General features: G+C 47.4%; 4 protein-coding genes, 1 long non-coding RNA gene and 1 pseudogene across 11 annotated transcripts in view; 4 read left to right on the top strand and 2 right to left on the bottom strand.

Annotated features, from left to right (window-relative positions):
- Nucleotides 1–95,706: 95,706 nt before the first annotated feature.
- On the bottom strand, nucleotides 95,707–246,847 carry LOC142586063 (uncharacterized). 5 transcript variants are annotated; one of them, XM_075697329.1, is made up of 4 exons: nucleotides 246,634–246,847; nucleotides 227,596–227,679; nucleotides 215,121–215,724; nucleotides 210,536–212,875 (listed from the first exon to the last, which is right to left on the bottom strand). In XM_075697329.1, exons 3-4 carry the CDS (start codon nucleotides 215,679–215,681, stop codon nucleotides 211,031–211,033), a joined length of 2,406 nt encoding a protein of 801 aa, XP_075553444.1. In that variant the 5' UTR covers nucleotides 215,682–215,724; nucleotides 227,596–227,679; nucleotides 246,634–246,847; the 3' UTR covers nucleotides 210,536–211,030. The 5 variants fall into 5 exon arrangements, with proteins under 5 accessions (XP_075553445.1, XP_075553447.1, XP_075553446.1 ...); XM_075697330.1 differs by lacking the exons at nucleotides 210,536–212,875; nucleotides 227,596–227,679 and adding an exon at nucleotides 95,707–102,181; XM_075697332.1 differs by lacking the exons at nucleotides 210,536–212,875; nucleotides 227,596–227,679 and adding an exon at nucleotides 123,953–124,193.
- Nucleotides 170,187–170,876, top strand: LOC142586064 (uncharacterized). The gene is made up of 2 exons (XR_012829210.1): nucleotides 170,187–170,426; nucleotides 170,495–170,876. It is a non-coding gene; the product is annotated as an uncharacterized LOC142586064 (long non-coding RNA).
- On the top strand, nucleotides 219,580–235,597 carry LOC142586409 (uncharacterized; annotated as a pseudogene).
- A 10,230-nt stretch (nucleotides 246,848–257,077) lies between the features above and the next one.
- Nucleotides 257,078–258,696, top strand: LOC142586062 (solute carrier family 25 member 32-like). Its single transcript, XM_075697326.1, has one exon. It carries the CDS (start codon nucleotides 257,385–257,387, stop codon nucleotides 258,351–258,353), a length of 969 nt encoding a protein of 322 aa, XP_075553441.1. The 5' UTR covers nucleotides 257,078–257,384; the 3' UTR covers nucleotides 258,354–258,696.
- A 27,254-nt stretch (nucleotides 258,697–285,950) lies between these two features.
- LOC142586061 (uncharacterized) lies at nucleotides 285,951–287,984 on the top strand. Its single transcript, XM_075697325.1, has 2 exons — nucleotides 285,951–286,487; nucleotides 287,543–287,984. Exons 1-2 carry the CDS (start codon nucleotides 286,179–286,181, stop codon nucleotides 287,654–287,656), a joined length of 423 nt encoding a protein of 140 aa, XP_075553440.1. The 5' UTR covers nucleotides 285,951–286,178; the 3' UTR covers nucleotides 287,657–287,984.
- A 38-nt stretch (nucleotides 287,985–288,022) lies between these two features.
- Nucleotides 288,023–288,358, bottom strand: part of LOC142586060 (uncharacterized) — a 4,271-nt gene continuing 3,935 nt past the window's right edge. For all 3 annotated transcript variants that reach the window (XM_075697320.1, XM_075697321.1, XM_075697322.1), the window contains one exon: nucleotides 288,023–288,358. This exon is cut by the window's right edge and continues 993 nt beyond it. The gene's annotated coding sequence lies outside the window, so the exon portion shown is untranslated.

Here is a 288,358-nt window from a genome sequence, read left to right as displayed (position 1 = left end):
GGTCACCTCTGCGAGCTACAGTGTCCTTGAAACTCCACATATAAGTGACATGTCTTACTAACAAGTTTTCACTTTGCAGCTAAGTTACCAGGTGGATACATGGTGAGTGCTTTTGACTCCCTCATTGACGCTGAGCTAGTGGCAAAGGAAGTTCTTGAAAGAGGAAATGCCCTGGCTAGTTGGCCCAAACATGACTTGCATTTGGTAGGCATACCTTCTCTACTTCGAGCTACTGCCACTTGAATGAAAAAAATTACACGATCTCTTAAGATCTATCTTAAGAGGTGAACGGCAGAAACCTATTCTTCCTTCTATTGTCATTCGCCTTTCTCCTTGCCTTTTTTTTTGTTTTTCTTTTAGTCGTTACTGCGCAATACTAATCATTTTAGTCATTTGTAATCAATTGTAGTCATCCTAGTTCTACCACATCTACCAGTGCTACACTGCCGCCTCTTACATACCCGTACCTACGCGGTAGTGCATCCATACGGCCGCGTCTTCCACTACTACACTGCCGCGTCTTACATAGACGTACCTGCGTGGCAGTGTCTACCACTACTACAATGCCGCGTCTTACATGCCCGTACCTACGCGGCAGTGTCTACCACTACTACACTGCCGCGTCTTACATACACGTACCTACGTAGCAGTGTCTCCTCCTACTACACTGCCGCGTCTTACATACACGTGCCCATACGTTAAGCTTCCGTTAAGTCGGGAGCACTCCCATCTACGATGATTGAACACCAGTCACACACAAGCACTCGGGCGAAAGCGGCATCAGGCTAGTCATCTTTTATACAACAATTGCCATGGCGCGCCGTAGCCGCGTGGTAGAGTGTCGAGCTCACACTCGCAAGGGCCCACGTTGGCATCCTGGAGCCAGACAGAGACGAGCTGCAGGTCTTCGGCGTCGTCCGCCACTTCGACGTAGGGGATAAGGTCATTTTTTGTGCATTTGCACAACGTCTCCTCTAGCGTCCCCCGGGTACGTGAGAGGGCAGGTACGTGAGAGGACAGGCCGTGGCTCGGACTTTATTTCCTGGTCACTTCGATTTTGCGCTAGAGCCACAGAACTGTTTCATGGTGGGCGAAAGAGAAGCACCACAAGGGGCTTGTCTTTTCGCACTGTCTTTTCGTCCACCATGAAGCAGTCGAATGACGCTAGCACAAACGTGTCACTCAGTCAGAAACGTGTGACTGGCCATGTGGCCTACTGGCGATATCCATGAGTAGCTGTGTTCTATTTAATTTTACCCAGCGCGACGCTATTTCACTGACGGTGTGCACACCACGAAAGCCGCCCGTGAAGATTGCGGCTACACTCACCTGCTTCTGGCCGTCATTCGATCACGTGTACCACACACTATAATACGGGCCATGTTGCTACCCGTGACGTAACTATGAGATCAAACACGCATTAGCCGTAACGTGTAACGTGGCACAAGACATGTCTACATAATGCTATAATGTAGGTTGCCTTGCTCGTCGCCATCTAGAAATCATCAATCATCTACTAGAGTAAATATAAGATGAATACACTAAATGGCGCAAGAGAGCTTTAATTGTCAGTTTCTGCTGGATTGCTACTCATGTAGGAATTCCCACGAGCAGATTTTATGGCAGCCCGTACCAAAGGTTTGGAGGTAGGCCAACATATGATGTTGGCCTACCTTGGCAAGATTATAAAGCCACTTTAGAAATAGCAGTTGAAAAACACTGGCAGATATCTGGGATCAGTGGAAACGTAAGCTTCATTGCATAAAACCTGTTTTACAAGAATGGCGGAGTTCTCGCCACAGAAAAACATTTTACGAGGTTATTTTATGTCGCTTGAGAATTGGCACACAGGGCTGATGGAACACATAGCTGACTGAATATAACCAACCACAACGAACATGCCAACTGCGGCGAATTTTCATACGTGTTACACATTTTAATAACGTGTGCCGGATAAGAAAAATGGAGGCAAAGATATTTTACTATTTCCTTATGAAAAAATAATCCCTTTTCATCCCATGTTCTCATTGAGCGATGAACCACTTGCGCCATATGAAGATGGAACTTGATGATACTTTGAACTTTTTAAAAGCCACAGGAATTCTACAACTGTCCAGGAATTCTACAACATTCCATCTTTCATATTTTTACTTGGCCGTTTCCACCATATGAACAAAAAGGCGCATTTGAACAAATAAGCTAATTTAAAAAACGGCTGCTGCGTCATAAGAATCTCAAGTCATGTTGATTACATTAGCTCTTACAAAAGACAAACATCCATACGGCCCGTCGAAATACGCCGTAGTTTTATAAGCCCCTCCTATGCGATCTGCATTTCTTCTGCCATTCGCACATGTATAGCCGTTAAAGGTGGCTCGCTCATGCACAAACCGCCCCTTCCTGCGAATTTAACGTGCGTCCGTCGCCTACTGCAGATACCGCGGGAGCGCTCCCATCTTCGATGTTCGAACTCCAGTCACACGCAGGCGATGATGTAGTCGGCAGTTTCATTCGGCCGATAGTGCGATGCGGCCGATGATGCGTGATGCGACCGAGCGTGATGCGGCCTCACTCGGCCGATAGCGTGATGCGGCCAATGCGATAGCCGAATTCGCATCAGCCTGGCCGCCTTTTGTAAGGCGATTGCCATGCCGCGCCGTTAGCCGAGTGGTAGAGTGTCCAGCCCGCACTCGCAAGGACCCACGTTCGAATCCTGGAATCCTGCTCTGCAGCCAGCGACGAGCTGCACAGCAGAAGGGGTTCGGCGTGGTCCGCCACTTGGACGGCGCGGGGGACAAGGGGATTCTTTGTGCTTTTTCACAAAGCCTCCTCTAGCGTCCCCCGGGTACCTGAAAGGGCAGGTGCCCGGACATTTTTTTTATTTCAAGGTCAAATTTTTATTTCCTGATCGCGCTAGCGCCATACAACCGTTTTATGGTGGACGAAAAAAATAGCGCGACAAGACAAGCAGTACCAGAAGAAGGCTTGCCTTTTCGCGCTGTTTTTTTTTTTCGTCCACCATGAAACAGTTGTATAGCGCTAGCGCGAACGTATGAATCAGACTGGCCATATTTATGAACAGCTGCGCGGTATTTAATTTTAGCGCGACGCTGTGACTGACAGTGCACGCAACACGAAAGCCGCCCGTGAAGAACACGGCTGCTTGTGCTGGCGTCAGCAATCGCACGATAAGCGGTTCCAGGACAGAACTCCTGCACTCATCATCATCATCAGCCTGGTTACGCCCACTGCAGGGCAAAGGCCTCTCCCATACGTCTCCAACAAACCCGGTCATGTACTAATTGTGGCCATGCCGTCCCTGCAAACTTCTTAATCTCATCCGCCCACCTAACTTTCTGCCGCCCCCTGCTACGCTTCCCTTCCCTTGGGATCCAGTCCGTAACCCTTAATGACCATCGGTTATCTTCCCTCCTCATTACATGTACTGCCCATGCCCATTTCTTTTTCTTGATTTCAACTAAGACGTCATTAACTCGCGTTTGTTCCCTCACCCAATCTGCTCTTTCCTTATCCCTTAACGTTACACCTATCATTCTTCTTTCCATAGCTCGTTGTGTCGTCCTCAATTTGAGTAGAACCCTTTTAGTAAGCCTCTAGGTTTCTGCCCCGTAGGTGAGTACTGGTAATACACAGCTATTATATACTTTTCTCTTGAGGGATAATGGCAACCTGCTGTTCATGATTTGGGAATGCCTGCCAAACGCACCCCAGCCCATTCTTATTCTTCTGATTATTTCCGTCTCATGATCCGGATCCGCCGTAACTACCTGCCCTAAGTAGATGTATTCCCTTACGACTTCCAGTGCCTCGCTGCCTATTGTAAATTGCTGTTCTCTCCCGAGACTGTCAAGCATTACTTTAGTTTTCTGCAGATTAATTTTTAGACCCACTCTTCTGTTTTGCCTCTCCAGGTCAGTGAGCATGCATTGCAATTGGTCCCCTGATTTACTAAGCAAGGCAATATCATCAGCGAATCGTAAGTTACTAAGGTATTCTCCATTAACTTTTATCCCCAATTCTTCCCAATCCAGGTCTCCGAACCTGCACTGGTTGACATTAAATGTTTCGTACAACTACGTTCGGGTGTTAAATACCCGCGTGTATATGCTGGGAGTGGCCAGTGTTCACCAAACCAATTTACTTATTGGCGGGGTACCTTCTACTGACTGGGTTGTTTCGAAATTTCTTTATGAAGTGTCTGGGCAACATATTGTAATGCAGAAAACATTTATTTGGCTCATATATAAACAAAAAGACGAGAATGGCAGACAAAGAGTGCACCTTTCCCCCTGAATCACTGAGATACAGTTGCAGATGAAAGCCGTCGCCTAATAAGCATGCTTCAGTACGACATTATGCTTAAATTACTGAACATAAGCATGCTGGCCCATTTCCTACAGATACTGTTGCAGCGACTTGCGCAATTCGTCCTGCGTCTGCACGCTAGCGACATTCAAGTACCAAGCACTAAGTCATGTTCATGGCTAACTTTACGGTATTCGCTTCGCTAGAGCTAAAGGAAACGCACCGCGAGAGGTGACGCAGAAGGCTGCACATAGCTGGCTGAGCTGGCGAGGGCGACATCTCGTAGCGCTGACACGGAATACGGCTCCAGTTCCCGCGACCCCATAAGTAACACACCTGCCTGCACATTTTAACGCGATAGCGTTAAGGAGCTCGTGTCGCAGAAAAGCCGGTGTCGTCGGCGTCGGTGTCCGCGGCGTTGGCCGTGAGCGATAAATCAGGGCAGGCACTTCATAAATAAAAATTGGAGGACGCTTAAGCTTCGCCTTCAAGAGTGGAACGCGACAGCGTTCCCGTCGACCCGCCAAGGGGTATTGGGCTACGGCGCAGCGACAACGCGCCCCGCATCGGACGCGGTGAGCGTCAAGCAACGCAGCGTTCGGCGCGACAACGAAATGCGCGCCTCAGCAAGCGACGCACGCCTGAGCCTTCTAAGGTAACACCGCGTTCACTAGAGTCGCTTTTGTACCGCTTTGAAGCATCGAACTCGTGGCTCAGTGGTAACGTCTCCGTCTCACACTCCGGAGACCCTGGTTCGATTCCCACCCAGCCCATCTTGGAAGTTGCTTTTTAACGCGATAGCGTTAAGGAGCTCGTGTCGCAGAAAAGTCGGCGTCGGTGTCGGCGTCGGCGTCCGCGGCGTTGGCCGTGAGCGATAAATCACGGCAGGCACTTCATAAATAAAAAGCAACTTCCAAGATGGGCTGGGTGGGAATCGAACCAGGGTCTCCGGAGTGTGAGACGGAGACGTTACCTCTGAGCCACGAGTTCGATGCTTCAAAGCGGTACAAAAGCGCCTCTAGTGAACGCGGTGTTACCTTAGAAGGCTCAGGCGTGCGTCGCTTGCTGAGGCGCGCATTTCGTTGTCGCGCCGAACGCTGCGTTGCTTGACGCTCACCGCGTCCGATGCGGGACGCGTTGTCGCTGCGCCGTAGCCCAATACCCCTTGGCGGGTCGACGGGAACGCTGCCGCGTTCCACTCTTGAAGGCGAAGCTTAAGCGTCCTCCAATTTTTATTTATGAAGTGCCTGCCGTGATTTATCGCTCACGGCCAACGCCGCGGACGCCGACGCCGACACCGGCTTTTCTGCGACACGAGCTCCTTAACGCTATCGCGTTAAAAAGCAACTTCCAAGATGTGCTGGGTGGGAATCGAACCAGGGTCTCCGGAGTGTGAGACGGAGACGTTACCAATGAGCCACAAGTTCGATGCTTCAAAGCGGTACAAAAGCGCCTCTAGTCAACGCGGTGTTGCCTTACAAACGAGCTGTTTCTAAGGCTCTGGCGTGCGTCGCTTGCTCAGGCGCACATTGCGTTGTCGCGCCGAACGCTGCGTTGCTCGACGCTCACCGCGTCCGATGCGGGGCGCGTAGTCGCTGCGCCGTAGCCCAATACCCCTTGGCGGGTCGACGGGAACGCTGTCGCGTTCCACTCTTGAAGGCGAAGCTTAAGCGTCCTCCAATTTTCTTTTAAATCTGAGAGTAACTTTATCAGGGGCGAGTGCATATTTTACACTACATCAATATACACCTAAGATTTCGTAGCAAGCCATTGCTAACGCATCGCACGTTTTCAAATGTGAACGCAAATGGTTATGCAGGCGTTGTTTTCTGTTTTGCTATGGAAGCCTACGCGACAAGCCGTTATTGTTTGCTTGTATTCGGTCATTTGGTGTTTTTGGCGGTGTAATCATGCAAAAGTATTATACCTGACGCCACAACGAGTCATGTTTTCTTGGTAACAACTCATTTGTCGTTATTCAAAGCTAGTTGTCCAGTAGACATTCGTTCTTCGGGAGCTTTCGTACAGTTTTCTAAATCAGGAATCAGCGATTTTGTGTTTAAAGTCGATCACAAGCCGTCTTTTCTTTTTTTCACTAGTCAGTCTCGCCGTGCTACCTAAGACCACTCGAATAAATTCGCCTGCTTTTGACTACTCGTATGCGCCAATTCTGACATTCCCCCAACGCAATATTTTTTTTATATTCCTATAGCAAAGTAATGTTTCACCACTGACTTCTCATCGTTTGCCCATGTGCTGCAAATGATACAGTGTAAGACGCAACTCGCATATTCCCCTGTTTGTGGTCGTCCGCTTTTAACTCTTATTTGGTGCGAACATAGAATGTCCGACTAGTTCTCTTTCCTGTTCTCTGATCTATCTCAACGCTTTCATGGGCCGATCTTAAAATCCTTCACACTTTCCCTCAAGCAAGAATCGAACTTGCGATACACGGGCTCCTCATGTGCGGGGTGTCCAGAGGGAAGCGAGATGTGAGCCTGGCTGTAATGCTTGGATAGTCTTCATAAATAAGTTCGGTACGAATGTTCCTTTTGTGCAACAGACCGCTGGCTGCCCGGTCAACCGGCGAAAACAGCACGAGTTCGACGCGGAGCGCTCATTCACGACAAGCCTTTCTCACTGTCAAAGTGGGCTCAAGCGATCTCCGTGATTCTATGAGTGGCGGTACTAATTTTCACTAGCGCAACGTGTCGACAAGCTGACATGCTACAGACGTGTCTACTACTATCTCTACACCGCCAGAGGCGTTAGTCTCGTCGAGATCAGCCGCTCCTCAGGCGCTCGTGTCCCATCGGAATGGATGTTATATGTCCATCGCATTTTGTGGGCCGCTGGACACGCGGCCCACAAATGGAGGTGTTTTACACAAGGTATTTTTGACGTGGAGGCCTCTACACGTCGGATGCGACCTCTGAGGCTACTAGTCCGTGCGGACGTTGTGGCCCCTTCTGCTGGGGCAGCGGAGCAGCGCTAGCTGCAGCCGCCAAGGGGCGGCTGCAGCTAGCGCCGTCAGCACGGCGTTGCCGCCGCAAGCCGTGTTGACGCTGCCACACGATGCGCCACTTCGCCAAAGCTGTTCTTTGTCAAGTACGACACCCGCCTCTGCTTTCTTGAATAAGACGTTCCCTTTTACCTTGATTGCTGCCATTTCTTTCTCTCTTCTCAGCATAAACGTGATTCATTTTAGGCTACATAAACGACATCATTCGTAAACTTGATTAACATCGAAATGCGGGTTAGCTACATCTACATCACTGTCATTTTGTCTTGAGATTCTACAGTCATCAGCAGTAAGACTGGTGGAAAACGTGTTCAATTATGATGGTCAAGCCATTCATTAAAATGAGATTGAGCGGCGGGCTTATTACGGAGCCCTGGTTCGGCTGACAAAAATGGAAGAGTCAAGGTTATCTTATGCAAATTGGTAACGATTTCTGAGAAAAGCTCGCAACTAAGTAAGAACTTCGCCATCCAGATCCAGACGTTGAGTTCTTCGCGACATTAGAATGCCTAGTTGATAACGTAAGTGGGACATTTGCTTAATAAACTTTTCGCAAAAGTTGTACTTAACCCACACGCATATAAATTTAAGCACATATTTTCCACAGATGCGCGGCCATCGTTGCTAAGTCTAAATTTGGTTGCATTTGTAGTTGTGTCACGGTTGAATGCAGAATTTTGCATCGCTGGTAAACATCAATCACATAGTCTGAAGCGCTCCATTACATACTTTAAGGACATTATTCAGTTTAGCCTGCACATGACTGATGACGTCAGCCTGATTTTTACCAAAATGGGAAGTTCGTGTATCCTGCAGCTCGAGACGCTAGGCAACATAGCGCTAAACATTCGCATGTTTAAGAATTGCCTTCTTTTTATACAAAAATTTAACTTCGCCATGGACATTTACCTTTTCACACTCATTTGGCATAGGTTTCCCTACATCTTTCATAAACTTGACCTTGTCGGAGTCTGTACTTCGGTCAAGGCAGCGGGCTAAATTATGCACTTTTCGTAAAACAAAGAGAGCTACGGAGCTCTAGCGTTTGTAATTTAATGAAAAGGCTACATATAACCCACACACTTTACAATTTGCGTGCGCATCATCTCAATTTCGCCAAATAAACGACGTACCTTTTCATTTCGCCTAGAACACCGGCAAAACATTGTATGACACCTGGAAAATCAGACAAAAAGCGTGTTCGCGAGTTACTTGTAAAGCTTCTATTGAAGACAGAAACGGTATATTTTCGCGAAGCATGGAAGTAGAGATGCCCACCATTTGTGTAAGGCGGAGTTCCATCGCGACGTAGTAGCCGATGACGGCAGTGTGTCACTTGCGAATACTTACGTTAACTTCTCCTTGGGCTAGTTTATTGGTATTTCACGAAGCGCACCCACAAGCTCACACAGCTGGACACCCCGAACACTACTTCAAGTATTATTTTTTTTGCAAAATGTCTGTGATGCACGCATTTAACTTCGCACACATATCTGGAATATTCATCTCCCCAATTTACCGAAGTTTTTTGTTATTGATGATGTATGGTGTTTCTTTTTTTTTTTTTTTTGCCGCAACGGTCAGGGATGGCCAAAGAGTGCCAAAGGTGTGTAGAAGTCAATGATGCGATGAGTGACAAGTGCCAGATGTAGCGAGGCTGGATAAAGGCCGAAAATATTCCCTGTAAGGTACGTAAACTACGAAAGTCTTTAAATGGTGTCAAGCACGTGTAATGCGAGCGATGACCATAACATATATTTTACAATGAAATACCATGAAAATAATGTGTCGATTCACTAGCACTACCACCTTACTAAGGCCCTTGAGCACAAAGGATTGGAAGCAAGTGCTCTACCAAAAGTAAGCTCACAGTTATATACCCTAGACAGAGGGTATACAGCTGGTGTATTGTATTGTATATTAGCCAGAGGGCTACGAATTCCTCGGGCTAATAACATGAAGCAGAACATTACCTAAAAAGTTAAGTACTGCCTTGGTTTCAAACAAAGGTTCTAGACGAAGAAAAAGTGCTGGATGTAATAATATATGTTCTTTGTGTGCGAAAGAAAAATGCCTCACTTGTTTTGCTTCTGTTTCCCGGCATTCCAGCAAGACGCGGAGTGCTAAATCTCACATGTCCTAGTGTCAGTGTCACTAGAATGCTATGTCAACACTGCTATGCCGCCGTAAACTCCTGCCAGTTGTTCTAGTGTAACTTAGTGTAACGTAGTGTAATCTAGTGTAACCAACTCCTAGTGTAATTACATTTCTCGGCAGCCAAGTTACCGGAAGTACCCACGTACTCTCCGCCGTTCTATCGATTGCAACAATTGATGGCAGCACGCACAAACATGACTTGAATCTCATCAATTTCTGTCCATGCAAGCGTAGTTGTCACAGCACGAAACGAAACCACCGATACGAGAACCACTGGCATCCCATTAGCTTGAATATCCTTAAAAACTACCACATGTCCTTGCACATTGCATATGAGCACAATGAGAGGCCGCCGCTAAAACACAAAAGCAGCCCTGCAGGCATACGAGTGAAACGACCCTCTACCAACGTAATTTCCCTGTGTCGCGCTCTGACAGCTTTAACTGGTTCATGCTTGAAAACTGCGCTACCTATCGCCGTACATTACGATACAATCTGCGAAACAGCCGATATCCATCCCTGACATACCGTGACTCAAAGCCGTAACTGGCAGTCGGTTAAAAGCTTAGCATGGCATTTACAATCATTTCGTTTCAGAGTGCCGCATCATTCAAGTACTGTACAACGCATACTGTATGTCTCTTGCAGCGTAGCTCCTGCATTCGGAATGCTGCGGTTCATCACCCCAAAGACACGTTTGCGCGCGTACCATGGACGCTTGTTCCGCCACCACGTCCTAGCTCGTTGCGCTTAAATAGTATCAAGGAAGATTCGTGTGAGCGATCACCATAAGGCTTACTTTAAATGAAAATGTGCCGAGGAAAGCATATGTCGTCTTGAAAACGACAAGTCCGCTTGCCGAAACGTTGGCTCCCGCTTTCAACTTGTTCTCGTTTTGCTCAACTTATGATGTCCCGTGAAGATTGGGGAGACAGGCGGAATTAGCTAAGAAACAACCTATGCCAGAATCTGACAGACTGCCAGCCTTTATACGAAAATATTCTAATGCACTCCCAAACATAAACAACACCCTACGAAAATACCATACAGTATTATCCAGTAACGAGCCTCTGAGAAAAGCGTTCCCGGATGTACCAAAGGTTACCTATCGCCGCAACATAAACTTTGAAGGCAAGTTAGTGCGTGCAAAAATTACCCAACATCATTCCCCCATAATGAAAGCTTATTTTCACCCAGATGCAAAACCTGCAGGCACCTTCAAAGGGACATTAACGTTAAAAACACTGCGAATAATTATACACACGAAGTCAATTATACACGTTCGGATGTGATTTATATGCTTGAATGTTCCTTCTGTAAAAAACAATACAGCGCCAAAACGGGACAATCAATGAACCTCAGATTTAACGGATATCGCGCAGACACAGTTAATAAGCTTCCCAAAGCAGTCGCCGAGCATTTCAACAAAACAGATCATAATTAGTTTGACGAACTTAAACTCCAGAACTTAGTCACATTTCCGCTCTGAACGAGAAAGAAAACACAGAGACTCATACTTTATCCATAGGTTCGAGACATTGCAACCATTAGGCATCAACATTTCAAAGGGAACCTTAGTATGTATTCACTATGCTAAATTTCAAGCTATAGGCAACAACACTTTGTTTCGTTGCTTAATGTTTTTGTTGCTTTATTTGTCTTTTTTTTCTTTTTATTTTCTTTTCTCTTCCCTCTGTTTTCCCTCGATTTTAAAATTAAATAAGGTGAAAAAGAATTTGTCGATTCCCAAGCATTACCGCCTCACTAAGGCTCTTGAGCACAAGCGACTGGAGGCACCTGCTCTAAAAAAGTAACATGCTAAAAAGTAAGCTCCAGCAGTATGGGCTACGAATCCCTCGGGCTACTAACATGAAGCAGAACATCATTTAAAAAGTTAAACACTGCCTTGGTTGCAAACAAACGTTCTGCACAAAGAAACAGTGCCGGATGTGAGAAGATATGTTCTTTATATGGAAAAAAAAATTGGAGGACGCTTAAGCTTCGCCTTCAAGAGTGGAACGCGACAGCGTTCCTGTCGACCCGCCAAGGGGTGTAAGACAATGGGCTACAGGGCAGCCATCACTTACGAGGCGCCCCGCATCGGACGCGGTGAGCGTCGAGCCATATGGTCGAGCAACGCAGCGTTCGGCGCAGCAACGAAACGTGCGCCTGAGCAAGCGGAACGAACCAAAGAACTCGGTATCTCGGAGGGGGAAATGATGCACGCCAGCCAAACGTCGTGATCGGCACGGGCCGAAAGATAGACAGATAGTGATCTAAAGAAAGGAAGGCCTCATGATTCTGCAGAGGGAGCAAGGCGAAGCGTTGTCAGGGGAGAGAGAGTCCATGCCGCGATCCGCCTCGCACCGGTCCTCGTACAGCTCCAATGCGCGCGTGGCGCGCCATCTGTCGGGCAGCGCCGTACATGGAGAGGAGGGGGTCTTCTATGTTTGATGCAAGATGGCTCTGCGTGTGCGGAAAGCCCAGAAGAAATGCAGCGGAAACTCACTTCGCTACTCGTGTAATTGCGACTTCTGTAAGTTACATGTTCATAATTACCGATATACACCGCAATATAACTTTCCACGGCTCGTTTCGAAGGCAACACCGCATTCACTAGAGGCGCGTTTGTACCGCTTGGAAGCATCGAACTCGTGGCTGAGTGGTAGCGTCTCCGTCTCACACTCCGGAGACCCTGGTTCGATTCCCACCCAGCCCATCTTGGAAGCTGCTTTTTATTTATGAAGTGCCTGCCGTGATTTATCGCTCACGGCCAACGCCGCGGACGCCGACGCCGACACCGACGCCGACGACACCGGCTTTTCTGCGACACGAGCTCCTTAACGCTATCGCGTTAATACGTCATTTGCTCTGCTTCTGCATCCCGGCACTACAGCAAGACATGGAGAACGGTCTTTCACATCTACCACAAAGGGGAGGTTCTGCTCCAGTTAAAATGTATCAATCAGTATCAATCGGCCCGGCGGATGCGTCACTTCTTGTCTCAACGTGTCTCTCAGCGTGTCCGTGCCCCGCCGTCACGTGCGCCCCATCCCGAGCCGTTCCTTCTTGCCCTCAACTCCGAGAGTATAAAAGCAGCTGCCCCCGGACGCCAAGAGAGAGGCTCCGATTTCTTCCGTCGAGTAACGTGCTCTCCCGTCTCTCCACTTCGGTCGACCTGACCGGCCGCTCTTTTGCGATGTTAAACTAGTTGTTCTGTTAGCAGTCGACTCATGCTTTGCCAGGACCTTCGGATGCTTCCAGCTGTGCCCCAGGCCGCCAGGCCAACGCTACCCTTGGGGCTTTCGACCCAGATGCAACAACAGGTGCCAGCGGTGAGATTGCAACAACATGTAATACAACATCTTTCAGGAAACCTAGGACAGCGCTGGTATCAAAGAGAGGTTCTGCACCGAGTAACATAACAGGATGAAGGGGGATGTGCTGCCCGTATGCTAAGGGAAAATGTTTCTTTCTGTCATATTCGGCTTCCCGACACTCCAGGAGGACGTGGAGGACAGTCAGCCTGTTGTTGTTGTTGTTGTTGTCAGCCATATGTTGTTATGACATGATGGCGGGCTCAATTTCATGTCGCTCGTAAGATAGATGATACTCGTAACCCTCCTGAGCCCTTCAAAGCGTGTTTTATTGCAAATACCAGAATTAGCCCACATATTTTCAACTTTGTCTATGCACAACCCATAGAATCTGTTTAATTTACATGAAATACAAATAAGGTGTCCCACCTAGATCACCAACGACAACAGAAAAACTAATTACAAACCTGTTTCTTCTAACATGATTCTACAAACCTGGTTTATTCCTGATGAAAATCAGGAATAAACGAGAGTTCAGTCATTCCTTGCAACGCGTCCATTTAAACAGGATACTCTAAACACTCGACAGAAATAAACGTCAAATCCCCACGTTTTCGGCGAACTTGAAAGTTTATCTGATGCAGCTGTTTTACGACTTTGGGAAATATGTAAATAACGGCGGCATGACACTCTCGAACGCTTCAATCAGTCAGCTATCTAGAAAGGCCTTAATTAGGGTAAAAATTTGTTCGCACGTTTATAACTCGTCGAAAGACGTGCTTCGTACGTCAATGAATTATAAACACCGTGCCTTGCATAATTAAATGAATGAATATTTGATGTTTAATGGTGCAAGGGTCAGGTATGCCCAAAGAGCGCCATGCTAATGTCAATGAGTTCGCAGTGGACTGATGGGTTCTGTGATCTTAATGTGCCGTGGCTGGTAAAGTGCCCTAAGAAAGGATGTAAATTCCATGACATGTACGAGTAATGAAATTATGGGGATGACCATTGACGTGTACTATGAACATTAGAATGCATTGTGAAAGAATGATGCAATATATGAAATACGTGAGATGCTAAAATTGTCTAGAGCACTACTGCCTCACTAGAGCCCTTGAAACCCAAGAACACAGAGGCATGTGCTATACAGAGAATCTATCCTAGCGATATCCTCTGGGAAGAGGACGCGCTACGAAATGGATGGGCTTGTAACATGTAGCACATCTTTCAAGAAAGCGAGGACTGCTTTGGTCTTGAAAAGCGGTTCTTCACCGAGAAACATAGCCGGATGCAGGGGAATGCAAGGAAAATGTTTCCTCCTTTCTCTTTCGGCTTCCCGGCACTCCAGCAAGACATGGAGGACAGTCAGCCTGTCGCCACATCTACCACAGATTGGAGGCTCGTTACCAGTCAAGAGAATGTTACGAGTGCCAAATGTGTGTCCTATTCTTAATGTAGTCAATAGGACATCTGCTTGTGTTTTCGTTGTTGGATACCAGAAACCTACCTACGGCTTAATTAAGTGAAGCTTATTACTCGTTTCTGCATCCCACAAGCGTTGCCAGTGGCTTCGCAGTTTCTTCCTTAGGAAAGGCTTCATGTCTGTGGCAGGGACTGCAGCAGAACGAGTACCCTGCGATACGATTGATTTGGCCATCTCGTCGGCAAGCACATTTCCATCGATTCCTCTATGGCCAGGAACCCAGCATATTACTACATGACTATGGGATAAATAAATGTTGGATAAGTGTGAGTAAAGTTCATTGAAGACAGAATTTGTGTACTTTTGTAGAGAAATTAGTGCTTTTACAAGGCTTAACGAGTCTGTGAATATGATTGCTCTGTCAAGTTTTAGTTTCTTTATGTGTTTTACCGCAGACGATACTACGTAGGATTCTGCAGTGAAGATATTTGTTTGGGGGTTTAACACGTCAGATTCAGAAAAAGAGGTACCAAGAGCAGCGTAACGTACGCCAACATGTGATTTTGACGTGTCTGTGTAGAATTCGCAGCAGGAGTACTTCAATTGAAGCTCACGGAAGTGCATAGCGATTTCGAGGTCAGGAGCATGCTTTGTGACCTCTACAAAGGATATGTCACAGTCTATCACCTGCCACTCCCAGGGTGGTAATAGCTTAGCTGGAGGCATTATGCGATGTTCGAGAACTGGGACATCCATTTCCCTGCTAAGTTCTCTTGCACGCAGTGAGAAAGGAAGTCTCATAAAGGGTCTATTCCGAAAAAGTGTTTCACACGTCAAGTCGTTAATGATTGTGAAACACGGATGTTCCTTATTAGAGCGAACCTTGAGAAAATACGTTAAGCTGATGTATGTTCTCTGAAAATGGAGTGACCACTCACCTGACTCGACGTATAGACTTTCGACAGGGCTTGTTCTAAATGCACCAGTGGCCAGGCGGATACCGAGATGGTGAACGAGGTCTAACATCTTTAGCGCGCGCAGGGCGGCAGAGTGACATACTACGGCACCATAATCTAATCTTCATCGAACTAGGCTTCTGTAAAAATTCAGTAAACACTTCCTGTCGCTACCCCATGTCGTGTGGGATAAGATTTTAACTAAATTCTTAGTTTTTAGACATGTTGTTTTAAGACATTTTATATGTGAGATGAAAGTAAGCCTCGAGTCAAGTATTACACCTAGGAATTCGTGTTCATTGTTCACAGGTATTTGTTGTCCGCCCACTTCTACGCAAGGATCTGGAACCAGACCTCTCTTACTTGTGAAGAGAACGCAAGAACTTTTGTGGGGGTTGATTTTAAATCCATTTTGTTCAGCCCACTTGGACATGGATTGAGGAAATAATGATAATTTGAATAAGTCACATCTAGCAGCAAATGGTTGTACGCACATGTCGTCGTTGATTCTTTCGGAGCGGTGGTGAGGTGGCTTTAGGTACGCAGCTTTAGTTGTAATGATACAATCCTAACAGGGAAGGAAATTTCATACATGGAGTTAGTTGTCGGCATTCTAACATCGAGATACTAGCCCTTTTACGCAGAAGTTTCACGCTATCGTTGCGGGAGTAACGGGAATAAATAAAACGCAGTGCTAGGCTTTGAAAGAATTCTTTGAAGTTTCTTTTTCAGATAAGACTGATGGCGGTTCTAAACTATGGTGCTGTTCTCAAGAATGGGTCTTACTAGTCTTAAAGGCGTTTAGTTTTACATGGGGGGCGCAGCTGATAATTTCCGTCAGATGAATCCAAGTTGTCGGTATGCTTTTGTACATATGTTATCTCTGTGGGATTCCCAACTCAATTTTTCAATAAATGTTACCCGAAAGTATTTTACTTCATTCACACGTCACAGCAGATCTTGATTAAAGGTAAGTAAAATAGATGGCCGTTTTTTTCCATTGTTATGGTGACAGATGACACTTTGCTTACATTTATTTTCATATCCCAAGTTTTAAACGAAGAATCAATGTTAGTCAGTGTTAAGTGCAAAATATTTTGGTCATCTTGTGAACGAACCGCAGTGTGCACAACAAGGTCGTCTGCAAATAATCTCAGTACATTTGGAGTGACACAGGAAAAACTGTCATTTACATAGATTAAAAAAAAGTATACGTCCTAATACTGATCCCTGGGAACACCAGAGCAAACGTCTAGATTATTGGATTTGGCATTTTTTATTTCGACATGTTGAGTACGTCCTGAGGTAAGCTGCAATCCAGAAAACTATGTTTCAATACCAATAATCTTAAGCTTCTCAATTAATTGACAATGTGGGACAGAATCAAAGGTCTTTTCAAAGTCAACAAACACTGCATCCACTTGAATTAATAGCAGCCGCGAAGTCATGTGCAATTTCAATTGCGTAACTGTTGATAGTCGCTTCCTAAAGCCGTGCTGCTTTACATACAAAAGCTTGTTGCTTTCCAGGTAGGTTATGACTGCTTTGTTAATTATATTGTTACGTAGGAAGACACCGACGAAAAGCTATTTACAAGTATATTTACAAGGCTACAAGGCAATACGCTGCGCTTGGCCAAGAGGCAACAGCCCGCGCTAGCTTCTCATCGTCGTCGTCGTCTTCACACTGCTCGCCTTTCGTGATCGCACATATTGTGCCGTAGCACTACCCCCGGCAGCAAAAGCGCCGTCCCGGAGCGACTAAAGATCGGACTCGGAAGCAGTGTAGTAGGCCTTGAGCCTACTGACGTGTACGACATCACTAGATGCCAGAGGAGAGGACGAGGTTGAACCCACAGGAGCAATTTCGTAAGTCACAGGCGTCACCTGGCGCAGCACTCGGTAGGGCCCTGTGTATCGCGAAAGGAGCTTCTCTGAAAGTCCGACGTGACGAGTGGGCGACCACAGAAGCACGAGCGCCCCAGGCGAAAACTGTACGTCACGATGGCGGGCGTTTTACTGGCACTGCTGAGTGGTTTGTGAGGCCGTCAGTCGAGCACGGGCAAGCTGGCGTGCATGGTCGGCGAGGGCGATGGCGTCGCGCGCATACTCGCTTGTTGAGACCGCAGCAGGAGGAAGTGCCGTGTCTAAGGGCAAGGTAGGTTCGCGACCGTACAGTAGATAAAAGGGAGAAAATCCAGCGGTGTCGTGCCGGGAAGAATTGTACGCAAATGTTACGTAAGGAAGGGCAATGTCCCAGTCGTGGTGGTCCGTGGAAACGTACTTGGCCAGCATATCGGTAAGAGTACGGTTTAACCGCTCTGTCAGGCCATTGGTTTGAGGATGGTATGAGGTAGTCAGTTTGTGTTGAATGGAGCAGGAACGCACAATGTCAGCGATAACTTTCGAGAGAAAGTTTCGACCACGGTCAGTAAGGAGCTGTCGCGGGGCGCCATGAAGCAAGATAATGTCACGCAAGAGAAAGTCCGCGACGTCAGTGGCGCAACTGGTAGGGAGAGCCCGAGTGATAGCGTATCGGGTGGCGTAATCAGTCGCGACGGCTACCCATTTGTTCCCAGAGGATGACGTGGGAAAGGGACCGAGGAGGTCTAATCCAACACGAAAGAACGGTTCCACGGGGATGGTGATCGGCTGGAGATGACCGGCAGGTAGCACCTGAGGTGTTTTCCGACGCTGGCAGGGATCACAGGCAGCAACATAGCGACGAACGGAGCGAGCGAGACCAGGCCAATAGAAGCGGCGGCGGACGCGGTCGTACGTGCGGGTTACCCCAAGATGTCCTGCTGTGGGTGCGTCATGCATCTCAAAGAGCACAGTCTGTCGTAGCTGTTTTGGCACGACAAGAAGAAGGTCAGAGCCGTCAGGGAGGAAGTTCCTTCGATACAGAATGCCGCCCTGGAGGACATATCGGCGAACGGATGCGTCGGTAGGTGTAGAGCGCAGACGCTCGATAAGTGCTCGCAGCGATAGGTCTCGGTACTGCTCATCGGCGATGTTAGCGAAGGCAGACACAGAGAAAATGCCGTTGGCGCTACTACTGTCGGCGTCGTCAGGCTCGTCGACCGGGTAGCGAGACAGGCAGTCAGCGTCCTTGTGTAGTCGGCCAGATTTATAGGTGACAGTATACGAATATTCTTGGAGGCGTAAGGCCCAGCGACCAAGTCTTCCTGTAGGATCTTTCAGTGAGCATAACCAGCAAAGCGCGTGATGGTCGGTGACAACGGAAAAGGATCGGCCATATAAGTATGGGCGGAATTTCGCAACCGCCCAAACTAGGGCCAGACACTCACGCTCAGTGATGGAATAGTTGCGCTCCGCGGGTGAGAGGAGCCTGCTGGCGTAAGCGATAACACGGTCGTGGCCACGCTGGCGTTGTGCCAGTACCGCGCCAATTCCGTGACCGCTGGCATCAGTACGGACTTCGGTAGGCGCAGAAGGATCGAAATGGGCCAGAACCGGAGGCGTTGTGAGAATGTCGATTAGATGTGAGAATGCAGAGGCCTCGTTATCGCCCCACTGGAAAGGGGCGTCCTTTTTCAAAAGCTCGGTTAGTGGTCGTGCTATGGCGGCGAAATTTCTCACGAAACGGCGGAAGTACGAACAAAGGCCGATGAAGCTGCGCACATCCTTGACACACTTCGGAACAGGGAAGTGCGCAACAGCATGGATCTTGCCTGGGTCCGGTTGCACTCCGTTCGCGTCAACGAGATGTCCAAGGACGGTAATCTGGCGACGGCCGAATTGGCACTTGGATGCGTTGAGTTGCAGACCGGCTCGACGAAAAACGTCCAGGACTGATGAGAGGCGCTCGAGGTGCGTAGCGAACGTTGGGGAGAACACGATGACGTCGTCCAGGTAGCACAGGCACGTGGACCATTTGAATCCGTGAAGAAGGGAGTCCATCATGCGTTCAAAAGTGGCAGGGGCGTTACATACCCCGAACGGCATCACTTTGAATTGATAAAGACCGTCGGGTGTGACAAAAGCAGTCTTCTCGCGGTCGAGATCGTCCACGGCAATCTGCCAGTAGCCGGAGCGAAGGTCAATAGAGGAGAAATAGCGAGCACCGTGGAGGCAGTCAAGGGCGTCATCAATCCGAGGTAGGGGATACACGTCCTTTTTGGTAACCCGATTAAGGTGCCGATAATCCACGCAAAAGCGCCATGAGCCATCCTTCTTTTTGACCAGTACTACAGGTGACGCCCATGGACTATATGATGGTTCAATAATGTTCTTGGCAAGCATTTTGCGAACTTCTGCGTGAATAACTTGACGCTCAGCTGGTGACACTCGATACGGGCGGCGATGAATAGGAGGGGCATCGCCGGTATTAATGCGATGTTTGACAGCTGTAGTTTGGGCCAAAGGACGATCGTTAAAGTAAAAAATATCGTGGTAGGAAAACAGAACGCGGTAGAGTTCACGAGCGTGCTCGGACGGCAAGTCGGGGGCAATCATTTTCTGGAAGTCGGCGATGGTACAATTTGCCGACTGCAATGGTAGAGGAGTATCGGATGAAGTGTCGTCAACTGCAATGGATGCTACTGAGTGATCTTCGAAGGAGCAAAGGTGGGCCAGAGACATCCCACGTGGCAGCACTTGTGTCGTCAAGCCAAAGTTGAGCACTGGCAGGCAGACGCAATTCTCCGTAACAGATAAAACTGTATGAGGTACTGTGATCCCGTGTGTAAGGAGGAAGTCTTGCATAGGAGCCGCGATGTAGTGACCGTCGGGGACTGGTGGGGATGACACTAGGTCAACGTAGGTCAGTGCCGAAGGTGGCAAGCGAACGAAGTCGGCGGAACTGAGGCGACTGGGTTGAGGTTCAGCAGGATCGAGAACAGGCAGGTCAAGGCGGAGAGTACTGGCGGAACAATCGATGAGAGCAGAATGTGCGGAGAGGAAGTCTAAGCCGAGGATGATGTCGTGGGGACAGTGGGCGATGACTGTGAATAGCACGACTGTTGAGCGATCGGCGAAGGAGACGCGGGCGGTACACATACCAATAACGGGGGCTGTTCCGCCATCGGCGACACGGACAACAGGCGTCGTGGCGGGCGTGATAAGTTTCTTGAGCCGGTTACGAAGGTCAGCGCTCATTACGGACAAATGCGCCCCAGTGTCTATGAGTGCAGACACAGAAACACCGTCGACTTGCACGTCAAGAAGGTTCAGATGAGTGGGCAACGTCAGGAGAGGATTTGGCGGCGTAGGGAGCAATGCAGCGTCACCTCGAGGCGCTGCATCGTCTAGTTTTCCGGCTGGGAGCGGCGTCCGAAGGGAGTCGGCAAATAGGAGCGACGGGGCTGGGGAGAGCGAGATTGGCGTCGTTGGGGTGAAGGCGAACGAGAATAGGGGCGGCTCGTTGCAGGAGAATCAGTGGCGGCATTATCGGAGCGTGCGGCATAGGGACGAGAAGGGCCACCTGGGGAGCGAGAGTAGGCAGTGTAAGTAGACCGGATCGCGGAACTCCAGCGATTGCGACAGTGCCGAGAAATGTGCCCGATTCGATGGCAGTAGAAACAAATGGGCTTGTCGTCAGCAGTGCGCCATTCAGATGGGTTGCGGAAACGTGGTGGGTAAGAAGACGCGGGACGGGGCGGAATGGAAGAAGCTGGGCGGGTATCAGGGCGATGGGCCGAGCAGATGGTGTGAAGACCCATGTTTTCGAACTCCTGGCGGACAACTGCCTGGATCAGTGAGACCGTGACTGCAGATGTGTTAGTGGGACTGGAGTCGAAGGCAGCCGGATAGGCGGCCTCGATCTCACGCCGGACGATCCTGGTAACATCAGCAGTGTTGTTGGGACGAGGAGCGTCGGCACAGGAAGATGTCGCTGGGGTGTTGGGCAGACGGGCAAACTTCTGGTCAATACGTCGGCTTTTGGCGAGTTCCAGGCGGCGGCACTCTTTTATAACAGCATCCACCGTCGCTACGTTGTTGCACACGAGCAAGTTGAAGGCGTCATCGGCAATGCCTTTGAGGATGTGGGAAACCTTGTCTGACTCAGTCATGTGGGTGTCAACTTTGCGGCACAGAGCCAAGACGTCCTGAATGTACGTGACATAGGGCTCTGTGGACGTCTGCACACGACCGGAAAGCGCCTTCTGCGCGGCAAGTTGGTGACCGTAGGGGTTGCCGAACAAGTCTCGAAGCTGTGTCTTAAGGGAATCCCAACTGGTGAGCTCATCTTCGTGCGTGCGATACCAAACTCTAGGTGTGCCACCGAGGTAAAAGACTACGTTGGCGAGCATAATAGTAGGGTCCCACCGGTTATTGCGGCTGACGTGTTCATACAGGCTGATCCAGTCATCGACGTCTTCCCCATCTTTGCCTGAGAATACGCCAGGATCACGGGGAGCGGGGAGAGTGATGTAGGTCGTCGAAGTGGCAGCAGGTGTCGGAGCCGGCGGAGTCGGGTTGTCGTCGCCGGGAGCCATGAAGGAAGGCTCGACGTACCGTCCACTGCGAAGCTCCGTGACGAGGTACAGGGAACGTCCACCTCCACCAGATATGTTACGTAGGAAGACACCGACGAAAAGCTATTTACAAGTATATTTACAAAGCTACAAGGCAATACGCTGCGCTTGGCCAAGAGGCAACAGCCCGCGCTAGCTTCTCATCGTCGTCGTCGTCTTCACACTGCTCGCCTTTCGTGATCGCACATATTGTGCCGTAGCAATATGCTCCGTTAACTTGCAGCAAGAGCTGGTTAGTGATATAGGCCTATACGTACTTACTAAGAGCCTATTCCCATTTTTTTAACACCGGGACCACTTTCACACAAAACCAGTTGGCGGGCACACATGCTGTTTATATGTATAAGGAGAAAATTTTTTGAAGGGGAGACAGTTGTTGCATGTAATGCTTTAGAAAAGCATTGGGTAATCCGTCCGGCCCCGGCAATTTCTTTTCATCAAGCTGTAGCAGTAGGTTAAAAATGCCGCATTCTGTTATGACAAGGTCGGGCATGAGAGAATGGTATTCCACTTGATTGAATTCTGAGGTAGAAGCACGAGTGAACACAGACTGGAAATAGTGATTAAAGATGTTCGCGATACAGTTCACGTCATGTGTAACGGCTCCATCTATTTCCATTTGGTTGATCGAAGCCCGTTGCATACCAGTGTGTGCATAAGCAACCTTACACATGACTATGTGACTGAAATTGAGTGAATTCGTTGCTTACCTATCGTCATAAGATAGGTGCACTCTAAAGTGTGGTAACATTGCATTGTTTTACACTGCACACTTGTTATTCCGTGGAAGTGATGTAACGTGTATTAAACATGTGACATGTCTTTGATTTCTCCCAGTTTCCTGCATTTTACTGGGTCTTGCAGTCTGAAAATTCAGTCCTGCTTGTGGATGCACTCTGCGAACTTTTCACGGGTCAAGCATTGTGTTGTCGGTGGCCACTAAGAAATGTACCAACGTAGTTATACTGTGTCTCATTTGAAATGTTCTAAAGAAATTTTACCCTGTTCGCAAATGCGTCAAGATGCTATGCACATCACTGAAGATCTGTACCCGAGCATGTATTTCATTCATCTGTAACGGCTGCTATAACTGTACTGTAACCACACATCTGGCAATATCTGAATCTCAAGTGTGAGCCCATAAGCTCAAGTAGGCATTGTTGATTGCTTTGTAGCAGTTCAACTTTTATTATTTTATTTTTGACTACACATGTGTCCGTAGCGCCACGCAGCAGATTTAAAAGATTTATGCCAATTATGATGAAAGAAATCAGCATGGAGCAACATATCATTGCATGAGAAAGTTTCACAAATATGTTGACAACTGAAAAAAAAAACTGCAATGCTACATAACAATATAGACGGACAGCCAGCACATTACATATGACAATGCAAGGCAGAGCCGCAGTTTTCATGAAACGAGACACACGAGCACGTAGCAGATAGCCTCGATGCGCACTTGCGGCAGGGCGACGTGACGGAGCAAGACGTGAAACGAAAATGAGATAGCGGTGCCATTCTTTATACTGCCTGTAGCCCTTCTTGTAATTTGCCTTCTTTTTTATCGCTTTACATACTTGTAATGCTATGCTATTCAGAGCACAGCGTATGTTGCTAGCAAGACAAATGAATAGTACCAACAATATCAATACATAGAAACATGTGAGTTGCAAAGCGATAATGGGGCAATCAGTAAAATATGTGAATAAACACAAACTGCACACTGTTAATGAAGAAGTTAATTACAACGAATCAAAGTTATGCGTAGAAATGGGAGGAAATTGCACGACAGCTGACTATCAATGCAATAAATGCCCGTAGGTTTCGCAGAAACGAACTTCGCTTGCACAAGAACATGCATTCGATTTTAATTGCGGATCCAGAGCTACAGTGCAGTAGCAGAAATAGTTGAGTGAATGGACATGCATTCATATGTGAGAAAGCTCGAAGGAGCACGAAAAACCGCAGCTAAAAGCGGATAGCACAGAGCAGCCAAACAAAGCTACGGAAGCTTTCTTTCGCAAAACAGGCTTGCATATGTCGTGTGTTGTGAGGTTGACATTACATAGAGTGCATTGTTCTCTTGTGAATGTATGTAACAATCAGACATATGTTGCAGTGCCTACCCAACATTTTAGCCTCACAAAACAATATGTTGGCACGTCCTTGCAGTGACGCAAGCAGTACGGAGATTGAGAGCGCATGCATGCAAGTAGAAGTCGCATTAGGGAAGCACTAGCAAGTTGACATGATGTGCTGCCATTGCGACACCTCACCCAAATGCGGGTATAAACATCGTGGGACGTCACCATGGTGAAACAGCACTGGATGAAACCTATACAAGAGCAAGGTTGCACCCAACCTACCACTAGGGATGCAGTCCATTTCAGCAGTATGTGAAACCAGCTGTCATTCTGCTGACCAAGAGGCACAGGCCAGACATGGATGCCTGTGTCGAGTCACACCTGCACCACGCCAGATGATCAGTCGCCGAGACAGTATACAAACGCTGCATTAGCGTGTTTAGGCTGGGCCGAAATTGACAAAATAATCACACGCGAATTGCTGCCTGTGCAAAAAGCACCATTTTGTGCCGGTGAAGGCTAGCCATGTTCACTTACAATACATGTTTCAAGTGACAACCACACTATGGGTTCATTAGACTGCCTGCACGTATCGCATGCCTGGCTTTGACACAACCAGACTCTTGCGCTCCCAGTGCAATTGCATCCAGTGCTGCTTCACAACACTACCAGTTATCCTCACATATTCTTGTCGTGATGGCCGCAGTACATTGTATTAGCAGCAAGGCTGAATGAGTGCTGCTGCATGCTATTAGAGTAAAAGTAGTAGCCTCACTCTGTCGGTTACATTTTTGCATGTTTTAATAACAGGAAGTGAGAATGTGACAGCACAGTTTCTTAAGTGAATGTGTAGGAAAGCGCCCAAGTTTGGATGAAAGTATCAGTGCTAGTGGCATTGCATGGCCATGTGTTTTGCCGTCTAAGACGACTACACGTTCAGCAAAACTCTGCCTTTCACAGTAACATGTGTAGAAGCATTGCTGACGAAACATTTTTATTGCAGCAAACTGGTGAGTTATAGACGCTGAACCACCAGGTCAGCAGACTGGCTGACACAATGGAACGGCAGCTGAGGCCCATTTCGGAGTTGGCCACAATCATGGCCTCGTTTCTAACGAATAATGGAACCCAAGTTTAGTGTTGATTTATAAATAATGTGTTATCCTTCCATATGTCAGAATTAAAGCTTCTTAAAAATACCAGCATACCTTTGAAGGTTTATTAGTACTGTAGTGTGGCAATATCATGGGTACAAGTGCCCCAAGTTATTTTTCAGCAATTCTTGGAGCAAGTAACATTGCGTGTTCGAGCAGTTTGGAGCAGGCCAATGGCAATTTTGGTGGAATAACGGAATTTAGAGGGCACTTCGAAACCACAATGAAGTATAAAAGACCAGCACGAAAAGGACATCAAAGTATGTCAAGAGGCAGCATTGCGCATGTTTTTCTGTATAAAGGCAAGATCATTGGTGACACTATGATCGAACTATATATTCTGGTGGCAACGCTGATAACTGCAATGTTATTAAATCATGTGGTCCAATCAACGTGGTAACACACTTTCTCGTTCACCATATGTCACTGCAGACGCAGAGAGCCGCGATCAACACCAGACTGGTGAAACTTAAAGCTATTCCAATCTGTTTTTATAACAATAGTAATTACATGGACACTGTAGGCACATTTCTGCCGTCGGTGTTGGTGTGATGTTCCAGATCAATTGCAGGAGCAATAACGACGTCGCCGTGCGCTGCATGCTGTAAAGTATGTGCGAGTCAAAGCATGCGAGGGCGAGCCAGCGTTGCCATTTGAGAAACTCAAGAGGTATTCAAGTACTATAATTACAATTTCCCAAGTGGCCGCGCATGCCCCGGCCAGTTGCAGGAAGCGCAGAAAAGTCCACTGTTGTAAGTGCAAAAATTCATGCGGGAGGCACGCTGGCTTGGTGTGCAGCATGTGAACGGCTGTAGTCTTTTCTTGTGTGTGTGAAATTGGCTCTCTGTTCCCAGCCACTGCCGGAACACACATATGGCGCAGTCATTGTGGTGTAGCATGGCACAATTTCCTCCAAATTTTTGTTTGTCGCACAGTATGGTACAGGAATGTGCCTTTCTGTCAAGATGGTGCAATCGACAAAGGAGTCCCATCCTTGCAATAATCTTGTGAACTACCATGCACTTCCAGTGCTTTTCAAGTGTGGAGAGGTAGTGCACAACTTCGTTGTGGCATTGGAATTGGTGTATTGAAGAAAGCTGATCTTTAAACTAATTCTTGCACCCTCACTGCCAACACAACATCATGTATACTTCGTGTGGATTACACAAATACATGCCAAAGCTATAAATTCCATAGATCAGAAGTTTACGTCAGAGCAGCTAAATCCTGCCATCATTGCTTTCTACGCTCACACTGAAAGGAAATAGTAATGAGGTATTGCGCACTCACACTTGTTCGCAGTGTGAGTGCGCACACGAGCATGGCATGTCGAAGTAAACCGCACCTCGATGGCAGGACACAAATGTTTGGTCGCATCAGATGGAGGAGAAATCTCATGTCATATTAACGGCTTCCAACACAAATAAATCGCGATGTGTGTCACAATGTAACGCATGTAGGAAACAATACGGAAGTATTCAACAACAAACTAAGAGAAACACGAGGAATATGACCAATCGTTCAAGGAGGGCAAATTATATGAAAAGAATTGTCGCACAAAACCAAGTGAACAAACAGTAACAGCACAGGCGACAGAACATGTCTTCCAGTGCATATAGAACAACAAACTGTTGCCACAAACGTTGCAGTGCATACCCTTACAACTTATGCTATCGAAACCTAAACTGTGTGTAATAAATAATTCCCATGGACATAAAGGAGGTGGAAAGTACGGATTGGCATATGAAGTGCATGCATTTTTGGTTTCGGTCATGAGTGAACATGACGTAGAAGCACATGGAAATACATGGTAATAAGAAGCTTTCCTTTGTCAGCCGTTCCACAGAAATCAGACTTTCTCAGTCACAGCGATGCGGGTGAGACTTTGAGATACACTTGATATTGCAACATAGCTCGTAACATAACATTTAAGCAAATGTGGTGACTGGCGAATTCCAAAACGCACCTATAAACAAAAAAGCTTCGTGTGATGAGCCGCACACTGCTTTTTTACACAATGCTTAGTTTTCGTTGTAAATTTATTTTCACAGTTGTGCAATACAAAAGAAGGAAATTAAATTTTGAATGTTTATCGGCTGCCACTGAAACATGAAACAATTTTGGAAGTTGTACTTTTTAACACACATAAAGCTAATAGTTCAAGTTTGTACATGTGTTGGAAATATGCTGCCAATTTAATATTGCACATCACAAAGCTTACTAAATGTGCAGCAATTCTACGTACGCTGTACCACATGTTTGAAGATCATTGTTATGTGTCCCTCACACTCATGTACATATAAGTGTGTTGTGTTACGCATTTCACGTCATGGTGAACCTCTTTCAGTGAAGCTTTCCGAAATTACATGTTAGCGGATTTATAACAACATTTGTCCCTAGGTTACACACAGCTGTCATTTTCTTGCAAGACCGCAATTTCAAGTTTAAACACATTTCATTGTGATTGCTTTGACGGTTAACTCAGGCAAGGCACTTGTACAGTTTACATGTACTTTAAACGGAACCTTTGGTGTTTAAGTACATTAGGATGTTTACATATGCAAATGCCGTTGACATTACTGTTACCAGTGGGATGGCATAATTAGCTTAGCTCATTGCTAATTTTAAATTACAAATCAACAAGACACCAAAGCCATAGACATAGACAGACATAGCTTCATATGACGTCGCGATGACTCGGAGATGTCACATCCTACACTAACTCAACATAGATACATACCTACAACGCTTCTTAACACACCACATATGGTGCATGCGCTGAAAAATATCTAAGCTGATGATGTGTCCTGATGTCATGGAGAACTTTTGCAGGTAATTCGAATTAGCCTTCATCGATTGCTCAAACAGAGTTAGCACTGCAGGATCGTTTTTTGTTTTTTTGGCCACTGTGCAAGGCAGCTGACATGCCTAATCTCAATGCATTGTGCTGCAGGTAGACGAAGAGAAGCACCAGTTGTGACATCTCCCAAATGATGATTGCTGGCCATCAACTAATGGAAAACGGACCTACCTTCGTTGTTTGTAGACAAAGTAGTGTAGTGTGACATCACAAACACGGGGACGCCCAGTGTAAAGTTACACATACGTGGGCATGGCCTGGGAGCATGCAACCAATATTTGAAGTTCGTGATCGTGTGGCATGAACAATCAGAGTGGAAAAGAGAATGTGTGCTCAAAATTTCAATTTCAAGGTCAGTGGACATCGAAAATTTGCCGAAGTTGCACTTTCAGTGACAATTTTCAGTTGGCCGTGAGGTGGACCTTCCACTTAGATATATGGTGGAGGTTACAAAATGCTTCAACTATTTCAAAAAAAGGAAGTACGCAACACTTTCACATGTTTTGAAAGTTCTGCAACATTGAAGGTTAGGAAAATATTACACATTCAGCTTGAAGTAACGCTTTCGTGTTAGAAAGAAGCGATCATGTGAGATTAAATCGATAAAAGAATACTGCTCCTCCACATACGGTGAACCAGTGGCGTAGCCAGAAATTTCGTTCGGGGGAGGGGGCTCACGTTGGAGCTTGGCCTCCTCCTTCAGAGGAAGTTTTAGCTCAGGTGATCATCATCATCATCATCAACCTGGATACGCCAACTGCAGAGTAAAAGCCTCTCCCATACTTCTCCAACTACCCCGGTCATGCGCTAATTATGGCCAACTTGTCCCTGCAAACTTCTTAATTTCATCCGTCCACCTAACTTTCTGCCACCCCTTGCTATGCTTCCCTTCTCCTGGAATCCAGTCCGTAACCCTTAATGGCCATCGGTTATCTTCCCTCCTCATTAAATGCCCCGCCCGTGCCCCCCCCCCCCCCTATTTCTTTTTCTTTATTTCAACTAAGTTGTCATTACGTCGCGTTTGTTCCCTCACCCAATCTGCTCTCTTCTTATCCCCCCTTAACGTTACACCCATCATTCTTCTTTCCATAGGTCGTTGCGTCGTCCTCAATTTAAGTAGAACGCTTTTCGTAAGACTCCAGGTTTGTGCCCCATACGAGAGTACTGGTAAGACACAGCTGGTTATACACTTCGTTTTACACATGTTACACTTGTTATACATTTAGCTCTGGTGCTCCTATCTAAATACATGTAGAAGGTGAATTTGTTTTTCTCGGCAACCACTGCACCAAATATGATGAGGTTTGTTGCATTTAAAAGAAAAACTTGAATTCTACTGGTGGGAAGAAGAAGAAGACCATGGAGTGCAGGCGTGCTTCGTGTCGGCTCCTCTATTTTCCTATGTTTTTGGCGGTTTATCGAGCTTCTCGTGGTACTTCTTCTTACCAGCGATCGGCGGACTCTTCAGGACTCCCCCGACATCAAGTTTCGCCAGGTAGGCCCATCTTCTGGCCGATAAGCAGCGCCTTTTGTCCCGCCACGCAGGCGGGACGAGCTAAGCCTATCTCCACGTAGGCCACTATTTCCCGGCCGCCGCGGCGGCGGGGCGTGCCAAGCCTACCGTGCAAAGTGCCAGGCCTTTCCTGACGTTAAATGGAAGTTGTCCAGGTAGAAGGAACAGATATTTGGCCGGAAGATTTCGGCGAGGGAGCGGGGTGGTGCGATGTCAAAGGAAGAAACAGGCCGACGGTGCGACCGAGTCGGCGCATAACCAGCATGTGCACATGCAGCGACGGACGGTAGCCACATCGACTACGGGAGTCACCACAGCGCAGTACAAAAGGAAGTACGCCCGTCAAGTGCAGCAGGTTGCCATGGCAAGCCGAATGCCTGAGTTACCGCCGGATGATTACAAAATCGTCGTACGCCCCCGAGGCGGCTTCAACGTGCGCGATTACGGGACGGATCGCATTTACTGCTGCCTACGTACCGCGGCGGGTGTAGGCAGAGAAGCGGCCGGGGAAGATAGCATCTGCCTCAACGTTAAACAGAACGTGGTGGTGCTCAGCACGCCGTCTGAAGACAGAGCCAAACGCTACGGAGCCATTAGCAAGCTTTGTATCGGAGACCGCGAGTTTGAGGCGAATACCTATCAAGCCGCCCCGGAGAACACTTCCAAGGGCCTGATTAGGAACATTTCCAAGAGCGAGAGCCCGGCAGACATCATCGCTAATCTAGTGACGCAGCGCAACCCCGGAGTGCTGCACGCGAAACGCATGAGCAAAACGGACAACATAATCGTTTTGTTCGACGGATTCCACGTACCGAGATACGTATATTACGGACCTATGCTCGTCAGATGCTCCCTCTACAGGAAGCAGATTGACGTGTGCTACGAGTGCGGAAGGCTGGGACACCGCGCCGACGTGTGCCCCAATCCCAACGACAAGATTTGCCGTGGATGCGGACGCAACAATCCGTCGCCTGACCATCAATGCGAGCCGCACTGTCGACTGTGCGGCAAGGGACACTTCACGGGAGACCGCAGGTGCAAGGCGAGATACAAGACCCCATACATAGTCAAGCGTCGCCAACTAGAGCGAAAAAGACAAGAAGAGGAAGAAGCAGCCACACCGTACGGCAGCGGTTACAACAGCAGCAGCGACTGTAATGGCAACGCCGGCTACTACCTCAATTTTCCAAAGATAGACCGTCATTCAGTCACCGACAACCGAAGAGGACGCTCGACTAGCCGCGGCGGGAAGGGCGGTGCGGGAAAATCCCGATCTCGATCCCGCTCTCGCAACCGAGCACAGAGGCCGAGAAGCACGTCGATGACGCGCGGTGGCGGCGGTCCGGGCACCGCAGCTGTGGGCCACATCAACCAACAAAGTCAGCAGCAGCAGCCGTGGCAGCAGCAAGGTCACAGAAGCACTGGGCAACAGGTGAGCTGGGCGGCTTTCGCCGCTTCTCCCGGCGGCGGAGGCGCTTCGGCGGGCCGCTCTGGCGGGCCCGCCGTCGGCGGCGGCGGTGGGAACGAGCTCGAGCGAGCGATAGAGCGAGTCCTAAAACAACGTTTAGAGCCGTTAGAATCAATAATTGCCGAGCTTAAACGCGAAAATGCGCTCCTTAGAGAGGAGAATATCAAATTGAAAGGCGAGGCTCCAAAACCGCAGCAACCATCGAAACGTCAAACGACGATGCCGCCGTCCTCGGCGCCGCGATCACCGACTCCATCACGACCTGAGCCGGCCGGGATGGACACGGACAACGAGGGCAGCTCGAGGGGGACGGCGGATGAACGCGATGATCGTCCAGTTACCGCGAAAAGGATCGCACTAGATCCCGCAAGACCCGACAGCAAACAGGGATGCGGCCGTTATGAGAAACTACAGAAACGTGTAGACAACATCGAGAAGAGCCTCGAGGAACGCTTTACAAGACAGACGGCTCATATGAACGAAATGTTCAATAACGCGCTAGCTAAGCTCTCTGAACAAATAACACAAATGTTCGCCGCGCACTTGGCGCGCATAGATGACATAGAAGCGAGGCTGTCGCCAGCTGCAGGCAGACCAATCAGAACAATGAGCAAGCCGTACACTAGACAGCAACAACACACTCAGCAGCAGCAAAACACGCTCACAGACGTAGAGACGCAACCGCAGCAGCAACCAAGTCGCCTCGATGGTGACGGGTTAAATTAAACACAGGCATCACCATGGCTACACACGCAAAGAAGCACACTAACACTGGGAAACAATACACAATCTGGCAGTGGAACTGCCGGGGCTACAGGAGGAAGCGGGGTAATCTCCAGCAATTCATACGCAGCCGCAAGACGAAACCGGACGTGATCCTTTTACAGGAGACAAACCATCTGGTTAAACTAGCTGGCTACAAAGCCATAGACGCGACCGCGACGGAGAACAGGCAAAGAAGGAAACGGGCTACACCCCGCGTGACGGGTGGCGCTGGACCGGGGGCGATGGTGCCGCGCCGGCCGTCTCCCCCGCCACGCCCGTTGCCGGTCGCCGCCGTGCTCGTTCGACGTAATGTCACTGTGGCGCAGCGAGAACTTGCCTGCGTAAATATACCTCACGTGTTCGTAGAATTAATTCCTAAGAGCGGCCGAGGACTCTTCGTCCTTAACGTGTATAGTAAACCCACGCTGCAGCACAGATTCGGGGACCTACTGCGGGGCGCGCGCGCGGCCTCCGGCAGCGAGCCTCTACTTGTTGCGGGCGACTTTAACGCGCCCCACGGAGCCTGGGGCTACACCCGAGAAACACCCAAGGGCAAACACCTTTGGGAAGACTCGCAAGACCAAAGGCTTGCACTGATCGCGAATCCCGCCGATCCTACACGCAGAGGGAACAGCGTGAGTGCCGATACGTTACCAGACCTTGCGTTTGTTTCAAATGTAACAACAGCGCACTGGCAAAATACCCAGGAAGATTTGGGGAGCGACCATGCGCTGATCGAGATCACGATAGGCACGGGCCCGAGCGGTCGTGGTACTAACCCTGAGGGCAAAGGTCGTCAGCTCAAACTCGTGAAATGGGACACGTTCCGCAAGAAGCGAAAAGAAGCGGGGCGAGGCGACGAGCCGATTACGGACATAGACGAGTGGAGTGAGACGCTCAGAAGGGACGTAGGCGCAGCAACGAGCGAGGTTCCGCCCGAGGCGAACCTCGAAATAATTGACAGTAGGCTCCTACACATGTGGGAAGCAAAGCGAGCCCTCCTAAAAAGATGGAAATGCCAAAGACACAATAAGGCGTTGCGCAAACGCATAGCACAGTTAGACAGAGGCATTGAAGAACACGCGCTTCAGGTATGCAGGGCACAATGGGAAGACACGTGCAACGGCCTCGAGAGGCAGATGACCGGGGCGAGCGCTTGGCGCCTTTTTAGACACCTATTAGATCCGGAGGAGACTCGGGCCGCTCAAGGCCACAAGACTCGTAGACTCGTAAGAGATTATAAAGGCGATAACTTCCTCGACGCAATACGCGACCGTTACTTTAAGAAGGCCGAAAGCATCCAGCACGCCGAGTACGACGGCGTCACAAACGAGAAACTGGACGCGGAATTTAGCGATTCGGAAATTCGGTTAGCCTTGTTCGAACTCAACACTCGATCAGCGCCCGGCCCAGACCGGGTTACCAACAAGACTCTCCGAAACCTAGACGACGAGTCAATCTCCCGACTCGCGGCCTACGTCAATGAGTGCTGGCGAGAGGGTTCCCTTCCCGAAGCGTGGAAACGGGCCCGCGTTATCATGATTCCTAAACCTGGCAAGCAAGTTACGCTCGATAATCTAAGACCGATTTCGCTTACGTCTTGCGTCGGCAAAGTCATGGAACACGCAGTTCTCACCCGCGTGACCGACTTTCTCGAAGATCATGACGCGTTCCCGCACAGGATTCCGCCGCAACCTCTCAGCACAGGACGTATTGCTTCAGCTTAAACACCAGATCGTTGACGACACTACCAGCTCCACTAAGGCAATTCTAGGCTTAGATATTAAAAAGGCGTTTGACAATGTTAAGCACGAAGCGATCTTAAAAACAATTAGAACATTAGGACTAGGCCACAGAATGTATAATTACGTTAGAGATTTCCTCACAGGTAGGCGCGCATGCGTCGTCGTCGGCGACGAGGAATCACCGGAATTTGAGACGGGTCCGTGCGGCACGCCGCAAGGGTCCGTCATATCACCATTACTATTTAATTTAGTTCTACTCGGTCTACCCGAGAAATTAACAGAAGTAGAAGGATTACATCACAGTCTCTACGCGGATGACATCACCATCTGGGTTCCCGGAGGAGGATGTGACGGTCACGTAGAGCGAACGCTGCAGGCAGGAGTAGATGCGGTTCAGAATTACTTGCGTGGAACGGGCCTCGAGTGCTCGGCAACCAAGTCCGAGCTCTTACTCTACAAACCCACAAGGAGAGGTCGTAAAACCCTGCGCGAAGAGGAACGGGAATATTCTAAAATACGCATTACATTGGCAGATGGTACTCCCGTACCGCACGTAGAGAAAATTAGAATCCTAGGGTTACACCTGCAGGCAAACGGCCATAACGGAGAGACGGTGCGAATACTTCGTCGTTCGGTAGATGACACGATCCGACTCTTGCGTCGCATCACGAATAGACGCAATGGTATGCGTGAAGAGTGCGCGATCCGTCTCGTGCAGGCGTACGCGATAAGCCGCATAACGTATGTTGCCCCCTACCTGAGGTGGATCGGGTCCGAAAAAAACAAAGTCGAATGCATGATCCGAAAGGCTTTCAAGAGGGCGGTCGGCGTTCCACTCAACGCGAGCACCGACAAGTTTCTAGAGCTCGGAGTTCACAACTCCCTCAACGAGTTAATCGAGGCGCACGACATTGCGCAATACGAACGATTATCAAGGACAAAGGCAGGTCGATGCATCCTCGAGTCGCTCAGCATCGCGTACCACACTCAGCATGGAGAAAAGACGGCGGTTCACGCCTCTGTTCGCGACCGCCTGATCATCCCGCCGCTTCCCAAAAACATGCACCCGACGCACCACGCCGGGAGGCGCAACAAACGAGCAAGCGACCTTCAGAAGAAGTTTGGTAACAGCAACGAGGCGGTGTACGTAGACGCGGCGCGATATGGAGGAGGGAGAAGCGCGCACGCGATAGCGGTTGTAGACCGCTCGGGTAGGTGCCTCGCGAGCGCCACGGTGACCACGGGACACACGGAGGCGGCCGAAGAAGCCGCGATAGCCCTAGCACTCGTCGCGGTGCCGAACGCTGCGATCGTGATCAGCGACTCGCAGGCGGCAATCCGCGGCTTCGCGCGTGGTCGTGTCTCGCGGGAAGCGGCCCGCATACTCGAAATTTCTGACGACGGCGACTCGCCCTCGCAACCCCAAAATTCTACGGTCTTCCTCCTCTGGACCCCGGCACACACCGATGTTCCGCTCGCGGGAAACGAGGCGGCCCACGCCACGGCTCGAGGTCTCACACGCCGAGCCGCCGCTGATTATGAGGCCGCCTCCGCCCCCGAGAGCGGGGCATCGGATCTGCCGGATCGGGACACTACAACAGAAACACAGCAACAAGAAACACACTGGGCGTGGGGCGATCGCCTAACCACGTTCAGAGACCTCACCCAACACTACAGACTCGAAAGACGCACATTCCCGCCACCGCACGATAAATTGAACAGGAACGAGGCCGTAAGATTACGCTTGCTCCAGACACACACCTACCCTAGCCCCGCTATCTTACACCACTGCTATCCGAGTTTGTATCCAACAGACGCGTGTAAAACATGCGGACACAGAGCAACGCTGCGACACATGCTCTGGGAGTGTGCCGGCAACAACGGTAATCAAAGCAGCTCCGTTGGCGACGCGTCCACAATCGCGGCTGTTGCCAGAGTAGGAGAAGGCTCGAGCTCCGTTCTTCCCGACGCCGCCCCGGATGCGGGAGCCGCCGGGGACCTTCTCCGTAGGCGCCGCCGCCGCTGGGAGGCGGCTATCAGAAGTTCAGAGCTGGCAGACCAGCTCTGGGCCGTCCGGCAAGCCAAAGATGCCGCTCGAGTCCAAGAACTTCGAGCCGTCACCTGAGGCCACCACATCAAGAACTGCCGGACTATTCTTTACTAAAGTTTCTTCTTCTTCTTGAATTCTACTGACTTCTGCTTCGAATTTTTAGAGCGCAGCTCTTTGGCGTCCGTTCCTGGGTTTCGCGTCGTCGTCGGCGTTGTCGTCGGCCTCGTAACCAGCTCCGCCCCCCTTTCATCCCCCCAGCGCTAGCAGCGACCGACTGATACCGCTGGATGCCGCTGACGCCGCTAGAGAGTCAAGATAACGTGACTGCATAGAACACCGTCGCCGCCATGCAGAAAGAGGAGGAAAGGGTCCCCCCCCCCCTGTTCTTGTGTGGCGGATAGGGTGCTCTTCAGTTGCCGACGCGCCGGTTATTTCACGTAGGCCCCGGCACGTCGACGAATACGTGACCACCTTCCCACGGCTAGACCTGGTTCTTAGCGCTGCGGAAGCGAGGGTATCATATTGTTTGTGTCGGCATCGGCGGCGTTGTCCCTGAAACCAACTCCGCAGCTAGGGTTGACTCACTATCGGCGTCAGCGGCATCAGTCAGTCGCTGCTATCTCTTCCCTCCTCCCTTTATCGTGTTGTCCGCTTGCTGCGCGCGCTTCTGCCCCCATCGTTTGCCGCTGGGTGTACACGCCGCCCCCCTCCCCCCTCTTCCTGCGAGTCTCCGGTTGTCAAAGCGCCGGCTCGAACTTAATTCCTTTCTTCGCTCCTCCTCCAATGCAACCCCTGTGCGGTGGCAATCAGAGAGCCAGATCGGTGGCGGCGGATCTGTATATGCGCGCCGCCCGAGCCGAAATTGCCGCTGCCGTTCGCCCGGAGCGGTGGCAATCAGAGAGCCAGATCGGTGGCGGCTTGACATAAAGACAAACAGCAATTTCCTAACACTTATGCGGGAGAACATCCCGTTCCTCTCGCTCGTAACGCGTCCCACGGCTGTGACAACCTCGCGAGGCACTTGTATAGATCTCGTCTTTGAGAATCAAGCATTGGTGTACCAAGTCGAACATATATCAGTCTATTTCTCCGACCACAAAGCTTCCTTCATGACTGTCAAGAACTGTTAGTGGAGTCAGTCTTTGTTAAAGGAATACGTGTGAAAAATAAAAAAAAACATTCTGTGATAGCGCATACATGTGTTGCTCGATTTCTTTGCCTCAATCTATCGAAAAGGTGAAACAGCTTATTTGCTGCGCTCAAATTTCGCATTAGGAAGTAACGTAATCGTCGGTAATTTTTTTATTTAGGTTGTCAATTCTTTATTAAAAATTCACCAAAACAGCAAATTTTCAGACATCTAAACTATCAAGTTTAAAACTATGTAACTCAGCAATGAACAACGATATCACAATTCTGTGAATTGCACCTAATAGTACATCTACAGCGGACAAAATTTCTATGTTACACGTGAATCTCAAGAAATTTAGCATTATGGAAATACGGATTTCGCAGAATCCTTGTACACAACGTAACCAATTCACGTAAGATACCAATTGACATAACAAATTTGTCGGCTTTGACTCTTATAATAGATGCCGTTCACAGAACCATGATATCTGTTCTTGATGCAGAGCTATTAGTTTGTAAACGTCGTGCTTGAATTTTTTTCGCACTTTCGAATTTTTCAAAATACTTCAAACAAAATTCAGGCCCTAAATCGAAATTCCGCTTCCAACAGACACTGGAATTTAACTTTCTTTCTCAAATGCAACAAATTTAATTAAAAGGGATCCAGGGGTCATCTCAGAGAAGCGTTTCGGCGCTTTACATGTATTTGAATAGGCCACGTCGGAGTTGGGTCCGAGCTAAAGCTTCCTCTTAAACAATTTGTCGAGGGATCAAATACATGAATAACTGCACTGCCATTGCAAAAGATGCTGCAAATGAATTTTTAAACGCTACGCACTGTCAAAAGCAGTAAAATATGTATTTTTTCATAAGAAAATATACTCGTATGTCCCAAAAATTGTGCCAAGAATAACTGATATCAATGTTTCCATATTTTTGTTTATTTAATAAGTGAAGAAAGTTTCACACGAACTTTAGAACTATATCAGTTTGAACCCAGCAAGTGCATGCCACTGAGGTGAAAAATGTGAAGGCCATGAAAGGAACAAGTTGAGGACAAACATGGTAATGAAACTTTGTCATTCAACAACCTTGTTTACATTTTTGTACATATGCAACGGCCAGTGAAAAATCTCAATGACGCTGTCATTTATTCCAATGTATTATGCAGGAGCAGATGTCACCGGTTGTGTATCGCTAGTAATTTCACCGAAATTATTGTCCCAACAGAGAGCACCTATATAAAGCCGTTCTGCAAAATATACGAGGGCGAGTGAAATGAAAGTGAGCCAATGCAAATATAGGACAAAGGGGGTACTTAATTTAAAAGTAGTCTCCATGAGCATTTAAACATTTATCCCATTGACTAACGAATCGGGTGATTCCCGTCTCGTAAAACTCCTTAGGTTGCTGCTTCAACTTATCTGCAACTGACTCTTTCACGTCATCATCCGACACGAATCTGTTTCCGTACGAATCTGCTTCCGGACCTCGTTTTACGTCGGCGCATCGCTTCCCTTTGTCTTTACCACAAATTCTTTTACAGTCCTATCCTTCATCAAGCACCATATATCACGCCCGCAGCGCGCACATCATACCGGACGAGCCACTCGCTGCAAGTTTCACGACCTCGCTCACGAACATCAACATTTTTAGCCTCGTTTTTTCTTCGCATGGCGGCAGACTGAAACGGCCTCCCCGCTGCCATTGTCGACATAATCTGCCCATCCATATTTTTACAACATGTTACTGACCATCTCCAACTACATTGTACATGATTTTTCCTTATATGTGTGGTTTGTATTTACATACGTGTATGTTGGTCTACATATATAGGCTTTGATATGTGTAAATACATGTGTGAATATACTTGATTATGTATACTATGTATGTGTATATATATGCGTGCTTGAACTTGAACTTTACTTGAACTAGTGTTAATTCGAATCTTGTACCCACCCCTTATGTAATACCCCTGCAATCGGGGGTCTTTAAGGAAAATAAACTAAACTGAACTGAACTGAACTGAGCTGTTTTTTTTTATTTGCCCCAAAATGTGGAAGTCGCAAGGCAATAGGTCTTAGCTGTATGGCGGATGTTGCAGCGTTTCCCATTTGAACTTTCCCAGTTTTGTATTATCCACAATAGCAACATGGAGACGGGCATTGTGGAAAAATTAAAACTTAAATTATGGGGTTTTATGTGTCAAAACCACTTTCCGATTATGAGGCACGCCGTAGTGGAGGACTCCGGAAATTTCGACCACCTGGGGTTCTTTAACATGCACCTAAATCTAAGTACACACGTGTTTTCGCATTTCGCCCCCATCGAAATACAGCCGCCGTAGCCGAGATTCGATTCCGCGACCTCGTGCTCAACAGCCCAACACCATAGCCAGGTCGTGAAACAGGATGACCCCATTCGTCAATTTTCCACGTCGTTTGTTCTTGATTGCGACAGGCAGCCGATCCAGCATTTCACAATATCGGAAACGATTGACAGTCTCTGGAGCTTTAGAAAATTATATCAGTAATGGCCCCTCACGATCGAAAAAAGAATAGTAAACAACACCTTTCCGGCGGAAATGACGGCCTTTGCTTTCTTTGGGGTGTTAGGGTTGGCGTCTGACACCACGTGGCGACAGGTCATTCACCCTACCCTCTGGGCCGGAGCCCACGGGCGACAGATCGTCCCCCCTTACCCTCTACATGGTTGTGGCACCGTGGGTGCTACCTCATCCCCTTCACCTCTCATGGTCGTGGCACCGTGGATGATACGCCATGCCCTTACCCTCTACTGGCCGTACCCCACGGCGCCGGAGAGGTCATTCACCCGACCTTCTCCTCGGATTCGTCGAAAAGAGGATCGACTTCTCCTACCCATGCTCGGTATTGCAGGAGGAGGGGCCCTCTCTCCGTGCCTGTCACGTGTCATCGACGGAAGCAAGATCCCGCCCACACTTGTAGAGAGCCTATTTAAGGGGCTCCGAAATGTACTTTTCAGAGACTTCATGCTTTTCTTATTTTCTTTCTACTACCTTTGATTAAACAGTGCAAGTTTCGCACTAGCAAATCGTCTCGCCCCTGCTTGGTCGCCATGATCTACCGGATGCCTGCAGCCCGCCGAGAACGCCACGCTACCCAATAAATAATGTCGGTCGAGCTTCGACAGGCAGGCGTCGCTACTTCTCGGCAGCAGTACGGTACGCTACCCTGGAGTACGCAACAAACTAGCTGGCAGCGATTGGAATACGGAATCCTGGAGACCCCAACTTGGACGACAACTACGAGATCGTAGCCTCCTCGTCCTGGCAACAACGTTCGGAAGGAAGGTGTCTGGATCATGACTGCATATGGTGAGTGCACGGCTTTTCTTCACTGAGATATCGCTTGGCTTTTACGTATTTTTTTGGAAAGTACATAGCAGTGATTTTTCTTTAAACTGTTGACGGAAGTTTGAGTACGTCAAGGTTTATTTATTTATTTATTTATTTGTACATACTGCAGTCTATACAGACCAAGCAGGTGGGCGTATTTCCGCAAACAATCATGTAGGACAAGAATAATATATGCTCTTGTGTTAGACATATGGAACAGGAAAAGGAAGAGAGCGAAGAAAAAAAGTAACAAGTTGGCATTTTTGTATTGCAAAGGACGATATTCACACTATCATAAAAATGCACTGGGATAGTCAATATCACATCAAAATAACAAGTTCTTGTCAGAACAAAATGCACTTGCATAGGTGATAACATGAATAAAAGAGGGGAAAAATAACATTCCATATCATTGTGCAAAATACATGAGTAGTGCCTGCTCAAAATTATCAGCAGAGAAAATTTCTGAGGGTAGATCATTCCACTGAACAACTGTACGAGGAAAGAATGAATTTTTAAAGAGGTTAGTGCGTGCACGGAAAGGGAGCAAGTTGTGAGCGTGACGGTGTCGAGACGCGCGTGACAGGTAAGGTTGAATGTATGTTCGTCCATTAAATTCAAGCGACTTGTCGTACATTGTGAAAAGAAATTTTAGTCGTGCCACAGTTCTTCGTGCTTCTAAGGTAGGGATATCGTTTTCGGTCATTAGTTTTGACGGCGAATCAGTAGACCTAAACTTGTTGAAAATGAACCGTACTGCTCGCCTCTGAACCATTTCAAGCTTGTGCTTATCCTTCATGTAATACGGGTCCCATACTATTGAGGCGTATTCTAGTTTTGGCAATATATAAGTTCTGTATGCTAGAAGTTTTAAATTTGAAGGTGCTCTTTTCAGTTTATGACGCAGAAAGCCAAGCTTTCGAGAGGCAGATGCACAAACGTTCGCAATGTGTTTCGCCCACGATAGAGTGTTGGTAATCGTTACGGCTATATATTTATATTCAGAGACTTCCTTTATTAGTGTACTATTGATGTAGTATGGAAATGCGATAGGTTGCTTTTTGTTCGTGACACGAAGTAAGACAGTTTTGTCAGCATTTAGGGTCATAGACCAGGTGGTGCACCATTCATTAAGTCTGGCTAAGCTAGTGCTTAAGTGAACTTGATCATCACGGCAAGTGATCTCTTTGAAGACAAGACAATCATCTGCGAACAATCTGATGTTAACGTGTGGATGAATTGTGCTAGTTATATCATTAACATAGATTAGGAATAGGATCGGGCCGAGTACGCTTCCTTGAGGTACTCCGGACGGAACTGGTAATACAGTAGAAGCATGGCCGTTAACGTCTACGAACTGGCTACGGTTTGAAAGGTAGGCTCTTATCCAATTGATGATAAATGCAGGAAGGCCGAGCTTAGTAAGTTTTTCAAGAAGTTTACCATGAGGGACGCGATCAAACGCTTTACTGAAATCAAGGAAGATAAGATCAACTTGTCCGGAAGAATCAAGCGTTAGAGCGATTTCGTGAATAGTTGTTAAAAGTTGCGTAGATGTCGACAGTTTCTTTCGAAAACCATGCTGAAATGGGGAGAGCAAGTTGTTACTTTCAAGAAAATTAGTTATATAATGAGCGATGATGTGTTCTAGTGTTTTACAGGACGTGGATGTCAACGAAATGGGACGATAGTTTTCAATGCTTAGGCGATCACCCTTCTTGTGAACTGCAATGACACGAGCCACACGCCAGTCATCAGGTAAAATCGCTGTGGTCATAGATAAAGCAAAGACAGCTGTTAAGATGTGTGCAACAGGCTCGGCGTAACGGCGAAGAAAAGAATTTGGTATGCCATCCGGTCCCCCAGAAGATTTTTCTTTAACATTAAGCAATAAGGAAAACACGCCTTCAAAAGATATGAAGTCTGACACTTGGCACAGAGAAGAAGGAGCCTCCATGGCTTTATCAGCTTTATCAGGTTTAGCAGCACTAAGGGCAGCCATGAACTTGAAGGCAATAAAGAAGCCGGAATTGTTGAGCTTGGCCAAAGAGTTGGGCCTCCAAATTGCCGAATCAAAGAGAAAGCCGGAGATCATTGAGGCGATCGAAGCGACCGGGGCAGACGACGAGGAACTGACGGAATGCCTCGAGAGCATTAAAGAAAAAGAAGAAGAGCGTAAGCGCCTAGAGCAAAAAGAAGAGCGCGAGCGCGCCGCACGTGAGGCCAAAGAAGAGCGTGCTGCACGCGACGCACTCGAAATGAAGCGCCTAGAGATTGAACTTCTGAAAGCACAAAATAGCGAAAGACCTAGCACAGAGGCACGTGAAAGCGAGCGCAGAATGACTAGACTTGATGGCACCCTACGCAGTAGGAGGGGACATAGGTCTTTTTCTGGTACAGTTTGAGCGCACGTGTGAGAAGGCAAAATTCGCGAGAAACACGTGGCCGCAACGCTTGCTTACGTTACTGCCACGTGAGGTAGCTGATATTATCGCCCGCATGGGGAAAGAAGAAGCAGAGGACTTCGATGAAGTCAAAGCGAAGCTGCTTAAACAGTATAGATTATCAGCGGAAGCATTCAGGCGAAAATTCAGGGAAGTCCAGAAGACCAAAGTGAGTCATATTCAGATTTTGCATACACCTTGGAGGTAAACCTGAAGGAATGGCTCAGAGAAGAGGGTGCTCTCGGCGACGCCGAAAAGACAATGCAGTGCGTTGCTTTAGAACAGTTCTACCGCCGGCTGCCAGTAAACATCAAGTATCGGGTTCAGGATAGGCCAGGCGTAGACACTGTTTCGAGAGCGGCCGATCTCGCTGAGGAGTACGTAACTCGCCGTGCGGACGAAGGCAGCGAAGCTCCTAAGGAGGAGATGAATAAATGCAGACCCGACAAGCCAAAACGATGGTCAAAGTCGAGTCGGTATAAAACAAAGGAAAGATCAGATTCAGGGAAAAGTAGTGATGAGGACAGCGAAGGAGAAAAGGAGTCACCCGAACAGAGGGCAGAAAAGCAAAAGAAAAAGGCTTTCGAGGCCAAGAAACCAGTAGTTTGCTACAACTGCCGGCAAACGGGGCATATCTCCGTGGGATGCAGAAATCCCAAACTAGTGTTGATGTCACTAAGTAGTAACGCAGAGAATCTGAACTTGCTCGAACCGTACATTCTAGACCTCGTGGTAAACGGCAAACCGTGTAGAGTGCTTCGCGACTCGGCAGTCACAATGGACGTAGTGCATCCGTCGTACGTAGAGGCAGGCCAGTTCACGGGGGAACGTGCTTCGATAAGGCAAGCCGTAGAGGCCTCCAGTGTTTGTCTCCCGGTGGCCAAAATTCGTATTGAAGGCCCTTTCGGAGTACTGGACACTGAAGCCGCCGTCTGAAGACGCAAGAATACCGATATTGGTTTGAAAATAAAGGAATAAGCAGAGTAACGCATGAGTTGTTTCTTCGTCTAGCCGAACCAAATATAGCCAAGCAACAGCAGTTCACCAGGCTAAACAGTGGTTCAACAACTAAAATAAAGGCTAGTATGCTTCGCATCCTGGGCTTAACCTTAGCTAAGCCACAGCCATTTTTTCGTCTGCTAGCCAGAAGGCGTCCAAAACTCTGCCAGGTGAAAATCCACTCGGCCAGAGAAAACAAAACGCGCACCGAAGTGCCCTGCACCGTGGTCAGAGTAACGCGAGAAAAATGCATGCGCTCTGGCTCTGGCAGCCCGCAGGTAGAGTTGCGAGAATAAAAAAATTGAAGAGGCTTAATGTGTCCTCGCGAATAAAAGTCAAAGTAGAAAAAAACAAGTAAGAACTTAGTTACCCTGGCTGGCTTTAGTGTCTTGTCATGGATGCTTTGGCGTAGGTGAAAAAGAAAAGTTGATATTTTTTATGCGACATGATGGCACAAATGAACCACCACAACGCTTCGTCTCATCGGACCTCATTGCATGCTTTGTGAACTTGTTTTATGGTGTCTTGATTTGCCTTGCCTCGTTGTATGTTCCGATCTAAGACTTTAGAAAAAGTCAAACAATGCACCTTTGGCGTGAAATGCTTTATAACAACTTTAAACCCACAAACTTCCACAATTGAATATCTCAAACACAACTTTGGAAATCTCAATGCACCTTTCACATCAAAAGTTTATGACAACTTTATACCCATAAACTTTCAGAATTGACATCCAAGCGCTTCGTAGATTCCACGGCCTCCGCGAGATGCCCCTACAAGCCCGCTTGCCATCACAACGCCCTTGAAACTTTGTGCTCGGATGGGGCTGCTTGCGTTATGTGACTCCCGATGCATGGGCGTTGCTGCAAAATCGAGCGCGAGTTCGCAATGTTCGTCGTGAAATGTTTCTTTCTTTTTTTTTTTTTTTTTTTTTGAGCGTGAACAAGACATTCTAGATAAAATCCAGAGTGATTTCGGCGCCGGGGGTTGCTTTGGTCGACGGTGCATGGACAGCACGAAAAAATTTCGGGGGATGGGGGGGGGCGAAGCCCCATAAGCCCCCCTCCCCCCCTGGCTACACCCCTGCGGCGAACGTATAAGTCGCAGTTTCATTTAGCAAAAAATGTTCTTGCAGTCTCATGCATTGTTAAATTTGCTTCACGCAAACCTTTCGTCTATGTTTTTGAAGAAAGCTGTTGCTCCTCGGAAATTAGAAATTCAACACTACATGATTCGTACGAACACTTCCAATAGACCACCTCGCTCTACAGTGGTGCAACAAAGTTGATACGAAGTTGGGAAGACGCTGTCAAGGGAAATGCGACACTGGAACCACTACCACAACATCACTGCTATGATACTGCCAGAATGTCACAATGCCGACAGCACAGCAACCACTGAATGACAGTTGTGGATGAAGCGCATTAATGACAACAAAGAAACCATGGGATGTACGCAATAGTGTGGTGATGACGGCATTATGACCACTGCACAGCAACCATGAGATGTTGATGCTATGTAGGAAATAATATGATGACAATAGCCTAACACACACAGTGAGATGACATGATGATGGAATCATGAGCCTGGTATGCTGACAAAATCAGGATGACAATGGTTTCATCATGAGATCAAAGCCAATGATGGAAATGGTATTGTGCAATTCTAACTCGGAGATGCTGGCACAGTGAGTGCAACGGCATGACTGATGAAATAATGACAGCTGATTTCACGGTACAAAGACAACAGCATGGACAGCAGCACAATATGTAATGGCAAGGCAGTGAGAGTGATACTGAAAACGACACAAAGACGATGAAATGACAAGAAAGAAATCACAACAGCATTAGCGGTATGAAGTAATGACAACATCGCAACTGCATGCTACAATGTCATTACGCTATGATGCTGGAATGTTGTAATGATGAGAAACCATTCTTACTGCTCACCTTTTTTCACTATTCATGCAAGAGGCATGGTGCACTTCATTGATCTACTGCCAACAGAAAGCGAGAAGACTATAGCTACACATACCCACACAGTCATACAGGTGTTGCGTCTCAGAGGCAGTGAAGTGCTAGCTGCAGCACAAAACACAGCACACTAGCAAAACTGCGAGTACACACACCCACACTGCACGACACACAGCCACACACGTGGTGCGTCTCAGAGGCCGTAAACTGCTAGCTGCAGCCCAAAACACAGCACACTAGCAAAACTGCGAGTATGTATACCCACACTGCACGACATACAGCCACACATGTGGTGCCTCTCAGAGGCGGTAAACTGCTAGCTGATGCCCGAAGCACAGCACACGAGCAAAACTGCAAGTATGCACACCCCCACTGCACGACACACAGCCACACAGGTGTTGCGTCTCAGAGGAGGTAAACTGCTAGCTACAGCCCGAAGCACAGGACACTAGCAAAACTGTGAGTACTTGTACCCACACTGCACGACACACAGCATCACAGGTGTTGCGTCTCAGAGGCGGCAAACTGCTAGCTGAAGCCCGAAACACAGGACAGTATCAAAACTCCGAGTACGCACACCCCCAGTGCGCGACACACAACCACACAGGTGGTGCATCTCAGAGGCAGTAAACTGCTAGCTGCAGCCCAAAACACAGCACACTAGCAAAACTGCGAGTACGCACACCCACACAGGTGGCGTGTCTTAGAGGCAGTAAACTGCTAGCTACAGCCGGAAGCACAGCACACTAGCAAAACTGCGAGTACGCACACCCCCACTGCACGACACACAGCCACACAGGCGTTGCGTCTCAGAGGAGGTAAACTGCTAGCTACAGCTCGAAGCACAGGACACTAGCAAAGCTGTGAGTACTTGTACCCACACTGCACGACACATAGCATCACAGGTGTTGCGTCTCAGAGGCGGCAAACTGCTAGCTGAAGCCCGCAACACAGGACAGTAGCAAAACTCCGAGTACGCACACCCCCACTGCGCGACATGCGTCTCAGAGGCGGCAAACTGCTAGCTGCAGCCCGAAGCACAGCACACTAGCAAAACTGCGAGTACGTATACCCACACTGCACGACACATAGCCACACACGTGGTGCGTCTCAGAGGCGGCAAACTGCTAGCTGAAGCCCGAAACACAGGACAGTATCAAAACTCCGAGTACGCACACCCCCAGTGCGCGACACACAACCACACAGGTGTTGCGTCTCAGACGCAGTAAACTGCTAGCTACAGCCCAAAACACAGGACACTAGCAAAACTGTGAGTACGTATACCCCCACTGCACGACACACAGCCACAGAGGTGTTGCGTCTCAGAGGCGGCAAACTGCTAGCTGCAACCCAAGGCAGAGCAAACTAGCTAAACTGCGAGTATGTATACTCACACTGCACGACACACAGCCACAGTGGTGTTGCGTCTCAGAGGCGGCAAACTGCTAGGTGCAACCCAAAGCACAGCAAACTAGCAAAACTGCGAGTACACACACCCACACTGCACGACACACAGCCACACACGTGGTGCGTCTCAAAGGCAGTAAACTGCTAGCTACAGCCCGAAGCACAGCACACTAGCAAAACTGAAAGTACGTATACCCACACTGCACAACACACAGCCACAGAGGTGTTGCGTCACAGAGGCAGAATACTGCTAGCTGCAGCCGAAAACACAGCACACAAGCAACACTGGGAGTAACTGTAGTCCCACCACATTGAGCACAGTGACGCACATGTCGGGTCGTGCCGGAAGTACTGTGCATAACTCTTTAGTTGTCCAGTGCATGACGTTGCGCACTAGGATGAGCTTGCTCAATTTGTAGGAATTGTGCATTGTGACTGATGCCATAAAGTGCTATTTGCCTCTCCTGTGTGGCCTTTCCCCTTGCGTACAGCGCTCTGCTGCCACGAGTCGGACCGCCGTCATCATTTGGCAAGACGTCTTCCTGGTCGTCGTCGTCACCCTCAGCGGCAATGTTACTGTCGTCATCAAGAAGCAGCTCGCTGGCATCGAGGCATAGGTTATGCAGCGCTGCACAAGGCGCGACAATCTTTTCGGCTACAGCGGGGCAGTACTGCAGTGCACAATAACGCTTTAAGCAGCGGAACCGGGTTTTCATAAGGCCGATGCAGCGCTCCACCACAGACTTCATCAATGCGTGAGCCTGGTTGAAATGGCCCTCCGGAGACAACAGCGCCGGATGCCCCGGAACTGCCTGCAGTGCACTGTCGCCTGCCCAATAAATGTAGCACAGGTATGGCGCCGAATTCACTACAGACATTGGATATGGTTCATAAGCGTATTTATATGCATTTATGTACTGAACAAGAAGAAACTCTCCTCTGTGGACAATGTGGTTGTTGGCGAAACTGCTCCACAGGGCTGAGCCATGCCACACGTACGCGTCGTGGCAGGAGCCCGCGAAGCGAGGGTCGATGGCCAGCACTCGCATGTTAGTCGCACACCTGTGAATTGTATTATATCAATAAATTAGGTCGCTGTCGGGACTTGGAATTTTTTATACATATGATGAGTATAATAGGTAGAGCATGCTTATGACCATGGTGTTCAGCGCAAAGTATCCCTTCTGGCACCAGCAGGTCTGCTTCTCCGCTGGGGGCAGGTACGGGCCGGTTATCGCAATGTAGGTGCCATCCACGCATCCGAAGACGTCACAGATGTTGCCGCTCCACAAGAAACCTTGCTTAACAAGTGCTATGTCCGATCTTGTACGTGGAAACGACACCCAGCGCTGTTCGGTGCCGACACAGCCGATTGCTTCCGATATGGCGCAAACGCAGCAGCTCACAGACGGCTGGCAAAGCGATACGGTGGCTTCGCTACCGACAGCCGTTTGGAAGCCACCGGTAGCATAAAACTGAAGGGCGCAAATCACCTGATCTTGAACAGTGAGCCCTTCTCTCTTGCGCACCAGGTCATAGGAGAACTGCTCGCACAGCCATATGGCCGTCGTTTTCGAAAGGCAAAAGTGCCTCTATAAGACTCGTCTGACATGGGGAACGGGTCCCGTTGTTTTCGAAGTCACCTCTCCTTCATTTTCAAAAAGCGAGAAAAGCAGGCCACGTCCATCGTAGTGCTGCGGCCTACTCAAAACAAAGGAATGGCAGAAAGATCCATTGATGTGCAGTGGCTGTTTGAATCAGGTGTAGGCGCCAAAGCATGTTCAGTTATGAGACAAAACATGAAGAGTAAGTGCAGCACCACTGACGTCAATCTGACGTTTCAGAAAGGAACCGGAAGCTAGGTGCGCCCGTCGTCATCGTCATTCGTAGACATTCCTACAGACAATCAGCGGCGGCCGAAAAGGGCAGTGTGCTAGGTGGACTCTTGCAAAATAGCCCCCTGGAGGCTTACGAAAAGGGTCCTACTTAAATTGAGGACAACACAACAAGCTGTGGAAAGGAGAATGATCGGTGTAAGGTTAAGGGATAAGAAAAGAGCAAATTGGGTGAGGGAACAAATGCAAGTTGACATTTTAGTTGAAATCAAGAAAAAGAAATGGGCATGGGCAGGACATGTAATGAGGAGGGAAGATAACCGATGGTCATTTAGGGTTACACACTGGATTCCAAGAGGAGGGAAGCGTAGCAGGGGGCGGCAGAAAGTTAGGTGGGTGGATGAGATTAAGAAGTTTGCAGGGACAACATGGCCACAATTAGCACATGACCAGGGTTGTTGGAGAAGTATGGGAGAGGCCTTTGCCCTCTCCCATACTCCCTCTCCCAAGACAGCATCAAATTTGTGTTGGATCAGAAAGGCCACAACACCTCCCCTTGATTGCCTGTCCTTATGAAAAGCCGTATAGGAAGGCAGAGCAATGTCACTAATCACTCATTCATGTAACCACACCTCAGTCATTACGGTAATGTGAGGATGGTACTGCAGCAGTAAAATTTTAAGGGGCTCCTTTTATTCCTAACACTACGAGCTTTCAAATTGAGGAGTCGAAGTTGATCGTCGTGCGCATGGACATTACGTCAAGTTTTTGACGGTTGAGGGGTGGTTTTTGTAGCTGGTCATTTTCACTCACCTGTCTTGCACTTCGTCCCAAAAATACATATCGTTATCGATCTTTAATTTGTCAAGTGTCAGGCTGATAATTTCGCCTTGTTCTATCTCAGCATTTGTGCTGTTGCAAAGCAGAATGCGTTTTCTTAATGTTGATTTAGAATGATCATTCTTAATACAGATATTTAAGCCCTTCAGTTTGCCTGCGTTTTTCAGAATTTTTTTTCCTTACAGTCTTGCAGGTGTAATTACAGGCCACTCTCCCACCTGCTTACCAAGTCGATGGATACGCCCAACAGATTCGCATTTAACCTCAAGTTTGATGTGAAAAATACCCTTCACAACCTTTTTCTTTCTTCTTCTGAATATACTGAGGTCTCAGGTACACCATGAATAATTAAATTAGAGTGTCTGCTATGGTCTTCGAGGTCTGTTACCTTTTTAGTTTGATATGAAATTGCATGTTCAAACGATTTCAATGTGGCTTGCAATTGATCAGTATTTTCATGCTGCACTAACCTCTCAGACACCATATTTTCCAAAATACGCCTAAAGTCATGCATCTGCGGTTTCAGTTCAACAGATTGAGTTTATGTTTCTAATAGTTCCTTACGAATTTCTGTCTGACCTTCAGGTAGGTGCTCATACAGTTCCTTCTGGGTAAGTCCCGAGTTTTCCTCGACATGGCCGAAAATTAGTAGTTTGCAAACGACAAAGCAGTCATACTCTGTTACAAAACATTGTCGTGGGCAAGCCAGAACCACTAAGTAGCTTGGAAGAACTTCTTGTTGGGCAAGTTGGTGCATATTAGCAAACAGTTCTATATCTGTGCAAACAACCAGAGAGAGGGTACACAAGGACAGGCGCAGACTTGCAACTAATATTTATTCAACAAAGACCACACATAAGTACATCTAAGAAATACACCATTCCATGTGCGCAGAGAAACGGTATTCACCCAAAACTTTCTGTTCAAGGAACACGCAACCTAACTACATTCATCACTAAAACTCATCTCGTTGTACAGATAAACTGAAGTGTTGGTGACACAATCAACTGCCTCCTTCCTAATCTGATACGCCTCCTGTATTTCTCGCTCAGCTATCTTGGCACCGGCACAATATCTTAACTTCAGGATCGGTTTACACGGGCATACCAAACGATGAGTAGGAAGGTGCCCACTCACTTTATTATTGACAATTCATGCCCACGCAAGCGTATGTTCACACACCTTCCTGTTTGGCTTACGTAGACTTAGCCGCATGATAGAGGAATCTGATAGACTACCCCAACACTGCAATGTACATAGGAATTGGGGTGCTTTATTCTGTACCTTTGGGACCTATTCGTATTTCTTCCTATGCGCGAGCATAATCCAGCAAGCTGGCCAGGAGCTGAAAATGCAAGTCGGCACCTGTCCTTGTATGCTCTCTGTGGTTGTTTGTTTGCACAGCTATAAAACTGTTTGCAGAACCACTAAGCTTTGACAAACACTAGGTATTGAACTAGAACGGGGGACTAACCTACAGTAAGCAGAGAAGCGTTCCTTCTAGCGACATGGCGGCTTTGGATCCGCCATGCCCATAGAAGATGAAATCATTCCCGTCTTCTTTTATAGCGGCACCAAGTCATCACGTCACAGTGAGATACTTCAAAGGGCAGGCCAGTAGAATTGCGTCGCCAGATGACGACAGCGTTGAGAACGAAGGGCCGTTGATCAAGTGGTTCTTGCCATCACAAGACACATGAAGTGGCCATGCGCATACAGAAGCAGCAAAGCCAAGAAAAACTTGCAGTAAGCAGAGAAGCGTTCTGTGTAGCGACATGGTGGCTTTGGATCCGCCGAGCCCACCCTATAGTACATAAAATTCCCAGTCTACTCCAGGTAGATTAAAATCGTCAATCAAAAGAACTATATTGTGATGGTACCTAAAAAACCATATTGAGAGCTGTACAAGGTTAAAGAAGGCATACTAATGCACTGCAAACCCAACGACTATGAAATAAGCTTCCAATAATTCTCGGGCAGTGCTATCACGGCTACTTTTCAAAATCGTAGTTTCATAAAACATAGGTTTGCACTTACATATTTAACAATGTTGAGCTAATGGGAACCTGTGCCTGTCAATATGGATCACTCATGTTCCCTAAGTTGTGCCGCATTGCCATAGAGTGGCTCACAATCTAAAGAATGTCGCCATTAGATTCTAAATGCTAGTAGTGCTTTCTGCTCCTCAGAAACTGTCAATGTTGTGCAGCCATAATTCTAACACAACTAAAAAATCACACTGTGAAAAGAACCATGCGAAGGTTGTAGATCGCAGTGTCGGTGTGGTATATAAGATTCCATTGTCATGTGGCAAAGTGTATGTAGGACAATGAGCAAAACGTGAACAAGGTGAATGCAGGAGCCAACGTTTCGACAAGTGGACATTTTTTCAAGGCGACATATATGAGTGTATGTAGGGCTCATTATGCAAAAAAGAAGTGAGGCGTGCAGACAGGACGCAAGAGTATAGAAGTGGACAACACTCTTGTGTCCTGCCTGCATGCCTCACTTCTTTTTTGCATAATGAATCCTTACCGACTAGCTCAGCTTTCTGTCGTATGTAGGGCAGTCAGGCCGCTTCATTAACGAGCACCTTAGAGAACATGAGCAATCCATACCGACAGGCGCAGGTTGCCATTTAGCTCAAGATTGTAAAATATGCAAATGCAAAGCTGTGTCATGATATTGCAATTTTGAAAAAGAGCCGTGATACCACCGTCCCTGAAAAATTGAAAGCTTATTTCATACAGTCACTAGGTTCGCAGTGCATTAGTGTGCCTTCTTTAGCCTTGTACAGCACTGAATATGGTTTTTAGGATTCTGTCACATGAGTGTGCTCTGGTGATCGTAGTTGTGGTGGTTCCTGCGCATGGTGCTCACTGCGCATGTTCTTCTATATTCTACTCTCTGTAAAGGAGTGACAATAAAATGATGTCAGTTGAGTAGCGCCTTGTCCTGTCGTCTTTCTTCTGTCCATTGTTGTGCGCTAAACAAAGTAATTACGGATTCGCACCAACTAGCCCGCCAACACATTGTGCTGTATGGTTGATTTAAACAAATTTTCCAGCTTACAGGGGTATGAGCCATTGCATTCGTCTTACGTGACGGACAGATTTCTCGTTGTAGGCATAGAAATGCTTCCACTTAAAGGCAGCCGAGGAAGATGACAAGGGCTGCTAAAGGGCTCCCGACTGTAGAAGGCCAGTGGTGCCCAAGAAACAGCTTTTGAAGCCGGGCAAACAGGCACATCCGTCGTATCTGCAGTTGTAGTCGTTAATGGCAAGGCTGCCAGTAGGGTGGTGTGACCCTGTCTATTGGCACGACTTCTTCGCGTACATTGAGGTCGATGGGAAGTTTCCTTCTGCCCGCTTGAGTACCTTGAACAGGTACTCGGGTCATAGGGACGCATAAGACATGGTCACATGCCTTCACACCGTACCAAGACGTGGCTCGCTTCTTTGCTTACAAAAACATTACTTGAGGATGCAGCACTACTAGGGCAAGGACGGAAGTGTGCAAGCAGGAAGCAGAGCTGCTGAACATAGCTGTTTGGATCGGGTGTATAAACAGTACATGGTGCAAAAAATTCACCGGCCAATCGGAACATGGCATAGACCAGCTCCATAGTAGTGCAGCTAGGATCTTGCAAAATAAATAGCGCACACGTAGCAGGAAGAGAGAAAGGTTTTCCGCCAAAGAGCGAGCCTGCCAGGACATCAAGGCAGCTTTAAGTTGATGGTGAAGACGTCAATATTATTCCATTTGTGGATGGCTGATGTGCGGTAGTATGGATATGGCAGACGCCAAGCAGGCATGTGAGTTGGCGGAAGCAAACACATTCGAACCATGAAATTCAACAAGAAGTGACACTCAGCGAAAACTTGCAACAGCAAATATGTCACGCTTGTATTAACGCCGTCTGCTAGCTGCCGCAAGCATCAGAAAAAAAAGAATGAAATGAAGTTAACAGACACCGCTTCACTATATTCTTTCCTGCTAAGACGAAAGCATTTCACACATAAATCAAGTTATACTTCCTCAATTATTTTTCTTGTATTACTTAGCAACAAGCTAACGGCACATCAGATGCACCAAATGCATGTGTCATGCCCCTGACATGCCACAGAAGAGAGCGAGGCAAACTGCATATGTGAAGTTGGCTTGCTTGGCAACTGGTCTTTTGTGGATGTAGCTTGGTTTGTTGGGCTCCCGGCATATTGCATTGATTCCACACTTTGACATGGCACCATTGCACTATTGGACTATGGCAAGGTGAGAAATTTTGTTTGACAGTCTCCAACAAATTTGAAGCAGGCTTGCGGTCCAGAACCAAGATTCTGACGCAGTTTGCAAAAAATTTACCAGTGTCCTTAGGTGTCGCCTAAGAGACGTGAAGGCAAAATCTTTGTGAAGCCTACTGTAATTTACCTTAATCCATCATAATGCATGCGATTTCACCTTCATCCTCCTTAATCCACCCTGATCGACCTTAATTCTTTTTAAAGGGACCCTGCAAGGATTTCAACGATTTTGTACAAACGAACTGAGGCGTTAGGGTAGGTGCTTCTGATCTTTAATTGATGGATCTAAGTACTCCGTGTAAAGCCTGTAATTTATTATAAGGTTTTAAAAATGTTCATCGCTACCAATTGCAGCACGTCAGTTGGCTCAATTTTCAGCCGCCTCTGACCATTTGACGCAAGCTGCCCTAATGAGACCAGTAAGGCGAGCTATCCGATTGGCTGCCCAGGGCGCGTCATCGATAATTTTTTCAAACTTTATGGTGAACAAATGCTTTTTGTAATACTTGGAATGCTAGTTAATTTGTTTCTGTAAAAAGAAAGTAACAGAAAGAGAATGCACGAGGACAATTTCTCACTGCACTTAAGCACTTCTGCGCAAAGCAAATGTCGTCTGCTTGTATTACAATGTGCTCCGTGTTGGCGAGAGCTCCGCAGTCAGTGTTGAGCTTGATGTTTATTTCTGCAAGCATGATGGCTCACCCTTGTTACGTTGTGGGCCACAAATGTAGCGACTGGCAATATGTCAAGCTGCATCATATCCCTCTGCACGACAGCAGACGACCAGAGTGGCTGCAGCACATCGGGCTGTCACTATCGGAGGGTAACTTATCATCCGTAGCTCTCTTAATATTGTTATGGAAGGATGAACGAAGAGAGGAAGAAGAAGATCGCGAGACGCTGGCTGCTGTGGGTTGTTGGTGGTCAGCCATCCCAACTAATCAGACTCATTTTGTACATACATGGCAAATATAATCTTCTATACCTCAACATCGCCGTAACATATTGGTGAGAGGTGCGGGGTACCACGGCTGGAAACGGAGCTCCGCAGTGGACGTCGCATCACCGTCCGCACCGTGAATGACGGTGAGCACTCGGGATCAACGTTGTTGCCGCCTCCTACGTCACCATCACAAGCTATGTCGCTGTCACCTTCAGTTGTCGTTGTGCAACCCAAGGATCCTGGAACTTGCTGCGGGACCGATGGGGCCGACATTGAAGAGTGGATGGCCATGTATGAGCGCGTGAGTGGAATCAACAGATGGGACCCTACGCTCATGCTAGCTAACCTGCTGTTCTACCTAAGAGGCACGGCAAAGGCGTGGTACAAAAACCCCGAAGAGGAGCTAACCAGCTGGGACCAATGCAAAGAGAAATTGACTGAGTTGTTTGGCAAACCAGCCGGCCATCAAATTGCCGCAAAGCAGGAACTGACCTCCCGTGTTCAATCCCCTATGGAGTCCTATGTCTCGTACATGCAGGGCGTGCTGGCACTTTGTCGTAAGGCCAATCATGACATGACAGAAGCTGATAAAGTCGGGCACATGCTTAAGGGCATTGCTGACGAGGCGTTTAATCTGAGCATGTGCAAAAGCTGCTCTACAGTTGATGCAATCATTAAAGAGTGCCGAAAATTCGAGCAGGCCAAAAGCCGACGCGTCTTGCAACCATTTGCCCGACTTCCCAATACTGCCACAACGTCGACGTGTTAAGATCAGCCCGCACAGCAGCATGCGTCGCCATCAGAGGAGGTGGTGCGAATAGTTCGACGTGAACTGGATGCGATCACGCCCGCAGCTTTCTGTGCACGTAGCTCGATGCTACCATATTTTCAGTTCCTCTCGTACAGGCCATCGTTCGCCAGGAACTTGAAGACATTGGTTTACATTCTGTGTGTGCTGTCGCCAATCCCAGAGCTAACGAACGCCCTTCTACTATTTTCGCTCCACCCTGACGCTTCTCTCCACGTTATCGCAACCCGACTAAGTGGAGAACTGCGGACAACCAGCCGATATGTTTCACCTGTCGCCGCATTGGTCACGTCGCCCGATACTGTCGCAACTCGTGGCCCTCAACAGCTCACACACCGACCAACCTGAGCCGTTTTGATGGAAATGCCCGCAATGTTTCGCCCACCGCCGAGTCTAACAGCGCCGACAACTCTGCTAGGAACACGTGGTACAAGCCGCTCACCATCGCCGCGCGGACACTAGTCTCGTTCACCGCAAACACGTCGCCCATCTTCCCATTCGCCGCAGCCACATTGCCTTTCGTCCCCTGTGGCGTTTGGCCGCGCCCTTTCGGAAAACTAAGAAATGCAGCCCTCGGAGGTGGTACAGCATTGCCTACTACCGCAACAAATCCTGTCTGTGCCCACAAGGAGAAGTGTAATAGACGTCAAAATAGACGGTGTACCTGTCCAAGCACTCGTTGACACTGGAGCCCACGTATCTGTGATGAGTGCTAGCCTACGTAGACGATTAAAGAAGGTCCTTTTTACCCCAGCAGCTGCCCGAGTGCTTTGTGTGGCCGATGGCAGCGTGATGGTTGTTCTTGGAATGTGTACTGCGCGTTTAATTAAAGCCGGCCGTAAGTTTCGAACGATCACCACGATTGGGATGCCATGCTGGCTACGTGACATTCGCGTATAACTCGTCCCAACATGGCACCGCAGGATATTCACCCTTTTATCTTTTGTATTATTATTATTATTAATTAGTGTTTTATGGCGCAAGGGCTACAACGGCCAAAGAGCGCCAGCAACGATGTTTAGTAGTGCGGTAGAATGTTATAAACATGTCAGTGGGTATAATAGGTTGCAATGCCTGTGATGTACTGCGGTGGCTGTAAAGGCCTAGGAATTAAAATCATAAGGCTTGCATTTCTTGGGAGAATTTAAGATGATTATGTCGGATTTCGGGTAGCGTAGGGAAGATGAGTTTAAAAGCCGTAAGATATATTCTTCAAAAAATTCACATCATTAAGATAACTTAACAGCCGGTCGAGGGGGAACATCGGCTCAGCCGATAGGAAAAATGCAGGATGCATAGGTAAATTGGTGCGGTAAAGTTCAGGAAAGTATTTTTTTTTCGCGTAGCTTCCATGCCAGGGCATTGTATAAGAACATGGATGACTGTGAGTTGATTTCCGCATCTAATGCAGACCGGTGGATCAGTACCGGTTAGCAAGTATGAGTGTGTTGCATGCGTGTGTCCTATCCTCAGTCTCGACATGATTACTTCCTCCTGTCTATGCCGGTGTACAGGTGTTTGGGTAATGTAGGATTGGATGATGTGAAGTTTGTTATTATTTTCTGTGTCCCAAGCTTCTTGCCATGCGCGACGCAGTATTCCTCGAACGACAGGCCTCATATCTGTATATGGAACATAACTTACGTCTATTTGGGGCCTCAGACCTGCTAAGGCCGCATTTGCGTCTGCCGCTTCCTTACCAGATATACTAGTATGGCCAGGTACCCAGCAGATTATAATATGTAGCCCTCTCTTGTAGGCTAAGGCTAAGCTGCTGATGAGAGTGTTTATCACCGGATTCTTTCTTTGTTTTTCAAGGTGTATTGACCGGACCACACTTAAGGCATCTGTGTATATTATCGATTGATTGATCTGTTTTGTTGTTATTTCTCTAACTGCGAGGAGTATAGCGTGAGCTTCAGCAGTGAAGATACTTGTGTATTTATTTAATCTTAAATGGGCTACAAAATCTGGACCGATTGCAGCACATGATGTTGTTTCAGCAGTTGTTGAAGCATCAGTGTAAAATTCTGGACACTTGTACTTACTCTGTAGTGATAAGAAGTGTTGTTTTATAGCTTCTTGGGGTGTATGCTGTTTGTTTGTTTCTGTGAACGAGAAGTCACAATGTATGGTGACTGATTCCCATGGTGCTACTAACTCGTTAGTGTTATGCAGGTGAACGTCCGACAGCAATATGTTGTTTTCTTGACATAGCGACAGTGCTTTCAATGGAAATGGCTTTGCTAATGATGGCCGCTTTGTAAAGAGGGTTTGCGTTTCTGTGCTCTTCAGCATTTGGTAACACGGGTGTTCTCGGTTGGAACTAATCTTAAGTGCGTACATAATACTACAATACTTACGTTGTCGGTCTAGGTTCCACTGATTAGCTTCTACGTGCAAACTTGGAACAGGGCTAGTACGGAATGCACCTAGGGCTAGTCGCATGCCAAGGTTATGTACAGGATCCAGAATTTTTAAAACAGAACGTGAAGCTGATTGGTAAACAATGTTCCCGTAATCGATACGTGTTCTAATCAAACTGTTATACAGCGAGAGCAAGCATTTCTTGTCAGTTCCCCACGACTGGTGCGAAAGAATTTTGAGGATATTCATAGTTTTTAAGCATTTCATTTTTGTGTTTTTATATGTTGCACAAACGAGAGCTTATCATCCAATATAACGCAAAGAAATTTCTGCTCCTTTTTTACACTAAGCACATACCCGTTCATCGTAATATTCGGTTCAGGATGTATGCCTCTTTTCCGAGAAAATAACACGCATGTCGTTTTTTCTTCATTAAATCGAAAGCCATTCTTGTCAGCCCATTTTGAAAGCCTGTTCACTCCCAGCTGAATCTGCCTCTCGCATATGGACAGATTGCATGATTTAAAGCTTATCTGTATATCATCTACATAGACTGAGTAGGATATAAATGATGGGAGTGTTTTTTGTAGTGTGTTCATTTGAACTAAGAATAGTGTGCAGCTGAGCACTCCTCCTTGTGGTACACCGTTTTCTTGCACAAAGACTCTCGACACTGCAGTTCCCACCATTACTCTGTACTTTCGTTCGGACAGGTAGCCTTTTATTATGTTAAACATGTTGCCTGACACGCCATACGACGCGAGGTCTTGCAATATGCCATACCTCCAGGTAGTGTCGTAAGCTTTTTCGAGATAAAAAATACTGATAGACAGTATTGCTTATGAACAAATGCGTCTCGTATATAACTCTCAAGTAGTGCTAGGTTATCTGTTGTGCACCTTCCTGGTCTAAAACCGGCTTGGTGGGGATCCAGAATTTCATTGTATTCTAAAAAGTACATTAATCGGCGGTTTGTCATTTTTTCAAACACTTTACATACACAGCTTGTTAGAGCGATAGGCCTGTAGCTCTGTGCACAGGAGGGGTCTTTTCCATGCTTTAATATTGGTACTACTGTAGCTTCCTTCCAACAAGACGGCAATCGACCACTGCAGAAAATTTTATTGAACAGGTATAAGAGGCATTCAAGTGTTTCCTCGGGTAGGTGCTTGACCATCTCATAATTAATACTGTCTAATCCTGGCGCAGAGTTTTTGCAGTTGCGCAAAGCTATTTTTAATTCTTGCATCGTGAATGGGCAATTGTACCCATCGCTATGGGACTTTCGGAAGGAGAAGGGTATTGACTCAGCTAATTTTTTATATGTTAGGAAGGCTTTTGTGTAATTCGCGCAACTCGATATGTGCTCAAAGTGTTCTCCCAAAGAATCTGCTTGCCCTTCTAATGTAGTAGCACTGTCATTTACCACGGGCAAGGGTAGTGTGGTATTCCCCTTCAGCCTTCGAACCCTACTGTACACTTTCTGGCTATCTTTGTATGAGTTTATTGAGCCGATATAATTTCTCCAACTAGCTCTCTTGGCTTCCCAACGAATACGTCTTCCATTTGCTTTTGCACGTTTGAAATTTATAAGGTTTTCTTCTGTTGGGTATTTGGAAAACGTGCGCCATGCTTTGTTTTGTTCTTTTCGTGCTTGCTTGCACTCTTCATTCCACCAGGGCTTAGGGTTCACTATTTTACCAGAGCTTTGTGGTATCGATTGTTTCGCGGCATGAATAATGTGTTCAGTTATATAGGCGGTCATTTCTTCAATGTCAAGCTGCCTTATGTATTCAAGGGATATACATGCGAGTTCTTTGAATTCTGCCCAGTTTGCAGCATTTAGCTTCCATTTTTTTGGATTCACAGGTGGGTCATACGCAGTGGCGTAGCAACAGGGGGGGGGGGGGGCGGGGGGCCGTGGGCCCCGGGTGCAAGGGGCCCATTAAGGGGGGGGGGGGGGGTGTCATACACGTCTGAAGACACCCCTCTTTCCGCCGGCTACACCCGGGGAGGGGGGTGACAGAAGACCTATGGGCCCCGGGTGCCAGACGACCTAGCTACGCCACTGGTCATACGTCTGTATCGCCTCTAAGAGAACTGGAAAATGGTCGCTTCCAAAGGAGTCTGTGAGAGCTCTCCATTCAAACAATGGCAGAAGTGTTGCAGAACCAACCGCCAGATCTATTGAGGAGTAGGTGTTATGTGCAGTGCTATAATAAGTCGGGAACTTTTTGTTAAACAGGGTTGCTGCAGAGGATAGAAGGAATCTTTCAATTACGCGGCCTCTTGCATCACAGCGTGAGTCCCCCCAGAGTCCACTATAAGCATTAATATCACCAACCACAATATACGGCTCAGGAAGCTGGTCTATTAGTTTTTCAAACTCATTAATGTCGATCCGCTTATCTGGTGGAATGTACAAAGAGCATACAGTAACAAGCCTATTAAGCAAAATAGCTCGTATGGCTACTGCCTCATAAGGCGTGTTAAGTTGGAGATTTTGGCATGCAACAGTCTTTGATATTATTATTGCCACGCCACCTGATGCGGCATGTCCATCATCACGATCTTTACGGAAAATTCCAAACTGAGTTAGAAAGTTCGAGTCACTTGATTTTAAGTGTGTCTCCTGAACACAGAACACTCTAGGCTTATACGTAGATAACAATTCTTTGACGTCATCTAGGTTATGCAAAAGCCCTCTGGCATTCCATTGCAATATCTGAACACCCATTATGACAAAGGTGTTTCTGGGAGTGTTCTGTGTAGAGTGATAATATTATTTTGGTTTTGGCGGAATTATTCGAGGGTTTTTTTCTTTTTTGCGTCCCTCAAGCAAGCTGCGCTTGTCTTTTGGTGCCACTGGCACCAATGTACTTGCGTCAACCTCCATCTCCTTCTCAGAGGCGGTGGAGGCGGGTTCACGAGGCTCTGGGAGACGTGTCTCGGGCCTCGGTTTTTGCACAGTAATGCAGCCCTGCGAGAGCAAGGTCTGCGAGTTGTTGGATTTGGCAGCACTGGGTGCTGCCTCTGTGGGGGCAGAAGAAGTCCCCCGTGGTTCACTGCGTGTGACCAGGGCGGGCTCTTTAGGCCGTTGTGAGAGGGCCCCCTGCTTCGTCACAGCCGCAAAACTTTCGTTGCGAGGAAATGTAAGTCGCTTTCGCGCTTCAGAGAAGGTAATGTTTTCATTGATCTTAAGGGCAATAATTTCTTTCTCTTTTTTCAAGATTGGGCATGACCGTGAAAATGCAGGATGATCCCCTTCACAGTTCGTGCAGTGTGATACAGCATTACAATTATCAGATGGATGGTCGTTAGAACTGCATTTGGCACACGTTAATTTTCCTCTGCATGTCTGAGAGCTGTGCCTGAACCTCTGGCACTTGAAACAACGTCTAGGATTGGGGATATAAGGCCTCACACGGATTTTCACATAGCCTGCTTCGACTGAGTCTGGTAGTGCGGTGGAGCCGAATGTTAGGATTACATGTTTTGTGGGAATTTCGGTGTCATTCCGACGGATCATGATTCTTTGAACTTTGGTCACATTCTGTTCTGCAAAACCTTCAAGCAATTCTTCTTCACTAAGATCAAGCATGTCTTCATCAGAGATTACCCCACGAACACTGTTCATCGAGCGGTGCGCCGTGACAGTTACTGATATGTCACCAATGAATTTGAGGTCTGAAAGCTTTTTAAGTTGCTCTTTGTCTTTCAGTTCCAGAAGGATGTCGCCACTAGCCATCCTTGTAGCTTTGAAACCTGGGTCTAATGTGTCTCTTAGGGACTTCGAAACTTTGAAAGGAGATAGTTTTCTGGCTGTTATATTGCCGTCACTGTGGATCACATGGTACTTTGTAAAGTTGTCATAGCTCTTGAAGAAAAATCGAGTGGTTGCTTCGTTGCGCCCCCTTTATGGAGGACAATCAGTTTGGGAAATGGAAGGAGTAGCCATAAAAAGTATTTGTCTTCGGCAGCAGCGCCAGCCGCCCACCACCGAGCCCAACATGGGGACGCCACAAGGCTTGTATCTCAAGACTTGCGCACGCCAGCTGTACGCCACCACTATAACCGTACATGGTGTAACCAAGGCTGGTTAGCCACACAAGGTTAACCCTCGCCGCCAGGAAATTAGAGTGGAAAAAAAGATAAGAAAAGAAGTGGAGAGAAAGAAAGGTGCAGAAGAAAGATTATAGATCGAGAGGGGGACAGGAAAAGGCGACCGCCGATTTCCCCCGGGTGGGTCAGTCCGGGGGTGCCGTCTACGTGAAGCAGAGGCCAAAGAGGCGTGTTGCCTCTGCCGGGGGGCCTTAAAGGTCCGAACACCCGGCATCGGCTCAACCTCCAGGATCCCCCTTTCCCCGGACACGGCTAAGCCGCGCACGGCTACACGCGGGAGGGTCCAACCCTCGTGTGCTCGGGTACGTGGTGTCGCAACACACCAAACGCCTGCTGACGCAGGCGCCCCTACGGGGTTATCTTTTGTATGGTCGCGATGGGTGTAACGTTAAGGGATAAGAAAAGAGCAGATTGGGTGAGGAAACAAACGCGAGTTAATGACATCTTAGTTGAAATCAAGAAAAAGAAATGGGCATGGGCAGGACATGTAATGAGGAGGGAAGATAACCGATGGTCATTAAGGGTTATGGACTGGATTCCAAGGGAAGGGAAGCGTAGCAGGGGGGCGGCAGAAAGATAGGTGGGCGGATGAGATTAAGAAGTTTGCAGGGACTACATGGCCACAATTAGTACATGACCGGGGTTGTTGGAGAAGTATGGGAGAGGCCTTTGCCCTGCAGTGAGCGTAACCAGGCTGCTGCTGCTGATGATGATGACGGTGGTCGCGACCCCACATTGCCCTTTGACACCATCCTACCTTCTGGTCCCCGCGTTGCCACTGAGTACGCTGACAAAGTCATCGATCACGCTCACATGTCACGTCAAATCGCCTGAGCTCGCTTATTAGCCTCGCAGCATCTGCAAAAAGAGCGTTACGACCGGTGCCATCGCGATGTTCAGTTCGCCCCAGGAGCTTGGGTGCTGCTTTGGTCACCATGTCGTCGGGTCGGCCTCTCCCAGAAGTTTGTCTCTGGCTACACAGGGCCTTATGATGTCCTACGTCACGTTAATGACGACAATTATGAGATCGCGCCGTTACTGTTTGATCCATCCTCAAGTCCGCCGCCTGTTGACGTGCACGTTCGGCGGTTGAAGTCATACTTCGCTCGCAGTTCTTCGCCTACCATGCGCCGAGACGGCGCTTCACCACCCGGGGGCCTTGTTACGGAAGGATGAACGAAGAGAAGAAGATTGCGAGACGCTGGCTGCTGTGGGTTGTTGGTGGTCAGCCATCCTAACTACTCAGACTCATTTTGTATACACATTGTAAATATAATCTTCTATACCCCAACATCCCCATAACAATATGAAACGCTTTACACAAGTTGCGGTGCGACTGATTAACAGTAGCTGTACCTACGAGTCTACATTTCACCAAACCGTTTCAGGGGCTCTAACACACCGTAATGCACCTTAACCTGACTTAATCCTTTCAAACCCACCTTAAACCGCCATAATCTAACTTATTCATCCTTCACTTATCTTAACTGACCTGAATCCACCATAGTGCACCTTAATCCTCCTTATTACACCTTACTCTACTTTAAACGACCATAATCCGCTATCTACCCTAATCCAATGACTAACAACCATTAACTTTGATTATCATAATTCATCTCTTAGATACGGCTGGACATGCTTTGATTCATTTCTGCCTTCCTTGAATCACGTGATGTTTTCTGTACCTCAAAATGCCACCTTGAAGCAGAGATCCAAGGCTTTCACCTTATAAACAGCTTGGCCGTCTTTCCGCAGTTGAGTTAATGGCTGATACAAGGAGATGTTTGCAATGCTTTCTATTAGCAGCAACATTATTGTACCTTATTTCAGTAGCTTTAGGGCCGCGCTCGCCGCACCAGGCTTTGCGATGCAGTTAGCAAAAAGCAGCTCGGCCATGTGACGCTGTTGGTGTAGCATGTACTGAACCTTAGTGGGACAAGTTCGTGACGCTTACTCTGACCCTAACATTATTGTTATTAATTTCGTTGCCTTTAGGGATACTTTTGAGGCATGCTCGCCACGCCTGGCATTGTGACGCAGTTAGCAGAAAGCAGCTCGGCCATGGTGACAAAGTTAGTTTGACGTGTACAGAATGTTAGTGGGACAAGTTTGTGATGCTTTTTATGGCCCCAAGAGAACATATACCTTTTTTGGTATTCACGCTTGTTGAAAATTCGACGAGATTGCGAAGAGTGATAACACGGGCGCGTTGCTTGCGTAGGCAGAACAAGCAAAAGATAACACCGAGGAAGTAAAAAAAAAAAGGAAGTTGTAAGTAGAAATTGCTGCCTTCTGAACGACTGTAAACAGGCTTTACACTATTGCCTTTGTCTTCAGTGCGAGAAAGCATTTTGCGAGCATCTAATACGGTTCTGGCCACCTCTGTACACTCGGCCACAAGATATTGCGGGATGCTAGATCAACAATGCAGCCTAGTATTCTCAGAACCTCTACCAGTATTTGTGAACACTTGGATGTTCAGTTTCTTAAGTACAGTTACAGGCTGCTCGGAAATTGAACGTTAGCTAAGATCACGTGGTCTGCAAACTCTTGTAGTTGACTACATACATAGGGTACCATCGCGTCAGCTGAGGCCAAATTTCGGAAACGCTCAGTTGCCCGAGTTTTTGTGCTCTTTAAGTGCACGAAGTAATGCCCCGGAAGGAGTAATACTTGTAAATCTGATGTTTTCTCCATATTTTATGGTAATGTTTGGGATGAGTGGGGTATTTTCTACGGCACGTATGTGAAAACAAGTTGCTTTTATTTGTATGCTGCCCAGTCACCACTTTCGCATGTTTCACCTCTGCACGCAGTATTCCTATAAGGTCTAAATAGACAGCTTTAGAATAGGGGCCCCAATATTTCGGGGCCCCAAAGAGCTTCGCGGGTGTTAGCGTCGGGGCACGCAGGAGTGAAGAGTTTTAGACGTGGGCTTTGCGTTTGCGGATAGCGTCTTGCGCTGACAGCGCCACTACGGCGTCTAAGAAAAATGATTAAAAATAATTAAATAAAATATACCATTTTATGATATTAATAGTAATTTTGACATGCGTGTATTCGCGTTTAATTACAATTTAGAGCTTATTCTTCAAGCAGCAAACAATTAGTTGTGCTTAGTTTTGAGCAACAAAACCAACTTTACGTGCCTTCACCAGCCAAGCTTAGCCGTGTTAGGCCTACGAGCCATAAAATCCACACTCGAATTCGGAATCAGCGGCGTCTAATGAATCAATCTTCATAACACGCGCTAGTTGAGAGAAAGCGATAACTGCAGTCATTTCTCATAGCTGGCGAACTTCACGCGTTACCGCGAATCGAACCCAGTTTGGTGCTAGGTTAGAGCCGTCGCTTCGATGGGTGCCGCCATGTTTGTTGACGCAAAGCTTTTGGGAACGCTATTTGAGCTCCCGCTAAATCGGCGAAATAGCGTTCTCAACGCAAAACCCAAACGCAGTTTGCGTCTCGAGCATGCGCAGTGGCTTCGACGCTATTTCTTTGGGGCCCCAAAACGTTTGGGGCCCCTATTCTAAAACTCTCTAATACCAAAATGGCACTCACTTGTAATTTACTATATTCAGCTGATGCCGTCCGGTGGAGCTTCGTACAGGAACTACTACGTTTTGTCTGGTGCCTCAACGTTGGTTGAATGCACTAAAAGCCGAAAACGAGCGTTTATATAGAAGAAAATAAACATTTCCTTATTTCACAAGGTACCTTGCATCTACTTCACGTAACTGCATGTGGCACAGATTTGATGGAGGCTTGAAAAGACAGTTTGCAATCATTTTTACTAAATAAGTGATTCTACACCAAAGCCGCAGGAGGTTGAGACGTAGAAGCAAAAAAATACACGCCGATCAGTGCAGCCAGCCTAACGCATTCCAGCTCGCATTCAAAACATGTACGCCCAAAAATGAAACAGGAAGTGTGGCTCGGGTATTAATGCCAGTGTCTTGGTGTACTACTTGATTCAGCCGCTGGGCTCAGTGAAAGTATCCACTCTTGTTGCATTTCTTTCTCTATGTTCAACTGCCGGCCACGATTGGTCGTAATGCTGCGGCATCCACAGCACGAAATTCAGCCATTGAAAAACATAGGTCTACATAAGGTCTACACAAGTGAGTGTAGCGAGTGCCTTGGCATGGTGGCGACAGCGGGCCAACAATGTAGATGTCAAAGTGATAGAAACGGGCATCACAGAGACAAAAGGAGTGCATTGGTGACTTCGTGTGTTGCGTCCTCTTGGAGCGCTGACAGTGAAGGCATTCGCGTGCCCAGCAGCGCATATCAGAGTACACACTCAGGTGGCATGCTGGGTGGCACGAACTACGGGATGACATGCATGGTGTAGGTTATCAAACACTTGATGAAGGAGTCGGAATGGAATGAATGGCGGTGTTCGACTCCTTGACATGTTGCAAGTGGTAGTGACTGAAGAAAATGGAAAGGGGACGTCTGGAAGCACTAATGACGTTGCAGAGGACCGGAGGTCTCGAAGCACGACGTCTAAGTGCTGCGCCGTAGCAATTTCTTCGATGTCAAGTGTTGCCGTGGATGTTGCGTCGATACAGAAGGCATCTGCAGGTGCATTGACCGGGCTTTCAATGTATTGTATGTCCACGGTGAACTCGGACATGAAATTGAGGTGCCACCAAAGGTTGCGGGTCCAGCTCAATGTTAACAATGGCAATCGGAATCCAGCTTGGAGTTACGGCTGGTTTGCCCATATGTTCAAGTGGGTACGACTGCCACCAAAAATGTTGTGGGTTCGAGTGCCTTAACTTCTCATGGGCAGTGCCGATTCTACCTCCGAGGAAGAATGGCAGAAAAAGCTACTTACAGCATGGGATTCCTTATAAGGATCCCCTGAGCGAGCTGGCGATACGTTGCCATGCACACGCTGACATATGCTGTTAAGTACATTGTTAGTGCACACATCAACAATGACGTCAAATCTAGCTAACACCGAGACATTTAAACTGATCAACTATCTCTATTTGTTTGGAGTTAAATGTGATGCTATTGTGTGGACAAACTGGTTTATATTTCAGCTGGAAGATTACTGCTCTTGTGTTTTTTTTTTCATGAACATGCATATGATTAGATTGTGACCATTTTTCCAGCGAAGTCATCGTCATACTGCACCCTTGTACGAGTTCATGAATGTTATGTCCAGATAAGAAAATGCTTGTACCATCTGCATATATTATGAATCTGGCATTTGGGTTAATGTTTACAATGTCATTAACATAAATGTTGAAAAGTAGTGGCCCTAATATACTGCCTTGTGGGACACCAGAATTAATTGGTTTTATTGCTGAGTATGATTACGTATGTTGACAAGTTAAGATTTTATTAGTTTTACAGCCTGGCTTCACATACTGAAGTACCATAGCTTCTCTAGAAGTAACTCATCATTAACAAGATCAAAAACTTTTGAAAAGTCAAGGAATATTCCCATCACAAAAGCTGTTTTCAAATTGTGACAGAATATATCCTTTTTTTTTAAACAGCACCAGTTCAGATTTGTTTTTCTGGAATCCAAATTTACTTCTGGTGAGCAAATTGTATTTATTTATAAATTTAGTAAATCTAGAATGCCAAATTTTCTCTACCGTAGAATCCCGAGAAATTCCCCACCCCCAAAAGATTACCCACCCCTAACTAAGGTCCCAGCTTAGGCATGATAAGGCACCAGTCAGGCATGATAAGGCACCAGTTGCTATCTTGGTAGGTGTTTGGAGTGCACTCATAAAATCATTAGAGTGCAACACCATCTCAAATTCTTTTAAATTCTTAAAACCTTAAATTCTTAAAACCTCATTAAACCGTACCTCCTTAAACAGTAGTTTTGTTTTAAAAGTAGTAAAGTGATATCCCTGACTCAGTGGCCATTGAACATAATGCATTTTGTATCTGCATAAACCGTACCAGCTTATTACGTACGTATCGGTTAACACGCAGTGTTTCCACTTTTCATTGCACAACCACAGCAGTGTGTCCCTATCGGGCAGCCTGTCAGAACAAACCTCACAGATCAAAACAACGGCCTTCAATCGCATTGTCTGTTTGAGAGTGAAGCCAGATCAACATCATTTCGGTGTCGTACAGGCAAAGACTCGGGCCATGCCGAAGCTCGGAAAAAAAGCACGAGGTGCTCAGCACAGAAGAAAAATTAGACATTCGACCCACTAAAGCATATTCTAGTACACTGTAAATACAGCTGCCCTGGCCATTCCGACAGCGGTGACAACAGCCAAGAGTGGACTCAGGCGCACCGGCCACTTAGCAGGAGCATGGAAAAGTCCAGTGTAAAGAGCACGAAAATTATAAACTGTGCGCGAAGCGCCCTCGCACGGTGTGCGAAATGTGAACGGCTGAACTCTCTTTATGAGAAGAATCCGCTCACTGTTCGTAGCCAGCACCGGAGCACACATGCCAAAGGCGCTCTGGCACAGCGTAGAGAGATTTCGGTCAATTTTCTGTGTTCGGCACAGTAATTTGCGTTTGTATCAAAACGGCACCATTGGCGCAGGAGTCCCACGTCTGCTTTTTCAATGCCTTGCACTGCGAAGGCTACAGTACAGCGGGGCGTGCCCACAATGATCCCCTTTCTAATTGTCACCTTTGCATAAAGCTGAAGTTTAATTTTTGCTGTTAACGTAGACGCCACAACTTTCAATTTGGTGCCTATGACGCAGTAAACATAAGCAAAACGTGGTTGTCCTCAGGAAGCCACAGTGCTTTTAGCCAGTGGACTCGTAACTGAAGCCTGCGGTGGCCGCTGTATCTACGCTACGTAGCCGGCCGCAACAACCAATAGCTATTATTCCTATTAAAGACAAACAGCGCGCAACTGAACGCACCTCCCTGAGGTACCCCAATTTTCTGTATGAATGCACACAAGAGTGCATACCTATTTTCAGCCGGAACGCACGGTTGTGTTATAGCTTTATAGCTATAAATAGCTTTATAGCGGTTATAGCTTTCTATAATGTTTAACATAATGTCGCGGATGCCCACCACCAACAGGTCGCGCAGGATTCCGTAACACCAAGTTGTATCGCGCACCTTTTACCTATCAAGAAACAAAAAGAAGGATTATTTATGTACGATGGCGTCACGAATGTTTGCTCCGATGCGCATGAGATCATCGGTTGTAGACCGTCCTTCTCTAAAACTGCACTGATATGGATAAAAATTTTGTTTCACTCAAGAAAGTGTAAAAGGTGACGGTTTATCATTTTTTCAAAAAGTTTGCAAATGCAACTTGTGAGGGCAATAATGGCAACCTGCTGTTCATGATCTGAGAATGCCTGCCAAACGCCCCCCAGCCCATTCTTATTCTTCTGATTATTTCCGTCTCATGATCCGGATCCGCCGTCACTACCTGCCCTAAGTAGATGTATTCCCTTACCACTTCCAGTGCCTCGCTACGTATTGTAAATTGCTGTTCTCTTCCAAGACTGTTAAACATTACTTTAGTTCCAATATAAAAGAGGGGGGAGGTGATGTGTGAAGGCAAGGAAACAGGGTATCTACCAAGTTGGCATTCCCAAATTCCCCGAGTGTTTCAGATTTTCCCTGAGTGCCTTTGCAAAATTCCCTGAGTGATTCAGAACTGTTTTATGTCCAGACACGCTGAAACCATATCGCCCAATGCTGTCACTCTCTAGTAAGCATATGAAGAAAATTGATGTTATTTTCGCACGCATTGATAAATATATACCGTACGAGCGGAAGCAAACGTAACAGCAAAAAAAGAACATTCAGTGCTGAATTTCGATAAACCGTACACGTGTGCAAGGCATGGAGAAAATATGTACTCTAGTGGTCACAAAGGTAAACCGAGAAATCGTACCTCCTTTTCAGATAGCGATACCGAAGGCTTGCTTACGCACTTTTCCTCTAATTTTGCAATCTCGTAGGCCTCCACAATCTCCCTCGTCATCCTGCTATGAGCCCTATACAGAATGGAAGTACTTTCAAACATGGGCTTGCAGGAATAATCTCGGCAGTGAATACCCAAATGACTCGAGATTACTCTAGTGACGTTATATCGATGCTGTACACCTTTGCTTAGGGACCACTGGTCGCACCATATCGAGTCTTCAGCCAGGCACACTTAAACTTGCTCTTCCTTTTACTTAGCTGTTCTATTTGAGTTCTAATCAACAAACAGTTTGTTGCCTGTGAATTTTATGGCTCTTGAGGATGTGAAACATTATGACATGCTTAGTCCACCGTTTTTGTAGATCTTTCATACCATGCCTCACTTTGAACGTTGGCTTGACGATTTGAGTCTGCAGGCTCAGGCCTTCCCTTTATGCACACTGTGGAGCATTGTGCTAATCTTTAACTTCACCTACGGCTCCTGACTTAGGAACTAGTTAATTTGACCTAACTTTCCATATACGCATCAAGCATGAGGATGAAATCCATTTTCTGAACTGGCAGTAATCACAATATCTGCTTAAGACTGTCAGATTGCTGGAAGCTTCATCCACAGGCTCAGCAAATTACAGTACCATATTACATTTCCTTCAAGGTTTCTAAACTGGCCTATTAAGACAGCCGCTCCAACATAAGAATTTCGCTCTGCAAAGTTGTTAGCAAACTGGTGCACAATGTTTGTAATGCAACTTTACAGGACTATGTAAAGCTAATTATCCTCCTGCAGCTTCTGAATTGTCTCACCAGCCGTGAAATAATGCCTCTGTGTTGGCACATAGCGTTTTCTTTCTTTTTATATGTATTTTGCGTTGAGGTGAAGCATAACCAGTGGCCTCTTTCTGTTTCAGCTGTACTGTAGAGACCAGCATCTATGCCATTCTAGAGAAGGCAGGTAGAAGCACAAGTGCCTGGTATGTCTTTAGATTATCTAAAGACATACCAGGCACTTGTGCTTGGTATTGGTGTCTACCAAGTTGACATTTCCAAATTCCCTGAGTTTTCCAGGTTTTCCCTGAGTGCCTTTGCCCATTTCCCTGAGTGATGCAGAACTATGTTTATGTCAAGACGGGCTGAAACCATATTGCCTGATGCTGTCACTCTCGAGTAAGCACACGAAAAAAAATTTAAAAGCGACTTAATCCAATTTGAATACTAAGGAGCAGTGTTTATGTTATTCAAAAAGAGAATAGAAGGCAGGGGTTAGTAAAATGCACAGCAAATAAAGTGTCTTTGAAAAAAATTGCAAATAAGTCGGACATTCACAAATACGAATAAAAAGGAGATGCACATAGAAGCAAATATATTCGAAGATGAGCTATTTCTATCAACTGACAGCAAGCTCAGTGGTATGAGGCCCGAACTCTGTCACAATTGAGATTCTCTCTCAACCGCTCGTAAGTCAACCTCAACTGTCCTGACATCCCAGGTGAAAATTTCCAACTGGGAATGCAACTGGTTCCAGTTCAACTGGTTTATGGAACAATTCCCAGTTGATCCCCATTGCAACTGGTCCCAGTTGGTCCCCATTGCAACTGGTCCCAGTTGGTCCCCATTGCAACTGGTCCCAGTTGGTTCCCATTGCAACTTGTCCCAGTTGGTTCCCATTGCAACTGGTCCCAGTTGGTCCACATCGGAACAGGTTCCAGTTCCTATTGCAACTGGCGTCGACTGTGCAATAGGGACAGTGAGCCATGGCCAGCAGGAACCACTGGTAAACGTTTACATACAAATGGGATTCAAGCTGGCCATAGCTTGTACGCTTTTTGTGGTTGCCATCGTGTGTCACAAAGAACCAGCCGGTTCAGTGAACTTTATGCAGCCGAAGCAGCGTGGTGTTGAAATTTGACATTTATTGGAACACTTGAGCTTGTGTTTAGCGATGAAACGTCTTGAATGCTCCCTTGATGACCTTGCACATGTTTACACATTTCGTAACTCTTCCACATCACCATCTGAAAGAAATATTTATATGCATTCAGTAAAAAGGCAACCACTTCATACAAGCAATTCTACTTATACATCATACAGACATGTGTATCAGTAGTGTATGCGCTTCTGTTACACGTTAGGCAGAGCTACAGGTGCGCGCCAGTATACGCTTGATACTTCTATGTGCTATTCAAAGCACAAGTCTTACACGACACTGGTTCGTATTGACACGTGAACTTTTCTCGGTAACTATACTCACCCACTGGCCACTTAAGTTTATCGCTCTGCGCAAGACGCACCTGCATGGCTGTAACTTACTCGAATGTTATCGTTTATTCTATTTGTTGTGTATATATCTTATCGCCTAACCTAGAGTAATCAGATTGTATGCGCGACACGAATTGTGTAGTACTTTCTGGAAGTAATGCGGGCACCATCATTTACGCCGGAACCTTCGGCAAGTTACGTGAAAAAAAAAAACCCGACGCGTTTGACTCGCAGATAATGGGGCTCAAAAATAAGCACCAAGCTCGCAAGCATTGATGTGTACAAACGTCACGTAGTAGAACACTCGAGTCAACGACAATGTGCTGCAGTATTGACACCTTTGTGATAAAGAACCACTTGCACTCGGAACATAAATAAGTTCAATATATAATTACCTCCAAATGGCAGAATCAAGAGCAGGGAAAAGTGCGCACGTCAATCCACACACGATGGGTCCACAAAGCCGCGTAGTCGGTGTTAAAAACAGGTGCCATCCGTTGGCCTGTAATCATGCCGTCTTCGAAAGGTGAAAATGTCCAACACTAATACTACCTAAATTAGGTTACGCAGGCAATGACACCACAGGTTCCTCTAGAAAAACCTTCACAACCGCGCACGCCTCGCTCCATGCCTCACTCGAATAGCTTGATGTTAATATGGCTGCCGAACTACGCCGCACGTTTCCACAGTTTCGTATTTGTGATGAAGTTTCTCGCTATTAATAAATCTCTCAGCCCGCGCACGACGCCTGAGTGTTGTGTTTCACTGCTTTAAAGAGTTTATTTTGGTTTCGATGCGGGAAACCTGCATCTCGGGATCAGCCAAAACTTTGTTTTTTGAGCTCAAGCTCCTTCAAAACGGCGGCAGCAAGCTTCCTTTCCTGTTTATTCCTCAATGCGTACATCATTTCTGTTCTTGTTCTCCTTCTGCCACTCGTTCGCCCCAAGGACCATTTGAAGCATCTTGGTCAGTTGCACAGTCCACAGCCAAATTTTAGAACTCCCTAGGGGTCGCGAAAACGTTCGAAAAATCGGCCAGTTGGAAAAAAGTAAATGCGTGTCATTTACTGCCCTTAGGGGCTCAAACCGCCACAGGCACGTTCGAAAACGCTCTGAAGGCCTGTCGGTACACATATTAGGCATATCGGCGCTCGTACTGTGACAGGAAATACCGGGTGCACGCGTGTATAATTAAGGAATACATACTGTTTTCCGTGGCAATAGCCCCTTCCCACGCTTGTTATGCTTCACTGCAATACTTTTGCGTATGCTTCACCATGTAACATTTCTGTGCAGAGGCGAAGCTGACTTTCGGGAACCGGCATTATGCAACGCACCGTGTTTTCTAAGTTTCTAAGCCAATCGCGAGGACCACAAAAGCGGTGTCCGTGCCATTGCTGACAGCAGCCAATTCTTTCAATAAAAAACTCGGTACCCAACGGCAAGAAGCTTCATAGCGAACGTCGAAGCAGCTAGGCCTAGCGTTGCCGCAGTGGTGGCAACGGCTGCCAGCGGATCTGCGTGCGAGAGTGCCGGTTCGAGGTGGCGAAGTAATCAAAACGGCAGCGGTGGTGCCTTTGATTATTGCCGTTTCGGACCTGCGGTCACGGCAAAACGTCCGGAAAATCGGACGGCGAAGGGTTCTTGCGTCCGAAATTTCACACATTCTGATACGTTGACTCTATGAGGTACGTGGCGGTGCCGCGAAGCCGTCCAAATTATCAGGAATCCGGAAAGTCGGTCGTTGACTGCACACTGCCAACTCAACCAGCCGACGACAGGGCGTCAAAGACGATTCACTGCGATTCCTGTCTGTTGCTCGAGCCAGCATTACCGCGACTGTCGACCCTTCCAATAATATTGCCGCTAATTTTCCCTGATAGAGGCCCAAATTCCCTGACTTTTTCCAGACTACTCAAAATCCCTGAGAATTCCCGGTTTTCCCGGGTGGTAGACACCCTGTAGATATGTGATTGCAGTTTAATGTTGCTTTGTACCACACTTGTGCACTGGAGCACTGCATATTATGATTAAGATGCATTGTACAGATCTTAGAAGAGAGAATATATTCTGTAAGTGTCCACACAGTGGACACTTACAGAATACCCCCTTGCCCCACCATCCCAGCGTCTGCACCCTTTGCAAAAAAAAAAATTTAAGACCACTTACAAGCTGAGGCTTTTTTGAATGAATATCAGCGTAAGACATAACAGGACATGACACAAATGCTTTGTGTGTCATGCATGCAGTTTATTGGCACATTAAATGTTTTGCTGGACTCAGCTAGTATATTTAAACTTTTTTCTGCTTGTGCATTCTGCTATCAAACAAAGTAAGCCATGCTGTCTTTGTTTCAGATGCTTTGCACAGGTCTGTAGCTACTCACGCTGAAGCTGCAAGGTTATACACAGACTTGCAAACTCAAGGTTAGTCACCTCTGTGATATACATCTTTGTGCAGCTGTGATTCACTGTTCCTAGCATTAGTTTTTGTACATTTATTACACTATGGTCATGTGGACCATAACCTATGGTCTGTTCTACATTCAGGTTCAACCTACAGGCAAGTATCCACATCTCTTGCTGAAGCTACAAGGTCAGGCACGAATCCACATGTGCTCGGTGTGTAATTCATATGCAGTGTAATTCATATGCAATGTTATGTTCTTTATGCAGGCGGAGTTTAATCCATGGTGTTTTTGTTTTAGGTGCTTTGCACAGGTCGGAAGCTGCTGGCTCATTCACGGAATTGCAAACTCGTGGTATGTCATTTATAGGATATGCATCATTATGTTGCTGTCTTTCATTGTTATGGTCAAATGCCTATGGTCAGCTATGGTCAAATGCCTGTGGTGTGTTTTATGTTCAGGCTCATCATACACACCAGTATCCACACCCCTTGCAGGAGCTACAAGGCCACACACGGAACCACATGTTCTTGGTGTGTCATTCTGACATCGCATTGCTATGTTTCTTATGGTGCTGTAGTTCTTGATAGTTAGTTCTTTTAATGCAATTAGGATTCTTTGCCTACTTCAGGCGTTTTGAGCCTATCTAACTATCCTCTTACGTTTTTGTTTCAGGTGGTTTATGCAGGCCTGCTTCGACACGTGCTGAAGTTGCCAGCTTCACAGAGTTGCAACCTCTTGGTATGTGCCGCATGCAATATAAATCGTTATGCTGGCTTTGTTCAGTGATTATAATCTTTATTTTTTTACATTTAATGCACTGAAGTCAGGCAGAGCATAATCTGTGGTGTCGTTTACGTTCAGATTCATCGTACAGGCCGGTATCCACATATCCGACTGGAGCTACAAGGTCACACGCAGATACACAAGTGCTTGCTATGTCATCTACCTTCTATTAATCGTTATAGTTAATAGGGTTCAGTGATGGGTTTTAGGGCACATTCACACCGGCGACTTGAGGAGGTCGCGCGACCATTTGCGACTCGCAATCAAAAAGCGACCGAAGGCGACTGATGTTCACACCGGCAAGCCCGGCTGAGTGCGACCCGCAAGTCGCAATCCCGGAGATTATCGTTCTCAGCGAGAACTCTTGGAATCTACGCGGAATTTGAACGCGACGCCAAAGGAGGCCGGATGTAGACACACGAAAGATCACTTCCGGTGCACCGCTGATTGGTTTATGGGCTCATTCACACCGGCGACTGACAGTGGTCGCGCGACCAAGTTGGTCGCAAAGCGACCAGTCGCAAATGGTCGCAAACGGTCGCCTTTCTTGAAAAGCGACCATTTTGGGCCAGTCGCTCTCTGCGCGATTTTTCAGTCGCGCGACCGTGGTCGCAAAACTGATAAACCAATCAGCGGCGCACCGGAAGTGATCTTTCGTGCATCTACATCCGGCCTCCTCCGGCGTCGCGTTCAAATTCCGCGTAGATTCCGAGAGTTCTCGCTGAGAACGATAATCTCCGGGATTGCGACTTGCGGGTCGCGCTCAGCCGGGCTTGCCGGTGTGAACATCAGTCGCCTTCGGTCGCTTTTTGGTCGCGAGTCGCAAATGGTCGCGCGACCTGCTGAAGTCGCCGGTGTGAATGTGCCCTATCAGTTTTGCGACCACGGTCGCGCGACTGAAAAATCGCGCAGAGAGCGACTGGCCCAAAATGGTCGCTTTTCAAGAAAGGCGACCGTTTGCGACCATTTGCGACTGGTCGCTTTGCGACCAACTTGGTCGCGCGACCACTGTCAGTCGCCGGTGTGAATGTGCCCTTAGTGTTGCTAAGGCGAAAGTTTCAGTATTTTATCTGGGAGGACTGATTTGTCTTGCTTTCTCATTTAATATTTATTTGAGACAAGTTATTTTTTTGTATTCTACATGTACCATTTGCATTCGTGATAGTCCATTAGCACTAACTTAGATTGTTTTTCATTGTAACATATTGGAAACAGAAGGTGGTGCCCTTAGCACTAAATCAGCTTTGTTCTCTAGTTATCTTGTAGCTTCATGACAGAAAAAATGGCAGAACCCATCTCATGATGACTGTGAACGTGATGTGATTAGCATTCAAGCAATACAGCAGAACACCGCATTGCTGTAGCCACATTCATTTAAAAAATCTACAGTGGCCATTCTGAGACTATCGTTGCTTTGGCTATAGGCGACATATGGTGTCTCCGGTATCAGCTCATTTATTGGCGGCGAGGAGTTACGGAGTCGCCATCTATCGGAAGCGGCTCGTTGGCGTAGTATGAGGGATCACGTGGCGCGCTCCTCATAGGTTTTGCTGTCAGCGCTCACTGAAAACACCACGCGCGAGCTCTTCCGGACATTTCTGTAAGTATTTTCGAAACGAGAGAAGCTTTTTACTGTCTAAATAATAATCTTGGGCAAACTGAAAGAGCACAATCGTTTACAGACGCTATCTCTTTACCGAATACGTACAGTGAACGCCACTGCGCGCGCTCGCCGCGATGGAGTCTCCTGAACCGGCTTCTTGCGTGAAAGGTAGGTAAACGCTGAGAGCACACTACGTGAAATATGTTCTTATAGTGTTTGTATAACTAAATGGAGCGTAATAGAATGAAGCCTCAATGCAGCGATCGCACCGATTCGCAGCGACAGACTGCGCGTCTGCATGCTTGTCCGCGCACTGTTTCGCTTTCGCCGCGTGCCCGTTTTCGCACTGTGCCGTGAGCTTTAGGCCGCAGAATATGAGCGTTTGACAGTATACAAGCAACCATTGTTGCGTGGGCGCTATCAGAGCTGTTCAAAAAATAATTTCATTGTAGAGACTTCGACGCCTACGGGGACTGTGATGCACGTGCCGTCGCGACGATTCAATCTTTTTTTTTATTCTAAATTCTTTTACCTTTCAATATTATTTCTAGAGGTGCGTCACACTGTATGCTCATCGGTGTTCTCAGCGTGCGATTTCCCGCTGCTCCTTTTTTGTAATCCAGTGCACTAATTCATAACACAAACATGACCATATGCCATGTTTTCTTTTTAATGTGCTTCTTACCGTTCCCTTTCCACTCCACTGAACTTGCCAGTATCTATAGCATCGACAAGTTTTTAGACCAAACCGTCGTGACATTACTCGGGCAACGGACTCGGGCGAGCGTCGACCTCAGTGCGCGTTTTCTGAACATCACAGACACGGCGCCGTAGCAGAAATCTTCCTCGCGTCTGTGCTTGCTGGATACTCGAGTTGTAGCCGATGACTGTTTGCCGGTTTTATGGTTCGCGAGCCAAGCTTCACGCGGCTTCTTGTCCTGCGCCTACGTGTGAAGAAGGCCGACATCGGCCTCCGTTACGTACGTCCGGCACTGCGGCACCGAGCAGTAGCCTACCATGTTGCGCGCCTTCAAAGGCAGCCACTACCTATTGTAGTGCTTTAAAGCGTTGTAAAGGAGACACTCGAAGCGGGGAAATCTCGCCACTAAATGAGGACCGCAGCGTACGAGGGAATTTAAACTCTCGTTTTCAGCTCGCTTCGGCGCTCCCGAAGCAGCCGACGCGGCCGCTATGTCCACGTGATCCCTCCTAGCACGTCACGCCGACGGTGGCGCCAGCTTTTCCAGTGGTGGAGCTCGAGGCCAATAGCACTCGCTTGGCGAGGTTGCCCGTGAGTATGATGGCATAAAGAAGACTGTGTGATGAAGATGTAATGATAAAGTATGACGTCTATGGAACAACGAAGGTATTATGACGACAACGCTATGGCGACAAGGAGATGGCAATTTTGAAACGATGACTATGGTATAATCAAGACAATGTGACAACTACAGCATGAGGGCAATGGGATGATGCAAGTGCATGGCGACGACTGATGAAGGTACGGAAACAACTGCATGACAACGATGGCGACGAAAATAAGATGACATGTTTGAAGTGATGACAATGGAAACCAGTGCGATGACAAAGGTGTGCTGATAACCGTGGAATTACGATTTACGATGGCTTAGTGATGATGGCACAGCGAGTCGGATGATGTTAGAATGACGAAGGTGGAACGACCATTACGGCATATCGACGGCAGTATGACAATGAAGTGTCCAATCATTCAGTCATGGAGATAGCCAACTTTTTTTGTCGGTCAAGACAACTGACCGCGGGCTGACACTAAAAATTTTAATTCTGGCTTTTTACATGCCTCTAGCAAGATACGATTATGAGCCAGGCACACCGTAATTAGGGGCTCAAGAATAACTTGGACCACCTGGGGTTCTTCAGCATGCACCCAGTGCATGGCACATGAGCATGTTTGCATTCTGCCCCCATCAGAATGTGCATGCGACAGACAGGAATTGAACCTGCGAGCTCAAGCTTAGCAACACAACAACATAGCCTCTAAGCCACTGCAGCAAGAAGTGAGCTGACACATGAAAGCCCTTGGCAATGCACAGTGATCCATAGTTTCCTTGACCGAAAAAGAAATTGGCTATCTCCGTGACGAAGAGATTAGATGCTCGTTTCGTTTTCATTAAGGACACGTCTGGTTTTTAGGTACTTCTTTTAGTACCTTCTTTTTGATTTTCTAAAGCGTATACATTGCGGTTGCAGAGTAGCAGCCAGTGCTTAGTCCTATTCTCTCTTTCTCGTCCCGTTCGTCACTCTGCTTTTCTATCATGAAGCCATACTAACAAGCACAGGTTCATAATTTCTCACAATATTGCTGGATGTCCAGTCATTAATGTATCTGCATTTTTATTTTTCAGCTTGCATTCACATGTTCCCTGTTGAATGCTGTAGTGTAAATGATAAGCAGCAAGTTCTTAGAGCTCCATCTCTTAAGCTTGTGTAATTGAACAATATGTTTCTTTCACTTGTGCTATCTACCTGTGTAAATTGAAATGAAAACAGCAAAGTGCATAGCTTCGACACAGTTTGCCTCACCTAGCTTTCGCTTCACGATAGTGGTGTGAGCATGAGTATTCATTAGCCAACCCTATGGCGCAGCTATGCAGCATGTAAGAAAAGCTTTTGTATGTTGCCGCTGGCACACTACCTTTTCTCAATGTCATCGTGATGGAGTGACACTGCCATGAGTCAGTGGTGCAGTTTATCGCTTCTTCCTCCTTTAGGAGCGCGCCCCATCATTCGAGCTATGACGGTTGCTAGCGTGGACGCGGTGACTTAGAAAAGCACTTGTTGTCCGTGGTGTGGCTGCAGTGTTGCACAAACCGTGAATCCTAACTCACACTGTTATCACAAGGCCAGTGCTAGGAGACGAAAACTATAAAGAAGGCATGTGTTCTGCTGTTTATGTTCCAACTATGGCTGATAGTACGTTTAGTAGTGTTCATCACTGTTTCTTTTTTCCAACTGTTGCCACATCAACTACCATATGTACACGAAAATAGGTTGAGTGCCGACATACTTGACCCCTATATAGTAAACTCACAGAAAAAAATTTAAAATATGATTTGAATATAGGTAGACCTAAATCTTTCTAGAAAAATGAAACACTTTGACCATGACCACCTTTATTTACCGCTCGGCTGAACTGGCAGAGAAGACAACCTCGTTATATGCTTCGCAGGCATCTTTGGCATCCCAAATGACGTTCGTGCACCGTTGAGCGCATTAAATATGCAGCATTTTTTAAAGCCAGTCTTAATAATCTCCAGACTGACCTTACGGCAGGCGTAATGGTGGAACTCAGCTTGGTACTCTGGCTAGCTGTGTTCACGAATATGGTCGATAGCTAATTTTGGGTAACAGTTCCGAAAAAAAAGGTCTACCTATACTCGAATAAATGCGGTAATTTTTCATCTTGCAAATAGCACTGAAATGAAAATTTACATAATACTAATGCCATTAATTTTTTTTTCTTTTTTTGTAGCCTTCATGGAAAGGGTCTCACAGATACTTAATGGTATTAAGCAGACCCAGCAGGCCCATTCACAATACCTTAATGAGCTGCTCAGCAATGCCAACAGTGCATATTCACAACCTTTTGACCTCCCTGATTTGCCTTTTTCGGATGCGACAGACATGCTCGACTTTGACAAAAAGCTTGAGACAGACAGACAAGCTCTACATCTGATGGTAAGTTCTCTGCTTTATCTATTCTTGTAATTTCGCCAATTTTATGGCTGTGTGCACGTTTTAATTAGTACTCCACTCCCTAATCATGTTGCTTGATGGCCTAGGCTCAGTGTGAAATTGCCTGTCTTGTAACTACAGTGGGCCGAAGTTACAAGACAGAAATTGATACTGATGTTACGTATGACACAAAGTGTCATTCATGACATGCTGTAGGATTTTACATTAACTGTCTATGACAATATTAAAGAATATGAGTAAAAGTAAAAGCCAGTTAGCACTTTTCTATTACCCAGAAATCATTTAGGTTGCAAAACTTTCAGTGTTGACTGAATACCAATTTATCTTTATAGCTGTATTTTTTCTTGTTTCTTTTTAACTGAAGAAGCACTTGGTTGGCCAAGGAGGGGACTCAACAAAACAGAAAACGACACGCATTCTACAATCCCTCCTTAGCAGGAATGCGGCAATAAGCTTCAGTTGGTTTGGAACGAAGGGGAAAAAGAAATTCTCCAAGCTGAATCTGTGCAAGATAATGTGTGGTGAATTAGGTGTAGCAAGTTTGATATCCCTTACTTCTTTTTAAATCTAGTGTCAAGCAGTATACTCACTGTACTAAGGCTGCTTTGACAGATTTGATCCCTTATTGCCTAACTAGATGGATTTTCCATGGCAAAATATATATAATGTACGACATTGTAACAGCTTATGAATTATACACCTATTATTCACACTTTGCTAAGTTTAGTGCTGGTATTTAGTTTTGTCTCTTTAGTAGAGTATATACTGGTCCAAGTTTTGTGTGGTGTACAAAACTTATAGGAAGGATAATTTTGCTCATGCATGCAGGCACATTGACTAATGACATCAGACACCCAGATGCCACCCTAAAGGATCTCGAGAGGGCTGCTATGACTTGGTTCCGCCATGCTGCCGAGCGATTTGCGGCTCAACATATAGAATTTTTGTAATTTCGCTGTCAAATATGATCATGCTGAAGTCAGCTTGTTGCAGATTATCTGCGTGGCCTGTATGAACATATTTTTTCACTAGTGTTTCATCCTTTTTTGTTTTGTTTTTAATGTTACCATTTGCCACATTCAGAGCCATCATTTTCTTAATGTGTTGTTTCCTGCGCCTAGCTGAAACTTTTGTTTCCTGAAACTTAATTTCTTTACTGGTGCACACAGCTTCCACTGCCTGCTTAACTCTCTTCTAGCAGTGTAGGATTAAGAGTTAAGAGAGCAGAGCGGAGACTAATTAAATGCATCAGTGGTATAACTTGGAACACTGTTGTACAATGTTTAAAAAGTGCTCCGCAATGTACACAAAAGCACCTAGCAAGTAAATACAACTTTTAATTCTGCTCTACTGGATAAGAGTTACGCAGGCTGTGCACACCAGTAACGAAATTAGGTTCCAGGAAATCAGAATTTCTCTTGGGCACAGGAAACAACACAGCAAAAGTTTATTTTAAACTTTGTATTAATGGGTCCTGTGAGGAGAATATGACTTAATTACATATGTGTTAATCTTATTTATGGGAAGCGTGCAATAAAAATTAACATTTCAGTTCAACTGGCGTGAAATACTGTCTAATTTATAGTGCATTGTCCAACATGAAATTAGTGTCGTGTATTTACAACAAAAAATCCTAAAATACTAAATGTTTTAACAATTCATTTTTTTCTGTAAGAGCATTTCTAAACTTCAGCCGTCTTCAGTGTACTACAAAATTCGCTGCCTTATCGCATTACTTTTTCTATTATTTAATTCTGTTCTAGAACTGTTACAGCATGATGGCCTTCAGTACGTTTGTCATTTGCTCTTTTACCTTTTCTTCGTCCTAAAAACATCTTAAAGCTCTTGTTTCAGGCTTGGAACTGAAACACGGAGGGCAATATCCATTGTTGTCCATTTTATGTTGGGAACTTACACACACCCTCAGCAATGTTTCCAGTGTTCTCACAATTTGGTAAATATAAAACAAAGAGGAAAACAACAGAACCACTGAAAGCCATAAGCCTGCAGTCTTGGGAAAAAGCAGGAAAACGAGTGAATTACATCTTGGGAAGAACACATTGAAGGTGACTGAAGTGAAAAAATGTTCGAAAAGAATGTACAACTTTCAAAAAGACAATTCTTTGTATTTATAGGTACCTGCCTTTCAAATGCTGCATGCACTGGTAATTTTTAGGAACAGCGGATTATGTAACGTCCAAATGTGGTCCCTGAATGTCCCGGAGAGCACATTTAATGGACATCCTGTGGATATCCAAATATGATCCCAGAATGTCCCGGAAAGGACACATAATGGAAGATCCTATGGATGTCGTTTTTCGTCTCATTTGGGAGGATTTGGGGATTTGTATGGGACATCCCAGGGACATCCCACACCTCCTAAGCAGGACATCCCAGGGATATCCAAAGGACATCAGTGTGTTATCTGGAGGATGTGGCCGCAATCGCGGCAGCCGTATTTCGACGGGGGCAAAATAGAAAACTCACGTGCACTTAGATTTTGGGACTTGTTAAAGAACATCACGGTGTCAAAATTAATCCGGAGTCTGCCACCACGGCTTGCCTCATAATCCGAGTGTGGTTTTGGAAAGTACAGCCCCATAATCCAATTCAAGTTTAATACTTCTGCCACAATGCAATGTGCCATGTGAGAAAAATGGCAACGTTCAACCCTCTCAGAAGTTATAAAATATGGCGCACAACAACGCCTCAAGCAAACACCTCTCCCTGTGTGTTCTGTGTACTACGCAGAAAAATAGCAGTGGTGCAGGCAAGGTAACGTTTAACATCAACTCACCACTCTTGTGTTAGCCTAAACATTGAAGAAATTAAGCTTTAGCCGTCAGCATCACAAATCAAAGCATCCGGACGGAAAGCTTTGCTTACATCGATTCCCACAGTGCGTGGGATCCGTATAATTTTTTTTATTTTTTTACCTTTGGGACTGTGCTAAAAATCCGCACGAAGCTGCAACGATAACAACGATCCCACCGCGGCTCGAGGCCGCAACGAGGTGCTATGACCAGGATGTCCAAGCCCAGGCCGTCCAGCAGATCTCGGCGGCCCTCGAAAGGCAACGACCAAGCGAAACCGGAGGGAGGCTGCCACCCCAAAAGAGGGGCAGGCGCAGTCGACCAAAAGAAGTAGTGCGGCCGCGGCCGAAGTAGAGGCGCCACACGCCGCGAAGACGTCATGGCCGCGTCACGGTGACGCCTCCCTAACAGGGGAAGGCTAACCGTTCTGCAGGCATTCATAACAAAGTTTCTTCACTCACTCACTCTTGCCTCCACTAAACATTCTCTCGGACTTCTTAAACATAACTTAAAAGAAGCCCCAATGCATGTTAAGAAACTAGCATACACCACATTAATCCGTCGCAAGCTCTCCCGAGCCTATAATGAAGAAATATGCGCTAGCAGTGTAGTTCAAAATGAAATAAGTACGTATGGCTTCAACTTCTACGTAGTGTGAGGAAAGTATAACTTGTAAAATGGCCATGTACTACAAAATACGCCAGCAAATTTCACTAACATACAACGAGAGATTCAGACCCAGAATCAAAACTACATGTGACCAATATCGCAGCTATTGCTGAAATATTCGTCGAGTGCAATGTACATGAGACGTCAGAAAATTTCTGAAAAATCTAACGAGTGACAGTACGGGTATGGAAATTATCGCTGACCAGTGTATAAACGCAAAACGCAGCACATGGTTGCAAAACGCAAGCGAGCTCACCCTTCCGGCATTGCCTGCACTTACGGCGTACATGAAGTAACCAAAATAAATAAATAACAGGCCATTTCACAGACATCCATAGCCGTCATTTATTAACAAGGAGAAAAAAAATTGGCTGTGGTTTAGCTCTGGGTAAACCTGGTTGAATTGCGAAAGCAAAGTTTCCTGGGCACGTTGTAACCTTTCTCTCATTCTTCCTAGCTTGCTTAGCTTTCGCCTTAGAATTTAACTGTTCCGAAGCAGTAGAGCAACTAGATTCAGATATAGACTGTTCTTCGGTAATTTCCATGGCGAGACTGATCAACCAACGCGTAGCGCACCGCTATATATCCCAGTGAAGCCGCCACCGAGCGAGCGCAAGGCGAGGTTGTCGTCATATCAACGGAGAGACCACCTATTAGGCGCGACGCATGCTCGGGAGCCACTGCACACGCCACGAGCGGGGAGCAAGCTGACGTCACGCGTCGTCATAGCAACGGAGAGAGCTGACGTCACACCACCTGCTAAGCGCCGCGCCGGCTCTGGGGGAGCCACGGCATACGCGACGAGCTGTTAGACCTGGCGTAGTATTAGACACCTTTAGTTACACGTAAGTACGTAGAGACTTCACGTACGCAAACGTGAAGAGCCTACGAACCTTACGTGCACGCTATCTGAAATTCTTTTAGCTACACATACGCGACGCGCGCCAAGAGGGACCACGTAGCTCCATCTATCGAGAAATGTGAACACGGCGGTAGCCAATTCAATCCTGTCGCCGTGTTTCGATGCAAGCGGTATGCGCGTGCACGGCCCGCTATCGCTTATTCTTGATCTCGCGAAACTCCCGCGCGAAGCTGTTTACGTGCGCAACAAACGCACGCAAAGAATTGAATCTCACGTACAGTACGTCCGTGAGACCAGCGCGCGGCCGCTACGTTCAACGCATGCGCACTGCTTAAACGTAGAAGCTCTACGTACGCAAAGCATCAACGTACGTGCAACTAAAACTGTCTATTGCTTTCGCAATAATAAATATTTTAGAAAGGCGGGAAGCCTGCAGCAGAGGAACAGCTCGAAACAGCTGCTCCGAAACATTCGAAACAATACGGCACCCTCCCTCCTCACGAAACCGGCAAAAATGGCGGCGAGGCGGATGATTCCGGTACGTCTCCAGTTTCACGCTCGAGCTCGCGAGGGTAATGGGCCCGGCGTCAAGCATCAGCTGATCAACTCAACAAGGTCTTCCTTTTTATGTTCGCTGAGGTCGTGCACAATTACGAAAACCGCTACAATACCCGCCTCTTGTTTAGATGCACGAACAATTGGGCGCGAGTTCGGAGAATGACAAAAGCGCAATAGCTTCTTTCTTTATTTAAGTGCTTAAAATTATGCGCTTTATAACTCGAAGAGACAATGAATAGAGCAGTGTACATATTAGTTTCATATGTACTCACATTTAGAAGCCCTGCTTTGCGTTCTCAAGGTTTGTACCGGCGAACCGCATTCCTTCTTTCCCCGGGCAGCCGTCTCAACTCCGCACAACATCAAAGTTTCGTCGACGAACACCACAAGGAACACAAGAGTTTTGGAGCACATCGATATGTACGCTGCCGAAGAACAGGAAGCAGCTTGTCTTGTCGAAATGTCCAACCGGTCCACGACCAAATATGACGCAAGCGTTGCGCGGCAAATTAATCCCTTCACAAGACCATAGTCACACAAGGGTAGAGAGGGTTAGGAGCGACCGACAAGCCCGGCGTCTCCGCCGCTTCTGCAAGCACTGAGTGCGTGCCAAATCACGGGCCTGGCTCTTGAGTGCCTTGTGTAGGCGTTGTCTTATTGGTTAACTTGAGCCACGAGATCTGCCGCTTCGCTAGTCGCACGAAGAGAGTATATAGGAAGGTGCTGCTCGTGCCATCGTTAACGCCTGTCCTTGAACTCGTTGACCGTGCCAGCTACCTCGGCTTTGGCGGGAAAAGGCAGACTCCGCACGTTTTCGTTTCGGTGGGAAAAGGTGATTATGGCGCGAATATGCAGAAGTAGATGTTTGATGGCGACATTGAGCGCTGTTTGATTGCTGAATATTTCCAATACATCGGCGTGTCTTTCTTTTTTTTTTTCTTTCTTTAATGAAAATAAAGGAAAGAGATGTAGTCACCCTACAATGATGACGCCTATTCGTTTTCGTTTCGACCGGCCCGTTCAGTTACTTAATGCCTCACTAGTCACTGTGTTCGTTCTATAGAAAGTGCGATAACAAGGAAAATTTCTGTTTGTACTGGCGAAGACGTAATCGGGAGTACGTTCTTAAAACAAATTTACACTCTTTGGGTCGTATCTTGCCACACAAGAATAATCGTCATCTGTCTTGCTTGCGTTTCCTTTCTTGAAAACGCTGTGCTCGCTACTTTCCTGTCGAGAATGCTCTGTCATGGTGATAACGCGCATGCCGTTCGTGACTTGGAAGGGCTGGGCTCACAGTGTTTAAGAAAGTAAATGCGGACGAGAAAGATGACGATTATTGTGGCTGTAGCAAGATACGACCAAAGGATGTAATTTTGTTTAAGAATCTATGCACTAGAAAACAACTCTTAATTGGTCTGTTGTGTGTTGTAATATCTTCGAACTGCAACGCTCATAGTGTGCGCGACAGTGTGGCCGCTTCTTTGGTTTTATCCCATGGTATTACCTTTGTTTGTTTTGTGTACACAGAGTTTTTTAGCTGCACCATATTTTAAAATTAGAAAAACATAAATCACGGTAACGTTATGTTTACCTTTCGAGTGTATGGATTGGCGGCCTCTAGATACAGAGCAATGTCCGCACTTACGTGGACAATTAGCGAAGTTACGCTAATTAACTTAATTTCTAATTATCAACAATACGTGGCTACAGCAAACCAGTACTTTGGGGCCCATCCCCGACACTACCTATACTAGCGATCAAATTTTGAATCGCGGAGTTCATGTGGGAGCTACGCGAACAATTAATTCCGCTTGGCAGGTTCCTTGAAACCTAAACTGGCTGAAAAAAGTGAGCCTGTGTCGTCGATGTCGCCCCCCCCCCTCCCTTTCGTCACGTCTCTGAGGTCACCGCTGGTCCGGCGCAGCAAGTAGCTTGCGTTATCTCCTTGCTGTGTGCGGCTTCGGCCTAGCGCTTCAATGCCGGCGGGCCGCTAAAGTTACTTCGTCATTCCGTTTGGCGCCACGAGTGTGTCCATGCACTTCCACCGACGAAATGCCGTTTCAGTCTGTGAATGAAAACGACGTTTGGTCAAAATTCACTTTCTCCGGGAAAGCTATCTCGAACGCGTGCGCGCGAGTTGTGTATATGACCCGCCGTGGTTGCTCAGTGGCTATGGTGTTGGGCTGCTGAGCACGAGGTCGCGGGATCGAATCCCGGCCACGGCGGCCGCATTTCGATGGGGGCGAAATGCGAAAACACCCGTGTGCTTAGATTTAGGTGCACGTTAAAGAACCCCAGGTGGTCAAAATTTCCGGAGTCCTCCACTACGGCGTGCCTTATAATCAGAAAGTGGTTTTGGCACGTAAAACCCCAAATATTATTATTATTGAGTTGTGTATATGAAAACGCGCAAACTAAAACAGATATGAGCATAACTCACCGAGTGAAGGGGAAAAAAAGAAAGGAATACTTCTACTGCAGCAAAGACAACCTGCTCAATGAACCCGGAGTTTAGTGCACTTAAAGGGAAGCTGAAACGGTTTTCAATTTCCATGAATTGCTGGGATTGGGAAGAACAGACCTAATAATTTACGGTTCCGAATTTTTTTTTTCGTTTTGTTAATATAAGGGGCGGAAATCGCTTTCTAAATCACCCGCGCGGACACGCCCCGATCGCTTCCCGGAGCGCCGGGTGAGATTGTTGCCAGAGGAGAGAACCGGCGAGATCCACGTCATGGGCGGAGACCGAGCCAACCGAGCTGCGGACCGGTGTGCTGGCATGTGCTGGGATGCCTCTTTCCGTCCTGCGCTTTACTGAACGACGCTACGAGAGATCTGCCGCCGCCGCCGCCGCCACTCACGTTTGTTTTGCGATTTTCGTAAACTGTTCTTTCCTTCTGTGCTGCGTGAGTGCCTACAGCCAAGGGCGCCCAACATGCCCTCGTTCTGTGCAGCATTCGGCTGCGCGAACACAGGCGGGCGAGACGATGTGGTGTTTCACAAATTTCCGAAGGAAAAGAAGCTTGCAGAGCAGTGGGTACGTGCGGTGAGGAGAGATAAGTTCGTGCCGACGAAATCAACTGTGCTGTGCTCGGACCATTTCCGCGACAGTAACTATCATCGGAGCTTGACAACGATGCGGGCAATCGGTATTCCAGTTAAATCGGCGCGACTGAAGCCCGGCGTTGTTCCGTCTATATTCTCCTACAAGAGAAACACCTCGCCACCTCCAAAAGCGGCCTTCGCCAAGAGGAGTGTTTTAATGTGCACACGGGCAATTTTTTACCAGATGATCACCTTAGTGTCGAACAAACGGTCTACGACGAAGCGAGGTGGAGGCACAGCCGGGAATATGCACCTACGTGCAAAGTGCTTGCCGTTTTCATCCTGTTTTGCCTCTCCTCTTTGTCACGGAGCACTGTACTACAGCTGTTTGTTCGGCGCTGTTCTGAAACGGTGAAATAACTGGCCGGGGGTACGCTTGCGCATTCAGTGATATTTGTTATTCGTCCTACCTCGCGGTGCCCGCAGATTTAGCTGTTCAGCATTCGTGTTCAAATCGCACGACATGAGGCGTTACGGTAATATTTTCATGCTCGCGTTAGAGTAGTTGAACTCGGCGTGTAAAAACTTCGCTCCGTAGATTTATACTTATACGGCTGCTAACACGTTCTTTTAAAAAAATTTCTTTTCGGCATTTTTTAATTGCAGCCCGTCGCGGCAGCTTCACGTGCATGCTCGCGCGAGCAAACGCCGCTGGCACGCTGCGAAGCATAGACGGAAACGCGCGCAGTAATAAATTTTGGTGACCGGACTTCGAGCGTAGCTTCCACAGCGTTGCACCAGAGGTATCAAATGGAGTGTAGGCTTGCCTAGTGACATTCGACGTACGGTTCAGTTATCGTGTTTATCACACGGCGGTGCTAAAACTGCCTAATATCTTTATGTCAACACTAGCTTGGAGCACGCATACCGATTCTTGATCGAGCCACACTCGCAAAGTCGTCGAACCATAGTATGAATATTGCACATATAATACCTCTGGTCATCTCTGGATGTGTATGATAAGCAACTTCCATGACTACCTCACAGCACTGCATGTGCGCGCTTTGAAACGCGGCACTTGTGTTCGCGATTGTGTATCAACGCTGAAAAAACCACGAGACTTTAGACAAGCAGCAGCAAGGTGCTTGACATCGCGGAATTGCACCCGTGTTTAGAATCTAATGAGAAGTTAGTGCTTCGGCATTCTTCCAGCAGCATGTTCCCATTGACACTTTAGCGCATTTTAGAGCGCAGCTCTTTGGCGTCCGTTCCTGGGTTTCGCGTCGTCGTCGGCCTCGTAACCAGCTCCGCCCCCCTTTCATCCCCCCAGCGCTAGCAGCGACCGACTGATACCGCTGGATGCCGCTGACGCCGCTAGAGAGTCAAGATAACGTGACTGCATAGAACACCGTCGCCGCCATGCAGAAAGAGGAGGAAAGGGTCCCCCCCCCCCTGTTCTTGTGTGGCGGATAGGGTGCTCTTCAGTTGCCGACGCGCCGGTTATTTCACGTAGGCCCCGGCACGTCGACGAATACGTGACCACCTTCCCACGGCTAGACCTGGTTCTTAGCGCTGCGGAAGCGAGGGTATCATATTGTTTGTGTCGCCATCGGCGGCGTTGTCCCTGAAACCAACTCCGCAGCTGGGGTTGACTCACTATCGGCGTCAGCGGCATCAGTCAGTCGCTGCTATCTCTTCCCTCCTCCCTTTATCGTGTTGTCCGCTTGCTGCGCGCGCTTCTGCCCCCATCGTTTGCCGCTGGGTGTACACGCCGCCCCCCTCCCCCCTCTTCCTGCGAGTCTCCGGTTGTCAAAGCGCCGGCTCGAACTTAATTCCTTTCTTCGCTCCTCCTCCAATGCAACCCCTGTGCGGTGGCAATCAGAGAGCCAGATCGGTGGCGGCGGATCTGTATATGTGCACCGCCCGAGCCGAAATTGCCGCTGCCGTTCGCCCTGTGCGGTGGCAATCAGAGAGCCAGATCGGTGGCGGCGGATCTGTATATGTGCACCGCCCGAGCCGAAATTGCCGCTGCCGTTCGCCACTGCGAAATTATCTGCCAGTTCTTTCTGAGCCATGAGCGAGACGACCGATGGAAGTCCTCCGTCTGCTGCTGCTGCTGCTGCTGCTAAACGAGCTGCCAGAGCAGAGGCCCAGCGCCGTCGCCGTCAGAATCCAGAGGTGCGTGCCGCCGAAGCAGAAGCTTACCTAGTGGAGTCTTTGTTAAAGGAATACGTGTGAAAAATAAAAAAAAAATTCTGTGATAGCGCATACATGTGTTGCTCGATTTCTTTGCCTCAATCTATCGAAAAGGTGAAACAGCTTATTTGCTGCGCTCAAATTTCGCATTAGGAAGTAACGTAATCGTCGGTAATTTTTTTTCTCCCGTCATTGCAACGTGCAGCTACATGAAAAAAAAAAAACATACGTACCAGCTAAGACTTCCAGCGCGCGAGAAGCTGCACACATCGCTCTCGCTGTTGGCACACTCAACATTGTCGTTGCCGCCGTTGCCGCCATCGTTTTCCGCATCGGCTGTGGGTTCAAACATGTACGGGGAAAATACAAGCTGTCGGGGACAGCGAGAACGTTCCATCTTACAACTCAGCTATGAAGCCAGAACAGCAGAACCGCGTGCTACCAGCGAGAAAGGAATGGTGCTACGCTCTGAAACGGAGACATGCGGCTGCGCCGACCGGCGACTACCGCCAACGACGTCACAGCGGCCCCGACCAATCACGGGCAACAGCGGCGTTCGCGCGATGCCCTGAGGCGCTGGTGCGCGTTTTCTTGGAAAAACAGCCGCTTGCGTTTGTTTCCGCCCTTCTTGAACCAGATATTCGTGTTCAGGGGACTCAAAACTGTAGAATGCCGCAGAGAACTCATTTTTTTCGAAAAGTGTTTCAGCTTCCCTTTAACAAAGCTTTAGTCCTGGAAGCCACTGCTCAGCAAGCTACTTGTTAGCAGACTTATACCTATTTCACAGACACATACACACAAAGTGTTGTTCCAATCACATACCTTTAAAGGAACTGTTCAAAATGATGGCCATTCGTGGCAACACACATTATCAACCTAGCTTTCATGCAATCAAAGACTCGCTTGAGCATTGCAGGTTGAATTGCAGCACATGCAGCAATGATCCTTGCTTTGAGGTCTTCCACAGTGGCAGGTTCAGTGGCATAAACAACATTCTTCACGTATCCCCAGAAGAAGAAATCTAGAGGGGAAAGGTCTGGAGAGCAGTAATAGTAAGTGACTTTGAAGTGGGAAAAGAAGAGAAATGTGCAGTACCGTAACTGTCTCTCGCTTAGGAGGTCACCTCAACGGGGGAAGGGGAATAAAGAGTGAAGAGAAATAAAGATGGAAGAGGGAGACGAGCGTAAGGCCGCGGAGAAAAACAAACAAAAAGAAGCGTGAAACGGGGCGTATGCCCGCGTGTAAAGGTTCGAGGACTCAAAGAACTCAATGAGAGCTGGAAAGGCTCTTTTGAGTAAACCCGAAAAACCCTTGGAAATAGAAAGTCCTCAGGACGGGCTGTGGGGAGTCCTATGCGACGATAGGAGGCGATTATGGTTTCTCGAGCTGAGCTGTAAGCCGCGCCGTCGAGAAAAATGTGTACGAGAGTTTCATCAACGCCAGCAGTGCAGTTCTGGCAAACGGAACTGACTGCGCCTGAATGGCGAGAGATCCGCTCCGCTGTGTTGAAGCAGCCAATGCGGAGTAAAAGGGCCCTATCGGCCTGTGACAGTCCCAGTTTCGGTAGCGGTCGGGGTGGAACGCCAGCGGCGACGCGATTGTCAGGGTGTTTGCTTTTGACTGCATTCGAGACCAGTTGGCGCTGTTAGAAATGGCCTGCCAAGGTGGCAAAGTGCAAGTTACTTCAGCCAGCTGCACGTGTTTCGATCCAAACGGGGTGGTGGCGCACTTCAGAAAACTGCGGATAACCGGCAGCCACGCGGCGAGGGGTCAGCTCAGGGGAGTTCTCGAGGGGAGGTAATTGGCGGAACCTCCCCATGCCTTTTCGAGACACCAGACAATGTGCGAGGTCCGCTATGGAATTTAGAGACGCCTACTGAGGTCGGGCGTGACCACCTTCCTACGGCGACGCGGGACAATGGATACCACGACGACCGCGCTGCAAAGGTCGTCGGCCCTCGGAGAGAGCACCGAAACCTGCGCGGCATGTGTGTGTGTAAATCCCCTACCCTCTTCTCACAAAGGCGACCACGAGGACTTTCTACGGTGACGTCGAACGATGACGTCGAGCGGAGTGATTATAAGCGACTGTTGTCGGCTGCTAGTGTGTGCTTGTCGTCGTGCTCTGTGCTCGAAATGTACTTGTGAGCTGTGTGCTCGTTTGCTGTATGTTCGTCTTGCCGGCTCCATTTGGGAGCCGCGCTAGACTGTCGATGTATGTCTTGTTTAAACTGTAAATAATGTAAATAAATCCTGCTCGCCTAAGTCCCGACGAAGAGTCAAGTTCATCCCTACGACAACGACTGCAAAATATTACATCTGAATGGCAGCGGTGAGATCGGCCTACGGCTTCCTAGATCGGCCTACGACTCGGGAGACAGCAACGGCAGCTCACGGACTTTGGCACATGGTGACCGGCCGGTATCCTGATCAAGTTGGAGGCGACTTGGGATTGACCACCTCTTGCAACTGACTGGATACGGCGAAGAAGGACTGGCGATATGGTGCTGCTTCAGTGGGTAAGCGTTTGGTTTTGGCTGTAAGATTTACCAGGCTTCAATTTCTCTGTGTTTTTGGATTTGATTCGGTGGGGATCTTTTACTTCTATTCTGATTTGCGTGAGTATCGCAGCAAGTATTGTGTGACAGCAGAGCCAAAGCTTAAAGTAGCGAACATGGTCCTAATGTGTTTGACGGTAGCTGACCTGTTGTGGTTGTGTGAAGAGCTCGAGGTAAACGTAGACGAGGACTTGACGGAATCAGAGATTCGTAAGACCATGTTGCAAAGTCGCAATGATTTGAAATTTATCGAAGCAATGGGTAAACGAATTCTAAGCAAAAGGCAGGAACGGGGATCAATTAGGCAAGAACGCCAAGAGCGTGAGCAGAGACGGCAAAAGGTTGAAAAAGAAATTCAAGCAGTGAAGGAACAGATACAAAATTTGCAGCAGTTAAACGCACGAGGTCAACAGCGGCTTGAGGAATCTGTAGGCTGGACGCAGCGAAAGTGGGAGAAAGTAGACAGCAGATTTCAGTCGAAAGCCGAGGAATGTAGTGGCACCTGCGAGATTAGCAGCATGTTCATAAGTGAACTCGAAGTGCTAGCAGTTAACGATGCCTTAATGGCAGCAGAGGCCGTTAAAGGCCATAGTGAGAGCGACGAGGTGCTGTGCCAACAGAGGACTGTAGAGACAGCTAGGCCAGGTGCGAACAAATTGGCCCAGTCACCGCGTATGTGCGTCGCATTTAAAGTTAACAAGGTTGCTAGCGAAGTAGAGAGTACTGCTGACCCGACAGGCGCGAGCACCCATGTCGAGTCAGATCTGCGTGCCGAAGAGAAGTGCCAGCTGGACGATGCAGTTGAGGGCAGCTCTCAGGATTGCGAGCTGCGTAGCTAAAGAGAAAACAACTGCATTGTTCAGGGATCGGTGCGGCTCTCCGCCAGTCTAGGTAGCCAAGAGAGGGGTGATTTAGTTAAGAATCGCTCAGAGTGTGCGGGTAAGAGACCGATCCGTGCCGACGACATGTGTACGGGCCAGCATGAGGCGCGAGAAGGCGACATGAAAGAGAGTTCGAGGAAAAAGCGCCGTAGAAAGAAGCGTAGAAGGATCAGAATGCGGTGGCTAATGTAGCGCAGCCAAAGACGGCGAAAGACGCAAAAAGCCAGGGCGCGAGGAAAAGAAAGGTGCGGTCGTCATTAACGATGTTGACGCATCCAACACGTTCGAGCCACCGGTCAAAGAGAGACCGAGAAGCATGTTCTGCACGGACGCGGACAAAGGGCACGGGGCAGTTACGTTCCTCGTCGTTCCGTCGTTCTTTTCGATGTTCAGCGTGTAGTACAAAGAAGCTCAAGGTGGCAGGACGAGATGAGGTGATGAGTCGCGACGCGGTCAGTCGAGTTCGTGAGGAAAGCGGGGCGCCAGGACGCAAATTGGCAGGAGATTGTAACGTCTTGGAGGAGCTGATAGTGAGTCAGCCCTTTTGTTGTTCCTCTGTAGCCAGAGTAGCTTTTGAACCGCGACCACCTCGAGTACGGCTCAAAAGTATGAGTCAGTCGTAAGCGTTTGGAACGGGAGGCCAAGAGAACTTCCGTAGAAGTAAAAAGTGCTGTTTTGTTTTATTTTTGAACATTTGAAAAATATCGCGATTTAAGACTACAGTTTCTTTCAGTATGTAAGGCATGAGCTTTGTTTATGTTTTGTTTGGGAAGCTCCGAGAGTTGAAAGACGCGTTTTAAGTAAACCTGTAGCTTAGCGAGTTGTTAGTTAATGAGTAAATAGGCTTTCTTTTTTGTGTGCGTGAGTAACCTGAAGATCAAGGTTATCGTTGAGAGGCCTATCATAAATAGAACTGAGGTGAAACAGCGCGAAAAAGACGAGGACACAAGGAAACAAATACCACAGACAAGCGCTGACTGCGAACTGGAAGCTTATTTGAAATTCACCGGACATTTATACCTTTTTTAGCACAGGCATGCGCACATCAGTCGCAGAAACATCTGCAAATCAACAACATTTTAATCTTTCTTCCAAAAAATGTGATTTCTTTTTCCGACAAGGCAAGAGAGGGAGTGCTTACACATTTATCTCCTTCCTCTCTTATATGAAAGGCCTCTACTACTTCCCTTTCCTTCTGACCCTTTCCTTTCCCTATGAATTTTGCCTTTTCAAATATGGGGGTGCATTGACACTTGTTACAGTGTCCAGCTAAATGACTCCCATAGCCATTTTTTAGGTTAGTGTTGTGCTGACGAGCTCTTTCATTGAAGCACTGTCCCGTTTGACCTATATAAGATTTTCCACAGCTGAAAATGGGAGTCATTTAAAGAATGCATGAAGCTGCTTAGCGCAGCTTCATGCAAGACAGGCACTTGTGCTCGCGGACCAACAGGCTAAGAAAATGCTAAACAGCAGCACTCAGGTTGTCACAGTGACATGTTCATCTCAAAGTGCGAGTTGCGGATTCTTTTTAATCCTTTGTACTTCACCTGCATTTTCTTTCCTCTCTTGTACAGGTACACTAGCTGTACCAGCTGCATGCATTCACACTACCATCAAGTCATCAGGAGTGTTTGTACCTCTATCTAAATATTACACTATTGTCTAAGATGGAAAATCAGACTTGTCTATTTTGCTGTAATGGTTCTGCCAATAAAAGACTGATTATACATATTTATTTTCTTGCAAAGCTGGCATTGTATATGTAACAAACCAGTGCAGCATATAATCTAAAACATTTTTCCTTTTTTTTTTTCAGATGCGTAACACTCACCTGCTATGAAACCAACTTGCAGTGCATAGTTCATACAAAACACAGAAGATGATTGTGCACCATCTTGAATGCCTTGGCATACTTATTTAGGAGTATTTTGTATCAGCTATGCAGCACAACTTGACTTCCATGTTCAAGAACAAACTAGCCTGCACACAAGTTTCTTTTTGCACTAACTACGTTAAGCATGTGCCATTTAAGTCCTAGTCAAGTCTTTTAAATACTCCTCCTTGATCAGGTGCTTGTCACTGTCAAAACTGAGGCAAGGTATAGCTTTGTCTACAATTTTTATTGCACATGAACGCAAATGAACAGAGACGACAGAATTTAAAAAATTCATGCTAAAGGGCAGCACTCTATAACAACCCAACACTGAAGTCCAGATTACAGTTTTGCAATGAACTGGCTTGAAAAGCACAACACACATTTACTGTTCGATTGTGTCTGACTGTTGCGTGGGTGATCAAATATTGGGCCCCTGTACCTAATCTGAGCATACTTTAAAGAATTGTAACACAATTCAGTCATCCACATCACATTTTTGCATGCACTATACATCCATTTTTTTTCTAGAACATTTTCTGGGTATCCCATAGACATTTCGCTGCAAGACTTGTGCATATTACATGGATGTTCAGCGAACGTCTAGAAAAGGCACTTTGAATGTTACCTGAAAACGCCCTCAATATTAATTCAATGTTATTCTTATTTTGTTTGACAAAAAATACTGCACATTTTTATGGTGTATGACAGTGTAGCCCATCTAAATGTTACTTTAATGTAGCAGAGAAATCTGTATGGTCATTAAAAGAGCTATATAAAGTTAGCCTGCTTCACTACATAAAATGGGTATGAAAAGGTGACATATCTGAGGGATAAAAATAATTCCAAGTTCACAATAATTGGTAAAACTTGGTGAAGAGCACTCACCTAAAGCACCTAAATAAACCTTTCCATGCCTTGTTCACATACTGATTTCTACTACACTGTAACACTGAAGGTACAGCGGTGGCGTAGAGGTAGAACACCCGCCTCGCGTGCAAGAGGTCTGTGGTTCGAATCCCGGTGCCGCGCAATTTTCCACCGGATTAAAAAAAAATCCGCGTTTTGATAAAATTGCATAAACAGGCCTGGAGTGTGGCCTGATCACGGTGACCAGAAGCGGTAACCAGAGCGGATTGGCCTCACCAGAGCAGGACTGGCCACCCTGGTGCAGTAATTGGCCACAACCTCCTATATATGAACACAATCAAATCCCGGCCCTCAGTCCCCAGCAGCTGCGAAGCAACTGACCACGGCAGCGGTCAGACCTGCGACGCAGCAGAGGGTGCTAAGAATCCCTGGTTCCGGACAGGCCGCCATTGGAATATGAGCCTGGCAACGTTTAACGCTAAAACGTTATCTAGTGAGGCGCGTCTAGCAGTGCTGTTGGAGGAATTAGAAGGCAGTAAATGAGATATAATAGGGCTCAGTGAAGTTAGGAGGCCAAAAGAAGCGTTATACAGTGCTAAAAAGCGGGCACGTCCTGTGCTACCGGGGCTTAGCGGAGAGACGAGAACTAGGAGTCGGATTCCTGATTACTAAGGATATAGCTGGTAACATACAGGAATTCTATAGCATAAACGAGAGGGTGGCAGGTCTTGTTGTGAAACTTAATAAGAGGTACAAATTGAAGGTAGTACAGGTCTACGCCCCTACATCCAGTCATGATGACCAGGAAGTCGAAAGCTTTTATGAAGACGTGGAATCGGCGATGCGTAAAGTCAAAACAAAATACACTATACTGATGGGCGACTTCAATGCCAGGGTAGGCAAGAAGCAGGCTGGAGACAAGGCAGTAGGGGAATAAGGCATAGGCACTAGGAATAGCAGGGGAGAGTTATTAGTAGAGATTGAAGAACAGAATAATATGCGGATAATGAATACCTTCTTCCGCAAGCGGGATAGCCGAAAATGGACGTAGAGGAGCCCGAACGGCGAGACTAGAAATGAAATAGACTTTATTTATTTATTTATTTATTTATTTGAAAATACTGCCAGCTGCTTTTTGGCAGCCAAAGCAGGAGTGGTACATAGAAAATACAAAGGGATACTGTAGAAGCAAAGAAAATGCCAAAATAAAATTCGAACACAGCAAGCTCACACACAGTGCAACACAGATCATACTTGTACGTTACTGCGCAGAACAATATCTCTGAAACTAATGACACGAGTTGAATAAAAATTCCGTACGAAACGAATTGCGTGCTTCGCTCACAACTGAGAAATAGCCGATAAAAAAGAGTCGACAGTACGCTTGTTCGTTACCTCTTGTGGAAGCCTGTTCCATTCTCTTATCGTTCTAGGAAAAAATTAAAATTGATAAGCGATAGTTCTAGCCTGGGGTGCAATAAGGGTAAGTTCGTGCTTTCCGCGGGTACTTCTACACGTGTTAAACTGTAAGTATTTGTCAAAATTTATTTTAGTTTGGCCGTTCACTATCGTGTAAAGCATCTTCAGACGGCGTAGCTTACGGCGTTCTTCCAGTGTTGGAAGACCAGACCTTGAACGGAGATCAGATAGTGATACTTGTTTTCCGTAGACATTAAAAATAAACCTGAGTGCTCTTTTTTGTACTTTTTCCCGCTTATCTGTATCAGTCTTAGTGTGCGGGTCCCAAATGACATCGCCATATTCAAGTAGAGGACGCACCAGTGAAGTATAACCAACTAGTTTCGTCTTGCTTGTACAGTGCTTCAGACGTTGCCGCAGTAACCATAGTCTTTTTGAGGCTGACGAAACTATCTTTTTAATGTGCGCACTCCATCTTAAATGGAGAGATATTTCAATCCCCAGATATTTAAACGTATCGACAAGAGTAACGCCAACGTCGTTAATTTTGTATGCATGCGATAGTGGACTCTTCTTTTTTGTTACGGTCATTTGGGAACCCTTAGGGATATTTAGGCTCATTTTCCAGGTCTGGCACCAGTTAGCAATTGATGTTAGAGAATTACTTAAGAGTAATTGATCATCCTTAGTTTGAATGGCATGATAAACAACGCAGTCATCCGCGAAAAATCGGCATTGTACAGCAGTGTCAAGTGAGAGATCATTCAGATAAACAAGAAAAAGTAATGGTCCAAGGACGGACCCTTGAGGTACGCCTGAAAGGACTGGAAGCATTGATGATTTAGAGTCACCTATTTGAACATATTGTTGGCGTTGCGTTAGGTAAGAGTCAAGCCACCTCAGAATACGCTCATTTCTAAAGAGATGCTTTAGTTTTAATATCATTTTGGAATGCGACACGCGGTCAAAAGCGTTTTCAAAGTCTGGAAAGATTATGTCGGCCTGGCCACTGTTATCAAGAACTGCAAACAAATCATTAGTAATATGGAGTAATTGTGTCACTGTTGAAAGGCCACGCCTGAATCCGTGTTGACTGTTCATAAAAAAATTGTTGCCTTCTAGGAAGCTGCTTAAATGTTTGAAAAGAAAATGTTCTAATACCTTGCTAGCTGTGCACAACGACACCGGGCGATAGTTAGTTACTGTGAGCTTATCGCCAGTCTTGTGTATTGGTATAATTTTGCCTATTTTCCAGTCAGAAGGAACTTCTCCTTTCTCCAAACTTTTGCTAAAAATAATATAAAGATACTTGGCATGCCACTCCGCGTATCTAAACAAAAATGCATTGGGGATTTCGTCGGGTCCCGAAGATTTCCTGATGTCTAAGCTAAGCAATGCTGAAAAAATACCTTCTGTGATTATTAGCTCTGGAAGTTCATACATAGTTGCGTGGCTGAAATCTATATTGTTATCGGCACTGCGCAGAAAAACGGACGAAAAATAGTCGTTGTATGCCGTTGCTATACATGTTGGGTCAGTGACATCCTTATCGTGTATTTTCAATTTATTAACTGGTTCCTTCTTTTGCGTCAAGTGAAGCCAAAACTTTCTCGGATCGCTGGAAAGGAAGTTGTGCATATTGACGTTAAAAAAAGTGAATCTGGACGATTTTATTTTCGAACGCAAGTCCGATCGCAGCTCAGCCAAGGTGCCGCTATCTCTCTGGTTTTTAGACGATAATCGTTTTACGCGCCGCTTTATATGAATGATTTCGCGCGTTATCCAGAGGCTTCGACGTTTGCTATTATGTCTTTTAGGGATATATTTATTCATGCAATGACGCACCGAACATTTGAAGTGCAGCCACAAACTATTAACAGTTGTAAAGTTTCTGTGACAATATAAAAAGAAATCATAGTCTTGTTCTAAGAAATCTAATATGCTGACATCGTCCGCATTATTAAAATCATAGTAGGGCCTTGGCTTGCTGCGCTCAGCTTTACGCCACAGTTGGCTTTTAAGAAGGACAGAGAAATTGTCGGATATACCGGGCACGATGTCGACAGTATAACCTAGTTGACTTGACGTTTTCGGATATGAAGAGTAGGTCGAGAATCGAACTTGATACGGCAGTCTGGCGCGTTAGGGTATGCACTACCTGGTGTAGATCGAAGGCATATGCGATGTCTAGCAACAGATCCGCGTGATGGCATGTTGAAGTGGCACACATCAAGTCCCAGTCTATATTAGGCATGTTGAAGTCGCCACTCATTATAACGCAACTGTAGCGCTTTTTGTTGTCGTACAGAAAGTTGTGTAGTGCCTCCAGCAAAGAAATGTCAGCATTTGGTGGCCTATAGACAGCTCCGATAAGTGCGTTTTGGCCGGAAAGTTTGGCAGCTATCCACACCATTTCAATCTGCTTATTGTGTGGGACCAGCGTATACTGAGTGCCTTTCTTCATCAGAAGTGCCACACCTCCCCCTCTTGAACAGCGATCATGACGGATAATTTCATGCGTGACAGGTACAACATCTGCATCATCTATGCTATCGTGAAGCCAAGTCTCTGTTACCACGGTGATGTCAGGATCGTAAGCAATGAGTAAACCTTATAGATCGTCGCTTTTATTTACAATGCTTCTAGCGTTTACATTCATTAAGGATAAAGCTCTTCGGTTGTGAGGAACTATCGGCTGAGGTGGGGGGTTGTTTGGATTGCATTGTTGGGTGCAGTCATCCCAAGAGCGTGGTCATTGCCTAGTAGACTGAACAAGTTCGTTCCGCGCCTCATTCCAATAGTAAAGGGTCCCATTGATTCTAACCTTGTCGAAAACAAGGATGACTTTATCCCCATTGGACCTGTTTACTTTGGTACTTGCCCAAAGCTTCTTGCGGATAGACTGTACCCTAGGCGAAAAGTCCTCCGAAATACTGAATTCCGTATCTCGCAATTTACCATAGTTTTTCAAAATCCTAAATTTGTCTCTCCCATCAACAAGTTTGAGAATAACTGGACGAAGCCTATTCTCTGTTGGCTTACCGATTCTGTGGATTCGTTCAATGCCCACGTTGGGCAGCTTCAACAGGTCGTCAAGGATATCTTTCGATACTGTCCGCTCAAGAGATGCAATATGCTCCCCTTTTGCTTCCTTTACTCCAAAAATGATGAGGTTACTACGTCTGCTTCGGTTCTCGAGGTCGTCAATCTTCAAAAGTAAGCTGTCAACTGTCTCTTGCAAGGCATCAACTTTACTCGTATATTTGGTGACCGTTGAAGCTACGTTATCCAATTTCCTGTCAATGGCATTCAGTTTGTCGGTAGACTCTAAGTTTGCTGTTCGTTGTTTGCTTGAGGTCTCGTATGTCGTCGCGTATGATTTTAAGAATGTCTTCAGTAGAAGGACCCGGATTAGATTCAATGTCTCCACAACATGGTAACAAATTAACAAAACAGTGATACATCATCAATGTAAGATCAAAAATGGACCATGGGCACGGCAGAAGCAAGAGGCATACGTTGTTGCTACGGTAAGAATGAACCAAATGGTCTTACCTCACCTGCACAATAAACAAGAAGGGATTCGTGAGACGCATTGTCTCGGTGCTTCCGCCGTGCCCACTGGTCGTGATCCGTGCAGTGCAGTCCCTTAAGTACACCCATGTAGCAGACGTAGATATACGTTGGTATCAAGTGAACGTCTGGTGTAGCTCTCCAACCGCGCAGGCTCCATAGACAATCGTCGGCACCGTGAAACGATGTGTCAAACCCAGCAACTTGATGCGCAGTCGTAGTAGCATTAGGTAGATTGTCGGTGTTCAGTTCCTCGGCCGGTACAGGTGAAGAAGTGAAAAGGACGGCCTGCACAATAAACAAGAAGGGATTCGTGAGACGCATGGTCTCGGTGCTTCCGCCGTGCCCACCCACTTTATACTCTGCGCTAACTCTGGCATCATACAAGATGTGGACGCGCTCAGCAAGGTGCGCTGTAGTGACCATAGGATGGTAAGAACTCGAATTACACTAGCCCTGAGGAGGGAACGGAAGAAACTGGTACATAAGAAGCCGATCAATGAGTTAGCGGTAAGAGGGAAACATATCCAGCTTTTCCGGACACGTACCAACTAGCGCCCCAAGCGGCCCCGGCACGAAGCTAGCGCGTTTTCAATGGAACGAGCGGGTTTTTCGCGAACAACAAAAGCTGCAGGCCGATTATTGAAAAAGGCAGGTGACACACGTGTTCTGGAAGACAATCCACACGAGCCAAATGCAGTGATCACTCTATGGCACGTAAGAATTTTGTTCCCACAGCGGTTAAAGTTTTAGCAATGGAAGCCTATGGAAACGACGAAAATTTGTGCTTCATTTTTGAGGCAAGAACGATGACTGTAATAAAACTATCCCGTCTATCGTAATACGCAGTGCAGCGTATGTAGTCCGGAGACTCAGCTTTCGATTGATGCCTATCTCGACTCTCCACATATGGCGTAAGACTGTTCGCGAAAGCGATTTTTGTAACACTGTCGTGAAAATTCACATGGTATGTATAAAAAAAAAATTACCGACGATTACGTTACTTCCTAATGCGAAATTTGAGCGCAGCAAATAAGCTGTTTCACCTTTTGGATAGATTGAGGCAAAGAAATCGAGCAACACATGTATGCGCTATCACATAATTTTTTTTTTATTTTTCACACGTATTCCTTTAACAAAGACTCCACTAACAGTTCTTGACAGTCATGAAGGAAGCTTTGTGGTCGGAGAAATAGACTGATATATGTTCGACTTGGTACACCAATGCTTGATTCTCAAAGACGAGATCTATACAAGTGCCTCGCGAGGTTGTCACAGCCGTGGGGGAAGCAGAGGCTAAGCGCCGCCGCCGAGAAGACCCTGCAGTTCGCGCCGCCGAAGCGGAGGCTCATCGCCGCCGTCGAGAGCAACCAGCAGTAAGCGAGGCTGAAGCAGAAGCTCATCGCCGCCGCCGAGAAGACCCTGCAGTTCGCGCCGCCGAAGCGGAGGCTCATCGCCGCCGTCGAGAGCAACCAGCAGTAAGCGGAAGCGGAGGGGGGCGGCGTGTACACCCAGCGGCAAACGATGGGGGCAGAAGCGCGCGCAGCAAGCGGACAACACGATAAAGGGAGGAGGGAAGAGATAGCAGCGACTGACTGATGCCGCTGACGGCGATAGTGAGTCAACCCCAGCTATCCGCCACACAAGAACAGGGGGGGGGGACCCTTTCCTCCTCTTTCTGCATGGCGGCGACGGTGTTCTATGCAGTCACGTTATCTTGACTCTCTAGCGGCGTCAGCGGCATCCAGCGGTATCAGTCGGTCGCTGCTAGCGCTGGGGGGATGAAAGGGGGGCGGAGCTGGTTACGAGGCCGACGACGACGCCGACGACGACGCCGACGCGAAACCCAGGAACGGACGCCAAAGAGCTGCGCTCTAAAACATGAGCGTACCGCCTGGCGAAGCCTCGGTAACCGTGGCAGTCTCCGCGTTCGGCTTTCGAGGAGGAAGGACGCGTGATGGCTCGCTCCGTGCGAGGTTCTTTGGCGGCCGCCTTTGGCCGCGGTGACAGGTTTTCTTCTGCACCCTCGGATTATAGGATGTTGCTGCCAACATTGCCTTCAGGCGAGAGCATGCAGCAGTGCGTTTTTTTGCACGGGGACCTGGCAAGAAGACCATATCGGCTGGAAGATTTTCGCGAGCCATTGGAGGACGCTGGTATCATCAAGAACATCACGGGTATTGGAGCCTACCAGATGAATCACGTCTGGCTAGTCAAGTTGCGCAGCAAGGCGGACAAGGACGCTCTGGTGAAAACGGGTGCACTTCAGGTCAAGGGCGGCTTCTGCGCTGTCATTGACCCCGTCCAACAAGACGTCACCGTGAAAGTGCACTGGGTCGACTTTGCTGTCCAAAGTGAGAGCTTTCGGCAAGCGTTGAGCAGCTTTGGTGACGTCCTTGACGTGTCGAACGACAACTGGTCCGTCGCCGGTGTTGAACATGCGACATCCACGACGAGAGTCGTGCGAATGAGACTTAAGGAAGGTGTTGAGCTTGATGACCTGCCTCATCTTTTCAAGTTGGGAAGTGGCACCGTCCTTCTTGTGGCCCCGGGCCGGTCCCCGCTATGTTTGAGGTGCCGCAGGCAAGGACACATTCGACGGGACTGCCAGACGCCACGTTGTGGTGTGTGCCGGGCGTTCGGACACGAAAGTAATGACTGTGCAAGGAGCTACGCCAGAGTAACTAAAACCGTTCTCCCAACAGAAGTACAAGAGAACATAATGGACGCGGAGGAGGCCGAAAGGTCTGCCCCGAACAGCAACACCAAGGAATGCGAAGACAAGGCCCGGGAGACTGACGCTGAGAAAACTGGAAGGACGACACCTGACAGTCGGGACTTGACGAAGGCAACTGAGGAACGTGCCGAAATAGGCTGCACGCAAGAGTCACTGCCCTTAAGTCAAGCAAGTGAAGAGGAAGACATGAGCGACAGCACCGAGATCACTACGGCCGAATATCAAGCAGACGCTACAGGGGCGACCGCGGGACGCGGGAAGCGTCCCAGAACAGGCATTCCGAAGTTGACGGAGGACAGCACCGAACGCAAGGTTAAACGCCTGGAGCGTCAGTGGCACCGCGTTGCTGGCGCCAAGGGTAAAAAATATGTCCCTGAAGTCCGGTCGGCGTCATCGTCGCCGGTTCGGGGTCAGGGACGCGATAAGTAATACCCTGGTATTCCCACTGCAGGGTAGAGCCACGGTTAGCGTTGTACTGGTGGTTCGCGCTTACAATCACCATGATTAGTATACCTGCACCACTACGCGTCGGTACGCTCAATGTACGGGGTCTAGGGGCTAGTCGCAAGCAATATCAAGTTAAACGCATAATGCAAGAAAGAGACCTAGATTTGCTTGCGGTCCAGGAGACGAAGGTTAGCAGAGAGGAGGCGACCGAAGGCTTGGTAGCAAAATTTTCTTTGAGGTACAATGTATGCGTGAGCCATGCGGTGGGAACATCAGCCGGGTGTATGTTGTTTGTTAAAAATTCAATTGGCATTGTCGTTGAAACGGTTACAAGTTGCTTGCAAGGACGCTTTGTTTTGTGCGATCTTTCTTACGGGGAAACGAAATTTAGAATTATTTGTGTCTATGCACCTACAAAGCCGCATGAAAGATTTTTGTTCTTTCGCGAATTGAGTATGTATTTTGATTGTGAGAGGTGTTTGATTGTGTTGGGTGACTACAATTGTATCCTTAATCAGGAAGACCGTTCAACCACTGCTTGTGTAAATGAAGAAAGTGCTGCGTATCTTAAAGAATGCGTGAGCAAATTCTCTTTAAATGATGTGGCACAGTTCGCAAGAGGTGGAAGTCGCCAGCATTTCACACACTTTCAAGGCACCAGCCATGCACGACTAGATCGAGTGTATGTGTGTTCGGAGATTGCGCCTTTGTGTCAGAACTACGATGTTGATGCTGTTTCTTTCAGTGATCATTGTTTAGTGACCTTCGAGATCGGCCAAAAGCAAAAAAGGAAGCTTGAATGGGAAAGATGGAAATTGAATGCCAAGCTTATCAAGGATGACGTATTCATAGATGAAACAAAAAAAGAAATACATCATTTTTTTAATGACACACTACGCAGTGCCGCAGAGAAATGGGAGTTATTTAAACAAAGGGTAAAATTGAACGCAATAGAAAGAGGTGGGCATATGAAGTATCAGGCTCAAAAACATGAACAGATGCTGCGGCAGGAGCTCGAAGACTTGGTGCGAATCGAAACAGCTAATCCGGGTTTGGTGACGCAAGAACTACAAGTCATTAAAAGAAAATTAGAAAGCTTAGAGGAGGATAAATACAGAGGTGCAATTATACGAGCACGAGCCGAAAAATATCTCGCGGGGGAATTACCTACAAAGCGAGCTTTGTCAGATGAAAAGGCGTACGCTCGAGGAAATGAAATATTGGAAATAGAATATAATGGTAGGATATTCAGAGAACAGAAAATTATCATGACGGCATTTGAAAGTTACTATAGAGATTTGTTTGCTTGTCGTGAGCCAAAGGTGCCGGGCTACGAGGATGACTTTCTGGCAGAAATGCCGACGCTAGGCAAAGAGGAAACGAATTTATTAGAAATGAATATTAGTATGGAAGAGATTGAGAGGGCTATTGAGGAACTGAGCTCGGGCAAATCTCCTGGTCCGGGTGGGATTACCGCGGCATTTTACAAGGCGTTCAAGACGGACATGGCAACAGCATTGCATGAAGTATTTTCAGAGGCACTCGAGCGGGGGACTTTACCACCATCGTTCAATCGTGCGCACACAGTACTAATCCCAAAAGGCAAAGAAAAATATATGCTACGTAAAGTAACGGGATACAGGCCAATTACGTTGACTAATGTTGACTACAAGGTTTTCATGAAAGTTCTTGCAGCAAGGCTGCAGGGAGTTATACAGAAGTTAGTTGGGCCGCATCAGACATGCGGCATCAGAGGTAGGAAAATATTTACAAATATTCATACAGCTAGAAGCATTTTAGAATATTGCGATAGCGCTCTCCTCAAGGTAGCGATGCTGCAAATAGATCTAGCTAAGGCTTTTGATATGGTACCACATAGTGTTCTCTTGTTATTAATTGATTATGTAGGGCTTGGTTCCGTCATGTGTAAAGGCATCAAAATGGCATATCAAAGCTCATGTACCAATTTAATTGTTAATGGTGAACTATCACAACGCATACAAGTACTCTCTTCCGTTCGACAGGGTTGTCCGTTAAGTCCTTTACTTTTTGCTTTATTTTTGGAGCCGCTTTGTAGAAAAATAGTTAATAGTACAGAAATCAGGGGGTTTAAGATACAGTCCTGTGAAGTACGTGTTCTAGCTTATGCCGATGACGTTGCCCTATTTGCTGCAGATAGGGAGAGTGTTAGCTCATTATTAAGAATTACTGAAAGGTTTTGCGAGAAAAGCGGCAGTGAAATCAATAAGCAAAAGAGTATCGGTCTCTGGCATGGCCATTGGAATGCCACGCCCGGTGTTTTTGAAAATATTCGGTGGCTCACGACACCTAGCACTTACCTGGGGGTACCTTTGGATGGGTATCGTGAGAACGAGTCACTTTGGCTCGAAAAAACGGATGAAATGCGTGCGATGGCCGAAGCATGGGGTGGACGTGAGTTGTCGATTTTTGCACGTGCCACTGTTTGTAACGTTTTTCTCGTCGCGAAAATTATGTATCTTCTGCAGGCACTGTATTGTACACGTAAGCATATTCAAAAATTTCACCGAATATTTGCCACGTTTATCTGGTGTTCTACGTGGGAGCGAACATCAAGGACGAATTTGTTTCGTCGAGTAAAGAAAGGTGGTCTGTCGGTGTGCCACTTGTTTCTTCAGCAAGTTGTATCACTTTTCATATTGATAAGGGACGAAAGAGACCCGTTTCTGTGTTGTTTTTTTCAAACCATGTTAACAGTTTCTATGCCTGATTTTTTTGTTTCTTCAGCCATTGGCCCTCACTACACAATTTCAAGGTTCTTGCGTGAAGTTGTAACGTCCTATCGTTTCCTTAGGGCGAGATTTTCCCTTGAGTACCTCTCCAATGTAAAAAGAAAACGTCTTATGAAGGATCTCATTGAAAGTGTGTTCCCTGTTCCATTATATCGGTTAATTTTTCAACAAGGGCCTGGGCAAGACGTACTTAAAAGGGTTAAAAATATGTGTATACCGGCGAACGTTAAAACATTCTTTTTCAAGCTTCACACGGACACCTTGCCTGTTAAAACATGGCTAGAGGAAAGAGGGATTTATGTGCCATGGGGAAGCAGATGCTTTCTGTGCAACAAAGCTGAAACGATTGAACATGTTTTCATCGATTGTAATAATGCCATATTCTTTTGGGATATATTACAGAGAACGTTAAAGATAGACCTACCCCTCAATCCACATGGCATTCGTTTTTTACCGCCTGAACGCGATTTTGAACAGATGGATATGATCTTTTTACTTGGACTGCGCGCAGTATGGCGTAGTCTGTTGGCATATAGACATTGCGATGTTAAAGGCCGAACTGTGTATGAATATTTTGTGGAAATGGTTGTGCAGGTACGTGACGTGTACAAGATGAATGACTGTGATGAAGCTGTGGTGTCAATGCTTGATACTTTGACACATATAAAACGAGTGTGATCTATGATCACAAACACTTTTGAGGCTTGTAGCCAAGCTGGAAATAAAGAAAAAAAAATAAATAACCATGGCCGAGTGGTAGAATAGCGAGCACCTTTAGTACCGCATCACTAGGGCCGCGGTTCGATTCCCGCTTCGCAGTTTTTTTTTAAACCGCATAGGACCTAGTTTTGTAGTCTCTCACTAGACGGCAGAATCACAAAACTCAAGATTTGCTTTCGGTTCTGGTTTACCAGTGGTGCTCTTGCAATATTATGCTTTCTCTTTTTCCTTCATAAAACGTAGCATTATCGTGTTCATTTGTTAATCATCGCTTTTATGAAGATTGGATTCATTGGACATCATAACTAGAAGCTTGCGCATGGCTTTGTGTTATGAAAAAAAAAAAAAAACTTTCGTGCTTTGTAGCGTGGAACCTGGGAGAACAATATAGCTATTCTCATTGCGTTCTTCTGGGAGGTCCGTTTTCTTTGACTTTCGGCTGTCCTTAATGGCACACACTCCGAGCGAATCACGTCCACCTGTGCCACAATGCCACCCGGTGGCCAGTGCCATTCCTATGCAACATTCGTGTGGAAGAAAGGGTCTGCTAGGCTGAGTCGCTGCCCGAACGTTAATTATTTCGAAAGATTCATCCAAATAAGAAATGCACCAACTAGGAGAAGATGTGCAGCGTCTGGATTAATAGCTACTGTTAATGTGTTCCCTACAGCCAAGTGGTGTCAATCCGTAGGTGTGGCTGTAAAAAACCATTTGAATAAATGTCCCGTGCTGTGTCTACCCCGGTCGCTCTACAGAGAAGCTAGCTTGGCTAGCCCTCAGCATTTAGGATCAACATATGGTGTCCTTCGTTCGGTGCATTTGCTTTAAATGCGCAGCATTCTTTGGCGAGTACCCCAGCAGTTTGGTAGCAAAATCGTGCAAAATCGTGTCTGTAACGCCAAAAGCTTGACGCATTTCCCATATAAATATATAGGTCTTCATAAAAAGGGTTGGGGTGGCCAACTTGAAATTGGAAGTGGCATCAGCATAAATTTGGACGTGATACAGAGATGGGTCAAGCTGAATTTGGCAGTGATATGGGAGTGGTCCTACCTAAATATGGGGTGAAATGGTAGTGAGCCAAGTTGAATTTGAGGCTGATATGGAGGTGGCCCAACCTAAATTTTAGGTGATATAGGGGTGGGTAAGCCTAAATTTGGGGGAATATGGGGGTTGGGCCAGCCTGGATTTGGGGATGATATGGGAGTGGGAGAACCTAAATTTGAGGCTGATATGGGGGGTGGGCCACCCTAACCATGGGCGTGATATGGGGCTGGGCCAAGCTGAATCGGGAGGTTGGGGGCTAACCTAAATTTGGGAGTGATTTGCGGTGGGCCATCCTAAATTTGAGGTGATACAGGGGTGGGCCAGGCTAAGTTTGGGGCTGATATGGGGGTGGGCCAAACTGGATTTGGGGATGATATGGGGGTGGGCCAACCTAAATTTGGAGATAACATGGGGACGGGCTAACCTAACCATGGGAGTGATGTTTGGCTGGGCCAAGCTGAAATGGGGGTGGGTGATGGGTGGACTAACCTATATTGGGGGATGATTTGTGGTGGGCCATCCTAAATTTGAGGTGATCGAGGAGTGGGCCCGCGTTAGTTTGGGGCTGATATGGGGTGGATCAACCTCGATTTGCAGGTGGTATTGGAGTGGGCCAATATAAGTTTGGTGGTGTTGTGGAGGCGAACCTATATTGGGGGATGATTTGTGGTGGGCCATCCTAAATTTGAGGTGATCGAGGAGTGGGCCCGCGTTAGTTTGGGGCTGATATGGGGTGGATCAACCTCGATTTGCAGGTGGTATTGGAGTGGGCCAATATAAGTTTGGTGGTGTTGTGGAGGCGGGCCAATCTGTATTTGGGGGTGATATGGCGTTGGTCCTACCTAAATGTGGGGGCAATCTCGGGGTCGGCCAATCTGAACTTGGGGGCGATATGGGGGTGGGCCAACCTAAATTTAGGGGTGCGTCTACTGGAAATTTGGGGGACGATTTATGGAATTTCGTGGGTGGAACAACTTGAAAATTAGGGGTGGCCCAAATGAAATTGGGGATTGGGCCAACTCCAAGTTTAAGGCTGGGCGAAAAGAAAAACGGGCGTGGCCGACTTTAAATTTGGGGGTGGGCCAATATAAATTTGAGGGTGTGCGAACTTGAAATTTGGGCGTGGGCCTATTTAATGTTTGGGGATGGGCCAATTGAAATTTGGGCGCCTGTTTACGAATAGTTAGACAACACCAGTGGTGTTTCTGCATCTTTTTCATCATCGCAAAGTACGTATATTAATAAGTGTTACTTAATAAGTGTTACTCTTCAAGGTGAGCTACCACTCGAGCCTTCCTAGCCCACTGTGCTAATAATGTCACAGAAGTACTCTCATCGTGACAACTGCGACGTTCAATGTGGAGATCACAAGAACAAATCGCAGACCGAGCTGACCATTTTCACACCAATGTCATCGCTAACACTACTCGCTCGTGCTAGAGGCAACACAAGCTTACAACGTTCATAATTCAACTTTCACTCGCACGCTAGTCGACACGCCCTGAGGGCACAATTTCGCCAATCATTGGATAGAACCTTGCTGGATGTTTTACTGTCATGTTGCGTCGTTTTTCAAGAAGGCCGTCTCCCGAAAGGAGAATACATTTTTGAGACTGACGAGGCAAGCTAGTATATAACTCATACGAAGCAACTGTATAAACGGTTATAGTGATTTTTCAAAAATGAATATCAGTAAATAAGATTTCAGATGGTATTGTTTCGACCGGGCATGACAATGAGTTTTTTCCCGCCTGTCACAGTGCTTTGACCAAAAACCTAATCATTTTGCTCAAACGTGTTGCCCCAATACTACATGTGCTAAATGTACAAAACTGCGGTGCGTGGTCAGAGCTTCAAAGCCAGTCTATTTTGTGTACGGTTGTTGATATTGCAGTAATGTGGAGTTTTCTTCTTTATAAGAGCACAAAAAGAAAAAATATAACAGATGGTAGCTAAGCGCAAATTACATTGGAAGATCTGAAGCCAGCAATTATTTTTAATTTGAGGGTTGGTCTTCTCCGCCGGTAGATCACTGTCCGATCACTTCAAAGAATTTTGTTTGTGTGCAACTGCAGCAAAAACGAAGATACTACCATTTCATTGCCAGAACCTTTATGCCCTCCACACATACAAGAAGGACACCAGATAATTGGCAATATCAGTTTAAAAACTGACATTCTTTTGCTAATTTCAGTGTAGCGTGGTGCCTGCGGACGGAGTATTTTCTTAGTATCAGTCAAGTGTTAGCAGTGAGAAGCAGTTCGGTCTACCATTCCCATGAGGGCATACTAGCCATTGTAGCGCTTTACTGTAGGGCAAGTTAAGTGCTAAAAACTTGGTGTGCCTTGTCCTTTCCGCAGGTCGTCCATCCATCCTATTATGGTGACGATCAACGTTGTGTCCTTCAGGCCTCCTCCTCATTTTTAGCTTCACCATCGCGAGAGTGGACAGAGAAAGGAAGCTTTCTTCACAATCAGCCCCAGCGGGATTCCACCACTCGTAACTGCTGCAATTTGCATTCCGTGGCTGGGCATGCTAACCACATCCTTAGTTTCACAATGACTAGAGTACGCAGAAAAAGTAGAGCTTTGGTCGCTGTCACTACCACAAACTCATGTCAATGCAGATATAAGTACGTGCAGGGGCTGGGTATGCTAACTTCTCTGTTACCACCTGCTTCCACCACCTTAGATTTTTCAGGCATACCTGCTTCTTGTTTTCATCGCAGACGCATGCAGGATAAACGCGGATAACTAAAGAATCTCAGTGCCCTTCCACTCTGTGAAGAAAGAAGACCAGCAAATCTGTGTATGTGGGCCCCTTAATGGCGAACTGCACCTCCACCGTATGTCAGCACCGCATTGCACTGTATTCGGGAACGGCCCACGTATGGGGAGTGCTTAACACCTGCTTCATCTCCGCCGCGGGTCTCCCCGGCATGGCGTTACATTCGGGATCAGCCCACGTATGGGAAGCGCTAAACGCATGCTTCACCACCACTGCGGGTCGGGCCGGTATTACGCTATCTTCGGGATTTGGCTCTACACGCGGATGCGATAGCGGGGAAAGTAGCCCTTAAGAGGAAGCTTTAGCTGTGGTGGTCCTATCTAAATAAATTAAAAAGGAGAATTCGTTTTTCTCGACAGCCACTGCATATAATTTGACAAGGTTTGTTGCATTTAAAACAAAAACTTAAAATCTAGTGTCTGTTGGTTTCGAATTCTTGATTTAGGTCATCATTTGTTTATTCAAAATTGTCAAAAATCGCAAATTTTAAGAAAACGAAACCATCAAGTTTACAACTCTCTTTCGGCAATGAAAACTAATATCAAAATTATGTACATTGCATCTAACAGCACATCTAAAGCAGACAAAATTGATATATTACGCATGAATCTCAAAAAATTTAGTAATATGGAAATACAGCTTTTCCACAACCCTTGTTCACAACGTAACGACTTCACGTAAGATATAAATCGGCATATTGGATTCGTCCGCTTTGAATTGTCTAATGGATGCTGTTTACAGAACCGCGATCTCAGTTCTTGATATGGAGTTAATAATTTGTAAACTTCGTGCTTGTGTACTTTTCGCACTTTCGAATTTTTGAATATCTTTTGCCTAAATTCAGGCCCTAAATAGAAATTCCGCTTCCGATAGTCACTAGAATTTCCCCTTCTCTCCCGAATCCAACAAATTTCATTAAAATCGGTCCAGAGGTTATCTAAGAAAAGCGTTACGGCGTTTTACATCTATTTGAATAGGCCGAGTCGGAGCTTCCTCTTAACGACTTCGCTGTAAAAAAAGAATAAAAGAATAAAAGAAAAAAAAACGCTGCAGCCATCAATATCGCCGCCTCAGATTTCGTCATGATGGCACCGTCACTATCGGCACGGCTCCGTGAGCAGCTACCAAGCTGTTCACTTTCGTTATCTTCCTTCCCTTGGCGGTCGCGCATTGTCTTTATGCCAGCGACGCGCTTAATCTGCACCATCATTCCGTCCTGCATCGCTTCTGCGACCAAGCAAGCTTTCGGCGGCACACGTACACTGCCGCATTGACACCAAAACATTAAACTGCTTGCCTTCGAGAAAACAGCCCGAATAAGAATGGAACGCGACTATAAGGCCACGGGGAACATGTTCGCGGGGCCATACTCTTGATGACAGCATCCCAAAAGGCTAGATGTGATCAGGTTGACTTTACAGGTTTGGAAGGAATGACTGACGGTCTAGTTGCTTCATTATCACATAAAGAACAGCGCTTGAAGTTGTTAGCACAGTTTGTATGTGGGTTCGTCCTTTCTGTCCCGTCGTGAACTGCTGTTCTTTCTGTGGCTTTAGATATGTTCCTTTTCTGCATCAGTTACGCCTTCCAAGGGTGTTTACTTGGAAAATTTTTCTTCGCATGGCTCTTACAGAAGCATGTTTAGTCGAAAGTTTTTCGCTTGGCTGCATAATCTCGAGGACGGGCTCCAAATTGCTCATTTTCTTTAGCCACGTAAGAACCATTACTGAAAATTTAATTGACGTAGCTTTGTTAATTACGTAAACAACTTCTCAACTTACTCCGCATCTAGAGATTACCAATCTCAACACTCGAATGATAAAATGATGTTAACATTGTTTGTATCGTTTCAATAGTTTTGTTTCGTGCAGTTAAAAGCAGCCGGCAGATTGATGGTGCTGTAGACTTATAAAGTAAGTGTGAAAGCTTGGACAGGTTATCTTGGCACAAATCAACTTCATGAGCTTAAGCACATGTGCCAAACCTTGCACGACTGCCTTTACAACGGATTCTCATACATTATACAAGAAGCACCTCAGCGCTACTGTACATCCCACAAGGTACCCGCCGTGGTTGCTCAGTGGCTATGGTGTTGGGCTGCTGAGCACGAGGTCGCGGGATCGAATCCCGGCCACGTGGGCGCATTTCGATGGGGGCGAAATGCGAAAACACCCGTGTGCTTAGATTTAGGTGCACGTTAAAGAACCCCAGGTGGTCAAAATTTCCGGAGTCCTCCACTACGGCGTGCCTCATAATCAGAAAGTGGTTTTGGCACCTAAAACCCCAAATATTATTATTATTATCCCACAAGGTGTGCGAGAACATTGTGTGCGCTCCCGATTAGGTTTCTGAGCGTTGGTGGCATCAGGCTCGGTTTCCTGCCATCATAATGAATAAAAACAGCTGCCTGGAGGAAAGCATTGGGTATATTTTCTGTACTTTGTAACATATGGATCAGCAGGGATATGTACATTAGAACGAAAAGTACTGAATTATTAGGATGAGGGCTTCGCTGGATGTATTTTAGCTGTCTAATGATAAGATCTAAAGAAAAAATACTGTGATTTTGTGACAATTAATGCTGACATGAAATATGAGCTCCGACACAGTACCCGTCGTGGAACTAGCCCCGGGACTACTGGGCTACATTGAACCACGATACGCTGGTTTGATAAATACCAGTAATTGGAAAGTGGTTCGCGCTTGAATTTCCTGTATGTCGGCACCGCTGTGCAGTGTTGGAGGCCCTTCTTAAACCACAAGCACTATTTTTCAGCTAATATTGAGAGCAACTGTATTCTTCTTTTGGGGGTGGGGGGGCTTTCTTTAGCGTCAAACCACAGTTCCAAAGTTATCAGTTAGCTCAAGATGCGCCTCCATGTGTTTCTAATATCCAGTACGTTGTCACGGATTCAATAGCGAAAGAGCGTTATCTTATCAGATTGCACGCGTGAAGCGAATACTGGCGTACATTCTCCATCACACTTGAGGACCCGAGATTGTCCCGCAATGTACGAGCATTTCAATCTGACGAACTGACGCCTTGATCCGTAGATCGGAATCAGAGGAAGCACTTTGCGCGCAGCCATCGTTGCGCTTTGAGCGTTTTTTTTTTTCGAGCGTAAGCTCACCTTATAATGAGTTATATTCGTGACTCACTCTTTTGGAAGTGTTTTGTTCTTGACATCCCTACAATGTGAGAGTATAGAGGCGCTCCATCTTCATTGAGTGAATACTGGGAAACGGACTAGGCCTTTTCTTGCGTCTGCGTTTACACATTTACCGCACCAATTTATTTTTTATAACATAATTTGGAGGCTGTAAAGCACAGCAACCTCTTATTAACAGGAGGTTTTAATAACACAGAAAATTTAAATGCTTATTAGTGGGCTTTCACCTCATGGTAAGGAATTTCAATAAATATATCCTTATGATAATTAAAAGCCTATCCTCTTGACAATGTTTAATCTGGGTTCCTCTTTGCAAGCTGATACAGACTTGCAGGTGGTTCGTATCGGGGGCCCTCGACATATGTCTAACCGTCAAACAAAGACTTATTCCGAATGTTTCATTTCAGGAAGGCGTGTTACCTTCCTTTCTTTCATTTCAGATGAAAGTGCTGTGTGAAGAGCGTCGTTAGTTCAAACCAACGAGCTACCGTAACTCACCTTGCTTATATCGCTGTCATTTAGGCTTATATAAGAAATATATATATATTTTAGATCGACGCATCACGAATCCAAAAAGAGCTGTCCGTGACCAGCCCAGCTAGGTTTCTTTCATTTCGTAGTTCGTAGTAGCGGCTAATAGTAGCTCACGAAGCAGAGCACGGAGTGTGGATATGGCAGAGAAGGTGTTCTATATACTGTCTCGTCACCCACCGAAAATTGCCCGCCGTGCTACTGGCCATTCCTAGAAAATTGTATATGTGACGCCCAGCCATTTGCAACACTGTAACTTTGTTTTGCGATTGGAGAGTCCAGGTGAGAGAAAGGGTGGTTATTTTCTGCAGTAACTTAGGAATGCATGAATGAATGCCTTCATTTATTGAGAAACAAGAAGAGCAAGCATCAGTGGAAGCACGTCTCAGCAGATTGGGAAAGAAGCGGGGGACAAAGAGGAAAAGCTGGAGCCCGGGTGGCAGGCGAAGTCGCAGTTTAGGGGCGAGAGAATATAAGCAAGAATTGGAGAAACCAGTTGAATTCCAGTGTATATAGATGTGTGATGTGGCGAGTAAATGATTGGAGTCACCGCCCAGCATCCGTCCTTTGCGGTAGTATAAGCACTCGCCGTTGTTGGTTATAAACGTTTACTGAAAACCAATCTTCGCAATTAATTATTCGTCAGCCATACCTCGCCACGTATTTCTTAGTGGCAGGGTCAATGGATTTCAACTACGCTGTCGCGACAAGTTACGACCATAACGTGACGCTTGCGGTTACGGTTGCCATACTCGTGACTCTTACTATTGCGCGAATACTATAATCATGGGTTTACTGCACAAGTTAGTGAACAGACATTTTATAACCGCGTTTCTTACCTTACATACGCTCAACGCAAGCACCATTGCAGCATGTTACGGTGCGCGTCCCTTCAAGACAGAGACGAAAACAAAAGAACGCGTTAGAAGACAGGGTACCGACTTGGGCCCCGTGCCAAACATATCCAAGCCAACAATATTTATTTTATTTCAATACCCTAAAGGCCCAATGCGGGCGTTACATAGGGGGGGATTCATCAAGGAAAGCTTAACAATATACAACAGAGAATATAAACGGCTGAAGACAGGAATAAACAAGTTAATAAGCCAGGTACAAGTTAATAGGGGAAAAAATGGCTAGAAACAGGTACTGAAATAATGCACATGTAGCAAATCCCACAAAAAAAAAAATGGCACCTTCAGAAGTTACAAAACATGTCATCTAACATTCCACGGAACGTTACGGCTCACACGCACACACTGAAAAAAGAAAAAAACGAAAAAAAAAGACGCACATCATTCTACAGTGGAATTCTCTAAGTATGACCAAAGAGCTGTTTGAAATGATGATGTTCCAGCGATAGCCGCAATGCTAGAAGGAAGCGAATTCCACTCTTCAATAGCCAAGACCAAAGGTGAGTATTTGTATTGTTCTGTACGAGCGAAAATGGGTTTATTCTTCATGTGATAAACACGAGCCCATGTGTGCGGCACCGGGAGATGTGAACTTGCGAATGGTGTGTTGCTGTGGTAGAGAGTATGGAAAAAAGATAAACGGCTGAGTTTTCTGCGCATGACCAGAGGCGAGAGATGGAGCGATGTTTTCAGTGCTGTTACACTTTGATACCGAGAGTAACGGAAAAGGATGAATTGAGCAGCCTTGTTTTGTATTTAAGAAATTAAATTATGGGGTTTTACGTGCCAAAACCACTTTCTGATTATGAGGCACGCCGTAGTGGGGGACTCCGGAAATTTCGACCACCTGTGGTTCTTTAGCGTGCTCCTAAATCTAAGTACACGGGTGTTTTCGCATTTCGCCCCCATCGAAATGCGGCCGCCGCGGCCGGGATTCGATCCCGCGACCTCGTGCTCAGCAGCCTAACACCATAGCCACTGTTTTGTATAGATTCCAACATGTTAACAAGATAGGTATAATGAGGGTTTCAGATCACTGACGCGTATTCTATCACAGGCCTGATTAGCATGTTGAATGCGTGTAGTTTTGTGTCCTGGTTGGCTTGGTGTAGTCGGCGTTTAAGAAGACCAAGTTTTTTTAAGTCTTTGGCAGTAATCAGTTCAATATGAGTGCTCCAGGATAAATACGAGCTAAAATTTACACCGAGGTATTTTACCGACGCTGAAGTTTCAATGATAGTATTATTGACTGTGTAGGCATCAGGAATCGTCTTAGCAGCGGAAGTAAACTTGAGATGTATAGTTGTGTCTGCGTTAATTACCATCTGCCCTGCCGCACCGATGAGTTAGTTCATCAAGATCAGTCTGGAGAGCAATGATGTTAACAATCATGCCGTCGTTTCTATGCAAAAAGGTTATGCATTTAAGCTTCTGGAGTGACAGTCCAATCCGCCACGTACGGGAGCGCGTGAAGCCGCCGGCGGCCATATTGTTAAAGGAAAAGGAGCACAGCTACAGTACGTGGCTGCGGTATACGCGCGACGCAACTGTGCTTGCGGTTCTGCGATGAAAAATAAAATGAGACCCCTTTAGAAAGTATATCAGTCCGGCATTGTGTGTCGCTGTTGTCAAAAAAAAAATGTCATGGTGGTGAGTGCCTTGTGTTCTGTGTACAATATGTTGCGAGAACTGAAAAGCAGTCGTTCCCTGCTTTCTTCGTTCAATAACCTGCCGCGTGCATCGGCACTGTGATGCCCTTTCGTCGATACGTGGTGCCGGGCCGTATTGACAAAACATGACCTTGAAATATAGTATCCTTATGCCAATTCTTAAAAAAAATCACTATTTGTGTAAATGAGCGTTTTTGCTTTAAACCTAGAAAACAAGAAAATATTCAGCGGTAGGTCTCATTTTTGTTCGGCGCTTCAGTTCTAGCTGAAAAGAGTTGGTGAAAGCAAATTTACAACAAAGCTAAGGCGACCCACAGTCTGCACGAAGCCGCAAGCCTACATGCGCCCCAATGAGGGTGACCTGCCAAAGTTAAAGTCATGTGTCACTGGCGGCTCAAGCAGTCTTTACTTTTTTTTTCGTTTCTGCATCCGTTCTTCCTGCGTCTGCGGAAAAAACGAGAAGTGAGAAGGCAGATAAACAGAAATTGGTGGAAGCAGGTGGTAGCGTAATGGTTAGATTGCCCATCTCCCAAATGTAAGATGCTGCATTTGGGAGATGGGCTCGAATCCCGGTGGTTTGTTTGGGAAGACAGCTTTTTGTGCTCTCTGGTGACTGCGACGCTCAGAATTAGGCGGCAGCCTGACGACAACGGTCGCCGTCAACGTAACAGAATAAGCGGGCGTGCAAGGTCACACTTAAAGCCGAAAGTACATTCAGAGGAAATACGCTATGCTCTTGTCGACAAAAAAAAGTGATGAGTAATGAGCGGTGTTGTTCAGCGAAGCTGTAGCCCGATAATGTCACCATAGACAGGACCACGCTCCAATCCCGGTGCTCAATGGAAATAAACGTCGACAGCATGTCAACTAGCGTGTTATTGATACTTCATTAAGGTAGTTGCGTGTTTTAGAGCGCAGCTCTTTGGCGTCCGTTCCTGGGTTTCGCGTCGTCGTCGGCGTCGTCGTCGTCGTCGGCCTCGTAACCAGCTCCGCCCCCCTTTCATCCCCCCAGCGCTAGCAGCGACCGACTGATACCGCTGGATGCCGCTGACGCCGCTAGAGAGTCAAGATAACGTGACTGCATAGAACACCGTCGCCGCCATGCAGAAAGAGGAGGAAAGGGTCCCCCCCCCCCCCCCCCCTGTTCTTGTGTGGCGGATAGCTGGGGTTGACTCACTATCGCCGTCAGCGGCATCAGTCAGTCGCTGCTATCTCTTCCCTCCTCCCTTTATCGTGTTGTCCGCTTGCTGCGCGCGCTTCTGCCCCCATCGTTTGCCGCTGGGTGTACACGCCGCCCCCCTCCGCTTCCGCTTACTGCTGGTTGCTCTCGACGGCGGCGATGAGCCTCCGCTTCGGCGGCGCGAACTGCAGGGTCTTCTCGGCGGCGGCGATGAGCTTCTGCTTCAGCCTCGCTTACTGCTGGTTGCTCTCGACGGCGGCGATGAGCCTCCGCTTCGGCGGCGCGAACGGCAGGGTCTTCTCGGCGGCGGCGCTTAGCCTCTGCTTCCCCCACGGCTGTGACAACCTCGCGAGGCACTTGTATAGATCTCGTCTTTGAGAATCAAGCATTGGTGTACCAAGTCGAACATATATCAGTCTATTTCTCCGACCACAAAGCTTCCTTCATGACTGTCAAGAACTGTTAGTGGAGTCTTTGTTAAAGGAATACGTGTGAAAAATAAAAAAAAAATTATGTGATAGCGCATACATGTGTTGCTCGATTTCTTTGCCTCAATCTATCCAAAAGGTGAAACAGCTTATTTGCTGCGCTCAAATTTCGCATTAGGAAGTAACGTAATCGTCGGTAATTTTTTTTTTCATTGAAGTGAATGTTAGGAGAGGTTGGCGCCTTTATGTGGTGGCACCGGCTACTCCTTGTCACTTGGCTGACGTAACAAATTTGCGCAAAAGGGGAGAATAGCGACACTAAATATGACATTGGACAATGACATTGGAGAGAAGGCGGTGAGCGAAGTCCGCGAAAAGTAATTGAGGATAGCCATATTGAATGTCGACGCCGTGTTGAAGAAAGCCTGCGACTTCAGTTGCTCAGCCGACAGAAAGGCTTGAGTGGTAGCATACCGCTGGGCGTATTTGGTAACCACAGCGATAGACACACACTTTGCGGAAGTAAACAGAGGAAAGGGACGTAGTGAGTTGGCCGCCCTTTTTGAGCTCTGGTATAGTTTGAAAAATGAATGTGGCGAAGTATAACGTACCAAATAGTATATGCCAACCCAAATGAATCAGCGTGGTCATACTTGAGCGACATGCCGTGGTGGCCTGCCACCAGGACATCATGAAGTTGCAGCGATGACAGGTTTCATTGGGTACTTGAGAATAAAAACGAGCACATCAGAGACGTCCGAGGGATGTTTCTACGGTATAAGAGCACATAGCTCCGCCCCCCCCCCCCCTGCCCAAATAACTAAATCGCGAATATAAGCTTACGAATAGGGGCATCGTAAGATCGAGCACTAGGGCGCTTGTTGATCTTGTTCAGGATGACGTCAACGTTTCATTCAGCGTTTATTTCTGAGAAAATGAGTTGGAGTTACGTTTATTTGCATCACAATGGCGGGCGTAATCAGGCAAAGATTGACAGCATTTCATTAGAGGGTGCCTGACTACTCTGTGGAGATTACGTTTAACAATGACAACAAACACAGAAAGCTTTGCTTACATCGATTAGCACACACGTGGGATCCGCATAATTTTGTGACTATCAATTTAGATGCTTCAGGATGGCGCTCATTAACGCAATATTTCCATCCACAGTGAGCAAAAGCGGCTGTCGTATCCCCAGTAGAATTGATTTAAATGGCTTTAATCCCATGGACATTATATCGTCGCCAACATCCGTGGGATTGGAGTCGTCAAAATGGGATACAGGTGACAGGGAAATCAGGAGCTTGATGAACAGCAAGAAGGCAGAAGCTTGCACATGACCTCAGGGATATAAAATGACTTTTTCAGCAGCTTGGTCAGGGGGCTACGCAATGGTTTCCACGTCTAATAAAGATCCTCCGAAATATGAACAGAGGCCAACAAAAATGCGGGCATTTTGGGAAAGGTGAAACCGCTGGAAATTTCAGGACAGCATTAGTGTAAATATAAAAGATGACTTAAAAATAAGAAACCATAACGTTGACAGGGTGGCCACATTTTGGCGCAAATAAATTGACTGTTGAAGCAGTTCAGCTGAAACGCAATGGTGCGAAATAAAGCGAGAATGTCGGTAAGAATTGAACAAAGGTCAAGTAGGTCGTGTGGCCGACGCCAGCGCTCGGCAGCTGTCAAGCGACTGCACGTATTAGCGAGATGCCTGGTCGTCAGTAGTTACAGTATGATTCGGGTCTGAAATATTGGACGTAGACAACATCACATTGAATACAGTGCATTCTACGGTGTCACTCTTCGAGAGCTGGCACCGATTCTCGCGCAATGAGGATGGGAACAAATTGTCTCACGTGCCGGCTGTCACCTTCCTCGAACTGCTAACTTTCCTCGCCCTCCGTAGTTGCTTAGCTTTTATTGGGTTCGGCTGCTAATTACGAGGTCTCGGTATTGAATCCCAACCACGGCAGCCGTATTTAAGTGGGTGTGAAATGCGAAAACACCCGTATACTTAGGGTTAAGCGCACGTCAAAAAATCCCAAGTGGTCTAAATTATTCTCGAATCCTCAACTACAGCGTGCCTTATAATGAAATCGTGGTTTTGGCAAGTAAAACCTCATACTGTGTTATGTAACATTCGTTAAGGATATCCAGGGCAGTCGCACAACTCCTGAATACAATTAAATGTCAGGAGTTGTGCGCCAGGTCTTTGAGTATGTGGATAGCCTTTATGGCGTTCGATAGCTGCGAGTCTACGTTGCTGCGGAACGGTAACATGGTAGAGAATGTGGAGAACATACACATCCCGCATATATTACTGCACAATAATTTTAAATAGCGTTCCTGCTTCACGCACGTGGATAACCGTCATTGGAGACTACTTTGGAAACTAAGTGCAAGTATTGTATATGTAATACCCAAAGGTGTACCTGGCCTGGTGGCCAGTAAATGTGACGTAATATTGCGAGCAACTTCGGCCATAGTGTGCTAACGGATGACGGCACAGACTGAAGTGACTAGCGCAAGAGTGGACAGGGGACACTAAAGAGGCTAGAAGGACAAGCGCCCAGTTGGAAGTTTGCGCTTATCCTTGTCGCCTCTTTAGTGTCCCGTGTCAACTCTTGCGCTAGTCACTGCAGCATGGAATACCAACTAGCCCGGTCTCACACCCTGCGACGACACAGGGACAGTTTGCTGAATTATTGGGTCGTGACTTTTGTGTCAAGGTGAAAAACCAACATATCCATGTATATGTCTTAATACTTAAGCACATCTAGAAGTGCAGCTGCGGCGGTAGCCCATGAGTGCGCATTGCAAAGTCGCTAGTGAAATAATTGTGTGCACCTTAACGAATTCGATAGGTGAAAATCAAAATCCGTCCACGACGGCGTCTCTAGTAAACGCTGTGCGATGTTCGGACGTTAACAATGCGTGCCGACTGACGAAAGGCTGCCACGAAGAGCTTCTGACGGTTGGCCTAGCTTCTTTACTACGTAGAATCAAAAGAAAAAGAAAAAATAACAAGAAAAAAAAAGAAAGAACCGTATCAAAAGCCCAGAATCAACCATTGCTCGTCGCGACTAAACGCTCTTAGGATGACGAGTAATTTCCAGGCGACGAGCGGCTACGCTTTATCAAGAACACTGATAACGCCGGCGCGACAAGCATTGTGGCGAAGTTCAATGCGCAGGGAAAGCTTTTAATTATTTCGTTTTTGTTTTGTTGACGTCATCACGCGTCACCGCGGGAAGTTTGAAAAGCTTAAGGTCAGTACGCCACGTGGTGGCACTCACGCGAACTAAACCCTTTTGTCTAGAAAAGCTGGATACGATAGAGGAATTCCAGATCACGCTACAGAACAGTATTCGGCTTTAACTCAGGAAGAGGACCTTGGTGTTGAAGCAATGAACGACAATATTGTGGGCATCATTAAGGAGTGTGCAATGGCAGTCGGTGGTAACTCCGTTAGGCAGGATACCAGTAAACTATCGCTGGAGACGCAGGAGACGAAAGATCTGATCAAGAAACGCCAATGTATGAAAGCCTAAGTATGGACAGCTGGGCTAGTTGGTTGTGATTAGCATTATGAAACATTCCAGGGCATAAATGAACAAGGACAAGAAGAGAAAGACAACACGAACGCCAGACTTCAACTGAATTTTATTCATGGAAAACGGGGCTTTATGTACACAGGGGGAGGGAGAGGGGGCTGCTAGTGCGCAGGACCACCCAAAAATATTTCCTTGGTCTAGGCAACATTCATCAGAAATGTCAAACCAAAAGAAGAAAGGAATAAAAGCAAAAAGTGAAAAAGCACTGTGCAAAGCACTGTGAGCGCTCTCTGCTGCAGCCTTCTTAGTGCAGCGCTCCTGTCACTTCGTCAGAGCCACTGCGAAGAAAAAAATAAGACATAACCAATTTTATATCCGAGCTTGCTGCTAGCCGTCACTACCATCTGGGGGCCCCCAATGCTTGACATGATGTCAAGGAAGCTTCACTTTTCAGCTGTCCCCTGCCTCCAAGCAATCTTTTTGCTCCTTTCTTACTTATAATATAAACGGAAAAGTTATACACACAGTATACGTAAGCCACAACATTCAGCAATGATAACTGACATTGTTCTCATGCACTGAAACCTAAGCATTTTATTGTTGCAGTTCTAATATTGAATAGGCATGCTTGGATAGTGAAATTTTCTCATTGAATCGATAGCAATATTCAGAAAAAATTACCTCTGAATATCGAATCAAATATTGAATATTCCTAATTAATAAAATAATGAAATGAAAAATGCCGCGGAGTCTGTTAAGGAAAAAAAGACTTGCTGGCCTTTTTGGATGCGTGTAGTGCCATTAAAAACTAGATGTCAACTAGGAAGCTTGTAAATGAGAAGCAAAGGAAAGCACAATCATATCTGGTGCGCAATGACCATGACATCAATAAAAGAAAATGAACAGCATGTCCCAGACACATGTAGTATAGTAGAGTATACAGCTCAGTGAAGGAGCTAAGGGCAATACTGCAGCCCTGCATATCATTTTGAAGGAATCCAAGCATATGTAGAGATTGACCAAACAATAAATTGCTTTGTCTAATTAGACAGAGCAAATGCAAAGTCTTCCTAAGGCAGGGCATGCTTACTCAACTATAGCATGTAAATTACCTCCTCCATATCTTTGTTTAGAAACTGGATCATCTGCGCAAGAATCACAGTTATCCTGCACTATAACCATTCAAGAATTCTTTATACCAGTCTTCATCCTTGTAGACTGCAAGAAGTGTTGTTGTCCCTTACAGTATTCGAACAAAACAAATGTACTATTCGACCACTTCAAATAGTGAATTTTCGAATCAAATACGAATTGGATAGCGAAGACTATTTGATTCATATTCGAAATATTGAATATTTGCACACTGCTATTATGGAATTACAAGATTGGCTTGTAATGCCAATATATGCGGCAAATTTTCTATTTAAAAAATATGGGTTAGCCCCCGCATGCATCTCATTTCACAGCCAGTCAGCCATCACTTAATTTCCTTGCGTTGCTGCTGTTCACTCTGTCTTATATACATACATCTACTAGTTGCAGCTCTCTCTTCTCATTTATACGCAGATCCTCCCATGATAATGACATTTTCTGACCTCCTGCTGTATGGCACTGTACTTATATTAGCACTAATACAAGAATAATGTTCAGGAGAAGTAATTACGCAGCTATTTCTTACGTGAGATATCAGGATGCCTAGAGGACACTGCAATTTACCCAGACTATGAGTATGGATCGCCGTCATCATCGCATTTACAGCATTAAAAATTATTTTTCTTTTATATGCACACACCTGTCCAGTTGACACAAAGAAAAGGCTTATTGCAAGACTGTGAGACACTAATTATGCATGCTATCAGATCCTGCCACACTAAATCATTTAGGAAAGTTGGCGAAGATTCTAGACAGCATCGAAGAGAAGAAAAATTGAGACCTGGAGACTACGGGCACGCTAATGTGTACTTTTGTGGTCTCATTTATTACTATGAGGATACTCTAGGTTCATATGTGATGTCATTGTGATGAGAAAAGAAAGAAGTTAGGCAAGGATTTTAGCTGCTATGATATGTGCTTTATTAGAAAGTATATGTTGCATTAGTACCTGTGTGGTTAAACCAGCATGTTCCCTGAACAGTGAAGCTATTTTAGCCTACAAAAGCTGCCCTGAGGCTGCTTCTTTTGCTTCAACTGTTGGCAAAAGGTATCTTGCTCTCTTAAAACAATTTTATAGGAAAATGCTGCATACTTATAAGATGCACATCATATCTAAGGCAACATGTAAAGCTTTATTTCGATAGCTAGTAAAGCCTTGGCCATCACTAATGTCTATGCTGTGTACTGATATGGCAGCACCACGCTTACACATTTAGACATCTTTTGCAGTCAAGCATGCAGGAATGCAGACAACTTTGAAAATCTTGGTCACAAGCCTGTCTCACGTACTGATGTTTAAATTTTGTCATTTTCCATCGTCTCCATGCTGGGTGATCACACGAGAGATCAACACGGGTGAAAAAATTTATATTTTGGATTCGATAGAATATTTTACATTTTACGCGCATATCACTCGGTAGCATAAAAGTGAACATGACTTCATTGCCAAATGAATATTTAGGAGGAAAGTAATAGGGAAATTCCTCAGTGTGGAGGCACCTATTTCATGCACAAGACATTCTCGTAAATTCGCAACAATGTGAAATACAATATATTAGAGCTACAAAGAATATATTTTTTGTTTGTAAAACATAAACCTAAAGAAGGGCCAGCTAGCCGTGCAAAACGGAAGTGTTTTAGCATAGCTGCTTAATTTGCTACAATTTTCAAAAGCTGCTATATCTACGATTTTTTATCAACTATACCAATCCGTGGAGCCTGTTGAAATTTGGCGGACTGTGAGACCTTAACCTATTCAACAACTGTGCACAATATTGCTGTATCACAAATTATCAGTTTTACAATTCACTTGAAATGTGAAGTTTTGACGAAAATGAATGCAATATAAAAATTAAAATAAAGAAAGAACATCGTAAATTAAAAACAAGTTGCATTATTTTGTTTGTAAGGACAATATAAGTGACAGAAATGAGAACTTCACCAGAACAGAGCAATGTGCTAATAATAAGGGACATCAGGGTAAAAAGAACATGCACAAGGCTCTGACTTGCCTAAACTTGACCATGATTGCGACAGAAAGGCAGTTTTGGCCTTATGGTTAATACATATACATAGAAGTGCGTTTACTACAATAATCATTCGCTTTAATGGGAATAAAGAAGCGCCAACATAACCTTTACATGGCTCTTTTATTTAACAGCATATGTGCGCAGCTTATGGCGCAGATAATTTTTTAACTAAGGTTTGTATTTCTTTGCGTGCTACAAAATTAACAGTTAACTCTCTGTGGATGTGCACAGGTAACAGAATGTACGGCAGGTGAATGCCTCTAAAAATGCCGCACTGGTGATTATATAAACGTCATTATATAACTGAGGATGCGGTGGTGGCAGTGGCAATGGTGCTGGTTAGGGCAGTGTTAGCTGGCACATAGTTTCAGCTGCCAGGTGCCTAAAACTGCTAAAACTACCCTTCTGTAGCAACCATGGTCAAGTTTAGGCAAGTCAAAGCCTTATCCATATTATTTTTACGCTGATGTCCCTTTTTTTGTCTGATTATGTCTGATGTTTAATAGTACAAGGGCCTGGAATGACAAAAGAATGCCATGAATATTGCATGATACATTTAACACTTAACAATGAATTGCTATAAATAATAAATATTGGCTGTATACAGGCTTAAAATTACTAGCTGTATAGGAGGGTAAAATATGTCTACTGTTATTAAAATTACAAGCCTATAAGTGATGTTTGTCTTTGCTAAAATGCATGAGGAGAGGAGAAGATAAAGCATTTGAACTGGTGTGGTCTTTTACCAAGCACTCTGGGCCTTTCCACAGCCTTTACGCACAATGGTTTGGAAGCTGGCACTGCATGTGCACTGCAGCATTGCAGCTAAAGCCTTCAACTGGAGGCAATGCTATGATTTAAGACTTTGAAGACACTGTATATATCCAGCATACCTACACCATTGAGAAAAGTACCTGACAATTTTGTTATTGAAAAGTAAATTGTTGCCAAGGAAAAGGGCTGTACTGAAAGGTAAACAGGTGCACATTATATCGAACTGACAGTATTTGTCAAATAAATAAATAAAATTAAAAATATAATGTAATAATAAATTGTTGTCATGCTGTTTTATAGATAGACCTATCTTATAGACATGTTTTATGGCTGGACTACCTGTTCTCTATAAAGACATGGAGAACAGGTGGACCCTCCAAACTTGTTGCATGTTGACGGCTCACTGCTCGTCAGAAGGTAAGAATGTGTACATGCCATCCATTTTTATTCTCCACAATCCGAATTCCAGCCACCTTGCTTGTCTTTCCATTGGGATCAGGCTGCACTAAGTGTAAAAAGGTAAAAACAAAAAAGCAAAATCTAGTTGCCAAACAAAACATGCGTCCAAGAGTGTATGCTGCTAACTAGACTTGGTATACCTGATCCCGTTATCTTGTGACGAGGTGTAACACGAGAGGGCAGAAGCACCCCCATCCATTCACTTCCGTCTCGACTGTCTTACCATTTGGCCAGTTACCGACACTCATGTGGATGTAACACCATGCTCAATCACACCCTTCTGCTTTCCCATCATTGTAACAAATTAATGAGTGAAATAATTGAAACATTTTGTATCAACAAATCACGAGACAAATGTATTAGCCAGGCTTAAATTGTGACCCTCGTGACGAAGAAATGCAGTTATCTAGATGTGTGTGCTAGAGTGAAGTGAATTACTGATACTTTTGTTTTTGTCCCTCTTGACATTTACACATCTACTCTACCATTCTCTGTCATTGTTTTGTTATCACGTGGCATTGTGAACCAACTTTGGCTATTTATTTTTCTTGTGTATACTGTTGCTTCATGAAATCGAGGGTTCGACGGAAGCCCGTCTGGTCGGGATGAAGCATTGAAGAAATAAAACTGTGTGCTGTGGAACGCCGTCTGTCCAATCCAGCTCGTCCGGCCAATCCCCGACCGAGAAAGCGTGCTGCCATACCTTACGTTCCAGGGATAAGCGAAACCTTGTCTCGCGTTCTACGCAGTTATGACGTTGAGGTGGCGCACGTGCCCGTGTGTAAGCTGAGGCAAGCGCTCGTCGGCGGTAAGGACAGGCTTCCGAGAGAATCGTTTCCCGGCGTGGTCTACAAGATACCCTGCGCAGATTGCGACTACGTATACATCGGTGAGTCGGGAAACTTCAGAGACTGAGGCAGCATCAGAAAGATGTCGAAAAGAAGCGTACAGTGTCGAATGCCCTTGCCGAGCACACGGATACAACGGGCCACAAGATCGACTGGGATCGCTCGAAAATTATTGGCCACGAAAGAAACCTAAAATCGCGGCTGTATCTGGAATCGCTGGAGATACAAAAAACACGTCACACGCTCAATCGAAATGAGGGAACCCTCCCCCCGTCATACACGCGCTGCTTACGTCACGTTCTGTAGCATACATAACCTTTCATGAACCTTCCGTCATCCCATTGAGAACAAGGCTTCCGTAGCGAAGCCGAAACGTCTTTTAGATTTCATTTTTTAGCACTTCTGTTGGTCGGTGTCCTTCGTTTTATTTCTTCACTGTTGCTTCAGGACATTACCCACGCACACGCACACACACACACACACGCACATACACACACACGCACACACACTGTCACGTGGTGGTGACGTTGAAGAACACAGTAGCAATACGCAATACTGTGAAAGACAAAACTAACTTTTATTGGGCGAACCTGTGCCCACATAAACAGGCTCCAATTATAGCACAACGATAGCGGCGAACACGGTCGGCGATCGTCGAAAATCTGATCAACGGGTCAAGCGCGTCGGCTTTTATACATCAATCGTCGAATGTTCCAGACTAATCGTTGGGACCCGCGTGCCTTCCACAAAGTTCTACAGCATTCGCGTCAGGCGATGAAATCAGATAACATAAGGTTCGGCGACAACAGACAGCGGATAGAAACATCGATAACTTTTCAGAAACTTCGGATACATGCAGGCGCGTCCCGCGCTGTGAGATAACATTTGTTAGGCGGCGAAACGTGGTCGCCCGATAAAGATAAGTACACGTGTCATTACCCCCCTCTTAAAAAGCATCGACCCGATGCTGCAAACAAACGAAAGTAATAAACAAAAGCACTCGAAGCAAAGAAAACAAAAAAATAGGAAGTTCGTCAGCGTCCGTAAAAGGGTTTAAGGCGCACCACGTGGACCACTTCAGATCGTGCGCGGCGCCGCTGTGAATGCGAAATGCCGTCTGGCACGTCCTCATAGTCCAGAGCGCCAATACGTCGGATGACCTTGTAGGGTCCGAAATAGCGTCGGAGTAGTTTCTCACTGAGTCCTCGTCGGCGTATCGGGGTCCATACCCAAACACGGTCGCCGGGCTGGTACTCGACGAAGCGTCGTCGGAGGTTGTGTCGGCTGTCGGTCCTCTGCTGGTTTTTGATCCGCAGGCTGGCGAGCTGGCGGGCTTCTTCAGCGCGCTGGAGATAGATAGCGACGTCAAGATTGTCCTCGTCAGTGACGTGCGGCAGCATGGCGTCGAGCGTCGTCGTCGTGTTCCTGCCGTAGACCAGCTTAAATGGCGTGACCTGTGTTGTTTCTTGCACCGCCGTGTTGTAAGCGAATGTTACGTACGGCAGGACCGCATCCCACGTCTTGTGCTCGACGTCGACGTACATTGCTAGCATGTCGGCGAGGGTCTTCTTCAGGCGCTCCGTGAGACCATTCGTCTGCGGATGCTAGGCAGTTGTCCTCCTGTGACTTGTCTGGCTGTATTGCAGAATGGCTTGCGTGAGCTCTGCTGTAAAAGCCGTTCCTCTGTCGGTGACGAGGACTTCTGGAGCACCATGTCGCAGCAGGATGTTCTCGACGAAAAATTTCGCCACTTCTGCTGCGCTGCCTTTCGGTAGAGCTTTAGTTTCAGCGAAGCGGCTGAGATAGTCCGTCGCCACGACAATCCACTTATTTCCGGAAGTTGATGTCGGAAACGGTCCCAACAAGTCCATCCCGATCTGGTGAAAAGGTCGGTAAGGGGGCTTGATTGGCTGTAGTAATCCCGTTGGCCTTGTCGGTGGTGTCTTGAGTCGCTGACAGTCTCGGCATGTCCTGACGTAACGGGCGACATCGGCGGTTAGGTGCGGCCAGTAATACCTTTCTTGTATCCTCGATAGCGTCCGGGAGAAACCGAGATGCCCAGCGGTGGGATCGTCATGTAGGGCGTGCAGTACTTCTGGACGCATCGCCGACGGAACAACAAGAAGGTAGTTGGCGCGGACTAGTGAGAAGTTCTTCACGAGTAGGTTGTTTTGAAGCGTGAAAGAAGACAATCCACGCTTAAATGCCCTAGGGAGAACGTCGGTGTGCCCTTCCAAATACTCGACTAGGACGGTTTAGCTCCGGGTCCCCTCGTTGTTGTTCGGCGAAGTCTTCCGCGCTTATTATACCAAGGAAGGCGTCGTCATCCTCGTCATCCTCGTCATCTTGCGGCGGTGAGTCAATGGGGGCGCGTGAGAGGCAATCGGCATCTGAGTGTTTTCGTCCGGACTTGTATGTTACAGTGATGTCGTATTCTTCTAGTCTGAGGCTCCGCCGTGCCAGCCGTCCTGAAGGGTTTTTTAAGTTAGCTAGCCAACAACGCGTGATGGTCGCTGACCACTTTGAATGGCCTGCCGTATAGGTAAGGGCGAAATTTCGCTGTAGCCCAAACGATGGCGAGGCATTCCTTTTCCGTGGTACAATAATTGCCTTCCGCTTTTGACAACGACCGGCTAGCGTAAGCTATCACGTGTTCATGTCCATCTTTTCTCTGTTAGGACGGCACCGAGGCCTAGGCTACTGGCGTCAGTGTGGATTTCGGTATCGGCGTGCTCGTCGAAGTGCGCAAGTACCGGCGGCGACTGCATGCGTCGTTTGAGTTCTTTAAATGCGTCGGCCTGGGGCGTTCCCCACTTGAACTCGACGTCACATTTAGTTAGCTGTGTCAGCGGCTCAGCGATCCATGAAAAGTCCTTGACAAATCGCCTGTAGTAGGCACACATGCCAAGAAATCTACGCACTGCCTTCTTGTCGATGGGCTGCGGGAACTTTGCGATGGCAGCTGTTTTCTGCGGGTCGGGGCGGACTCCAGACCTGCTGATGACGTGGCCTAAGAACAGAAGCTCATCGTAAGCGAAGCGGCACTTTTCTGGCCTCAGAGTGAGCCCTGATGACTTGATGGCCTCTAGTACTGTTGCAAGCCGCCTAAGGTGATCGTCGAAATTTTCGGCGAAGACAAAGTAGTAAACGAGACAGGTCTGCCACTTCAATTCTGCTAAAACCGTGTCCATCAGGCGTTGGAACGTTGCAGGCGCCGAGCACAGTCCAAATGGCATAACCTTGAACTCGTAGAGGCCGTCAGGGGTAATGAAGGCGGTCTTTTCGCGATCTCTTTCGCCGACTTCTATTTGCCAATAGCCAGACTTCAGGTCTATCGACAAGAAGTATTTAGCGTTGCAGAGCCGATCCAATGCGTCGTCTATCAGTGGGAGGGGGTATACGTCCTTCTTCGTGATCTTGTTCAGACGACGATAATCGACGCAGAAACGTAGGGTTCCGTCCTTTTAGAGCGCAGCTCTTTGGCGTCCGTTCCTGGGTTTCGCGTCGGCGTCGTCGTCGGCGTCGTCGTCGGCCTCGTAACCAGCTCCGCCCCCCTTTCATCCCCCCAGCGCTAGCAGCGACCGACTGATACCGCTGGATGCCGCTGACGCCGCTAGAGAGTCAAGATAACGTGACTGCATAGAACACCGTCGCCGCCATGCAGAAAGAGGAGGAAAGGGTCCCCCCCCCCCCTGTTCTTGTGTGGCGGATAGCTGGGGTTGACTCACTATCGCCGTCAGCGGCATCAGTCAGTCGCTGCTATCTCTTCCCTCCTCCCTTTATCGTGTTGTCCGCTTGCTGCGCGCGCTTCTGCCCCCATCGTTTGCCGCTGGGTGTACACGCCGCCCCCCTCCGCTTCCGCTTACTGCTGGTTGCTCTCGACGGCGGCGATGAGCCTCCGCTTCGGCGGCGCGAACTGCAGGGTCTTCTCGGCGGCGGCGATGAGCTTCTGCTTCAGCCTCGCTTACTGCTGGTTGCTCTCGACGGCGGCGATGAGCCTCCGCTTCGGCGGCGCGAACGGCAGGGTCTTCTCGGCGGCGGCGCTTAGCCTCTGCTTCCCCCACGGCTGTGACAACCTCGCGAGGCACTTGTATAGATCTCGTCTTTGAGAATCAAGCATTGGTGTACCAAGTCGAACATATATCAGTCTATTTCTCCGACCACAAAGCTTCCTTCATGACTGTCAAGAACTGTTAGTGGAGTCTTTGTTAAAGGAATACGTGTGAAAAATAAAAAAAAATTATGTGATAGCGCATACATGTGTTGCTCGATTTCTTTGCCTCAATCTATCCAAAAGGTGAAACAGCTTATTTGCTGCGCTCAAATTTCGCATTAGGAAGTAACGTAATCGTCGGTAATTTTTTTCTTTACCAGGACAACAAGGGATGCCCACGGGCTTTTCGGTGGCTGGATAATGTCGTCGCGCAGCATTTCGTCGACTTGTTCTCTTATAGCTTCACGTGCTCGCGGGGAAACTCGGTAAGGGCTCTGGCGGAGTGGTCGAGCGCACTCCTCGGTGATTATGCTACGCTTGGCGACTGGTGTTTGTCGAATCCTCGATGACGTAGAAAAACAGCCTTTGTATCGTCGGAGCAGACTTCTGAGCTGCTGTTGCTTAATCACGGGGAGACTTGGATTAATGTCGTAGTCTGGTTCGGGAACCATGGTCGTCGGCGTAGATGCGGTGGAATCCGAGAAGACAAACGCATTACTGGTTTCCAGAATTTCCTCGATGTACGCGATCGTCGTGCCCTTGTTGATGTGCTTGAACTCCTGGCTGAAGTTTGCCAGCAACACTTCAGTTTTCCCTCCATGCAGTCGAGCGATCCCTCTTGCGACGCAAATTTCACGGTCTAGCAGTAGACATTGGTCGCCTTCGATGACGCCTTCTACATCAGCGGGTGTTTTGGTGCCGACCGAAATAACAATGCTGGAGCGAGGCGGGATGCTCACTTGATCTTCGAGCACATTCAATGCGGTGTGACTACGAGGGCTCTCCGGCGGTATCGCTTTATCTTCCGACAGCGTTATTGACTTCGACTTCAGGTCGATGATTGCGCTGCGTTGGTTCAGGAAGCCCATGCCGAGAATGACGTCTCGTGAACACTGTTGGAGGATAACGAAGGTGGCACGGTAAGTCCGGTCATGAATGGTTATTCTTGCCGTGCAGATTCCAGTCGGCATGATGAGGTATCCTCCTGCGGTCCGAATTTGAGGGCCTTCCCATGCGGTCTTAACTTTCTTCAACTGGGCGGCGATGTGTCCACTCATTACGGAGTAATCAGCCCCTGTGTCCACTAAGGCGGTAACTGCGTGGCCGCCGAGAAGCACGTCGAGGTCGGTGGTTCTTTGTCTGGCGTTGCAGTTAGGTCTTGGCGCCGGATCACGGCTGCGTCGTGTTGAACTGAAGCTGGAACGTCGTGTCGTCAGGTCGTCCTTCGTCCTCGTATTCTTTGCTTACAGACTTCGTCGGGACGGCGGCGTGTCGTTATGTCGTCGAGGTAGTTTCTTCGGCGTCTTCGTCGGTGGCGGAGGATCTTCGTCAGTTCGACGAAGAGCGACCGCACCTCCATCGGTTGCTGCTTTTAGTTTTCCGGATATGGGCTCGCTGACCGGCCCCGGGCTGGGCCAGTGTATGGACGGCGCTGCGGCGACAGGTAGCGGCCTGGTGACGGCGAACGGGACGGTCGTCGAGAGTTGTACTGAGTGGCGGCTAGGTAATCGGCGATGGCACGTGGGCGCTCCCCAAGCTGCGGACGCGGCGCGTTGACGGCGAATCCTCTCAGTCCCAAGTCGCGGTATGGGCATCGGCGGTACACATGGCCGGCTTCCCCGCAGTGGTAGCAGAGCGGGCGGTGGTCAGGAGCGCGCCAAACGTCTGTCTTCCTCGGGTAGCTGCGCAGGGCGACGGGTGGGCGTGCTGGCGGCGGCGGCAGTGGTCGACGGAATTGCGGCGTTACAGGGCCCTGGCGCGGTCGTGGAGGGGGACCTTGACGGCGGGCGACGGCGGCATAGGTCATCGCTTCTGGCTGGGGCTGCGTTGATTGTGACTGTACCTCGGGAACTCCGAGCGATCGCTGGACTTCTTCTTTGACAACTTCGGCGATTGAGGCCACTTGACGTTGCGATGAAAGGAAGATCTTCTGAAGCTCCTCTCGTACGACTGCCCGGATGGTCTCGCGCAGGTCGTCGGTGGCCACTGATTGAACGCCGGCGTAGCTTGTTGGCTTGGTGCGTCGGTCGAATTGCCGGTTCCGCAATTCCAGTGTCTTCTCGATGTTCGTCGCCTCACGAAGAAACTCGTCGACGGTCTTCGGTGGGCTTCTTACCATTCCGGCGAAAAGTTCCTCCTTTACACCACGCATCAGTAGGCGGACTTTCTTCTCCTCTGACATTTTCGGGTCGGCGTGGCGGAACAGACGGGCCATTTCCTCAGTGAAGATGGCGATCGTCTCATTCGGTAGCTGCGCTCTGGTCTCCAGTAGAGCTTGGGCTCGCTCTTTTTCGCACGACGCTTGTAAATGTTTGCAGGAAGCCGCTTCGAAACAGGTCCCACGTCGTCAAGGTGGCTTCTCGATTCTAGAACCACGTCCTGGCGGCGTCCTCCAATGCAAACTAGACATGTCGCAGCTTGTCGTCGCTTGCCCAGCTGTTAAACGTAGCGACCCTCTAATACGTTTCCAGCCAGCTTTCCGGGTCCTCAAATGTGGAACTGCGGAACGTCGGTGGTTCCCTGGGCTGCTGGAGCACGATGGGGGACGCTGGGGCTGCCATTGGGGTTGCCTTGGCCACAATCTTCTTGATCTTCTCAGGTAGAAGTCCGTGCTCCGGGGGCAGTTGTTGAAGACGGCGGCTTGCTCGATGGTCCGGGACTATGTTGGTGTTCTCTTTGCGGTCCGGGCTTGAATTACGGCTTGTCGGGGGCGTCCAGTACATGAACGTAAAGCACCTCCACCATATGTCACGTGGTGGTGACGTTGAAGAACACAGTAGCAATACGCAATACTGTGAAAGACAAAACTAACTTTTATTGGGCGAACCTGTGCCCACAAAAACAGGCTACAATTATAGCACAACGATAGCGGCGAACACGGTCGGCGATCGTCGAAAATCTGATCAACGGGTCAAGCGCGTCGGCTTTTATACATCAATCGTCGAATGTTCCAGACTAATCGTTGGGACCCGCGTGCCTTCCACAAAGTTCTACAGCATTCGCGTCAGGCGATGAAATCAGATAACATAAGGTTCGGCGACAACAGACAGCGGATAGAAGCATCGATAACTTTCCAGAAACTTCGGATACATGCAGGCGCGTCCCGCGCTGTGAGATAACATTTGTTAGGCGGCGAAACGTGGTCGCCCGATAAAGATAAGTACACGTGTCTATATATATATATATATATATATATATATATATATTAAGGTTTTCCTTAAACAAATATTTTTTCTTGTGTACATAGTGCCAAGCCTACTTTCTTCACCTCTTCTTTCGCCTGTGTTGCATCGTGCGGCCAAGCAAAGCATCGCTATAAATCTGCATCCCCTTGCCCACCTTTCAGTTATTCTGCACTGTGTGTAATTCATTACTGACCTTTATATATTCCATGTATCTTGCAAATTGCTTCTGAACATTTTACGCAAGCTTTAGGTTCGTGAATGAAACGTGAGCTCCACTTTCAGGGACTCTATAAGTGATGGATGCTTCTTCCTAATCTGTGAGCCAGAGATGGATCCTGGGCAGCCTCTACAGGGGGGCCCACCTCAATATATGCAAAAGAGAAGGGGGACCTCATTGCACACTATGAGCGCTAAAATGCCAGCATTCTCAGGGGAAGCCTGGGCCCTGAGAATCTGCTGGTGCTGCAAGCTCATTTCATTCTAAGCAACGGCGAGCAGGCACCATATGCAACTAGGCCATGCACAGATACTTGTGTAACTAGCTTAGTACCACGTTCTCGTGATTTTTATATGTTTTCATTACTTTCACTGTGCTAAGGCAGTCAATGTGTAGTAATACAGCTTTATGAATGCTTGTGCCTATAATATATTTTATGGGGAAAATAACTGTTCGTGCTTTGCTTGTAAGGATGCTTGTTTGCAGATTAACAGCCTCACATGCATTAAAAGAAGGTCCCAGTGCTGCAAACAATAATCTTGCTTGTGATTTTGAGGTGTCAGTGATGAACTCTGAGCATGTATACTTATATTTCAATTCTAAGTATTGCAGTTGCATATATGCACACCTAGCACGTGCACATGCTTGGAAGTTTAAGGAATGAAGTGTCGCACTCTTCGCATTGTTACTGTTGAGGTGGAAAATGCTTAGCATGGGTCATTAAACGATTTCTGTCGTTCTGTCCAAGATCTGGCAACAATGCTCTTAACATGCATTGTGAATGGCAGTCTGCATGTTGGCCATGTAACTAGATCAGACTATTCGACATGCCATCTACTACAGTGTGGCAGCAGTGTTCAGGATCTGAGTGAATGTTAGCATGACTACTAAGTGACGCACTGGACTGGGGATGCAGAGGTTGAGGGAGTAGGGGGGAGGTGGGGGGGTCGGGTCTTTGCCAGCCACATACAGACGTCTTGGGGAAGGGGGATGTGTCCTTAGTGCCCCCCCCCCCCGGTATATGCCACTGACGTTGCTACAGGAGTTGAGCACTTGGGGCACATTTCTTAGTCAACTTTAGGCGATCCCTAAGCCCAAGTGGTGGATTGTCTAAGGGTCACTCCAGGACAAAGTCTCTGAAGAGATATTTCCTGTGTCCGGGTAAGGTCAGAGAGAAAGAGCAGACTTATCGGGGAAGTAAGGCACATATATACGTGTCCCACCAGAGGCAAGATTCCAGTGCGAGGTGAAGAGCATGGGGATTAGATGGAAGGAATACAGTTAGGCGTCACAAATGAGGCAGGTGATTGAGCCAACTGGTCAGCCCAAATGGTTGAACAGATTCCATCTGTGCCCTTGTACTCAGTGCACCTCAATACTGAGATGTGAGGAAGTGTAGAGTCTGTGAATTTATTGACAGATTTGTAGCATTCTAACTGTGTGGTGAATGGGCGCTCGTCAAATTTCGTCCATACCTATATGGTCGCCCCTTTTGACATTGTCACCAACCACCATTCACTTTGCTGGCTGTCCTCGTTGAAGGATCCGTCGGGTCGCCTAGACCGATGGGCACTCCGCTTACAAGAATATGATATCCGCGTTGTCTACCGATCGGGCAGAAAGCCTCTGACGCCGATGCGCTTTCCCGATCACCGCTACCTTGTGATGTGGCTTCAGTGTCTCCGCTCTTCGCATCCATGTCAGCCTTCAACGTCGCTGATATACCGGACGAGCAGCGTAAGGATCCCCTGCTTTCAACTATGCTGAATTTCCTCCACGACCCATCCGCCACACCCTCTTCTCGAACACTTCGTCGCCAAGCCGCTCACTTTACTGTCCGCGACAACGTCCTTTACCGCAGAAATTATTTGCCTGATGGTCGCAAATGGCTCCTGGTGATACCACGACACATGCGTTCCGACATATGCGCTTATTTTCATGCTGCTCCTCATAATGGTCACGCCGGTGTTCTGAAAACGTATACTCGGCTAAGGCAGCGTTTCTACTGGCACGGCATGTATCACTTCGTGCGCCAGTACGTACGCGCTTGCACGGCGTGCCAACGGCGTAAAATTGCACAGCGCCCTCCTGGTGAGCTACAGCCGCTGCCCTGCCCGGCTCGGCCCTTCGACCGCGTCGGCATAAACCTATACGGGCCACTTCCCTGCAGCTCCTCGGGTAACCGATGGATAATTGTAGGTGTCGACCACTTGACGCGCTACGCCGAGGCTGCCGCACTCCCGGCAGCCTCTGCGCGCGAAGTTGCGTTCTTCATCTTGCGGAACTTCGTTCTTCGACATGTTGACTATGTACGTCGCCTCGGATCACAGTAACTGGGACACTGTTTTGCCGTTCGTCACGTATGCCTATAATACGGCCACACAAGCTACCACTGGCTTTTCGCCTTTTTTTCTGCTGTATGGACGACAGCCCTCGTGTACTATGAACACACTGCTCCCATACCGACCTGACGCTTCCGAATGCACGCCTGTGTCTGAAGCCGCCAAATACGCCGAGGACTGTAGGCAGCTCGCGCGAACCCTTACGACCGCTGCTCAAGGTCGTCAAAAGCTGCGGCGTGACAGTGGCGCGCTTACACCAGTTTTCCCGACTGGTTCCCTTGTTTGGTTGTGGGTCCGGCCTCACAGCCCTGGCCTTTCGACCAAACTCCTTGCACGCTATGATGGCCCCTACCGCGTCATAGACCGTACCTCCGCTGTCACCTACGTTGTAGAACCTGTGACGCCTTCACCCGACCATAGGCATCGCGGGTGTGACACGGTTCATGTCAACCGACTTAAGCCGCACTATGACCCCCTCATCCTACCTACGCCTTAAGTCGCCAGGATGGCTCCTCTTCTCTCCCGGGGGCCATTGTGGTGAAGAGGAAGACGAAGAAGGCGCTCTTGTGTCGGCTGTGCGCGCGATCAGCGTTCGTCTACTGCCAGTGAAACTAGACTGTGCCTAGTGTCTTATAATAAATCATCATATTACAACTGTAACTTGTTTGAGCTGCTTCACTGCAGTAACTGATTGAATCTTTTATCGTAAGTGATAGAGAGGGACTTGCACTATTGTGATGTTGGGTGCTGTACAGATGTACTAGATGGCATCGTGAGAGGCTTGCAATTCAAGTAGTAGTGAGTTGGGTGTTTCTGCCTTGTACATGAAGAAAATACCAATAGCGGGGTGAGATGGGCTCACATAGTTCTGTTGTGCTCAGCATGTCACAAATGATTATTTCCGGCAAGCCTCACAAGATTCCATCAAGGTAAATATACCTGGTAGCGAAGCTTCCATAGGAACCCATACGTTCAAAACATGGCGGTCCTTGGGCAGTTCCATAGAGTTAGTAGAACAACTCTAGAGGAAAAGCTGGGCCGGAAAAGTGGGAACCTCTAGGGCGCCGCCCTGTTGCTACTGGTCAATGTGGCCAGCGCAATTACTATTGAAAGAGCTGAAAAGGAGTGCAGGTCACCTTATGCTTTGTCATCTAAAAACGCATACTTGATGGCTTTATGAAGGTGGTACATTAATATTAAGTTTACAGAAAGTGATCGTTAACTCCGTGACTTATGTAAATCACAATGTACGCATTCATGTAATAAAGGATGACGCGAATTTCGGTTTCGAATCTGTTTTTTGGATGCGCAGTAGTTTCGTACAGTTTAGGTTTGACATGCGATCGTGCATCGACATTGGACGCTATGGCAAACTCGTGCCTTATGTGCCACCGAAGCCCCGAAGTGCTCTGGCATATACCTTCACATGTAAGTAAACGAATGTATCTCCTTGTTGAGAATATCACGCGAGTAGGCAGCTCTTGTAGTGCATCACGATCGTTTGAGAAGCGTCACTGTAGAGCATTTTTCGGCATGCGGAGCGGTGTTTTTATTTGCATGCAGGTTTCCCTTCAGTAGGAAATTGCTGGACAGGCGGACCAGCGCACCGAAATTGTACTGGCGAAGCCACAAGCAGCTCAAAGAATCTGTTTAATTGTTGCACTTTGAACAATCATGCTTGAACAAAGGCCACAGCAGAAAAACAGCCTGATGCCGAGTATTTCTGTGCCACGAAGTAATCAAGAGGCAAGTGCCTAATGCGGACGAAATCTAGTGCATCGAGACTTAGAACGACAGAAAGCTGAGCTAGTTGGTAAAGATTCCTTATGCAAAACAGAGGTGAGGCGTGCAGACAGGACACAAGAGTAGAGAAGTGGCCGGCGCTCGTGTTGTTTGCTTGTAAATACTCTACTCTTGTGTCCTGTCTGCACGCCTCACCTCCGTTTAGCATAACGAGTGCATCAACCCACATATTAATAGCGTAGGCGTTTTATTAACTGTGCAATATTTTCAACACTTCCTTGCATGCCATTTCATGTGGAATGTCTTTTCTGGTCACAAATTTGTGCAGCGAATCTATTTGCATGATCGAGCCGGGCTTGTGGGACCGTTCACTTGCACTTGATGCTGAGTATTTTACATGTATCCATAAACTGCAGATATGCACATCAGATCCCTGCGAGCATATTCAAAATTCAATTATTTTAGACAACAGGCACATATGCAATACAGGCATAATCCCGAATACCACTAAGCGGCGGGACACATTTTTGTTGACCATACTCGCAGGTAAAATAAGTACATCATGTGGACAGCTCCAGCTCATTTTCCTTAAATCAGTGTGTACAAGGGGTATGCTAAAATAATTTTTTTCTCGCACACCGATTATTTTGCTGTATAAGCAAGAGAACCCACCACGTTAGTGTGACGTATCTTGTACGTCACACTAATATGTGCTTTAATTTACCAAGTGAGATGAGTTACTTTTATGACTCATTGAGTCAAATCACACTGCAAGCTGCATTCATCAATCTTAAATTGGATTTTGCAAATGTTTAATGAAACGTTTCCCTTTTATGCAGATATGCAATGGCAAGCCCTTCCGTGTGTTCCAAAGATAAAATTTAAGCTCTATATTAAAGAAGACATTTCTAGTCAGAAACAAGCAAAAATGGTGAATGCAGAGTATCAGAAGCCCAAGGTACAGAAATTATGAGAAGTGTCGAATGATTTTAAGGAAAGAGTCGTATTTGAAAATGTAAGACTCTTTAGTAGAGGTCAAGCAAGTCAATATAGGTAGAATACTCTGCAATATTATGCGAGTGAGGGGATGTCAAACAATGGGTCAGGAAATGCGTTGTTTATCTGCAAAACAAAAGCTGATTGCCATTACATAAGTCACTTTAGCATCGTGAGACTGCTGCTTGATAAATTCAGAAATAAAGCAAAAAACAAGACACGCAAAAATAAAAAACAATTTAATGATGCTTTCTCCACACTGGGATAAATAAAAACAAACACATCACATCTAATGTGGACATATCAGATGCCTCGTGAAACACCAAAGGAAAAATTCAGTTTCGAGCTATGGCACTTGCCGCATAGATGTGGGGCGCCTTGCACTAATAGTGATAGTTACCACTGCATTTAGTAATTGAAAGCATTCGTGCAGACAAGGATGATTCTTCATATTTTTGGCTACCACTTCAAATGCCTCCACCAAGTGTTACAATGCTGCACGCAGCCATACTAAGGATCTCGCAGCAACACCTGCAGGTAAAAAGCAGAAGCAGTCAAAGTGCTGGTGCATACTGGACACTATGTTTGAAAACATTTAGGCAAGAAGAGTGCAAGAAGCAGACATAACTGCATTTATTTCCATAATTCCCCATTTGAATGGCCTTTTCTTTTTGCTTAGACAATGCCTACGCCTAGCCACAGCATCTCCCTCATACAGAATCCGCAAGCCAAGCAAGAGGCCATGGAGGCAACTGCAGGTAAGAGGCAAGAAGCAATAGCACTGGTATCAACATTCATCTAATTTCTTGCTTTTTCTTTCGTTTAGGCAGCCAGCACACCTCGAACAGCCACCTTGACTGCGGGTGTGTCACCCTAGTCGCCAAGTAAACATTTGAGGGAAAGCGACAGGCAATGTGAACAGCCACTTCTCCGTGTAAACGATACTCTTTCTCTCGGATGACTCCTACGCCTTGCCATGCCAGCACACTTGTGCACAAAGATGCCGTGGAGGCACGTGCAGGTCAGAGGCAAGAAGCAGTGGCACTGGTGTCGACATTCACACAATTTCTTTTTCTTACACTGAGGCAGCCAGCACACCTCGAACAGCCACCTTGACTGCGGGTGTGACAGTAGATTCCTGTTGTACATATGTTCATAATAAACTTCAGTAAACTTGAACTTGATAATAAACTTGAAGGCAAATGGGACATTGATGCATTGTATTTTTGAACATTTATTGTACACATACAATATATGTTATACTTTGCAGTGCTACAGAGCGTATTTTGAAGCTTCCCCCTATATTTTGCACCGTTAATTACGTATGTGTTGTGTGGCCCTCAATGCAGTTCATGTTGTAGCAGCTGCTTTGTCTGTGTATCGCACATTGGCTTAAGCTCGTGATATCCAAATACTTCTCTCACATATACAAAATAAAGTTCTATGTAGTTCTCAGTGTTACAAAAAAAAATTAAAGTAAACAATTCGATCGTGGAATTGTGTTTATTACAGTGATTCCTACGACAGTTACTGACAAGTTGACAATTTGAACTGGTCAATCGGTCCATAGCCTCCTCTATTTTTCAAAAATAAAGGAGGCTATGATCCGTCATGGCAAGGAATTGTATGCATACATAAAAAAGGGGGATATGTGTGTGTGTTTGTAGTGGGGGGTATAAGATTAGGGCGGTACGAAAAAATGTACCAACACCGTCCTCTAGACTTATTGCGTTAAGGTACCGTAACAAAGCGTGTTATGCATAAAGTTCACACAACCAACTCTGATATTACTGCACACGCCAGGCGACGCGAGCTACATTTGTCATGACGCATTCGCGACTGCACCGGATGCCCTCCATATTATTCTCGTTAATCGTGCTCACTGCACCGAGGCAAAAGAAAGATCATGGTCGCAGGTACCTTTAAAGTATCTCGACCTTTCGAGGCACTGCTGCGCGTGCCAGGGGAGCTGTCCGTGCAAACACTCCCTGGCACACACCTGCCTCGGCGGCCCCAACCTACGTACCGTTCTGCCTCGAGCTTTGATCCCCCCACTGTCCCTTGGGTGCCCTGTGGAGTTCCTGCGCCGCCTGCTTTATTATAATCTCAGGTGCTCTCCTGAGACTTCCGTTTGTCGGTTACATGTGCCCTACAACTAGCTGGATCAGTACTTATAATAATAAAAAGCCCGATCTAGCGTCACGACGATATATCGCGAAAGCGGCTTTTGCAACATACCGCGCCCGTGCGAAGAGAATAACGGAACGCCAGCGAGGAATCTGACCACAGCTTCCGAGCTCGTAACCTCGTCGAATGACACTCCTGCAACAGGCGTGACCGCTGAAAACCGCATACCGCCGGAAACTTCAACAGGATCATCCCTCGGTTGCATAACTGCCACCTGTACGGCCAACATGGACCACACCCACACCGTCCCGCAACATAGAATAAAAAACCAACTTATAAAGCCCAAACACACGGCTGCACGCACACATCACGACACTACAAGCGAGACGCCGAGCTGCTACGCTGCTACTGTTGCCGGATTAAAACTGACTACTGTCACCAAGCCTAGCACGCGTCTCAGGAGCTGGCAACCTCGGCGCGTAGCAACATGGCGGCGCTCGTGCGGTTCCCGATTTCAATGCATGGGCCCTATGGGTAGCTTGTCCTCTAGAGTCAGTATAGTAACTCTATGGGCAGTTCATGGGGCTTAGCGCCATCTGTATGTGGTGGGAACACTTCCGGCGGAAAAAAAAATAATGTGACGCCATGTCCGTTAAAAGCAGAAGTTACGTCATTTTGTTTTCGAAGGCGCGAAATTTGTTTTGTTGTCCTTCCTTTGGAGCTATATATTCAAATGCACCGCCATTCGACTTGACGGGTGTTTCGAGCTTTCAGCGTGGAAAGCGATGCAGGAAGAGGCCAGCCGTACGGTTGTCGAAATCGCATCCCTGCACAGAACATACTTTCTTTGGAGGCCGAAGAAAGCTTTAGGTGTAGAGTGCTGACCCTATTGTCGGATGCCAAGCCCGTCGGCAAGCGCAGTCTCACGAAAACTACAGAATTATCTGGCGGTCGTAACCCACTCCTTTTAACTCAACAGATTAAGAAGCGATGAAGCCACCCGCGTCACCAAATGCAGACAAACTTCGACAAGCAAGAAAGCACAAACTGTGAGGGGGGCGTATTTCAGCAGGTGAACTTTACGAGTGCGCCTTTCTGCCCATTTCAATACGTGCCTTGCATTGCGAGTGATAATGGCGTCAACGCCCCCTGTAGCGATGGGCGCTAAAAAGAAATGCATTTATTAATAATAATAAAATTAAACTTGTATTTTCTTAGCTCGTCACGAATATATAAGAATGACTAGGAATTTTATTTTCGTTGAATGAATCTAACTCTGTCTCGTTTTAATTAAAAAACGCGTTTTTCTTTCCCAATGTTTGTTCCCTCCAAACATAGTCGCGCTTGAATCGCTGCTCCCATAACCCCCATGCTGATGTCGGTGACAATCTGTACTGAACCGCTTTTCGCCCGAAGCATCGCGACCTATTTGAATCGACCTTGATTCCATAGCGCCATGTCGTGTAACAAGCTTTTTTTATATATGGAAATATGTAGATAGAGATAATCTGATGCGCTCAGTGTATACGAATTGTCATTGATCGTCAACTTGCCCTCCCTAAAGCCGCATTGATACGGCTTATTTAGCTTTCTAGATAGTGTAGGAGATGATTTATCATTTTCACGAAGACTTTGCATAGACAGCTACAGTAAGTATCACAGACCTGTTGCTAGCTGCCAAAGATGGATTCTAATCTTGCTTCCTTGAGAAGAGGAATTAGAATGGCTTTCTTTTTTATGCAGAACGAAGATGCGTGAAATTACAGATTTTTTTTTATAATTTAAAGAATCGTTATAGTGTTTCAGGATGCAAGTGTTTTAATATCTCTCGTATGTATAATTCGATCGAGTGCCAGGGGCAGACTTATTACAGAAATTTAAGGAGGCTTTAAGCGCAGAATGATAATAGCTATAATGTGGAGCATACTTGAAGTTTACTTGTTTTCGTTCAGCCATTTCACATAAAAGAATCTTAATAAAATAATGTGCATCACTATAGGAAATAGGTTCTAAATGTGAAGCTCCCACCCTCCCCAGGTGCATTCTTTGCCTGATCTCATGTGTTCCCTTAATTGATAATTGGCCAATGGCAAAGCATGGTTTTGCTTCTGCTTAAGCCTTCCAAGCCCAACAAGCAAATTTAAGCCCACGACTGCAGGGGTCACCTTTGATTATACATTATCTTCAATACATTTTCAAGATCTTCGGGATCGGCCCAGTTTACTATTACTCTTTCAAGGATCCGCTCATTTTACTCGACGATACGCACGAGAACGCAGCTAATCCCGGGGGAACGCAGGAAAGGAAAGCTTCTATTTATAATTGAGCACAATGGTGGCGGCCGCATCGGTTTCTCCGCGATCCGAGCCAGCAATATTTGCGCAGCTATGATGACATTAAGGCGCACGGCGCAGCAGGAAATGGGGCGTCAAAACTGGTCCACTGGTTGCTTCGATCTCGAAAACGAATTGTGGTGACAGATCTTGTGGTAGATAGCTAGCAAAGAAGTCGTATGGGCCCGACCCTTTGAGGAAACATTCGAGTGACAGTGCGAAGACTGCAGTTTTACGTATCCGTCACACTGTATATAAATCCGTATTGCGGCGTTCGGAGACTGCTATAAATACAGCGTGTGGCGACGTAAACGTGGGCATGTGCTGTACGCTTGTAGCGCTTGTCGTCTGCTGCTCCCAGAGAGGAAACAGGGGAGAAGCGTGCGTATGCTTGCGGCCCCACCTCATTCCTCGGGTGCTTGGGTGACGCACGAGACGCTCAAAAAAATTGCTTTCCATCTCTGCAGGCACCTGATAGATAGTAAAATATTTTTCTGCCTTGTAATATTGAGCGCCGACTATTATTATAGAGAAACGCATGGCAGTATAGTTGAAATCATTTTGCGATGATGTCCTTAATCAAAATGTGTACATTAATTAACGCATAAGACAACTTTCTTTCACATTGTTGCAAGTTCAACGCATTGTTTAGTAAGATTTCATATATTTCAATTGCTTTTTGTTTAATTTATTAAAGTGACGTCACTTCCGTGCGTTGCAGGGGCCGAATCTTATAACGGTTCGGAATACGAACCGTTCGCTTCGCCGCTTACGTCACTAGATGCGCCACTCCCAAGCCGGTGGTGGAAGAAGGGGAGGAGGCGACCAAGAGATGAGAGGGTGCCACCTCTGAAGTGTACGTCATTATATGACGAGCTAATCGAGGAATTGCAGAATGTTTCTGCTTGGTAAATAAATTTAAAATATAAATTAAATATTATACGCCAAGTTCTGAAGTATAAACTCGTGGTGTCGGGCGTTTACGCAATGCAGAAGTAATTTATTAACGTCATTCTTTTTCATTCTCAGCCGACAGGCGGTAACGCTAGCAGGGAAGACGTTTGGGCGTGTTGGTGGTATACATACAGACTGGGATACATAGCGCAAAAAATGACACAGGGACAACCAGGAACACAGGACAAGCGCTAACTTTCAACAATTGATTTATTGCAGCTGGTGAGTATATATATATATATATATATATATATATATATATATATATATATATATATATATATATATATATATATATATATATATATATATATATATATATATATATATACACACACACACACACACACACACACACACACACACACTCACTCACTGGGACGCCCCTGCAATACACACTCTGAAGGGGAGGAGGAAAACAGTCATGTGACTACTATGCCCAAAAAATTCAAGCTCTTTCTTTGATAAGAGTATAGACGGCGTGCTAACGCACTCGTCACCTGCTCTGGCTATCTCAGCTGCTTCCACAATTTCTCTCGTAATCTTATTCCTGTGGCAATAGACAAAAACAGTTTGTTTTTAAGAGCAGGAAGCATGGTGCCTTCGCGTCACATTTTATACAATGGGCAGCCAGATGCCCATCTATTGCCGTTTGATTGTTCAAACCCTGCTGTTAGCTGTATTCTTGCCTCATTCAATGAGTATTATAGGCCACTTACGCTCACCACTGAATTTCCAGCGCAGGGCAATATCAGGTTTTTAGACTTGCGTTTGCATTTCAAAGCTGAACACGTGTGTTGGGTACATGAGCCCAGAGCTAATAAGCCGCCCTTGAGGTACAGTTCTGCACACTCTAAACTCATAAAAAGAAGTATCGTACGTTCATTCCTGTCATGCGCTCTATCGTAAGTCATGTGCTCACTTGCTGGATGAAGGCCTTAGTAAGCAGGTGGCTCGTCTGGAAGCAGCGAACTATCCGAGACATATCATTACCTCGGTTGCTGAAGGTCTGCATTGTCAAAGGAAACTAACTTCACGCATGAGCGATGAGCGGATGCCGAAAGAGAAAGAAAAGAAGGGACAAACGAAAAGTGGCGGTAATTCCCTATTTTCATAAGGTTTCCCACAACCTAAAGAAGGTTGGGCAACGTTCTAGTGTAAACGTTGTGTTTACAGCACCTAACAAACTCTTCAGGTTGAGTGTGTTGAGCTGTCCCATGAGGAAACGAAAGCCTGGTTGTGCTACCGCGCACAAAGATCCTTTTGTTACATGCACTCGCAATGTTGTGTATAAGATCCCACTTTTGTGTTGGAAGTACTACGTGGGCCAGACGGGCAGATGTTTAAACGTGCGTCTGGCGGAGCATAGTAACAAAGTGGAGAGCATCTCAATAGATGGGCATCTGCTGCCCATTGTAGAAAATGTGACGCGAAGGCACCATGCTTTATCGCTCTTAAAACAAACTGTTGTTTTCTATCGCCACAGCAATGATTACGAGGGAAATTGTGGAAGCAGCTGAGATAGCCAGAGCAGGTGACGCGTGCGTTAGCACGCCGTCTATACTTTTATCAAGGAAAGAGCTTGAATTTTTGGGCATAGTAGTCACATGACTGTTTTCCTCCTTCCCTTCAGTGTGTCTATTGCAGTGGCGTCCCAGTGAGTGTGTGTGTGTGTGTGTGTATATATATATATATATATATATATATATATATATATATATATATATATATCGAAGCAAAAAAAGAAAAAAAAAACAAACAAACAAAAAGAAACCCAGTCGTGGTGGAATACGTGCTTAAGCTCCTCGAACGCTTAAGAAGGGCACAGGAGTTGTCAGGTGAAGCAATGGCAAAGGCCCAGCAGAGGGCCAAGGTTTATTATGATCGGACCGCCAGGGCCCGTCGTTTTGAGGTGGGCGATGAGGTCATGATATTGCGCACATCGCTAAACAACAAACTAGACGTGCAGTGGGAGGGTATATATATATATATATATATATATATATATATATATATACTCACCGGCTGCAATAAATCAATTGTTGAAAGTTAACGTTCGTCCTGTGTTCCTGCTTGTCCCTGTGTCATTTCTTGCGCTATGTTTCCCAGTCTGCAGGTATCGCTAGCGTAGATGAGTTGGCAGAGCGGAGCGCTATATGTCGTCTGCTACCAAGAGCTCTCACGATGCACGCGGAAGGAACGCACTGCCAGCACTTCCTAAGTAGCGAACGCGACAAAACCGTGAACTGGTTCTTAGGGACACCTTTGCTAGCCGACTATATCAATTTTCTTTCTTTTTTCGCCCTTCGTCATCGGCTCGGACATGACTCACTCGCCGCCGCGCTGCCGCTATTCTTGCGATCTGCCCCACGGCGCGTCGCGTGATAGAAGCAATGGAACTTGAAATCGAACATAACGGTATACGGGACCTGCATTGCCTGCGCGAAGTAAAATCGAAGAGTGGTGCTGACGGTGCGCGCTGGGCCGTGAAGTTGAGGAACAAAGTGCGGCACTCCCGAACTAGAGAAAAAAAGGCAGCCAAATAAGAGATCTCCACAATACCTTCCCGTCCTGATTGTATAGCTTTAGCAGCCGAACGAAGGAAGCGCTGAACCAGCCTAGATTGAACCCTTCTGACTGCTAAACGGCGATCTGCAAGCTATTCACGCTGGCGATAGCACTGGGAATTCGATCTCACCATGCAAATATATCCTTGGCATTGGCTTTGAAGCTGAGGTCACGGGAAAGCTGACCCAGCCATTTAACCTGCCAACACAATAATTGCGAGAGCAACTTTGTGAACAGCGTCGGCAGCAGAGATCTAGGCCATTCCGATTAATGATTCGCGTCCGACTGACCTCTGGGAGCTGCAGGCCGGTGGCGATGAACCGCAGCGCGCAATATTCCTTCCTCCGCGTGGAATGGCCACTCGTACGCTTGCACCCGAGTCTCCTCCATTTGATAGCGTAGCCTGCAAAAGGTCTACTTAGAAAGCCAGCAAGGGCGGTGCAAATAATTATCCGTCACTTCTTCGAACGCGTATCGCACTCCCAGCCGTGGTCGACAGCGAAAGAGCAACGCCAAGCAGACGACGAAGGCAAGTAATAGCCTCCGAAGCAACCAACGCACGCGCGCGCGACGCCCGCGTGTCTCCGGGGTCGCGCGACCGGCGCGCGCGGCCAGGGTCACAAGTCAACAGCCAAGCCACAGCAACGAAACCCAAAGCGGACTACCCCTTCGCCGGTTCCTACGACCGGTTCGCTTTCAAGATGATTGACAGATGCGTGACGTATTCAAAAATTGCGATACCGCCCCGCTGCCTGTGACGACCTGGGACGTAATCAAAATTTCGGCCAATCAGCCAAAGGAACGGTTCCCCAACCGAACCGTTATAAGATTCGTCCCCAGGAGTCGATTCGGTGTGGAGTCATCTGGGGAGCACCGAGTCGCACGAGACGCTGCCTTTATTAAAATTTTAAGCCGCATAGGACATAGTTTTGTAGTCTCTCACTAGATGGCAGAAACACAAAACCCAGCATTTGTTTTCGGTTCTGGTTTTTCAGCGGCGCAATTTTTTTTTTAACCCGCATAGGATTAAGTTTTATAGACTCCCACCAGATGACAGAAACACAAACCTCATGATTGGCTTTCGGTGCTGGTTTTCCAGTGGTTCTCTTGAAATATTATGTTTTCTATTTTCCTTCCTAAAACATAGCAGTGTCACGTTAATTTCTTAAGTCATCGCATTTATGAAGATTTTATTCATTGGACATCATAACTAGAAGCTTGCGCATAGCTTTGTGTTAGGCAAAAAAAAAAAAAAAGAACTTTCGTGCTTTGCAGCGTGGAACCTGGGAGAATAAGATGGCCATTCTTATTGCGTTCTTCTGGAAGGTCCGTTTTCTTCGACTTTCGCCTGTCCTTAATGGCACATACTCCGAGCGAATCAGGTCCACCTGGGCTACAATGCCACCCTGTGGCAAATGCCATACCTATGCAACATTCGTGCGGAACAAAGGTTCCGCTGAGTCGCTGCCCGAACGTTAATATTTCTAGATATTCATCCAAATAAGAAATGCACCAACTAGGAGAAGATGTGCAGCGTGTGGATTAATAGCTACTGTTAATGTGTTCCCTACAGCCAAGTGGTATGAATCCGTAGGTGTGGCCGTAAAAGAACCATTTGAATAAATAAATGTCCCGTGCTGTGTCTGCCCCGGTCGCTACACAGAGAAGCTAGCTTGGCTAGCCGTCAGTATTTGGGATCATCATATGGCGTCGCTCGTTCGGTGCAGTTGCTTTTAATGCGCAGCATTCTTTGGCGATACCCCAGAAATTTGGTAGCAAAATCGTGCAAAATCGTGACTGTAACGCCAAAAAACTTGACAAATTTCCCATATGAATACATAGGTCTTCATAAAAAAGGTTGGGGGTGGCCAACTTGAAATTGGAAGTGGCATCAGCATAAATTTGGGCGTGATACAGGGATGGGCCAAGTTGAATCTGGTAGTGATATGGGAGTGGCCCAACCTAATTTGGGGTGAAATGTGCGGGAGTCTTAGTCTCACAGGAGTACCGACCACCGAGGGTTTGAGCTTAGCGAGCCACAGGGCCGCGTCAGCCTCTTGTTAAGTTTCGCCTACGACGCGCGGTTTAGCCGGCGCGACTGCAACAAAGCGGCAGACATTTTGGCCCGTTCGGCGTCGCCGCTACGCTCCCCGCCAAGCGCGTCCAGGCATGTTCCGATGCCACGTGTCTTCATGTGCGTGTGTGAGTGTATGTGCCATTGTGCCCGACCGGCGGGGATACGACAGTGTGAGTCACCTTCTCCTCCCCATTGTGCCCGACCGGCGGCGATACGACAGTAGGAGTCACCTTCTCCTCCCCATTGTGCCCGACCGGCGGCGATACGACAGTGTGAGTCACCTTCTCCTCCCCATTGTGCCCGACCGGCGGCGACACGACAGTAGGAGTCACCTTCTCCTCTGGTACAGTCACGTGCTCGTCTATTGAGGGGTTCCTTCTTGCCCTCAACTGCGAGAGTATAAAAGCAGCTGCCCCCGGACGCAAAAAGAGGGCTCCGATTTCTTCTGTTGAGTAAAGTGCTCTCCCGTCTCTCTACTTCGGTCAACCTGACCGCCAACTCTTTGCGATGTTAGAATAAACAAGTTGTTTTGTTGTTACCAGTCGACTCATGCTTTGCCGGGACCTTCGGATGCTTCCAGTTGTACCCCAGGCCGCCAGGCCAACGCTACCCTTGGGGCTTGCGACCCAGGTGCAACAACGGGCGTCAGCGCCGAGTTCCCAACAGGTCGTGCCAGCGGCGCGACCACAACACACTATAGCGCCGCGGCGCGCGCAAGCTCAGGCCGCAAGGGGCTACCGAGCGACGCACGCAAGAACACAGTATTGCCCTAAGTTGACGGAAACCGTGTATTGTCTCCAATGGCACCTGACACTGCACAAACGCCCGGTCCCGGGGCGGCGGGGAACCAAAGGGGTCCCGCACCAGGGCGGAAAATACAGCCAGGGGCGCCTGTAGCACGTCGCTGCGAGAGCACATGCACGTTCCGAAGGTGAATATAACATGTTTGGTGGGGATTTCTTGGTCGTTTCTGCGGATTACTATTCTTTGTACTTTGGTAACATTTTGTTCCTGGAAACCTTCCAGCAGTTCCTCGTCGCTTAAGCCAATAAAGTCTTCTTCAGATATTACTCCCCTGCTTGTATTAAGTGTTCTGTGGGCTGAAACAGTCACTGTCGCCTCGCCAATACTGGTAAGTTCAGACAGCTTATCTGCTTGATCTTTATTATTCAGTTCTAGGAGGAGGTCCCCGCTAGACATTTTGGAGGCTTTGTATATCGGTCCGATTTTATCTTTCAGGCATTTGGCTACAAGGAATGGGGAGAGTTTTCTTACTGGCATGTTGCTTTCGCTGTGTACTACATAGTATTTGGGGAAGGATGGAGCGTTGCTCCGAAAGGTGAAATGAAATGGTACTTCGGTGCGGCATTTCTTCAGACGCCGATCGTAAACAACAGAGGCTTGCGCTGCCATAGGAAAATATGTATGTTCGGCAACAGCGCCGACCGCCCACCACGGAGCCCAACGAGGGGACGCGGCAGAGCTTGTGTTCAAGCCTGCACGACGCCAGCCGTACGCCGTCACTATAACCAAGTATGGTGTACCCAAGGTAGGATAGCCACACAAGGTTAACCCTTGCCGCCGTAGAGAAAGGAAATGGAAGAGAGAAGAAGACAGGAAAGATCAAAAAGTGAGCGAGAAAGACGAAGATTCGAGGAGAAAGACAGGAAGAGGCGACTGCCGATTTCCCCCGGGTGGGTCAGTCCGGGGGTGCCGTCTACGTGAAGCAGAGGTACGTGAAGCTGCGGCGGTATACATCCTGAGTTAGCTTCGCTTCGATGTTTGGAGCAATCCCACAGCATGTGCTTGAATGTGGCCGTCCCCCTGCAGCACGCTCTGCACTTGTCATGGGGGTGCGATTCAGGGTACATCCTATGCAAGAGTGCCAGGCTTGGAATCGTTCTCGTTTGTAGTTGCCTGAATAGCACGGCCTACGACCTACTCAGCCCTTTGCAGGGCGACGGGAGAAGTCTGCGGGCCAGCCGAAAGCCTTGGTCAGTTCGTTATAGCTGGTCATCCGGTCTTTGACGCTGAACCACAGCGGGAAGCCGTTGCCTTGGGCGCGGTCGGTTAGTCCTCGTGCTCGGGCGTGTGCCGTTTCGTTGTGATTGGCATGCTTCTCCGACGCTTGGCCTGCCTGTGCCGGGAACCACTTGATTCGAGTCCTTTTGTCGCGGTCTGCCTGTCGGAGCAGGACGCGTGCCACCGTTGGGGCAATTCTTCTTTTGGCGTAGTTCCTAACCGCCTGTCAGGAGTCGCTGAGGATCATATGGCTTTCTCGGTCTACGATGGCCAGGGCGATGGCTATTTCTTCTGCTTCCTCCACTTGCTTGCTCGATGTGCTGGCGGTCTCCCGCACTTTGCCTCCGGAGTCGACCACCGCGATCGCGAAGCCGTTGCGGCCGGCATATTCGGCTGCATCCACGTATCTGGTGCCGGTGTCTTTCGCGTGCAGGTCCGTCAGTGCCTTGGCTCTAGCGCGTCTTCTGCCTTCGTTGAATTCCGGGTGCATGTTCCTCGGCAAGGGCTCAACCCGCACGTTCCGTCGTACGTGGTCGGGGACGGGACATTTTGGTCCCTGCTGTTTGTGATAACCGATGCCTAGACTGCACAGGATCTTTCTGCCGGCCTTTGTTGATGACACTCTTTCCAACTGAGCGGCTCTTTGCGCTTCGGCGATTTCGTCAAGCGTGTTGTGTATGCCCAGCTGGAGGAGACGTTTCGTGTTGATAGTTTCGGGTAGACCGAGTGGTGTCTTGTAAAGCCTCCGGATTAGGATGTCTAGCTTGTTCTTTTCGCTTTTCCCCCACTTGTGGATGGCTGCCACGTACCCTATGTGGCAGAATACGAAGGAGTGTATAAGTCTGATGAAGTTTTCCTCCTTCATGACTTTCTTCTTGGTGGTAACGCGCTTGAGCAGTCTGGTGGCGTTGGCCGTCTTACCCATGATGCGGGTGACGGTGTCTCCGTTCCTGCCGAGCGCTGCGATCGTCATGCCCAGGACTCTGATCTTGCTGACCGTCGGTATTGTGTTGCCATCGCTGGTGCGGATCTTGATCTTTTCGTGTTTTCTTTGCTTCTTGATTCTGTGCGTTTTGATCGGCTGGTAAAGCAGGAGCTCCGACTTACTTGGGGAGCAACGCAGTCCCGTACTTTCCAGGCTTTCTTCGATCGTTTCGGCGGCTGTCTGTAGTGTGGATTTTATGCGGGCATCACAGCCCCCTTCCACCCACAGCGTAATGTCGTCCGCGTATATCGTGTGCTTCAGTTCTTCAAGCTGGCATAGTCTTTTGGAAACTTGAATCATAACAAGGTTAAATAGCATGGGTGAGATGACGGAGCCTTGGGGAGTGCCCTGGCTCCCTAATGTCTTCTCGTCCGTCTTCAGGTCGCCGGCTCTGAGCTCCGCCGTTCAGCCGGTGAGGAAGTCTTTGAAATATTCGTACGACCTTTCGCCTAGATTTAGATGGGATACCTGCGCGAGGATGGCAGAGTGCGTCACTTTGTCGAAGGCGCGTTCTAGGTCGAGCCCGCGGACGGCTTTGGTGTCCCTGGCTTCGCCGTCGATGACCTGATGTTTGATAAGTAAAAAGTCTCAGTGCACTCCCACTCTGTGAAGAAAGATGACCAGCAAAGCTGTGTATGTGGGCCCCTTAATGGCGAACTGCACCTCCGCCGTATGTCGGCCCCGCATTGTACTGTCTTCGGGATCGGTGCTTAATGCCTGCTTCACCACCGCCGCAGGTCGGCCTGGCATGGCGTTACATTCGGGATCAGCCCACGTATGGGGATAGCTGGACGCTTGCTTCACCTCCGCTGCGGGTCATGCCGGTATTACGCTATCTTCGGGATTTTGCTCTACACGCGGACGGACGCGATAGTGGGGAAAGTAGCCCTTAAAAGGAACCTTCAGCTCTGGTGGACCTATCTAAATACATGTAAAAGGAGAATTCGTTTTTCTCCACAACCACTGCATCAAATTTTACAAGGTTTGTTGCATTTAAAAGAAAAACTTAAAATCTAGTGACCGTTGGTTTAGAATTTTTGATTTAGGTCATTTGTTTATTCAAAATTGGCAAAGATCGCAAATTTTCAGAAAACGAGACCATCAAGTTTACAACTCTGTCTTTCTACAATGAAAACTGATATCACAATTCTGTACATTGTATCTAACAGCACATCTAAAGCGGACAAAATTGATATATTACGCATGAATCTAAAAAAAAAAAAATAGTAATGTGGAAATACATCTTTTCCACAACCCTTGTTCACAACGTAACGACTTCACGTAAGATATAAATCGGCAAATTGGATTTGTCCGCTTTGAATTGTCTAAAGGATGCTGTTTACAGAACCGCGATATCAGTTCTTGATGCGGAGTTATTAATTTGTAAACTTCGTGCTTCTGTATTTTTCGCACTTTCGAATTTTTGAAAATCTTACCAGAATTCAAGCCCTAAATAGAAATTCCGCTTCCAATAGTAACTATACTTTACCTTTCTCTCCGGAATCCAGCAAATTTTATTAAAATCGGCCTAGGGGTTATCTCAGAAAAGCGTTTCGGCGTTTTACATCTATTTGAATAGGCCGCGTCGGAGTTAGGCCCGAGTTAAAGCTTCCTCTTAACGACTTCGCTGTAAAAAAAAAGGAATAAAAGAATAAAAGAAAAAAAAACGCCTCAGCCGTCAATATCGCGGCCTCAGATTTCGTCATGATGGCACCGCCACCACCGGCACGGCTCCGTGAGCAGCTACCAAGCTGTTCACTTTCGTTATCTTCGTTCCCTCGGCGGCAGCGCATTGTCTTGATGCCAGCGACGCGCTAAATCTGCACCATCATTCCGTCATGCATCGCTTCTGCGACCAAGCAATCTTTCGGCGGCACCCGTTCACTGCCGTATTGACAATACAACTTTAAAGTGCTTGCCTTCGAGAAAGCAGCATGAATAAAAATGGAACGCGACTATGTGGCCATGGGGAACATGTTCACAGGGCCATACTATTGATGACAGCATCACAAAAGGCTAGATGTGGTCAGGTTGACTTTGCAGGTTTGGAAGTAATGACTGACGGGCTAGTTGCTTCATTATCACAAAGAACAGCGCTTAAAGTTAGCGCAGTTTGTGTGTGGTTCCTCCTTTGTGTCCCGTCGTGAAGTGCTGTTCTTTCTGCGACTTTACAGGTGCTCTTTTTCTGCGTCAGGTACGCCTTCTAAGAGTGTTTACTTGGAAAATTTTTGCTCGCATGGCTTTTACAGAAGCATGCTTAGTCGAAATATTTTCGCTTGGCTGCATAATCTCGAGGACGGGCTCCAAACTGCTAATTTTCTTTAGCCACGCAAGAACCATTACTGAAAATTTATTTAACGTAGCTTTGTTAATTACGCAAACAACTTCTCAACTTACTCCGCATCTAGAGGTTACCAATCTGAACACTCGAATGATAAAATGATGTTAACATTGTATCGTTTCAATATTTTTCTTTCGTGCGCTTAAGAGCAGCCGCATATTGATGGTGCTGTAGACGTCTTATAAAGTAAGTGTGAAAGCTTGGACAGGTTATCTTGGCACAAATCAACATCATGAACTTAAAACACATGGCCCAACCTTGCACGTCTGTCTTTACAACTGATTCTCATACATTATACAAGAAGCACCTCAGCGCTACGGTACATCCCACAAGGTGTGCGAGAACATTGTGCGCGCTCCCGATTAGGTTTCTGAGCGTTGGTGGCATCAGGCTCGGTTTCCTGGCACCATAAGGAATAAAAACAGCTACCTGGAGGAAAGCATTGGGTACATTTTTAGTACTTTGTAACATATGGATGTACGTTATATCGAAAAGTACTGAAATACTAAGGTGAGGGTTTCGCAGGATGTATTTTAGCTCACAGGATCTAAAGAAAAAAATACTGCGATTTTGTGACAATTAATGCTGACATGAAATATGAGCTCCGACACAGTACCAGTGCTGGAACTGGCCCCTGGACTACAGGGCTACATTGAACCACGATATGCTGGTTTGATAAATACCAGTAATTGAAAAGTTGTTCGCTCTTGCATTCCCTATATGTCGGCGCCGCTGTGCAGTGTTGGGGGCCCTTTTTAAACCACAAGCACTATGCTTCAGCTAATATTGCAAGCAACTATTCTTTTTCTTTAGGTGGGGGGGGGGGGCTTTATTTAGCGTCTAACCACAGTTCCAAAGTTATCAGTTAGCTCAAGATGCGCCTGCATGTGTATCTAATATCCAGTATGTTGTCGCGGATTCAATAGCGAAAGAGCGTTATCTTATCAGATTGCGCGCGTGAAGCGAATACTGGAGTACATTCTCCATCACATTTGACGACCCGAAATTGCGCTGCAATGTACGAGCATTCCAATCTGACGAACCGACGCCTTGATCCGTAGATCGGAATAGGAGGAAGCACTTTGCGCGCAGCCATCGTTATGTTTGAGTGTTATTTTCTTTTCCAGCGCAAGCTCACCTATGAGTTAAATTCGTGACTGACTCTTTTGGAAGTGTTTTATTCTTGACATTACTACAACGTGAGAGTATAGAGGTGCTCCATCTTCATTGAGTGAATATTGGGAAACGGACTAGGCCTTTTCTTGCGTCTGCGTTTACACATTTACCGCACCAATTTATTTTTCGTAACTTACTTCTTAATTTAGGGGGCTGTAAAGCACAGCAACCTTTTATTAACAGCATGTTTTAATAACACTGAACATTTAAATGTTTATTAGTCGGCTTTCACCTCATGGTAAGGAATTTAAATAAAGATATACGTATGTTTGGCGTTTAGCAGGCATTCTCAGATCATGAACAGCAGGTTGCCATTATCCCTCAAGAGAAAAGTGTATAATAGCTGTGTCTTACCAGTACTCACCTACGGGGCAGAAACCTGGAGGCTTACGAAAAGGGTTCTACTTAAATTGAGGACGACGCAACGAGCTATGGAAATAAGAATGATGGGTGTAACGTTAAGAGATAAGAAAAGAGCAGATTGGGTGAGGGAACAAACGCGAGTTAATGACATCTTAGTTGAAATCAAGAGAAAGAAATGGGCATGGGCAGTACATGTAATGAGGAGGGAAGATAACCGATGGTCATTAAGGGTAACGGACTGGATTCCAAGGGAAGGAAAGCGTAGCAGGGGGCGGCAGAAAATTAGGTGGGCGGATGAGATTAAGAAGTTTGCAGGGACGACATGGCCACAATTAGTACATGACCGGGGTTGTTGGAGAAGTATGGGAGAGGCCTTTGCCCTGCAGTGGGAGTAACCAGACTGATGATGATGATGATGATGATGATGATTAAAAGCCTATCCGTTTGACAACGTTTCATCTGAGTTTCCCTTTGCAAGGTGATACAGACTTGCAGGTGGTTCGTATTGGGGACCCTCGACATATGTCCAACCGCCAAACAAAGGGTTATTCCGGATGTTTCATTTCAGGAAGGCGTGTTACCCTCCTGTCTTTCATTCCCGTTTGCAAACACGCGTAAGACGAAAGTGCTGTGTGAAGAGCGTCGTTAGTTCAAACCAACGAGCTACCGTAACTCACTTTGCCTATATCGCTGTCATATAGGCTTAGATAAGAAATATATGTATTTTAAATCGACGCATCACGAATCCAAAAAGAGCTGCCCGCGACCAGCCCAGCTAGGTTTCGTTCATTTCGTACTTCGTCGTAGCGGCTAATAGTAGCTCACGAAGCAGAGCACTGAGTGTGGATATGGTAGAGAAGGTGTTCTATATACTGTCTCGTCACCCACCGAAAATTGCCCGCCGTGCTACTGGCCATTCCTAGAAAATTGTATATGTGACGCCCAGCCATTTCCAACACAGCAACTTTGTTTTGCGATGTTAAACTCTAAACTGGTCTCGTCGAGGAAGCACCAGCGCAGGCACTCGTCGCACTGCACTTGCTCCCCGTCCCCCGCGGCCTTCCCTTTCTTCGGTTTCAACGCTAGGCCAACGTCCTTAGGCTCAACGAGCAAGTCCGCCTAATCAATCGAGCAAAGCCGACCTCGCCCGCTTTCGTAGGTCGTAGGCGGGACCAATCAAATAGGTCCCGTCTACCACCTAGGCCTAACGGGGGAACCGCTAGACAATGTCACGAGGCATTATAGTTCGTTTGCTAAAACGCTCAGATAGCAGAGCACCTCAGCGAGAGGACACAGAGCTTCGGCGACACAGGCACAAGCCTTCCAAGCACTCGTCGTCGTCGTCTTTCTCTAAGCAGTGCCTACTGCTCATTCTTCTTCAGTACAATTGCCTCCCCGGGGAAGAGGAGCCGTCTCGGCGACCTACGGGCAAGATAGCACAGGTGGGTCAAAGTACGGCTTGAGTCGCTGAACGTGCACGATTTCGCGCCCTCGGCGGCGCTTACCGGAAGGCGGCTCAAGGGGTTCTACCATATAGTTCACAGGAGACGTTTGACTGATGACACGGTAGGGACCCTGGTACTTGGACACAAGCTTGGGTGAAAGTCCAGGGCTGGTAGCGGGAACCCAAAGCCAGACTAGTGAGTCAGGGGCATAGGGTGCCGGAGAAGAGGGAATATCCCGAAGGTGCTTCTGTCGCTGCTGATCTTCCGAAGTAAATGTGAGGGCGAGCTTCCGGCACTCTTCCGCGTGTGCAGCAGCCTCGGACAGGGTAGTAGCCTCCGTTGTGTCAGGGCGATACGGAAGGATGGTGTCCATTGTGCAGGAAGGCTCGCAGGGGGCGGAAGAATTCAAAATTTGAGCCCCTACTCCATGCAAAAGAGAACCCTTCGAAAACACTAGCTAATAAAAAGAAAAGAGTACTTAGCTACGAACGACGTCACTGAAGCCTCGAACACAGGAGCGTCCGCCACATCCACCCACCCACCCCATAGATTTTTTGTAGGAAACTATGGGAAACTATGACCCACGCAGCAAGATAAAATGGATGGATGGGTGGTTGGATGTTATGAGCGTCCCCTTTGGAACGGGGCGGTGGGTTGCGCCACCAAGCTCTTATTATATTGCCTAATGTCCTACCTAGGTTAAACAATAAGAAAAAAAAAACATTGAACTACCACACCCAACTTTTCTGATCCCGTATAGCGAACTGTGCTTTTGTACGTCTCCGTTTTTTGTCGTTTCCCTACTCTTCACCAATCCTCCAATCGCCTCTTACTAATGCCTATTGCGGATATGTTTATTTTTCCACTGCTCCCGCTGAACCCAACGGCTTCCAGTAGGCCAGTGGTGCCTAAATCGACCGCTGGTTAGACGTCTTCACATTCTAATAAAACATGCCCCATAGTTTCCCTAGCTTTACTGCAGCAAGCACAAAACTGCGCTTATTGCGGCGCCTCTAGCAGGAAATGTTGGAAATGTTGGAACAAACGTAAGCATCCCGAAGTGATTCTACTAGATTCTACTATGCTGGTTTTGTTAGCAGCGGCGCGCGGTCGATTTTTTCGCCCTCTGTGGCCATTCGTTGAGTGTGAACTGTGGTGAGCATGGAGGAAGTAAACTGAGGAGAGGCCCTACCCCCTCCGCGCGCTAGGATAAAAGTGTGGAGGAAATGACGTAGTAGGTTCTTTTTTTTTGCTGATTTTTTTATTTCTTTGCTGTAGCGGCCACGCTTTTCGGGCCACAATGGCGGCTTTGTTATTGTTCTGTGCGCTCACATGTGTTCTTCCTTAGGTTTCGTACCGTGGCAAAGGCGCCGTACGGGCAGGTTTGCGTTGTTCTCCGTGTTTTGTTGCGCTGCGTTATCTGGACCATGCTCTACCGGATGTTGCTGTGGCCAGGCGGGACAGGAGGAACTAAAGTTCGGGAAATGAACGCGCATGCAACGCTGTACGCAATGTACCGCGCCACGGCAACGGACGAAGGAATATCCGCGGTAGCGACTGTATCCGCGGGAAAGTTCGCCCTCTTTGGCGGAATCATGCTAACGTGGTAACAATTGTTTTGTATTGTTGCGGAGCACGCGCGTCCGAGCAGCCCGGTTGCGCGCAGCGCGGCGTGGTTTCGCGAGAGATGTAAACAAGAGAGGAGAGCTGGCCCGATAGGCGGAGCAACGCCATGAACAACGCCAACTTCCGGCTTCACTTCAGCTTCACAAAGAGTGACGTCAGGGCCTCTCTTGAGATTCCTTCCTCCGTGGTGGCGAGCAAGCAACTGTGTCCCAAGCAAGTCGCTGCTAGCCGCCAAAATCGGAGATAAACAGGGAAAGAGTATGAACATGTAAGACAAGAAACAGAGGTAAATGCTACATCGAATGCCCTATAAAAAAAATACAACAGCTCACTTGCTCGGGTAATATCAGCAACAGCAATCCCACGAAAGATAAAACAATTTTTTTTAAATTTTGTTTGCGATCGATGCATAACACTAAGCGGCCACTGCAGCAACAAGCGTTTAGAACGAGTTTAAACGTTTTCGCCATAAGAGTAAAAAAGTGCTGCCAAGCTGAGAGCACACATGTGCCCCATTCACAAAAACAAATTCAACAAAGAGCAACAGCACTGAAAAACGTGACAGGAGCTGCAAGGCATAAGCAAACGAGCTGCTCCAGCGTTGCGCCCAAGTGTCGCTCGTGATCGCTAGCTTGAACACCATCCGGTTCTTACAGCACAACTAGAACATGCTAGCTCATAATACAGTAAGAAACTGTAAAATTGTGTTTTGGCTAAGATGAAAAGCTGAAATAGCTCCAGGTCCAGCAGCGCGCGCAAAACTAGAGTGTACTAGGTCACTCTAGCAAAACTACGAACCGGAACACGCCTATGTTTGTTTAAACACCACAACCACGTGTCCACAACTTGCGTTACTTCCATGCGTGGCAGCAGCATATGGAATTTCGCTTCTACCACACGCGTGTCACCAGTCGCCGCCTTTCGCTTACACCATGCATAGCTTACCCAGTGCATGGAAATAGCTAAGGCGGAAAATAGACCTCTGTATTTGGCCTTCATGGACATAAACGGTGCATACAACAACATGAGCAGGGAACTCCTGTGGAACATATTAAAATATGAAGGTATCGGTCATGGGGTAATTGATTTTCTACAGGAAATATATCCGGAAAATAATGTTGATATAACATGGGAAGGGATTAAGAGTACGACAACTGTCGAGGTACACAAAGGATTAAGGCAAGGTTGTCCTCTATCACCGCTGCTGTTCATGTTTTATATGACAAGTATGGAAAGAAGGTTACAACGCAGCAATCTAGGGTACAATCTGTCGTACAGATTAGGCGGAAAGGTTGTTGAGCAGCGACTACCGGGTTTAATGTATGCGGACGATATTGTACTGTTAGCAGAGAGCCAGGAAGATTTGCAAACTCTGGTTAATTACTGTGGAGACGAATGAGACAGTTTAGGTTTCAGTTTTAGTGCAGCTAAGTCCGGTGGGATGTTTTTCAACGATACAACGGATCAGGAGCTTACAAGGCCATGAAATACCCCGAGTGGCCGAATACAAATACCTCGGGGTATGGATAAACAAAGGGCAGATGTACACGGAAAAGCACGAACATAGCAAAAGGGGCGAAGAGGTGCCGGGATAATGAAGCATAGGGTATGAGGTATGAGGTACTGAGAGCTACTTGGAAGGAGTAATGGTGCCGGGGCTTACTTTCGGGAATGCGGTCCTGTGTTTAAGGGCAGAGGTTCAGTCGAGACTAGAAGTAAATCAGAGAGATGTGGGAAGATTAGCACTAGGTGCCCACGGGAAAACCACAAACGAAGCAGTACAGGGGGATATGGGCTGGGCATCGTTCGAAGCACGGGAAGCTCAGTAAAATCCTATACGAAAAACGCCTGCGGAAATTGGACGATAACAGGTGGGCAGCAAAGGTATTTAAATACCTATACAGAAAGAGTGTTGACTCACAATGGCGGACAAGAACTAGGTAACTAACCAGTAGGTATGCCAGACACGAGGACGGAGAAAGACAGAGCATTAACCCTTTGAGGGTCGATTTTTTTCGCCTTATGCGACCACCCAGGGTCGATTTTTTTATTGCACATTTAATTTCTTCAGAGGGACCTATTTCGAAAAAAATTTACCGTAATTTTTCTAGGGTGACCGTAAGGTGAGAAAAAAAAATGTTTTGCGTTGGCATATATACTGTTTATTCATGAAAAACAATAAAAAATAGCAAATAAGTTATAAGAATTAAAAAAAAATTGGCGCATTGTTGTACACAATGTCCACACGAGAAAAATACACAAGAAGAATGCGCACACGAAAATTTTTCGCAAGTCTCAAATGTTCCTCTTGCACTAATATTTCTTCAGCGTGTGGTAGTCCTTGAAGCATGGCTACACACAGAGCGGTTTGTTGCACTCAGCGCAAATGTACGTTGCGTCGCTGCGACGTTTTGCCGTGGGAGGCAACTGCTGAATAAAGTGCCAAAAAAGGAAACGCATGCACGGCTGCATCCTTCGTATGCGGATCTCTGTGAGCAACAAACGAGCGAGTAACAGGCGGTCACCCTTTGAGTGATAAGAACGCGATAGCCATCAGTTTTTCGAGCAAAAGAAGCCCAAGCCGCGTGCGGAACAAAACCAAAACTAACCGCCGCGCGCCCGCGAGGGCGCCAATGCGCGAGCGGTAGCAGACGCGTCGGAGCAAAAGAAAACTATACATCGAAAACCGAAAGAGAAGCGAGAAAAAAATTCCATGTATTCCCACATAGTAGCAGCACATGCCAGGCAAGAAAAAGTTAGGAAATTAGCGCGCGTTTTAAATGTACAGACGGAGCCGCAAATATACCGCATCGACCATTTTCGGACCTGTTCGCGGCGCCGTATATTCACGGCATGGACACTCAAAGGGTTAAACGACAGGTTAAAAATGCGTAAGGTAAAAATAGGATAAATTCAATGGAAAAGAAGCAGTGTTGAACTATATCGAGACTGGAAACAGCAGATGAGGAAGGAAGCGTTTTATGATAACTCAAGAGGCAGTGCCCTTCTATTTCAAGCTATAGGTCAGGTTGTCTTATAACACGGAGCTATAAAAAAAAATTTAACGAAGCGGAAGAGACATGTGCCATAGAGAAAGGAATAGAACAAGAGCGGACACTCTCATAGAGCCCAACGGCCCAATTGACTGCAGCGCACCAAGCCGCCGGCGTTAATACTTGAACCACGCTTCCGGTTTCGGTTTTATGCGCGCGCGTTATGAATGCCAGCTGGCAAGCGTCACGCCGGCTGCCGTTTTTTTCTTTTTTTGCTTCTACAGCATCGACCGCGCGCGGTTTTCGTGCTAAATCGTTTTATTACTAAGTAAAAATGATTACGGATGATATTTACAAGCCGCCATTGAATATGCGCCACGTGCAATTTCATGAATATGCAAGACGCCTTGTGAAATGAGTAAATGTTAATTTTACTTATATAAATGCTCGTTGCGGGCCTTTTGTGCATTCATCCAACGTTGTGGCACCAGGTAAGCAGCATTAGTTCCCGTAGGAAGCTCCACCAGACGACGTAAGCTGAAAAAGTTAAATTACTAGCACGTGTAATTTTGGTATTAACGTGCAAGAATATTGCGTGTAGAGGCGAAGCGTGCGAAAGTGGTGAATGGGTGGCATTCCAAGCAAAATCAGTTCGCTTTTACATACACGGCGTAGAAAATACCCAAATCATCCCAAACAACACCGTACATACCACGAAAACATTCTATTTACAAGCATTCCCCTCTTTTCGGGCCTTATTTTCTGCACTTTAATAGCACGAATACACGGGCTGCTGCGCGTTTCCAGGACTTGGCTACAACCGACGCGATAGCAGGCTACGAATACACAGAGGTGGCCACAACACAGGCTCTCAAACAGACCATGCTGGACGCTCGCAGAATTCCTTCTACGCGCATTTAAGACAAATGCGTGGGTTCAAAGCTTGCCTTCAGTCGTTCAGAAGACAGAATTTTAGAGTTACAAGTTCCTGGCGTTTGAGCTCCTTAGCGTTATCTTTTGCACGTTCTGCCGGCGCAAGTAACACGCTCCCGTGTTATCACTCTTGGCAATTGCTCGTCGCGTTTTCGACAAGCGTGAGTACCGAAAGAAGACAAATTGGTTGCGTGGCCATAAAAATTGTCACAAACTTGTCGCAGTAAGATTCAGTACGCGCCAAACTAACTGTCGCCACGGCCGAGCTGCTGTTCGCTGCGTCACGACAGGGGCGGCGAGCGTGCCTCATAAGTAACAAAAAGTACCGAAAATAATTTTCAACAATGTTGGGCGTCAGAGAAAGCGCCTTGACCTTGTCGGTGCATAAAAGCGCGAAACTGCACACCACGGCAGAGTTGTTTGTCGCTATCCGCGTCACAGCGCCAGGCGCGCCTGCTGCGCTTGAAAAGCACCCCAAAAAGTAACGAAATTAGTTACAATAATGTTGGGGATCAGAGAAAGCGCCAAAACTTGTCGCAGTAAGATTCAGTACACGCGAAACCCGGTGAAAGCACCCTGTCGGCCCACCACGCCCAAAAACCGAAATAAGTTAAAATAATATTAAGGCTCATAGAAAGCGTCGCAAACATCTGCCAGTACGATTAATTAGTACAACTTAAGAGTGCCACAACGGCCGCCCCGTTTTTCGTTAACTGCGTCACACGTCTAGCCTATAGGTGCGTTGCCGTAAGCGTAATTACTTGAAATGCGTCGCAGACATTCTAACAAAGTTTCTCACCTTGCCGTAGTCCAATGGTGCAGTGGTGCCATGTCGAAGTTCAGGAGGAACGCAAAAATTCGCCGGGAGCCCACCAAACCAGGCTAAATCCAAAAATAGAAAAAGAGGCCGACGGTGACCGAACAGGCCAACACTCAAATGCGCGGGCGGTCTCTGGTCCCTCTCGCTTCGGCGGCGTGTGTCCATAGAATGGAATAAAGGTGCGTCTGACGAATGACGCATGCATCTGGCTCGTCATTCACCTGTGGCTAGGCAACGGAAGTAACCGCAAAGTTTAATTTAATTTATACGCAGGTATTTTTACTTTTGCCGGGAAAGAAAAAAAAATTCTGTTAATCTCATTTCATATCTTTATTTTTTTTCGATGCTCGCGGCAGCAAACGGTCGGCGTAAATACTCTAGCGTGACGTATTTCCTGTTGCCACTTTTCGCCGAGTGTCCCCTCTTGTTATATTTATTTATCTATGCATGTACATGTGTGTGGTAAATCTGTAGAAACCATACAGTATAGCAACTCTATGGTAGAAACAATAGAACACCTCGGGGCTCTATTCTCGACACACATGGCGGCTGCACGGCCGCCATTATCCTCCATGTTTACTCTCTGATTGGCTGTGGAGAGCTCACGTGCCTTGAAATTTGTGCCGGGAAACGGAAGTTTTGCGAAATGTAATTTTGCGTTTTCATCAAGGTGACGAAACGTGACGTGGAGCTGCAAATTTTATGGACTAATGCATTTTTTTGGTCCTTGGCAGATATATTGTGATGTTAGCGCTTCAAAACGAATGTGAGCGGTAGCGTGCAGAAGCCAGAGCAATGCATCTGCAATTGCACGAATATGTTGTGGCGATCCAAGATATGCGCCATGCCAGCTTGCTAATTGGCTGAAGGAATATCTCGTGAGGAGCGTCACAGGAAGGGCTGTTTCGTAAACGTCATTTTGACGATGCGTGACGTTGCGCCGGGCCGCCATTGCTGAGATTTTCCGCCATAATTTCTGCTGCGACGAGCAGCGCGAATTATGCTAATGAGCAGCCAGATGCAATGGCAGCCGAGAGGAATGCGTATCGCCACATTTTTCCCGTCGTTTGGCGCCACGAAAATCTTTTGTTCATTACGCGCGCTCGTAGTATTTGCATCGTTCTCGGGTGGTGTTGGCATTTGTGTTTGGGGCCATCATTTTTTAAAAGAACGCGTTTATACGAAATAATATTGGTTGAATATAGCAAACTTTCGGCAATGTTGTCCACTTTTCACTGCTGCATTTGTATTGTAATCAAGATTAATGCCTTTTCGCACAATCAAAAGTTATGACAACGGCCTCTTTCTAATTTATAAAAAGAAATGTACGCAAGGCGGCGCCTTGAAGTTTTCTCCCGCCATAGAGTCAGTAGAACAACTCTAGAAAAAAAGCTGGGCCGGAAAAGTGGGAACCTCTAGGGCGCCGCCCTGTTGCTACTGGTCAATGTGGCCAGCGCAATTACTATTGAAAGAGCTGAAAACAAGTACAGGTCACCTTATGCTTTGTCATCTAAAAACGCATACCTGATGGCTTTATGAAGATGGTACGTCAATATTAAGTTTACAGAAAGCGATCGCTAAGTCCGTAACTTATGTAAATCACGATGTACGCATTCATGCAATAAAAGATGACGCAAATTTCGGTTTCAAATCTGTTTTTTGGATGCGTAGTAGTTTCGCACAGTTTAGGTTTGACATGCGACCGCGCGTCGACATCGGACGCTATGGCACACTCGTGCCTTATGTGCCACCGAAGCCCCGAAGTGCTCTGGCATATACCTTCACATGTAAGTAAACGAATGTTTCTCCTTGTTGAGAATATCACGCGAGTAGGCAGCTCTTGTGGTGCATCACAATCGTTTGAGAAGCGTCACAGTAGAGCATTTTTCTGCATGCGGAGCGGTGTTTTTATTTGCAGGTTTCCCTTCAGTAGCAAATTGCTGGACAGGCGGACCAGCGCACCGGAATCGTATTGGCGAAGCCACAAGCAACTCAAAGAATCTATTTAATTGTTGCAATTTGAACAATCATGCTTCTACAAAGGCAACAGCAGAAAAACAGCCTGATGCCGAGTATTTCTGTGCCACGAAGTGATCAAGAGGCGAGTGCCTAATGCGGACGAAATCGAGTGCATCGAGACTTAGAACGACAGAAAGCTGAGCTAGTTGGTAAGGATTCATTATGCAAAACAGAGGTGAGGCGTGCAGACAGGACACAAGAGTAGAGAAGTGGGCGGCGCTCGTGTTATTTGCTTGTAAATACTCTACTCTTGTGTCCTGTCTGCACGCCTCACCTCCGTTTTGCATAACGAGTGCATCAACCCACATATTAATAGCGTAGGCGTTTTGTTAACTGTGCAATATTTTCAACACTTCCTTGCATGCCATTTCATGGGGAATATCTTTTCTGGTCACAAATTTGTGCAGCGAATCTATTTGCATGATCGACTCCGGGCCTGTGGGACCGTTCACTTGCACTTGATGCTGAGTCTTTTACATGTATCCATAAACTGCAGATATGCACATCAGATCCCTGCGAGCATTTTCAAAATTCAATTATTTTAGACAACAGGCACATATGCAATACTGACATAATCCCAAATACCACTAAGCCAATCGGACACATTTTTGTTGACCATACTCGCAGGTAAAATAAGTACATCATGTGGACAGCTCCAGGTCATTTTCCATAAATCAGTGTGTACAAGGGGTATGCAAAAATAATGTTTTTCTTGCGCACCGATTATTTTGCTCTATAAGCAAGAGAACCCACCACGTTAGTGTAACGTATCTTGTACATCACACTAATATGTGCTTTAATTTACCAAGTGAGATGAGTTACTTTTATGGCTCCTTCAGTCATATCACACTGCAAGCTGCATTCATCAATCTTCAATTGGATTTTGCAAATGTTTAATGAAACATGTTTCTTTTTTATGCAGATATGCAATGGCAAGCCCTTCCGTGCGTTCCAAAGGTAAACTTTAAGCTCTAAATTAAAGAAGACATTTCTAGTCAGAAACAAGCATTAATGGTGAATGCAGAGTATCAGAAGCCCAAGGTACAGAAATTATGAGAAGTGTCGAATGATTTTAAGGAAAGAGTCGTATTTGCAAGACTCTTTAGTGGAAGTCAAGCAAGTCAATATAGGTAGAATACTCTCTGCAACATTATGCGAGTGAGGGAATGTCAAACAATGGGTCAGGAAATGCGTTGTTTTTCTGCAAAACAAAAGCTGATTGCCATTACATAAGTCATTTTAGCATCATGAGACTGGTGCTTGATAAATTCAGAAATAAACCAAAAAACAAGACAAGCAAAAATAAAACAATTTAATGATGCTCTCTCCACACTGGGATAAGTAAAAACAAACACATCACATCTAATGTGGACATATCAGACGCCTTGTGAAACACTAAAGGAAAAATTCAGTTTCGAGCTATGGAACTTGCCGCATAGATGTGGGGGGCCTTGCACTAATAGTGATAGTTACCACTGCATTTAGAAATTGAAAGCATTCGTGCAGACAAGGTTGATTCTTTATATTTTTGGCAACCACTTCAAATGCCTCCACCAAGTGTTACAATACTGCACGCAGCCATACTAAGGATTTCGCAGCAACACCTGCAGGTAAAAAGCAGAAGCAGTCAAAGTGCTGGTGTGTACTAGACACTATGTTTGAAAACTTTTAGGCAAGAAGAGTGCAAGAAGCATACATAACAACTGCATTTATTTCCATAATTCCTTATTTGAATGGCCTTTTCTTTTCGCTTAGATAATGCCTACGCCTAGCCACAGCAGCTCCCTCATACAGACTCCGCAAGCCAAGAGGCCATGGAGGCAAATGCAGGTAAGAGGCAAGAAGCAATAGCACTGGTATCGACATTCATCTAATTTATTTCTTTTTCTTTCGTTTAGGCAGCCAGCACACCTCGAACAGCCACCTTGACTGCGGATGTGTCACCCTAGTCGCCAAGGAAACATTTGAGGGAAAGCGACAAGCAATGTGATCAGCCATTTCTCCATGTAAACGATACTCTTTCTCTCGGATGACTCCTACGCCTCGCCACGCCAGCACACTTGTGCACAAAGATCCCGCGGAGGCACATGCAGGTCAGAGGCAAGAAGCAGTGGTACTGGTGTCGACATTCACCCAATTTCTTTTTCTTACACTGAGGCAGCCAGCACACCTCGAACAGCCACCTTGACTGCGGGTGTGTCAGTAGATTCCTGTTGTACATATGCTCATAATAAACTTCAGTAAACTTGAACTTGATAATAAACTTGAAGGCAAGTGGGACATTGATGCATTGTATTTTTGAACATTTATTGTATACATACAATATATATTACACTTTGCAGTGCTACAGAGCGTATTTTGAAGCTTCCCCCTATATTTTGCACCTTTAATTACGTATGTGTTGTGTGGCCCTCAATGCAGTTCATGTTGTAGCAGCTGCTTTGTCTGTGTATTGCACATTGGCTTAAGCTCGTGATATCCACATACTTCTCTCACATATACAAAATAAAGTTCTATGTATAGTCCTCAGTGTTACAACAAAAAGTGAAAGTGAACAATCCGATCGTGCAATTGTGTTTAATACAGTAATTCCTATGACAGTTACTGACAAGTTGACAACTTGAACTGGTCAATTGGTCCATAGCCTCCTCTATATTTCAAAAATAAAGGAGGCTATGGATCCGTCATGGCAAGGAATTGTATGTATACATAAAAAGAGGGGTGTGTGTGTGTGTGTGTTTGTAGTAGGGGGTATAAGATTAGGGCGGTACGAAAAAATGTACCAACACCGTCCTCTAGACTTATTGCGTTAAGGTACCGTAACAAAGCGTGTTATGCATAAAGTTCACACAACCAACTCTGATATTACTGCACACGCCAGGCGACGCGAGCTACATTTGTCATGACGCATTCGCGACTGCACCGGATGCCCTCCATATTATTCTCTTTAATCGGGCACACTGCACCGAGGCAAAAGAAAGATCATGGGCGCAGGCGCCTTTAAGGTATCTCGACCTTGCGAGGCTCTGCTGCGCGTGCCAGGGGAGCTGTCCGTGCGAACACTCCCTGGCACACTCCTGCCTCGGCGGCCCCAACCTACGTACCGTTCTGCTTCGAGCTTTGATCCCCCCACTGTCCCTTGGGTGCCCTGGAGTTCCTGCGCCGCCTGCTTTATTATCATCTCAGGTGCTCTCCTGAGGCTTCCGTTTGTCGGTTACATGTGCCCTACAGCTGGATCAGTACTTATAATAATAAAGAAACCCGATCTATCGTCGCGACGATAGATCGCGAAAGCAGCTTTTGCAACATACCGCGCCCGTGCGAGAAGAATTACGGAACGCCAACGAGGAATCTGACCACAGCTTCGAGCTCGTAACCTCGTCGAGTGACACTCCTGCAACAGGCGTGACCGCTGAAAACCGCATACCGCCGGAAACTTCAACAGGATCATCCCTCGGTTGCATAACTGCCACCTGTACGGTCAACATGGACCACACCCACACCGTCCCGCAACATAGAATAAAGAACCAACTTATAAAGCCCAAACACACGGCTGCACCCACACATCGCCATGCTGCTACGCTGCTACGGTTGCCGGATTAAAACTGACTACTGTCACCAAGTCTAGCAAGCGTCTCAGGAGCTGGCAACCTCGGCGTGTAGCAACATGGCGGCTCTCTTGCGGTCATAGAGTTACTATACTGACTCTAGAGGACAAGCTACCCATAGCATAGTTTCCTACAAAAATTTCTTGTAGGAAACTCTATGACCCATAGGGCCCATGCATTGAAATCGGGAACCGCAAGAGCGGCGCCATGTTGCTACGCGCCGAGGTTGCCAGCTCCTGAGACGCTTGCTAGACTTGGTGACAGTAGTCAGTTTTAATCCGGCAACCGTAGCAGCGTAGCAGCATGGCGATGTGTGGGTGCAGCCGTGTGTTTGGGCTTTATAAGTTGGTTCTTTATTCTATGTTGCGGGACGGTGTGGGTGTGGTCCATGTTGACCGTACAGGTGGCAGTTATGCAACCGAGGGATGATCCTGTTGAAGTTTCCGGCGGTATGCGGTTTTCAGCGGTCACGCCTGTTGCAGGAGTGTCACTCGACGAGGTTACGAGCTCGAAGCTGTGGTCAGATTCCTCGTTGGCGTTCCGTAATTCTTCTCGCACGGGCGCGGTATGTTGCAAAAGCTGCTTTCGCGATCTATCGTCGCGACGATAGATCGGGTTTCTTTATTATTATAAGTACTGATCCAGCTGTAGGGCACATGTAACCGACAAACGGAAGCCTCAGGAGAGCACCTGAGATAATAATAAAGCAGGCGGCGCAGGAACTCCAGGGCACCCAAGGGACAGTGGGGGGATCAAAGCTCGAAGCAGAACGGTACGTAGGTTGGGGCCGCCGAGGCAGGAGTGTGCCAGGGAGTGTTCGCACGGACAGCTCCCCTGGCACGCGCAGCAGAGCCTCGCAAGGTCGAGATACCTTAAAGGCGCCTGCGCCCATGATCTTTCTTTTGCCTCGGTGCAGTGTGCCCGATTAAAGAGAATAATATGGAGGGCATCCGGTGCAGTCGCGAATGCGTCATGACAAATGTAGCTCGCGTCGCCTGGCGTGTGCAGTAATATCAGAGTTGGTTGTGTGAACTTTATGCATAACACGCTTTGTTACGGTACCTTAACGCAATAAGTCTAGAGGGCGGTGTTGGTACATTTTTTCGTACCGCCCTAATCTTATACCCCCTACTACAAACACACACACACACACACCCCTCTTTTTATGTATACATACAATTCCTTGCCATGACGGATCCATAGCCTCCTTTATTTTTGAAATATAGAGGAGGCTATGGACCAATTGACCAGTTCAAGTTGTCAACTTGTCAGTAACTGTCATAGGAATTACTGTATTAAACACAATTGCACGATCGGATTGTTCACTTTCACTTTTTGTTGTAACACTGAGGACTATACATAGAACTTTATTTTGTATATGTGAGAGAAGTATGTGGATATCACGAGCTTAAGCCAATGTGCGGTACACAGACAAAGCAGCTGCTACAACATGAACTGCATTGAGGGCCACACAACACATACGTAATTAAAGGTGCAAAATATAGGTGGAAGCTTCAAAATACGCTCTGTAGCACTGCAAAGTATAACATATATTGTATGTGTACAATAAATGTTCAAAAGAACAATGCATCAACGTCCCATTTGCCTTCAAGTTTATTATCAAGTTCAAGTTTACTGAAGTTTATTATGAGCATATGTACAACAGGAATCTACTGACACACCCGCAGTCAAGGTGGCTGTTCGAGGTGTGCTGGCTGCCTCAGTGTAAGAAAAAGAAATTGGGTAAATGTCGACACCAGTACCACTGCTTCTTGCCTCTGACCTGCATGTGCCTCCGCGGGATCTTTGTGCACAAGTGTGCTGGCGTGGCGAGGCGTAGGAGTCATCCGAGAGAAAGAGTATCGTTTACATGGAGAAATGGCTGATCACATTGCTTGTCGCTTTCCCTCAAATGTTTCCTTGGCGACTAGGGTGACACATCCGCAGTCAAGGTGGCTGTTCGAGGTGTGCTGGCTGCCTAAACGAAAGAAAAAGAAATAAATTAGATGAATGTCGATACCAGTGCTATTGCTTCTTGCCTCTTACCTGCATTTGCCTCCATGGCCTCTTGGCTTGCGGAGTCTGTATGAGGGAGCTGCTGTGGCTAGGCGTAGGCATTATCTAAGCGAAAAGAAAAGGCCATTCAAATAAGGAATTATGGAAATAAATGCAGTTGTTATGTCTGCTTCTTGCATTCTTCTTGCCTAAAAGTTTTCAAACATAGTGTCCAGAACACACCAGCACTTTGACTGCTTCTGCTTTTTACCAGCAGGTGTTGCTGCGAGATCCTTAGTATGGCTGCGTGCAGCATTGTAACACTTGGTGGAGGCATTTGAAGTGGTAGCCAAAAATATAAAGAATCATCCTTGTCTGCATGAATGCTTTCAATTTCTAAATGCAGTGGTAACTATCACTATTAGTGCAAGGCCCCCCACATCTATGCGGCAAGTGCCATAGCTTGAAACTGAATTTTTCCTTTAGTGTTTCACAAGCGTATAATATGTCCACATTAGATTTGATGTGTTTGTTTTTATTTATCCCAGTGTGGATAGAGCATCATTAAATTGTTTTTTATTTTTTGCGTGTCTTGTTTTTTGGTTTACTTCTGAATTTATCAAGCAGCAGTGTCATGATGCGAAAGTGACTCATGTAATGGCAATCAGCTTTTGTTTTGCAGAAAAACAATGCATTTCCTGACCCATTGTTTGACATCCCCTCACTCGCATAATTTTGCAGAGTATTCTACATATAGTGACTTGCTTGACCTCCACTAAAGAGTTTTACATTTTGAAATAGCATTCTTTCCTTAAAATCATTCAACACTTCTCATAATTTCTGTACCTTGGGCTTCTGATACTCTGCATTCACCATTTTTGCTTGTTTCTGACTAGAAATGTCTTCTTTAATTTAGAGCTTAAATTTTACCTTTGGAACACACGGAAGGGCTTGCCATTGCATATCTGCATAAAAGGGAAACATGTTTCATTACACATTTGCAAAATCCAATTGAAGATTGATGAATGCAGCTTGCAGCGTGATTTGACTGAATGAGCCATAAAAGCAACTAATCTCACTTGGTAAATTAAAGCACATATTAGTGTGATGTACAAGATACGTTACACTAACGTGGTGGGTTCTCTTGCTTATAGAGCAAAATAATCGGTGCGCAAGAAAAACATTATTTTTGCATACCCCTTGTACACACTGATTTATGGAAAATGACCTGGAGCTGTCCACATGATGTACTTATTTTACCTGCGAGTATGGTCAACAAAAATGTGTCCGATTGGCTTAGTGGTATTTGGGATTATGTCAGTATTGCATATGTGCCTGTTGTCTAAAATAATTGAATTTTGAAAATGCTCGCAGGGATCTGATGTGCATATCTGCAGTTTATGGATACATGTAAAAGACTCAGCATCAAGTGCAAGTGAACGGTCCCACAGGCCCGGAGTCGATCATGCAAATAGATTCGCTGCACAAATTTGTGACCAGAAAAGATATTCCCCATGAAATGGCATGCAAGGAAGTGTTGAAAATATTGCACAGTTAACAAAACGCCTACGCTATTAATATGTGGGTTGATGCACTCGTTATGCAAAACGGAGGTGAGGCGTGCAGACAGGACACAAGAGTAGAGTATTTACAAGCAAATAACACGAGCGCCGCCCACTTCTCTACTCTTGTGTCCTGTCTGCACGCCTCACCTCTGTTTGCATAATGAATCCTTACCAACTAGCTCAGCTTTCTGTCGTTCTAAGTCTCGATGCACTCGATTTCGTCTGCATTAGGCACTCGCCTCTTGATCACTTCGTGGCACAGAAATACTCGGCATCAGGCTGTTTTTCTGCTGTTGCCTTTGTAGAAGCATGATTGTTCAAAGTGCAACAATTAAACAGATTCTTTGAGTTGCTTGTGGCTTCGCCAGTACGATTCCGGTGCGCTGGTCCGCCTGTCCAGCAATTTGCTACTGAAGGGAAACCTGCAAATAAAAACACCGCTCCGCATGCAGAAAAATGCTCTACTGTGACGCTTCTCAAACGATTGTGATGCACCACAAGAGCTGCCTACTCGCGTGATATTCTCAACAAGGAGAAACATTCGTTTACTTACATGTGACGGTATATGCCAGAGCACTTCGGGGCTTCGGTGGCACATAAGGCACGAGTGTGCCATAGCGTCCGCTGTCGACGCGCGATCGCATGTCAAACCTAAACTGTGCGAAACTACTACGCATCCAAAAAACAGATTCGAAACCGAAATTTGCGTCATCTTTTATTGCATGAATGCGTACATCGTGATTTACATAAGTTACGGACTTAGCGATCGCTTTCTGTAAACTTAATATTGACGTACCATCTTCATAAAGCCATCAGGTATGCGTTTTTAGATGACAAACCATAAGGTGACCTGTACTTGTTTTCAGCTCTTTCAATAGTAATTGCGCTGGCCACATTGACCAGTAGCAACAGGGCGGCGCCCTAGAGGTTCCCACTTTTCCGGCCCAGCTTTTCCTCTAGAGTTGTTCTACTAACTCTATGCTTGCGGTTCCCGATTTCAATGCATGGGCCCTATGGGTAGCTTGTCCTCTAGAGTCAGTATAGTAACTCTGTGCCGATTTCAATGCATGGGCCCCATAGAGTTTCTCACTATAACACCTAGAGGGTAATCTGGCGCCACCGTCTATGGGAGTTTCTTAAAGGGACACTAAAGGTTACCAGAAACTCAAGTTAAAGTGGTAGATCAATGTTCTAGAACGTCTAAGGCGTCAATATAATCGCGAACAGAGCTTTAGTAACCGAGAAATTGAGGTAAATGCATGACACGATTTGAGACCCCCCAGCGACATTCCGGTACTAGCCCGATGACGAAAGGTCTCCTCATAATTTGTGTTACTAATACTCAACTACTCGTATTAAAAATATCATTTCATTCGATTATAAGACGGAAGAAAATGCTACTTGTCTACGTCTATTCGATTCTAAGAAAAAATAACATTTTGACGTTACCCTTCAGTAATATGGGTGTTCGAAAGGTTTCGTTTTCGCTCGACTCTGCGCGCTCGACTCTGCGCCGCGCACGCTTTGGAGTTTCAGTAGTTTCGTTATCGCGTCGTGCTGTGAGGGTTCTGCTGGCTCGCGAAACTTTCATTTGGAACAAGCAGCGAAAATGCCACGTCCATGTGATGTCGCGGGAAGCCCTCGTTGCTTTCCCGCTCCGGAGAGCCGGTGTCGAGGCCGCCGTCGTAGTACGCAACGACGCCGGCAGTGCGAGCCCTCAGCAGCAGGTCGCGCTCGTCGGTGCTCAAATCGCTGAAGTTGAGCCCACCATCGCGAGCCATTCTGTAGGTGTCAGGGTCCATTGCGACGAGCGTCGAAGTTAGCGTCATAGAATGAAGTACCAGCTTATGGGCGTCTTGCGCTGGAGTTTGAGGTATAGTAGCGGCGCCTGGTGGCGGTGCGGGAAACGACATCTGGGTCGTGCCAGCTTGGGTCGTATTGCGCCCTGGCTGTGGCGAAGCACGTTTCTAGGCCGAGTTTTGCGTCGATTCGCACATTTTTATGCCCTGTTGCGAGTGCGAAAAGGCTCGTCGCTTCTCACAGACCACGCCGACCACATTGCGAGCTCGCCGCAGCCTATAGTTTAACGAAAACGGACTCTCCGTGTGCCGTGGGACGTAATGTGGGACGTAATTCGCTTCTCCTTCCGCTAGCCACCATACTCCCGCTTTCGCTCTGCTGTCGGCTCTGTCTTGGCTCTGTTCCTGGCCGCGCGTTCGCGTTTTGCGCAGAAAAGCCGTAGCGCCGTCTGCGGACGCCGTTCTACTCACCGATGGCGCAACGTTACCAGGCCCCGCACACTCTCAAGTTCAACAAATGGCCACAGAGGGCGAAAAATCAATCGAGGCGCGTTTCAGCGTAAGCGCGCAAGTGGAGCTACTGTAATTTGGTCGAATACTTTAATTGGTGCTTTCTCTGCTAGGGGCGCTGAACATGCTGATTTTTTTAATTTGCACAAACCATTGACATGAACAATCGAGGTGTCTAAGGATGTTTTTTTACCTCAGGCAAATAGGCAGTTGATTTTTTTTAATTAGATTGTTGAAGCTGCTTTTTAGTCATAGCGTCAAGGTTTTTGCACTTTATTAACCACCGACAGCCGACAGCCTATTGGTATCGATGTGTTTCCTGGCCGTTGGCGTTCGAATACTACGGCGGTAAAACATTTTCGAAAGCATGCTGGTTTCGTCTGCGAGTCGTTACACAGACTTGCTGTAAAGAGGTCTACTCTTGGCAAAAAATAGTGCCTCATTTTGTTTAGGCGTTGATTATCATAATGAATGCGGCGGAGGTTGACGGAATACGCTTGAAGGTACGTTTTTATGCCGTTGATCTCCATAACACCGTAAGTACGCAAACCGATGTCACAGAACACCCGATGCATCATTGTGTGTTCTCCGTCATCGCTTGTTTGCTGTACGCCTACTAATTCTTCACTTCTTCTTCAAGTGTTTCATCCTCCTTTTGTCCTTGTTCTCTTGTGCTTCACTTACAGTATGTCGTTCCGTCAGCTGTAATGCGCATTTGCAAAACCAATACGTTTGATAAGACGCAGTGGTTATCATAATTTCACTACACATGTATTAAGCTGACATATGTGGTTCAGATACAGATACCTGTATGCGGACTTGCACGACGTTGATGCGGAGATTAGGATAATTATGACACCCGTAAGGAAGAGGCAGCTGACGGCCGTAAGCTGTTGCGTTCTTTTCGCCAAATTACCCGGCCTGGTAGTGCTCTAAAGATGCTGTATAAAAGTGACACGCGGTGACAGGGAATTTATGTTTAGCAGCCGACTGTACGTTTTGTAGCTTAGGTCTTCTTTCTTGTGCGTCTGTGCTACCCTTATTAATGAGCCATTTCTTGACTATGTTCTTGACTATGTAACCGCGTTTGTGTGGATCCGTAGACGTGTGCTTTTTGTTGTACTTGTAAAATGCAAATAAAATATTTTCATGCTTACTCAATCTTTGGTGTGTGCGTTTATTCCAGTCGAGGCCATCGTGCCACCTGGAAACCGCATTCTGTCAGTAGCCCTACACGAAATGCAACAGCTGGAGCGCGGCGGCACAACTCGGGGTAACGGCGGCGTAATAAACGAAAAACCGCTCGGGATGCCCTTAAAAGTCAGTTCAGAGTGTGCCTTAACTCGATATGACTCAGCGCTACATATATTCTGCTGCGCCTTGATCGTGCTCCCGCCAGTTTGGTTGCTGTGTGGCAAACGTAGCGCCTACATACGTATGTAGGCGCTACTTTTGCCACACAGCAACCTAACTGGCGGGAGCACGATCGATGCGCATCAGCCAGAACCCAGTAGGTAAAGCGACCATACTGTGCAAAACCCCGTTTCCGTTTCCTGTTGTACAGCGCCACCCGTGGTCACATACTTTAGTTCACGACGCCACCGCTACGCTTATTTCCGTAGCACTGTGGAAGGTACAGTTTCCCTTCTCTAAGTTTGTATAGGTGTTCTGTGACGTTACTATGAGACCATGATGTCAGTACTCCTCGATCGGAGGGCAGGCGATTTGAACTGCGCTAGAGGTACGCGGACGCTTCAGAACGCATTTTCTCTTAAAATAAGTCTCTCCTTGGCACGAAACAAGCGTTTCGAGGTTTCTGTGATGGTATTTCAACAGTTTACGTTGACTTAAGAGTAACCTTTAGTGTCCCTTTAAGGGGGCACCGTACCGTCATGGGAATGACGGTATATGTGTCTGCGAGGCTCGTGTTGGCTGGTGTTGTAAGAGGCTTCGTCTAAAACGTGAATATGGCTACGCAAATAACGCGTTCTCAAAGTAAAATCTTCATGAAATGTTTCCATTCACGCATATTACATCTTTACTCACCCACAATGCATGACCAAGCGAAGAAAAGCAAGAACAGACGACCAACTGTTTCAAAGCGAGCGCGAACCTTGTCGTCTGTCTTCCAACTTTAGCGGCCCGCTGATACTTTTTACGTAACATGTAGTCGTACACACAATAACAAGTTCTCATAGCTAAACAAAACATGTTTTCGAGTAATAATAAAGCTAAAACAGCTTTTCACGTGCTGTTTTAGTAGAAAGTGAATCATTGTGACAGACGGAACGGTACTTGCCAAGCTCGTCTTCAAGGTGTCCTGTCTCTACGAGAACGATGCCAATCCGAAGTCACAATATACCAGCATTCCCATGCATACCACAGCGCAGCAGCGCCAGATTTCCCTCCAGGTAATGTAGTGAGAAACTCTCTGATGGGCCCTATGGGTAGCTTGTCCTCTAGAGTCAGTATAGTAACTATGCCTCCCGCGGTGCGAGTAACCAGCGAAACGAGCAAGAGATGGCGGCGCCGGCGCTTGCGTCGCGCTAGTGGATATCTCTGGCGCGCGCAACGCTACCGGTGATATTCGGCCGTTTCTCAGCCAGCCGAGTCGGGCTGAGTCACTTGTGTTTCAGGAAAGAGCGATAACGTGGCCTAGAACGTGCGCGCATCACCACTGGTATAGGTGAATAGGTCGCGTGTTGTCTCGAGCAAGAAAACAAGCGCGTTGGCGCCAACGTGCGATGACTCATTCCATTATCCGGGGACACGCATCCTAGCTATTGAAGCAGACGATGGCTTGTACGCAGCAGACGACGGAAGCGAGAAGCGTTTTCGACGGAATAATAATACGCTTTGAGATAGCTGCTTTATTTTTACTGCGGAGGAAAACTTTTGCTTTACCGATAACGCTATATTCAGTGCCTTCATTTCAGTTTCTTAGGCAAAACGTCAAGTTGGCGTCATGTTACGTAAGCAAAACGGGGCCACCAGCGCCATTTCGTTCGCGTCGCGCCTACGTCACGCATCGAAGAAAATGGCGGAATGTCCAGAATAGCGCCCTCGGACTAAAATGTGCTGGTATCTATCCCGATGTAGGTGCGGGCACAGTCACATACGCTTCCTGAGGCCCTAGGGTTCAGAGATAACAATAATCATGTAAATAAATATGCGGTGGAAATTAGCAAAAAGCGATTGGAGGCTTGGTGGCTCATAAGCAGAGAGGTGACATAAGGTTACAAGTGTAGGAAGACGTGTTTAAAGAAAATGGCATATTTTTTTAACTTAAAACACAGTTAAACAAAAATAAAAAGCTGAGCATGGTGACAATTGCCACCACCCCGTTTCAAAGGGGACACTCCTACATTCCATCCATCCATCCATAGAGAAAGAACTTTCTTATCTGTGCGTATACCATGCGCATCACCAGTTACCGCGCTTGTCTGCCATTACGTTCAGCCGCACGCGACGTGAACCGACCATGACCAGTAATCCGCACAGCCGAGCGCTCTTCGTGAAAGCGGATGGCGGGCCCATGTACTTTTCCACGGTGCCCTGCTCGGAGCGAAAGGAGATACGCCAGCTTATAGAAAATGGAGGCGGCGTTCTTTTGCGGCTGGATATGAATCCTGACGTCGTCCGGTTGGTGCCCACTTCCATTACAACGACGGAAGGCCCCGATGACGCTTTCTCTGCCATTTACATACGTGCTTGCGTTTACAGCAACAAGATCTTTCCTCTGAAAGAATTCATATTGCCGAGAGTATCAGCTGCGGAGACAGACGGAGATTGCAAGGTGCGTAAACTGCGCTCCGTTCGCTCAAGACGCGAGTACACGCTTGAGGAAGAAATTGCAATGGCGAAGTACATAGCGAACAAGCCCAGTGTCCGTGTACGAGGCAACGCTGTATACAAGGAAATGGCTGCGGCCTGTGCGGTGCCTTGCGGTCACTCATGGCAATCCCTGAAGCAGCATTACCTGAAGAAAATACTCCCGTTGAAACATCTGTATGAGTCACCTGTCGCGAGTAAACTCGACAAGAGACATGCCCGCGAGGCACAAGAAGCGCGTGACGCCGCGCCGAGCGCCACTTCAGAGCGCAAGATAGTTAACGTTGAAAACGGCAGCAGCGATGACGAACAGTTGCCCAAGCCGCGGGGAGCTACTGACGGTGGAGTCGAAAAGAAGCCCGTTCGCCTAAGACGCCAGTACACGCTTAGCGAACAAATTGCGATGGCGAAGTACATAGCAAACAAGCCCAATGTCCGTGTCCGTGGCAACGCGATATACAAGGAAATGGCTGCGACCTGTGCGGTGCCTGGCGATCACCCGTGGCAGTCACTGAGGCAGCATTACCTGAAGAAAATACTCCCGTGGAAACACCTGTACGAGTCACTTGACGCGAGTGAACTCGTTAAGAGATACGCCCACGAGGCACAAGAAGCGCGTGACGCCTCGCCGAGCGCCACTTCAGAGCGTGGGATAGTTCTCGTTGAAGACAGCAGCAGCGATGACGAGCAATTTCCCAAGCCGCGGAGGGCTGCTGACGGTGAAGTGGAAAACTGGGATACCAAAATTGAAGTTATTGAGGAAACAGAATGTCAAGGTGCATCGTGTTATTCGCAGGACTGCGACACACCCGCTGTGGGAAAACGTTCCAGTAAACAGCGCAGAATGAAACACAAAAAGCTTTTACTGTCTGCCGCATCTTTTTCGGGAAGTTGCAAGAAAAGCTCAAGTGAAGTGTCTCCTAGGAACAAAAGTAATGTCCCGACATGTGGGAAGAACAGTCACGACGACGGCATTGTAGACTCTAGCCAAACGGCTGATGAGGTTGTTCCTAAGAAGTCTGCGATGCCTACACCTCAGAGTGCACAGCAAGACTTCTAGTATCCAAACTCAATCTCATCCTGGTAAGCGAAATGATGGTGTGAGAATAGCAGATTCACAAACTGCTGCAGTAGCGGAGACCACTTCTGGAAAAAAAAAACATGTGCTGCAATCATCTCGAAGGAAGTCCAAGAATGCAAAGCAGCAGGAGACGCCTGCTGATGAGAGCACTCATGTTCATAGTATACCATACAGCGATCTCTCTGGGGAGTTGTGTGTCTCGGACATTGTTGACATGCAACAAACCACCCAGCCATCACCACAAAAGAAAGTTGGCACCGCAACTTCCCAGAAGCATAGTAGTGGCCATCTTAGCCCATCACTGCTTTTCCAGAGTCACGACTGCACTGCCTCGGGAGTCAATGAACGGCAGATGTCCTATGCCAGCAAGCATAGGTCCTTTCGGTTGACTACAAGAAAGCAAGTGCCGAAGCCCACGGAAACCTTGACACTTGCTTGAACACACAATCCACATTTTAATCGACTACTGCTACAAAGGACAAATGTCCTCGCGTAGAAGCCTTTAGTGGACAAAGGCGCTTGCGATCGTTCCAGAGCAAACGGCCAAACACAGCTAGGCAGATTGATCTTGACGGCCATTTGGATAACCTGCCACATTCGGAGTCTACTGATGGCATCGCGGCAACAAAGGGCTTACGTTCTTCAACCGAGTCTGTCTACCACACAGCAGAAAACGAGGGAACATCCCATGGCACTGAGCATGTAGGCAAGCATGGCAAAAAGGTACCCTCGGCACAAGAACAGCTAGCTGGGCCAGATCCAACAGCGATGAAAACACACAGGAAAGCATTGCGAGTGCCTGCATTACGTAGGAGTGATAAAACTTCATTGCCTTCTAGTGAGAACGCACATTTTAGCAGCACTCATCGAGCTGCAGGTTGTAAACATAAACCGAAGTCGACGCCAGGAATCAGCAGTGGGACATCAGGTTTTGACGGTGCTGATGATGACCTGCTTGTGAGGACTGAGGAGCAAGCATCTTCACTTCATGGCTCATATGGGGTCAGCTCTGAAGAACAAGATGACGTGAGTTTCCTCCTGGCATTGATTGCAGATTCTTGGCCACATGTGGAAAGATTGAGCTTGAAACTGTTGAAGCTTGAACGTGTTGTGGTATCTCTGGTTGATTAGCACCAATAGACGTCAAGCAGCTTGCTCTATCATGTTATTAGACGATGTGTAGCTAGCCTTTGTTAACTCATCATATTTTGTGCCCAGCACAAGGTAAATGTTGTGGACTGTAGTTTACTTATTGGTTTAAAGGAATACGCTTAAGAAAAAGTTTGCTCTGAGAAGAGACTTGGCAACCCAGAAAAGATGCAAACAAAAGCCAGGTGGGCCAACAAGTTGTTGCACTGGCTTTTCTTGACGTCATGGATTTCGGTATAGTTAATTTTTTATCAATAAAGCTCTGGACTAGATTAAAAGAGCCAACGATTTTACTTACCAAGTCTTGAGAATGTTTACAGTGCCACATCAGGCCTAATACGAAAAAACGCTTTACCGCCCGTGATGCCACCCCACAGAACACCTATATGCCACACTGGCATAGTAGCACTGGACTGCTAACGTGAAATTCGATGATGGTGCTTTCACTTTCGATTTCTCTTCTAATGATCGAGTTATTACAGTGAAAATTATTAAAAAGATAGTTTTGAAAGGATGACTAATCAGGCTAAAGTGTTTATCTGAAGTGTCTCAACGTCACTTCACACATCATCACTGGCGTTTAAGTTCGTCAAAGAATAAGCCTCCCTCTGATGTCTCCAGTTGCTTTTGTCCTGCATCGGCGTGTTCCTCCATAGGAACACAAATTTCCTAATTGTCACCCAATTCTGTATTGCACTAATCAGCACTTTCCCTTCCTTTATATCCGTTTCATTACTGTAACTTATGATTAGTTCAGTTTTGTGCGTTACATGGGATGTCCAGCTTCACTTGTGCTTGTTTATAATGGTATTGTATCCCACTGACATTCTCTGTTCGATCTCTCCCCAGGCAACCACAGCTACGCTCAACGTGCAATGGGAGCTCTCCAGGCTCTTCACCGCTCTTGGGGAAGGGGAGAGCCGGCCGCCACACACCACGTGCCCCCTGCAGTGTACGTGCCCTCTGACGAGCTGGTACGCCCAGTCTGTGCGGGCAGTGGTATCGCTCAGTGTCTTTCTGGCCTTCCACGAAGCACCACTTGAGGATCAGTCAGGAGGGATCACCGACCCCGTTGTGGCCATGGCACTGGAATGGGCATTGCGCCACCAGGAACAGGGTGCCAAAGAAGGCGACAGCAGTGCTTCGCAGTGAACGTTATTCCTAAGGCCTTCATCTATTGCCGCTCCAGTGAAAAGACGTGATGCAATGTTCTGAAATTTGTACTGGTGACTTTGATGACAGTGCATCATGAAATTTGCCATGTGAAGCATCATCATTTGAGGAAAGAAGTCACTTAGCCTTCTGATCTGCATCCTTCTTTCTTCTTTCTTGTATTCAAGTTGTCTTAATTTATTATTTTAACCTTTCATTGCTCCAAGAACATCTTTCTTGCAGAACAATTTGACGAGCCCTTATTCTTGGCCAAAAATGTTAGAATAACGCTGTCTTCCAAAAAGAAAGAAAGAAAACGAGGTCATATTTTATGAGCTGTATACATGCCGTGCATCATATACTTGACCAGGTGCATTTATTCTTATATGCCACAATAAAGAAAATTGCAGGCCCCTGCTGTCTTTTTCCCAAATACTATCTGGATAAGCAGACATTACTAGCAAGAATAATTTTGCTATTTACCTAAAATGTGCTAAATAACAACTCTTCACCCTAGGGAGCATGTTGCAATGCGGAACTGAAGCAGAGCAGTTGTGAAGCCGTGTCTCCATAGCAGAAATCCTAAGACTAGCACCACTTTCAAGATATGTGATCTTAACTTATGTGGTAAGAAATACCTTGACATTAAAGAGACACTTTTAAACACTAACATGGTTGGGCACTATTGTAGAGACGATCAAGGGAAACACTAAAACAGTTTGTGCCGACAAACTATATTCGCAGTATTTCCTATTTGGCCTCATTGGCTCAGCAAAAGTCACGGAACTAGCCAGGTGCTATCTTTATCGCCTTTAGAATACAATGTAGTCAAGGGGAGTACGGTAGCGCGATTAAAAGACGGGGCAAAAGAAGACACATAGGGACACACACAGCGATGCATTACCAACAAGCCCATATTGCAACCCCAATGTAGTCAATTTTTACCAATGAACAGTTAACCATGCTGGCAAAATTTGATGTAATGGCAAGCTGCTGCAGGAACTTCAAAGTGGCGTCAACGCCCATTTTTTTTCTTGCGGCTTTTTCTGGCTTACCAAGCCTAGTCTTGGCGTAAGAGGGGCTTTTTTTTCCTAGAAGGGCTGTTTACTGATACAACGAAATTATTTTTCTCGTAAGTGTTCCTTTGAAGGGCCCCTCACCAGGTCCGGCCATTTTGAGCTGGCAAGTGCAGAGCATACATTGCAAGATAACGATCGTATCTGCAAAGTATTACATCGCTAAGCACCCCGGAAAGATCTTAAATTTAAAGCCGAACGCCGTTTTCATTTCTCCTCGTGGCCGCCGCGCTCCAAGCCGGAGGAGGACGTACTCGCGTACCTGCGCCTACGTACTGTCAGAGCTGCGATCGCGCAAACAGCTCGCTTTTCCATTCGTTCGGTTGTCCTCTCGTGATTCGTTGGTGCCTGCGCGTTTTGTCACAAACGACATTGCGCCAGGGCAGGGGGGGGGGGGGGGGGTGGGAGGGACACTCCTTATGGCTCCCATTGACCGTTTTCGAGCAGACGCTCTTTCGACGCTAGCGCCAAGGTCCCCTTCAGTTACGGCCCTAACCAATGGGCGACGCAGAAGCAAAATGGCGGCGCACGATTGTTTACGTTGTCATGGCAACAGCAGCCGCGCCGCACCTCTTCTCCCAAATATTTCTTTCCTTTTTGTTTTTTATGCCGACCCGCTCCACTTCCTTTCCCCTTTCCCCCATGCCGCACGCGCCGCTCACTTTTTTTTTTGTTTTTACCCGTAAGCGGCGCTTTATTTTTTTTTATAGCGCGCTTGTTACGGCGCGCCACGCGCCGTAGGCTATACGTTGGCAGGCACGCAGTCTTGCCCATACTTATATTATACCAGCATGTGCCGGGACATAAAAAACATTCCATTTCCAACACAACAGATCTTTTGGTCTCGCTTTATTGACTTCGTTTCCGAAAACAGATTTTTCTTATAATGTGGTGTGATTCACGCTCAAAAAATGAGCAAAGGTGAAAGGTGCATGACATATACAAGAGTACTAAACAAAAGTTCACAGACGGTGAAATAACAGAAGAGAGAGATAGAAAAAAAAACATTTATTCGGACCATAGAGGTGGTTGCTCTTGAGGTCGAGTGGGTGGTGTCCTCATTTCAGGACTCCACTGGCCATGGCTGCTCGACGTACTTGCTGGACGAGAGCTTCTTGTCCCGCCAGGGTATCGCCGGTCAGCTGTACCTCCCACCGCTCAAATGACGTGCTAGGAGTCTTTAAGTGTGGAGGTTTGCCCTCGCACCCCCCCCCCCCCCCCGAGATGTGAAAGAGTGTAGGGCGTGTGTCGCCGCACCAGGGGCAGATGCCGCGATAAGTATGTGGGAACATTTTACTGTATCTGTGTAGGTTTGGAAATTGTTGGTCTGTATAAGTCGGAGAGCTACGGCATCTTCAGTGCTGAGCTTTTTGTGAGGCGGAGGATAAATCCTGCGGTTGAGTCGCTGGATCTCGAGTCGGTCGCGGTAATTGGATGACAGGGGCATGAAGGTAAAGGGTGGGGATTGATGAGACGATTGGTCTTGCCCCGCTCGGTTGATTAGCGCTCGAGCTAGGGCGTTCGTCCTTTCGTTCCCCTCCAGACCCGCGTGACCCGGCGTCCACGTGATTTGATGGTATTCTTGCAGCCTCGGGCCTAGAATCTGAGCCGCCAGCAGCGGTGTTCGTCCGTTCGTAAAGTTACGGCAGGCCTGTTGTGAGTCGGTAACGACATGGACTTCCCTGCCTACCCTGTCTTCTTGCTTTATTACCAGGGCCGCGGCTATGGTCTCAGCCGCAGCTGGGGTCTCTGCCCTTACGGAGGCCGCGAGGGTCAAGGAGTTGCCTCTCCCGTTCACGGCGGCTACCGCGAAGAGGCCCCTACTGGGTACGCCGCCACGTCCACGTACGTTACGTACGGGTCACCCTTGAATTGTCGGCGCTGTCTGTCGACGCGAGCCTTGCGTCGTCCTTCATGGAGTTCATGACTCATGTGCTTCGGTATCGGGTTCGCCTTGATCTTGCCTCTGACCTCAGGCGGGAGTGATCCTTGCCCATCGAGGGCACGGAGCTCCGTTGCCGTTCCGGTCCGGTGGAGGATGGCTCTGCCCGCCGCAGTGTTCTGTAGTCTGGCCTTTTGCGAAGCCATAACCGCGTCCGACAGCTCAGCGAAGGTGTTGTGGATCCCGAGGGCCGCTAATTTCTCGTTTGAGGTGGTGACAGGGAGACCCAGGGCCGTTTTGTACGCGCCTCTGATGATAACATCGACTTGTTCTTGGTCGCGTTTGTTTAGCGAGTGATGGTGATACGGCATGCTATACATTATTCTGCTGATCACCAGAGCCTGGACGAGGCGAATCGTGTCCTCTTCTCGCATGCCCTTGCGGCTTCTTGTAATTCGTTTTATAATCCGCGAGATCTGGTTGGTGGCAGACCTTAGGGTTTGGATGGTGTGGGAGGCTTTCAGGTTGCTCTGGATCCAAAAACCCAGAATCCTAGTCTTATTGCCTTCCGTTATCTTATGGCCCTCAAGATAGAGGTCGTTAGGGCCGGGGGACTTGTAGATTCCTCCTTCGTGCACCCGGATCACCTCGGACTTTTCGGGCGCACAACGCATCCCGCTCGCTGCCGCAAATCTCTCCACGGCCGTCGCGGCCTCTTGAAGGGTCGCCTCTTTTCGCGCTAGCGAGCCCTTGGTGGCCCAGAGCATGATGTCGTCTGCGTACAGGGCGTAACTTAGGTCGGGGATCTTCCGCAGCTCTTTGGTCAGCGCTAGCATCGCGACATTGAAGAGAATCGGGGAGATTATCGCCTCTTGCGGTGTTCCTTTGTTCGGCACGTCGATCGTATCCGATCGAGTCTTGCCTATTCCGATGGTTGCCGTCCGGCCCGTCAGGAACGATTTAACGTAATTAGAGATGCGCTGCCCGCAGCTGATAACACAAAAATAAACAAAAAATAACAAAAAACAAACAAAACAAAACAAATAAAAATAACAAAAATAAACAAAAATAACAAAAGAACGCGCTAGAAAACGCGAAGGCCGTTTCATGTACACACACATAAAAAAAAACAAGATTTTTATATAACGTCCTCAAGGCCGAAATGTAGACGAGCTCCTGATATATGCACTAAGATATTGCAGAAAACTGGACGACATGTATGACATAGTCATGACAACTATAGAAAGGGAAAACTCACTTGTAATGGCAAAAACAATGACACTCAACATACCTAAAAATAGAGTAAAATTCCAACATTCTTTGATTGAGAGCCATGCCAAAAGAAAGAGCTTACTTATAAATCTGCACGAAAGTATAAGAAATGCGTGGCATGTTGATTACTGCTGAACAAATTGAAAAAAAAAAAACATGGCAGAAAAAAAAATAACATTACTAAAAACTGAAACACACATCACATTACTTTGCACTTGGCCACAACTTGAGTAACGGTGGCAAGGGGAACAGAAGGTAGTCGGCTTTTGCAGCAGCACATAGAAAACATTCGCAGAAAGGCTTATTCCTCAATCAAAGACCAGGTAAAATAAGCCAACACTTTTCTTTCAACCCGAATGCAACGCTTAGCAACAAAATTACGTCACTTAAGGCGCTAAGTCGTAGCTACTGGGCTCTCCTGTGTATAATAAACACGAACTGCAAAAATCTGCATGTAGGTCACTTGCAATGCTCATGCTTTCCAGAAGAAAAAGAAAAGCGTATCATGCCTACACATGAAGGTTGTTCGCGCGGTTTTCCCATCGGGGGTTAGTGAGATAGTACACAAACACTAACAGTAATTTTTCAGCTGTTAGTACGTTTGTAGAACGTGACACACAGAAAAAGCACTGAGGGCGGTATGGAAAGCTGGGCAAGTTACTGAAGTTGCAGAATGAGACTTGGCACAGAAAAACACAAGTCACAGACCAGGTGACAATGAGGAGGAACATCTATTTGTCAGCTTTCTCTACTGGGAAGAGGCAAGTGTAGCACAATCAAGGCGCAACGACGTCCGGAGCCTCATGGAGCACACAAATGGACAGGGCTGTGTTCGTGTACATGCGCCTTCTGATGACCTTGGGTCTGAGCGCTCACCTGTTGTCTTTAGGCACCCGGAACAACCTTGCAGGGCTTGTTTTTGAGGTATTTGTGCACCACTGCACGATGCACGAGCGCTACGAGTCGTGAAACGGGTGAAACATCGCGGAGCACAAGCACACAGCTACCGAGGACCACGAAACTGACGAAACTAGCCACGCCGGTCAACGCACAGCAGCGCACGCTTCGTGATAACAGCAGATAACGAAACTTGAAACGTCATGCAACGGGCTGAGGCTGAGCTGGCTCCAGGCCGGCGGGGCCGCTCGGCGTGCGCGCGGAGACAGTCGAAGGTGAGGGGGTTGCGAGTAAAGCCCCTCAATTTTTCAAAAGTAGCGCCATTCTTAGATCTTTCCGCCACCCCGCTCACCCTGGCGCGTCCTCCTCCACGCCTCCTGTCGCCCCAGCCTCCTCTGCTCCCCCATTGGCCAATCTGTGTCACGTGGAAGCAGGCGCCGCGCTTTAGTATATTTTTTCTTGCTACCGCGGAGCAGGCGCCGCGCTTTTGTATATTTTTTTCTTTCCAGCGCGCGCCGACCTCCATTGTTGGGCCTGCGCGACGAAAGTACGGCAGGCGCACTGACGGAATGCGTTAGCGTAATAGAATGTGTAGGGCCGAGAACTTAATTGCGATGCCATGCTGCTGCGCCTTCGGTTGCCGCAACAGACACAGCGAGGGCAAAAAGCTTTTTGCTTTGCCGTCCGGCGGGCGCAACGCAAAAAGAAGTGTGGATTCGCAGGATCGGGCGGGCTGACATCGAGAAAGTGGAAAAGAACGCTGTTTTGATCCCACCGATGGCATCGGTTGTTGGGAACTCGGCGCTGACGCCCGTGGTTGTACCTGGGTCGCAAGCCCCAAGGGTAGCGTTGGCCTGGCGGCCTGGGGTACAACTGGAAGCATCCGAAGGTCCCGGCAAAGCATGAGTCGACTGGTAACAACAAAACAACTTGTTTATTTTAACATCGCAAAGAGTTGGCGGTCAGGTTGACCGAAGTAGAGAGACGGGAGAGCACTTTACTCAACAGAAGAAATCGGAGCCCTCCTTTTGGCGTCCGGGGGCAGCTGTTTTTATACTCTCGCAGTTGAGGGCAAGAAGGAACCCCTCAATAGACGAGCACGTGAATGTACAATGGGCTAATGGTGACGCACACTGTCGTAGCGCTGCCGGTCGGGCACAATGACTGGAATGAGAGGGTGATCCCTGCTTTCGCATCGCCTGGTTCAGGCACAATGACTGGAATGAGAGGGTGATCCCTGCTTTCGCATCGCCTGGTTCAGGCACAATGACTGGAAGGGGAGAATGACCCCTGCTTTCGCATCGCCCGGTTTGGGCACAATGGCACATACACTCACACACGCACATGAAGACACGTGGCATCGGAACATGCCTGGAAACGCCTGGAAACACCTGGCGGGGAGCGTTGCGGCGACGACGAACGGGCCAAAATGTCTGCCGCCCCGCCGCAGTCGCGCCGGCAAAACCGCGTGTCGCAGGCGAAACGCAACAGACCGCCCCGCCGGGGGAAGGAGATCCCGATGGACAGGGGACTGCATCCGCTGTCCGGAGGGATGTCGCTCGATGATGCTCATAACCGAAGTCGGGCGTCCCTCGACGTTTCTTGAGCGCAGCGCACAGAGAAGGCCTCGTTCTCTCGTTCAGGTTCGCACGGGACACTGCAAAGTGACTTCGGGAGAGTTCACATTTTTGTTCTCGTTCCCGGCAAGCGTTAGAACTACGCTGAAACTCAACCGCTCAGTCAGCAAGCACGGCACAACCCTCACTAAGCCCTGCCAGGCTCTTTCCCCTTTTTATACCACTGCATAGTTCCTTACAGTAGTCTAGCATCACTCAGAACGCGTCCACAAATTGGAAAATTGCACTAGAAAGCATATCATCACTTTGAAACACTAAACAAAAGCAATATGTTAAAAAAAATCCTGCCTCAGGAAGAAAAACATCAGTAACCAACAATTTTGAGGCTGATTCCTACGTTAGGGGCTTCGACTTAAGCCATCGGCGTTACCGTTGAGACTCCCCTTTTTGTAACGCACCTCAAAGGAATATTGTTGTAAAGCGAGGCTCCAGCGCAGGAGGCGGCCATTTTTGGGAGAGATGGTCTGCAGCCATTGGAGAGGGCAGTGATCCGTCTCAATGATAAACCTCGAGCCGGCTAGATAGCATGACAATTTCTGAACGGCCCACACGAGACACGCACACTCTTTCTCGGTGGCGCTATACGCCTGCTCACGACTGGTCAGCTTACGACTAGCATACAGGACGGGGTGTTCTACTTCTCCATTTTCCCGTTGGCACAGTACAACGCCCATGCCTCGCTCACTAGCATCGCACTGAACAACGAACCCTTTTGTATAGTCTGGCGATCGTAGCACAGGCTGGTTTGTTAGGGCACTCTTTAGGGCGCTAAAAGCTCTTTCCTTTGTCTCGTACCAGACGACTGTTTGAGGCTCTGTCTTTCTTAGAGCATCCGTCAGGGGAGCCGCGATATCAGAGTACCTAGGGATGTACCTCTGATAGTAGCCGGCGACACCCAAGAACGACCGAATATCGGTCTTGGTGCGCGGTTGCGGAAAGTCTCGCACAGCGGCCACTTTTATTTCAGAGGGGCGGCGACGACCCTGACCAATCACGTGACCGAGGTAGACAACCTCGGCCTGTGCTAACTGGCACTTAGGAGCCTTGACTGTCAAGCCCGCTTCGCGCAGGCGGGTTAGCACTGCCCGCAAGTGTGCCATATGCTCAGACCAGGATGCGGAGAATATCGCTACGTCGTCTAGATACGGTAAAGCGAATTCTTGCTGTCCCCGCAACACTTTATCCATGAGGCTTGAAAAACAGTATGGCGCGTTCTTCAAACCAAAACTCAACACTTTAGGACGGAATGTTCCCATTGGTGAAATGAACGCCGCATACCTACTAGCCTCTTCTGTAAGTGGAACCTGCCAATAACCCCTGACAAGATCTAGGGTGGAAATAAACTGAGCGCTACTAACTTTCTCAAGGCGCTCCTCGATGTTAGGGATCGGATAAATTTGATCCTTAGTGATGGAATTAAGCCTGCGGTAGTCGACGCAAGGACGAGGTTCCTTGCCCGGTACCTCAACTAAAATCAAAGGGGAGGTATAATCACTCTCACCTGCCTCAATAACACCGAGCTGTAGCATTTTCTTTACCTCAGCCTCCATAATATCGCTATGGCGGGGTGACACCCGATACGCCTTGGATCGTACTGGCTCTGGGGAGGTAAGTTCTATATCATGAGTAAGTACAGAAGTCCTACCAGGCCTCTCAGAGAACAGACCTTGAAACTCTTGTAATAGCTGGTGTAGTTCGGTTTTCTGCTCGGGCGACAGCGGTGCTTTACTGATAAGGTCACTAATGACTTGACCGGTGTCTTCCCTGTTCGTCACTGAGCCTAGTCCCGGAAGCTCGACCGGAAGCTCTTCAGGAACGTTTACCATCATGCACACCACTGCTTCCCTTTGTCTATAAGGTTTGAGCAGATTACAGTGGTAAACTTGCTGTGCTTTCCGCTTTCCTGGCAGACTTACCACGTAGTTAACGTCCGACAGTTTCTGAACAATTCGTGCTGGGCCCTCCCACTGCACGTCTAGTTTGTTGTTTAGCGATGTGCGCAATATCATGACCTCATCGCCCACCTCAAAACGACGGGCCCTGGCTGTCCGATCATAATAAACCTTGGCCCTCTGCTGGGCCTTTGTCATTGCTTCACCTGACAACTCCTGTGCCCTTCTTAAGCGTTCGAGGAGCTTAAGTACGTACTCCACCACGACTGGGTCGTCGCCCCTACCTTCCCACGATTCTCGAAGCATGCGAAGCGGAGATCGAAGCGAGCGACCGTACACCAGTTCAGCTGGCGAAAACCCCGTAGCCGCATGCGGCGCGGTCCTTAAAGCAAACATCACCCCAGGCAGACACAGCTCCCAGTCAGTTCGATGTTCAAAACACAACGCTCTCAACACGCGCTTCATGACGGAGTGGAGCTTCTCAACGGAATTCGACTGTGGGTGGTACACTGAGCTGTGTAACAGCTTTACCCCACACCTTTCGAGAAAAGTTGTCGTCAAAGCGCTAGTAAACACTGTGCCCTGATCTGATTGGATTTCCGCAGGGAAACCAACTCGCGCAAATATGGACAGTAGTGCATTAACTATCTCAACTGAGCTGAGTTCTTTATGCGGCACTGCTTCAGGGAACTTTGTCGCTGGGCAGATCACAGTCAAAATGTGTCTGTACCCCGTGGCTGTTACCGGCAGAGGTCCCACTGTATCAATAACGAGCCGTCTAAAAGGCTCCGTTATGATAGGTACCAATTTCAACGGCGCCCTTGATTTGTCCCCTGGTTTGCCCACCCGCTGACAAGTGTCACATGTCCTCACGAAATGGTCTGCGTCCCGAAAACACCCTGGCCAATAGTACTCTTGCAAGAGACGGTCCTTAGTTTTCTTAACTCCTAGGTGTCCGGACCACGAACCCCCGTGTGACAAGCGCAACAGATCCTGACGATAGCATTGAGGCACGATCAGCTGATCGAACTCCACTCCTCGGCGGTCTAGATACTTCCGGTACAGGACTCCACCTCTTTCCACAAAACGCGCAGTTTTCCTGGCGATACCTTCTTTGACATTGCAGCGTATGTTTTCTAGGCTACCATCCTTCTTTTGCTCGGCTATCAAAGCCGACCGGCTGACTTTTAGCAACCTATCAAGTCCGTCTGACGTAGGCGCGATGAGCAAATCAGTAGATAGCTCTTCTAACTTTCCCGTGTCGGGCGTTTCCTCTCCAGTATCTGGCGCCTTTAACGTTACAGACTCAAGTTTATTCAGTTCGGGCGTGCTCTGAATATCAGCTTGCTGCGCCTCTGACCCTTTTTCGTTGTTTGATAACGTCGGCCCCGCAACTACCGCCTTTGCAGCGAGCTCCCGAACCTTCGATCTGGTTAAGGCCTGAACACTAGCTTCACCAAACAAAAGCCCCTTCTCGCGCAGGAGGTGATCGGACCTGTTTGAAAATAGGTACGGGTACTGGGGTGGCAGCATAGATGACACTGCCGCCTCCGTCTCAAGCGCTCCGAAAGGTCCTTCAATAAGCACCTTTGCTACTGGCAGACACACGCTATGAGCTTCCACGGCTTGCTTGATCCATGCGCACTCGCCCGTGAACATATGGGGTTCTACGTAAGACGGGTGAACTACATCCATCGTAGCTGCGGAATCGCGAAGCACTCGGCACTCTTTCCCGTTCACGAGGAGGTCTCGCATGTAAGGCTCGAGAAGCTTCATGTTCTCGTCAGTGCTGCCTATTGAAAAAAACACAACTTTTGGTGTTGTTTCCGGACACTGCGCCGAAAAGTGACCCGGCTTCTGGCACGTATAACAAACGCGCGCTTGCCTCATCTCGAACCGCTTTCTGCGTTCGGCTTCGGCTGCCGCCGTCTCCTTAGGTTCGGTCGCACTGCTTCCACTCGCATCCGCACTACGCGTGTTCCCCTTTGCTCTCATGGGTGTGAACTTCGGCCTCTCAAACTTCGAGCCAAATTCACCCTTTTGACCGTCCTTAGCTCCGCGAGCCCGACGCGTCACAAACTCCTCGGCTAGCTCAGCGGCTTTAGCCACCGTACAAACGTCTGGCCTATCCAAGACCCAGTATCGCACGTTCTCCGGTAACCGACTATAAAACTGTTCTAGCCCGAAACACTGCAGAACTTTATCGTGGTCACCGAACGCTTTCTCTTCTTTGAGCCACTCCTGCATGTTTGACATAAGCCTATACGCAAACTCTGTATATGACTCACTTCTGCCTTTCTCATTTTCCCGAAACTTCCGACGGAACGCCTCCGCAGACAGCCGGTACTTTTTTAGAAGACTCGATTTCACTGTGTCGAAATCCTCTGCCTCCTCTCTATCCAAGCGAGCGACTACGTCGGCCGCCTCGCCGGGTAACAAAGTGAGCAAGCGCTGTGGCCACGTTTCCCGAGAGAACCCCTGCTTCTCGCACGTTCGCTCAAAGTTAACCAGGAACAAACCAATGTCCTCTCCAAGCTTAAACGGCCGCATCAGGTCAGTCATTTTGAACAATACGCGTTCTCCTGCACCGTGTGCCTGACTTCCATTACGAGCGCGTTCCATCTCTACCTCAAGACGCTTCATTTCCAAAGCGTGTTGACGGTCACGCTCTTCTTTTTCTTTCTGCTCTTTAAGTTCGCGCTCCTGTTTCTCTTTTTGCTCTTTAAGTTCGCGCTCCTGTTTCTCTTTTTGCTCTTTAAGTTCGCGCTCCTGTCTTTTTGACCTCTCCTCAATAGTCTCAAGGCATTCCGACAGCTCGTCATCCTCAGCCTCTAACTCAAGAATAGCCTTTAGCAGTTCTGGTTTTCTGAGTTTGTCCGAGACATCCAGACCCAACTCTCTTGCAAGCTCCAACAATTTCGGTTTGCGCAACGACTTCAAATCCATGGCTGCTCTGAATGCTGCTTTCTCTACTGCTTACTATTGTCTTGCCGCAAACTAACCCGGCAGCAACGACAACCACAATTACCAGCTCTGTTTCTGACACTAACAAAAGCCTGGCAAAGCTCAGAAGAAGAAAGTCCCGCACTCACCAAACCTCGCAGCCAAGAGTCCAGCGCAGTCGTTCCGCTGCAGGCAACCAGTCATCACACAGGGCTCGTTGCACTGCTCCCGGATCGTCGTTGAGCTGCTCAGCATACAGTCAACTGCATCTCTTCGCTGCTGGCCTCCGTTGTCGCGATCTCACCGCTGGCAGACAGTTGTTTGAAGTTGGAGGCGATCTCACCGCTGCCAACCAGATGTTTGAATCGCACCGCTGGTACGATCTGTTGGGAACTCGGCGCTGACGCCCGTGGTTGTACCTGGGTCGCAAGCCCCAAGGGTAGCGTTGGCCTGGCGGCCTGGGGTACAACTGGAAGCATCCGAAGGTCCCGGCAAAGCATGAGTCGACTGGTAACAACAAAACAACTTGTTTATTTTAACATCGCAAAGAGTTGGCGGTCAGGTTGACCGAAGTAGAGAGACGGGAGAGCACTTTACTCAACAGAAGAAATCGGAGCCCTCCTTTTGGCGTCCGGGGGCAGCTGTTTTTATACTCTCGCAGTTGAGGGCAAGAAGGAACCCCTCAATAGACGAGCACGTGAATGTACAATGGGCTAATGGTGACGCACACTGTCGTAGCGCTGCCGGTCGGGCACAATGACTGGAATGAGAGGGTGATCCCTGCTTTCGCATCGCCTGGTTCAGGCACAATGACTGGAATGAGAGGGTGATCCCTGCTTTCGCATCGCCTGGTTCAGGCACAATGACTGGAAGGGGAGGATGACCCCTGCTTTCGCATCGCCCGGTTTGGGCACAATGGCACATACACTCACACACGCACATGAAGACACGTGGCATCGGAACATGCCTGGAAACGCCTGGAAACACCTGGCGGGGAGCGTTGCGGCGACGACGAACGGGCCAAAATGTCTGCCGCCCCGCCGCAGTCGCGCCGGCAAAACCGCGTGTCGCAGGCGAAACGCAACAACGCACGGCTTGGTGAAGTAAGGGCCACGGCTACTCACAACCTCTTATTTTGAGCCTAGTTCACGCCTTCCGCTTCGAAAAAGTGTGTGTTCATGCTCTGCGTGGTTTTTAGCGCGGTGAATGACTTTTTTTTCTCGTATGTGCTCTCTTTGTTTCATGTAGTTTCGTCTTTCGGTGAAATGCACGCATCTGCAACTGGCCTGTGACATTAGAGCGACTTTATTCAGGGTGCCTTTTGAGCTCCAGCACAATCTCTAGCACATTCTCGACGCTTTTGCAAGGCTCAATATGACTTAGGATGCAGTCTTTTAGCTTCGAATGTACGCCCGCCTGTATTGATTTGGTTTGTGGTGATTAACGTTTTTAACGTTCCGAAGCGACTAACGCTAGGGTGCAGGTCGTAGTGCATGGCTCCGGATAACCTTATCTAGCTCGCCTGGGGATGTTTAACGTGCACTTTGATCGTAGAGTCGTACGTGGGCCGGTAAATTCCTCGTTGGCGTTTCATAAGACTCGCGCGGGCGCGCTAGCGCTGCTTTAGAAGTTGGCACCTCGGCGCGATTGTATTTCTTCAATAAATTTTATGTACTAGTTGTAACACCTTGTCATTATTTCGTATTATTGACGGCGCCTCCTGGGCACCAAAGCGGGAACGGGAACACCAAAGCTAGAACCAGGGCTGGATGGGGCTCGCCGAAGCCTGTGCATGCCAAGGGGGTATAAGATCGCGGACAGCCAATTTTGTATGCGAACACTCACTGCGACGCCTGCATTATTGTAATGTCACGTGCTCTTCAGAGGCCTCCGTTAGCCATTACATGTGCCCTCCTGGAGCAGAACTTGTAGAAAAAAAAAAGAAATCGTCACGATTACCAAAGCACCCCACAATGAAAAAAAACGGCCCTGTTGCCAGGCATTGCTGACCGCACACAGCCGGAATGGCTGTGTGCAGTCAGCAATCTCTCACGCGCCGGCCGAACAAAAGTATCCTGCAGGTACGTAAATGAACCTACGAAACCACGTACACATACTCTCACGCTGTCAACACCTGAAACTTTGGTAATTACGCGCGTGTTTGAGTACACCGCGTGCTTGCGTCGTGTTTCAGCAACACGAACTCTCAATGACGCGCGCTTTACGCCTTGAATAATGGTCCTTTTCGCTATTTCTTCCGCATTTCCGACACGAAATTTTAAAGGCCAATTACCAACTGACGAAGAAAGATCTCGATTGAAAAAACTGCTCCGCAGGGCTCGAACGAACTTTTCTGCGGATTCCCTCCCGTAGAGTGTTAGCCGTCGTCTGCTACGGCAGGCCCACCACCGGCGGCGCCACCGTCGAGGCCGCGCCGAGCGGAGGAGGAGGGAAGTGAATGGCGCTACTTTGGGAGATTGAGGGGCTTTAGTTGCGAGGGTAGTAACAAGGGAGGGCGATTGGAGAGGAGTTGGGGAGGGCTAGGCCACCTGATCGGCGCGCGTGCGCACGACGAGCGCACGCCAAGTTTCATCCTAGACGCCAGCGCTCGTTTCTCCCCTGGCGGAGCGATTTCATCTCCAGCGGGTGTAAGTTTCCGTCGCCGCTTCCCTTCGCGGTCGCGCCCGCGTTCAGATCGCGCTGCGCGCGAAACGTCTCTTGTTTGCGACGGCGCCTTTCGAATAACCGGAAATTATTATCGTGTTGTTAACTGTCACGACAGCTATGTAAACATGATATGGTTGATGCCACCAGTGAAATTCTGCCGATTCACAAGAAAATGGTACGAAAGAAGCAGACGACAGACATGGATTACTGAGGTGCGCCGAGCGAAGTAAACAACTGGCAAACGAAGCGAGCTCGTTCATTGATCACTCCTGAGTGTATGACGGTTTCAATATGTAACTCACGTGAGTTTAATAATTACTCAGTACATAATCCTTTTATTCATATAAAAACTTTAAGTTCAACGAGCGCTTGTCCTGTCTTCTTTCTCGTGTTTCTTTTGTGTGTGCGCTGCCCAAGAATGGAAACCACGTCTGTTGTATGCGCTAGCAGTGGCCGAAGTTCACGCGTGCCGAGAAATTGAATATGTGCATGATGCATTGAACATGACCGGAGTTCATTCCCGCTTCACCACTGCACCGATCGATCGGGTTACTGGACAATACACACCCGCGTCTTGGTCGCGCCGGCATTGCTGAAGCAGGAATGATTAATAATACTGTCAACTTCCGTATCTTGAGTACTGTTAAAAAATGGCCAAGCTGTCTACATTGCTGCCTCTATTCCATATTGTAGGAGACGTACTAGTTAAAGTTGTGTGCGCATGTCGTACTTGTGCTATGCAGCGATATATCTTGTTTATTTCCGCACAGTGTCGATAGAAGTCCGTTGTCGCCATCAGATACAACACGGATTTGTAGCAAACATAATGTGAGAAACTGCAAAAATGACTTTAGCTTGTAGGTGCCGTATGTATGTGCCGCATATGTATATGCCGCATCGTATGTGCTGACGATTTTTCCGGCGGCACATACGATGTCGTTTCCAATTACCTGCTCAGCGTCACTTACATGGTTAAGCAGACGCTGCCCTTTCGCCGCATTGCAGCCATAAAAATAATCGTCAAGCGTACCGACCTTAATTCTTAAAGGCAAATATAGCGTGTGCAGTTTGTTTCACACTAAGGGGAAAACTCAGAACGTATTGCATCGCGATGCGGCAAGCAATGGAGTCGTGCGGCGGCAGCAGCTCGAGCAGGCGCACACGCTTGAGGGGCGGTGTCGTGATCTGCGTCGTCTGCTACGGCGGCGCGCGCTGGCCGCATTTTCGGGAAGCGTGGTACTGTCAGGGGCAGTGCACCGATTTCATCGGTAGTGCGAGAACTGAGCTGATATTCTTTACTAAACGTTGTGCGTCGCCAAACTCTGATCCTTCATTGGCGATAATGGAATTCCACAAACTTCTTTTGACAGCATGGTTCATTTGTTCTTTCGAAAGGCCGGAGTACTGAGCGTGTGCACGTATATTTCTTCACTGTGTGTGTGCTACCGTAATGAGCAGCGACAAAACGCACCAAGATGTGCGCGCAACGTGCTCAGTCTTTGTTTGGCTCGAAAGGAAAACGGCACTCAACAATGGGAGTCGAACACGATGAAACAAACGGATACGATTAAATGAAAGTTTTAGGTTCAGACAATGAGCTGGAAGTGATTTTTCTCGACAACCATTCGCTACACCAGACAGACCCTGCCCGCCGGTGGGGAATTGGACACGTCACGCTCGGAACTTCAGTTAGTATCTCGTCATGTCCCCAGCGGCAGCGATGACAGCGCTCATCCTGGAAGGCAGTGAAGTGTAGAATGATTTGATCAGGGATGTGTTCATTCGCAGCACGTCTCAGTCACTGACGATGGTGGATCGAAGCCTATCCTCGGGCGACTGATAGAGGGGATGTTGCGCCAGCGATACTTTCAACGAGCCCCAGACATTTTAAATGATGTTGGCGCCCGGGGATTGAGGCGGCCGCTCCAAGAGAGTGACTGCGCGCTCTTCTAGCAGTTCTTGCACAGCACGAGCTGTGTGGATCGGCGTCCTATCGCGTTAGAATATATAGTCGCCTTCCAGAAACGGGCCGTCAAGAATGTATGGAATCAGTACGTCGTCTATGACTGCCCTGCAGCGATGAACTTACATTCGAGGCGTATCAGTGGGCGTCGCGCAACGCTTAGCAAAGAATACCGGCTCATTTCACGCAGTAACGATGTGATCGGCGCCCTGCACCTGACAGTAGAACGTTTCCCGACAATGCGGCCAGCGCGCGCCGCCGTAGCAGACGGCGCCGTTCAAGATCCCGCCCCTCGAGCACCTGCGCGAGCTGCTGCCGCTGCCTGACTCAAGCGCTCGCCGCATCGCGATGCAATGCGCTTCGAGTTTTCCCCTAAATGTGAAACAGACTGTACACCGCCTTTCGAAGGAAATGTCCACGCGCACACACGTAGGCACACACCGCGCGTGGCACGAAACGTGCCCAAACACGCGCAGTGCAGGAGGAAATCAAGGCGGCGCGAACGAGAGATGGGAGAGGGGTACCACCCGCTAATAGAATTTTGCTTCGCATGCGGCGCTCTCAACGCCGGCGCAGCAGCGCCGCTCTCGGTGCCGTTCTTGTCTATGCAAGGGAAACGGTTTTTGAGTTTGCCCATTACAGAGATGGCGTCAATTACCTCTGCCACCGAAACCGGGGAGTTTCCCCCCACTGGCCAGGGCAGGACCACAAAATGACCTGAACACCGCCCCCGAGGGCTCCGTGGTCACTGCGCATGCCTGAGCTGAGAGGTGAGAAAGGAGAACTCTTTTTCGCAGGATGTGACGTCGCGTTGTTGCTTGTTTATTTTTTTTTAACTTTTTTGAAAGAGCTACTCTCTGTTTCGCAGGATGTGACGTCGCGTTGTTGCTTGTTTTTTACTTTTTTGAAAGAGCTACTCTCGAACATAGATTAGACATTGCCGTCGTGTCGGCTGCAAGACGTTCTGCGCGCGCTTTTGTGCGTGTCGAAAGCGTATAACGTGCGCGATATTCGTGCGAGCGCAGTTTGACTTGAGCAATCGTGGGCTTGGACTCCGTGACATTTGCTTTCGTCATGTGCGAGTTAGGGGCTTGCCGACAGGTAGACCGCCGCTATACTTAGGTGAATACCTTGTTTTTCGTGGTCCTGAAATAAATGGCGCGTCGCTGCGATGGAGACTTTAATTGAGTGCGGTAATTGCTGCGAGGGCTCTGTGGTCGCTGCGCATGTGTTAGCTGAGAGAAGGTGAGAAAGAAAGACAAGTTTACTTTACCAGATGTGACGTCACATTGTTTGTTTTTGTAACTACTCTCGAACTCAGACCAGGCCCCGCACACTCTCAAGTTCAACAAATGGCCACAGAGGGCGAAAAATCAATCGAGGCGCGTTTCAGCGTAAGCGCGCAAGTGGAGCTACTGTAATTTGGTCGAATACTTTAATTGGTGTTTTCTCTGCTAGGGGCGCTAAACATGCTGATTTTTTTAATTTACACAAACCATTGACATGAACAATCGAGGTGTCTAAGGATGTTTTTTTACCTCAGGAAAATAGGCAGTTGATTTTTTTTAAAATTTGATTGTTGAAGCTGCTTTTTAGTCGTAGCGTCAAGGTTTCTGTACTTGATTAACCACCGACAGCCGACAGCCTATTGGTATCGATGTGTTTCCTGGCCGTTGGCGTTCGAATACTACGGCGGTAAAACATTTTCGAAAGCATGCTGGTTTCGTCTGCGAGTCATTACACAGACTTGCTGTAAAGAGGTCTACTCTTGGCAAAAAATAGTGCCTCAGTTTGTTTAGGCGTTGATTATCATAATGAATGCGGCGGAAGTTGACGGAATACGCTTGAAGGTACGTTTTTATGCCGTTGATCTCCATAACACCGTAAGTACGCAAACCGATGTCACAGAACACCCGATGCATCATTGTGTGTTCTCCGTCATCGCTTGTTTGCTGTACGCCTACTAATTCTTCACTTCTTCTTCAAGTGTTGCATCCTCCTTTTGTCCTTGTTCTCTTGTGCTTCACTTACAGTATGTCGTTCCGTCAGCTGTAATGCGCATTTGCAAAACCAATACGTTTGATAAGACGCAGTGGTTATCATAATTTCACTACACATGTATTAAGCTGGCACATGTGGTTCAGATACAGATACCTGTATGCGGACTTGCACGACGTTGATGCGGAGATTAGGATAATTATGACACCCGTAAGGAAGAGGCAGCTGACGGCCGTAAGCTGTTGCGTTCTTTTCGCCAAATTACCCGGCCTGGTAGTGCTCTAAAGATGCTGTATAAAAGTGACACGCGGTGACAGGGAAGTTATGTTTAGCAGCCGACTGTACGTTTTGTAGCTTAGGTCTTCTTTCTTGTGCGTCTGTGCTACCCTTATTAATGAGCCATTTCTTGACTATGTTCTTGACTATGTAACCGCGTTTGTGTGGATCCGTAGACGTGTGCTTTTTGTTGTACTTGTAAAATGCAAATAAAATATTTTCAAGCTTACTCAATCTTTGGTGTGTGCGTTTATTCCAGTCGAGGCCATCGTGCCACCTGGAAACCGCACTCTGTCAGTAGCCCTACACGAAATGCAACAGCTGGAGCGCGGCGGCACAACTCGGGGTAACGGTGGCGTAATAAACGAAAAACCGCTCGGGATGCCCTTAAAAGTCAGTTCAGAGTGTGCCTTAACTCGATATGACTCAGCGCTACATATATTCTGCTGCGCCTTGATCGTGCTCCCGCCAGTTTGGTTGCTGTGTGGCAAACGTAGCGCCTACATACATATGTAGGCGCTACGTTTGCCACACAGCAACCTAACTGGCGGGAGCACGATCGATGCGCATCAGCCAGAACCCAGTAGGTAAAGCGACCATACTGTGCAAAACCCCGTTTCCGTTTCCTGTTGTACAGCGCCACCCGTGGTCACATTAGTTCACGACGCCACCGCTACGCTTATTTCCGTAGCACTGTGGAAGGTACAGTTTCCCTTCTCTAAGTTTGTATAGGTGTTCTGTGCTCAGACGGTATGATTCGCGTCTCGTTCGCGCGCGTACCGCATGCATACTTGGTCGCGTCGTCATCTAGGCGTCGTCAGCGTCGTCTTATTTTAACTCTGGCTAAAGTTAGCTGAAACACCCTGTATACAGTGACTTTTGCTTAGATACGTAGATTTATTGGATACTTATAGGTATATATAAATATCTTGTTGCGAGATTTTGTGGATACGTGCACTGAACTTTGTTTGCAGAGACACTTTTTTTTTTGCTTTTATCAAACTTTATCTTCGCATTTGTGTATTCCATTGTACTTCGCCTTTCTAATGTATATATTGCAAGACTGCTGCTTTTTATATGTGATCTCTGTTGCGACTACAATTTCGGTGCAATTACAATACACGATCAGTGACAGCTCCTCCTGCACAGTAAATTGGAACGAAGGACACCGTCACTGAGGTTTTTCCCTGGCTATTGCATATGTACAAAAATTTAAACAAGGCTCTCGAATGACAAAGTTTCATTAAAATATTTGTCCTCAACTTGTTCATTTCACGGCCTTTACATTTATCATATCAGCGGTATGCACTGCTTTGCTGGTTTCGCACTGATATAGTTCTAAAGTTCGTGTGATAGTTTCTTTTTTATTAAACAGACAAAAAACGTGGAAGCATTGATGTCCGTTATTTCTGGCACAATTTTTGGGACATAAGAATATATTCTTTAATGAAAAAACAAACATCAGGACAAACATATTGTCCTGATGCGTAGCGTCCAAGAATTCATTTGCAGCACCTTTATCAATGGCAATGCAGATATTATTGATGTATTTGATCCCTGGCAAATTCTGTGAGGAGGCCGAGCTCCAACGTGAGCCCCCACCCCCCCCTCCCTCCGAACGAAATTTCTGGCTACGCCACTGACTGTATATATCCAGCATACCTACACAACTGAAAAAAGTACCTGGCACTTTTTTTATTGAAAAGTAGATTGTTGCCAAGGAAAAGGGCTGTACTGAAAGGTACACAGGTGCACATTATATCGCACTTCCTGTCACAGCCTATGCAAGGCTGGCAGTATTTGTCAAATAAATAAATAAAAATGTAATGTCTGTACTGGAATACTAAATTGTTGTTATGCGGTTTTATGGATAGACCTGTTTTATAGGCATGTTTTATGGCTAGACTACCCGTTCTCCATAAAGACATGGAGAACAGGTGGACCCTCCAAACTTGTTGCATGCTGATGGCTCACTGCTCATCAGAAGGTAAGAATGTGTACATGCCACCCATTTTTATTCTCCACAATCCGAATTCCAGCCACCTTGCTTGTCTTTCCATTGGGGCCAGGCTGCACTAAGTGTAAAAAGGTAAAAACAAAAAAGCAAAATCTGGTTGCCAAACAAAACATGCGTCCAAGTGTGCTGCTAACTAGAATTGATATACCTAATCCCGTTATCTTGTGACGAGGTGTAACACGAGAGTGCAGAAGCACCACCATCCATTCACTTCGTCTCGACTGTCTTACCATTTGGCCAGTTACTGTCACTCATGTGGATGTAACCCCATGCTCAATCACACATCTCGTGTCCCTTCTTCGTGTGTTGTTTTATTCGACGCCGTCTTTGTAATCATGCTTAACCAACTAGCCCACCAACACATGCTCAGTCTGCTTTCCCATCATTGTCACAAATTAATGAGTGAAATAATTGAATCATTTTGTATCAACAAATTACAAGACAAATGTATTAGCCAGGCTTATTTTGTGACCAAGAAATGCAATTATCTAGATGTATGTGCTAGAGTGAAATGAATTATTGTTGCATTTTTATTTTTGTCCCTCTTTTGATATTTACACGTCTACTCTACCATTCTCTGTCATTGTTTTGTTACCACGTGGCTTTGTGAATCTACTTTTGTGATTTATTTTTCATGTGTATACTGTTGCTTCAGGACATATTATATACATGCATATATATATATTAGCGTTTTCCTTAAACAAATAAATTTCTTGTGTATACAGTGCCAAGTCTTTACTTTCTTCACCTCTCTTCTTTCGTCTGTGTTGCATCATGCTGCCAAGCAAGGCAGCGCTATAAATCTGCGCCCACATGCCCACCTTTCAGTTATTCTACACTGTGTGTAATTCATTACTGACCTTTATATATTCCATGTATCTCGCAAATAGCCTCAGAACATTTTACGCAAGAAAAGCTTTATGGTCGTGAATGAAACGTTCGTGAGCTCCACTTTCAGGGCCTCTATAAGTGATGGACGCTTCTTCCTAATCTGTGAGCCAGAGATGGATCCTGGACAGCCTCTACAGGGGGGCCCACCTCAATATATGCAAAAGAGAAGGGGGACCTCATTGCACACTATGAGCACTAAAATGCCAGCATTCTCAGGGGAAGCCTGGGCCCTCAGGACTCAGAATCTGCTGGTGCTGCAAGCTCATTTCATTCTAAGCCACGGCGAGCAGGCACCGTGTGCAACTAGGCCATGCACAGATACTTGTGTAACTAGCTTAGTACCACGTTCTCATGGTTTTTATATGTTTTCATTACTTTCACTGTGCTAAGGCAGTCAATGTGTAGTAATACAGCTTTATGAATGCTTGTGCCTATAGTATATTTTATGGGGAAAATAACTGTTCGTGCTTTGCTTGTAAGGATGCTTGTTGCGGATTAACAGCCTCACATGCATTAAAAGAAGGTCCCAGTGCTGCAAACAATACTCTTGCGTGTGATTTTGAGGCGTCAGTGATGAACTCTGAGCATGTATACATATATTTCAGTTCTAAGTATGGCAGTTGCATACATGCACACCTAGCACATGCTTGGAAGTTCAAGAAATGATGTGTCACACTCTTTGCATTGTCGCTGTTGAGGTGGCAAATGCTTAGCAGGGGTCATTAAACGATTTCCAATCGATCTGTCCAAGATCTGGCAACAATGCTCTTAACATGCATTGTGAATGGCAGTCTGCATGTTGGCCATGTAAATAGATCAGAGTATTCGACATGCCATCTACTACAGTGTGGCAGCAGTGTTCAGGATCTGAGCATGAGGCTACTAAGTGACGCAAATGACTGGGGATGCAGAGGTTGAGGGAGTCGGTGGGAGGTAGGGGGGGGGGGGGGTCGGGGCTTTGCCAGCCACATACAGAGATTTTGGTGAAGGGGGGATGTGTCCTTTGAGCCCCCGGTATATGCCACTGACGTTGCTACAGGAGTTGAGCACTTGGGGTACATTTCTTAGTCAACTTTAGGCGATCCCTAAGCCCAAGTGATGGATTGTCTAAGGGTCACCCCAGGACAAAGTCTCTGAAGAGATATTTCCTGTGTCCGAGTAAGGTCAGAGAGAAAGAGCAGACTTATCGGGGAAGTAAGGCACATACATACGTGTCCCACCAGAGGCAAGATTCCAGTGCGAGGTGAAGAGCATGGGGATTAGATGGAAGGAATACAGTTAGGTGTCACAAATGAGGCAGGTGACTGAGCCAACTGGTCAGCCCAAATTTTTATTTTTATTTATTATTTATTTCATAATACTGTGAGCCTGTCTCAGGCTCTGACAGGAGTGGAATGTACAATAGGTGGTACAACAGGTTTGGTGTTCCGGAACATGAATGAAAAGATACATAACTTATATAAAGAATAGAATCAAAAAGTGTGCAGAGTTGTAGAAACATACAATTCATGACTCCTAATCAAGAAGGCTATGGCTACAACACATTTACGAAAGCATTTTCAAAGAAAGATTCAACATTCGCAACAAAAACATCAACTGACACATCATTCACAATATGGCGGGGCAGGCTATTCCATAGTTTTATGGATCGAGGAAAAAAAGAAAATTTGAATAAATTACATCTAGCAGCAAATGGCCGTATGCACAAGTCATGATTGGTTCTTTTGGAGCGGTGGTGAGGTTGCTTTAGGTATACGTCCTTAGTTATGTTGATGCAATCATGATATAACAGAAAAAGAAATTTCATGCATGCAGTTAGTCGTCGGCATTCTAACGTCGAGATGCTAGCCCTTTTACGGAGAAGTGTCACGCTATCGTAGCGGGAGTAACGGGAATAAATAAAACGGAGTGCTAGGCTTTGAATTCTTTCAAGTTTCGTTTTCAGGTAAGACTGATGGGGGTTCCAAACTATAGCGCTGTACTCCAGGATGGGTCTTACTAGAGTCATATAGGCGTTTAGTTTTACATGCGCTGGTGCAGCTGACAATTTTCGTCGGATAAATGCAAGTTGTCGGTATGCTTTTGTACATATGTTATCTACATGGGATTCCCAACTCAATTTTTCAGTAAACGTTACCCCCAAGTACTTTACTTCATTATTACGCGTCACAGCAGATCCTGATAAATGGTAAGTAAAATAGATGGGAGTTTTTTTCCTTGTTATGGTGACAGATGACGTTTTGCTTACATTTATTTTCATATCCCAAGTTCTACACCAAGAATCAATGCTAGTTAGTGTTAAGTGCAGATTATTTTGGTCATCTTGTGAACGAACGGTAGTGTACACAACGCAGTCGTCTGCAAATAATCTCAGTACAACATCTGGAGTGACACAGGAAAAAATGTCATTTATATAGATTAAAAAAAGTGTAGGTCCTAATACTGATCCCTGTGGAACACCAGAGCAAACGTCTAGGCTAATTGATTTGGCATTTTTTATTTCGACGTATTGAGTACGGCCCGAGAGGTAAGCTTCAATCCAGGAAACTATGTTTGAATTAATACCAATCATTTTAAGCTTCTCTATTAATTTACAATGTGGGACAGAATCAAAAGCCTTTGCAAAGTCTACGAACACTGCATCCACTTGCAAACCAGAGTTAATAGCAGCCGCGAAGTCATGTGTAATTTCAAGTAATTGCGTGACTGTTGATAGCCCCTTCCTAAAGCCGTGCTGGTTTACATATAAAAGCTTGTTGCTTTCCAGGTAAGTTATGACTGCTTTGTTAATTACATGCTCCATTAATTTGCAGCAAGAGCTAGTTAGTGATATAGGCCTGTACGTGCTTACCAAGAGCCTATTCCCATTTTTTTTTAACACTGGGACCACTTTCGCACAAAGCCAGTCGGTGGGCACGGTTGCTGTTGCCATGGATGCGGAAAAAATTTTTTGAAGAAGGGGAGACAGCTGTTGCGCATATCGTTTTAGAAAAGCATTGGGCAATCCGTCGGGCCCAGGCGATTTCTTTTCATCAAGCTGTAGCAGTAAGTTAAGAATGCCGCATTCTGTTATGACAAGGTCAGGCATGCGGGAGTGGTATTCCGCTTGATTGAACTCTGATGTAGAAGCACGGGTGAACACAGACTGGAAATAGTGATTAAAGGCGTTCGCAATACAGTTTGCGTTATCCGTAATGGCTCCGTCTATTTCCATTTGGTCGATAGACGCCCCCGGTTTTGCCAGGTAACGCCAGAACTTTCTTGGCTCGTGTGTCATAAAATTGGTCAGCGTATTTGTGAAGAAATTGCTTCTTGCTGAAGAAATTTCTGCTCTGAGCATTTGCGAAAGAGCATTTATAGCATCGACGTTGGTTTTCTTTTTACGCATTCTTTGTAACTTTCTTTTGAGGTGGATAATACTGCGTGTAATCCAAGGTGTCTTCCTGTTTACTTGTTTTTTTATTGATGGGATAAATTTTTCTTCACAGTACGCTACTATTCGTTTCAGCTTTAACCATAAGTCATTCGCGTTTTCAAATCCCGACTGTAAAAGATTATCTAGCATTATTTCAATGTAATCTATAACACTGACATCGTCTGCCCTGCTGTAATCCTTGACTGATATACGAGATATACTGGTGATTTGGTTGGGACTGAAACTTAGGTTATCAAAAGTAAGTAAAAGCATTTTGTGGTCCGAGATTCCATTTTCGATACTGATATCAGGGTTTAGCGTCTTGGAAACGAAAGCAAGATCAAGAATGGAGCTTGCTTGCCCTTGTATACGCGTTGGCTCCCTAACAAGCTGAGTTAAAGAAAAACTAAACATAATATTCAGAAGCATCTCACAACTATTGTGCTCGTTTCCACCAATTGTCAGATTTCCCCAGTCAATCCCAGTTAAGTTGAAGTCTCCGACTAAGATTAGCTTAGTACGCTCGTTAATTTTACGGCTCAGAAAGTCGTGCAATTCAGCAAGATAGTCAGTTGGCGCATTTGGTCGTCGGTATATGCCGCCAACGAACACAGACATTCCATTGATAGTGATACTGCACCACACACTCTCGTGATTGGGTATTCCTTCGTCTTTCTTAAATGATAAGCCTTCTTTAATAGCTATGGCAACGCCCCCTCCCCGGCCATCGCGGTCGAAACGAACGATGGAATAGGAATTGGGAAGCACCTCTGGATCGTCAATGTGGGGATGTAACCAGTTTTCAGTGATGACAATTATATCGGGGCTGTATACCAGCACTATTTCTTCTAATTTTTCGGTTTTGTTGACAACGCTTCTTGCATTCAAACATAATAGCGATAGTTGAGGTGAATTTTGTCACGAGCTCGAGTGACTGTTTTCATAAGCCATACGGCTTTCGCGCTTCACGAGTGTCCTCTTATTTTCAGTGCTATCCCAGGCATACAGATCGCTGTTTATCCTCAGTTTATCAAATATAAGCTTGACCTTGTCTCCTCTGGTACGATTTTCTTGGGATGAATGCCATAGTTTCCGGCGCATTTCCCGTACTGCTGGTGAGAAGTCTTCCGAGATTGATATCTGTTCACCTTGCAACTTGGAACAGTTTCGAAGAACAGACATTTTCTCAGTGAAATCGAAAAAACGAAGGATTACTGGGCGTTCACGTGCAGTACGTTTCTTGCCGATACGATGAATCCGTTCAATAGATTTAACTTCAACTGCAAGAATGTCTTTGAAAATGTCATGCATCACGCGTTTTTCCAAAATTGCCGGGCTTTCGTTGTCTCCCTCTTTGAGACCGTATATGATTAAATTGTTGCGGCGACTTCTGTTTTCCAGGTCTTCTAATTTATTGCTTAACCGAGCCATCTCCCGATTCATAGTGTTAATAGCTTCCTTGCATTTTAGAACCTTTTCATTATAAAGCTGGAGAGAAGCAAGATTTGTCTCTATTTCCGTAAGCCTGACTTGGACACTCAGTAGACCTGACTCCAACTGATGTTGTGATGTCTTAATTGCGGTAACAGTACTTAAGATCGCATCCAGTTTGTCTTGGTCGGGCCCTGGATTCTCTTCAATGTCACCACTAAGCTTTAGTAACACGAAAATAACACGAGATAGGTCAACACAACACTGGAACAGGCAGTGGGGACTCGGCAGCACCAGTAATCCAACAGAGTTACTTCTAAAAGGACTACTACAAAATTGTTTCTCACCAACCTGTACAAAGCAGAACACGAAATTCAGCATCGTGCGCCGTACGGTGCCGCCGAGTCCACTGAAAGGTGAAGCCGGTCGATCCATCTTTTTATGCCCATCTGATGACGTAATTCGTCTGGGTCGTGCGCAGAACGAGATGTCCAGTTTGAGCAGCCCTGCGCAGTTGTCCTCTTGCGGCGGTGCTTTCGGTGGGAAATCGGATGCATCAGTAGACCGCACGTGGTTGTGCAGACACAATGCTGTTGGTGCCTCTGTACATGGACGGGATGTGTAGTCAGTCGGTGGCAAGGAACAGCCATGGGCGGATCTAGGTAGCCACAGGAACACCTGTACAAAGCAGAACACGAAATTCAGCATCGTGCGCCGTACGGTGCCGCCGAGTCCACTGAAAGGTGAAGCCGGTCGATCCATCTTTTTATGCCCATCTGATGACGTAATTCGTCTGGGTCGTGCGCAGAACGAGATGTCCAGTTTGAGCAGCCCTGCGCAGTTGTCCTCTTGCGGCGGTGCTTTCGGTGGGAAATCGGATGCATCAGTAGACCGCACGTGGTTGTGCAGACACAATGCTGTTGGTGCCTCTGTACATGGACGGGATGTGTAGTCAGTCGGTGGCAAGGAACAGCCATGGGCGGATCTAGGTAGCCACAGGAACACCTGTACAAAGCAGAACACGAAATTCAGCATCGTGCGCCGTACGGTGCCGCCGAGTCCACTGAAAGGTGAAGCCGGTCGATCCATCTTTTTATGCCCATCTGATGACGTAATTCGTCTGGGTCGTGCGCAGAACGAGATGTCCAGTTTGAGCAGCCCTGCGCAGTTGTCCTCTTGCGGCGGTGCTTTCGGTGGGAAATCGGATGCATCAGTAGACCGCACGTGGTTGTGCAGACACAATGCTGTTGGTGCCTCTGTACATGGACGGGATGTGTAGTCAGTCGGTGGCAAGGAACAGCCATGGGCAGATCTAGGTAGCCACAGGAACACCTGTACAAAGCAGAACACGAAATTCAGCATCGTGCGCCGTACGGTGCCGCCGAGTCCAAATGGTTGAACAAATTCCATCTGTGCCCTTGTACTCAGTGCACCTCAATACTGAGATGTGAGGAAGTGCAGAGTCTGTGAATTTATTGACAGATTTATAGCATTCTTAACTCTAACTTGTTTGAGCTGCTTCACTGCAGTAAATGATTGAATCTTTTATCATAAGTGATAGAGAGGGACTGGCACTATTGTGATGTTGGGTGCTGTACAGATGTACCAGATGGCATCGCGAGAGGCTTGCAATTCAAGTAGTAGTGAGTTGGGCGTTTCTGCCTTGTACATGACGAAAATACCAATAGCGGGGTGAGATGGGCTCACATATTTTTGTTGTGCTCAGCATGTCACAAATGATTATTTCTGGTAAGCCTCACAAGATTTCATAGCGCCATATCGTATAACAAGCTTTTTTTATACCTGGACATATGTAGATAGAAATAATCTGATGCGCTCAGTTTAAATTTATAGGATCATTAGTGTTTCAGGATGCAAGTGTTTTAATATGTCGTGTATGTATAATTCGATCAAGTGCCAGGGGCAGACTTGTTACAGAAATTTAAGGAGGCTTTAAGCTCAGAATGATAATGGCTATAATGTGGAGCCTACTTAAAGTTTACTTGTTTTCGTTCAGCCATTTCACATAAAAGAATCTTAATAATGTGCCTCACTATAGGAAATAGGTTCGAAATGTGAAGCTCCCACCCTCCCCAGGTGCATTCTTTGCATGACCTCATAATGTGTTCCCTTAATTGATAATTGGCCAAATGCAAAGCATGGGCTTGCTTCTGTTTAAGCCTTCCAAGCCGAACAACCAAGGTCCACGACTGGGTCACATTTCATTATACATAGCCTTGAATACATTCTCAATATCTTCGGGACTGGCCCAGTTCATTATTAGTGTTTAAAGGATCCGCTCATTTTACTCGTCGATACACACGAGGGCGCAGTTAATCCCGGGAACGCAGGAAAAGGAAGCTTCTGTTTATAATTGAGCACAATGGTGGTGACCGCATCGGTTTCTCCGCGATCCGAGTCAGTAATATTTGCGCAGCTATGATGACATTAAGGTGCAGGGCGCTGCAGGAAATGGGGTGTCAAAACTGGTTCACTGGTTGCTTCGATCTCGAAAATGAATAGTGGTGACAGACTTTTGTAGTAGACAGCTAGCAAAGAACTCGTATGGGCCTGACCCTTTGAGGAAAAATTCGAGTGACAGTGCGAAGACTGCAGTTTCGTGTATCCGTCACACTGTGTATAAATCCATATTGCGGCGTTCGGAGACTGCTGTAAACACAGCATGTGGCGACGTAAACGTGGGCATGTGCTGTACGCTTGCGGCGCTTGTCGTCTGCTGCTCCAGAGAGGAAACGGGGGAGAAGCGTGCGTGTGCTTGCGGCCCCACCACATTCCTCGGGCTCTCAGGTGACGCACGAGACGCTAAAAAAAATTGCTTTCCATCTTTGCAGGCACCTGATAGATAGTATATTTTTCTGCCTTGTAATATTGAACACTGACTATTATTATAGAGAAACGCATGACAGTATAGTTGAAATCATTTTGCGATGATGTCTTTAATCAAAAACTTCGCGCAGTGTCTTGTGTTTTGTGTAATATATTAGATTTTACATGCCATTGTCTGTTTGAAAGCTTGTAGTACATGCCTTATGCTACAGTGTAATCCGGTATGGTATCCCTGCAATGATCAGGCGGTGCAGCGATGGATGGATGGATGGATGGATGATTGAGGCTCAACCCTTTGAATCGGGCAGCGGTGGCGCGCGCCACCTAGACTTGAATGGTACTATATGCATGCATACCTATGTATTTCCTCCTTTACTTTTGCGTTGATATTATTCACCAATCAGATAGCCTCCATTTAGTTATTTCTACCTGTTCAAAGTCTAGTTTACTTTCACTGTCTTTAAAACCCAAAGCTTTGAATAGTTCTCCGTTGCATTCAACTGCAGGGTGAAGTTGTTTATATATATATATATATATATGATTATTAAGGAGGAAAGAGACGCTTAAATTTCTGCAGCTCATCAGGGAGCACTGCGAAGCGTCATAGGGGAGAGGAGGAGTAGGAGGGAAAGAGGAGAGATGGTGAAATGGCTTGTCTGCACATGGCAGCAGAAGAGGCAGGGACCGGCAGGGGCAGGTGTGCTCAATGGTATGCTGGTAACCCACTCACCTCCATGAACTCCACAAGGCTGTGTAGTGCCGGGAGATGGTAGTGGGGTGGGAACAGCAGGTCAGAGAGAGAGCCAGCAGGAAGGCCCTGCAGTCTATAGGCTCGGGTGACCCTCGAACGTTCCTGTGCTAGGGCTGGGCAGGTGCATAGGAGGTGTTCGAGGGTATCGGGATCGCCGCATCGTCGGCAGGACGGGGAGGCCAGTTGGCCTTTGGCGTGAAGTCTAGCTGCTGTCCATGTGCAGCCAGTCCGGAGTCGCAGCAGGGTGGCCCTATCTCGCCTGGTGAGGCCAGACTCGGGGAGCAGTTTGGGTCCCTTGCCTTTAGCCACCCTCGGGTCTGGGTGAATTGCCCGTAGCAGCTGCTTCAGTTGTGGCCTCGAGTAGTCTGAGGCCGCCACTGCTCGAGTGAGTGTGGCTCCTGAGTGGTGCGCAGCTTTGGCGAGGGTGTCTGCCTCCTCGTTACCAGCTATGCCCACATGGGAGGGCAGCCAGGGAAATGATATGCACACTCCAGAGGAGGCGAGCGCTGAGAACTTCACGGCCAGGAGGGTCCCTGTCATTCCGCCTCGATGGCTATTGGAGCGGGACTGTAGCGCCGGTTTGCTGTCAAAGCAAGTATCAGGTGTTCAGCCGTTTCCTCCTCCTCTCCACACGCCCCGCACAACAAATCTATATCCTGGTATCTGGCTCGGTACGTTTTAGTCTGCAGTACACCTGTCCTGGCCTCAAACAACAATGAGCTTCCCTTAGAGTTATTGTAAATATTTTCTTTGGCCATTTCTTGCTTAAACGTCCTGTATGTCTTTAACGCTGAATTGGTTTGCATCTCTGTTTTCCACATACCCCTCTCTGTCTCCTTAACCTTTTTCTTGACGGATGATTCCTTACCTGTCCCCCCCACTGCTGCCCAAGTATTGGCTTGTCAATTTTCTAGTTTGCTTCCTCCACCTCGTGTCAACATTCCTCGTGTATAAGTAACTGAAAACCTTCCTAGCCCACCGAATTTCCCCCATTTTTCTCAATCGCTCCTCAAATGCTATCTTGCTACTAGCCTCTCTGCCCTCGAAAGAAGACCATCCCAGATCCCCCTGCACTCCAAGATTTGGTGTCTTGCCATGTGCTCCCTGAGCGAGCCCACCCACACCACGTTGCCTAATTTCCAACTGTTGCCGGGTCTCTGTTCTAATACATAGAACTGCATTGGCAAAAGTCCGGCCTGGTACCATTACCCCCTTCCATATCCCTCGTACTGCCTCGTACCTATTGTAGTTCCACAGCGCCCTACTCTTCATAATCGCTGCACTTCTGTTACCTTTAGTCGTTAGATATTTTTCGTACTCTGTCAGATACTCAATGCCATTATTTATCCACACCCCAAGGTACTTGTATTTATCGACTATCTCCAGTATGGCCTCCTGTATTTTATGCTCGCCGCAAACGTTATTAAAAATCATGAATGCTGATTTTTCTTTGCTAAACTTTAAGCCTAATCTGTCTCCTTCTGTACCACATATGTCCATCAATCCCTGCAGATCTTCTGTATTGTCAGTTATGAATACAATATCATCCGCCTACATCAGTCCTGGTAATGACTGCTCAATCAATTTTCCTTGTTTGAAAAATGATAGGTTGAAGCCAAGTCCGCTTTGCTGTATTTTGGCCTCTAAACCTTGTAGGTACAGCATAAACATCAGAGGTGACAATGGGCACCCCTGCCTAAGCCCCCGCCGAATCATCACAGGCTCCGAAACCTGCTTTTCCCATGGTATAATTACCTGGCTACATTTATAGATATCTTTTCAGAAATTGGTTACTCCACCTTGCACTCCTAAAGTTTCCAGAATGCCCCACAAGCCCTCTTGAAGTACACTGTCATAGGCTCCCTTGATATCCAAAAAAGCCAGCCATAGGGGTCTGTGTTCCTTTTCAGCTATTTCAATGCACTGTGTTAGTGACAACAGATTGACTTCCAGCCTCCTATGCTTCCGGAACCTATTTTCTAGCTCTCCAAGCACCCCCTCATTCTCTACCCATGCCTGCAGTCTGTCCTTTATAATCTGCATAACCACCCTGTAAACCACTGACGTCACTGTTATAGGCTGGTAGTTATTTATGTCAGCTTTGCCCCCCTTTCCCTTATATATCATTCTCATCCTACTTAGCCTCCATTCGTCAGGTACTTTAACATCCATTAGCATTTTGCTCACCACCTCACTTAATGCTTTCTTAGATTTCGGGCCTAATTTCTTTATTAACATATTTGGAATACCAACCGGGCCTGCCGATGTGCTACTTGATACCCTCTTCTCGGCCCTTTCCCACTCTCTTTGTCCAAGCGAAAGCAGTGGATTGACCAGGCTATCCCTCTCCGACATACTGCAAGTACCATTTCTCTGTTCTGTAAATTTTTCCCTCATCATGGTTCCTATATGCTCCATTGCCTCCTGTCCTTCTAAACGAGTACCTTGAGCTGTTACTATATACCTCTGCTCCAGGCTTGTCCTATTACTCAAGGAGTTCAGATGTTGCCAGAATTTCCTAGCTGCCTGTTTATCGTTTTTATTGCTTATTCCTGACAGCCACTGGGACCCTTTTGTCTTGATTTTCTTGTTGACCAAATAGGATGCTTCCCTTCTGCATTTTATGCAGTTTACCCATTTCCTCTCTACCTCTTCTTCAGGCTCTCCCTTACTTTTGGAATACCTATGTTCCCTGGAGGCTTTCTGACGTTTCTTTATGGCCTTCTTAACCTCTTCATCCCACCAGCTCTTGAGTTTCCGTATCCCTTGCCTTGTTTTCCTGACTCGCGCCTTACCTAGCTCACGCTCAAATAGTCCCATTAATTTTGGGTAAGTCCAATCAGTTTCAGTACCCTCTGATATTTCCTCTTCAATTTGTTTGGCCGCTATTTCCATTTGGTCTTCTGAGTAAAAAATCACATTTGGCATTTCCTCACGTATCGTTCATGCTTTAGTTTCCCTCTTAAAACTCAACTTGATACGTTTGTGGTCACTACCTATACTTCTGGAGCCCTGTTCATCTATAATCATGGCTCCTAATCTATCGTACATCCCATGTGACATTAATGCATAATCTATTGTCGCGTGTCGACCCCCTACCTCCCATGTTCTGATCCCGTCACACTTTTCAGTAGAGTTACAGACAACTAAGTTATGCCTCTCACATATAGCCAGCAGCATGTTACCTGTGGAATCTGTGTACCCATCCGCATCTTCAACATGTCTCCTAATACAATTATCTTACATTCTTTTCCTAGCTCATCGATGTCCGCTGCTATACAGTCCAACATTTTTTTGTTTTCCTATTTAGCATTTGATCCTGTCCAAAGGTATACAAAGCCTAGAAGTGCTTTCGCCCCTGCTACTTTTCCTTTTAGCCATGAATTGCATTCCTGTTTGACCCTTTGCCAATTTGTATTTTTATGAATGAGTGCTCCGATTCCCCCGCACTTTCTGCTACCCTGCACTCTGTTGCAGTATTCTCATGCATAATCAGGGTTACAGGGCAGTTGTTCCATGTCCATAAGATATGTCTCTACAAACCTATAAACCATTAAGTTCTCCTGCCTTAATTGCTCTTCGATTTCCTTCCATTTTAGCCTATTTCTGCCACCTTGCATGTTAATGAACCCTATGTCTGACTTAATTTGGCTTTGGTGCTCATTCCTGTTGCCTCTCCTACAGCACTGATGTTTGCTTGTTTGTGGCTCCTGCCTCGAATCGTCCACGCCTACACTGGTTCTTTCAGGGCTCTGGGTCCCCCTAAAGAAGCTTTTGCCTGGCGACCCATCCTGCCCACTATCCTTTTGCCAGTGACGCCACTGTAGTGAATGCCATCCTGCACAAAAGGCCACGAGCCGGCTCTGTACCAACTTACAGTTACTGTATATGCTACCAAAGGTAGCTTTGGTAGCATATACAGTAACTCTATACCGACTCAGTCGTCAGCACCACCGTGTCAGTTGCGCGAAACACCGAGGCGGCCACTGATAAGGAGCGGAGGCCGTATCCACAGGAGACTGATCCTCGTTTTCATTTGTCGGTCGAAAGTATCCTCGTAACGCCATTTTCCATGGAATTCTCCGCTTTAAGGAACAGGGAAAATGAAGCTGCCTTTGGCAATGCCTCCCTAGGGTACGCTGTTTTTATAGAGCTTCGCATGCTGTCGCTCACATGCGCCGCCGTCACTCTTGCCTTGGACAGCTGTGAAAGCGCTACGCCTAGGACCGCTTTGTCTATGTTGCGCGTTGTGATGCATTGTTGCAAATTTTGCGACAAGACATCACAGTAATTTCTAATTTCTAATCACAGTAATTTAAAACAGCCCATAAGAAATCTTCACGGAGTAGCAGCCTTGCAGAATTTCATACAGGAGGAAGCAAATATGCCCAGCAAGAAACGAACCCTCGCATGTGATTCATGTCCGAAGATTTTTGCAATGCTTCGCGACTTGCGGCAGCACCACGAGAGTGAGCATAACATCGAAGTGGAAGTGAAGACATTGACGTTTGACACGTATGAAGGTGAGAAACCGTGCTCGATTATACATGCCATAAGGAATAATGTTTGACAAGTGGTCCTTTCGCCCATACACTAACCTGTTTGACACAATGTGCTATTTGTGTAATGACTCAAGCGTGCGCGAGTATTTGGTGTGCACATAGTTCTGTGTAACTTGTCACAAGTACAAAAAAAGTGCGTACAGAATTTTACGTAGACGTCGCCAGACTTAAACAGTTAACCATTCCGAAAATGTGTGTGACTGAAATAAATTGGCATTGCCACGATGTGCACACAGCTTTTAAGAAAGCTCACACGTGTGACAGCAATGCTTATTACAGTGCATTTTACGGCTGCGTGTTCTTAAGTCTGGTACCAGCGTACGTAATAAGTCAACGAGCGCGGGATCAAATCCTGGGTACAGCGCCTGCATTTCGATGGGGGTGAATGCGAAAACATCCGTGTACTCAGATTTAGATGCACGTTAAAGAACCCCAGGTGGTCCAAATTATTCCGGAGTCCTCCTCTATGGCGTGCCTCATAACCGGATGGTGGTTTTGGCACGTAAAACCCCATAATTAACTTTTTAAAATGAGTAATGTGTCAGAGAACAAAAAATTGCTGCAACAAATGTCGGAACATTTATTTGTCTACATTTGCTGCCAAACACTGTAAATGTACTAGAAAGGTACTAGCAAGAGGTTTCTAACCACAACGTGCTACACTCTACATTTTATAAAGAAGTTTTTTTATAGAAAACAAAAACAAAGCATGAGAGCTGTTGTGCGTACAACTTTTAGCAATGCAATGGAACCATACATGTTATACCATCAAAGTTGCTGCAACTACTGCAACCTGCTTGTTTGATGCTTGGATCAGAGTCCTTGGAACGTAGGTTTCAATTTTTATTCTCTGTAACGAATCAGTGGAATGCAATTACAAGATACATGTGTTGATGTTTCTACTGCCTTTATTTCAGATTTGCTGTCCTGGAAAGGTAATGTGGAGAGCGAGACTTGCAGCCATTTTGTTGCTTCTACTGGAAGAAAAGAAAATTCGCCAGGAGTGTTCAGGCGGTACCTAAATTGTCACCGTTCTGAGACATATTGTAACGGATACGAAAGGCGTGGACAAGAAGAGAGAAGAGATGACGAAGAGAACGTGGTGTTTGAGATGCCGGGTTGCGCTACGATCACGCTATGATCATTATCCATCTGTAAATAAAACCATTTCTTCGCAACTCTTCGTAACAGTTGTGGTGGAAAGTGCTGGGCAATTGACACCCGAAGACGGAGGCTGAACCACAAGTTCGACCAAAAGAAGAAGAAGCCGAAGGGAGCGGATGCACTTCACGCCGGCTCCGTCTTTCGTAAATGATTTCGCAGTGTTTTTGCAAAATATATCTGTGATTTTTCACCATCATCTCCCGCAAGTTATCCTGACTCTACCAATATTCGTCTTCAAGGTGGGAACTGCTTTTTCACCACTTTATTGGACCATTTCTGCCGAGCCGCTGCGCCGCCGAGCTAAGCTTACTGCTAAGCTTAGTGCCCCGGCCGCTACGTGAGCCGCAGTTACGGCTGCGCGTCAAATTTCTTCAAGCAGCCATGAAAATACAAGTTGAAGGAACTGATATCTCACCCACCGAGATTTCCGAAGAAGCAGGATGGTGCACCATTGGCACGCGCAAACGACTTTCTCCTTGGGGCAAGCGCGCTAACACTAACATTGCATCAGCCTCTCAAACCGGCGTTGGAGGCACGAACAAGGCGCAGCGAGGCCCGCGCGCTCACAAGCAGCAAGTTCTGAAGGCAGGGAAGATGCCCACCCTTCCACGTGATCATCACAAAGTAGTTATCAGGCCATGGGGCGGCTTGAACGTTGCAACAGTCGGGGTCGTCTGCCTCGCTTTGGCCCTATATAGGGCAGCAAACGTATCTCCACAAGACGCCACGGAAGACATTGTCTGCCCAAATATGCAGCAAAACATCATCGTTGTGAGTACCCCTCACTCTCCTAATGCAGAACGGTACCGCCGACTCGACAGCTTTGAGGTTGACGGACACCAGTTCGAGATACGGGCATATGAAACTGCGCCCGACTATACAGTCAAGGGAGTCATCCGAGGCATTCCTCTCGAAGAAGACGCGAAGGACATTCACCTCAATATCATCAACAAGAGGAACCCGAATGCCTTAGCGGCCAAAAGACTCAGCAAGACCACGTCGGTCATCATCGCCTTCGATGGTGGTCGAGTACCAACGTGGGTCTACTATGGGGGGGGCTATGCTCAGGTGTACCTTGTACAGAAAGCAGATTGAGGTGTGCCACCAGTGCGGACGCGTCGGCCATCGCATGGATGTCTGCCCGAACCCCCAAGACCGTGTGTGCAGAGGCTGCGGAGCCTCGAACCCAGACCCCAATCACTGCACGCCAAGGTGTCACCTTTGTGGGGGAGCGCATCCCACTGCGGACAAGACCTGCAAGGCTCGATTCAAGACCCCCTATCTTGTTAAGAAACGACGCGGAGACCGACAGAGGGCAGCGGCGGAGGCTGCCCTCGAGCTACAGCAACAGAACTACGATGAACATTTCCCACCTGCCTCCCGCTCCCGCTCTCGCTCGGCTGCGGGGCCTCCATCCTGCCGGCAGAGCAGGTCTCGGAGCCGGGCACGCAGCAAAACCCCCGGGCCGAGCCGTGGCCGTTCTAGCTCTCGGCGTCCGAAGCAAGCCGGCCAGCAAGATTCGGACCTACCTGACAAGGTGAGCTGGGCAGATGCGGTTAAGGGCTCGCTGAGATGCAAGGCTCAGGGAACTACTGCCTCAGAACCCAATAATAAAAGGGACCCTAGGGATGTGGCATTAGAAGCAATGCAGCGCGAGAACGCACAGTTACGGACGGTCATGCTACAATTAACCCAAGAAATTCGAGAGATTAAACAGTCGATGGCGCAGACATCTATACGTAAACCTGCTTTAGTCCCGACTCCCGTCACGAACGGTAGCGACAGTGCGGCGCCGCCCACAAAGAAACGCGCGGCGGCCAGTTCTGAGTCTCAACAGCTCAAGAACCTCGAATCAGCAGTAAGTGATTGGCGCAAAGCACATGTCACGATAAATGACTGGCGGAAAGAACAAGAAGAAATGAGGAAGCTGCTTTCAGAAATTCAAACCGGGATTCGCAACAACGGCGTTGCGGTCAATAACCTCACTGCTCGAACAGACAGGGTTGAAACCCATATAGACAAAATCGAGACTCACATAGGCCTTCGCCCAGACATGGAAATGATGCCCACCATGGGCACTACAGTCATTCACCCTAGCCTTATTTCAGGTAACGCACAAGTACAGCACCACGATGGCCAGCCCCACTAACGAGCTCGTGGTGTGGCAGTGGAACTGTCGGGGCTTCACTAAGAAGCAACCACTGCTACAACAATACGTCCGACACGCGCAACCAAAACCAGACATCATAATGATACAAGAAACAGTAGGTACCGTACCAAAGCTTCCAGGTTACACTGCGAATGCCTCGCCGATTCCCGTTGATCGCGGACTTGCAATTTTCATTTGGAAAGGGATAGTAGTGCAAGAACACAGCGTAAGCGGCACACATGCGGAAAACATGCTTGTAGAGCTCCTTCCCAATAGAACACGCAACCACAGTATATTTCTCCTCAACGTATATAGTAATCCGGCTCACTCACAGGCTCGTTTCCTCTCTCTGTTCCGAGGGGCGCTTGCCTTGGCGGGCACAAACCCGTTTCTGGTGGGGGGAGATTTTAACGCCCCGAACGAGGCCTGGGGCTATGGCTACACTACCGCCAAAGGTCGACGCCTGTGGCAGGACCTGCATGATGCCGAATTAACTCTTATTACCGATCCCACGGCGCCGACCCGCACAGGCACCTCTACGGCACGTGACACGACACCAGACCTGACGGCGGTCCGTAACATCCCTCAAGCAATGTGGCGCAATACCTTTGAAGATCTCGGTAGTGACCATATGATCATAGAAACACGAATTCCTCAGGCGGGTACACCCCCTTTTCCTAAGCTATTCAAATGGACGGACTGGGACAAATTCCGAAAGCAGCGAGTTGAACAGAGAGGTGAGGAGAACATCGATGACATCGAGGCATGGATGGAGACGCTCAACGACGACATGAACAAGGTGACGCAGACGCTCGCACCCGAAGTCCAGGTTGACAAGATCGACAGCCAACTAGCCCACCTCTGGGAAGCCAAGACGTCACTAAACGCAAGATGGAAGAAGCAAAAGCACAACCGAAAGCTTCGTAGGAAGATAGCACATATCAATCGCCAGCTGGAAGAACATTGCCGGACCTTAAGCCGCCAACAGTGGTATGACATCTGCAACGTAGTCAATGGGCAGCTCCACAATGGAAGCATGTGGCGTCTCCTTCGTCACCTCTTGGGGGAAACGCAGAGAAAGTCTGCTCAGCGAGCAAACCTGCAACGCCTTTTGCACAAGGAACAGGCTACCACGAGTGATCACCAGCTCGTGACACGCCTGCTAGCCAAGTACTTCCCTCAACGGCCCGATGTTCAACACAGAGATTGCACTAGAGACACAAATGTGACACTCGATGAAGAATTTCACGAGTCAGAGATCCGCGCAGCTTTCCACGACCTTAATGGCAAATCAACACCTGGTCCCGACAAGGTTATGAACAAGACTCTGAGAAACCTCGATGATGCCTCGATAACCGCTCTTACGGCATACATCAACAAATGCTGGCGAGCAGGTCGCATCCCAGAGGCGTGGAAACGCTCGAAAGCAGTCTTGATACCGAAGCCAGGCAAGCCGTCCAGCCTCGATCACTTGCGGCCCATTTCCCTCACATCCTGCGTTGGCAAGGTGATGGAGCACGCATTCCTCTCCCGCATCAACCACCACCTCGAGGACACTGGAGCCTACCCACCCACTATGGTGGGCTTCCGGTCACACCTCTCTACTCAAGACGTCATGCTCCAGCTCTACCACCAGATTATCAATGACCCAACTAGTGGCAACCAGGCCATCCTCGGCCTAGATCTGGAAAAGGCATTTGACGATGTAGCACATGCAGCAATCCTGAGCCGCATAAACAAGCTCAACTTGGGTGAGCGAAGCTACAACTACGTCAGAGACTTCCTGTCGCGCCGCACAGTCACCCTCGCGGTCGGCAGCATGACATCCGACGAACATACACTAGGAAGCACCGGCACTCCTCAAGGATCGGTCATATCCCCGCTCCTTTTCAACCTCGTGATGCTGGGTCTCCCGGCCTACCTCGACGAGATCGGTAGCCTCCATCACGCCTTGTATGCAGATGACATCACCCTGTGGGTCAACAAGGGCAGTGACGGTCAGATAGAATGCACCTTACAAGCAGCGGTCTCTGCAGTCGAAACCTACCTCCAAGACACAGGTCTCCGACTATCTCCACTGAAATCGGAGCTGCTCGTCTACCGCCCGCGCCGCTGGCCCAAGCCTACAGCCGAATCGTGCCAATGCGACGACATAATCCTCTATACGCAAGACGGCTCCTGCATTCCCCAAGTCCCGAAGATACGCATCCTAGGCATGCATATAACAGCCAGCGGGTCAAACATAGAAGCTATTCGCAAAATCGAAGGCAAGGTTACAGCGGCTACCCGCCTGATCAAACGCATTACAAACAAGCACACGGGCATGAAGGAGGACAGTGTCATGCGCCTCATACACTCTTTCGCAATCAGTCACATCACTTATGTGGCTGCTTTCCACAACTGGAATGTCACTGAAAGGGAGAAAATCAACACCCTTATACGCAAGACTTACAAGATCGCCCTTGGCCTACCGGAGCCCACAAGCACTGCTCGTCTGCTACAGCTGGGGGTATACAACACACTTAAGGAAATCGTGGATGCGCAAAGAACCTCTCAACTCGAGCGCATGTCTCTGACAGCCACGGGCCGGTACATCCTGCAGAAACTCGGCTTCAACTACCACGTCCAACACGGTCAGAAACAGGTCATTCCACCCGACCTCAGCGACACGCTGATTGTCGCCCCTATACCTCGAAACATGCACCCCGAATTTAATCGGGGCTGACACCAGACCCGTGCCAAGACACTGCTGCGCTCCTTGGGTGGAAAGAGGACTACGCGCTTTGTAGACGCCGCAGAATACGCACGAGAACACCAGTTCATGGCGGTAGTCGTAGACATTAGCTCCCGGCTTACGCACGCGTGTAGTGTCACAATGGAATACCCCGAAACAGCGGAAGAGGTAGTGATTGCGCTTGCTCTTACCGACCCCCTCTGCGAGGTAGTTTTTAGCGACTCACAATCCGCAGTTCGCAACTACGCGCGGGGGCGCATTTCCTCCGAAGCTCTCCAGATTCTAAGGAAAGCTGGTCGACAGCACTTCGATAACACCGCGATCATATGGTTTCCAGCGCACGTCGCCACCCCCACCGATGAGGGCCTCATTAAATTGAACAAGGTAGCACACCGCTCTGCGCGAGAACTGACCCGCCGCGCATAATCGGAGACCGCCTCTTCGAGTTCGGAACTCCTGGTTCAAAACACGCGAGAACGCCTGGTCAGGTGCAATGACATCACCAAGCACTACCAGCTAGGCAGGTGGTTGCTGCCCCCACCTCACTCTATGCTGAAACGTCGCCAGGCAGTCATCTGGCGACAATTGCAAACACAAACATTCCCCAGTCCGGTGCGATTGCAGCACATTTTCCCCGCGCAATACCCGACTGCTCTTTGCAAATTATGTCAGGAAAATAGAGCGACGCTGTCACACATGTTGTGGGAGTGTCGGGTTACATCAGCTACAATGGCAGTAGCTCCGGAGGCTCTTGCGTCGAAGTGGGCTGCCGCTGTGCGCAGCTCCAACCTCAAGACACAAGAGTGGGCTGTCCAGCAAGCCCGAGAGGCGGCGAAGAGACAAGGCCTCGAAGTCCCCTCATGGGAGACCTGAGCCCGGGTCGTCAAATTTGCCGGATTCAAAATAAAGTTGTTTCCATCCATCCAACCACAAGTTCTTCGACGGAGCTGTCGCCTTGCTGGACTCCCACTGAATCCACCGGAGCTGAATATGTCACATGACGCAGACGAACAACGGCCCATTTGCATTTGTTCGTGTATTGCACCGCTGCTGTGCAACATATTCTTATCTAGTGTTGACCGCCTGCTCGAAGAGGCTTTTAAACAGGACAGCACTTTAAACATTTTAAAAGTTTTTACATACTTGCCGATGACTGAATGTTTGCCGATGACCGTGTTATTTATCGCACTGTTGCCAACGCCTCTGATCAATTAACCCTTCAAAGTGATCTTAACCATGTGAAGCAATGGTGCGATGATTGGATCATGGAACTTAACCCTCACAAATGCAAAACCTTATCTTTCAACCGCCGCCACTTTCCACTTGTTTTTTCTTATGCGATTAACAGCGTTTCTGTCGAAGCAGTTCAATCGTTTAAGTATCTGGGAGTCACTTTCTGCCATGACCTTTCTTGGGCTTTGCACGTCACTAACGTCATATCATCTGCAAATAAAACATTTGGATTTTTGCGACGTCATCTACATAATGCACCTAAGAACGTAAAATTGTTAGCTTACAAAACTCTCGTGTGAACAAAATTGGAATATGCTTCACCAATTTGGAATCCACGACAAGCTTATATTCAAGACGCCCTTGAGTCACTTCAAAACCGTGCCACTAGATTCATTGATCGCTCGTATTCTTACGATGTGAGTGTGTCATCACTAAAATTAGAATCTAATTTACCCCTTCTCTCATGTCGCCGCCGTATCGCCAGTCTTTCTTTGTTCTATAAACTTTTTCATAGCTCGATAGGTACCCGCCATACATTGTTCCACCAACATGCATATCTAATCGCACTGGTCATCCTCTTCAAGTCGTGCGCCCACGTGCACGCACCGTTACCTTTTCTACGTCGTTTTTTCCTCGTAGAGCTGCTGACTGGAATGGCCTTCCGGGCGACATCGCTACCATCCCTTGTCCATCCACCTTCATAGAAAGCGTCACCAATCACCTTTCACCATAGATCAACACATGGTTTCTGCTTATTTCTGTGTAACCCACCCCTTATGTAATACCCCGTTACGGGGTCTTTAAGGAATAAAAATGAAATGAAATACATGGACGACTTTTTAATCCTTTTTAACAGACAAGGCGCACTGAAGCGCTGCAATGATATTTTAAACATTTTTAGGGACAATGGTAAAGGGCTTTCGTTTACGCATGAAGTGCCACAGCGTAACACCCTGCAATTTTTAGATTTAAGATTAACCTTTCATGAAGGACAAGCTTGTTGGCAATATTTCCCACGTGCCAAGAAAGGGTTGCTGCCATATAATTCATGCCATTCCAAAATTGTGAAGCGTGGAATTGCTATGCTCTGCCTGTAGTCTGCCCTCGAAAAATCGTGTACACACACGATGCAGGCCTCTTTCAATAATCAGATTAAGCGACTGAAAGAAGCACGGTTCCCTGACTCGTTGGTGATCCTCAGTCATCGAAAGCCTTTTATGGAAAGTTAAAGGTACCAGCGCCACAAGGGAGGAAGAAAGAGCCAGAACCGTAAGACCTGCAGTGATTCCTTATGTTCATAAGGTTTCCCATAACCTCAAGAAGGTGGCAGGCCGGTATGGTGTACCCATTGCCTTTTCTGCCCCCGTCAAATTGGGTCGACTCTGTTCGAAAACCACACGCGAGGAGACCGGTTCGCAAGGCTGTGGCAAGAAGCATAGCACGTCCTACGGGAGATGCGCTACAGGCGTGGTGTACGAAAATCCCCTTGAGTGCGGCAAGTCCTATATAGGACAGACTGGATGCTGCATAAATGAACGAGCCAGGGAACACGAACTAAATCTAATGAAAGATGGTGTGGCACATTTGCCTGCACAATGCAAGGCCTGCATGTGCAAACCACGGTTTTCTGAGATTAGGATTCTTGGAAGAAGTAATTTCAAACAGCACGTGAGCTGATGGAAGCCTACTATATAAAAAAGAAAGGAACAAATTGCATTAGTGATACTTCTATCGTGCTCTATAAATCGGAAACTAGATTGTTTGACCGCTGGGTAACGTAGATCTGTAAACAGCCAGCGCATGCGTGTATGTATATATATATATTCTAAGGGGTTGCAATGTGGGCTTGTTGGTAATGCATCTTCAAGGGGAGTATGGTAGCGCGATTCAAAGACGGGACAAGAGAAGACACAATGGGACACACACTCTCGTGCGAACAACACACTCTCGTGCTGTGTGTGTCCCTTTGTGTCTTATCTTGTCCCGTCTTTGAATCGCGCTACCATACTCCCCTTGAAGATATATTCTAGGGTCACAGCCCAAAAATAAATCAGTTGGAAGTGCCGCCCGTGTTGTGTTTATGTGTCTTCCTTTTGTGAGTGTTCAATTGCGGCAAAAAACATGTATTTTAGATCCGCTTTTTGTCGCCACCCATACTTCCAAAGGCAGCGGTCGCTTTACTGTCCATGATAAATTGCTCTACAAAACTGACTACTCCGGGCATGAAGCGCGTTTTCTGCTTGTTGTCCCGGAGAGTCTCCGCTCTGACGTTCTATGCGCCATGCATGATGATGTGACATCCGGCCAATTCGGCTTCGTACGAACGCTGCACCGCATGCAGGAGTGCTTTTACTGGCCCAAGATGTACGAAACAACCAAGCGCTATGTCGCCAGTTGTGAAACGTGCCAACGTCACAAGCGACCGACCATCGCAGCCCCGGGTCCCCTTCGGTCATTGACACCGCCCAGTACGCCGTTCGAGCAAGTAGGCATTGATGTTTTGGGTCCATTCCCGTTATCTAACAAGAACCATTGGATAATTGTCTGTGTAGACCATCTAACACGGTATGCAGAAACTGTAGCCATACCGTCTTCCACCGCTGATTGCGTGGTGGTCTTCCTGCTGCGTTCCATGGTCTTTCGTCATGGCCCACCACGTATCATTATCACGGACCGTGGTCGCCAGTTCACTGCTGATGCCATTGAAGAGCTACTTCATTTGTGCACTTCACAGTTCTGTCATTCCACGCCGTATCATCCACAGACCAATGGCCTCGTTGAAAGGACTAACAGAACGCTGACCAACATGCTTGCCATGTACGTCTCCTCCAATCATAAGAACTGGGACAACGTGCTTCCATTCATCACTTACGCGTACAACACGGCGAAACACGAAACCACGAACTATAGCCCATTTCAACTCCAGTATGCAAGGTTACCGCGAAGCCCTCTGGACACTTTCTTACCCTTCGTACTGCACAGTGACGATTCTGTATCGAAGACATTGTGTCTCGCCGAAGAAGCCCGTCGAATAGCTCGTCTTCATACTCTGGCCTCGCAAAGTCATTCGAAAGAGCGATATGACGACCGTCACGTATAAGTATCGTTGGAAAAAGGTGACTTGGTCCTTCTTTGGACACCGCAATGCAAGCGTGGATTGTGCCAGAAGTTCTTGTCACAATATTCAGGCCCATTTGTAGTTGTGGACCGCTTCAGCGAACTCACTTACGTCATAGCTCGCCTCCTGTGCAATGGTCGGCGATCAAGCAGAACTCAGCTGACTCATATAGCTCGCCTGAAGCCTTTCTACCCTGCTTGTCCATCCTGACTCGCCCCACGGGCTTCATCTGCTTGCAGGGAAATGTAACGAATACGAAAGGCGCGGACAAGAAGAGAGAAGAGAAGACAAAGAGAATGAGGTGTTTGAGAGGCCAAGTTGCGCTACAATCACGCTACGAACATTATCAATTGGTAAATAAAACCATTTCTTCGCAACTCTTCGTAACAATACATAGAACTCCCTACAAAGTAGCACAAAAGTCAGATTAAAGTGCAAGGCAGCAGCAAAATAGGCATACATTGCTTTGGAATGCTTAGGGTAACAGAAACGGATAACAAAGTCTTGGTAGTATTTAAGAAGAACCACTATGGACACCTGGATGAGAGCTCATCAGAGGCTGTCTGTGGCTGAGACAAAAGTAATTGCAGCTAAGACTTTATGCATGCCATTCATTTCCAGTGTCACAAGGTCAGAATATAACTGCTGCATTCTCAATGACAGATCATTATTGTTTTTTAAATGCATTGCATTAACATGCTGCTAGCATTTAGTATTTAGCTACATGTACAAGAATAGACCCTAGTAAGGAAAGCTGTTTCTGAACTGAAATGTGGTTGTGTTCTTTTCGTAAAAAAATTAAAATAAAGGCTATTTACATTCGGATGCTATTCAGAACTGGATGTCTAGTTAACTGGGGAGGCTTATAAATGAGAAACAAATGAAAGGTGATATCTGGTAGACTATTTCATCTATAGTATTGAAGCAAAAGAAAAGCATATCGCCAGAATAAGTTTGTGATATGTACTATAGCTTGGATAGTGTTTTGAATGGATTCAAACATGGTGAAATTGCCCATAGAATAAATGAACTAAATCGAGAAAATAAATTTGTAGGCTGCCTAAAGGCAAGGCATCCTTATTTAATGTGTGAATTATTGCTTCATGTTTTTTCTCACCAACTGATATCTCTGCGCAACAACTATGGCTTCCTGCAGCAGAATCCTTCGAAAGAGTCACCATATTTATCCGTTTTAGAAGAACTTCAGTTTGGCCTAGTTGGTGTTTACTGCATATCATGTTGACCGCAAATAAAGACGGGGACAGCGGAAGAGAACACATAAAGAACCTGTGTTGTTTATGTGTTCTCTTTCGTTGTCCCCATCTTTAATTGCGGTCAATACGATATGCAGTATTTATCTGACTCCCTGTAGACTGCAATTACTGTTGTAAGCCATTCTATTCATTTTCAAAATTCAAATTATTTGCACACCCTTACTTTAATGGCTTTACAAAATCCCTGCAACAAATAACTTTTCAAGATGTCTTATCTCTGCCAATCACAAAAGCACTATGCTGCTTGTTCATTCTGGCTCTGTCTATATTGCGTTAAAAGACTATGTACGATGCCATTTGGGCAACTAGCCAATACTTTCAACATGGTAGTGGACATACTTTCTTTATTACTGTAAAATAAACACTTATTTGTTAGTCTGTCAGATATAGAAAAACTGTGAATATGCACACACTTCAGGTTGAAAACAGGGATCATCTTAATGATAGCCAAACTGTTCATCGGACAAAAAATATTTCAGAACACTGTGAAAGACACAATTATAATATTCGCAATGTTAAGTCCGAGGCCTGGTGACCGAACACCATAGGTCTTAAAATCGTGTTTCATTTAAGAAATTTTTCATTGAGCGGCTTGGTTGGTGTCAGCTGGGACACACAGTATATGCATGTTTAGATTATGACACAAATTTAACAAGTCTTCTATGTGTTCCCCTATGACACAGAATTTGTCTAAATAGCACCACATTTAAGGCATGTGTTGATACTATCCTTTGGTTTTTGTAAAGACATCCCGGTTCAAGCTACATCAAATCTGCCAGCAAAGGCATTTTAACAACAAAGTACATGTTCACAGCTTGTATTCGAGGGGTCAGCAGCCTGAATTACTAAGTGATTAGACAAAAAAAGTAGTCTTGATGATATTCTGCTGCATAGCAACAAGCAAATACGGTGGAGAGGGAGAGAAATTGTTTCTTAATGATTGGAAGTCCCCGCTATTATGAGTTTAGCGGAGTCCCTGGTATTAGTGATGAGTCCATATGTCTGGACCTATTGATGTGGGCATAGCAGTGGATGCACCTTACACTATGCCCACTAGCAGTGGGCATAGTGTGAGGTGCAGCTCCTGCCATGGGGCAGTCCAGCCCTCCCAGGTGTAGTAAAAAGACCTTACACTATGCCCACTAGCAGTGGGCATAGTGTGAGGTGCAGCTCCTGCCATGGGGCAGTCCAGCCCTCCCAGGTGTAGTAAAAAGATAGTGGGATCTCTGCATAAATTAAAAAACGGATGTGCAGCCTCCTTGGTTACTGATCAGTTGCTCTTTACAATTTTCAGGTAGACTAGCAGAAGGAGTGCCACTGAAGACCATTTTGCAAGAAAATCAAGGCAGGCACAAGTGCAGCTAGTAGTCAGATGAAACTTGTTACAAGAGAGCACCTTCGGAACATCCGCGATAAGTATAATATTGACAAAGCAGAGCGGCGACATCCTGATGATCTCATGAGTGTGGAGTTGTGGGTTAAAGAAATGGAAGAAGAGAGAATTTAAACACAGGAAATGAGCTGATGAGTCCGGAAAATGAGCCAAGTAAGGCAGGCAGTGACTCGCCTCTTTTGTATTACAGGAACGAGGGTAATCCGAGCAGTTCTGAAGGCAACTTTGAGCTTGCCTTGATGACCTTATCACAGAGAGAACTACTTTGTAAGCTAGAAATAGAGATTGTGTATTGACTCTACACATGGCACAAATATATAGGTACAAGTTTCAGCTGACATTACTAACCATCTCAGAAGATGGCTGTGGTATTCCATGTGCCTACCTGATTTCCAAGAGAGTTAACATTGAAACGATCGTGAGGTTTTTTTGAGGCCATCAAGGAAAAGGTAGGCGTGATAGAGTGTAAAGCATTTATGTCCGATGATGCCCCTGTTTATGGCAACACATGGGAGCAAGTGATGGGTCCCTTGAAGAATCAGTGGTTGTGTATCTGGCATGTGATGTGCAGCTAGAACGCACACCTTAATATGATTAGTAGGATCAAGTACAGAAGTGTCACAAGAGAAACTTTCCATGCACTAATCAATGCACATGAAACAGAAATAGATGAGAAAGTAGAATTTCTTAACCTACCTTCCAAGTTGCACACACAGAATAACCTAGCTTCCAAAGATCTAGAGGATCTGGAAAGCTTTACTAAATACTTTGAGAAAACTTATGCTAAGAGAGTACTTCAGTGGGCCTATTGCTATAGAAAGCAGGTAGGCTTAACTACAAACAATCACATTGAATCAATGCACAAGACTCTGAAGTACTCCTATTTTGGTGGCCAAGATAATGTGCGGCTGGACAAGCTAATCTATGTACTTTTTACCTTGACAGCTGACAAACTTTTCAACAGGGCTGTTGCACTAATAAAACGCCAAGTCGACCATCACAAATCTGCTGTATACAAAAAGCACAGAGCAGGCATTGATATTCAGACATCCGATATTGACAGAGTGGAAGATGGCATATGGCAGGTAAAATCTCTAAGCATAGTTAACTTTCATCACATTGTGAAAAAGACTGGCAGGACTTGCACAGGTTGTGAGCTCCATTGCAAGCACTGTGAGGCTTACCATAACATGTACATGTCTTGGCCATGTAACATATATGCACATGTGCAAGCACATTTGTGCTGTTGCTTTGATGGAGCAGCAGTCAAGCAAGTTGCCAAGCCATAAAGCCAGTTACTCTGGTGTCTCTTTTGATAATGGTGGTCAAAGCTTTTGTGTCATTGATGATCCCAGCTGCTTAATGGCCAATGCTCTAGGTATCATGCAGAGCACAAAGCAATGTTTGAAAGAAGAAAAAACAGCAAAAAAGAATTGAAAAGTTGGAAGTGCAAGTTGAGGTTGCTTTTCAACAGATACTGAAAACCTTCCTAGGACAAGTTGCGAGAAGATGGATTCTAAGAACATTACTTAACACAGTTAGTTAAAAAGCACGAGCTTGCAGACGTGAGAGAGCCTGCAGGAAAGCTTGGATTGGTGCCTGCAAACAAAAACTTTCAGAAACAGCGGAGGCATGCAGCACCCAAAAAGAGCAAATCTAAAATGGCACTAGATCATCGGCCAACTATCTGGAGCAAGAAGCAATAAAGCGGGATCTTTTAGGTGGGGAAGTGAACAGCAAAACCTTATTTATTCATACTGAGAATGACTATCATTACTGCAGGCCAGCAAAGTAAGCTTAGTAGTAGTGTGGTAGTAGCTTAGTTGTTTTGTAGAAAGCTAGGGAAAATGCTCTTTTTGTTTAGACAGGCAGAGTATGGTTGTCATAAGCAAGGCATGCTTTGCCTGCACTGTGGCAGAGTTAAGTATTATAAGTGTGGCATGAGAAGCATTTCTAGGCTAGTTGTGTGCAGTGTGGTGTTGCAAATAGATGCACAATATTATGTGCAGCAGTGCGACTGTGGATTGCATGGTGGTGTGTGAGAGTGCGAGAGGCACCTCTGAGCTGGTCACACATGCTGCTTGTAAGTGTGTGTGTACAGTGTAAATAGACCTTACATGCAGACGTGCTGTCCAATTGGATGGGGCATGCTGCTGGTATATGTGCAGTTGGCTTCTGCTAAGGTGAATGGATCTGGTTAGCTATATTTTTTACACAGTCATACAAACAAGTCACTTAATGCAAGCTTGCTTTGATGGCTTGCACTTGTTTTACATTAGACCAAACTTAACCAACATGAACAAAAAGCTCTACACAGTGGGAACATGAAGTGATTACAGTTGTCCAAATGGCCCCTGTGTGCTTTTAAGAGTTCAGAAAAATGTAACATTTATGGGCAAGCAAGAGTGAACTCGTTGGAACAGTGGAGAAAGCAACTGCTGAATTCTTTGAGGCACTAGTACAAGGTGCTGCTGCTGATTACGACAGCAAATGTGCTGATTCTGAGGCATCACCAATAACACACCATAGCAGCTTACTGTATTGTCTGTACAAGTCCTCTGAAGTATTTTGAGCAAGTTGGGAAAGTGTTTTATCCTGACAACTGAATTATGTCACACTGAGTGTGCACATTACAGTTATCAATAAGCAATTACAGGCTGTGTATTACCTTCTTCCTATAAGACTAGTTTGTGCTGACTTCTGCAGGTGCACACAACAAAACTGTGCAGCTTTGTTGCTCCTTTAGTTTCAGCTTAACAGAGAGTCCACTGTACGTGTACGTAATGTGGATGTATTGCAGACTTCTGGCTGTCACTGCACAGCCTGTGAGTGTTTTCCTTGGGCAATATGCCTACTGTTTGAATATAGAGGTACCAGGGTGGAAGTATTTCAAGCAAAGGAAATGTGATGAGATGGTTGGAAACTTGAAATGCAGTTTGCTTGTTTTGCATTCAAACTAAAATTAGCACCAAAAGGTTGCACGAGGCATTTTCTTGCAGCATGTGTGCTTGTGCAAAATTTCTCAGTCAATCCACAATCATGATGCTGTACTCTGCAATGATCTTACAGGTGCACATTCCATCATTGGCTGCCCTGGACCACCTCAGCAGATTGTCATCATGCTACAAGAACACCAATGTCCTAATGCTAGTAGCCATAATAAACATATTGTCTACTGATAATGACTGCCTACTGTTATTGCTGTCTACTGTACAAGAAAGCTACGCTAAACAATCTGGTAACAACCAGTGAGATTGTGCTGCTTAGCTGCATTGCGAATATCCACAAACCTCAATTAAGGAACAATAACACTCAGTGAGCTCACTTCACAAGAAACCACACTTTGCATTGAACAAAGATGGCATCACTGCACATACTAAGTGCCATTTAGTTTCAGAGGCCTGCAATTTTGCAAAATCTTAAAATGGTAGGTGCAAAAAAAATGTTTTAAGGCTACTTAAAACATCAGTGCATTTCAGTGAGAAATATTGAAAAAAAAAAAAACGTTGAAAAGAAGAAATGCTGAAAAATTCCCATAGCTATGAGGCAAGAACACTTTCTGTGGTAAGGGGTGGAAACCAGGTTTAGTTTACAGACCATGATACAATGCGTTGAATGTTCTAGAGCCCAGTCATCGGTGCAATAATTCTTTCTTTTTAAATTCCAAACCCATTTACTTTTGCCAATACATACCTCAACATCTGCACATAAATGCCCAGGCATGTGTTAGTACACTCTTTGCAGAAGGAAAGAAATGGCTGGAACTGTAAGTTAAACTCAAGCAATATGGTATTAAGATGAGTAATAGCTTGTCCTCTTTCAAATGACACGCATTTGCACCTGTACCATGCAAAGCTTTGCATTAGGACAAATTAAACAATGTACGTTACTGTGATGGATACTACAACGGAGCAAGGTGAATAGCTTCAAATGCGCTGCACCTTTGCACTTCCAAATATTTAGATGCAACAATATGCAGCATATTCCAGAAAACATTTGGCAAGTCTTTGAAGAAAAATGGAGCTATCAGTGTGGAAACACAAACTTGAATTTGCTAGCAGCAATACGCAGAAGGCATTAGTATGCATTTCTCTAATGAGTAGGTAGTGGTTTTTTAAAGAAATCTGCACTGGAGTAATTTATAACACTTTAAAGAAATCTGCACTGTAGTAATCTATAACACTTTCACACAGCCTTTCATTTGACTGTTTTCAAGAAAGCCCAGAATTCGCAAATTCAATGACATACCACATGCCTGACTTGCAATTTCAGTGGTGTTGATGTGTCATTTATTATGGTGTGGCTGTCAAGTAAGTGGCATTTCAGATTTAAAAAGCCGTCAGCGGAATTTTTAAAGGAAAGCTTTCTTTGGCCCTTCCACCCACTTTTTGTCTTCCGGTTGCACCTGTCTTGCCGATTATACAACTTGGGCCACTAGTTATGTCCCACAGAATATGTGTCAGATGCTGCCTGCTGTCTTAGACAATTGCCGCCGCGGGTAGAGTGCATACCAGTACCGGATATAATGCAAACCGAGGTGGCTCGGGATGCCAAATGATTTAAGCAAGCGCAGACATGAACTCCAACACAAATGCACTTTCGACCTACCCTCCCGCATTAATATGAATCAAGTAGCTTGTTGCTTTCAAGCAAGTGTAGGATATGACGATTTCCCATTTTCTCAAAGACTTCGCACAGACAGGTAATAAGCACAACAGGCCTGTAGCTAGTAGCCAAATGGATGAATCCTTTCATTTCTTTCCCCGAGAACAAGAACTACAATGGCTTCCTTCATGCAGAACCTTAAATGCCAGACTGTTTGTCATGATTGAAAAAAAACTGGGTTTCAGGCCGATGTGTTTTAATATCCCATAAATGTTATTCAATCAGGTGCGAAGTGCAGACTTATCACAAAAATTTGAGGCCTTATAAGTACAGCAACGATAATGGCTCATCAAGGGCATACTTAAGTTTTCATTCAGCTATTTCATATAAAAATCTCAATAATGTGCGGCTCTAAACAAATATTAAAAATCTGCGCCAGGTGCATTCGCCGGAGTGTTCACTTGGTTATTGGTCAAGGACAAAGCATAGGTTTGCTTCCATTTTAGCCTTCCAAGCCGACCAAGTCACCACTTTCTGTCTCTGAGATCGGGTCATTTTACTCGGTGAGATGCACGACAGTCTGCCAAATCTCTGGCGCATAGGCAAAGAAAGCTTCAGCTTACAATTGTGTGCAACAGAGGTAGTTACATCAGTTCCTTCGAGATCTGACTTGAGAATGTTTGCACGACTCAGCAAGGCTACGATGGCAACAATATGCACAGCCTTGCAGTAGACATGGTGTCAAGACTGGGTCACTGGGTGCTTCGATCTCTCAAACGGCTCACAATGGCATACTTTCATATGGTGGACAGCAACTCACTCAGGGCCTGACCCTACTGATGACAGTGCAAAAATTGCAGTTACACGGATCCATTGTAGTAAGTATAAGTCCATACTGTGGCATTCTGTTACTGCTCTAAACACAGCACATGGTGATGTAGACGTGGGCATGCATGCTTTCCACAATTGTCTGTAGAAGGACAGCATAAAAAACCAAGCCATGGACAGAGGAGATAGACACACAAGTGGTAACATTCGACACATTTATTTGAAGCATGACGGAACATATTTGAACACGTATCCAAACTAAATGTGCATGTCACACAGCTATGACTTCCATAAATGATCGAAAATTGACCCAAGGAAATGCAGTTTCTTTTCCTAATAATCCTACAGATGGCAAGCTTACGCATAATTTTTTATTAAATTTTGGGGATTTACATGCCAAAATTAAAATTTGATTATGAGGCACACTGTAGTAGCAAACTCTGGGTTAGTTTTGACTACCTGGGGTTATTTAACAGGCACCCAATGCACGGCACGCAGGCGTTTTTGCATTTCACCCCATTGGAATGCGGGCGCCGCAGCTGGAATTCGATACTGCACCTTTGAGCTTAGTAGTGAAACGTCATCAGCAGCGAGTGTCGTCTTGTGTGTCTTCTCTGTGTCCGTGTCAGTGTGCTGCTTCACCAGCAAGGTATGATGGTCATAGGTGCTCGTGCAATGTGTGCCCAGCCTGTCAATCATCATGGCCACAATAATTAACAAGCTTTTTTTTTCCTTTGACCTTTCGCCAGCTTCTTCAAATGGTGGATGATATCCGCACATTCTGTAAGAGTAGGAAGAAGACTGTCCTTCTGCTACGAGACGAAACTTCTGCTACGAGACGAAACATCCAAGAATAAAGAAAATTCAGTAAGGCTGACAATTGCGGCCAATGTGAGTGACAGGTTGGGCACACAATGCTTAAGCTCGCCATCTGTAGGATTATTAGGAAAAGAACTCCAGTTTCTTTGAGCCGATTTTTGAAGTTATGACTGTGTGACACACGCACTTGCTGTGAATTCATGCTACATACGTTGTGTCGTGCTTCAATTAAACATTTGTTGAATGTTAGCACTTGTGTGTCTTGCCGCTTCCATCCGTGTCTTGGTTTCGTGTTACTCATCCACAGTTGTGCACCAAGATGAAATTGCTCCCGTCAATATTATCATCTGCTGGTGGGAGAAGTTTGTGTGCGACAATGCCAGAGATGTGCATCTGTACAACATCCCTCGGGCTCTGGGATGCCGCACGGTGCACAAGATGCTGTTAAAAAAATTGCTTTTTTGCTCTGCACGCTGGCATGCAACGTAATATTTTGTATTCTCTAATATTGAGTGCTAACTACTATTAGTATAAATGCATGGTATTAGAAACTTTTTGTGATGATGTCACTAAAGTGTTTATTGTTATTCTAAAGGTGTTTATTTGGCAGAGCTCGGGAGCAGCGCAACGTCGACGGGCAGGGCAGTCACAGCTTCCAAGCACGAGAGCCGTTGCTGAGCAGGAGCGCTCGACCCACTAGCGTTTAGAGCCAGTAGCGCTGAACCCACTAGCGTCTCTTCTACAATCTCTTCGCTACAACCACCCCCCGGGAGCGAGAAGGGAGCCGTCCGGCGACCTAAGAGCTCGTCACTATGAGCGGGTCGTAGTAAGGCTTTAAACGGTCGACATGGACAATGTCTCGGCCACGGCGGCGCATGTCTTCAGATGGCTCAACTGGTTCGATGACATAGTTTACAGGAGATGCGCGTTCGAGAACACAATAAGGGCCTTCATACTTAGGGACCAGTTTTGATGAGAGGCCAGGGGCAGTTAAAGGGACTGAGAGCCACACGAGCGCTCCCGGATCGAAGGTGACCGTGGCAGTGGCGTCACCGCGAGTGCTCCTCCGGCGCTCTTGATCATCGGAAGTAAAGGCCCGTGCGAGGTCGCGGCACTCTTCTGCATGTCGGACCGGGTCAGAAATAGGGATGAACTTGGATGCATCCGGCCGGTACGGAAGAATGGTGTCGATGGTGTGCGAAGGGTGTCGACCATACAGCAAGAAATAGGGGGAAAATCCAGTGGTGCTCTGCGTAGCGGTATTATACGCGTAGGTGACGAATGGCAGAATGGCGTCCCAGTTCGTGTGGTCGGAGGCAACGTACATTGAAAGCATGTCGCCGAGCGTACGGTTGAAGCGTTCTGTGAGGCCATTCGTTTGAGGGTGGTATGCCGTAGTCGTACGATGAACAACGTGGCACTCTTTGAGAATCGCTTCAACTACCTCCGACAGGAAGACGCGTCCGCTATCGCTGAGCAATTCTTGGGGTGGACCATGCCGCAGGATGAATCGGCGAAGCAGGAATGATGCAACATCGCGCGCTGTAGCTGCTGGGAGAGCGGCGGTTTTAGCGTATCGGGTAAGGTGATCTACTGCCACAATGGCCCAGCGGTTACCAGCCGACGTCAGGGGAAGTGGTCCATACAAATCGATGCCAATGCGCCCGAACGGTTGGGTAGGGCAGGGTAGAGGCTGCAGGCCAGCTGGCGAGAGGTGGGGTGGAGATTTTCGGCTCTGGCAGTCGGGGCATGAACGAACAAACTTTTGAATGTAGTTGTACATTCCTCGCCAGTAGTAGCGTCGTCGGAGGCGCTGGTAGGTTTTGAAAAGTCCCGAATGCGCACACTGTGGATCAGAGTGGAACGATGCGCAGATATCAGAACGCAGGGTTCGAGGTACAACTAATAACCACTGGCGGCCGTCAGAGGTATAATTGCGTCGATGAAGCAGGTCGTCGCGAATGGCGAAATGGCGAGCTTGACGGCGCAGTGCACGAGTGGTTGGCTGCGATGACGGATCAGCAAGGCAGTCTATGATGGAGGCAATCCAGGGGTCCTTGCGCTGCTCAGAAGCGATGGTCCCAATGTCGACGGAAGAGACGTCAAGCTGGGATATTGCGCAGCAGGCATTGTCGTCTGGCAAGGGAGAACGTGAGAGGGCGTCAGCATCAGCATGCTGGCGTCCGTTGCGGTACAGTACGCGGATATCGTAATCCTGTAAGCGAAGCGCCCAGCGGGCGAGACGGCCTGAGGGATCCTTCAATGACGACAGCCAGCATAGTGCATGGTGGTCCGTGACGACATCAAATTGGCGACCATACAAATAGGGCTGGAACTTGGTAAGCGCCCAGATGATCGCCAGACATTCTTTTTCCGTGACGGTGTAATTGGTCTCGGCTTTAGTAAGCATACGGCTGGCATATGCCACAACATATTCAGGAAACCCTTCTTTGCGCTGTGCTAAGACAGCGCCGAGGCCAACACCGCTGGCATCAGTGTGTACCTCAATAGGTGCCGTTGGATCGTAGTGGCGCAAAATGGGAGGAGACGTCAGCAAACGACAGAGCTTAGTGAACACCTCGTCGCACTCGGACGACCACGAATGGAGAGGTCCGTTGCTGCCAAGGAGCTTCGTCAGGGGTGATATGACGGCGGCGAAATTGCGAATGAAGCGCCTGAAGTAGGAATACAAACCTACAAAACTGCGCAGTTCTTTGACGGACGTCGGTTTAGGAAATTCAGCTACGGCACGAAGTTTGGCTGGATCGAGGAGGATTCCATCCTTCGAGACGACATAACCTAGTATCATGAGCTGCCGCGCTGCAAATCGGCACTTCTTTAGGTTCAGTTGAAGGCCAGCGTTCGCTAAGCAAGTCAAAACATGCCGTAGGCGTTGAAGGTGCGTGGTGAAGTCAGAGGCAAAAACAACAACGTCGTCGAGATAACATAAGCACGTGTGCCACTTCAAACTGCGGAGGACTGTGTCCATCATGCGTTCAAAAGTTGCTGGCGCATTACAAAGTCCAAACGGCATGACGTTAAATTCGTATAAGCCGTCGGGTGTGACAAAGGCTGTCTTCGGCCTATCGACGTCAGCCATGGGTACTTGCCAATAGCCGGAGCGTAAATCTAGAGATGAAAAGAATTCTGCTCCTTGTAGGCTATCGATGGCGTCATCAATTCGCGGCAGCGGGTATACATCTTTGCGAGTGATCTTGTTCAGGCGGCGATAGTCTACACAGAACCGTACCGAGCCGTCTTTTTTCGTAACAAGGACGACAGGGGATGCCCATGGACTGTTCGAGGGTCGGATCACTTCGCGGCGAAGCATATCGTCCACTTGCTCATTAATCACACGACGTTCCGTGGCCGAGACGCGATATGGTCGTTGCCGCAATGGCGGTTGGGAGCCAGTGTCAATATGGTGCGTGACAGCAGACGCCCGGCCCAAGGAAGGTTGCTCGACATCAAAAGAAGAACGAAATTCTTCTAAGATGCGCAGAAGCTGCGAACGCTGAGGTGGGGTGAGGCCATCGGCAATAGATGAATCGAACACACCTGTGGGCAAAGGGTCGGACGTCGCGAGAGAACCGAGCGTGTTGTAACAGGCGCAGGACGTGTCTTCGGGAACATCCGTAATTTGTACGGCGTCGATCACTTCCACATGGCCAAGACATTCGCCTTGAAGCAGCATCACAGGGTATGAGAAGGGGTTATAGACAAAAATAGCTGTGGAGCCCTGTTTGACGTTCACAGTCGCAAAAGGCAGCAGCAGACGTTTTCGAGTGTAAAAGCGGCCTGATGGAGAAAGTAGTGCGATGGTGTCAGAGAGGCTGTTGCAATGCATTGATACAATCACTGACGAGTTGGGAGGAACGTTGGTGTCGTGTCTGACGAGTAGTTTGTTTGCAAAAGAAGCATTATCGGCAAGCGTCATATCTGAGATCGGCGACAGTTCTAGTTCGGCCCGTGCGCAATGAATGACGGCATCGTGGCGGGCGAGAAAGTCCCACCCCAGGATAACTTCGTGGGAGCACGAGGAAATCACAATAAATTCGACGGCGTATACAACGTCCTCGATGAGAACACGAGCGGTGCACGCCGCAATCGGGTGAATACGCTAGGCGCCTGCTGTGCGGAGGGCGAATCCAGCAATGGGCGTCGTAACCTTTCGAAGGAAGCGACAAAGCTTTGCGTCCATAACTGATACAGCGGCTCTGGTATCCACGAGGGCATATGTGCGCACACCGTCAACTAACACGTCTATCACATTGGTCGGGCTACGTTGAGGACTTCCGCGTTTCGACGGCGTCGCAGCCCTTGCCTCATGGACTGCGACAATTAGTTTTCCTCATCCCGAGCTTCGGGACGAGGCCGCATCGGTGATGGGGAGCGTCGGCGTGGAGAAGTTGAGCGGCGGATGTTGGCGGACCGGCGGAATGGTGGTGACGCAGCCCGAGGTTCGTCGTTGTAATAAGGGCGCGGAGAACCCGCCATAGAACTTGGCCCATAAGGTGTAGCGCTAGGTGACTGCACGCGACTACAGTAGCGTGCGACGTGGCCTGCATAGCCGCACGCAAAACATATTGGTCGATTGTGCGCTGTACGCCACCGAGTTGTTGCGGCAGGTCCCATCCATGTGGAAGGACGCATTGGACGTGGCGCCTGGTGAAGTGATTGCATAGCAGGCTGTTGTCGGGGCATAGCGAGGACTTCGGCGTACGTGAGAGGTCCCCGTTGAGGCTGGGTGACGACTTCCGCGTAGCTGAGTGGCACAGCCATCGGGATCTGTGGGGGCCTGGCCATGACTTCGGCGTAGCTGTGAGGTGCAGCCGCAGGAACACGCTGGTGGTGCTCAGGCAAAACCTCGTGCAGTTCTTGCGCTATGACGCGGCGAAGCGGAGGCGCAAAACTTGGCGTAGGCGCGTGTACCGACTGCGGCTGTGCAAAATCCATCAACGAGAGTTGCCGGGCAACTTCCTCGCGGACGAACGCCTTCATTTCTGCGAGCAACGCTGCCTGGGTGGACATGGCAGCCAAACCAGCGAGGTGTTCGTCACGCGGTAGAGATCGACGGGTCAGTGACCGCTGCCTGCGGAGTTCTTCATAGCTCTGGCACAGTGTGACAATTTCAGCCACAGAGCGTGGACTTTTGGCCAGCAACATGTTAAAGGCGTCGTCTTCTATGCCCTTCAGTATGTTTCGGATTCGATCAGACTCCGCCATGGTCGAATCGACTTTCCTGCATAGATCCAGGACATCTTCGATATAACTGGTGAATGTTTCACCTGGCTGTTGAGCTCGTTCTCGCAAACGTTGCTCGGCACGCAGCTTGCGAACAGCAGGGCGACCAAATACATCGGCGAGGGAAGTCTTAAATTCCGACCATGTCTGGAACTCTGCTTGATGGTTGTTATACCACAGGCTGGCCACTCCAGCGAGGTAGAACAGAACATGGCTCAATTTGGCTGCTTCATCCCACTTGTTATGGTCGCCTACCCTGTCGTACGCCGTGAGTCATTCGTCCACGTCAGTGTCGTCCGCTCCAGTGTAGATAGGAGGGTCGCGATGACGAGGCACCCCGGGACACGCAGTGGGTGCAGGAGGAGGCGTTTGCTGGGAGGCGTCTTGGGGCATGGTAGATGGTAGGGTACGGGACCGGAGTTCCAGGATGATCGTCTGAGGTTACCCAGCACTTCCACCAATTCTAAAGGTGTTTATTTGGCAGAGCTCGGGAGCAGCGCAACGTCGACGGGCAGGGCAGTCACAGCTTCCAAGCACGAGAGCCGTTGCTGAGCAGGAGCGCTCGACCCACTAGCGTTTAGAGCCAGTAGCGCTGAACCCACTAGCGTCTCTTCTACAATCTCTTCGCTACATTATTAATGTTTAAGGTAATGCTGTCTTATATTTTTGTAAGGTAAGTGCACTTCCTAGCAGAATTTTACATATTTCAAAAATTTTTAACTGAACTTATTAAAGCACAGGAGGTGCAGGAGCTGCCACTGTGTGGGTTCATCTGGGATTGTTGATGTGAGTAGTCAAACCTATAGTCTTTTGTTTCACAGCTGGATCTCTAAATCATTTCACCATGAAACATGCATAGTGATATTTCTTGATGACCAAACCTGCACAGCTTCTACAGTGTTACATGCTAAATATCAAATGGAGTATAGTGGGTATTGTGGTAGCTGATAATAGGCTTGTGTCTGCTTGGCAAGACAGCAACCAGTACATGCAAAGTTTAAAAGACAAAAAACATCACTTCAAAGAAAAAAAAAACAAAGAAAGAAAATAAGAAAACATCATGTCCATACTTTAAATTAGAAGTTTAAGAGAAGCAGGGCACAATTTGCACACACCCAAAAAGTTTTAAATGCACAACTTAAATATTTTGGTTACTAAAGCTGGAGTTGCTTTAAGTTCAATTTTTTGTGATGCGCTATCACTATCAAATGACAGTAGTGCAGATGCCCGTATACTGATATCAAATGAGCTCGCAACTCTAAAAATTCCGTTAAGGAATTCTACAAGCTCTGAAGAAAATGCTACGGACATCTTTGATAAGCTTTTCAACTACATAACAAAAATGGGGGTCTTATAAACCATCAGATGATTTCTCAAGGGTCTGTGCACCACCAGCTAGACTGTGCTTCACCACCGATTCACAGTGGCAATGCTATTATGCACAATGTGGACATGCTACCAGCGCTGTGCGACTTTTCCGTGTCCTGCATGGGATGTTGTGAGAGCTGGAGAGGTTTATCTAAGAACCCAGTGCAAGAATTGCACATTTTGGAAACTGCGACATTATTTCATCCCTTTCATTCTCATAATGATAAAAAGTGGCTGTGACGTTAACCATACCGGCACAAAACAAGAGCTCGCCCTCGTACATTAGACAAATTTCATGAGTTTAAGGAACAAGATGTCCTGTTCTTTAATGTCATCTATGCAGATTTGTGCTGTCAAGCACAGTTTTCCCAGTGAGATTACACTCTTGTAGGGGCAACATCGCTACGAAACACGTTTAGTTTGCACGAGGATTTATTGAACTACAAGCTACACGGTAAATAAATACTGAGCTCCGCCAATAGCTCCGCAAATTGTCACAGAAAGCTAACAGTCATTCATAAAAACACCCAGATTTATTGTAAAATAGAGCAAATGTATAATGTTGATTTATAGATCCAGTGCACAAGAGTATATGTAGTCTGTTTGAGGACATGCACTAAGCCAACACATAAAAACGTCTACTCATTCGCCTCGATGAAATGACTGCATAATCAAATGCGCAAACCTCAAACAGTGCCGCGCTGCGAAGCTTGAAAGCTTCAACTTGTATCGCAGGGCATTTGCATCAGTAGGCATGAATTTTCACGGCACATTCGCTAAATCGTTGTCAACTCTCCCGGTGTTCGCGTCTTCGAAGACATAAATCGTCGTAAGGAAAGAACAGGACTGACCAAAACAGTTGGCTCGATTGTTCGCGGGACAGTTCGACTATTACATACGCTTTTGAATACTATTTATTAACCAACCAGTTCTAAAAGAACTGTTACAAATGATCGTATCGCGAGGTCGAAAGCGCAGAACGCAGCATTCAGTTTACTCACGTTTACAGGGAGACGAGAGTCAGACACACAATTTTAGCTGCGGCGTACGTACTTTAGGCGTTTAACCGCTTGCAGAAAAGAATAAATCAGAGTCGATCTGCTATTTACTGCGTAGCGTGAGCTCGAGACTTCTCGTATCATATTTGAATGAACGTAAACAACCGCTATGTTTTTTTTTTCTTCATCGATGCAGGTGATATATACTGGCTAGTGCACCAAGCACGCGCTCTTTTCAATGAAGGAGCGTGGCGGGGCTTGCAATGAATGCCCACGGTGGCCAGCAGAGGTCGCTGCCATACGGGTGGGTGCAGACTGCACGTGTCGTCTGCTTCGCGCATCAGTTTCGCAGCGGTTGCGTCAGTTTCTATGTTTGCGTTTTCTGTCTTATTACAGCGTTGCGTGTTTGTTCTTGGTGTTGTCAAAGAGTGAGTGCGTAGCTGCTGTGTTTGTGTGCTTGTAATTACGAGAACTATGCACCGGCGGTGAAAAAATGACGAAGCTAAAGAAAGAGTGCAAGGAGAGCACCTGCTTTGTGCCTTTGTGTAGAAGCGGCTACCGCTCGAACAAAGGGTGTGTATCCTTGTTCACTCCACCATCTGATACGAAGCGGTAGCAGAATGCGCAATAATGACCAGGAGAACGGACAGAAGGCTGGCACCAACTGCTATAACCCTACGCCATATACTAACGATATTTCCTGAGTATCCTAAGTATGCACCTCGTGAGTGCCAGGAAAAAGAAAAACAAGAAAAATGAGCAGTAGTGCTTTGAACTACTATACTGCAGCTAATGTACGCTGCACGAAAGATCACTGCCAAAAATTCTTGACCACAGTGTGCAGGCTTAATTCCTTTGCGTAAGCAAGCTGAAGCTAGTACCAACGTTGTTTCATATTGCACTACCCATATTGACAATGGAGGCCTTATCTATCTTAGTCAGACCTTGTCAACCACTGTGAACGCCATGGAAGATGCTTTTACTGTGTTCCTTAGCAAAAACAAGTTACATGTAGCGAGTCTAGCTGATTTTTCAGGTCAGCTGCAGACACTAGCGTTTCCACAATTAGGGTACCCCAGAGAAAGAAAAACCAGCTTTGACAGTAGTTGTAAGGTTCTATGTTTTCTTGAGGTTTGGGTTTTTGTAAAAGGCATCGACAAAGAGAGGGAAGCGCAAAGGCAACGGCAGAAGCTCCTTAAACTGCGTCACTGCCACTAAATCTACCTTCTTCATGTATGTGTGCATTATCTCATATCTAGTGCTGTCTTAATTGTGCCCGCGTTTGACTGTTGTTACGCTTGAATAAAATCTTTGTTACGGTCAAATAAAAGATATGTTTCCTATTTTTGTTCACGATATCAGAAATAAAAAGAAATCTCCACGTATTTACCTGGTATAAAGAATGTATAGTACAAGGAACACCACAGTTCATTTTACAGGCTAATTTATTTGCTCATTATTATACCCTCGGGGCCCAAAGGGCATGATGAGGGGATAGTTACATGGTTTACAAACAATCAAAAACATTCATACCTATGAGGACAACTGAGTATACGATAAATAGACAGAAACAGCAGCAAATAAAATAAAAAGAAAGAACAGCGAAATTTGAGTCATTTCAAAAGTTGATCGGTGACAGCAGTCTTGAATGGTTATGCATTAATGTAACATTAATAGAATAGTACCGTAACCTAGAATTCTTTTGCTTTATTCGAATAAAAAATGCAACCTAAAGCTTACCCTTAAAAAAAAATACGCTGCCATCATCACTAGAATAAAAAAACAAGTGTATCCTTATCCACCTTAATCCTCCTTTATCCCGCTAATTCAACCTAATTCCTCAATCCAATCGCTAATCAATAATTAAATTTGCTAATCATTAATCATCTCTTATACACGGCTGGACATGCTTTGGTTCGCTTCTGGCCTTCCTTGGATCGTGTGATATATTCTGTACCTCACAACACGACCTTGAAATATGGAAATCTAAGGCTTCTGCCTTAAAAATTACGTTTTCTCTTCGCCAGCACAGAAACACATGAGGTTCCCCGCTCGAAGCCGAGCTGAGGTAGCACAAGCTTCTCACGAAAGCGACAAGCGCTACAGAAGCCTGTTGAAATCAAAACAAACCCTAATCAGTAATCAGCTGCCCACATTTGAACTGTGCTGCTGCTACGGCTTAATAAAAACAAAAGGCGCAGCAGCCCACTTGCCGATGCTGTAGAACCACGGCGTGCTGCGAAGACCGGATGGTGCCGCGGCACGATGGATGGATGGATGATTGTGGCTCAACCCTTTGAATCGGGCGGCGGCGGCGCGCGCCACCTAGCCTTTAATGGTTCTATATGCATGCATACCTATGTATTTACTCCTTTACTTTTGCGTTGATATTGTCCACCAATCAGATAGCCTCCGTTTAGTTATTTCTACCTGTTCAAAGTCTATTCTACTTTCACTGTCTTTAAAACCCAAGGCTTTGAATAGTTCCCCGTTAGATTCAACTGCAGGGTGAAGTTGTTTACAAGCAAGTATCAGGTGTTCCGCCGTTTCATCCTCCTCTCTACACGCCTCGCACACCAAAAATCTATCTCCTGGTATCTGGCTCGGTACGTTTTAGTCCTCAGTACACCTGTCCTGGCTTCGAACAACAATGAGCTTCCCTTACAGTTATCGTAAACATTTTCTTTGGCTATTTCTTGCTTCAACGTCCTGTATGTCTCCAATGCCGATTTGGTTTGCATCTCTGTACTCCACATACCCCTCTCTGCCTCCTTAACCTTTTTCTTGACAGATGATTCCTTACTTGTTCCCCCGCTACTGCCCAAGTATTTGCTTGTCAATTTTCTAGTTCGCTTCCTCCACCTCGTGTCAACATTCCTCGTGTACAAGTAACTGAAAACCTTCCTAGCCCACCGAATTTCCCCCATTTTTCTCAATCGCTCCTCAAATGCTATCTTGCTACTAACTAGCCTCTCTGCCCTCGAAAGAAGACCATCCCAGATCCCCCTGCACTCCAAGATTTGGTGTCTTGCCATCTGCTCCCAGAGCGAGCCTACCCACACCACGTTGCCAAATTTCCAACTGTTGCCGGGTCTCTGTTCTAATACATAGAACTGCATTGGCAAAAGTCAGGCCTGGTACCATTACCCCCTTCCATATCCCTCGTACTAGTACCTCGTACCTATTGTAGTTCCACAGTGCCCTACTCTTCATAATCGCTGCATTTCTGTTACCTTTAGTCGTTAGATATTTTTCGTACTCTGTCAGATACTCAATGCCATTATTTATCCACACCCCAAGGTACTTGTATTTATCGACTATCTCCAGCATGGCCTCCTGTATTTTATGCTCGCCGCAACTGTTATCATTAAAAATCATGACTGCTGATTTTTCTTTGCTAAACTTCAAGCCTAACCTGTCTCCTTCTGTACCACATATGTCCATTAATTCCTGCAGATCTTCTGCATTGTCAGCCATTAATACAATATCATCCGCGTACATCAGTCCTGGTAATGACTGTTCAATCAATTTTCCTTGCTTGAGAAATTATAGGTTGAAGCCGAGTCCGCTTTGCTGTATTTTGGCCTCTAAACCTTGTAGGTAGAGCATAAACATCAGAGGTGACAATGGGCACCCCTGCCTAAGCCCCCGCCGAATCATCACAGGCTCCGAAACCTGCTTTTCCCATTGTATAATCACCCGGTTACCTTTATAGATCCTGCACCCACATGCACTGCAGCGCTCCTAGCGGCAACCGCCGGAATTCATTGCATCCGGTGCCACCCGGGAGGCCACGGACGGGACACTAGCCAGTATTGGCCTCGAGCTCCACCACTGGAAAATCTGGCGCCATCGTCGGCGTGGCGTGCTAGGAGGGATCACGTGGACATTGCGGCCGCGTCGGCTGCTTCGGGAGCGCCGAAGCGAGCTGAAAACGAGTTTGAATTCCCTCGTACGCTGCGGTCCTCATTTAGTGGCGAAATTTTCCCGCTTCAAGTGTCTCCTTTACAACGCTTGAAAGCACTACAATAGGTAGTGGCTGCCTTTGAAGGCGCACAACATGGTAGACTACTGCTCGGTGCCGCAGGGCCGGACGCACGTAACGGAGGCCGGTGTCAGCCTTATTCACACGTAGCCGCAGGACAAGAAGCTGCGTGAAGCTTGGCTCGCGAAACATAAAACCGGCAAACAGTCATCGGCTACAACTCGGGTATTTAGCAAGCACAGACGCGAGGAAGATTTCTGCTACGGCGCCCGGTCTGCGATGTTCTGAAAACGCGCACTGAGACGCTCGCCCGAGTCTACTGCACGACTAATGTTATGACGGTTTGGTCTATCAACTTGTCGATGCTATAGACACTGGCAAGTTCAGTGGAGTGGAAAGGCAGCGGTAAGAAGCACATTTAAAAAAAGCATGGCATATGGTCATGTTTGTGTTATGAATTAATGCACTGGATTACAAAAAAGGAGCAGCGGGAAATTGCACGCTGAGAACACCAATAAACATATAGTGCGACGCAACTCGAAAAATAATATTGAAAAGTCAAAGAATTTAGAAGAAAAAAAAGATTGAATCGTCGCGACGGCACATCATAGTCCCTGTAGGCGTCGAAGTCCCTACAATGAAGTTATTTTTGAACAGCTCTGATAGCTCCCACGCAACAATGGTTGCTTGTATACTGTCAAATGCTCATATTCTGCGGCCTAAAGCTCATGGAACGGTGCGAGAACGCGCGCGCGGAGAAAGCGAAACAGTGCGCGGACAAGCATGCAGACGCGCAGTCGGTCGCTGCGAATCTGCGCGATCGCTGCATTGAGGCTTCTTGTTATTACGCTTCATTTAGTTATAAAAACACTATAATAACATATCTCACATAGTTTACTCTCAACGTTTACCTACCTTTCACACAAGAAGCCGGTTCGGGAGACTCCATCGCGGCGACCGCGCGCAGTGGCGTTCACTGTACGTATTCGGTAAAGAGATAGCGTCTGTAAACGATTGTGTGCTTTCAGTTTGCCCAAGATTATTATTTAGACAGTAAACAACTTCTCTCGTTTCGAAAGTACTCACAGAAATGTCCGGGAGAGCTCGCGCGTGGTGTTTTCAGTGAGCGCTGACAGCAAAACCTATGAGGAGCGCGCTGCGTGATCCCTTCATACTACGCAAGGAGGCATTGACTACGCCAGCGAGGCGCTTCCGATAGATGGCGACTCCGTAACTCCTCGCCGCCAATATTCTAGGCCATAGGGTTTCATATTACTATACCTAGAGGGAAATCTGGCGCTGCGATCGTTCAACCAATGCACTTGGCGCTGTCACTTGCCGACTGTAAGAAAATAAAGTGAGAACAAAGCTCCAAAGCCAAGCTTTTCCGTATAGCAAACGACGGAAGCGACCAGTTGATAACCATCAGAGGCGGCGGAGAAGATCAGAGGTGTTTACAGAGACGTGCGGCAGAGGTGTTTACAGAGACGGAGCCGGGACGGACGGATGCCGACAGCTAAGTTCTATTTCTAATTTTATTTCTAATTACAGCGGCGGGAAATCTGAATGGAGCTAGGGCCAGCATAGAAACGTAGGTGGCAGAGAATTGGAGCACTGCGAAGCCAGGCGAACTCTTAGCCAACGTAGGGCGATAAAGTAGGTCGTGGCCAACACATAACAGTTAGGACTAAAAGTTTAATAGTTAGGGCTAGGGCTAAATGTGTTTTTTTTTCTTTGTCCTTTTTCTTTTTTTTTTCTTTTTCCCCTGGTCATTGGTTTGGTTATTTTACTAGCTCTCTTTATTATTGTAGAGATTCCCAGTGGTCTTTATTATAGTGATTTTTTCCCTCGCTTTTACATTGTTCAATAACAGTAGGACAAGAGAATTCATGGGACGGCCGGCTAGAAAAGCCAAGGAGGAAGGGAGGGACCTCGTCCAGTATGAGAGGTGCGAACGATGGTGTTATTTGGATGAAATGACATTCAAAACCGTGGCGAAGGCGGAAGGGAACGGCTTTGTGTGCACGCTGTGTAAAGTGATTGAGGATTTGGAGAAGCAGCTAAAGAGTGAAATGGCGAGGACAAACGAGGAACTCGAGAAAGAAAAAACGAAACGCGCAGAGTTTGAGGAAAGGGTCGAGAGGGAGTGGGCCTCAAGAATTGAGGCTGTAGAGCGGAAATGGAGTGATGAGCGAGAGAAACGGCAGCAATTGGAAAAACAATTGAAAGAGATGAGAGAGAGAGAAGCTGAGAGGGAGGCACAGCAGGAATTGAAGGAAAAGGAAGCGGGAGGATCACCCAGAGGAACAGAATGGGGGGCGGACACGTTAACGTAGGGACCGCGGGAGACACAGGTACAGAGGGATGAGACGACAGGAGGCAGAGAAGGCGAGGAGGCAGGAGGGAGGCAAGATTTGCTTGAAGACAGAAAGGTCTGGGTCGTTGGAAGCTCCAACGTATCGCGAATGCAAACAGCACTCCTCAGAACAGTGCAGTATGACAGACGAGTGAAGGCCGAATGCATGCCGGGGGCTCGATTCGAAGCAGTGGCGGAGAGAGCCAAAAGCAAATTGAATGAAAACAGAGAGGGAAGAAACCTGGTCATTTTGCATGCTGGTGTGAATGACGTCCTGCAGAATAGGGGGCGAATGCTGGGCAGACAGATTCAAGCGGTAGTGGCGAAATTAAGGGCGACCTCTGAGGCGGTGCACATTGCCCTGTGTACTGTCACAGAGGTCAGGGGACAGGGCCCTTTCATTGAAGAACAGGTAGTGGCGGCCAATGTAATTATTAGGAAGTTAGGGCGAGCCCTCAGGTGTGATGTGGTGGAGGTGAACAGAATGATCGAGGGAAAAAACTTCCCCCCTTTCGGCCCGGATGGCATTCACCACACTACACCAGCGGGATGGCAGGTAGGAACGAGGGTGGGTCGTAGGGCTCAGGCTTTCTTGCAGGCACGCAGGGCGACCCTGCATGCCAAAACATAATAGATAAAGGACAGGGGAGGGGGGGCAGGACAGGAGCACGGAGGAGGAAGAGGAAGGCAGTAAATGTGGGGTTCATCAACATGCAGGGGGGAAGAAATCGCATTAAGTGGGACGAAATAGAAGAACAGTTACAAACGGAAAATTTTCAGGTATATGGAGTGGCTGAAACCCATTTAAGAGATGAGGAAGAGCCACCATTCATTCAAGGATACACCTGGGTAGGGTGCAACAGAAAAAGGAAAGAACGCAGACGAGGAGGCCTTGGGGCGCTAGTGAAGGGACAGGACTGGGAGAGGGGAAGGGAGAGCTGCAGTGAGCACATGTGGCTCAAGGGCACCGTAGTGAATGTTGAAACAATCCTGGGAGTTGTGTATCTGAAAATGGGGAATGAATCGAAAAAGGAGAATGCAAAATATTTCAAATGTATGGCCAAGGACATCAGGGAGTTAGCTATGAAACGGGAGATAATCATCCTAGGGGACATGAATGCACATTTGGAATACTTTGACGGGGCGACAGATGCAACAGGGCAGATGTTAGTAGATTTTTGTGAGGCTCATGATTTTGTGATGGTTAATACCGAAATTAAATGCGACAGGAAAATAACATGGGAAAGAAATAACACCCACTCGACAATCAACTACTGCCTAATGACCCACAAGCTGTATGAACGGTTGGGATGTATGGAAATTGATGAGGAAGGTACAAAAAGCCTGGGGAGTGATCACAAACGAATCAAAATCAGCTTTGGAAGGACAGTACCACTGGTAGAAACTAAAGAAAGGAAAGGCATGAGCAAATTGAATGACAGGCAGCTACAAGAAGTGGCGAAAAGCATTGTATCCAAGCAACCGCAAAGGGCATGGGCATACGACGACTTAATAGGTATTTTTAAACGAGAGCTAGAGAAGGAACAGATTAGGAAACTAGGAAGTAAGCAGGGAAGACATAAACCAAAAAGCTGGTGGGACCGAGAAGTTAAGGAGGCCATAGAGCAACGCAAAGTAGCGTGCAGAAAACACAGAGCAGCAAAGCAAAGGGGAGCCACACCAGAAGAGGTGGAGACAAAATGGGAGGATTACCTTGCAATGAAAAGAGAAGCATTAGCATTAATTCAAGCCAAGATAGCAAAAGTTGGGGTACAGTGGTTGTTAGAGATACGAAAAAAAGGACAGAAATGCATCTAAGAAATTTTGGGAACACATAAGGCAACAGAGTAAGAAGACAGAGGTGGTTCAGCACTCACTGACCACACCAGAAGACACAAAGGTAGAGGGAGAGGAAGCTCAGGAATATATTAGGTTAACAATAGAGGCAGCATTTACAGAGCCAGTGGGTAGCGAAATGGAGAACAATGACAACGGCAGGACAGAATTAGAGGAGGAGTACAGAGGGATGACAAGTAAGGAATGGGACAGAATTGAACGCAAGGTCCCCGTGGGAACAGCGACAGGACCTGATGGCATACCTATGAAATTGATAAGCATATTAGGCCAGAAAAGTAAATTAAAGTTACGACAACTTATTGAACAAATAGTAGTAGGGGGAGATGTTCCACAGGACTGGAAATCAAGCAGAATGATATTAGTTTACAAAGGTAAGGGAAGCAAGGACAACATTAAATCCTACAGGCCAATAGCTGTCACATCAGTCATATAAAGAGTAGCAATGCAGATGGTGAAAAAGAATGGAGGAATGGGCAGAACGTGAAGAGATCTTGGGAGAACTGCAGAATGGATTTAGAAGGTACAGAAGGCTAGATGATAATTTATTTGTTATAACACAGTGCATAGAGATAGCGGCAGCCAGGCAGAAACCGCTATGAATAGCTTCTTTAGACATTAGAGGAGCCTATGATAATGTAAACCGAGAAACGTTATGGAGCCAGTTGAGGGAATATGGTCTAGATAGAAAGGTGATTGGGTTCCTACAACAAGTTTATACAGATAATGAGGTAGAGATAACATGGCAGGGGGAAACTACAAAGCCAGCTAAAATAAGAAGAGGTCTCAGGCAGGGCTGTCCATTGTTGCCTCTGCTTTTTATGATTTACATGAGCCAAATGGAAAAGAGACTAGAACAGAGCACAATAGGAACCGACATAAGCTATATGCTGGAAGGGCAGAAGGTAGCTCAAGTACCAGCCGGACTGATGTATGCAGATGATATTGTACTGCTTGCTGACACCCGAGTAGGGTTACAGGAACTAATGAGCATATGTGGAGAGGAGGGAGAAAAATTGGGACTGCAATTCAGTAGAGAGAAGTCTGGGATAATAGTATACAATGAAGAAAGGGGGGAACCATTGGAAATACAAAGCACTAAGATTGATCATGTTGAAAAATACAAGTATTTGGGCATATGGCTAAACGAGGGCAAAAAGTACTTGGAAGAACAGGTAAAAATTACGATTGAAAAAGTGAAAAGGAACTCAGCTGTAATGAAACACAAGGCACTATGGAACTATAACAGGTACGAGGTGGTTAGGGGCGTATGGAAAGGGGTTATGGTACCTGGCCTCACATTCGGAAATTCAGTATTGTGCATGAAATCGGAAGTTCAGGCATGCATGGAAACGAGACAGAGAAGTGTAGGCAGGTTGGCCTTAGGAGCGCACGGGAACACCCTTAATGAGGGAGTGCAGGGGGACATGGGATGGATGTCATTCGAAGGTAGAGAGGCAATAAGTAAGCTAAAATATGAACAGAGACTCCCAGCACTGGAGGAAAAAAAGTGGGCAGGAAAAGTGTACAAATATCTATACATGAAAAGTTTGAACACAAAGTGGACACTCAGAACGAGGAAGCTCAGGGATAGATACCTACAGCCGAGGGAGGGTGCCCAACGTGTTTCTAGTGTGGGAAAGGAGGTGAAGGAGGCGGAAAGAAAAATGTGGGAAGAAAGAATGCTCGGAAAGCCAGCGCTATCTATGTATAGGTCACAAAAACAGGAGATTAAGAGAGAGCTCTTATTTGATAACTCGCGGGGCAGCTCACTATCATTCGAAGCTAGGACGGGGGTTTTGAGAAAGAAAACATACAGGGCTAAATTTGAAGACGTGGACCTTTGGTGCACAGCTTGCGGAGCCGAAATGGAGACCACAGAGCATATAGTGCTGAGATGCACAGACCTTCGCCCGAATCTGGCAGAGGGAACAAGTGGTAGATATGGAAGGGGCATTGGGTTTTCCCGGGGAACGAGGGCAAATAGACGAGAAAAGAGTGGCAGTAACGAAGGGGAGGCTAGAGGATTGGTGGAGGAAGTCAAGGGAGAGATAATACCATAAATCGGGGAGATAATGTTTCCTATGCTTTTTTAGACAGTTATTTTGGGGGTAGGAGGGGAGTGAAAACTAGTTTAAGGAGAAGAAGATATAAAGAAAGAAAAAAAAATAGGAGGGGGAGCAAAAGGCTAGGTGGCGTCAGCCGCCGCCCGTTACGAAGGGTATAGCTGCCATCCATCCATCCAGATGAGAGGAAGTCGCATCGGCTATGCATCGGTTGCAATCAAGGAGAGTGGTTGCAATGCGTTCTAGCGTTGGTTCTAAATTCTGTGGTTCTAGCCAGATTACAGTTCTTTATTCTATGAGGTTACTATAGCATTATAGCTGTGTTGTAGCGTGATCGCTGGTTCTTTATTCTATGTGATCGCATCACCACAGTGAACTCAACTGATGTACGTACTGTACGTTAGCGTTCGTGCACATACGTCGCTTATCAAGCCGTTCAAGCAGTCTTCGCCGGACGGGTGAGTTTGGAGTGGATTGGCGTAAGGCCGAAACTATGTCCAGCTTAAAGATGTCGCGCGAATGCACCGGCAACGGTGATTGTCACAAACCAGCAAATGTTTTGTCGTTCCTGTCCCATGTGAAGTCCGGTCATCTCATCGCTGGAATATCCGGTGGTGTAGCCTCAACCTTAGCCGTACATCCGTTTGACCTGTTGAAAATAAGGCTCGCAGTGAATGACGGTGCGGTGTCAAGCAGGCCTCACTACCGCGGGTTTCTCAACGCGGTTGTTACGATATTCAGGCAAGAAGGCATCATTGGATTCTACAGAGGCGTGACGCCCAACTGCATCGGCGCTGGTGCCTCCTGGGGATTTTACTTCTTCTTCTACAACGCTATCAAATCTCAGATGTCATTAAGTGTTCGCACCGAACATCTCGGACCGGGGCAGCACATGCAGGCGGCCGCCGAGGCTGGAATTATGACGCTGCTCATGACGAATCCGATATGGGTCGTGAAGACGAGAATGTGCCTTCAGTACACAACGTCGCAACTGCCGGAGGAACTTCTATATAAGAGCACGTTTGACGCCCTGAGGAAAATCTACCGCATCGACGGAGTTGCGGGCCTTTACCGAGGTTTCATCCCAGGCGTCTTCGGCGTGTCGCACGGTGCGCTGCAGTTTATGGCTTACGAGGAAATGAAGAAATTCTACCACAGGCACCATCGAGGCGACGCCCGCAAACAGCTAGGCACGCTGGAGTACTTGGTGTTTGCTGCCCTCTCGAAACTTTTTGCGACCACTGCGACGTACCCTTATCAGGTAGTGAGGGCAAGATTACAGGATCAGCATAAGAAGTACGCCGGCATCGTCCAGTGCATATCAAGGACTTGGCGATTTGAAGGCTACAAAGGCTTTTACAAGGGCTTAGTTCCGAACACACTCCGCGTGACGCCGGCCACTGCGATAACATTTGTGGTATATGAGAACATTGCCAAATGGCTTGTGAACAAAGATACTTAGATTATTGCGCAATGCAACTTTATTTCTGAGCAGTGCGCAACGCAGATAAAATATGTGACAAAATGTTTTTGTTCTAGAAAATAATAGATATCCTTTTCATATGCATTGTTACTAAGATGCCGTCAGTCATTCTCTGTGCTAATAGGCAATCCATTAAGCCAAAGAAAAACAGCACAGTGTTTGTACATATTTGTTGTTTCTGTTATTGGTGGCAAAGACTTGTCGTGCAATGCCAAAGCATGGCGATGCATTGTGATCAGGGCCCACTCTATTTGCATGTATGACTTCATATTTTGTTCTTTGTTTTAAATAAATATTTGAAATGAAAAAGTGTCTTAACATTTTTTTTTTTACCCTGCTTGATTACTTGGGTGCATCTTCATAAGTGGTATGAGTGGCCTAGCTTGTGTTTGGAAAGGCCGCTGGTGGAGCGGCCACTGCCAGTTCTGGAAGTGCGAGTAAACAATGACGACTACAGTGGCTGTGTTCCAATACTTTCCGAAGATGGAAAAGTAGACAGCTAAGTGGACAGTGGCTATTTTAAGCCTTGTTCCAATTCTTACACAGACGTCAAAGTAGACAGCTTTGCGAAGATAGCATCAAACTCAAAAATGATTTAGGCTACTGTCCTGTCCAAACAAGGTGGCGGCTGAGCAGGACGCTCGGAAAGAAGACAGAAAGGTTGTCTGTGCACACGAAAACAGACACTTTGCAGGCACAAGCACTTAAAATACAGAAATAATGTGTGCTGCAAGGTGGCGTCACATTGCAGAAGCATCTTCCGTAAGGCTTCCAGATGGCTAGAAACATGTTCCGTTACATGGCCTCAAAGCTGTGTCAGCTGTCTCCTTAGTGTGGTGTTGCATCCTAAGCCGGCTGGCGGAGGGCCCTAGCATCGGAGAGGACCACGCGGTGAGGTTGGCGGAGACGCTTGTTGCGGGTGAGAGGGTCTGGCCAACGTGGTCTTTATTCAACTTATGTAGTATTTCAAGGACAAATTGCATCATGCTATTAGCTGTTACACAAGTGGTGTGATCATGATTGGTGGTACACAGGTGGCATGATCCCACCTGATTGGCCTAATGCATACAGATGCACAGACATGGAGGTCACAGCTCCATCATGCGGACATTACAGATAACAATGGTAGCAAGTGCTACTTATGACACGAGAGGACAGCATGACACATCATCTTCCCCTGGGAGAATTATTACTTCCTTATACAAACTTGGATATAGTTCTGATATGAATGGACCCAAATAACTACACACTGGAGGATGTACACTTTCCTTCTGTAGAAATAACAAAGAAGATTATTCAGTTCAGATGTATGCAGTAGATAACACAGTATATTTCCCATTTTTAGACAATTGTCAAGACATTTCCACATGTACAAAGGTAACTATGTGCTGTAGAGACTTGTGCTTGAGAATTACCTGTATTATACTTAGTTCCACGTGGAACAACTCGGAGCTGCGCTTTGTAAGCGGCTCTTCATATATTACTAATGCTGTAGACAACTGAAAGATTGACTTAGTGTCATCATCATCATCAGCCTGGCTACACCCACTGCAGGGCAAAGGCCTCTCCCATACTTCTCCAACTACCCCGGTCATGTGCTGATTGTGGCCATGTTGTCCCTGCAAACTTCTTAATGTCATCCGCCCACCTAACTTTCTGCCGCCCCCTGCTATGCTTCCATTCTCTTGGAATCCAGTCTGTAACCCTTAATGACCATCGGTTATCTTCCCTCCTCATTACATGTCCTGCCCATGCCCCATTTCTTTTTCTTGATTTCAACTAAGATGTCATTAACTCGCGTTTGTTCCCTCACCCAATCTGCTCTTTTCTTATCCCTTAATGTCACACCCATCATTCTTCTTTCCATAGCCCGTTGCGTCGTGCTCAATTTAAGTAGAACCCTTTTCGTAAGCCTCCAGGTTTCTGCCCCGGACATGAGTACTGGTAAGACGCAGCTGTTATACACTTTTCTCTTGAGGGATAATGGCAACCTGTTCATGATCTGAGAATGCCTGCCAAACGCACCCCAGCCCATTCTTATTCTTAAGATTATTTCAGTCTCGTGATCCGGATCCGCAGTCACTACCTGCCCTAAGTAAATGTAATTAGTGATGTAATTATTAATCATAAAATTAAATATTGTAAATAATTGTAAAATTACATGCAAATTAATTTAATGTAATAATTACCGTATGCGTAGAAGGATCCTCTCTGGGGTTTGGAAATCCAACGGAGGCATGGACAGAGAGGGACAGAATGACCAAGTGCTGTGACATTTCAAAATTTTATCAGAACTCCAGGCGTGTTTATCCAGCCCCTAACCCCTCGACAGGGCCCAAGCGGTAAATGGAGGCAGTTACGAACCAAGACCTTTCGCAACCCCGTTCATCTCAAGAGGACATATCCAGACATTTATTCAGACGATAACTGCAAACTATGCGGCAGGGCTCACGCATCTTATACACATTCTCTGGCAATGTGAGGTCATAGGCAGAGGAAACACAGACTCCCCAGATGAAGCTGCGGCACGGTGGACAGCCACGCTGCACAACTAAACCTCCAAGATCAACTATGGGCCATCCAGCAAGGCCGTGAGGCGGCGAGCAGACAGCATCTCCGGACCTACTGAGGGGCGGCCCAGGCCAAGAAATTTGCCGGATTTTCAATGAAGTTGTTACTACCACCATGTTTAGCATGTAAACTAACAATTCGTAGGAACATGCAAATGTGTTTCGAAAGTAACATATACTTCAGGCTAAGATATTGCAGCAAAATTATAAAATAACCATAGGCGGCCAGCAATTGAGTGCATGGTATCTTTGTATAAATAGAATGGGGCAAATCTACATGCCACAACAGCAAATATTCAGGTGGGTTTGTAAACAAAACAGGTGGGCCAAGCAGGTAACAGAAACAGCACGGCACCGCTTTCAACACTCCTTATTTGTCAGAGTTGGTGCAAACACGCAGTGTCACACATACATAGATCACAAAGGCGCCCAGCATGTATTGGCCAATAGTCCAGGAGATTGACGGCGCACGACCATCGAGGGACGTTATGATGCTTGTTCCTGCCCTGACTGTTTAGTGCGGGAAAGAGGCTGCGACAACACAAGTACTACTGCCATCTACTACTTGCGAAAGCAGCGAAGCATTCACGCGAACCACACCACCATAAAACTAGTCATCCAAACACGGGACTAACAGCACATTCTACAACTCTAGCACATTAAATTTACAGGCGAAGACCGTTTCCCCATGAACCAGATTGCTAAACCGGCCAAACCGACTAATTACGGCAGCGACCGAGACGATATAAAAGGATCACACGACACGAGAACACCATGGAATAAAGAACACATGAGAACAGAACCATGTAATAAAGACCAACAGAACACCGAGAACACGTTGAAAATATTTGCCATCCTCATGCCACGCCTACACATGCCTACACTGCCTACACGCTCACAATTTAAGTTGGGGCTTAAATCAGGGCTTTGCTGCTGGGTGGATGTGGCGGACGGTCCTGTGTCCAAGCTTCATTCCAAGCTTCGTTCGTAGCTAAGTAGTCTTTTCGTTTTATTATCTAGTGTTTTCAAAGTGTTCTCTTTTGCATGGAGTAGGGGTGCAAATTTTGAATTCTTGGCAAGAGTAGTAAACGTACCGGCTTTGTCCGAGTCTGGCCATTCCCCGTTAGGCCTAGGTGGTAGGCGGGACCCATTGGCCTCGAGCTCCATCACTGGAAAAGCTGGCGCCACCGTCGGCGTGACGTGGTATTAGGGATCACGTGGACATAGCGGCTGCGTCGGCTGCTTCGAAGCGAGAGTTTAAATTCCCTCGTACGCTGCGGTCCTCATTTAGTGGAGAAATTTTCCCGCTTCCAGTGTTTACATTACAACGCTTGAAAGCACTAGAATAGGTAGTGGCTGCCTTTGAAGGCACGCGACATGGTAGGCTACTGCTCGGTGCCGCATTGCCGGACGTACGCAACGGAGCCCGGTGTCAGCCTTATTCACACGTAGCCGCAGGACAAGAAGCTTGGTGAAGCTTGGCTCGCGAAACATATAACCGGCAAACAGTCATCGGCTACAACTCGGGTATGCAGCAAGCACAGACGCGAGGAAGATTTCTGCTACGGCGCCGGGTCTGCGATGTTCGGAAAACGCGCGCTGAGACGCTCGCCCGACTAATGTCATGACGGTTTGGTCTATGAACTTGTCGATGCTATAGATACTGGCAAGTTCACTGGAATGGAAAGGGAGCGGTAAGACGCACATTAAATAAAGGCATGGTATATGGCCATGTTTGTACGTGTTATGAATTAATGCACTGGATTACAAAAAAGAAGCAGCGGGAATCGCACGCTGAGAGCACCGATAAACATACAGTGCGACGCAACTCGAGCAATAATATGGAAACGTCCAAGAATTTATAAGAAAACAAATATTGAATCGTCGCGATGGCACATCACATTTTATTTGGAAAGATTGGTTGCGCTTTGTAGACGATCACAAGTAAGAATACAGGACAGACGCAAACTAACAACTGAGGTTTATTCGAAGAAAACACTTAAATATCAGACCATGCCAGTGCAGGCGCATCAGGGTATCAGCAGCAGAAAAGAAGAAAAAAAACACAAAATCAGAAAAAACCAATGGTGTGACTCAGCTAAACATATTATCTAGGAAACGTGCCTCCCTATTGTAAAGCATGACCGATGTGTCACTGATGCATGCTTGTCCCTTCTTTTTTATATAATATGCCTCTAGAAGTTCTCGTGCTTTTACGTTATTGCACTTGCGCAGGATCTTAACCTGGTTGAGCAAAGGCCTGCTCAACCAGGTTCATCACAGTCCCCTTGACGTCGAAGTCTCTACAATAAAATTATTTTGAACAGCTCTGATAGCGCCCACGCAACAATGGTTGCTTGCATACTGTTAAATGCTCATATTATGCGGCCTAAAGCTCATGGCACGGTGCGAAAACGCGCTCACAGCGAAAGCAAAACGTTGTGCGCGGACATGCATGCAGACGCGCAGTCGGTCGCTGCGAAACCGTGCGATCGCTGCATTGAGGCTTCATTCTGTTATGCCCCATTTGGTTATACAGACAGCCCACTCTATATAACAACATATTTCACATAGTTTACTCTCAGTGTTTGGCTACCTTTCACTCAAGAAGCCGGTTCGGGAGACTCCATCGCGGCGACCGCGCGCAGAGGCGTTCACTGTACGTATTCGGTAAAGAGATAGCGTCTGTAAACGATTCTGTGCTTTCAGTTTGCCCAAGATTATTATTTAGACAGTAAAAAACTTCTCTCGTTTCGAAAGTACTTATAGAAATGTCCGGGAGAGCTCACGCGTGGTGTTTTCAGTGATGCTGACAGCAAAACCTATGAGGAGCGCGCCGCATGATCCCTCATACTACGCCAGCGAGGCGCTTCCGATAGATGGCGACTCCGTAACTCCTCGCCGCCAATATGGTAGTGTTAAGAACGGCCCGCTGAGGTGCAAGTTTTGCCACCCAGGTGCGAGAGCGGCGTCGACTTTTCCTGGAAAGCCACCGCAACCCTCTAGCCAAACGGCGTCACAAGTCTACTGTGTCCGCAGGACGATGCGCCGCGTCCGCCACTCTACGTCGCGGGATTGCCGAGAAACGTTCGACGAACCATGCTTTGTGACTAAACACGCCACCGCCGACCTGGTCTGCCGCGAGCGGGGGAGTTCCCGAGAGAACGTATTTGGCTGCAACGTCCCACGCGTCTTTCAACACGCAAGACAAAGGAGAACCGGGGGCCACGCTGCGGAGGTCAGCTCGGGGAATAAGATGCGCCTTTCCTGACGTAAGCCCCGAGTCCTGCGAAGACCGTCTGTCCTCGGTGGGGCCCGTGAAACCGGTGCGGAAGTGTGTGTGTGTAAGCCCTCCCGCTCAAAGGCGGCTCGTCTACGATGACTGGTCGAACGTTTCCCTCACCTAGGGATCGAGGGAGGACCGAGCTAGTGTTTATAAACCGCTGTTGTGCGGCTGCTCAGTGTACTTTCTCTCGCAGTCATGCTAGACTTATGAACTGCATGTAAATATTGTAAATAAACCCATATTCCTCGTTCTCGATGAGAAGCAGTCCTTTCCTTCATCAACGTTCTCAGCGTGGATAATTTGGACGATGGCATGGGCCAGCTACCTTCTAATTCATGCCGAACTCCAACCTTGACAACTGATTACGAGCGATGGGATTGAGCCCCCAAACCTGACAACTGGCTGACAGCGGTGAGATGGACTTTGCGACGTGGTGCTGTGTCTGCGGTGAGTGCTTGGTTCTTGCTTTGACTCTAGACTTCATTTTGTGGTTGTTCTGTTTAGAACAGTAGGGAAGCTAGATTGTTGATTGTTAGCTAGGTTGTGTTTTCCTAGTGTTGCGTTTCGCCTGCGACGCGCGGTTTTGCCGGCGCGACTGCGGCGGGGCGGCAGACATTTTGGCCCGTTCGGCGTCGCCGCAACGCTCCCCGCCAGGCGTTTCCAGGCGTTTCCAGGCGCGACTGCGGCGGGGCGGCAGACATTTTGGCCCGTTCGGCGTCGCCGCAACGCTCCCCGCCAGGCGTTTCCAGGCGTTTCCAGGCATGTTCCGATGCCACGTGTCTTCATGTGCGTGTGTGAGCGTATGTGCCATTGTGCCCGAACGGCGGCGATGCGACAGCAGGGGGTCACCCTCTCCTTCCAGTCATTGTGCCCGACCAGAGGCGCTACGAGAGCCGAAGTTACCCTCTCCTCCCAGTCTTTGTGCCCGACCGGCGGCGCTACGACAGTGTGCGTCACCATTAGCCCATTGTACAATCACGTGCTCGTCTATTGAGGGGTTCCTTCTTGCCCTCAACTGCGAGAGTATAAAAACAGCTGCCCCCGGACGCCAAGAGGAGGGCTCCGATTTCTTCTGTTGAGTAAAGTGCTCTCCCGTCTCTCTACTTCGGTCAACCTGACCGCCAACTCTTTGCGATGTTAAAATAAACAAGTTGTTTTGTTGTTACCAGTCGACTCATGCTTTGCCGGGACCTTCGGATGCTTCCCGTTGTACCCCAGGCCGCCAGGCCAACGCTACCCTTGGGGCTTGCGACCCAGGTACAACCACAGGCGTCAGCGCCGAGTTCCCAACAACCGATGCCATCGGTGGGATCCAAACAACTGTCTGCCAGCGGTGAGATCGCGACAACGGAGGCCAGCAGCGAAGAGATGCAGTTGACTGTATGCTGAGCAGCTCAACGACGATCCGGGAGCAGTGCAACGAGCCCTGTGTGATGACTGGTTGCCTGCAGCGGAACGACTGCGCTGAATTCCTGCCTGCGAGGTTTGGTGAGTGCGGGACTTTCTTCTTCTGAGCTTTGCCAGGCTTTTGTTAGTGTCAGAAACAGAGCTGGTAATTGTGGTTGTCGTTGCTGCCGGGTTAGTTTGCGGCAAGACAATGGTAAGCAGTAGAGAAAGCAGCATTCAGAGCAGCCATGGATTTGAAGTCGTTGCGCAAACCGAAATTGTTGGAGCTTGCAAGAGAATTGGGTCTGGATGTCTCAGACAAACTAAGAAAACCTGAACTGCTAAAGGCTATTCTTGAGTTAGAGGCTGAGGATGACGAGCTGTCGGAATGCCTTGAGACTATTGAGGAGAGGTCAAAAAGACAGGAGCGCGAACTTAAAGAGCAAAAAGAGAAACAGGAGCGCGAACTTAAAGAGCAGAAAGAAAAAGAAGAGCGTGACCGTCAACACGCTTTGGAAATGAAGCGTCTTGAGGTAGAGATGGAACGCGCTCGTAATGGAAGTCAGGCACACGGTGCAGGAGAACGCGTATTGTTCAAAATGACTGACCTGATGCGGCCGTTTAAGCTTGGAGAGGACATTGGTTTGTTCCTGGTTAACTTTGAGCGAACGTGCGAGAAGCAGGGGTTCTCTCGGGAAACGTGGCTACAGCGCTTGCTCACTTTGTTACCCGGCGAGGCGGCCGACGTAGTCGCTCGCTTGGATAGAGAGGAGGCAGAGGATTTCGACACAGTGAAATCGAGTCTTCTAAAGAAGTACCGGCTGTCTGCGGAGGCGTTCCGTCGGAAGTTTCGGGAAAATGAGAAAGGCAGAAGTGAGTCATATACAGAGTTTGCGTATAGGCTTATGTCAAACATGCAGGAGTGGCTCAAAGAAGAGAAAGCGTTCGGTGACCACGATAAAGTTCTGCAGTGTTTCGGGCTAGAACAGTTTTATAGTCGGTTACCGGAGAACGTGCGATACTGGGTCTTGGATAGGCCAGACGTTTGTACGGTGGCTAAAGCCGCTGAGCTAGCCGAGGAGTTTGTGACGCGTCGGGCTCGCGGAGCTAAGGACGGTCAAAAGGGTGAATTTGGCTCGAAGTTTGAGAGGCCGAAGTTCACACCCATGAGAGCAAAGGGGAACACGCGTAGTGCGGATGCGAGTGGAAGCAGTGCGACCGAACCTAAGGAGACGGCGGCAGCCGAAGCCGAACGCAGAAAGCGGTTCGAGATGAGGCAAGCGCGCGTTTGTTATACGTGCCAGAAGCCGGGTCACTTTTCGGCGCAGTGTCCGGAAACAACACCAAAAGTTGTGTTTTTTTCAATAGGCAGCACTGACGAGAACATGAAGCTTCTCGAGCTTTACATGCGAGACCTCCTCGTGAACGGGAAAGAGTGCCGAGTGCTTCGCGATTCCGCAGCTACGATGGATGTAGTTCACCCGTCTTACGTAGAACCCCATATGTTCACGGGCGAGTGCGCGTGGATCAAGCAAGCCGTGGAAGCTCATAGCGTGTGTCTGCCGGTAGCAAAAGTGCTTATTGAAGGACCTTTCGGAGCGCTTGAGACGGAGGCGGCAGTGTCATCTATGCTGCCCCCCCAGTACCCGTACCTATTTTCAAACAGGTCCGATCACCTCCTGCGCGAGAAGGGGCTTTTGTTTGGTGAAGCTAGTGTTCAGGCCTTAACCAGATCGAAGGTTCGGGAGCTCGCTGCAAAGGCGGTAGTTGCGGGGCCGACGTTATCAAACAACGAAAAAGGGTCAGAGGCGCAGCAAGCTGATATTCAGAGCACGCCCGAACTGAATAAACTTGAGTCTGTAACGTTAAAGGCACCAGATACCGGAGAGGAAAATCCCGATGCGGGAAAGTTAGAAGAGCTATCTACTGATTTGCTCATCGCGCCTACGTCAGACGGACTTAATAGGTTGCTAAAAGTCAGCCGGTCGGCTTTGATAGCCGAGCAAAAAAAGGATGGCAGCCTGGAAAACGTGCGCTGCAATGTCAAAGAAGGTATCGCAAGGAAAACTGCGCGTTTTGTGGAAAGAGGTGGAGTCCTGTACCGGAAGTATCTAGACCGCCGAGGAGTGGAGTTCGATCAGCTGATCGTGCCTCAATGCTATCGTCAGGATCTGTTGCGCTTGTCACACGGGGGTTCGTGGTCCGGACACCTAGGAGTTAAGAAAACTAAGGACCGTCTCTTGCAAGAGTACTATTGGCCAGGGTGTTTTCGGGACGCAGACCACTTCGTGAGGTCATGTGACACCTGTCAGCGGGTGGGCAAACCAGGGGACAAATCGAGGGCGCCGTTGAAATTGGTACCTATCATTACGGAGCCTTTTAGACGGCTCGTTATTGATACAGTGGGACCTCTGCCGGTAACAGCCACGGGGTACAGACACATTTTGACTGTGATCTGCCCAGCGACAAAGTTCCCTGAAGCAGTGCCGCTTAAAGAACTCAGCTCAGTTGAGATAGTCAATGCACTACTGTCCATATTTGCGCGAGTTGGTTTTCCTGCGGAAATCCAATCAGATCAGGGCACAGTGTTTACTAGCGCTTTGACAACAACTTTTCTCGAAAGGTGTGGGGTAAAGCTGCTACACAGCTCAGTGTACCACCCACAGTCGAATTCCGTTGAGAAGCTCCACTCCGTCATGAAGCGCGTGTTGAGAGCCTTGTGTTTTGAACATCAAACTGACTGGGAGCTGTGTCTGCCTGGGGTGATGTTTGCTTTAAGGACCGCGCCGCATGCGGCTACGGGGTTTTCGCCAGCTGAACTGGTGTACGGTCGCTCGCTTCGATCTCCGCTTCGCATGCTTCGAGAATCGTGGGAAGGTAGGGGCGACGACCCAGTCGTGGTGGAGTACGTACTTAAGCTCCTCGAACGCTTAAGAAGGGCACAGGAGTTGTCAGGTGAAGCAATGACAAAGGCCCAGCAGAGGGCCAAGGTTTATTATGATCGGACAGCCAGGGCCCGTCGTTTTGAGGTGGGCGATGAGGTCATGATATTGCGCACATCGCTAAACAACAAACTAGACGTGCAGTGGGAGGGCCCAGCACGAATTGTTCGGAAACTGTCGGACGTTAACTACGTGGTAAGTCTGCCAGGAAAGCGGAAAGCACAGCAAGTTTACCACTGTAATCTGCTCAAACCTTATAGACAAAGGGAAGCAGTGGTGTGCATGATGGTAAACGTTCCTGAAGAGCTTCCGGTCGAGCTTCCGGGACTAGGCTCAGTGACGAACAGGGAAGACACCGGTCAAGTCATTAGTGACCTTATCAGTAAAGCACCGCTGTCGCCCGAGCAGAAAACCGAACTACACCAGCTATTACAAGAGTTTCAAGGTCTGTTCTCTGAGAGGCCTGGTAGGACTTCTGTACTTACTCATGATATAGAACTTACCTCCCCAGAGCCAGTACGATCCAAGGCGTATCGGGTGTCACCCCGCCAGAGCGATATTATGGAGGCTGAGGTAAAGAAAATGCTACAGCTCGGTGTTATTGAGGCAGGTGAGAGTGATTATACCTCCCCTTTGATTTTAGTTGAGGTACCGGGCAAGGAACCTCGTCCTTGCGTCGACTACCGCAGGCTTAATTCCATCACTAAGGATCAAATTTATCCGATCCCTAACATCGAGGAGCGCCTTGAGAAAGTTAGTAGCGCTCAGTTTATTTCCACCCTAGATCTTGTCAGGGGTTATTGGCAGGTTCCACTTACAGAAGAGGCTAGTAGGTATGCGGCGTTCATTTCACCAATGGGAACATTCCGTCCTAAAGTGTTGAGTTTTGGTTTGAAGAACGCGCCATACTGTTTTTCAAGCCTCATGGATAAAGTGTTGCGGGGACAGCAAGAATTCGCTTTACCGTATCTAGACGACGTAGCGATATTCTCCGCATCCTGGTCTGAGCATATGGCACACTTGCGGGCAGTGCTAACCCGCCTGCGCGAAGCGGGCTTGACAGTCAAGGCTCCTAAGTGCCAGTTAGCACAGGCCGAGGTTGTCTACCTCGGTCACGTGATTGGTCAGGGTCGTCGCCGCCCCTCTGAAATAAAAGTGGCCGCTGTGCGAGACTTTCCGCAACCGCGCACAAAGACCGATATTCGGTCGTTCTTAGGTGTCGCCGGCTACTATCAGAGGTACATCCCCAGGTACTCTGATATCGCGGCTCCCCTGACGGATGCTCTAAGAAAGTCAGAGCCTCAAACAGTCGTCTGGGACGAGACAAAGGAAAGAGCTTTTAGCGCCCTAAAGAGTGCCCTAACAAACCAGCCTGTGCTACGATCGCCAGACTATACAAAAGGGTTCATTGTTCAGTGCGATGCTAGTGAGCGAGGCATGGGCGTTGTACTGTGCCAACGGGAAAAGGGAGAAGTAGAACACCCCGTCCTGTATGCTAGTCGTAAGCTGACCAGTCGTGAGCAGGCGTATAGCGCCACCGAGAAAGAGTGTGCATGTCTCGTGTGGGCCGTTCAGAAATTGTCATGCTATCTAGCCGGCTCGAGGTTTATCATTGAGACGGATCACTGCCCTCTCCAATGGCTGCAGACCATCTCTCCCAAAAATGGCCGCCTCCTGCGCTGGAGCCTCGCTTTACAACAATATTCCTTTGAGGTGCGTTACAAAAAGGGGAGTCTCAACGGTAACGCCGATGGCTTAAGTCGAAGCCCCTAACGTAGGAATCAGCCTCAAAATTGTTTGTTACTGATGTTTTTCTTCCTGAGGCAGGATTTTTTTTAACATATTGCTTTTGTTTAGTGTTTCAAAGTGATGATATGCTTTCTAGTGCAATTTTCCAATTTGTGGACGCGTTCTGAGTGATGCTAGACTACTGTAAGGAACTAGGCAGTGGTATAAAAAGGGGAAAGAGCCTGGCAGGGCTTAGTGAGGGTTGTGCCGTGCTTGCTGACTGAGCGGTTGAGTTTCAGCGTAGTTCTAACGCTTGCCGGGAACGAGAACAAAAATGTGAACTCTCCCGAAGTCACTTTGCAGTGTCCCGTGCGAACCTGAACGAGAGAACGAGGCCTTCTCTGTGCGCTGCGCTCAAGAAACGTCGAGGGACGCCCGACTTCGGTTATGAGCATCATCGAGCGACATCCCTCCGGACAGCGGATGCAGTCCCCTGTCCATCGGGATCTCCTTCCCCCGGCGGGGCGGTCTGTTGCGTTTCGCCTGCGACGCGCGGTTTTGCCGGCGCGACTGCGGCGGGGCGGCAGACATTTTGGCCCGTTCGGCGTCGCCGCAACGCTCCCCGCCAGGCGTTTCCAGGCGTTTCCAGGCGCGACTGCGGCGGGGCGGCAGACATTTTGGCCCGTTCGGCGTCGCCGCAACGCTCCCCGCCAGGCGTTTCCAGGCGTTTCCAGGCGCGACTGCGGCGGGGCGGCAGACATTTTGGCCCGTTCGGCGTCGCCGCAACGCTCCCCGCCAGGCGTTTCCAGGCGTTTCCAGGCATGTTCCGATGCCACGTGTCTTCATGTGCGTGTGTGAGTGTATGTGCCATTGTGCCCGAACGGCGGCGATGCGACAGCAGGGGGTCACCCTCTCCTTCCAGTCATTGTGCCCGACCAGAGGCGCTACGAGAGCCGAAGTTACCCTCTCCTCCCAGTCTTTGTGCCCGACCGGCGGCGCTACGACAGTGTGCGTCACCATTAGCCCATTGTACAATCACGTGCTCGTCTATTGAGGGGTTCCTTCTTGCCCTCAACTGCGAGAGTATAAAAACAGCTGCCCCCGGACGCCAAGAGGAGGGCTCCGATTTCTTCTGTTGAGTAAAGTGCTCTCCCGTCTCTCTACTTCGGTCAACCTGACCGCCAACTCTTTGCGATGTTAAAATAAACAAGTTGTTTTGTTGTTACCAGTCGACTCATACTTTGCCGGGACCTTCGGATGCTTCCCGTTGTACCCCAGGCCGCCAGGCCAACGCTACCCTTGGGGCTTGCGACCCAGGTACAACCACGGGCGTCAGCGCCGAGTTCCCAACAACCGATGCCATCGGTGGGATCCAAACACTAGGTAGGTTTAGCGAGCAGGGCCAAGGCAGTAAGTAAAGCAGCAATCATGGAGTTAAGGACACTGCTGAGATACGAATTGTTGCTTGTTGGTGAGGAACTGGGCCTAGATGTACGCAAGGAAATGCTAAAATCGGAGTTACTGAAGCTAATTTCTGAACAGGCCAGTGAGCAAGAAATTGAAATGGGGTTGGAACTTGTGAAAAAACGAGAAGAACGGGACAGAGAGGGAGAGAGGAACGCGAGTTTAAAAAATGCAACTTGAAAGCAAACGTTTGGAGTTGTCTCAAGGAAGTGAAGGGGCTCTGAGACGATCAAGTGAGGCAGAATCATATCGCATGGACAGGCGATTAAAGCCATTTGAGATCGGGACCGACATAGGCTCGTTCCTAAGCAATTTTGAAAGGACTTGCGAGAAGATGAACTTCGGTCCAAGTACATGGCCACAGCGGTTGCTGTCTATGTTGCCGTGTGAGGCGGCGGAAGTAATCGCCAGACTCAGTGCACAGGATGCATATGACTATGCGAAAGTTAAGGCTAGTCTCCTGAAGAAATACCGCCTTTCAGCCGAAGCTTTTCGGCAAAGGTTTAGGAGCACAGCCAGGAAAGATAGCGAGGGGTATCCGGAGTTTGCATATAGCTTAAAGGCAAACCTAGTCGAGTGGCTGAAAAGCGCCGAAGCGTACGAGAGCAGAGACAGGATCATTGAATGTATGTGTCTAGAGCAGTTTTACAAAAGCATTCCACCATCTGTGAAGCTGTGGGTGCAAGACAGAGGAAATGTAAACACCGTGGAAAGGGCGGCGGAATTAGCCGAAGAGTACGCAACGCGTAGAAAGCTGAACGCCGAGGACGGTAATTGGGACGGTCGAAATGGACCGCAGAAACAATTTCCGTTCAAAAGGGGTTTGCAGACTAGACGATTGGAGCCTGTAGACGTGGAGGAAAAGCTCGCAGAAAAGAGCGAGGAGAAACCTAACGGAGAATCCGTAGAAAAAGAGCAGAAAAGAAAATTTGACTCTTTTAGACAATCCGCTGCTATAAGTGCCACAAACTGGGACATATCGCTGTGAACTGCGGAAAGCTTATCGTAGTATTTTCTCACGTAGATGAAAAAGACGAGAATATGGAACTTTTAAGCCCAAATCTTCACGACCTGCAAGTTAATGGCAAAACATGCCGGGTGCTAAGAGACAGTGCCGCCAGGATGGTCATTGTCCATCCGTCTTAGGTGACGGTAGATGGCTTCACCGGAGAAGTAGCATGGATCAAACAGGTTGTAGAACACAGCGTGTGTCTGCCCATGGCCAAAATCAAAATCAGCGGACCATTAGGGGAGCTAGTGACCGAAGCTGCAGTTTCCAAATTTTTGTCACTGCAGTACCCTTACATTTTTTTTCGAATCGTTCGAATCGGTTACTGCGTGACAAAGGGCTTAAACTGGGAGAGGGCGTAGTGCAGGCAGTGCGCGAGGCAAAGCTCGTAAAATCGCGTCGCTTTCGGCTGAAAATGCACAAGCTGCTCCAGCGGAAGCAGCAAAACAGGTAACCAGTAACCGAATCTGAGCTAGGCTCGAGGGACGAAAAAACGGTCGACGAAAGCCCGCCAGCTGACCAGCTCAATGAGAGCGGATCGCTAGGGTGTCAAAGTTCACCCCGTACGTTGTCGGACGATCCCACTGCTGTTACCAGTTGTAGGAGTTGTCGGACGATCTCGCCGCTGCCACCATTTGTAAGGGTTGAAGGTCGTAGAGAGGAACTCGGGAGGAACTAGGTGAACAGGGTTTATTTACAGGATTTACATTTTAAACATGGGATACATTTACACAGTCTAGCGTGGCTCCCAAATGGAGCCCGCAAGACGAAGCATACAGCAAACGAGCACACAGCTCACGAGTACATTGACGAGCACAGAGCACGACGACGAGCTCCCACTAGCCGCCAACAGCTCGTTATATCCACTTCGTGTTCCCTAGATACCTAGGTGAGGCAAAACGTTCGACGTCAGCGTAAACAAGCCGCCTCTCTGCGGGACGTTTTACCTCTCTGTGGGACATTTTACAAACACACACACGCGCACACAGGTTTCAGTGTCCCCTCCGCGTGCAGACGACCTTTGCAGCGCAGTCGCCGTGGTGTCCATTGTCCTGCGTCCCCGTGGCCAGGTGGACACGCCCGACCCCAGCCGGCGTTTCTAAATTCCAGCGCTGCCTTTCTCCTGTTCTCCGAAAGAGGCTCTTGGTGGATGAACGCCGCCATAGTCAAGTTCTCCAAAGGAAGTTCACGGTTGGTTAGCGCTGTCCTCGCTGGTTCTCTGAAGGGCGCCCCCACCGCGGGTGGATCGAAACACGTGCAGCGGGCTGAAATAACTTGCACGTTGCCACCCTGGCAGGCCACCATTCCTAACACCTGCAGGAAGAGCCCGCTGATGCACTCGCAAGCGAGGCAGGGTCATTACTATCACCGGCCTCAAAGAACTTTGATCAGCTCTTACGTGTGGACAGAGAGTCACTGGCAGCGGAGCAAAAGAATGATGACCGCTTAGCTAAATTACACCACACAGCTAAAGAAGGCATTGCTAGGCGTAACGTGACGATACATTAAGAGAGAGTAGGATTATTGTATCGGCACTACAGAGATCGAAAGGGTACGTAGGATTCTATATCAGTTAGTCGTACCTACTAAGTACAGGGAGGACCTTTTGAGTCTCTGTCATGGAAATGGGTGGTCCGGCCACCTAGGCATAAACAAAACAAAGGAACGATTGCTTATGGAATACTACTGGCCTGACTGTTTCAAAGACGTAGAAAACTTCGTAGGATCATGCGACGCCTGCCAGCGCTCGGGTAAACCAGGAGAGACATGGAAAGCTCCACTAAAGGTAGTGCCCTTAATAACAGAACCTTTCAGACGACTTGTTATAGACACGGTAGGGCCTCTACCAAAAAAAAAAAATCGCGTTACAGGTACTTGTTTACCATGCTGTGTCCGGCTACAAAGTTTCCAGAAGCAATCCCTCTGAAAGAGCTCAGCTCCACCGAAGTAGTAGACGCGCTTTCGACAGTATTTGCACGAGTTGGGTTTCCAGCCGAAATTCAGGCGGATCAAGGGTCAGTATTCACCAGCGCACTGACTTCCACATTCTTGCAGAAGTGCGGGGTAAAATTGATACACAGTTCCGTCTATTACCCTCAGTCAAACAGTGTAGAGAGGTGGCATTCAGTGCTTAAGCGAGTTTTGCGTGCTCTCTGTTACGAGCACGAGGAGGACTGGGAGAACTGTCTGCCGGCAACTTTGTTTGCTTTGCGAACGGTTACACGAGGCTACAGGGTTCTCGCCAGCAGAACTAGTGCATGGGAGGACACTCCGTTCTCCACTTAGAATGTTAAGAGAGATGTGGGAGGAAAGAGGAGAGAGTCCAACAGTGGTTGAATGCGTGTTAAATCTGCTGGAACGTCTAAGCGCAATCCAAGAACTAGTCGAAAAGAACATGGGAGTAGCTCAAAAGAACGCCAAATTCGATTACGACAAGAATGCGAGGCTTCGCACGTGTAACGCCGGAGACCAGGTAATGATCCTCAAACCTTCAAGAAAGAACAAGCTTGAAGTTCAATGGGACGGGCCCGTTAAAGTGTTGCACAACCTTTCAGATACTAACTATGCTCTGAAAATGCCCGGTCGCAGGAAGGAGGTGAAGATATTGTCGCCGAACCTTGTGTTATCTGATTTCATCGCGTGACGCGAATGGTGTAGAACTTTGTGGAAGGCACGCGGGTCCGAACGATTAGTCTGGAACATTCGACGACTGCTGTATAAAAGCCGACGCGCTTGACCCGCTGATCAGATTTTCGACGATCGCCGACCGTGTTCGCGACCCGCCGTGGTTGCTCAGTGGCTATGGTGTTGGGCTGCTGAGCACGAGGTCGCGGGATCGAATCCCGGCCACGGCGGCCGCATTTCGATGGGGGCGAAATGCGAAAACACCCGTGTACTTAGATTTAGGTGCACGTTAAAGAACCCCAGGTGGTCAAAATTTCCGGAGTCATCCACTACGGCGTGCCTCATAATCAGAAAGTGGTTTTGGCACCTAAAACCCCAAATATTATTATTATTATTACCGTGTTCGCCGCTATCGTTGTGCTATAAGTGTCGCCTGTTTTGCGGGCACAAGTTCGCCCAATAAAAGTTAGTTTTCTCTTTCACAGTATTGCTACTGTGTTGCTAACGTCACCACCACGTGACATCTACAGACAGCCGGGTAGAAGCATCGATAACCTTCCAGAAACTTCGGATACATGCAGGCGCGTCCCGCGCTGTGCATTTACATTTGTTAGGCGGCGAAACGTGGTCGCCCGATAAAGATAAGTACACGTGTCAATAACCCCCTCTTAAGAAGCAGCGACCAGATGCTGCATACAAATGAAAGTAATAAAGAAAAACCACCCTTAGCAAAAAAAAAATCAAGAAAACAAAAATAAGGAAGTTCGTCAGCGCCCGTAAAAGAGTTTCAGACGCACCACGTGGACCACTTCAGATCGTGTGCGGCGCCGCTGTGAATGCGAAATTCCGTCTTGCACGACCTCATAGTCCAGTGCGCCAATACGTAGAATGACCTTGTAGCAGTGGCGTAGCTAGGTCGTCTGGCACCCGGGGCCCATAGGTCTTCTGTCACCCCCCTCCCCAGGTGTAGCTGGCGGAAAGAGGGGTGTCTTCAGACGCATATGACACCCCCCCCCCTCTCTGGCCCCTTGCACCCGGGGCCCACGGCCCCCCGGCCCCCCCTGTTGCTACGCCACTGCCTTGTAGGGTCCGAAATAGCGGCGCAATAGTTTCTCACTCAGTCCTCGTCGGCGTATCGGGGTCCATACCCAAACACGGTCGCCGGGCTGGTACTCGACGAAGCGTCGTCGGAGGTTGTGTCGGCTGTCGGTCCTCTGTTGGTTCTTGATCCGTAGGCGGGCGAGATGTCGGGCTTCTTCGGCGCGCTGGAGATAGCTAGCGACGTCAACATTCTCTTCGTCAGTGACGTGGGGCAGCATGGCGTCGAGCGTCTTCGTCGGGTTCCTGCCGTAAACCAGCTTAAACGGCGTGATCTGTGTTTCTTGCACCGCCGTGTTGTAAGCGAAGGTTACATACGGCAGGACCGCATCCCACGTCTTGTGCTGGACGTCGACGTACATTGCTAGCATGTCGGCGAGGGTCTTCTTCAGGCGCTCCGCGAGACCATTCGTCTGCAGATGGTATGCAGTTGTCCTCCTGTGACTTGTCTGGCTGTACTGCAGAATGGCTTGGGTGAGCTCTGCTGTAAAAGCCGTTCCTCTGTCGGTGATGAGGACTTCTGGGGCACCATGTCGCAGCAGGATGTTCTCGACGAAAAATTTCGCCACTTCGGCTGCGCTGCCTTTTGGTAGAGCTTTAGTTTCAGCAAAGCGGGTGAGATAGTCCGTTGCCACGACGATCCACTTATTCCCGGATGCTGACATCGGAAACGGCCCCAACAAATCCATCCCAATCTGCTGGAATGGTCGGCGAGGAGGTTCGATCGGCTGTAGTAATCCTGCTGGCCTTGTCGGTGGTGTCTTGCGTCGTTGACAGTCTCGGCATGTCTTGACGTAACAGGCGACGTCGACGGTCAGACGCGGCCAGTAATACCTTTCCTGTTGTATTCTCGACAGCGTCCGGGAGAATCCGAGGTGCCCAGCGGTTGGATCGTCGTGTAGGGCTTGCGGTATTTCTGGACGCAGCGCTGACGGTACAATAAGGTAGCTGGCGCGGACTGGTGAGAAGTTCTTCACGAGCAGGTTGTTTTGTAGCGTGAACGAAGACAACCCGCGCTTAAATGCCCTAGGTACAACGTCGGTGTTCCCTTCTAAATACTCGACGAGGCCTTTTAGCTCCGGGTCTGCTCGTTGCTGTTTAGTGAAGTCTTCCGCGCTTATTATCCCAAGAAAGGCGTCGTCATCCTCGTCGTCTTGCGGCGGGGGATCGATGGGGGCGCGCGATAAGCAGTCGGTGTCGGAGTGTTTTCTTCCGGACTTGTACATTACCGTGACGTCATATTCTTGTAGTCTGAGGCTCCACCGCGCCAGCCGTCCTGAAGGGTCCTTTAAGTTAGCTAGCCAACACAACGCGTGATGGTCGCTGACGACTTTGAATGGTCTGCCATAGAGGTAAGGGCGGAATTTGGCTGTAGCCCAAATGATGGCGAGGCATTCCTTTTCAGTCGTAGAGTAATTGCCTTCCGCTTTTGACAGCGACCGGCTAGCATAAGATATAACCCGTTCAAGTCCGTCTTTCCTCTGGACTAGGACGGCACCGAGGCCTAGGCTACTGGCGTCAGTGTGGATTTTAGTATCGGCGTCCTCGTCGAAGTGTGCAAGTACCGGCGGCGACTGCATGCGTCGTTTGAGTTCTTGAAATGCCTTGGCCTGCGGCGTTTCCCACTTGAACTCGACATCACATTTGGTTAGATGTGTTAGCGGCTCCGCGATGCGTGAAAAGTCCTTGACAAAGCGCCTATAGTAGGCACACATGCCAAGGAATCTGCGCACTGCCTTCTTGTCGGTTGGCTGCGGGAATTTTGCGATGGCGGCTGTCTTCTTTGGGTCGGGGCGTACTCCAGATTTGCTGATGACGTGGCCTAGGAACAAAAGCTCATCGTATGCGAAGCGGCACTTTTCCGGCTTCAGAGTGAGCCCTGATGACTTGATGGCCTCTAACACTGTCGCAAGCCGCCTAAGGTGATCGTCGAAATTTCCGGCGAAGACAACGACGTCATCCGAGTAAACAAGGCACGTCTGCCACTTCAGTCCGGCTAACACCGTGTCCATGACGCGCTGAAACGTTGCAGGCGCCGAGCACAGTCCGAATGGCATGACCTTGAACTCGTAGAGGCCGTCTGGCGTGATGAAGGCAGTCTTTTCGCGATCTCTCTCGTCGACTTCTATTTGCCAGTAGCCAGACTTGAGGTCCATCGACAAAAGGATTTAGCGTTGCAGAGCCGATCTAATGCGTCGTCTATCCGTGGAAGGGGGTACACATCCTTCTTCGTGATCTTGTTCAGTCGACGATAATCGACGCAGAAGCGTAGGGTTCTGTCCTTTTTCTTCACCAGGACTACAGGAGAGGCCCACGGGCTTTTCGACGGCTGGGTGATGTCGTCGCGCAGCATTTCGTCGACTTGTTGTCTAATAGCTTCAGGTTCTCGCGTCGAAACTCGGCAAGGGCTCTGGCGGAGTGGTCGAGCGCACTCTTCGGTTATTATGCGATGCTTTGCAACTGGTGTTTGTCGAATCCTCGATGTCGTCGAAAAGCAGTCTTTGTATCGTCGAAAAAGACTTCTGATCTGTTGCTGCTTACTCATAGGAAGACTTGGATTCACATCGAAGTCTGGTTCGGGGACTATGCTCATCGGGGTAGATGCGGCTGAATCCGAGAGAACAAAGGCATTGCTGGTTTCCACAATTTCCTCGATATATGCGATTGTCGTGCCCTTGTTGATGTGCTTGAAGTCTTGGCTGAAGTTGGTTAGCATAACTTCCACTTGCCCTCCGTGGAGTCGAGCGATCCCTCTTGCGACGCAAATTTCACGGTCGAGCAGTAGATGTTGGTCGCCCTCGATGACGCCTTCTACGTCAGCGGGTGTTTCGGTGCCGACGGAAATAATAATGCTGGAGCGCGGTGGGATGCTCACTTGATCTTCGAGCACACTCAAGGCGTGGTGACTACGACAGCTCTCCGGCGGTATCGCTTGATCTTGCGACAGCGTTATCGATCTCGGCTTCAGGTCGATGACTGCGCCATGTTGATTCAGGAAGTCCATGCCGAGAATGACGTCTCGTGAACACTGTTGGAGGATAACGAAGGTGGCAGGGTAAGTCCGGTCATGAACGGTAATTCTTGCCGTGCAGATCCCAGTCGGCGTAATCATGTGTCCTCCAGCGGTCCGAATTTGAGGGCCTTCCCATGCAGTCTTAACTTTCCTCAACTTGGCGGCGATGGGTCCACTCATGACGGAGTAATCGGCTCCTGTGTCTACTAAGGCGGTGACTGCGTGGCCGTCGAGAAGCACGTCGAGGTCGGTAGTTCTTTGTCTTGCGTTACAGTTAGGTCTTGGCGTCGGATCACGGCTGCGTCGTGTTGAACTGAAGTTGGAACGTCGTGTCGTCAAGTCGTCTTTCGTCGGTGTAGTCTTGGCTTCCTGATTTCGTCGGGACGGCGGCGTGTCATTCTGTCGTCGAGGTAGTTTCTTCGGTGTCTTCGTCGGCGGCGGAGGATCTTCGTCAGTTCGACGAACAGCAACCGCACCTCCATCGGTTGCTGCTTTTAGTTTTCCGGATATGGGCTCGCTGACCGGCCCCAGGCTGGGCCAGTGTATGGTCGGCGCTGCGGCGACAGGTAGCGGCCTGGTGATGGCGAACGCGACGGTCGTCGAGAGCTCCACTGAGTAGCGGCGAGGTAGTCGGCTATATCGCGGGGGCGTTCACCTTGCTGCGGGCGCAGAGCGTTCACGGCGAAACCCCGCAGTCCCATCTCCCGGTATGGACATCGTCGGTAGACGTGACCCGCTTCTCCGCAGTGGTAGCAGAGCGGGCGGTGGTCAGGAGCGCGCCAAATGTCCGTCTTCCTCGCGTAGGTGCGCTGGGAGACGGGTGGTCGTGCTGGGGGCGGCGGAACTGCGGCGTGACAGGGCCCTGGCACCGTCGCGGAGTGGGACCTTGACGGCGTGCGACGGCGGCGTAGGTCATCGCTTGCGGCTTAGGCTGCGGCGATTCAGGGGCTACTCTTTGTTGGAGCTCCTCACGCACGACAGCTCGGATAGTCTCGCGTAGGTCGTCGGTGGCCAGTGACTGAACTCCGGCGTAGTTTGTCGAGTTCGTGCGGCGGTCGAATTGCCGGTTTCGGATCTCGAGTGTCTTCTCGATGCTGGTGGCCTCGCGAAGAAACTCGTCGACGGTTTTCGGTGGGCTTCGTACCATTCCGGCGAAAAGTTCCTCATTTACACCACGCATCAGTAAGCGGACTTTCTTCTCCTCGGACATTTCCGGGTCGGCGTGGCGGAATAGGCGGCTCATTTCTTCTGTAAGAATCGCGGTGGTCTCATTTGGGCGAACTTGTGCTCACAAAACAGGCTACACTTATAGCACAACGACAGCGGCGAACACGGTCGGCGATCGTCGAAAATCTGATCAGCGCGGGTCCAGCGCGTCGGCTTTTATACAGCAGTCGTCGAATGTTCCAGATAATCGTTCGGACCCGCGTGCCTTCCACAAAGTTCTACACCATTCGCGTCACGCGATGAAATCAGATAACACAAGGTTCGGCGACAACAGAGAGCCGGGTAGAAGCATCGATAACTTTCCAGAAACTTCGGGTACATGCAGGCGCGTCCCACGCTGTGCGATTACATTTGTTAGGCGGCGAAACGTGGTCGCCCGATAAAGATAAGTACACGTGTCAATATTACTGGTTATTCTTCGTTCTATCTACTATATGGCCATGACCCACTCCTGCCTCTCGACTCGCTACTCCCTTCCGATACCACCACTACCATCGTTCTATGCTCACTACGCCATTGTTCGCGCGGCCACAGCACGTCGCATTGCCCATGACCGTCTTCTGGTGTCTCAGACTAGGCAAAAGCACCATTACGACAGTCGTCGTCGGGACGTTCATTTCAGCCCTGGGTCACTTGTCCTGCTTTGGTTACTCTCCCGTTGTGTTGGCCTTTGCGAAAAACTGCGAGTTCTTCGCCAAGTCACCAGCCCCACATATGAGATATCACCTGCGACTTCGACGTCTTCTACCCCGCCAAGAACTGATATCGTGCACGTTTCGCGACTAAAGCCCTATAACTCACACACTGATTCGACACCCTAGGAAGCATCGAGACGATGCTTGTGCCGCTGTGGACGAAATGACGTTGTGAGGTGAACAGGAAGTTGAAGTGTCTCAATGATCGGTAGATTAATTGTGGTACCCTGACTACTGAGCTACAACCTCGTTGCTGTATATATTGTAAATACATATATTTTATTCCCCCGTAACAATACTAACAAAAGGCATCTTGTACAGCAGGAAGGAGGTGAGGATATATCACTGCAATTTGATGAAACCGTGTGTAGAGCGGAGCGGAGTCGTTAACTATATGATCAAAGAGCAGGATGACACTAGTACCAAGTTTAAGGAGTATAAGGCGATCTCCAACTCTGAAATCGGCCTAGAAGAAGTAGTAAAACAATCGGCAAGCTCGCACGCTCTTAGACCCGAGCAGCTAGATGAGCTAAAAGAGGTGTTAGGGGAATATCTCGACAGATTCAGCGATCGGCCGGGTAGAACCGAACTAATAACGCATGAAATTGAGCTGACATCAACCGAACCAGTAAGATCAAAGCCTTACAGGGTGTCTCCAAGACAGAGAGAGATTATGGAGGCAGAGATACAGCGCATACATTGCTAGAGTAGGAGTTATTGAGCCCGCTGAGAGTGACCACGTCACCGCCAATACTGGTAGAAACCCCTAACAAGGACCCTCGTCCGTGTGTTGACTACAGCTAGGAAGTTAAATGCCATCACTAGGGATCAGCTGTACCCAATACCCAACATTGAGGAACGAATCGAAAGAATTAGCGCTGCTAAATACATTTCAACTATAGATCTCGTGCAGGGCTACTGGCAAGTTCCCCTTTCAGAAAGTGCCAGCCGCTATGCCGCATTCATCTCACCTGTAGGCACTTTTCGCCCTCTCGAACTCAGCTTCGGGATGAAGAACGCTCCGTTTAGCTTCTCTAAATTAATGGATATTGTCCTAAAAGAGTTGCAGGAATTCACCTTGCCATATCTTGATGATGTAGCAATTTTTTCGGACAGCTGGGAACAACACGTATCGCACCACAAACAGGTGTTCTCACGGTTTACGGAAGCCGGCTTAACGATGAAGGCAGGAAAGTGTAGGTTTGGCTATTTGCAGGTTACTTATCTGGGCCATGTTGTCGGTCAGGACACGAGACGGCCGGCCGAACTGAAAATAGCTACGATTGGAGATTTTTTTTCAGCCGCGCACGAAAACAGACATTCATTCATTTTTGGGACTTGTGGGGTACTATCCACGGTACGTTCCGAATTACTCGCAAATGGCAAGTCCTTTAACGGACGCCCTCCGAAAGGAAGCACCTAGTAACGTGCACTGGGATAAGGACAAAGAAAACGCTTTTCAGAGTTTGAAAACGCTATTCGTTTCTCGTTCTATGCTTCGCGCGCCAGACTACACAAAGGAGTTCATAGTTCAATGCGACGCAAGTGCAGAGGTATGGGCGTGGTACATAGTCAGGTCGACGACGATAACGAGGAGCATCCTACCCTCTATGCCAGCCGTAAACTAACTACGCATGTTCATTACGTCACGTGCTGGCTACATAAGTGACGACGATTTCCTGTCCAACTCAGTGAGCAAGGAACCCGTGTGCAGTTCCGAAACGTCGGGTTATACATCAGACTTGGTCAGTGACCGTGAACCCCCCCCCCATGCCTCTGGCTAGGGGAGAACACAAGGAGCCACAAGACTGTACCAAAGAGGTTCCGTTTTGTAGAGATCCTGGGCATCAACACCATAGAAGTGGACAATGCATAACACCAGCTAAGCAGTAAGCAACATGACCCTTTTTATACAGGGAAGGATGTGCTACAAAGATGCTCGTACTACTGCAACGCTAATGTGCATGCTTGTAGAAAATGATCACAAAAAAACTCACCTTTTGCCTTGTGCTCAATGTTGAGGCTACCATTCTGAATCACAATTACTTTATCCTACCTAGCTAACAGCTTGCCAAATCTCAAAGAAGTTTTAATAAGAATCTTGTCTCGACTACCCGAAACGCCAGTCTGTGTAGTAGTGTTACACAGTGTTGGGTTCAAATGTGCCATAATCATGAATCCGAATGAACTTGCCCATATTTCAGTTATTCTGCAAAAGTATTTGGCATCACTTCGTTGCTTCTATATGCACTGACACAATCACAGCTGTGAAACACATTTAGGTCGTACCGAAGATGTCAGAGGCCATGTAACATATGTGCTGAAAGAAGCAATGACAACTTACGACATTGACAGATGCCATTCAGATGAGCGTTGCTGTGCCAGTCGAAATTGCTGCTTTGACAATGGCTAAACTTGAGACAGAATAGCATGAGGCTAAGTGAAAAGAGAACAAAGGTGCATTTTTCAGCTACATTGCCTCATTGCTCCAATGCCCATGCATTTGATAATTCATTCATACAATGCAAGGTTAAAATCGTAGTCCGCAAAATATGGGCTATAAATAACGGCTCAAACACGTTACAGATGGGTGTCAATTTAAAGCGTGCAGTGCACTTAAAGCGTACTTTCAGCGAGGAGTTCAGGCGGCGTGAAAAATGATGCCTAAGCATACATAAATAACAAAAAAAAAATTATGTACGTTCCAGATGAGTTGAAAGTGGTCGCGAACAGCTACCTTACCTGTCTATGTGAATGACAGGTGCAGCCTCTGAGCTTCTATACGATCCCTATTCGGTATTCTATTGGGTACAAGAAAGAGTTATTACGCGGAAATATAAGGAACAGCTGGGGATAACCAAGAAAGCTTAGATGTACCATTGAAGCTCCCATGCTACGCTCACATCCAATTGACAGGAAGCCGCCATGGCACATTTTGACTACCGGAAACAGGTGGCGCTTAGAGCCCTAGAATGTACCTAGAAAATACCGTTTGCGTTGAATAGGAAGGGATGAGGAGCGCGGAGAAAGTTCATATCAACAAGGGACTGAGGCAGGGGTGCCCTTTATCCCCGCTGCTGTTTATGATGTACATGGTGAGGATGGAGAGGGCGCTAGAAGGACGTAATGTCGGGTTTAATCTCTCATACAAACAGGCAGGTACAGTAATACAGCAGCAACTCCCAGGTTTATTTTATGCGGACGACATTGTGTTGCTCGCTAACAAGCAAAGTGATTTGCAACGTCTGGCAAGTATCTGTGGACAGGAAGGCAACAATTTAGGTTTGAAATTTAGTGTTAGAAAATCAGGTGTTATGGTATTCAATGAAAACAGTGAACAGACAGTAGAGCTACAGGGCCAAGAAATACCTCGAGTAACAGAATATAAATACCTTGGTATATGGATAAACGAAGGCAATGGATATATGGAAACACAGGAAAAAACCATAACAGTCAAGGGGAAAAGAAATGCAGCCATAATGAAGCACAGAGCGCTATGGGGATACAATAGGTACGAGGTCCTCCGAGGTATGTGGAAAGGGGTAATGGTTCCAGGACTTACTTTTGGAAATGCGGTTGTTTGTTTTAAATCAGGGGTACAATCAGGACTCGACGGGAACCAAAGGTGAGTGGGTCGCCTCGCATTGGGCGCTCACGGGAAGACTACAAATGAAGCTATGCAGGGGGATATGGGCTGGACTAGTTTTGAAGTGAGGGAAGCTCGCAGTAAAATTGAGTATGAAGAAAGGCTGAGGAATACGGAAGAAAGTAAATGGGCTGGGAGAGTGTTCAGGTATCTGTACAGGCAAAACATTGATTCACAGTGGAGGAAAAGAACTAGGAAGTTTACCAGCAAGTATGCGGCCTGTGGGGTGGGCAACACAGCAACAAAGAAGGTCAAGCGGAAAGTCAGAGAGGCTGAATTAATCTCATGCGTGGCGGCAATGGAAAAGAAACCTGCCATGAGTAACTACTTAAGAGGAAAAAACGAAAACAGGAAAGAAACCATTTATGATAACTCAAAGGGAAGCTCATTACTTTTCGAAGCGAGATCGGGATGCCTTAGAACACACACCTATAAAGCGAGATATAAGAAGGAAGAAGAAGCATGTGCTTGCTGCGGTAAAGCTAGGGAAACGACGGAGCATATTTTATTAGAATGTGAAGACGTCTACCCAGCGGTCGATTTAGGCACCACTGGCCTCCTTGAAGCCCTTGGGTTCAGCGGGAGCAGTGGTAAAGCAAACAGGTCCGCAATAGACATTAGTAAGAGGCGATTGGAGGATTGGTGGAAGAAAAGTAGGGAAACGACAAAAGACGGAGACGTACAAAAGCACAGTTCACAATAGGGGATCAGAAAATTCGGACGCGGTAGTTTATAGGGTTTTTTTTTTTTCACTGGTTAACCTAGGTAGGATATTAGGCAGCATAGTAGCAAGAGCTTGTTGGCGCAACCCACCGCCCCATTCCAAAGGGGACGCTCATAACATCCATCCATCCATCCCGGCGCCATGCTTGTGGTTGTGCCGCAGCAGCCGACGCATGCTAGCAGCTGTGTTCCGTAAGTGTTGTGTGATGTTCCCTAGCCTTTAGGTTTCTCGTGTGTTGCATGTGGCGTTGGTTGTTTGCAATACTGCTGCGTTGGAAGCTTCCTCTACGGATACACGCTGTAAAGACTTGGAAAAGTGCCCACACCGGAGCACGTTGTTGCGCAACAAAAAGCTGCTGTGTACGTCTCATTTGGCGCGACTGCAGTGCAACATGCAACTCAGCGACTACGCAAAGTCGCTGCCTGACCCCGAGCGCAGCAGATACATCATCAAAATCGCGAAATGCGGCGGAGATGACCCGTTGGCACTGTCCGACGACCACTTTATGAACGATGTTGGTTTTTATCCAAGTGTCGACCGTGCGGACATCAGAGACTATCTAGTCCACGGGACGAGCTTCATGACGCGGGAGCAGCTAAAGAGCTATAAATCCCTGGAGGCTCATAATTACGTCACCAGCGGTCTCGTGGAGCCACCAAGAGTGAAAGTTCGTGATGGCAACGGCGTCGCCGTTGGAAAGGTAGGCTGTACTTATATAATGTACCGCATGTCAGCGGCTTGGGGCATTTTTTCAGTCGTCCAGAAATATAGCGATGGAGCAAGCAATGGATGTGGCGTCCAGTCCGTCGCACTTGTCGCTAGATCGCCGTTGAAGTTGCTGACATGTTGTTCGTGCTTCGTACGCCTGAATTCGCGTTCACAGTGTCTAATCGCGTAAGCTAAACACTGTGATGTATCTATTCTCCCTGCACAGGTCCACCACTCTCAGGCGTTCAGAGATAAGCTGCTGCTGCCGTGGCTGTTGATTAAAGCTGACGGGGAAGTTTTGTGCGCGCACTGTACGTGCATGGCCGGCCTCAGGGAGGCGTGCTCACACGCAGGTGCAGTGCTCTTTTATTTAGAGGCTGTTGTGACACGCCGGGATGGTCGATCATGCACAGATGGGCAAAATGCATGGCTACCACCTCATCTCGTCAGTCTGGAATGCTGACCGGTGGCGGAGATGGACTTCGCGTCTTCCGCAATGAAAATACGCCGCCTGGACGACACTGAGGCTGCCCCCAGCGACCCACCAAGTGTTGAAATGCCCAAGCCGAGAGAGGACGAGATGAGTTTTTCTCGTCATTGAGTAAATCTGAGGGTAGGCCAGCACTTCTCTCGCTTGCCCAAAAATTTGCTGACCCCTACATTCCCTTGGGCTTGAAGTACCCTAAGCTCCTCCTCCGCAATCTGCAAAAGAAGCAGTACCCAATTTCCTTGGAGGATGTACAGGCACAACGCCGCAATGTCTTGCAGGACCTCTCAATTGAGCCTGATGCAAGTTTCTTCGTCTCTTTGTAGCTTACTTACAGCCAAACCTTGCCAAAAAAACTAATTGTGCAGGTTGTTGCTGTTGTAATGTGCCGTGCAGCTGTGTGTCAGCATCTGTTCACAATTAATCTATGCTAAACCTGCACATGCTGCCTGGGCACTTTTCAAATTTATGCAATACTGTCATGAACCTACAACATCCTTAAAGCATTACAGCAAAACTAAAAAGCAATCGAAAGGATAAATATTTGTGTTTGTTTGCAGGTGTGTGTACTGATCGAGAAGCAAAGGCCCAATCTGCATCCGAGAAGTGGCATTTATTTCGGACTGGACGCATCACAGCTTCAAATGCAGGAGCGGTATTTGCAACTTCATTGACCAAGCCTTCAAAGAGCCTGCTGAAGAGACTGTGCTACCTGGACGACTGCAAATTCCAGACTGCAGCAACTCAGTGGGGAAAGAAAGAAGCTGCTGGGAGGGCAGCTTACAGAGAGGCAATGCAGAAGCACCATCTAGGCTTTAAGTGCGAAATGTCTGCAGTAAAACACGTTGTGGGGCTAGTTGGTGCATAGCTTTCAATAGAATAAGCACCAAAATTGACGGCACACAAGAAGAAATACAGACAGGACAAGGCGCTACTTAGTTGCAAGTAGCGCCTTGTCCTGTCTGTATTTCTTCTTGTGTGCTGTCAATTTTGGCACTTATTCTATTGAAAGCGAAATGTCTGGCCTCCACATAAGCATAGAACGACCATTTCTGGCTGCAACTCCTGATGGCCTTGTACATTGCAATTGTTGTGGAGACGGCCTTCTGGAGATAAAATGTCCATACTCTGCAAAAGATGCACTTATTTGCGAAATTCCAGAGCGGCAACGATCTTATCTTGTAGTTGATGGAAATGATGCAAAGTTATTGAGAAACCATCATTACTTCAAGCAAGTAATGATGCAAATGTTTGTCTGCAAAAGAAACTACTGTGATTTTGTAGTATGGACACAGAAAGATATTTTTATTGAAAGAGTAATGTTTGATAAGGAGTTCTGCAACAAAATTGTGGATAAGTGTGCATTGTATTTTGAA

The sequence above is a fragment of the Dermacentor variabilis genome, chromosome 6 (genome assembly GCF_050947875.1).
Source record: "Dermacentor variabilis isolate Ectoservices chromosome 6, ASM5094787v1, whole genome shotgun sequence".
In the NCBI taxonomy this organism is placed as follows: domain Eukaryota; kingdom Metazoa; phylum Arthropoda; class Arachnida; order Ixodida; family Ixodidae; genus Dermacentor; species Dermacentor variabilis.
The sequence above is the reverse complement of the archived record's forward strand: the minus strand, read 5'-3'. Positions and strand labels throughout refer to the sequence as shown.

Excerpts from the sequence above, each read along its gene's own strand:
- LOC142586063 (XM_075697329.1), bottom strand. The coding sequence starts at position 215,681 with ATGACAGGGACCCTCCTGGCCGTGAAGTTCTCAGCGCTCGCCTCCTCT. Across the intron at positions 212,876-215,120 it reads GCCTTGTGGAGTTCATGGAG|GTGTTCCTGTGGCTACCTAG; the intron begins GTGAGTGGGTTA and ends TGCTTTGTACAG.
- LOC142586062 (XM_075697326.1), top strand. The coding sequence starts at position 257,385 with ATGTCCAGCTTAAAGATGTCGCGCGAATGCACCGGCAACGGTGATTGT.
- LOC142586061 (XM_075697325.1), top strand. The coding sequence starts at position 286,179 with ATGCAACTCAGCGACTACGCAAAGTCGCTGCCTGACCCCGAGCGCAGC. Across the intron at positions 286,488-287,542 it reads ACGGCGTCGCCGTTGGAAAG|GTGTGTGTACTGATCGAGAA; the intron begins GTAGGCTGTACT and ends GTTTGTTTGCAG.